General features: G+C 58.1%; 5 protein-coding genes and 1 non-coding gene across 33 annotated transcripts; 4 read left to right on the top strand and 2 right to left on the bottom strand.

The window, feature by feature from the left end:
- The first annotated feature begins 4,215 nt into the window (after nt 1-4,215).
- On the top strand, nt 4,216-16,131 carry PUS1 (pseudouridine synthase 1). 3 transcript variants are annotated; one of them, XM_070066270.1, is made up of 6 exons: nt 4,216-4,311; nt 4,597-4,828; nt 6,986-7,123; nt 8,966-9,068; nt 12,231-12,919; nt 15,860-16,131. In XM_070066270.1, exons 2-6 carry the CDS (start codon nt 4,607-4,609, stop codon nt 15,905-15,907), a joined length of 1,200 nt encoding a protein of 399 aa, XP_069922371.1. In that variant the 5' UTR covers nt 4,216-4,311; nt 4,597-4,606; the 3' UTR covers nt 15,908-16,131. The 3 variants fall into 3 exon arrangements, with proteins under 3 accessions (XP_069922371.1, XP_069922372.1, XP_069922370.1); XM_070066271.1 differs by having other exon boundaries at nt 4,277-4,307; XM_070066269.1 differs by having other exon boundaries at nt 4,290-4,508.
- Nucleotides 16,132-19,218: 3,087 nt separating this feature from the next.
- Nucleotides 19,219-139,711, top strand: EP400 (E1A binding protein p400). 23 transcript variants are annotated; one of them, XM_070066258.1, is made up of 55 exons: nt 19,219-19,357; nt 30,946-32,287; nt 33,839-33,949; nt 49,522-49,609; nt 50,866-50,973; nt 51,441-51,826; nt 55,876-56,172; nt 57,938-58,123; nt 59,863-60,003; nt 60,539-60,617; nt 63,863-63,912; nt 64,276-64,333; nt 64,926-65,015; nt 68,963-69,070; nt 69,938-70,128; nt 72,317-72,494; nt 76,837-76,973; nt 80,005-80,174; nt 80,460-80,634; nt 80,746-80,882; nt 83,430-83,616; nt 87,246-87,412; nt 89,841-90,010; nt 90,757-90,999; nt 92,401-92,661; nt 93,047-93,211; nt 94,406-94,564; nt 95,988-96,082; nt 96,526-96,770; nt 97,997-98,199; nt 98,289-98,458; nt 99,576-99,772; nt 104,401-104,512; nt 104,671-104,814; nt 109,538-109,696; nt 109,833-109,916; nt 110,256-110,390; nt 111,088-111,132; nt 111,223-111,376; nt 111,630-111,871; nt 111,994-112,167; nt 114,610-114,746; nt 114,869-114,925; nt 116,294-116,372; nt 116,487-116,744; nt 118,676-118,721; nt 118,798-118,907; nt 123,171-123,378; nt 123,460-123,647; nt 125,312-125,530; nt 126,897-127,092; nt 127,399-127,523; nt 130,333-130,479; nt 137,087-137,164; nt 137,654-139,711. In XM_070066258.1, the coding sequence occupies exons 2-55, from the start codon at nt 30,977-30,979 to the stop codon at nt 137,924-137,926; spliced, it is 9,633 nt and encodes a 3,210-aa protein (XP_069922359.1). In that variant the 5' UTR covers nt 19,219-19,357; nt 30,946-30,976; the 3' UTR covers nt 137,927-139,711. The 23 variants fall into 23 exon arrangements, with proteins under 23 accessions (XP_069922359.1, XP_069922360.1, XP_069922363.1 ...); XM_051837608.2 differs by lacking the exon at nt 19,219-19,357 and adding an exon at nt 19,949-20,086; XM_051837609.2 differs by lacking the exon at nt 19,219-19,357 and adding an exon at nt 20,263-21,416.
- Nucleotides 99,222-99,354, top strand: LOC127488409 (small nucleolar RNA SNORA49). Its single transcript, XR_007916112.1, has one exon. It is a non-coding gene; the product is annotated as a small nucleolar RNA SNORA49 (small nucleolar RNA).
- Nucleotides 137,875-146,833, bottom strand: DDX51 (DEAD-box helicase 51). Of its 2 annotated transcripts, XM_070066264.1 has the most exons (15): nt 146,484-146,833; nt 146,284-146,393; nt 145,972-146,122; nt 145,616-145,761; nt 145,455-145,526; nt 145,235-145,341; nt 144,992-145,100; nt 144,753-144,898; nt 144,410-144,602; nt 144,223-144,338; nt 144,037-144,153; nt 143,854-143,955; nt 143,687-143,750; nt 143,509-143,603; nt 137,875-143,295 (listed from the first exon to the last, which is right to left on the bottom strand). In XM_070066264.1, exons 1-15 carry the CDS (start codon nt 146,785-146,787, stop codon nt 142,770-142,772), a joined length of 2,358 nt encoding a protein of 785 aa, XP_069922365.1. In that variant the 5' UTR covers nt 146,788-146,833; the 3' UTR covers nt 137,875-142,769. The 2 variants fall into 2 exon arrangements, with proteins under 2 accessions (XP_069922365.1, XP_069922366.1); XM_070066265.1 differs by having other exon boundaries at nt 143,041-143,295; nt 143,469-143,603; nt 146,284-146,831.
- A 58-nt stretch (nt 146,834-146,891) lies between these two features.
- NOC4L (nucleolar complex associated 4 homolog) lies at nt 146,892-152,397 on the top strand. Of its 2 annotated transcripts, none has more exons than XM_070066268.1 (15): nt 146,892-147,050; nt 147,250-147,370; nt 147,755-147,861; nt 149,498-149,605; nt 149,806-149,955; nt 150,030-150,129; nt 150,258-150,292; nt 150,617-150,667; nt 150,778-150,889; nt 151,020-151,080; nt 151,203-151,313; nt 151,403-151,563; nt 151,646-151,728; nt 152,044-152,157; nt 152,235-152,397. In XM_070066268.1, exons 1-15 carry the CDS (start codon nt 146,934-146,936, stop codon nt 152,352-152,354), a joined length of 1,551 nt encoding a protein of 516 aa, XP_069922369.1. In that variant the 5' UTR covers nt 146,892-146,933; the 3' UTR covers nt 152,355-152,397. The 2 variants fall into 2 exon arrangements, with proteins under 2 accessions (XP_069922369.1, XP_069922368.1); XM_070066267.1 differs by having other exon boundaries at nt 150,255-150,292.
- A 1,096-nt stretch (nt 152,398-153,493) lies between these two features.
- GALNT9 (polypeptide N-acetylgalactosaminyltransferase 9) lies at nt 153,494-204,812 on the bottom strand. Of its 2 annotated transcripts, none has more exons than XM_070066266.1 (11): nt 204,381-204,810; nt 186,060-186,240; nt 174,683-174,849; nt 171,954-172,128; nt 170,573-170,770; nt 162,843-162,960; nt 161,287-161,472; nt 158,368-158,505; nt 157,980-158,075; nt 156,911-157,078; nt 153,494-156,192 (listed from the first exon to the last, which is right to left on the bottom strand). In XM_070066266.1, exons 1-11 carry the CDS (start codon nt 204,619-204,621, stop codon nt 156,046-156,048), a joined length of 1,815 nt encoding a protein of 604 aa, XP_069922367.1. In that variant the 5' UTR covers nt 204,622-204,810; the 3' UTR covers nt 153,494-156,045. The 2 variants fall into 2 exon arrangements, 1 of the variants encoding a protein (XP_069922367.1); XR_011385287.1 differs by having other exon boundaries at nt 156,056-156,192; nt 156,911-157,074; nt 204,381-204,812.
- Between the last annotated feature and the right edge of the window lie 51,352 nt (nt 204,813-256,164).

Below are 256,164 nucleotides of genomic sequence, written 5' to 3'. Positions count from 1 at the left end.
ACAGAGCAAGCCCTGGAAACCGCGGGGCAGCCCTGCTTCAATTTGAGGCTTTGGGGGAGGCCCCCTGTGCACACCACAGAGGGTGGTCAGCGCTGATACTTCTTAGCACCAAGGGTCTGGGCCCTTGTGTGGTTTGGACAGGTGAAGGCCACCTCGCTCGCCCCGCCTCCGGGGTGTCTGTCCCCGGATGCCGCAGGGTGGTGCTGTGCAGCGCACTGCCTATCCACGGTGGTCCCATGCCCGCTGGCTGGTAGCTCGGGTTCCCTGTGCCTTCCCGGCTGAGAGCTCAGTTCTGGTTTGTGCTGGGCGATGTTCTGTTCTCAGTGTTCATGCACTCACCTGCTGCGGGCTGGTTCAGTGCTTCCAGGTCTGGGCATGGGAAGCTGCCGAACCTCCCCCCACCGCCCGGAGGCAGGACCACATGGTGAGAGGTGGGCCTGGAGTGGGCCATGGGCTGGCCCTCCCTCGGCCAACCTCGCCAGCACAGCGCGTTGCGGGCACGTGGAGGGGCTCAGGCAGCAGGCCGGGCCCCAGAGGCCCCAGCCCCAGGCTGCACGGGCCTCAGTGTGCCTGTAGAATGGAGAAGTGCAGGAGTGGTCACACTGATGGCCTGGCCCGTCTCCGGGGAGCTGAGCTCGTTTTCCCGCTGCCTGGCCCTTATCACCTGTCGGGGCCCAGCCCAGCCCTGACAAGGCACAGGGCACACGCCCTTGTCCTCCTGGGGCTCCTCTGTTCAGGTTGGGACTGACCCCGCCTGGCCTGGTTTTCTGTCCTGGCTCCATGGAATCTGGCTCAAAGGGGTGGCTGAGGTGGACACTGCTGCCGCCCCTTCCACAGAGCCCGGGTCCCACAGTGAGTGTCCCTGCCTCCGACTGGCCAGTCTGGGTACTGCCCTTTGGGGCTCATTCATAGTGCCAGGGGTCCCTGCTCCAGAGCCACAGACAGGCAGGAAAGGGACTCCCTAGAGAGAACCTCTGTGGGGAGGGGTCCTGGGGGTTCCCACCCTACGTGCAGGGGCCTCTGAGGGGCCCTGCTGTTGCCCCCTCCCTCCTAGAACCTGGCAGAGGCCAGCTGTGCTTCCACTGTGGCCACCTGGCCCTCGTCCCACACCATCAGAGCCAAGTCTCACCCATGGCCTCGGACTCCTGACTTTTCTCCTACCACTTTCTCCCTTCAGCTGGTGTCCTGTGGTTTTCCTGCCCACTCATGGCTCACTCCCCAGATTCAAGCTCATGGGTAGCGGGGCTGGGGCTCCCTGGGGCCTGTGAATGCCCCCTGCAGGCAGAGCTGGTTAGGTCAGGGCCTCCCGTGGGGTGACCGGGACTGCCCGAGCCTTTGGAGGGAAACAGGACGACAGGCTGTCCCAGGCAGAGAGGACGTGAAAGGATGGAGGCCGAGGCTTGCATGTGTGTTCCTCTGGAGTGCGTTAGGAGCCGGGCCTGTCCACACCTTGACCCGGCTCCACAGAGGGACTTTAGGATTCCAGAAGCAGTGCTGCTGGCGGCCCCTGAGCTGTGGCCTCTACAGAATGAGGTGGACAGCCTCAGATCTCAGCTTTTCATCAGGCCTTCAGCCGGGGCCTGTGGGTCAGCAAGGCCAGGAGCTCCGCGGGCCCCGTACACCTGGCACCTGGCCTGCGTGCTGCCTCCTTGGCCTCACCCCAGTCTTGACAACAGGGTCCCCTGGGATGGGAGCCCACCTGTGTCCGTGGGGACCATGGAGTGGAGCCTGAGCGGCAAGAGTCAACTTTGGGATGGGGGCCAGGTGCCCTCTCCTGTTGCCGCCTGTGCTGGAACCCCAGGTGTCTGGGCGCGCGCACCCTCCTGCTGTGAATGCCTTCGTCAGGACAGGCAGAGGTGCATCGGCAGGACTCAGCGCTTTAACAGGAGTACGCACTGGGACACGGCTTCTCCGCTGCTCACTGCACACGAGAGGCTGCCCCCGCCCCCATCCAGAAGCTGCGGCTCCCCTAACTGCTCCCTTCTGGGAGACTGCTGACTCCACGGCTGTGTTGTGGCGCGGCAGGCAAACCCGCCATCTGCAGCACCAGCATCCATATGGGCGCCACAAGTCCCGGCCGCCCCACTTCTGATTCGGCTTCCTGCTCCTGTGCCTGGGAATTTAGCAGAGGATGGCCCAAGTGCTTGGGCCCCTGGAGCTGTGTGGAGGACTTGGGTTGGCTCCTGGCTTTGGCCTGGCTGTTGCAGCCATTTGGGGAGTGAACCAGCAGATGGGAGATCTCTCCCTCTCTCTTTCTGTAACTCTGCCTTTCAAATAAATTTAGTTAAAGTGTGAAGTTCATGATATTTAGTGTATTCACAGACATGCAGCCAGTAGTACTGGTGAGTATAAAGTATACAAAAATTTATTCATTTGAAAGGCAGAGAGAACAAGAGCATGAGATTTTCCATCCAGTAGTTCATTCCCAAATGGCCACGACAGCCAGACCTGCATCAGACTGGAGGCAGAAGGCAGGAACTCCATCCTGGTCTCAAGAAATGGGTGCAGGGGCCCACGTACCTGGGTGGCCGCCTGCTGCTTTCCCAGGTGCATTAGCAGGGAGCTGGAGCGGAAGCGGGGCAGCTGGGACTCGAACTAGCACTCTGATGTGGGAGGCAGACAACACAAGCAGTGGCTTAACCCACTGAGCCACAAAGTCAGCTCCGTAAAATACATTTTAAAGTTGTTCACTTATTTACTTGAGAGGCAGAGATACAAAGAAAAAGCTCCTATCTGCTGGCTCACTCCCTGTGTGCAAGGGCTGGTCTGGGCACCAGCTAGGAGCCTGGAACTCAGCTGGCGGCCTCCCAGGGTCTGCACTAGCAAAAAGCTGGAACTGGAAGTGGCCCTAGGACTTGAATCCAAGCACTGGGATATGGGATGTGGGCATCCCACACGGCCAAGTGACTGCCCAGTTACAGGACATTTTCATCAAGGGAAAGACCTACGACCCCGTATTTTCCACCCTCCAACCCCCACTAGCCCTCTGTGTTTCTGGATTTGCCTCTCGAGGGCTTCCCCTAAGTGGAGTCCTGTGCCACGTGGGCTTCGTGCTGGCCTCTCTCCCTGAGCACGCGTGGCAGCAGCCACTGCACACAGCGTTCGGTAGCTGACAGTGCGTTCCTCCCTTCATAGGCTTGCTGTGCCTGTCTCCCCAGCAGTGAAAATACGAGGGGACTTGGAGAAGTTCCTGGAAGACGCCCACATTTACCCCAGCAGCTAAGACACTGCCGCACGCCCTCCTGCCCGGCTCCTGACTCTGGCTCCCAGCCAATGCAGATCCTGGGAGGCCGTGGTTGGGTCCCTGTCACGCACGTGGGAGACCGGGACTGGATTTCTGGTTCCTGGCTTCAATCTGACCCAGCCTTGGCCATTACAGGCGTCTGGGGAGTCAGCAGTGAGTGGAACTCCTGTGTTCTCTCTCAAAAAAAAAAAAAAAAAAAAAAGTTTGCAGAAAGTGGAATTAAAGGGGCCGGCGTCATGGCGCAGCAGGCTACACTGCATCCCAGGAGAGCGCTGGTTCCAGCTCCCTGCCAGTGCGCCTGGGAAAGCACTGCTTGGGCCACTGCCAACCACGAGAGACAGAAATGGAGTTCCCGGACCCTGGCTTCAGCCCGCCCCAGCCCAGCCCAGCCCCAGCCCCAGGCATTATAGCCATCTGGGGAGTGAACCAGCAGATACAAGATCTTTCTCTCCCTCCTTCTGTCATTCTGCCTTTCTATATATATATATATATATATATATATATATATATATTTAAATTTCTCTCTGCCTCTGCCTGTCTGTAATTCTGTCTTTCAAATAAATAAATATTCGCATTAAATCGATAAGAAAAGATCACGGGGTGGAAAGGAAATCTGGGTGCAATCATCCAGAATCCAGTCCCCCACCTTTCCGCAAACACGGCCGGCCCGGCGTGTGCCTGTGAGCACAGGCCGGCGGCCGGGTGCGCGGCGCTCAGACGCGGGCGCAGGGTCCCGGGGACGCTCCAGCGCGGCCCTCCCGGTTCTGCAGCGGCCAGCAGACCCGCGGAGCTTTCCTGGGGCGGGGGAGTCGAGGCGGCAGTTCCAGGGCTCCCGCTGCGAGCTTCCCACCCCCCCCCACCCCCACCCCCACCCCCCCCACCCCCACCCCCACCCCTACCCCACCCCCGCCTCGGCTTCCCGGACGCGAGCGCAGCGCCAGGCCCCGCCCACGCCCCGCCCCGCCCCTCCCGCGAGGCCCCGTGTCCGCCCCCGGCCGCCGTCCGGCCCCCGCCCGCAGCGGCGCTCGACCACGTGGTGTGTGCTCGGCTCGGTCCGCGGCACGTGAGTGCGTCAAGGGGCTTCGCTGTGGGACCGGCGCGGGCCGGGGTCTCTCCAGCCGCTGGGGGAGCCGGCCAGGGGCGGGCGCCGCGGCCGGACGCGGGACCGGCTTATGGGGATGCCCGGCGCGCTGCTGCGGGCGGCCGGGGCGCTGTTGCGGGCGGCCCGGGGCCTGCAGACCCCGCGCCTCGGACGCGCGCTCTGGTAATGAGCTGCGGCCGCGACCCGCGGGGAGCCTCGTGCGGGGGCGCGCGGGGCCCGCCGCGCCAGCTCACGCCGCTCTTCTCCGCAGCTCGACCCTCATGGCCGGCAACTTGGGGGCGCCCTCGGCCGCCGGCGTCGCGCCCCGGCCGGAGGAAGGGAAGGCCCGGGCCGGCCGGCCGGGCGCGCGGCTCTGGGAGGACGCGGAGCCCCAGGCGAAGAAGCTGAGGAGCGGCGAGGACGGCGCGCCGCCCCGGAAGCTGCCCAAGAGGAAGATCGTGCTGCTGCTGGCCTATTCGGGGAAGGGCTACCATGGCATGCAGGTGGGGGGGCCTGGGGCCTGCAGGTGGGGCGCGGCCAGCTCGGGGCTTGCGGGGGGGGGGGTGGGGCTTGGGGCCTGCAGGTGGGGCGCGGCTATCCCGGGATCTGCAGGTGGGGGCCGGGCCAGCCCGGGGCCTGGAGGTGGGGCCTGGCCGGCTCGGGTTTGCAGGTGGGGGCCTGGGGCCTGCAGGTGAGGCCCGGCTATCCCAGGACCTGGAGGTGGGGCCTGGCCGGCTGTGTCTTAACCCAGTTGTCACGTAGGCAGAGGGAGAGAGCGGCCATCTGCTGATTCACTCCCAAAATGCCCACGAAGGCTGGGGCAGGGTCAGCCTGAAGCCAGGAGGCAGGGCCTCAGTGCACGTCCCCTGCAGAGGGGCAGGGACCCGAGTATCTGAGCTGTCAGTGCTGCCTCCCCAGTGTGCAGTAGCAGGAGGCTGGAGTCCAGCGTGGGACGTGGGCGTCGTTTTCGGCACGTTGTCCGTGAGCTCGTGTGCTCCTGCCCTGAACAGGAGTTGCACGCGTCTCCAAGCAGCCCGCGCCGGCTGGTGTCCAAGTCATCTGCCGCGGTGGACGTGGTTCTGGGGGAGGGTCCAGTCGCGCTCTGCCTCAGTTTCTCCGCTCAGCAGGTGTGAGGTGGACCAGCAGGGAGGTGAGGCGCTCCTGAAGGAGACAGTGTGGAATTAAAGTGGCATGTGTGCGGTCTGGAGGCAGGCACACCCTCTGAGACTGTTCTGTCCAGCCCTTTTCTGAGCGGTCGAAAGGTGTAGGGGCCCGAGACTTTCTCCGTGCCCAGTTCTGTGGCTCGGACGTGGCTTGTGAGTCTTTTTTTTTTTTTTTTTTTTTTTTTTTTTTTTTTGACAGGCAGAGTAGACAGTGAGAGAGACAGACAGAGAGAAAGGTCTTCCTTTGCCGTTGGTTCACCCTCCAATGGCCGCCGTGCTGCGGCCGGCGCACTGTGGCCGGCGCACCGCGCTGATCCGAAGGCAGGAGCCAGGTGCTTCCCCTGGTCTCCCATGGGGTGCAGGGCCCAAGCACTTGGGCCATCCTCCACTGCACTCCCTGGCCACAGCAGAGAGCTGGCCTGGAAGAGGGGCAACCAGGACAGAATCCGGCGCCCCGACCGGGACTAGAACCCGGTGTGCTGGTGCTGCAGGCGGAGGATTAGCCTAGTGAGCCGCGGCGCCGGCGGCTTGTGAGTCTTTAGAATTGTTCCAGTGTGGCCACAGGAAGAATGCCACTGCTCACTGCAGAGCCCCCAGACAGGGGAGCTGGAGGAAGCAGGCACATCTGTCCCGCACAGAGCTCTGCTTCCCGTTCCCGCTCCCTGCTGCTGTGCACCTCGGACGCAGTAGGTGACGGCTCAGGGACGTGGGTTAACTGCCACTCGTGGGAGACCCGGATGGAGCTCCTGGCTCTACCTCGGCCTGGCCCAGCCCTGGCTGTGGGGGCAGTGATGGAAGATCTGTCTGTCCATCTGTCCCTCTCTCTGCGTGTCTGATGAGACATCAGTGGCAGTGAATGGAGGTGACGAGGAGAGCAGCGCTCACCGGACCAGCGGGTAGGCTTTTCCTCCGAATGGCGTTCGTGATGCGACGCTGTGGGTTGGAAACGGATCAGCCTCGGCTTTGGTAGGAGCAGGTAAACGTGTTGTTTTATGAGAGACTTCAATCGTGTAAGGCTCTACCTCGCCAGCTCCCGCCTGCCGTTGGGAGGGAGACGGGCACAGGCAGGGCCGTCACCCCGTCAGCCCACACTCGGATCTGAGACGTGCGGAGGAGGGCATGGGCACCGTGGGGTGGACTGCGGGAGGGACTTCCTGGCCGTGCTCAGTCTCGCTGCGCTCGCAGGGTTTCTGAACTTGGACGTGGCTGTGTGCAAGCCCAGCGGGCAGTGGCAGTCAGTGGGTTCACGGGGCAGGCTGGGAGGCATCAGAGGTGGTGCCAGGTGTGCCTTCTCCCAGGAGGTGTGCCGGGCTGCTCGGAAGAGCCCAGCCCTGTGCTGGCCAGGTCGCCTGGCAGGGTCGGTGGTGCGGGGTCCCCGAGCTGCGAGAGGCGTAGTCCTGCTGCTGGGTGTGTGTGAGCTGCACGTGGTCTGCCCTGGGCGGCTCAGGCCTGGGGGCAGGAGCTGAGTGGTGACCACCTGCCTTGCTGTCTTTGCAGAGAAACGTGGGGTCCTCTCAGTTCAGGACCATCGAAGATGACCTGGTGTCCGCCCTCGTCCGCTCGGGCTGCATCCCTGAGAACCACGGTGAAGACATGAGGAAGATGTCCTTCCAGCGCTGCGCCCGCACGGACAAGGTAGGCGGCAGCCGTCCCGCCGAGCGGCTCTGTCGGCACTCGCAGCAAGAGCAGACTGGGATGTCTGCCTTGTGAGGCTGCGTCAGCCCAGGTGTGGCTGGATCCAGGGGCCCACTGCTGGCAAGACTGCGTCCTGTCTGGTCCACCTTCTCTGTCGCCTCCACCCTTCGTGGGGCCCAGTGGCCAGCACAGGCCCGCTGGGGGACATGGGGCCACGTGGCTGCAGAGGGGGCCACGCTGTGGTTCGCCAGTGGGTGAAAGTGGTCTTCGTGATCCTCTTTAATTAACCCCGTGTATGCAGGATGACATGTATTAGCCCGCGGTCAGTGTGAACATCTTTGAACGAGGGCCGCCACCTGCAGTTTCAGCATCTGCAGGAGCACTGCTTCCTGTGCCGGCTGCTCCGCCTCCCAGCCGGCTCCTGCTCACGCACGTCGGGAAGCAGTGGAAGGTGGCCCGAGGGCTGGGCCTGCACCCAGTGGGAGGCCCAGATGGAGTTCCTGGCTCCTGGCTTCAGCCTGGCCCAGCCCCGGCTGTGTGGCCATTTGGGGAGTGAACCAGTGGAGGGAAGACCTCTTTCTATCCATCTCTGTGTCTTCCAGATAAATAAAGTAAATCCTTTCAAAAAAGAAATGTATTACTGCGCCATGTGTGTGCACGTACTTGGGCCCTGGCACACGGACTCGGAGCCGTGCTGGCTGCGTGAATCACCACTGGAGTCCGTGTCGTGGTCACACGTCTGCCCTGGACCGGGCACAGCCTGCGTGGCAGTGCGTGTGCGGTGGGGTCTCCACATCGAGTGCCTGCTTCGGAGACTGAGCCACAGGACAGCAGTGGGGAGCGGCAGGTGCAGTAGCAGGGCCCGGACCTGCACTGCCTCTCAGTGTGGCTCTTCTGGTCTTTTTGTTTTTTTCAGATTTATTTATTTGCATGCAGAGTTACAGAGCAAGAAAAGGAGAAACAAAGATCTTCCATCTGCTAGTTCACTTCCCGAATGGTCACGAAGGCCAGGGCTAGGCCCGGCTAAAGCCAGGAGCCAGGAGCTGCTTCTGGGTCTCTCACGTGGATGCGGGACCCAAGGACTTGGGCCGTCTTCCGCTGCTCTCCCGGGCACGTTAGCAGGGAGTTGAATCGGAAGCGGAGCAGCCAGGACTCGAGCCGGCACCCATGTGGGATGCTGGCACTGCCAGCAGCAGCTTAAGCTGCTGCACTACAGCGTTGGCCCCTTCTGCATGTGCTGTGACTGTCTGACCGCACGTGACATTAGTGTCCAGTAAGACAGGTGGTTCTAAGTGGCCCCCGGGGCGTCGACACCTGCTCGGCGGGTGGGGCTCTGTCCGGGCCCTAAGTCGTCCAGTCGGGTCTCTTTCCTCTCCCTGTGATAGACACACTGTGAGGTGTGCCCTCCGCAGGGGCGCGCTTGATGCCCGTGTACACAGCTGTGCCCCAGCAGGTCCCTCCGCACGGGAAACCCCCGCTTTAGCTCTGGTGGGCGCCTCGTCTTGCTTTGCTCCAAGTTCCATCACGTAAGCTGCCTTCTCTCGTTGGCCCATCGTTGGCTGTCGCGTCTCTCGCAGGACGTGGCTTGCCGTCCGCACAGGAGACTGGGGTTTCCTGGCTGAGTGTTCTGCTGGGCTGCGAAGCCACTGTGTAAGGCCCGCAGGCGTGTAGAACTGGGGCTCCGTGTGCACGATTCACCCGCTCTTCCAGGAGCAGACGTGCTGTGTGCGGGGACAGGACGTCCAGCAGCCTTCTGCTTCAGGGGCCAGTGGGGGGGAGGGTCGTGATGGGGGGCAGGCCCAGTGGGATCCACCTTCCTGTCCCCACCCGCTGTCCTTACAGGGTGTGTCTGCTGCTGGCCAGGTCGTGTCACTGAAGGTGTGGCTGATTGATGACATCCTGGAGAAGATCAACAGCCACCTGCCGTCCCACATTCGGATTTTGGGTGAGTGGTGGTGTGGGTGAAACCGTGCAGACTCCATAGCCCCACCTGCTTCAGGTGTGGGGACAGCAGGCTGCTCCCTGTGAAGACCAAGTTCATGGTTGGAACAGGGGCAGTCACTCCTGTGTGTGACAGGATCAGTGGAATTTTAGGCCTTTTTATTTTATTTAAAAAAATGTTGGGGGGCCGGCGCTGTGGCATAGCAGGGTAAGCCGCCACCTGCAGTGCCGGCCACATGGGTTGAGCCGCCACATGGGCACCAGTTTGAGACCTGGCTGCTCCACTTGTGATCCAGCTCTCTGCTGTGGCCCAGGAGTGCAGTGGAGGATGGCCCAAGTGCTTGGGCCCTGCACCCACGTGGGAGACCAGGAGGAAGCTCCTGGCTTTGGATCGGCTCAGCTCTGGCCGTTGTGGCCAACTAGGGAATGAACCAGTGGGTGGAAGACCTCTCTCTCTCTCTCTCTTTCTCTCTTTCTCTCTTTCTCTCTCTCTTTCTCTTTTTCTCTAACTCTGACTTTCAAATAAATAAATCTTTAAATAAAAATTTTTTTGAGAAGCAAGATTAGAGAGAGAGGAAAAGACAGAGAGCTTCCATCCGCTGGTTTACTCCCCTACTGGCCACAAGAGCCAGGGCTGGATCAGGCCAAAGCCAGGAGCCAGAGGCATCATCTGCATCCAGCCAGGACTCAGACCGTCAGCCATGTAGGATGCTGGCATTGCAGGCAGTGGCTTAGCCTGCTGGGCCGCAGCACCGGTCCCAATATCTGAGTCTCTGCTTCTAAGCGGCGTTGTACGGGCCTCACGTTTAGCATGGTGTTGGCGTGGCTGGGTGAGTCCCACCTGCTGCTCCGTCTCGTCCGTCTGTCACTTATCCTTCCCTGCCTTCCTCTTTGGTTAGCTTGTCTAGTCGTCACCGTGGTCAGGAGCTGTAACTCACTGTTTCCTCAGTGATGGTTTGGGGTTTAAGCCTGGGGTCGGCGACCTCTGTCTGGGAGTATTTTAGGCTTTGTGGGCCCCGTGGACGGCGGTCTCTGTGAGCTGTCCATGCTTTCGACCCCTTGCTGTCTCAGCCGTGTGGTGGATGTGCACTTCCCCGCGGCCCCCGTGCTGTTGGTGTGCACCTTACCTCTGCACACACGATCAGCTCCCTGTGAGGGTTACTGCTGGTCCTTAGGCGTCTGATAGCGTTAACCTTTTTTTTTTTTTTTTTAATTTATTTGACAGAGTTATAGATAGTGAGAGAGAGAGACAGAGAGAAAGGTCTTCCTTCTGTTGGTTCACTCCCCAAATGGCCGCTATGGCCGGTGCTGCACCGATCCGAAGCCAGGAGCCAGGTGCTTCCTCCTGGTCTCCCATGCGGGTGCAGGGCCCAAGCACTTGGGCCATCCTCCACTGCACTCCCGGGCCACAGCAGAGAGCTGGACTGGAAGAGGAGCAACCAGGACTAGAACTGGTGCCCATATGGGATGCCGGTACTGCAAGTGGAGGATTAACCAAGTAGCCATGGCGTCGGCCACGTTAACACCAAGTAAACCATGCGCCGGCCACGTTAACACCGAGTGAGCCAGGCGCCGGCCGCGTGAACACCGAGTGAGCCAGGCGCCGTCCGCGTGAACACCGACTGAGCCAGATGCCGGCCACGTGAACACTGAGTGAGCCAGGTGCCAGCCACATGAACACCGAGTGAGCCAGGCGCCAGCCGCGTGAACACCGAGTGAGCCAGGCGCCGGCCACGTGAACACCGAGTGAGCCAGGTGCCAGCCACATGAACACCAAGTGAGCAAGGCGCCAGCCGCATGAACACCGAGTAAGCCAGGCGCCGGCCGCGTTAACCTTTTTTCAAACACCTTTTTTGGGGAGGAACTTGGTCCTTGCTGGGTTGCCCGGTGGGGTCTCCGCCTTTCCTAGCTGGCTTGTTCTGGTCAACAAGTGAATTTGCCAAGCATCCTTGTGGTCTCCAGTGTTCATGGAATTGCATCTTCGATGTAGAGAAACAGCAGTCACCCACGACACAGACAGGACGGTGGCGTGAGAGCAAGGACTGCTGAGCACAGGCTCCCGGGCTGGCCAGGGCTGCTGGGCAGCTCCTGAGGCCCCATCAGGCCTTGTCAACAGGAAGCCAAGGTCAGGGGCAGAGTTCCTGTGAGGTGGAACCTTCGTCACTGTGGCTGCACCTGTTCCAGGCATGGAGCAAGCTCTCGGGAGATTCACAGCAGAAGTTGTCAAATGTGGGGCTGGCATTATAGTGCAGCAGGGTAAGCCACTGCCTGCAGCATCAGCATCCGTTTGGACACCGGTTCCAATCCTGGCTGCTCCACTTCTGATTCGGCTCCCTGCTAATTTGCCTGGGAAAGCAGAGGGAGATGGCCCAAAGGGGTTGGGAGCCCTGCCAATTACGTGGGACACTCGGATGGAGTTCCTGGCTCAGCCCTGGGCGTTGTGGCCATATGGGGAGTGAACCAGCAGATGAAAGACCCTCCCTTCCTCCCTCCCTCCCTCCTTCCTCCTCCCTCCCTCCCTCCCTCCCTCCCCCCCCCCTCTCTCTCTAACTCTGCCTTCAGATAAATAAGTAAATAACTATTTTAAAAACTTAATTTAAAAAATGTATTTGAAAGGCAGAGAGACAGAATATGACAGGTCTTTGTTCCACTGGTTCACTTTCCAAATGCTTGTGGTAGTCGTACCTGGGCTGTACCTGGGCCGGGTCTAAGCTCGGGGCTGGGAACACAAGCTGGGTTTCCCATGTGGCTAGTCGGGGCCTAAATACTTTGAACTGTTGTCAGCTGCTGTCTCCCAGGAATCTGAAATTAGGAGTAGAGCTGGGCCTTGAACCTAGGCACTTGGGTAAGGGGCGTGGGCGTCTCAGCTGCTGGGGCCCACATGGCGGTCTCCGTTTCGCCTCCCAGCAGGCCCTCACTGAGTCCCTCCTAGGCACCACCACGCTCGGGGTGGGGGCGGGTTGGGCACAGCGGTGGCTGCCCTGTACGGCCTCTGTGGAGGGAGCTCTGGGGGCAGAGTCCCAGGCTCCCGTTCTGCCAGCACCGGGCCCTACCTCGCCTGTGGGTTGTGTCTTTCGGGTCTTGGGTGCACTGCCCGAGGTGCGGGGTCTGGGGGAGGGGGCGAGGCCCCTGCTATGGCGGTGTTCACGCTCCACCCCTCCCCCAGGGCTGAAGAGGGTCACGGGCGGCTTCAACTCCAAGAACAAGTGTGACGCCAGGACGTACTTCTACATGCTGCCCACCTTCGCCTTTGCCCACAAGGACCGGGACCCCCAGGACGAGACCTACCGGCTGAGCGCCGAGACCCTGCAGCGGGTGAACAGGCTGCTGGCCTGCTACCAGGGCACCCACAGCTTCCACAACTTCACCTCGCAGAAGGGCCCGCGGGAGCCCAGCGCGCGGCGCTACATCCTGCAGATGTACTGCGAGGAGCCCTTCGTGCGCGAGGGCCTGGAGTTCGCGGTGATCAGGGTGAAGGGCCAGAGCTTCATGATGCACCAGATCCGCAAGATGGTGGGCCTGGTGGTGGCCATCGTGAAGGGCTACGCCCCGGAGAGCGTGCTGGAGCGCAGCTGGGGGGACGAGAAGGTGGACGTGCCCAAGGCGCCGGGGCTGGGCCTGGTCCTGGAGCGCGTGCACTTCGAGAAGTACAACCAGCGCTTCGGCAATGACGGGCTGCACGAGCCCCTGGACTGGGCGCAGGAGGAGGCCGAGGTGGCCGCCTTCAAGGAGCAGCACATCCTGCCGACCATCGTGAGCACCGAGCGCGGGGAGCGCTCCATGGCCCAGTGGCTGAGCACGCTGCCCGCCCACGACTTCAGCGCCTCCGCCCTGGCGGCCAGCTCGGGCGCCAAGGTACGGGCTCTGAGCGGGGCGTGGGCACCTGCGTCCGGCGCTGCACGCGGCTCCCGTTCTGTGCATGAGCTGAGGCACAGGGCAGCGGGGCTGGCGCACTGGGCTGAAGCGACAGTGCCCGCGAGCTGTGCCCCTCACCCACCTGTGCCCCCTCACCCACCTGTGCCCCCTCACCCGCCTGTGCCCCCTCACCCGCTTATGCCCCCTCCCACCTGTGCCCCCTCACCCGCCTGTGCCCCCTCCTGCCTGTGCCCCCTCACCCGCCTGTGCCCCTTCACCCGCCTGTGCCCCCTCACCCGCTTATGCCCCCTCCCACCTGTGCCCCCCACCCGCCTGTGCCCCCTCACCCGCCTGTGCCCCCTCACCCGCTTATGCCCCCTCCTGCCTGTGCCCCTCACCCGCCTGTGCCCCCTCCCGCCTGTGCCCCCCACCCGCCTGTGCCCCCTCCCGCCTGTGCCCCCCACCCGCTTATGCCCCCTCCCGCCTGTGCCCCCCTCACCCGCACCCCCTCACCCGCCTGTGCCCCCTCCTGCCTGTGCCCCCTCACCCACCTGTGCCCCCTCTCGCCTGTGCCCCCTCTCGCCTGTGCCCCCTCACCCGTCTGTGCCCCCTCACTCGCCTGTGCCCCCTCCCGCCTGTGCCCCCTCACCCGCCTGTGCCCCTCACCGGCCTGTGCCCCCCACCTGCCTGTGCCCCCTCACCCGCCTGTGCCCCTCACCCGCCTGTGCCCCCCTCACCCGCCTGTGCCCCCTCCTGCCTGTGCCCCCTCACCTGTGCCCCCTCCTGCCTGTGCCCCCTCACCCGCCTGTGCCCCCTCACTCACCTGTGCCCCCTCACCCACCTGTGCCCCCTCCCGCCTGTGCCCCCTCCCGCCTGTGCCCCCTCCTGCCTGTGCCCCCTCACTCACCTGTGCCCCCTCACTCACCTGTGCCCCCTCACCCACCTGTGCCCCCTCCTGCCTGTGCCCCCTCACTCACCTGTGCCCCCTCCCGCCTGTGCCCCCTCACCCACCTGTGCCCCCTCCTGCCTGTGCCCCCTCCTGCCTGTGCCCCCTCACCCGCCTGTGCCCCCTCCTGCCTGTGCCCCCTCACCCACCTGTGCCCCCTCCTGCCTGTGCCCCCTCACCTGTGCCCCCTCACCCGCCTGTGCCCCCTCACTCGCCTGTGCCCCCTCACCCACCTGTGCCCCCTCACCCACCTGTGCCCCCTCCTGCCTGTGCCCCCTCACTCACCTGTGCCCCCTCCCGCCTGTGCCCCCTCCCGCCTGTGCCCCCTCACTCACCTGTGCCCCCTCACCCACCTGTGCCCCCTCCCGCCTGTGCCCCCTCCCGCCTGTGCCCCCTCCTGCCTGTGCCCCCTCACCTGTGCCCCCTCCTGCCTGTGCCCCCTCACCCGCCTGTGCCCCCTCACTCACCTGTGCCCCCTCACCCACCTGTGCCCCCTCCCGCCTGTGCCCCCTCCCGCCTGTGCCCCCTCCTGCCTGTGCCCCCTCACTCACCTGTGCCCCCTCCCGCCTGTGCCCCCTCACCTGTGCCCCTCCCGCCTGTGCCCCCTCACCCGCCTGTGCCCCTCCCGCCTGTGCCCCCTCACTCACCTGTGCCCCCTCCCGCCTGTGCCCCCTCACTCACCTGTGCCCCCTCCCGCCTGTGCCCCCTCACCCACCTGTGCCCCCTCCTGCCTGTGCCCCCTCACCCGCCTGTGCCCCCTCACCTGTGCCCCTCCCGCCTGTGCCCCCTCACCCGCCTGTGCCCCTCCCGCCTGTGCCCCTCACTCACCTGTGCCCCCTCCTGCCTGTGCCCCCTCACTCACCTGTGCCCCTCCCGCCTGTGCCCCTTCCTGCCTGTGCCCCTCCCACCTGTGCCCCCCACCCGCTTATGCCCCCTCCTTTCTGTGCCCCTCCTGCTCGCCCCCACACTTGGCGCTGGGTGACCCCAGGCGTGTGATGGCTCTGGCACAGCCGTTGCCTCCTGGATGTGCCGATGCCGCTGGCCAGTGCGCGAGGTGTCAGTGAGCCCGTGGCAGATGTTTGGTTGTTCCTGTGCAGGCCCTCAGCTGCTCCCCCGTCCCGGAAGGCAGCTGGGTGCAGGGCTGGCTTTTTGCACCCCAAGGGCTGCCTCCAGCTGCCAGCGGCACACACTGGCCCAGCCCTCTTGGATAGGATCTGTCTGAGAGACAGACAGTGGCGGGAAGCTAGGTGTGGGGGAGGGTGGGGCTGGGCTACAGCCAGGAGCCAGGAACCCAGTCCCTGCCTCCCACGAGGGCGTGAGGACCCAGTGACTTGCACCATCGATGTCTCCCAGGGTTTGCATTAGCAGGATCCTGGAGCCGGGCAGGGAAACAGGCGTTGGGCAGACATCCTAATAGGCCAGCACTTTTAGGAGAACATAGGTGGTTCGAGGGGCTGGCATCTCACGTTGAAATTCTACGTTAGTTCTCAGTTCTGTGCCCTGGGGTCAGGCCCCCCTCGCCCCGAGCCTGTGGTTTTCCTTGGTGCTTGGGGAGATTCTTCCCACTGTCCAGATCCGCGAGGACACCTGCTCCTGATGGTGGGCCTGGCGCGCAGACAGCGAGGCGCCAGTGGCAGGTGCACGAGGAGGTGCCTGGGGCGGTGCTGGCGGCCGGTGTGGGGCCGGGCCCATGTGGGAGTTTATGTTCCAGGGGAAACCAGCTTTCCTGTCACTTCAGAGAGAGCTGCCAGGCGTCAGGCGTGGTGACTGAGACCCCGCGCCACGCAGGCCATGCTGCACACGGGGGCTCTCCTCGGTCCCCACCAGCAGAGCCGGCACAGCCGGGTCAGGTCTGCAGGAGCCCAGCGAGAGGGACCGAGCACGTGCACGCTTCTGCCAGTGGGCCGGGCACCCACCCAGACCTGGGCTGGGGAGAAGCTGATGTGGGTGGGGGCATGCAGCTCACTCACCGCTTGTCTGCTCCCCTCCCGCAGGTCCCCAGCCCCCTGGAAGGCAGTGAGGGGGACGGAGACAGTGACTGAGGCCGCGGAGCCGCCGGCCGCACGTGTCCAGAAGCTGGGCTGCTGCGTCTCGCCGGCCGTGTGAGGGCTGCGGACACACGGGCCTGCCCCGCCATGGCCTGGCCTCTCGCCTCAGGGCCCCAGACTCATACGGGAACGCTGGCCTCGCCTCTCCTCAGCTCAGCATGTGAAGGCGCTATTTTTTTAAGGAAGTGGTTTTCTTAAATACGCGATTTGCTTACTGAGTCGTGCCTCTTCTTTGGTGGGGTGAGTGGAGCCCTGCTGTGTTAGAACAGGCCCTGCCACCCCACACACACGTTTCCGGGGGCCCTCCTGGAGGTGGAGCCCTCACCCTGACCGGCGTCTGGCGCCACCTGACCTGGGGGACTCTCTGCCCTCCTTGTCCCTGTCAAGGCCCCGTCCCCCCTCCTGAAGAGGAGCTGGCCTGGGCAGGGAGGCCACTGGGAGCCACGGTCAGGGTCTTGGTAGCCGGCCCCTTCCCCAGCTGTGCCCGACTTCAATAAAAAAGCAGTTCTCCAGGGAGCCAGGGGAGCCCGCGCCCCCTTGGCTGCCCCGCGCTCCGCCCTGTGCTGACGAGCAGACGGCCCAGCGAGGGCCAGAGCGTGCCGGCAGCACTGGGGCGAGAAGGTCGCCTGCAGGACCTGGCTGGACCGGCCTCGAGGAGTGACCCGCGGGGCCCTGCCTGCAGCTGCGGGACGGCCCAGGGAGTGGGATTTGGGTCAGGAAGCCACCACTGCGCGTGTCCCTGAGCTGCTGGCTGGCCTTGCGGGGGAGACTCGAGTTTCTCGGCCGTGGGTGCTACACACAGGAGTCCTGCTCAGGTGTGCGGCCGAAGCTTTGTGACGTCACCACATGGGGTAGATAGGCACCAAGGCAGCTCAGGGGAGGGAGAAAACCCGTTTGAAACATGGAGCTGGGATAACTGGTTACTTCCAGGTGGGTTGTAAGCCTGAGTCTGAAGGCCCAGATCATTCTGTCCAATGGAAGGGCCGGGGCCGGGGCTGGGCCAGGCTGATGGCAGGAGCCATGCGGGTGGCAGGTCCCAAGTCATTGGGCCATCGCTTGCTGCCTCCCGGGGTCTGCAGCAGCAGGAAGCTGGATCAGAAGTGGAGCCGGGACTCCCAGCCCCTGCGGTGTGGGATGCAAGGCCGAGCGGTGAGTTAACTGCACCAGGCGCCCACCCCAGCCATCGCTTCTGGGCGTCGGCAGAGCAGCACCTCAGGTGGCACAAAAAGTGCCGAAGGTAAAGGAACGAAGAAACTGCTTTTCACCAAAATTCAGCCCTCATTGAAACAGCCAGCCCGAGTCATCCAGCCAGCCAGCTCACAGTTCTGTGAATTAAGAGGATTAAGTGGGAAATAAGCAATTTTTAAGATTTATTTATTTGAAAGTCAGAGCTACACAGAGAGAAGGAGAAGCAGAGAGGTGAGAGAGGTCTTCCACCTGCTGGTTCACTCCCCAGTTGGCCGCAATGGCTGGAGCTGTGCCGTTCTGAAGCCAGGAACCTCCTCCGGGTGCAGGGGCCCAAGGAGGTGGGCTATCTTGGGATGGGCATAGCGGAGAGCTGGATCTGAAGAAGAGCAGCTTTACCTGTCACGCCGCAGCACTGGCCCCAGGAAATCTGAGGTTGGTTTTCTGCTTAAACTCCAGGGAGAGCTGATTCTTGTGTTGCCACCAGAGGGCAGCACTGTCTGTTTGTGTCCACTCACTGATGGCAGAGCCAAAGCCTCCTGTCCACCAACACTTTTTTTTTAAGATTCATTTTTTTGAAAGGCAGAGTTAGAGATAAAGGGAAGAGAGCGAGCGAGGTCTTCCATCTGCTGGCTCACTCCCCAGTTGGCTGCAATGGCTTGAGCTGGGAGATCGGGAGCCAGGAGCTGCCTCCAGGACTCCCTCGTGGCAGCAGACCCAGCGCCCACAGGCTCTGTCTGTCATGCCACAGCAGCTGTACTGCCCACCAGGGCCCCATTCGTTACTTGAAAGAGGGGGAGACACAGCAGCCAGGACTGGACAAGACGGAAGCCAGGCGCTCCATCCCAGACTCCCACGCGGTGCAGGTGCCCGAGCACTGGCCGCCATCTGCTGCTTTCCCAGGCCGGATTGGAAGTGGAGCAGCCGGGGCTGGAGCCAGCTCGCGTGGGGTGCTGCTGTGGCAGGCGGCCCTGTGGTCTAAGTGCTAGTCCCCTAAGTGGACAGCCCACCCTGGCCACCACCAGCTGATGGACATCAGAGTCTTTCCACTCTGGCTATTACGAATCATGCTTCTAAGAGCACTGCACGGTGGCTGGGCCATGCCTTAGCTATGGTCAGCTCTGGGGCTCTGGGCACACCCACCACCTGTCCAGTGTGGCTGCACCGTTTTTGAATGCCCTGCCCTTTTTTTTTTTTTTTTTTTTTTGATATTTATTTATTTGAAAGAGTTACACAGAGAAGGAGAGGCCGAGAGAGAGAGAGGTCTTCCATCCTCTGGTTCACTCCCCAGATGGCCGCAACGGCCGGAGCTGAGCTGATCATGAGCCAGGAGCTTCTTCCAGGTCTCCCACGCGGGTGCAGGGGCCCAAGCACTTGGCCCATCCTCCACTGCTTTCCTAGGCCACAGCAGAGAGCTGGACTGGAAGTGGAGCAGCCGGGACTAGAACTGGCGCCCACATGTGGTCCCCTCACTGCAGGCGGCAGCGTTACCCGCTACACCACCGCTCCGGTCCCAGGCCTGGCTCTGGTTCCAGCCATCCTCGTGGCTGCAGTGGCGTCGTCTTGAGGTTTTGGTTTGCATTTCTCTGATGTGTAACGGTGTTGAGCACTTTTTCACGTGCATACTGACCATTCGGACATGCAAACTTTTGTTTTAACATTTGTTTTGGGAGAGTTACAGACAGGTCTTCATCTGCTGGCTCCCTCCGCAGGTGGCTCCAAGCTGGCCGGAGCCAGGCTCTAGGAGCCCCCTCCGGGTCCCCACGTGGGCACAGGGCCCCCAGCACCGGCGGGGATGCGGGTCGCGGGCCGGGGGGGGTGCGTGTGCGTTACTCCCCCGCGTCCTGTGGCCGACGTCTGTTCACGGCGCCTTCCTGTCCCTCGTGTGTCCCACGTCACCCGCGCTGGCCCCGCTGCTCCGCCAGGGGAACGAGGGTGCGCGCTCGAGCGCCGGCGGCCTTCCAGCGCAAGGCCGAGGTTCCGGACCCGGCCCTCGTCCCGCCCGCGACCGAGTCGGGTCAGCGTCAGCCGCGGCCTCTGCGCGCCCCAGTCGTGGGACGAGCCTCGCCCCCTCGCTCTCTGGCGCCCTCGCGCGGCGAGGGGCGGCGCTGCGGCGCGGGCGCCGAATGTCCCTTCCGGCTCGCCGTAGCCGCGCGCCGCCGCTTCCTCCCGCCGCGGACCCGGATGCGCGAGCGGCTGCGGCGCCGCTGCGAGCCTCCCGCCCTCCCGACGCGGCCGGAGCCGAGCCCGAGTCCCAGGGTGAGTGGGGCGGCGGCGCGGGGCGGGCGGAGCGCTGCGGGCGGGCGGCCGGCGCCCACGGCCCGTTGCCCGCAGCCCCGCGCCCGCGTCCCCGGGGCGCCCGCCGGCCGGGGCGGCGCGGCGGGACCAGGCCGCGGCGTCGGCTTTGTGCGGGCGGCCGGGGCGGGGCGCGGGGTGCCGGCCGGAGCGCCGGAGCGCGGCGGCTCGTCGGGGCCGGGCGGGCGGGCGGGCCCCGGTGGGAGGCGGCGCCGCCCCCGCTCCCCTCAGGAGCCGCGTCGCCGCCGCCCGGCCTGGGTCGCGCGGCCGCCGCGGTGCGCTCGGTCCCGTTCCCGGACGCGGCGCCGAGGGCGAGCGGGGCGGCCGCCGGCCCGGACCGTTTGCCCTGCGGGGGCCCGCGGCGCGGTCGTCGCCGGAGGCGGGGGCCGCCGAGGTCTCCCCTCCGGCCCGCCCCCGTGCGCGCAGCCCCCGGGGCCGGGGCGGAGCCGGGACCCCGCGTGGGCGGCAGGGACGCGGCCGCCAGAGGCCGCCGGCTGCCTCCCGGGCGCTCGGGCAGGAGGCCGGCGCGGGCTGCGGGATGCGGGATGCCCGGGTCCTTAAGGCTGCACGGGCGCCTTGCTGAGGCGGGGCGCCAGGTGGGGAGGGTGCGGTGGGTCGGAGCCGGACGCCCCGCCGGCGAGTTGAGGCGGCTGTCCCCATGCTAGCGGGCCGTGTCCCTGGGATTGCGAGGAGGTTGGTTCTGCACTTGCGCCGTATGACGGCCGTGTCGCAGAGTTTGTGTAGTAAAGTGACTTTTGGTTTTTTTGGTGGTGGTGGGGGTGGTGTATGCCCACGTACCGTGTGGCTGGGGAAAGACGGTCTCGTAGAAACTGGGACTCTCGTGCTACGCAGGGGTGAGCACCCTGACCCGGGGCCCCGGGTCTACCAGGTCGTTAATAAGCAGATGGGACTGTAGGTCAGTGTCCGTGCTCTGGGAACGCCGTCGCTGTGTGAGGGCGCGCGGCTGCCGGCGCTGGGTCCGAGTGATGCTTCCGTGGCTTCCTTCTCCGAGTCTCCCCCGTCGGCGGGCGCGTCTGGATCCCGTGTTCCCCTCCCACTGCCCTTTTGTTCCGGAACTGGGAAGCTTGTGTCCTCCATGCCGCTGCTTCCTTTCCGCGCTTCGCCTGAGCCAGTGTCGCCTCCCCTGGCGCAGCCACACCGCCGGGTCCCCGTGGTAGCAGCCTTTGCCGCCTCCCCTGGCCCTGACACTGCTCTGTCGCTTCTGCTGCCGCAGCCGGCCTCACAGCTCCTTGTGGTTCCGCCCCGTGTGCCGGCTGCACATGCCGTGGCGCGGTGTCCCGGCTGGATCCTCCCTGCCCAGAGTGCCGCTTTTTGGGCATTTGGCCCGGCAGTTAAGTCCCTGCCTGGCACACCACACCCGTGTCGGAGTGCCTTGTTTAGTCCAGCTCCCCTCTAAATAAAGCCTTCTGGTCCGCTTTAGCACAGCGCCCCCACCTCAGCAGTTTTGTTTTTTCATTGACGTATAGTAGGGTTCACTTTGGTGTACAATTCTGGGAAGTTTGACAGCTGTTGTGATTTTCCCCACAATCAAAGGAAACGGCTCCCTCTCCCCAGGAGGTCCCCTCGTGCTGCCATTGCAGTTGAGTCCTCCCTTCGGCCCTTGGTGACCGCCGACGCCTGTCTCTGGATTCCCGTCATTTTCCAGGATGCTGTGTAAAGGAAGTCACCTGGCTCTTCGCACAGGACGCGAGTCCACCTGTTGGGTGCTGAGTGCTACCCCGTGGTGCGGGTGCGCACGCTGTGTCCCTCCTTCCATCCGGTTTGCTCTGTCTCCAGGTGTTGCTGTGTGCCTCCCCATCGTGAGATGTTCCCACTACTGCTGACCCCCTCCCAGGACCCCCACCAAGGGCAGTGTCTCTCACAAGGGGGTGAAAATGGGTTCTTTTATAGTGGTCTGTGGCCTCAGGGCGGAGGTAGAGCTTCCTGGGGTTCGTTAGGAGAAAAGCTCCGACACATGTCACTGGGGGACAGTGGAAAAAGATGGAGAAACGGCAGTAGGACGGTGAGTTGAGGACCGGCAACTTTATTACTTGCTATTTGTTGAAGCACTTCTGTTTTTCTTTCTTCTTTTCCTTTTTTAAATTTTTTATTTATTTGAAAGGTAGTATGAATGACAGAGGCATTGAAAGAGATCTTCTGTCTGTTGGTTGGAACCTGAAACTCCCACATGGGCAGCAGGGGCTCAAGCAATTGGGCCATCTTTGCTGCTTTCCTAAGTACCTTATCAGAGAGCTGTCTTGAATGTGGTGCAGCGGGTTAATGCCCTGGCCTGAAGCACTGGCATCCCATATGGGCGCCGGTTCGAGACCCGGCTGCTTCACTTCCGATCCAGCTCTCTGCTATGGCCTGGGAAAGCAGTAGAAGATGGCCCAAGTCCTTGGGCTCTGCACCCAAGTGGGAGACCCGGAAGAAGCTCCTGGCTCCTGGCTTCAGATCGGTGCAGCTGCAGCCATTGCGGCCAATTGGGGAGTGAACCATCGGATGGAAGATCTCTCTCTCTGTCTCTCTGCCTCTCCTCTCTCTGTGTAACTCTGACTTTCAAATAAATAAATAAATCTTAAAAACAAAAAAACAAAAAAACTTAAGGATTGTGAAGCAGCCAGGACTCAAACTGGTGCTCTGATATGGGCTGCTGGCCTTGCAGGTGGTGGCCTAGCCTACTGCCTCACAACATCAGCCCCACTTCCATTTTTCTTGAACTTCTCTCTCAAGCTGAAATGGATCCCACCTAGTCTAGTACAGGGTTGGCCCACAGGGTGGAAGACCTGTTCCCACCTCTGTGATTCTAAAACTCTGGGGAGATACTGGGTGCAGATTTTCCTGTTGACCTCAGCACCTGACTGTAGTTGGTGGTTCTCTTTAATAACACAGTGTGATGAACCTGGACATTTTTTTTTTTTAAAGTGTATTTATCTATTTGAGAGGCGTAGTGACAGAGAGAAGGAAGGACAGGCAGAAGTCCACCATCTGGTTGTTCACTCCTCATACGCTTGCAACAGCTAGGACTGGGCCATACTAATATTAGGATCCAGGAACTCCACATGGATCTCCCACTTGGATGGCAAGGGCCCAAGTACTTGAGTCATCACCTGCTACCTCCCAGGGCGCACATTAGCAGGAAGCTAGAACTCAAATGAGGCACTCTGATGTGAGATAGGATGCCGCATCCCGAGTGGCAGTCAGCCTGCTGCACCACGTCACCTGCCCCACAGTTTAACCCTTTTTGTGTCATTTGGAACTTACAATAGGAACCTTAATAAACTCCTGGTGAGAGAAGACTGAATGGTTCTCGTATAGATCTTTTGTTATTAGCTTTTTGATACAGGATACTTGATATTGCCATGTGTTTTTGTTTTCTTCCTTTTTTTTTTTTTTAAGGATTTATTTATTTGAAAGAGTTACACACAGAGAGAGGCAGAGAGTTAGAGAGAGGTCTTCCATCCGCTGGTTCACTCCCCAATTGGCCACAATGGCCAGAGCTGTGTGGAACTGAAGCCAGGAGCCAGGAGCTTCTTCTGGGTCTCCCACGTGGGTGCAGGGTCCTAAGGACTTGGGGCAATCTCCAACTGCTTTCCCAGGCCATAGCAGAGAGCTGGATCGAAAGTAGAGCATCTGGGTCTCGAACCAGTGCCCATATGGGATGCCAGCACTGCAGGTGGTAGATTTACCCACTATGCCACAGCGCCAGCCCCTTTATTTTCTAATAGTTTTTTTTTTTATATATATTATTTTTATTTTTTTTATTTTTTGACAGGCAGAGTGGACAGTGAGAGAGAGAGACAGAGAGAAAGGTCTTCCTTTGCCGTTGGTTCACCCTCCAATGGCCGCCGCGGTTGGCGCGCTGCGGCCGGCGCGGCGCGCTGCGGCCGGCGCACCGCGCTGATCCGATGGCAGGAGCCAGGAGCCAGGTGCTTTTCCTGGTCTCCCACGGGGTGCAGGGCCCAAGCACCTGAGCCATCCTCCACTGCACTCCCTGGCCACAGCAGAGAGCTGGCCTGGAAGAGGGGCAACCGGGACAGAATCCGGCGCCCTGACTGGGACTAGAACCTGGTGTGCCGGCGCCGCTAGGCGGAGGATTAGCCTAGTGAGCCGCGGCGCCTGCCTAGTTTTTTTTTTTTTAAGGATTTATTTATTTGGAAGGCAGAGTCACACACACACACACAGACACACAGAGCAAAGGAGCAAGCTTGTGAGTGCTTTTATCGGCTGTTTCATTTCCCAGATGGCCAAGTCTGGGCCAGGCTGATGTTGGGAACCAGGAACTCTGTCCTGGTCTCCCACATAGGTGGCAGGGTCCCATCTGCTGTTGCCTTCCCAGATGCATTGGCAGAGAGCTGGATAGGAAGTGGAGCAGCCAGGACTTGAAGTGGTGCTCAGATACAGGCTGTCCATGTTACAGTGCCTCCATGCCAGCCCTGAAGTTACCAGCTTATATAGAAAGTACTTCTTGTTGTAGCATTCTCAGGTGGACAACTTCAAAGACAGTAGCATACTGACAGTTCCACAGTGAACATTTGGACTACCCCCAGTTTCTGTTGACATTTCAGTGTGCCTGCTTTGTCACATCTCTCCATCCGTCAGTATTTTAAAAACTTCACAGTAGGGCCGGCGCCGTGGCTCACTTGGTTAATCCTCTGCCTGCGGCACCGGCATCCCATGTGGGCTCCGGTTCTAGTCCCAGTTGCTCCTCTTCCAGTCCAGCTCTCTGCTGTGGCCCGGGAAGGCAGTGGAGGATGGCCCAAGTGCTTGGGCCCCTGAACCCGCATGGGAGAAGGGAGGAAGCACATGGCTGGCTCCTGGCTTCGGATCGGCGTAGCTCCGGCCGTAGTGGCCATTTGGGGGGTGAACCAATGGAAGGAAGACCTTTCTGTCTCTCTCTTTCACTGTCTAACTCTATCTAACAAAACAAAACAAAACACTTCACAGTGAATTTCCAAGTAAGTGAAAGCAATGCTTATGATATGTTTAAACTTTTTTAAAAACTCCCTTCGGTGGGGGTAGTTCCGTTTGTATGGGTCTGTGGGTTACTGGAGGGGGGGCACAAAGATGGCCTGGAAACAGCCCCGAGTGTGTCTTGGGTGGAGAGGCGGGGTGCATTCTGTGGGGAGAGTGGTTCTGGAGCTCGGCTCTGCTCAGAAGAAGAGAGGCTGCGTGTGGGGAGTGGAGGGAGGTGAGGTCCTCGTGGTGGGGCTGCCCTGGGTGCAGATGGCATTCTGCCTCCGTAATGGCCGAGCTTCCCGAGTCGCCTTCTCAGAAAACAGTCTGGAACCTGCAGCACCGGCCTGCTGGTGGGCTCCAGACCCTCGGCGGTGTTGGGTGGCGGGAACCTGGTGTCCGCCTCCAGTTGCATGCATCTTAACCCCACACAGCCATTTATCAGCTCTGCCATTTTGCCTCCTCTGGTTTTCAGGAGTGAGTGAGAATATGAAGCAGCAACTCTGTAGAAAGATGAATTAAAATTAGAAAGATAGCCAATTTTAAAAGTTGTTTAGCCATTGGCAATAGCTTAGCTGTCCATTGGGTGTTAAATAACTTCTTTACGATTGATTGTATGTTTCTGTCAGTTGGTTATAAGCTCACTTAGGTCAGGAACCATTTCTTTAAAAAAAATTGAAGTGTAAGTTCATGCATTTCATTGTGCAGTTCTGTTAAGTTTTGCCAAACACATTCATCTTGTGTCATCTCAAATTGTTTTCTTCTTCTTCATCTTTTTTTTGTTTGTTTGACGGAGTTACACAGAGAAAGAGAGGCAGAGGCAGAGAGAGAGAGAGAGAGAGGTCTTCCATTCTCTGGTTCACTCTCCAAATGGCCGCAATGGCTAGAGCTGTGCCGATTCGAAACCAGGAGCCAGGAATTTTTTCCAAGTATTCCACGTGGGTGCAGGGGCCCAAGCAATTGGGCCATCCTCCACTGTTTTCCCAGACCACAGCAGAAAGCTGGATCAAGAGTGGAGCAGCCAGGACTCGAACTGGTACCCATATGGGATGCTGGCACTGCAGGCAGTGGCTTTACCCACTTCACCAGAGTGCCGGCTCTGCAGGCAGCAACTTAACCCATTGTGCAAGCCCCACAAAACAAGCTGTTTTATTTATTTATTTTTTAAAATTTATTTATTTGAAAGAGACAGGAGGAAGGGGGGAGAGAGGGGGAGGGAGAGAGAGAGGGAGAGGAGGATCTTCTAGTTGTTGGGGGAGAGAGAGGGATCTTCCATCCACTGGTTCACTCCTCAAATGGCTGCAATGGCTGGGGCAGGGCCAGGCTGAAGTCAGGAGCTTCTTCTGAGTCTCCCACATGGGTACAGGGGCCCAAAGACTTTGGCCATCTTCTGCTGCTTTCCCAGGTTCATTAGCAGGGCACTGGATTGGAAGTAGAGTGGCGGGGACTTGAACCTTTACCCATTTGTGGTGCCAGCACTACAGGTGGTGGCTGAACCTTCTGTGCTACAGCATTGACCCCCCAAATCATGCTTTAAAAATAGTTCCACACCCCCAGAATCCTTCCTTTCTGGTCAGCTCCTTCCATACTGTCAGGTTCTAACCTAACCTCTGTTGCTGTGGTTTTTGCCTCTTCCAGAGTAGCATGTCATGATGCACACAGCATGGAGTCTTTGGTCTGGCTTCTGTCTCTTGGCATCTTGTGTGGTGTTGGGTGTGTCAGCAGCTCCCTCAGTGGTATTGCTGAGTTGTGTGCTGTTGTGTGTGTTCCAAGTTTGTTGCTGTCCATCAGGTGAAGAAGGTCAGTATTAGTACCTTCCTATGTTTCAGTGAAGTTTTTTGTTAAGTTTTAATTTATTAGAGACAGAGACAGAAAGGAGAGAAAAAGCGCCCACCTGTTGATTTACTCCCCAAATGCTGGCAAAAGCTCGGACTGGGCCAGGCTGAAACCAGGAGCGGGAAATCACTCCAGGTCTCCCACGTGGTTAGAAGGAACCCAGTTCCTTGAGCCTTCACCATTGCCCCCCAGGAAGCTGGAGTTAGGAGCTGGAACCCTAGCTCTCTAGTGTGGGTTGTAGGCATCTTAATGGTAGGCTAGACACCAGCCCCTGGAAATATTTTTTTACTGTAGTAATGATAAGGTTGTACAATTGGTGTCCTTTTTTCACTTAATATTATGAGGGTACCTCAAAAAATTAATGAAGAAAATGGAGCTAAATGGTGGCTTTGGGGCAGGCATTTGGCATAGTGGTTAAGACCCCTGTCAAGAGGCCCACGCACTGTGTCAGGGTGCCTGAGTCTGATACCCAGCTCCATCTCCTGACTCTGGCTTCTTGAACGTGTACACCCTGGAAGCAAGCACTGGTGACTCAAGTAAGAGTCCCAGCACACATGTGGGGCCTGTGGACTGAGTTCCTGGCTCCTGTCTTTGGTCCAGCTCAGCCCAGCCCTGTGGATGTTCTGTCTGACTCTCAAAACATCACTTTGCAAAAGTAATTTGAAATCCATGCATAGTCATACATCTGAACAGTTTTTAATTTTTTTGAAAGAGAGAAAATTGTGCCATCAAATGCCAGCAGCCAGGTCTGGGCCAGCCTGAAGCCAGGAGCCAGTAATTCTATCTGGGTCTTCCATGTGGGTAGCAGGACCTGACATACTTGCTCTGTCATTTGCTGCCTTCCAGGGTGCACGTTAGTACTTTATCAGGCCTTCTGATTTTTCCAACTAGTGTGGAAAAATCACAGCACCAACGGCCACCAGTTTGAACCCTTTCCATTTTTACTATATGTTCTCCATCTAGAACTTGAACATTGAACATTTCTGGTTATTTTTGCTTTTAACATGGTATTCTGCCATGAATATATTTCATGAGCAAATATTTTTAATTGATAGGTTAATTTTCTTTCTTTCTTTCTTTCTTTCTTTCTTTCTTTCTTTCTTTCTTTCTTTCTTTCTTTTTTTTAAGATTTATTTATTTATTTGAAAGGCAGAGTTACAGAGAGGCAGAAAGAGAGAAAGAGATCTTCCGTCCACTGGTTCACTCCCCAGATGGCTGCAATGGACAGAGCTGGGCCGATCTGAAGCCAGGAGCGTCTTCCAGGTCTCCCACATGGGTGCAGGGACCCAAGGATTTGGGCCATCTTCTGCTTTCTCAGGCCATAGCAGAGAGCTGGACCAGAAGTGGAACAGCCGGGACTCAAACTGGTGCCCCCATGAGTTGCCAGCAGTGCCGGCGGAGGCTTTACCCATTATGCCACAGTGCCAGCCCCTAGGTGAATTTTCTTAGGACTTATTTCAGAGTTACTGTGTAAAAGGGTCATTGGGTCACATGGATTCCTTCCACTTGCAGCACCGTGATCTGCTTTTGCTAGGTGTGTTTCGGCTCGTGGACCACTTTGCAGTATGTGGCACCCCCTCCATGCTCTTGCCCGTTTCCCATTGGTGGTGTCTGTGAGTCCCAGTTGTCTGAGTTAATGCCTTGGCCAAGCACAGGGGAGACAATACTGATTTTCATCTGGGTAGCAGGGCTGGACTTTGCATTCTGAGCTACTTAAGTAGATGTTTTTCTCTTGTTATGAACTTTGTGTGTGTGTGTGTATTTAATTGAAAGGCACAGTTACAGGGTGTGGGGGAGGCAGAGACAGAACGATCTTCATCCACTGGTTCATTCCCCATATAGCTGCAGTGGCCCCAGGGCTGGAGCCAAGGGGCAAGGAGCTGCTTCTGGGTCTCCTATGTGGGTACAAGGGCCTAAGCACTTGAGCCATCCGCCACTGCGTTCCCAGGCACAGGGGGCTGGATAGGAAGAGGAATGGCTGGGACTTGAACTAGTGCCCATATTGGGATGCCGACATCACGGGCAGCAGCTTTACTTGCAACATCATGACGCCAGTCCCCGTGATGAGATTTTACGTTGATTTCCCCAAGGTACCAATCTGTTGGCCTCACATAATGCTTTTCATCTCCGTTATCGCCTCCCTTGTTGAGTGAGTCACTGCCCACTGCTGTTGCTTGCTGACTGCCTGTGATGTTCTGGGCAGGTGTTCTAAGGGAATAACCCTAAATGCACCCTACAGCAGTGTTTTCTGCATTTGTCCCATCTCCTTATTATTCTCCCCTCACGATACTTACTTCAAAAATCAAAACCTTGATTTGAAAATAAAAAGCAAGGTTATGTGCCCTCTGGTGGTGTGGCCCTAGTCGCTGGCTGGCTGGGGCTCTTGTTGCAGGTCCTCCCTCTGGTGTTGGCTGCAGTTTGTGCTGTCTTCTGACGGCATCTCTGCCTCCCGCACCTGCTGCTTCCTGTGTGCCAGGAATACACACTCAAAAATTCTGGAGCTGTTATTTTTAAAATATATTTAAGCTTTTATTTATTTGAAAGGCAGACAGGGCAGGGTTGGGGGAGATCTTCCATGTGCTGGTTCACTTCCCAAATGCCCACAATAGCTGGGGCTAGGCCAGGCCAAAACCAGGAATCAGGAACTCCACTTGGGTTTCCCATGTGGATGGCAGGGACCTAAGTACTTGAGCCATCTCCTGCTGCCTCCCCGGGGGCACACTAGCAGGAAGCGCCACTGGAAATGGAGGCAGGACTCCATCCCAGGCACTGTGCTGTGGAACGGGGGCAGCCTAACCCGCTGCCGTGCTCGAGCTTTGTGTTTGTTGGTTTTTGCTTTAATATCTATTTATTTATTTTGATAGTGTTAGGAGAGGGAATCTTTCATCTGCTGGCTCACTCCCTTAATAGCTGCAACGGCCAGAGCTTGGCCATATCATATTGGGTCTCCCATGTTGGTACAGGGGCCCAAGGACTTGGACCATCTTTCACTGCTTTCCCAGGTGTATTAGCAGGGAGCTGGATCCAAAGTGGAGCAGCCGGGACTTGAACCGGTGCCCATAGGGGATGCCGGCACCACAGCCTGCTGAGCTACAGTGCTGGTGCTTCTGGGGCTTCTGGCTTCCTGTCTGTATTTCATCCAAGGCCTGAGCTGGAAGAGCCTTGTAGTTGTGGTTGCTTCTTCAGATTCATGATTTCTTTCTTTTTTTCTTGTAATCTGTTTATTTTCTCATTGAGATAAGCGGTAGTTTCTCTACGATCAAAAGGGGCTCCTGCTTGTCTTCAGAGAGCAAGAAGAGGCTCTTTGATCACTGTCCAGCTAGCGTGGGTGGCAGGAACCCAGGTGATGCAGAGCTGGTTGTGCCAACTGGGGCTTGAGGGGTTCCTGTGATAGCCTTCAGCTGCAGTGGGCCCTGGTGCCAGCAGCGTTCTAAGTGTTGTGGCTTCCTATTCACTGGGTCAGTGCTGAGTTGGGCCATCAGGATTCCATTTTTCTCCCTGTACGTCTCTTTAGAACTTGGAGGGGTTTTTACTCCTTTGTCAGGTGGGTCCAAGCAGCAGCTGCTTCCTTTATATGAGACCTTGGTCTTTTTGGTCCCTACCTCTCCTCTGAGATCCAAGATCCTCTTGGATCCCTGGTGAGCGGAATGCCATCTGCTGTTGCGTTGCACTGTTGTTTCTCTTGGGAGAAACGCAGGACAGCAGGAGCCAGAGTCTGAGGGCAGCAGTGTATCTTCAGTCCTCTCCTCTCCAGTGGATGCACTGCATGTACTTGGCTGGGTCCAACTCCGTCTCACCTCAGAATTACCCTTGGTGCTCTGTCTCCTTCACCCTGTCCCTCAGCAGGTCACTTATATTCTTCCCTCAGCAGGTCACTTATATTCTCCCATCACGTGCAAAGCCAGTTCTGGGGGTTTGAGCCTGCTTGAATGTGCTTGCAGTCCCCTGTAGGGCATCCTTTAGAGAGAACATGGGGTCCCTCTGAGCTCTTCTTAGAGTCTCCATTCTTCTGTGCTCTGGTAGTGAACAGGGAGGTGTGAGACCAGCTCCTGTCCCTGCCCCAGGACTTCATTTTGTTTTTCAGCCTGGCCTGTGGGCTAGCCAGCAGCTTCCTCAGGCTGAGGGCCGTTTCCCTGCGCCTCTGCTGTTGGCAGCAGCACGAGCTGCACACATGGTCAGGCTAGTGTGTGAGCTGCGTTCACAAAGAGAGCCTTTGCCTTTGCCCTTGATGGCCAGGAAGCTGTGCAAGGGAGACAGAGGACTGCACACCTCGTCTGGCAGTGGGCACCCAGTGCCTCCGCAGCCCAGTGGCAGCTCTGTTGGAGTGGGAGCCGGGGTCAGACCCTTCCTGTTCTGGCTGCTGCTGACCTGGCCATGTACAACTCACAAACTCCTGTGACTCAAGTGGGGCAGGATTAGGACCTGTCCCAGGGTGGCTGTGAGGTGTGGGCTGGTGTGGTCCCAGTGATTGCTGTGAGCTACGGTTCCTGGTTGGGTGGCCCACCCTTTCCTGCCAGGCTCAGTCCTGGGCCCTGGGCACAGCTGAAGAGGACACAGTTCTCGTCAGTATTCAAGGGGACGGTCTCCAGTGCTGTCTGTGTGCATTGCTCGACTCAGTAAGATGCTCGCTGTGTATCGGACGCCAGTGGAAGCATGCTTTCAAAGGATCTTTTCAGAGCCGTTCAATGGTAATCATTCTGAGTGGTGATCAGCGATTCTATCTACCTTCAAGTAACGTGATCTTCATTTTGATCTTGTAGGAGAACGTTCCGCGGGATAGCAAGGGAGGTGATGATGCACCATGGCGGCGGCTCCCAGGGTGCCCAGCATCAGCCGCAGAGGCCCCGGTCCTTCCCTGGCAGCGAAGAAGAGCAGGTGGCCCACCCGAACCTGCCCCCGTCCCCCGCCGCACCCCAGTCCCCTGGGTACCAGATACAGCAGCTGATGAGTAGGAGTCCCGTGGCTGGGCAGAACGTGAACATCACCCTGCAGAACGTGGGCCCCGTCGTTGGAGGAAACCAGCAGATCACGCTGGCCCCTCTGCCGCTTCCCAGCCCCACCTCTCCAGGCTTCCAGTTTGGTACCCAGCCGAGGCGCTTTGATCACGGGTCTCCGTCGTACATTCAGGTCACTTCTCCCCTGTCCCAGCAGGTGCAGACCCAGAGCCCCACGCAGCCCAGCCCGGGGCCGGGGCCAGCCCTACAGAGTGTACGTGCGGGTGCCCCGGGGCCCGGGCTGGGCCTCTGCAGTGGCAGCCCCACGGCAGGCTTTGTGGATGCCAGTGTGCTCGTCAGGCAGATCAGCCTGAGCCCCTCCAGTGCTGGGCATTTTGTGTTTCAGGATGGCTCGGGGCTTGCCCAGATCGCCCAGGGCGCCCAGGTGCAGCTCCAGCACGCGGGGACGCCCATCGCAGTCCGGGAGAGGAGACTCTCCCAGCCTCACACTCAGTCGGGAGGCACCGTCCACCATCTGGGCCCCCAGAGCCCTGCGGCTGCAGGGGGTGCTGGCCTGCAGTCGCTGGCAAGCCCAAGCCACATGGCCACGGCGAGCCTGCCACCTCAGATCAGCAGCATCCTCCAGGGCCAGCTGATCCAGCAGCAGCAGCAGCAGGTGCTGCAGGGGCCGCCGCTGAGCAGGCCCCTGGGGTTCGAGAGGACCCCAGGAGTGCTGCTCCCCGGGGTTGGGGGGGCGCCAGCCTTTGGGATGACCTCCCCACCGCCACCCACCAGCCCTTCCAGAACCTCTGTGCCCCCGGGCCTGTCCAGTCTGCCCCTCACATCTGCGGGCAGTACAGGCATGAAGAAGGCTCCAAAGAAGTTAGAGGAGATCCCCCCAGCCTCGCAGGAGCTGGCGCAGATGCGGAAGCAGTGCCTGGACTATCACCACAAGGAGATGGAGGCTCTGAGGGAGGCCTTCAAGGAGTACTTGATCGAACTGTTCTTCTTACAACATCTGCAAGGGAACATGATGGATTTCTTAGCGTTCAAGAAGAAGCATTATGCCCCTTTACAAGCGTATCTTAGGCAAAACGATTTGGACATTGAAGAAGAGGAGGAGGAAGACGAAGAGGAGGAAGAGAAATCTGAGGTTATCAATGATGAGGTAAGGAACAGCGTTCAGTGATCTCTGGTAGGCAGATGAGAGTCCTTGCACCAACAGGTGAAACATGTTTGTGAGCCTTAGGTATTTTTAAGGTTTTGTTTTCCTAAGGACTTGATCCTGAGCAGAACTGAAGACGTCTCTGCTGTTCTCTTTCCTGGAAGCAGGAGCTGTTCCAGGCAGCAGAGTGCCAGGAGGGAGCGGAGAGCGGTGCTGTCAGTGGTGCATGTTCAGTACCCAGCTGTTTTGACTGAGAACCCAGGATTCGGCTCAGCTCAGAACACTCAGTTTTCCCCTTTTGTCTTGGCTTGTGCCACTGGCTGTCAATGACAGACAGCTGCCACAGGCCCTGCCGCAGGAGGCAGAGAAGGCTCTGCCTAGGGTGTGAACTTGCACTGCTTTGCTGGTTGTCCAGGTTTCACATTTTACTTCTCTGGGTCCATTCATAAGAGCATTGTCAACATGGTTTATAAATAAGGGATTTAAGTCACCAACTTTTTATATGGCACCAGCAATAATTACAGATCACTGGATATATTTATAGGGGATCTTCATAATTAAAAAATACAGTTACGATAAAAAACTATGTTTGAGTTTTTTTTCAATATTTAGGTATAGTCTTAGATTTGAGATCGTATTTTAAACTCACACTTTTCCAAATACCTATTAGTGATATTTAAGAGAATCACTTAGATAGTACACTTTTTGGGTGCCTAGAATGGGTGCATAATAACCCCCCTGCGATTTTCCTGCCCTGTAGTGACCCCTGGCGTTCTTCCATTTGTACTTCTGAAATGCTGGGGTGACAATGGATTGTCCTGCAGTGCCCTGTGCTCTGTGCTTTTGTGTTGTGTGGTACACTGTGTGGGTGGAGCTCATCTTGTTTGATGATGTAGCTGAAGCAGTGTGAACCTTGTCAGCTCTTTGGCAAAGACACCAGGTTTTGTTGAACAGAACCTGGTCTCTGCTCAGGCCATCCTCACTGACGTCAGGGAGGCACCTGTGTGGCTTTGCCATTTTATGTTTTCTCTAACACCCTTTCCAGGATCTACCATTTTTTGTTTTTCAACAGGTTTTTATGATTACTTTGAGGATTTCACCTCTGTTGCCACGGAGCAGTGAAATTCAGTGCTCTGTATGTGTTTGTATCCAAGTGTTGTGTGTAAACTCCACCTACTGTCTCTGCTTGTAAAGAAGAATTAGTCCCTTCCCGTGACTTCCTGCTGACAGAGAGCAGAACGCTGCCTGTGATGTCACAGGGCTTTGTTACTTGACTTGCGTCTACCATTACCATCTAAAACATTTGAAAAATAAAAAAAGTTTCAGAATCTAAGGATATTACACTGTGACTTAAAGTGGAGTTTCTGCAAGATTTGCAGTTGTCAGATTGTTATGTTGTAAATCTGTCAGTTCAGTGCCCTTTCACAGGATTTGATGCGCAAACCTTCCATTTTTAACACCACAAGCATCAGTCAGCTGTCAGTAAAATTCTAACAATTTCCAGCAGTCTTAAAAATTATGTTGCCTTTTTTTTCTCAAAATATTTCCTCTCAGGTAAAGGTTGTGACAGGAAAGGATGGGCAGACTGGTACTCCCGTTGCTATAGCAACCCAGCTTCCTCCAAATGTTTCTGCTGCTTTTTCATCCCCGCAGCACCCATTTCAGGTACTTTTCGATGGTTCTAAAACGTAGTCTCATCCCAGACTTTTCCTCCATCCAGATATTTTAACCTTCAATCGCTATTTGCTCTTAGCATTTTTTTTCCAGAGCCCATTCCTTATTTTTAAGAAGAAAGCCTTCCTGCATCTAAAATTATTAAATTAAATTGCATGAATAGATGACAACACAGGTCTGGCTGTGTTCTTTTTCCATACACCTGTAATGCAGTAGCTTTTAGCATGCATGTCTTCTGATACTTATAGTCCTCTGTGCTCAGGACTGTTGTGTGCTGTGTTTTAAATGTTGGTTCTTTCTTGTGTCTTTTATCTGTATTTTGAGAACAATATAAAGCAGAATAAGAAAAAAAGTTTGAAGCAAATGGTTGCTTGGTATTTTCCGTAGCTGAAGGAAGTCCTGAAGTGAAACGCCACTGAGGTCATCAGGAGCACAGACGTCTGATGGATGTTAAGGGAATGCAAGCTGATGGGTGGGTGTTTGGCCTGGCAGTGAATTAAGACACATGGTTAAGATGCTCAGCCTGCAGTGGAGTGCCAGGATGCAGTGCCCGGCTGTGGCTCCTGACGCCTGTGGCTTCCTGCTGGTGTGCATGCGGGAAAGCAGCAGGTGATGCTCAAGTCAGATTCGTGCCACCTACATGGGAGATCTGGATTGAGTTTCTGGCTTCTGGCTGGAGCCTGGCCCAATCCTGGCTGTTGTGGGCATTTGGGGAGTAAATCAGTGGATGGAAGTGCTCCCTCTGCTTTTCTGCCTCTTGAATTAAGGCTGGGGGCAGGGTTGGAGGTTGGTGAGGAGACAGGACCACCCCAGTGTTACACTGGCAGTGCCAGGAATGTTCAAGCACAGGTCTAACATGAGTAGTTTTGGAGTATTTGTGCTGGATTTTGAAAGTAGTTTCATTATGATGATATTTTTGATGTTAGGTGTTTTAAATTTTGATATAGTTTTAAATGAACATTAAAGTTATAATTATACAAGAAAACTCCCCCTTGTAGCCATTACTTAAATTCACTGATTGTGAATTTGTTGCCTCATTTGCATTATTTTCATCTAAACATCGTATCATAGCCCTGGACCCTTTATCCCTGAATCCTGCAGCTCATGTCAGTAAGGTGTTACCTTGCAGTGATCAAAGTCAGGACATTCTGCTGTACTGCAGTCTTATTATCCGCCCACAGTTCATTTTTCAGGTTTTGTCTTGTCCTGATGATGTCTGTTACGAAGGTTTTCCATGATTGTTCTCCCTGACTCTGGGCTGGTTGAGATTTTTGATGAGTGCGCGCCAGTTACCCTATCGAGTTTCCTTTCATGTGGGCTTGTCTCATGTTTCCTGGTGCCATACTGGGTCGTGCATGTGTGAGGGAGGACCCCGGACGTGGCACTGTGCCCGTCTCTGTGAGTCCCTTGAAGGGTGACGTCAATTTTTCAGCATGTGGTCGAGGTGGTGTCCCCTAGGCTTGTTCACTGGACTGTTACTTATTTTTCATTTTGTGAGTGATAAGTAATTTGGGAATGTTGCCTTGAGACTGTGTACATATCCTGTACCTGATTAAGATTTTGCCCACTATTGATGCATCTTGCCCGAGTTCATTGGTACGTAAAGATTTCAAAATGAATTTTCTCACGCCGCCCTTCCTTCTGTGTTAATTGGTTGCATTTACTGCAGTGATGAGCTTTCCTTTTCTTCCACTCTTATGTTTTTGTTTTAATCATTGAGTTATGCCCATCAATCCCCTGCAGATGCCCTCTGCCACCCCTTGGGAGTCAGGGCCTTGGCCTTCCTGACCTTTGCTCTCTGTGGTGGTGTTTTTTCCAGAAAGGAACATAAATGTAGTCACTGCTGCCTCTCAGCGTGTGGTCAGCAGGGTGTGTGTGGGATGTGGCCAGCAGTGTTCTCTGTGCTGAGGATGGTTTCCGTTGTGGGAAGGGACCTGGTTTCTTTATTCAGTCAACCCTGGAAGGATGTTTGGGTTGTTTTCCGGTTCTGGAATTTATGAAGAAGGCTGCAGACGTTCACATGTGATTTTTTTTTTTTTTTAATTTTTTGACAGGCAGAATGGACAGTGAGAGAGAGAGACAGAGAGAAAGGTCTTCCTTTTGCCATTGGTTCACCCTCCAATGGCCGCTGCGGCCAGCGCACCGCGCTGATCCGAAGCCAGGAGCCAGGTGCTTCTCCTGGTCTCCCATGGGGTGCAGGGCCCAAGCACTTGGGCCATCCTCCACTGTACTCCCTGGCCATAGCAGAGAGCTGGCCTGGAAGAGGGGCAACCGGGACAGAATCCGGCGCCCCGACCGGGGCTAGTCACATGTGATTTTTACGTGTGAACATTGGCGTTCGTGTCACTTGGATAAGATACTTGGGGTGGGATGGCTGGGTTGTTAGTTGTATGCTCAGCTTTGTGAGAAATGGCTACACTGGTACTTGTTATTACCAATTTTCTTGTCATTCTCATGGGTGTGTGGTAGTTGGAAACTGTCTCTCAAGACCAAAGCTGTGCTTGTGATATCTGTTGTCTTTGGTAAAGCATCTCTTCATATCTCACCTGTTGTTTATTGAGTGGTGTGTTTTATTGCATTTGAAAGTTCTTTGCATGAGGTGGGTATTAGAATTTTTTGACAGGTATTTGATTTGCAGAATTTCCCATTAGTGTATGACTTTTTTCCTTATCTTTTTTTTTTTTTTTAAGATTTATTTATTTTAATGTATTTGAAAGGTAGAGTTAGAGAGAGAGAGAGGTATCTTTCATTCACTAGTTCACTCCCCAAATGGCCACAGTGGCCAGGGCTGGGCCAAATTGAGTTTCTTCTGGATCTTCGACACAGGTTCAGGGGCCCAAGGACTGGGGCCATCTTCTGCTGCTTTCCAAGGTGTTTTAGCAGGGAGTTGGATCAGAAGTAGAGCAGCTAAATCTTGAACCGGTGCCTATGAGAGATGCTGCCATTGTAGGTGGAGGCTTAACCTGCTACGCCACAACGTTGGCCCCACTTTTCCTTCTTTAAAACCGTCTTTTACAGAACAGAAGTTTTAAATTTTGATGGAGTATCGTTTATTGATTTTTTTTTCTTTTATGTATCAGGCTTTTCTTAATCCAAGGTCACAAATATTTTCTTCTCTGTCTGCTTCCAGAAGTTTTTTAAAGTTAAATATATGATCTATTTTGAATTTAGTTTTGTATCCTATGACAGACATAGTTTTTTTTTTTTTTTTTTTTTTTTTTTTTGCTTATGAATATTTGGTTGACCCAGCCTGAGTTCTTGGAAAACACCTCCTACATCCTCGAACTGACTTGTGTCTTTCCCAGACTCAGTTGATCCTGTTTGTGTGGTTCTGGTTCTGTTTCTGCACTGTCTCCCCTGTGTCTTTCTGTCAGTGCCATGTTATCCTCGTGCTGTAGTCTTACGGAACGTCCAGAGGTGGGGAGGTGAGGTCTCCAGATTTGTTGTTCTGTTTCAGAATGGATTTGATCATTCTGGTTCCTTCCTTTTTCATATAAATTTCAGAGTCAGCTTGTTGATATCTCTGGAACATCCTGCTGGGATTTTGATTGGGATCGTGCTGACTGTTGGCCAGTTGTGGGGAAGGGACATCTTGGCAATAAAGATTTATTTATTTATTTGAACATCAGAGTTACACGGAGAGAGAGGCAGAGAGAGAGAGAGAGAGAGCGAGAGAGAGCGAGAGAGGTCTTCCATCCGATGGTTCACTCCCCAGATGGCTGCAACGGTCGGAGCTGCGCTGATCCGAAGCTGGAGCCAGGAGCCTCTTCCCAGTCTCCCACGTGGGTGCAGGGGCCCAAGGACTTGGGCCATCTTCTACTGCTTTCTCAGGCCATAGCAGAGAGCTGGATTGGAAGAGGAACAGCCAGGGCTCGATCCAGCGCCCTTTGTGATGCCGGCGCTGCAGGCCATGCTGGTGCTTCAGGCCGGGGTATTAACCTGCTGCGCCACAGCACTGGCCCCCTGTTTTGTCAGATTTATACCTTGGTGTTCTAGTTCTTTTGTGGTATTATAAACAGTATTTAAAATTTGCAGGCTTTCTAACTGTTCACTGCAAGTAAACAGAAACATTATTCTGCAACCTCCTCCTCCTTTTTAAAGACTGATTGATTTATTTGGAAGAGTTCTGTGGAGAGAGGAAGAGACAGAAGCTCTTCTACCCACTGGCTGCTCCCCATATAGTTGCAATAGCCAGGGATGGGCCAGGCCAAAGCCAGGAGCCAGAGCTTCGTTTGGGTCTCCTAGATGGGTTGCAAAAGTCCAGGTATTTGGGCTATCTTCCTCTGCTTTTCCCAGGCATTTAGTAGGGAGCTGGATTGAAAGTGGAGCAACCAAGACTTGAACCATGAACCAGTACCATTGTGGGACGTCAACGTTTCAGGCGGCAGCATTACCTGCTACGCTGCAATGGTGGTCCCCCTGTAACCTTCTGAACTCTGTTTTGTGTTTTTTGGTAGCTTTTTTTTCTTTGTACATTCCATGAGATTTTCTACATTGAGAATCATAGTTGCAAATAGAACAACATTTATTTTCTTCCTTTCCAAGCTGTATGCCTTTTATTTCTTTATTTATTTCTTCATTGTACTGGTGAGGACTTGCAGTATAGCAAGGAGCAGGAGAAGTGAGGACAGACACCGCACCTTCCTGCACTCAGGTGCCTTTAGTCTTTCACCACTAAGTAGGGTGTTGGTTGGATTTTGTGGATGTTTGTTATATTAAGGAAACTCACATTTATGCCAATATTGGTCATAAATGGATGGTGAATTTGTCAGATGCTGCTTTTGTGTCAGACTCCCAGAGTCCCCTCTGCTCCTCCCAGTCCTGCCTCGATGCTCTGGTCACCCAGTCTCTTAAAGCCCTTGCATGCTAGCCTTGGCACACTTCTGCACAGAGCATGTGTGGTTCTTTGTGTCTGTTCTGGGGTTCAGCCTTAGAGCAGTCACTTTCTGCAGTGCCTGTCTTTCTGGCACAGAGCATGTGTGTCATTGTGTGTGTTCTAGGATCCAGCGTTAGAGGCAGTCACTTCTTCAAAGAGCCTGGTTCCTTTCAGCGGGTAGTAATAATTTGATTCTGCCATATAGGCACTCTGAGTTTGATACAGTGGAAGAGAAATTGTAAGTTGGAGATCATCAGAAAATTTATTAGTGGGTTATCTTTCCTGTTAATGCTTGGAGATATATAATAATGTGTTTATAAGTCACATTGATAGATGCTTGTGGGACATTGCAACCCAAGGAATGCCTCTCAGCATAAGAAAAAAATAGTCCCCAAAGCGCAGGGACTTCTTTTTGCACTCAACGAATGTCCAGAAATCAAATTGGATGGGCTGTTGTTGTAGCTCTAAATTTTCATTCACTTTTTTTAAAAAATATTTATTTATTTGAAAGGCAAGGCTAAAGACAAAGGAAGACAAAAGGTCTTCCTTCTGCTGGTTTTTTTTTTTTTTTTTTTTTTTACAGGCAGAGTGGACAGTGAGAGAGAGACAGAGAGAAAGGTCTTCCTTTGCCGTTGGTTCACCCTCCAATGGCCGCCGCGGCCAGCGCGCTGCGGCCGGCGCACCGCGCTGATCCGATGGCAGGAGCCAGGAGCCAGGTGCTTTTCCTGGTCTCCCATGGGGTGCAGGGCCCAAGCACCTGGGCCATCCTCCACTGCACACCCTGGCCACAGCAGAGAGCTGGCCTGGAAGAGGGGCAACCGGGACAGAATCCGGCGCCCTGACCGGGACTAGAACCCGGTGTGCCGGCGCTGCAAGGCGGAGGATTAGCCTAGTGAGCCGCGGCGCCGGCCCTTCTGCTGGTTTATTCCTCAATGTCTGTAACAGCCAGGACTGGGTCAGGCCTAAGCCAGGAGGCAAGAACTCCATCTGGGTTTCCCATATGGATGCAAGGGCCCACGTTTTTGGGCCATCATCTGCTGTCTCCCAGGTGCATTAGCAGGAAGCTGAATCAAAAACAGAACAGCTGGCCCTCTGATAGGGGATGCCTGTGTTGCAAACAGCAGCTTAACCTGCTGTGCCACAATGCAGGCCCCTCCTCCACTTTTGATGGAAGTGCGGCTTGGTTAAGTCATGTGAAAGTATCTTAGCATCATCTGGAAATGGTGGGCAGTGTTCGTTGCCTGTGACCAGAGATCTCTCCAGCCTCTCGGTACTGTGTCCCCCAACTTAGGTGGAGTGATGCTCCTGGCAGCATTGTCTCCGAGCCTGAACTGGAGAGAACTGGTTGTGTCAGAGCAGTCAGTGGAAGGGGATAAGCTGAGGCCACAGCGTGTCCCTGCCGGTGAACTTGGCAGCATAATGGTGATGGGCAGAGATTACAGAAGAGCACCAGGGCAGAGCTGTTCTTGTGTGATTGTGTAATGTACTTTTCTTTTTCCTTTTCAGTTCTGTATCATGAAAAGTTTCAAACATACAGAAAAATTGTGTGAGTTGTCCAGTGAATGCGATCACACTATTTAAATGAATTTCTCTGTGCCTTTTTAAAAATTTTTATTTATTTATTTATTTATATGAAAGGCAGACTGACAGAGATACCTTCCATCTGCTGTTTGAGGCTGGGCCATGCTGATGTCAGGAGCCAGGAACTCCAGCCAGGGCTCCCACACGGGTGCAGGGGCCCAAGCACTTGGCCCTCTTCCACTGCCTTCCCAAGCCATAGCAGGGAGCTGGATCAGAAGTGGGGTAGCCGGGACTCAAACCATTGCCCATATGGGATGCTAGCGTTACAAGCAGGCCTCAAACATCTTTCTTTTTGGGGGCATAATCTCAGTATGCATTTATTATTTATAACCAGTTGTAGAATTTTTATGCTGGCTGATTTATATTGATTGTGAAACTGTAGGAGAAAAATTCAGAGTTCTCTGCTGTGCAGGGCATTTCAAGAAGTTTGTGGAAAAATAAGTTTATTTTGATGCAAAGAAATTGAAATCTATGATAGTATTTTCATAATTACATTTTTCATGTACTTTATGAAGACTCCTTTTGTAAGATAATACAGACAGATATATTTTATTTACAGGAAGAATCATCCTAAGTAGAAAATATTTTTCATACATTTTCCTGTTAGAGAAAATGAATAATTATCCCTACTGCAGCCATCTAATACAATGATGAGTTTTTTTTTAATATTTTTTTTTATTTGAGAGGTAGAGTTACAGTGACAGGGAGAGAGAGAGAGACATAGAGAAAGGTCTTCCTTCCATTGGTTCATTCCCCAAATGGCCACAACAGCCAGAGCTGCGCTGATCTGAAGCCAGGAGCTACGTGTTTCTTCCCAGTTTCCCGTGCGGGTGTAGAGGCGCAAGGACTTGGGCCATCTTCTTCTGCCTTCCCAGGCCATAGCAGAGAGCTGGATCGGAAGAGGAGCTGCTGGGACTAGAACCAGTGTCTATTATGGGATGCCGGCTCTGCAGGCCAGGGATTAACCTATGCCACGGCGCTGGCCCCGGCAATGATAGGTGTTTTTTTTTTTTTTTTTTTTTTTTTTTTTTTTTTTTTTTTTAACAGGCAGAGTGGACAGTGAGAGAGAGAGAGAGAAAGGTCTTCCTTTGCCGTTGGTTCACCCTCCAATGGCCGCCGCAGCTGGCGCACCGTGCTGATCCGATGGCAGGAGCCAGGTGCTTCTCCTGGTCTCCCATGGGGTGCAGGGCCCAAGCACCTGGGCCATCCTCCACTGCACTCCCTGGCCACAGCAGAGAGCTGGCCTGGAAGAGGGGCAACCGGGACAGAATCCGGCGCCCTGACCGGGACTAGAACCCGGTGTGCCGGCGCCGCTAGGCGGAGGATTAGCCTATTGAACCGCGGCGCCGGCCAATGATGTTTTAAATTATATGACATATATGTCAATGGAAATAATTGTGCTTGCACTTTTTAAATTTTATTTATTTTTTTTTATTTATTTTTTTTTTTGACAGGCAGAGTGGACAGTGAGAGAGAGAGACAGAGAAAGGTCTTCCTTTGCCGTTGGTTCACCCTCTAATGGCCGCCGCGGCCAGCGCGCTGCGGCCGGCACACCGCGCTGATCTGATGGCAGGAGCCAGGAGCCAGGTGCTTTTCCTGGTCTCCCATGGGGTGCAGGGCCCAAGCACCTGGGCCATCCTCCACTGCACTCCCTGGCCACAGCAGAGGGCTGGCCTGGAAGAGGGGCAACCGGGACAGAATCCAGCGCCCTGACCGGGATTAGAACCCGGTGTGCCGGCACCGCTAGGCGGAGGATTAGCCTAGTGAGCCGCGGTGCCGGCCTAAATTTTATTTAACAAATACTCTTTCTGGGGCCAGCACTGTGATGTGCTGAAGATGCACTGTGATGTGGTGAAACCGCTGCCTGCAGTGCTGCATCCCCTAAGGGCGCTGGTTCTAGTCCTGGCAGCTCCACTTCCGGTCCAGCTCTCTGCTATGGCCTGGGAAAGCAGTAGAAGATGGCCCAAGTCCTTGAGCCCCTGCACCCACGTGGGAGACCTGGAGGAAGCTCCTGGCTCCTGGCTTTAGATCAGCACAGTTCTGGCTGTTGCAGCCATCTAGGGAGTGAACCACTGGATGGGATGGAAGACCTCTCTCTCTCTCTCTCTCTCTCTCTCTCTGCCTCTGCGTAACTCAATTAAATAAGATAAATCTTTAAAAAAAAAACAAATACTCTTTATGTTCTATTTTTAATAACTCTTTGTTTAGTGGTTGCTAATAATCCATTATATTGAAAACTTAGAATTTTTTTATTAGCAATTTTTCTAATTTTAAGTTTTATATAATCTGGGAAAAATTCTTTTAGTATTAATGAATCAAGTTTGTATAAGTTTCTCTGTGGTGTTTATTTGTTTTAGCTGAAAGTGCTGCTATACATATGTAGTGGTCCTAGTTTCATTGTTATGCGTGGTCTTGCAGCTCAGTGGTACAGTCCAGAAGGAGTGTAAGACAAGATTTCAAGATGAGTTTTGTTATTTGCAACCGATTGTAGGATTTAGCAATAAAGTGATCTGTGCTAATTAAATTCCATGGTAAATCCTGCATTTTCAGTACTATGTATTTGCTAATTTGTTTCCGGGGGTTTTGAGGTGGTAGTTATGGATACAGTCACATGTAGACAAAACAACATTGGTATTACAGTTACTTGCAAGAGAAAGACAGAGACAAAGAGTTGCCATCTGCTGACTCACTCCCCAAATACCTGTGATGGCCGGAAATGTAATTCAGGTCTCCCATGAGGGTGGCGGGAACACCATTACTTGAGCCGTCACCACTGCCTACTGGAGTCTGCATTGGCACGCAACTGGAGTCAGGTGCTGGAGCTGGGAATCAAAATCAGGTAGTCTGAGTGGTATATGGGTGTCCTAACTACTGGCAAAACATTATTTAAGAGGCAGAGAGAGAGAGAGAGAGAGAGAGAGAGTGAGTTACTTCCCATCCACTAGTTTACTGCCCAGATCAGCGGTTGGTGCTGGTTTTAAAATAACTCTTTGCTTAGTAGTTGCTAATAATCCATTTTATTGAGAACTGAGAATCCTGGCCAGGCTGAAGCCAGGAGCCAGGAACTCTGTCAGGGTCTTTGATGAGTGGCAGAGACTACCTGCTGCCTCCCAGATGCACGTTAGTAGGAGCTGGAATTAGGAGCAGATCCTGGACTCAAACCCAGGCACTCTGAAGTGGGATGCAGGTTTTCCAACCAGCATTATTTATTTATTTATTTATTTATTTATTTATTTATTTTGGAAGAACAGTTAAGGACCGGCACTGTGGCACAGCGGGTTAAAGCCCTGGCCTGAAGCGCCGGCATCCCATATTGGTGCTGATTCTAGTCCTGGCTGCTCCTCTTCCAATCCAGCTCTCTGTTATGGCCTGGGAAGGCAGTAGAAGATGGCCCAACTCGTTGTGCCCTTGCACCCACATGGGAGACCCAGAAGAAGCTCTTGGCTCCTGGCTTCGGATAGGCGCAGCTCCGGCCGTTGCGGCCATCTGGGGAGTGAACCAGAGGATGGAAGACCTCTTTCTTTCTCTACCTCTCTCTGTAACTCTGTCTTTCAAATAAACAAAATAAGAAGAAACAGTTACAGAAAGAGGGAGAGATCTTCCATCTGCTGGTTTACTCCCCAAATGGCCCCAGTGGCCGGGGCTGGGCCGATCCAAAGTCAGGAGCTTCTTCTGGGTCTTCCACATGGGTGCCAGAGCCCAAGCACTTGGGCAGTCTTCCACTGCGTTCCTAGGCCATAGCAGGGAGCTACATCAGAAATGGAGCAGCCAGGACTTGAGCCAGCAGCCGTGTGGGATGCCGGCACTGCAAGCAGCAGCCTTACCTGCTACGCCGCAGCAATGGGCCCTCCAGCCAGCATCTTAATCGCGATGCCAAATGCTGGCGCCTGATTGTTTATATTTTATGAAACTGTTCTGATTGGTGAGTCTTTTTCAATGATTATTATGTTAGAGAAAATGAGTAATTTTTTATAGCTCTGTGACTCTAAACTCAGCCATTATTTTTATGTTTTGTATGTGTTCATGATTTTATGTGTGTGCTTAGAAGTTTAGAGGTATAAAGTGTATCTCAATGTGTTTACACATACGCTTTTTAAAAAGAAAGCACACGTGGTTTTATTGTTTGTGTTTTTCTCAGTTATGGCCAAGGTCAAGCATGGAGAGGCTTTTAGGAACTTGGGTAGAGAGAGACCTCAGGCTGCTCCACCTTCTCCATACACAATTGTGTGTTGAAGGGCCTGGGAAAGACCATAGTCCCTGTCTTGGGTGCCACGCTGTCTCTTGAGCGTGAGCACTCAGTTCTGTGTTGTAGTTAGTTTACTGTTTGTTTATTCATTATTTATTTCTGCACTTCGCACAGAAATCTGCTTCCTGGGAATTTCCAGCTGTGCTTGCTGATTTTAGTTTCTTCCTCTGGAATAACTTGTATCTATCTTTCTCTTTTGGGGGAAACACTGTTAAGTTGTCTTTCTATGAGCTGTGTGTGGCTGGCTCTTTCTTGTTGTAGTTTCTGGGCACCCTGTACATCGTAGTAAGTCTTCCAGGGATAAACAATGCCAGCATTGTCTCAGAATGAGCACCCAGAATTAAATTCCTGCCAGAGTACTTTCTATATGTAAGCTTTTCTTCCTTTTTAAAAGAATTCTAATAATAGTTTTTAGTTAAAGTCTGGTTTGTATTTTAAAAGCCACAGTGTCGTTACCAATAATATATTCATGAAGTTGGAGTAAATAAAAAGTAGAAGCCATTCTGATGCTCGGGGAATTCCAGTGTAGTTGTAGCTCTGTGTCCTGTGTCGGGGGGCAGTGTACAGACGGCTGGGTCCCCTGCCAGTGTGCTGGTGAGCGCAGGTCTCTGCTTTTTGACATCTACTTTGCGCATTCTTTTCACATGTATGCCTGGTCTTACAGAACCTTTTCTCATCTTTTTTTTTTTTTTTTTTTTTTTTTTTGACAGATACAGTTAGACAGTGAGAGAGAGACAGAGAGAAAGGTCTTCCTTCCATTGGTTCACTCCGCAAATGGCCACAACGGCCAGTGCTGTGCCGATCCGAAGCCAGGAGCCAGGTGCTTCCTCCCTGTCTCCCATGCAGGTGCAGGGGCCCAAGCACTTGGGCCAAACCCCACTGCCTTCCTGGGCCACAGCAGAGAGCTGGACTGGAAGAGGAGCAACCGGGACTAGAACCGGTGCCCATATGGGATGCCGGCGCTGTAGGCGGAGGATTAACCATGTGAGCCACGGTGCCAGCCCCTTTCTTATCTTTCTAAAGATTTTTTTTTTTTTTTACTTGAAAGGCAGAGTTACAGAGAGAAGGAGATACAGAGAGAGAGAGAGAGAGAGAGAGAGAGAGGTCTTCTGTCTGCTGGTTCACTCCCCAAATGGCAGCAACAGCTGGAGCTGGGCCAGTCCAAAGCCAGGAGCCTGGAGTTTCTTCTGGGGCTACCATGTGGGTGCAGGGGCCCAAGCTCTTGGCCCATCTTCCACTGCTTTCTCAGGCATATTAGCAGGGAGCTAGATGGGAAGTGGAGCAGCTAGAACTGGAACTGGTGCTCATATGGGATGGCAGTGTTGCAGGTGGCAGCTCTAACCTGTCACGCCACAACACTGTCCCCAGGACCATTTCTTAAAGAGTTTTCCTTGTTCATTGGATTGCTTTAGTCTCGGGTGTCCTTGGTGCCCTGTGGAGTCTCTCAACCCTGTGTTGGTTGGTCCTTTTCGAGCACTGCCCTGAACTCTCTGCTTGCTTCTCTCTTTCAAGAATCTTTAAGCTCACTGACTGTTGTGCACACCCACACTGCTATTAAGCTTGCCCAATACATTTGTTATTTCAGATGTTGTATGTGTCAGTTCTAGGGCCTCTATTTGACTCTTAAGTGTCTTTTTCTATCAAGATTTCTTCTCATCTTTTTTACTGTGTGGTTTTCACTGTGCCCTTGGGCATACTTATTGAAACCACTTTGACATTGCTCTCTGCTGATTCTAGGATATGGGTCCTTTTGGGCTTGTCTTCTCTCTCCTCTCTTCTCTCTTTTTTCTTTTCTCCTCTCTCCTCTCCTCTCTCTCCTCTCTCTCCTCTCTCCCCTCTCTCTCCTCTCTCTCCTCTCTCCCCTCTCTCCCCTCTCTCCCCTCTCTCCCCTCTCTCCTCTCCTCTTCTTTTCTCTTCAAGCAGAGTTACAGACAGAGAAGTCTTCCATCTTCTGATTCACTCCCAAAGTGGCCGCAACAGCCGGAGCTGAGGCAATCTGGAGCCAGGAGTTTCATCTGGGTCCCCCACGCTGGTGTAGGGGCCCAAACACCTGGACCATCTTACACTGCATTCCCAGGCCATCAGCAGAGAGGTGGATTGGAAGAGAAGCAGCCAGGACATGAACCGGTGCCTGTACGGGATGCCCTTATGGGATGCCGGCACTGCAGGCGGAGGCTTAAACTACTACACTGGCTATGATGGCCCCTCTTTTTTTTTTTCTTTTATAAAAACTTATTACTTTGAAAGGCAGAGCAAGAGAGAGAGAAATCTGCATCCAAATGGCCATAACAGTCAGGGCTGGGCCAGGCTGAAGCCAGAAACATACTCCTCTCACATGAGTGGGCAAGGGCTCAAGTACTTGCATTAGCGGGAAGCTGGATCAGAAGCAGAGTAGCCTGGACTGCAGCTGGCTCTCTGATAGGGGCTGCTGGTGTGGTAAGTGGCAGCTTCACCCGCTGTGCCTCAGCACTGGCCGCATTGCTTGTCTTGAGAGTCTGGCTCATGGGTTCCTGCCTATCTGTATGCTTCAGTTTGAGTTGGGTTTGGGACAGTCACCAATGACGTTAGGAACTTTGAATTCTGTTTGTTCTCATAAAGGGGATGATTGCTTTGCTTTCTAACACTTGGTTACCTTGATTGAATTAGAGCTCAAGCTCTTGTCTCTGAAGTCAGGCAGCACCTTGAATTACATTTGGTATTTTGGCTTTTGGGTCTGTTCATGGTTGTGCATGGTTTGGGAGTCAGTCAGAGGTGGAGACTGCAGAATGAACTGGCCGCCTCCCCCAGCTGTCACCTCCATCCTGTCACTCACGCTGAGACTGTCACCATGTTTGAGCTGTGGCATGCATGACCTGGAAGCCTTGCCAGGTTCCGTTCCCTTCTTACAAGTGTAGATTCCTTTACCATGTCATCCACCTACCTTTCCTTATTTTATTATGTTTAATCTAGAATTTATGGTTTTTTGGAATATGTTTGGTCAGATAGGAATGACTTGGCTGTTATTAGATGCAAAACCTTTATCAATTTGTTTTATCTAAAAATAACTTCCTTCTTTTCATTGTAGAACATTTGGGCAGTTTGGATGGGAGAGACACGCATGCACACACACACACACACACACACAGTATTAGCTGTAGTCCTGCTCAGAGCTCATAGTATTCATTCATTCATTCATTTTTATTTGACAGGTAGAGTTAGACAGTGAGAGAGAGAGAGAGAAAGGTCTTCCTTCTGTTGGTTCACCCCCCAAATGGTCGCTATGGCCAGCGCTGCACCGATCCAAAGCCAGGAGCCAGGTGTTTCTTCCTGGTCTCCCATGGGGTGCAGGGGCCCAAGCACTTGGGCCATCCTCCACTGCACTCCCGGGCTACAGCAGAGAGCTGGACTGGAAGAGGAGCAACTGGGACTAGAACCCGGCTCCCATATGGGATGCCAGCGCCGCAGGTGGAGGATTAACCAAGTGAGCCACAGCGTGGGCTCCACTTACAGTATTCGCTGCAGCTGTTGAGACCATGTCTGTCTGCCTCCCCTCCTGTGGGGTCAGCCCTGCATCCCTTTCCCTGAGCTCCTCAGCCTAGTTTGGTGTAAATGTGGTGCCATCCTGTGACAGTTACTCTGTTGTCGTGTCCCCTGAATGACTTTAGGGCCTTTCCCCAGCGAGCGAGCTGTCTGTAGAGGGTTCAGGGGTCATGGTGCTGGGCGATGGCCCTTTGACGGTTCAAGGCGGTTGGGTCAGACAACCCCCTTGCCCTCAGCTGAGGGTAGTCTAGGCGTCTAACGTTTGCTTCCCCAAGTAGGGCTGATACAATTGTACCCTTCAGGAAGCATTTGGCAAACCTGCATCCCTGTCCTTAGCATTTACTGTGGCTGGGGTTACAGCTAAGTCTGCTGACCCAGACCTGGCTAGTTCCTGTCTTCATGGCAGCTTTTTTTTTTTTTCTTTTTTTCTTTTTTTAACAGATTATTTTTTTAGAGCAGGATTGAGAGGAAGGGAGTTCCATGTATGTCCCTGGCCCCGCACTGTACATCTTTGTTTACTACCGACAGCGCCGTGGGAGGGCTCACGTGTTGTGCTCAGTGAGTCGCTGCTGGCAGGTCGTCACGCAGAGCCACAGTTCACACTGTGGACACGTGTGCTGTGGCCGTGATGGCACACACCGGCCGTACGTGTCGCATACAGTGATTTTCTACCCTAGCGCTCTCTCCACCCCCACCCCAATGCCTGCTAGCCACTGGTCGTTTTTGGTTTTGTTTTTTGCTCTCCCTGGAGTTGCCTTTTCCAGATGTGCTACCCTAGGACAGTAGTTGGAATCATGTGACTTGTGACCTTTCTGACTGCTGCTTTGCTTTTATTTCCACATCTTAAGTAATACACACGCATGTTTCAAATAGCTGTAGGTTGCTAACAGTAAAAATAGCACTTTGAAGATCCAAGACTGTTATTCCTGGGGTTTTAATGTCATTTCCAAGTAGGAAAGCAGTTTAACTTTTTTTTATTACTCCATTTTCTGGGTATGCATTCACTCCTGGCAGTGTGACTGGGGAGGTCACTAAGCTGTGGTCTTAACAGTGGACTTAGTTTCCCAGCCTTCTGCTCTTGCTTCTTTGCAAAGCCAGTTAGCATCCACAGGACCCTAGTGTGCATTGATTTGAAATTCCATTTAAGACATTTTCCTTACAGAGGTAAGTTAGAACTTTATCATACACAAACATCCGTTAGATGTGGATATTGGAGGATACTGGGGAGATAACATTCCTCACTAACAAGGTCAGGATTTGGGATAATTATGATGGTTTGGTTTGTGTTCATTCTTGAGGTGCCAGAGCTGACTTGGTCTTGTGTATTTGCTCCTTTTTCAGCAGCAAGCCCTCGCGGGGAGTCTGGCAGGGCCCGGCAGTGCCGCAGAGACAGACCCATTCAAGAGGCAGCAGGGGCTGCCACCCACAGGTGTGTCTCAGACACGAGTGAGTGCGTCCCCGCCAAAGAGCAGCGGTTTCTTTCTACTTTGAATGTGAATTTTCCTTTTGCTGTTTATCAGCTGGACAGAGTATTTATATGAACGTTTATGTGCACTGAAGCGAAACATTTGTCTGTTGAAGAGATACATTCCATCTTTTCCATGTGCGTTTGGAGGTTCTTTAGTCACCATGTTATGATTAAATGTAAATTCATCTTTTTGAAGTTGTCTTTTTAAACTGAAATTTTCCTTTAAGTTATAAACTTAATACATCTTAAGGTAAGATTCATACAGCTTGGAAGAGTATAAATTGACATCTGCCTCTGGTTTGATGCCTGTCAACTCTCAGACCACGAGCAGCTACCACTGTTGATGTTGTGTATTCTCACAGGTGTCCTTCTGTCATGGCACAAGTAGTGTCATGTGTGTTGTTTTGGAAGAATCCAAATGTGAAAATATATATAATGTATGTTTCTTTTAAGATGGTGACACAGGAGGCCATCTTTCCAAATCGTATAACTCATTCTTTATGATGGCTGTATAGTATTCCACCACGTGGTGGATTCATTTTTTTTATCAGTCAGATCATTATTAGTGTTCATTTGTTATTGCCTCATTTTTTTTCTACAATCAACAGAGGATTGAACATAGAGTCTCATTTATTTCTTGTTTGTCAGTACCTCTGAGGTGAGAGTGCTCCGTCAGGGTGCGTGTGCAGTCAGGAGTGGTTGATGCTCCATTGCCCTCCAAAGAAAGAGGGCCAGCCAGTTCTCACTGCCATAACAGTTTCTGGATGAGTTGGCCGTTTCATTAGTATGATCAATCTTCTAATCATGGTCGATGTTCCGTTTCAGTGTGATTTTCTTTAATTTTTAGTAAGGTTGGGCAGTGCTTTTTCCCATTTGTTCATCATTTGTGAGTCTGTTCTCTGGCCAGCCTTCCATGCTCTGCCTGTTGTCTGTCTGGTTGCTGTGCTTTTCATGGTGGTTTGTTAGGACCCTCTGACCAGCTCTGTTCTCCATGGGCTGCGTCGACCCTCAGCTGTTGCTTGTCCTTGGCCTTTTTATGATGGCTTTTCTTGCATTGGCGAATTTTTAATGAAAAAAAGTAATATTTATCCACTGTATCCTGTCATACATAGAAAGGCTTCCCTGTTCAAGATTATAAAACACGTACACTTTTTTTTTTTACTACTTTTGTGGTTTATTTTTATATCAAACTGCACCTTTTTTGAAAATTATTCTAGAGCAGTCTAAGCGACCTCGACTTGAAGTGGGTCACCAAGGGGTAGTTTTCCAGCACCCAGGGGTGAGCGCAGGAGTTCCTCTGCAGCAGTTAATGCCAACAGTCCAAGGTAAGACCTGGCCTGGCGCCAGCTCGCTCAGCTCCCAGAGAGGGAGGGCATGGCCACTGAAACCCAGGTCAACCAGGCTCCGTGGTTGAGAGCCCCAGTGTCGGAGTGGTCTCTGAGGCTGGGTTATTTCTGTGTCCCACGTAACGCCGTATGGAAAGAGCCCTGTGGACACTCTTGTCCCTCCAGTGGGAGCTCCCGTTCTCACTGTCACTGTGCCTTTCAGTGGCTTCTGTCCCTGTTTCTGCCTTGCTGCTGTTGTGGGGGTGCTCTGTGGTAGTTGACGTCTGTTTCGCTTGATGCTGATGACTGCAAAGCTCGAGCGCCTCTCTCCCTCCTGTGTGCTCGCTTGTGCCTTCGGATCTAGCACAACACTCACTGCCCATCGGAGAGTGAGACGGGTCTGTGACTTCCTGGGTGGGAGCTGCTGCGCTCTGAAACTGGTGCCCTGGGGTTTTCTTATTTTGCAGGAGGAATGCCCCCTGCCCCTCAGGCCACGCAGCTCACCGGGCAGAAGCAGAGCCAGCAGCAGTACGACCCTTCCACAGGGCCTCCTGTGCAGAACGCCGCCAGCTTGCACACTCCGCCTCCGCAGCTGCCTGCCAGGCTGCCCCCCGCCGGTGTCCCCACTGCAGCCCTCCCGTCTACACTGCAGTATCCGCAGCAGCCACAGGTGGTAGAGGCTCAGACACAGCTTCAAGTCCCGCTGAAGACTCAGCAGCCAAATGTTCCTGTCCCCGCGCCTCTCCCCAGCCAGCTCCCTCTTCCTCCTCCACAGCCCATGCAGCCGGCCCTGCACATCCCGGTGCCTGGGAAGGCCCAGATACAGGCAGCTCAGCTTCCATCCCAGCCACAGGTACACTGGGGACAGACATTGTTTGTAGCTAGAGGTGAAGAGAAGGAAACACAGTTGCAGAGCTGGCTTGCATCTGTGTGTTTGTCCAAGCACATGTTCTCATAGCAGTTTATTTGCCCAGTTCACAATCAGTTCAGTAGCTACTGTGTATTTTTATGTACTCTGTAGTAATAGTTGCCATTATTTAAATAATAGAAAAGGAATGAATGTGGTAGCTGTTAGTAGTTGGAGCCTGCCCTACTGCCCTGCCCACAATGCTGATGGTCCCACTTGATCTGCTCAGGCACTCTCGGGTAGGTGCAGAGGAACTGGCCCGAGCCCTGGCATGAAGTGACGAGCTGGGCATGAGCCATGCCTCTCAACCTTGCCAGCCCTCCCTGTGTTTGCTACAGTCCTGAGTAAGGCCCTGCTACAGGTATCTGAAGGGAGTCTCTTTGTGTTGCTATGTAAACAACAGTTGTCACTGTGCACTAACTTCACACACAGGACCTCTGTCCCCAAAGGGTTCTGTCATGAGACTTACTAGTAAAACTTGCTTTCAGGAATCACTGCCTTACAGTGTACGAGGTGGAGAACATTCTCTTGTCTCCTAAGTTACAGTTAGTCTAAGAGCTGGCAAAGATGTATCATTCTTGGGTTCTTCTTTAAAGGAAAGTTTCTAAAAGGAAAGCAGGGGGAGAGAGGAAGGAAAAAATGGAGATCACCTTCAAGATACAATGACTTTGAACAGCCCTTATCTGGACTGTTGAAGTTTGTTTTTCTTTCTTTCTTTCTTTTTCTTTCTCAGACTAAGTGTTGAACTCTTTACCTAGAATACTTAATCCTCTGTATAAAGCTAAATGAAAACAGATCTTGGTGAAGAACAGGAGAGGGAAGAGGTAGAGGGAGGGGTAGGAGAGCGTGTGGAAGGGCAGGTACAGAGGGAAGAATACTGTGTTCCTGGTGTTGCATTTATGAGATGCACGCAAATAAAATAAACACATGCAGTGAGTCTCTTCTGCACGCATGCAGTGCAGCCGTGGTTTGGGATGCAGTAGCAGGCAGTCCCAGTTCCTAAGGAGAGCTCGGACACAGCCTGCACTTGTTCCAGCAGGAGGGTGCAGGAGCAGTGTCCTTAGTTCTCAGCGACCCTGGCAGGGTCAGTGCAGCCGCTCCTCTCAGCCTCTCCTCCACTGGCACGGGAACTTACCGGGTGCGCTTAGATTCCAGGCCCCTTAGATTCCAGGCCCCTTAGATTCCAGGCCCCTTAGATTCCAGGCCCCTTTTTCCTTTTTTTTTTTTTTAATATAGTCAGTTGATCCTTTTTTTTTTTTTTTTTTTAAGATTTATTTATTTATTTATTTGAAAGAGTTACACAGAGAGAGAAAGGTCTTCCATCCGATGGTTCACTCCCCAGTTGGCCACAACAGCTAGAACTGTGCCAATCTGAAGCTGGGAGCCAGGAGCTTCTTTTGGGTCTCCCATGCGGGTGCAGGGACCCAAGGACTTGGGCCATCCTCTACTGCTTTCCCAGGCCATAGCAGAATCTAAGCTCTTTTGGATTATTTGAGATTTATAGCCAGGTCTTCAGTGTGGAATGGTAGAATAATAACAGCAATGTGTACTAGCTTCCACTTGTCACTTTGGAGGTGAGGTGTCGGGCCCTGTGATCAGTACTTTGTGAACATTATTCTGGTTTTTTGTTTGTTTGTTTGTTTTTTTATGAAGCAGAATATTTTAAAAACTGAGAGCAGAAAGGCTGAATACGTTGGCAGGACTGTGCAGTCAGCACCTAGTGGGCCTGTGATGGCCAGTGTGCAGGCTGTGTGGGTGCCGTGCCTAGGAAGGCGGCTTCCAGCAGGCAGCGAGCTCCTGCGGTCCCTCCCGCTGTAGATTTTGGTGACATGATCCCCATGGATGCTTTCTCTCATAGCTGTGGGCAGCTTTAGCAGCCTAGTGGTTTTTCATTTCTTTTAAAATAAGATTTATTTATTTAAAAGGTAGCGTTAAAGAAGGTGAGAGAGGGGAAGAGTGCTTTCAATCCACTGGTTTACTCCCAAATGGCTGCAACAGCCAGGAAATTCATCCAGGTCTGTCATGTGGGTAGAGGGGCCCAGGCACTTGGGCCATGTTCCACTGCTTTCCCAGGAGCATTAGCAGAGAGCTGGATCAAAAGTGGAGCAGCCAGGCTGGCACCGCGGCTCACTAGGCTAATCCTCCGCCTGTGGTGCTGGCACACCGGGTTCTAGTCCAGGTTGGGGCGCCAGATTCTGTCCCAGTTGTTCCTCTTCTAGTAAAGCTCTCTGCTGTGGCCCGGGAAGGCAGTGGAGGATGGCCCAAGTGCTTGGGCCCTGCACCCGCATGGGAGACCAGGAGGAAGCACCTGGCTCTTGGATTTGGATCGGTGCAGCGTGCTGGCCATAGCGGCCATTTGTGGGGTGAACCAACAGAAGGAAGACCTTTCTCTCTGTCTCTGTCTCCAACTCTGCCAGTCAAAAAAAAAAAAGGAGTAGCCAGGACTCAAACTGGTGCCCACATGGGATTCCAGCACTGCAGGTCGTGGCTTAACCCACTGCGCCACAGCACCAGCCCACAATGGTTTTTCCTAGGTCCATTTACCTGCCTGTGGCATTGAAGAATTAGCTGTGCCAAGTATCTTTAAAGAAGCCCTTTTACAGGGGCTGCTGCTGTGGCATGGCGGATAAAGCCACCACCTGCAGTACCAGCATCCCATGTGGGCACCGGTTCAAGACCTGGCTGCTCCACTTCCGATCCAGCTCTCTGCTATGGCCTGGGAAAGCAGTAGAGGATGGCCCAAGTCCTTGGGCCCCTGTACCCACGTGGGAGACCTGGAGAAGCTCCTGGCTCCTGGCTTCAGACCGGCGCAGCTCTGGCTGTTGAGGCCAACTGGGAAGTGAACCAGGGGATGGAGGATTCATATGCTCGCTCGCTCGCTGTCTCACTCTCTGCCTCTCCTTCTCTTTCTGTGTAACTTTGACTTTCAAATAAAGTAAATGAATCTTAAAAAACTCTTACAGAGTCTGTGGAAACCTCTTAATTGTAGGTCAGGCTGGGCTTGGCAGACTCCCGCTGTGAGGGGCCAGGTACTGTGACTGTGCTGGCCTTGTAGGCTGGTTAGGTTCTGAAGGGTGTGCACAGCCATCATGACCTGCAAGTGAATGGGTGTGCTGTGTCCCTGTGAACTTCATCTCCAGAAGTGTGTGGCCAGCCGTGGTCCCCTTCTGCCCCAGTGGAAGTGTGTGGCCAGCCATGAGTAGGAAAATCCCTTTAACTAGGGGAGGGGCCCATGTGTAACAGGCTGCTCACTGGGGGTGGAGAGGCCGTCTTGGTGGGGCCCATGTATAACAGGCTGCTCACTGGGGGTGGAGAGGCCGTCTTGGTGGGGCCCATGTGTAACAGGCTGCTCACTGGGGGTGGAGAGGCCGTCTTGGTGGGGCCCATGTGTAACAGGCTGCTCACTGGGGGTGGAGAGGCCGTCTTGGTGGCCTCTCTGGGCTGTACATGTGCTGTCTCTGGTGCCTGTCTGTACATAGCCCTCATTCCAGCTTCACCTTCCTTGCTAAGTTGATGCCCCCTTCTCTCCAGGATTTACGGATGAATTGGCTTTAGTCTTTAGTCAGGGGTCAGATTTTCCTTTGGTTCCGCAAGCTTGGGTCTGGATGCACAAGGGCGAGTGGAGCCTGCAGCCTGTGGGATCTGCATCCGCTCTGCACAGCAAAGATGGAAAAGGAGTATTTGGTATTTTTCAGTTAGGAAAAAGCTTACACAGTTAAGTTTTAAATTTTACAAAAATAGAGGAGAAAAGGCTGGGAAAAGTGAAAAGAACAGACCAGAGCCAGATCATACCAGTGCTAAGACAGCTGGGAAGGCAGTGGGAGGCAAGGGGCCTCGGGTTTTGTGGGCACAGTGTGCTGTGTGGTACTCCCTGTGGTCTCCTTGACCACTTTGCCCTTGTGGCACTGAGAGGCAGCTGACTGCCCTGCTGGGTGGACTGTGTGGATGTCCTGAAATGCGTCTTGACCTTGCTGTGCTTCTCCTCTGCCTGCTAGACAGTGGCATCCACACGGCCACCCATGGACTCTGCCCAGCCCTGCCAGCGGCCTCTGCCCACTTCCTCGTCTACCTCGTCCCTTGCACCTGTGAGTGGCCTAGGCTCAGGACCCCTGCCTGCGCGGTCATCACCAGTGAACAGACCTTCCTCATCAACCAACAAGGCGCTGTCTCCTGTTGCTTCCCGGTCTCCAGGGGTGGCTGTGTCAGCCGCACCCAAACCACAGAGCCCTGCTCAGAACGCTGCCTCGTCCCAAGACAGTTCTCAGGAAAAGCTCGCAGAACAAATGACACTGGTGAGTGCACTGAAGGAGAAGTGCTCAGAAGCACATTTCACTGCGATTTTTAAGGATGTGACCTGTTTTTTGAAATACAGGCAGAGGTTCAGGCTTCAAATACTTGCAATAGCGGAGACTGGGCTGGGGTGAAGCCAGGAGCCAGCAGTGCAATCCAGGTCTCCCACATGTTGTATCAGGAACCCAGTAACGTGAGCTATCACTGCTGCCCCCCAGGGTCTGCCTTGCAGAAAGCTGGAGCCAGGGGCCGGCGCCGTGGCTCACTAGGCTAATCCTCCGCCTTGCGGCGCCGGCACACTGGGTTCTAGTCCCGGTCGGGGCGCCGGATTCTGTCCCGGTTGCCCCTCTTCCAGGCCAGCTCTCTGCTGTGGCCAGGGAGTGCAGTGGAGGATGGCCCAAGTGCTTGGGCCCTGCACCCCATGGGAAACCAGGATAAGTACCTGGCTCCTGCCATCGGATCAGCGCGGTGCGCCGGCCGCAGCACGCCAGCCGCGGCGGCCATTGGAGAGTGAACCAACAGCAAAGGAAGACCTTTCTCTCTGTCTCTCTCTCTCACTGTCCACTCTGCCTGTCCAAAAAAAAAAAAAAAAAAAAAAAAAGCTGGAGCCAGGAATCAGACTCAGGCACTCCGGTGCAGAATGTGCATGTCTTGACCCTAGGCTGAGAACACCTGTCCCAAGGGTGTGATAGCTTGAAACTGCAGACTTCATAGTGTGGGCATTGAGCATGGTGTGTGATGGTAGAAAACCAAATGTTTCACCTGCTGTGGAGGAAGCAGACTCCAGTGGCGAAGGTCTTTTTCTTGTGATGATCAGCAGTGTTGGGCTACTTTCTGGGCAGCCAGGTGTGAGGGCTGGGAAGGGAGAGAGTCAGAGTGGGCTGACGGCTCTGCGTCAGGCAGAGATGAAGCCCTGGCTGTGGCCCATCGTGGAGATTGACTACCCAGCACTTAGCTCTTGGTTTTTATTGCATAACTAAGCATTTATTTTGTTCAGCTTCGTTAGGGAAGTTAAACAAATAGGGTAGGCAGATAGCCTAGCTGTTTGGACGTACACCTGCCAAGAGTGCTTCCTGCTAATGTAGAACCTGGGGTGATGGCTCAGGTGGCTGAGTCCTTGCCACCCATGTGGGAGACCTGGGGCAAGCTCCTGGCTTTGGCCTAGCCCAATTCTGACTGTTGTGCTCATTTGGGGAGTGAACCAGTGGATGGGGAAGAGTTGTTTGCACTTGGCGCTCTCTTTTTCTGTCCCCCCTTCTCCTCCCTCTCCCCTCCAGTAAATACTTTTTTTAAATAACGAAACATCAGATAGGAGGTTGTAACCCCAGTGGTCCCCCTGACCTGGCATCACAGTGGTCAGTACCTGGTGCCACACTGCAGCACTGTGCAGCGTGTGCAGTCTGCAACACAGGACAGTCTTGTTTGCTCAGTTCTTCCCCTTTCCGATGGTTTTGGAGCAGATCCCAGGTGTCATGCTGTTTCCTTTGTCAACACGTGGGGTCCTCCCTGTGTTTTAGGGAAGAATAAGACTTGTTGCCCCATCTGCTCCAAAGGCTTCCAGGGCAGTCACAGGCTCATCTGCCTGAGCTTCTGGAGCCAGCTCAATCTTTGTGTCCAAGTCTTGAAACTGTGGCTTCCTGAGGGTTTCTTCATTAGGACTGATAGAGCCGTGCACATGGCAGGGTTTCGAATGTTTGGGGTCTGAAGTAGCAGACTGTGCTAGATAATTGTATGCACTGATGTCACCTCCCTGTCCAACTCTTGCAGGAAAACCAGATCCACCAGCGGATTGCAGACCTAAGGCGAGAAGGCCTGTGGTCTCTGCGGCGGCTGCCAAAGCTGCAGGAGGCCCCCCGGCCCAGGTCCCACTGGGACTGCCTGCTGGAGGAGATGCAGTGGATGGCCACAGACTTCGCCCAGGAGAGGCGGTGGAAGGTGGCTGCTGCTAAGAAGGTAGGGCTGAACACAGGCTGCCCTTGAGCTGTGCTGCCATGGTAACTGGGCCTTGCAGACTGACTCTGAAGGCTTCTGACTACTATAATCCCTTCCAGTGGTTTGTGTGGTGACTTTGCCATGCGAGTCGTTCTGAGGAATGGTGTTAGGTTTGGTGTTAGGAGAACCAGTGTGGACCATGGAGAGCAAGTGGTCTGGAATTCGGGTGCCTTCCTGCCAGTTTCACCTACAGTGGAATCAGGGTGTCCCTAGCACCCAGGCCCAGGCTGGTGCCCAGGGCTGGTCAGGGAGCTGAGGAGGCTGAGAGCCAGGAGGGCAGTGTTGTAGGAGGGGCTGCAGACTGCGCCCCTGACCCATGCTTAACTCTACCGAGGCTTCTGGTCCAGCTTATTCTCCAGTTCTGAGTAAGAATTTATTTCATTTTTACTGTACCCAAAGCACACATACAGGAGGCACAGCTTCTAACTCCAGAAATTTGGGGATAAGCCCTTCCCCCATGTTCTATTCTCCCTGTGTCATGCACCCCCGTCTTCATGTCTAGGGCCTGTATTCATATTTCCTGTACTCTTATGGTGTAGTCAGTTATTTGTCCCTTGCCCTGTCTGCTTCTCTCCATGAATTCTCACCATCTTTCCCCATCAAGGTCAGGGAGGGAAAGGCTGAGACCACTGGGATATACAAGGTTTCAAGTCAGATTCAAGACTGTTCCTTCTGGCAGCTCATAAAGAAGCATGGTTCTGGGCATGTGGACAGCAGCTGGACAGGTCGTGGTTGGGTGGCAGGGCACGGTGGCACTGGTGAGGCTGGGCTGGCTCGTAGCACAGTGTCCTGGTGGGGCAGTTGGGTCATTTCCATTCCTAGAACGGGATGATGGTGACTGCAGGACCAGCCCCTCTGTGCTATCAGTTCTAATTCACGTCTCTGCCTTTTTAGTGTCCTGTTGGTAGATGTGTAGAGTATATAGTGCGGAAAGCAGTTTGGCAGTTTAAGGCAAAAGCCTTAAAACTGTGAGTTATTGTAGCCCAGCAGTTTCCACATGTAGGAATTAGGTAAATTTTGCTGCCATCTGTGCAGTGAAGTACTGTGTACCACATTGAAAGTCCGTGATCCCTGCTGCGTGAGCGGACAGAAGCTAACCAGGTACTCAGTGGGGAAAGGCTGGAGTGCTGTACAAGGTTCCAGTTTTGGGAAAAATAGCATGTGTTTAGTAAAAGAGTGGGTTTTTTAAGATTTATTTATTTATTTGAAAGAGTTACACAGAAAAGGAGAGGCAGAGAGAGAGAGGGAGGGAGGGAGGGAGGGGGAGAGAGAGGTCTTCCATCCGATAGTTCACTCCCCGATTGGCTGCAACAGCCAGAGCTGCGCCATTCCGAAGCCAGGATCCAGGAGCTTCTCCAGGTCTCCCACATGGGTGCAGGAACCCAGGGACTTGGGCCATCTTCTACTGTTTTCCCAGGCCATAGCAGAGAGCTGGATCAGAAGTAGAACAGCCAGGTCTTGAACCGGTGCCCATATGGGGTGCTGGCACTGCAGGTGATGGCTTTAGCTGCCACACCACAGCACCAGCCCCGTAAAAGAACGTTTTCTAGAAAAGTTCAGCCAAGTGGTGTTGGTGGTCTTTCTGTGCCACTCTCTCATGCACTCTACGAACATAGGAGGGCATATTTGACAGTCAATTTCAGGTGACTTAAGGCTGAGAAGACAGTGCAACAGAAGGCTCTTGTGTTTTCATTCACTAGCTCGTCAGAACTGTGGCACGCCACCATGAGGAGAGGCGGGTCCGCGAGGAGAGAGGCAAGAAGGAGGAGCAGAGCAGACTGAGGCGCATCGCTGCATCGACTGCCCGAGAAATAGAGTATTTTTGGTCTAACATTGAACAGGTGAATTCTGTGAGGCTGCCTGCCTCAGATACAAGGCCATGAGGCTGATTGCACAGGCACAGTTGTTAGGGTGAGCTGAGACCCAAGTCCTGAGACCCAGGTGCTGGGTTATTGGCTTGTTGAAATGCTTGGGATGAGCTGCACTGACCTCTGTGTTTGTCTTTGCACCTGGGAAGACACCTAGTACAGTCTGCAGGCATCGAGATGTCTGAGAGCCCTGGTGAGACTTTGGGAGACTCCCTGTAGTGTTAGTGGACGTCTCAGCAGCAGAGGGCTGCCCCAGTGTGCCTGGGTGCACACAGGCACTCCTCACCCAGTCTTTCTCAGATTACCTGCCTCCTGGTAGGATTTGAACTCAGTGCAGACAGAGACAGAATAAATGAAAACACCAAACTGGGAATTTCTTCTTGAAGAAATTTGAAATGAGGTTGGACAGCTGTGCATTTGAACTGCTGTATCTATGAGTTTTAAAGTTTGTGTGCTGACTTCTGTAGTTTGCAGCCTTAATGCTATTATTTATTCTCTTTGTATTTAGGTTGTCGAAATAAAACTACAAGTAGAATTAGAAGAAAAAAGGAAAAAGGCCTTAAATTTACAGAAAGTTTCCAGAAAAGGTACGATTCTTTCAGAGGAAAGCCTTAACAAGTCCCGGACTGTCGCTCCCCGTCTTCGTGGGGGAACGACACAAGACCCTGCGCTGTTCTTTCGTCTGCTCGGCCCTCCCCGGGTTTGCTGCTGGTTCTTCCCGGGTTGGCTACTATCCCTTCCACCTCCGTGGAAGGGCAGTTCCCCCTGGCCACATTCCCCACTTTCGCAGGGGAGCGGCACACCGCCGGCCGGCTCGTCTCGGGGGCTGCACAGGTGTTCCTTCAGCTAGATGTTCCCCATAGATGTTCCCGGTGCATGCCGTCTCTCTCCTCCTTTATAGTCCTCCTCCGCCAATCCTAACTCGGCTGCCCACACGCCGAGTACGCTGCTCTCCAATCAGGAGCAAGTCCTACAGTTTATTGGTTGAACTGGAGGCAGCTGTGCGGAAGCTGTTTACTTCTCTCCCAGCGCCATATTGTGGGAGAGCAGATGCATAGAATAAGTCCTAATTCCAGTAACTCAGTCCAGTCCGGATTGCTCCCCACAGATCCCCCTTTCTTTTTATTTTTTGGCGTTGATACGCGCCTGTCTTCGGTGTCCCGCGGCACACACTCTGCTCTACTTGCTAGAGTTGCCACAGGCTCTTACAAGTCCTATCAATCAGGCAAACCGAATCCGGGTCCTCTCTTCGCCATGTTGTGAGGAGGTTTTTAGGCGCTGATGCGTGCCTGTGTTCGGTGCCCCGCAGCGCATGCTCTGCTCTGCCTGCAGGGGCTTACAAGCTCTATCAGGCAAACCGAATCCAAGCCTTCTCATTGCCTTTTTGTGGGGGAGACTTATTAGTGTTGGTTTGTGCCTATCTTCGGTGACCTGCAGCTCATGCTTTGGTCGAGCTGCTTGCTGGTGCTTACCGCCTTAAATCAGGCAGACCGAATCCAAGCCTCCTAATTGTTGTATTGTGGGGAAGCCTTAATGATGTTAATTCGTGCCTGTCTTCGGTGACCTGCGGCGCATAAGCTGCTAGCCGCCCAGGTGCTCATCGCCTCACTTAATCAGGCAGACCGAATCCAAGCTTTCTCATTGCCATGTTGAGGGGAGGCCTTTCTATTTCTCTATTTCTCTATCTCTGGGCATTCCTATTTCTCCCATTTTACTTCTATCTTCCAGCATTCCTATTTCTCTCACTTTACTTCTAAACTTCTGTTTCTCTTATCCTTGCGGCTTCCCGGCGCCTCGCCCCGCGGCAGCTTCACGGCTCTGCGCGGCTTCCCGGCGCCTCGCCCCGCCGGCGCCCGCCCCGCGGCGGCTTCACGGCTCTGCGCGGCTTGGCTTCGCGCGCTCCGCGGTCTCCACGCCCTTCGCGTCTGCACCACGGCCTACGCCAGCCCCGTTCCCTATCTATTCACGCCCCGTGCTCTCTCTGCACGCGGCGGCTTCCGGGAGTAACACAGCGTAGCTTACGTGTCCGCCACTAGCATTCAATCTAAGTTCCCCGGGCTAGCCTGGCGAATTCAACCCAGCATACGTCTCCGCCCCACGGTTTGGCTTCCCGTCCTTTGCTCCCCGGGCTAATCAGACGGATCCCAACCAGGCTCACGTTTCAGCTTCTGGTTTCAACTTTTCGCCCCCTATTCCCGGGCTAACTTGAGAATCCCAAAGTGGCTTTCGTATCCGCCTCGGCCTGCCCCCCGCGGCTTCAATTTCCCTAACATTTTTCTCTACCCGGTATGTTTCCCTAAGTTTTCTTCCAACAATGTTCCTCCCTCATTTCTCCTGGCCTCTCCCCACAGTCCGCGTCCGAGTCTGTTTGTTCTAGCTTTCACTTTCACTTTCGACCTTAGAGATTTCTCCCAGCTTCCCCCCATAGTCCGTATCTGAGTCTATGCCTAGGCTTTCAATAGCTTCTTCCGGCACCCTTTTCGTCCGGCTTTTCCCTAGGCTGTTTGCTAGTCTCTCTCTCCGGTAATTTCCCATTTCTTCCCGTTTCTTCCCTCCTAAGTTTCATATCCGTCCTAAGTTTCCTATCCGAGCTAGGTTTCCTATCCGAGCTAGGTTTCCTATCCGAGTCATTTCTTCCCTCCTAAGTTTCCTATCCGTCCTAGGTTTCCTATCCGAGTCACGGCACCATTATGTCGCTCCCCGTCTTCGTGGGGGAACGACACAAGACCCTGCGCTGTTCTTTTGTCTGCTCGGCCCTCCCCGGGTTTGCTGCTGGTTCTTCCCGGGTTGGCTACTATCCCTTCCACCTCCGTGGAAGGGCAGTTCCCCCTGGCCACATTCCCCACTTCCGCAGGGGAGCGGCACACCGCCGGCCGGCTCGTCTCGGGGGCTGCACAGGTGTTCCTTCAGCTAGATGTTCCCCATAGATGTTCCCCGTGCATGCCGTCTCTCTCCTCCTTTATAGACCTCCTCCGCCAATCCTAACTCGGCTGCCCACACGCCGAGTACGCTGCTCTCCAATCAGGAGCAAGTCCTACAGTTTATTGGTTGAACTGGAGGCAGCTGTGCGGAAGCTGTTTACTTCTCTCCCAGCGCCATATTGTGGGAGAGCAGATGCATAGAATAAGTCCTAATTCCAGTAACTCAGTCCAGTCCGGATTGCTCCCCACACCGGACTGTCCTTCGTGTAGGTTACTGCTCACAGGGCCGCTTCATAGGAGCCGCTAGCCACCAGGGGACCGGCGTTTGCCGGTGGCTTGCCAGCATCTGGTCTGCTCACTGCCATGCCTCCGTGTGCCGCCACTCGAGCTTTGGTTGTGTTGCGAGGTGTCTGTGAGAGTCAGCACCCCCAGCTGGGTTACTCTGGGTGTCCTCAGCATCGAGGTTCTCAGCCTGCTCTGCAGTCAGTCCCTGGCCAGTGAGGTGTGCTCACCCAGGGGTCTGTCCCATGTGGGTCCTTCTGGGGATCTGTCCTGTGTGGTGCTGGTGCGGTGTTTGCATGGACTCCTGGAGTCCTCACTCCACAGACTCCCTACTTGCTGGACTCCTTGGTGTGTGCCCTGCACAGAGGAGGTGATGTCTGTGGTCTCCTTTGATCACAGAACACCCCTGGGAGGATGAGTGTGAGCCTTGCGTGTTCCTCGTGAGGAAGCAGCCTCAGAGGGGGCCCCTGCAGAGGGCGTAGAACTTGAAGATGGGAGAGTGGCTGCTGTGAGTTGTAGGAGGAAGAAGGCAGCAGGCCTGGGCCAGGCAGAGGTGCCCTCCTCGAGTGTGAAGAACATCTGCTCTCTGCAGCCTCGGTGAACACTAATCACGCTCTGTATTTCTTCAGGGAAGGAGTCGAGACCCAGGGGATTGGAAGTATTACCAGAACATTTCCTGGTGAGTTCAGGGTTGTGGCTGCCCTCTGGCACAACGCACATGTGGACTGGAGGGAGTGCTGCCTAGACAGATCTGTCTCTGGTGGTGGTTTCCTTTCCTTACAGAGTCAGCCCAGTGTGACAGTGAACCCATCCTCCCTGGCGTTAGTCTGCATAGGGTGTTCATTTGGCAGTTTGGCAAGATGCAGCCAGGCACAGTGACTGTAGATTTGTGTCCTTGTTCTGCTGCCTGGTGTCTTTCCCACAAGTGGAGGCTCAGTGTCCATGGGTGCCCAGGGCCTTTTGCCGTCCTTGTGGGTTATGCACCTTGGCTTCCCGTTCTGTTTTTTGAGCTTCTGTCTATTACTTTCATTCTGTGTTTCAGGATTCCAGAGTATCTGGAAGAAAGAGAAAAGCAAGCACGTCCTTGACTGATGATGAAGGTCTGTCTCCACCCCCTGGTGCTGTCTGTGCCATGTGGTTCACATGCAGTCACTCTTGGTGCTGGGGGGCGGGGGGCACTGTTGGGGGGTGTGCACCTCTGTGTCCATCCAGACGTCCCCAGTGCACAGAGTTCTTCAGGATCCCTAGCATCCTTGGCAGGTTTTTTGGAGCATCACAGAGGTAGGTGTCTTTTGTGAGTTTGGAAATGCAGCTGTATCTGGGGCTCAGAGTAGATATGTCAGATTGGGGTCATGTCCACGGTGACCCTGGATGGCTGCGTGTGGGTTCCCTACGGGGACCTCAGCAGCTACACAGAAAGGGGGACATTGCTCCGTGTGCTCTGAGATCTGTTGTGTGTTGAAAACCCAGGACTGTAATCATAGCTTGAAATGAGAGGGAAAGCACACTTTCCAGTTTCTTGCTCATTTAATAAATGATCCTTGCCGACTTTCACCTGCGAATCACAAAGCTCAGTTTTAATCTCGTCAGTAGCTGTGGAGAAACAGTTTGGAAGCCCTGTAGTGTTCAGTGAGCAACTGGAAAGCTCAGAGGGACTATCCTGCCCCCTGACTCCGATGGTGCCCATTTTAGTGGAAGATGAAGAGGAGACCATTGAAGAGGAGGAAGCACACGAAGGGGCCGTCGATCACCAGACAGAACTTTCTAATTTAGCCAAAGAAGGTAGGCCTCATGATCGTATTGAAAACTGCTTTTCTTTTAAATAGGCACAAAAAACTATGAAAAGTGTGTGTCAGGTGCCGACTGACTGCACAGGACATAGAGTGCAAGTGCCGTCACAGCTGGCAGTGCCGTAGCCTTGGTCTCGGCACCTGATGGTTCACGTGGGTCCCTCTCTGGACTCTTGTTCCCACCACCTGCTTACATCTCTGAATAACAGTGTAGCCAGGGGTGCGCGTGTGAGGACTTTGGTGAACAGGGTCAGGCTTGTTCTGCTCAGTCATCCCTCTCCCAGGGCCTCCAGACCGTAGTGTGTGAAGCCATTGCTTGCTGCTTTTGTGCCACTGAGGGACGCCAGTGTCCCGTTCCTCCCTTGCAGACAGCGCTGCTGTGAGCCTCCTTGCAGCGTGCCTGTGCATTGGCTTGGGCATAGCGCTATGGGCCGGGAGCGCATGGCACTGTCTGGGAACCATGCCGCCTTGTTTAGATTGGCCGCCCGTGCTTCACGTTCAGAGGTGCTGGGCATTGTCCACCCATCTGGTGGCTCTGTGATTGCTGATGGAGTTTCTTTCCAGCTGTGTGGCACGGTTGTGTACAGTGCCGTTCTGGAAAAGCTTGTCTTTCCTCACCAGTAAACCAAGTTCCTTATACCTGGCACTTTCCGGGGTCAGTACTGTCTGATGGCTCATTTGTACCAGTTTCTGTGTTGGTACCACAGGTTTATAATAGTTCTTGATACCTGGTTAGGCAAGTTCTTCCACGTTGCTCTTCTTTTAGGAGAATCTTGACTGTTGTTGAGATGTTTCAAGTACACATTAGAATCAGGTTGTTGGGGCTGGCGCTGTGGCAGAGCAGGTAAAGCTGCTGTCTGCAGTGCTGGCATCCCATATGGGTGCTGGTGCAGGTCCCAGCTGCTCCTCTTCTGATCCAGCTGTCTGCTATGGCCTGGGAAAGCAGCGGGAAATGACCCAAGTGCTTGGGCCCCTGCATCTGTATGGGAGACCGTGAAGAAACTCCTGGCTCCTGGCTTCAGATTGGCCCAGCTCTGGCTGTTGCGGCCATTAGGAGAGTGAAACAGCAGATGGAAGAGCTCTCTCTGCCTCTGCCTTGCTGTAACTCCACTTTTCAAATAAATAAATAAATCTTAAAAAAAAAAAAGAAATTTGGGGGGGATTATTATGGATTCTTAAAGGCCTGGCACTGAGGGAGTTTGCTCCAGAGAAAGTTTCTGTTAACTTCAATCTGTGCTCTTTTATTTATTTATTTATTTATTTTTTGGACAGGCAGAGTTAGACAGTGTGAGAAAGAGAGACAGAGAAAAAGGTCTTCCTTTCCGTTGGTTCACCCCCCAAATGGCCACTGTGGCCGCTGCGCTGCGGCTGGCATGCCGTGCCAATCCAAAGCCAGCAGCCAGGTGCTTCCTCCTGGTCTCCCACGCGGGTGCAGGGCCCAAGCACCTGGGCCATCCTCCACTGCCCTCCCAGGCCACAGCAGAGAGCTGGCCTGGAAGAGGAGCAACTGGGACAGAATCCGGCGCCCCAACCGGGACTAGAACCCGGGGTGCTGGTGCCGCAGGCAGAGGATTAGCCAAGTGAGCCACGGCGCTGGCTTATTTATTTAATTTTTTTAAAAGATTTATTTATTGGAAAGTCAGTTTACAGTAAGAGAAGGAGATTCAGAGGGAGAGATTTTCTGTCTGCTTGTTTACTCCCTAGATGTCTGCAATGGTCAGGATTGAGCCACGTGGAAGCCAGAAACCAGGAGCTTCATCTGGGTCTCCCACAAGGGTAGCAAGGTCCCAAATACTTGGGCCACTCTCTGCCATCAGCAGAGCCATCAGCAGGACTTGGATTGGAAATGGAGCAACTGAGACATGAACTAGCACCCACATGGGAAGCTTAACACACTATGCCACAATGCCAGCCCCTTACGTATTTAAAATTTTTATTTATTTTTCATTTTATTTGAAAGACAGGTAGACAGAGGTCTCCCATCTGCTGGTTCATTCCCCAGATGTGTCCCAATAGCCAAGGGCAGGGCCAGGTTGAAGCTCAGAGCTCAGAATTCAGTGCAGGTCTCCCTTGTGGATGGCAGGGGCCCAAGTATTTGAGCCATCATCTGCCGCCTCCTAGGATGGTCATTAGCAGGAAGCTGGACGAGAAACAGAGGAGCCGGGACTTAAACCATATGAGATTTGGGATGTGGGTGTTCCATGTGGCGGCTTAACCGTCGTACCAAATGCCTGTGCTCTTTTGTTTACAGTGCATCTCCTATAAAGTGATTGCTGACCGACAACTCTCTTGACATTGGAGCATTTAGTACATTTGTGTTAAATTGAAGTGCATTCTAATTGAGTTTAGATCTATTGCCATTTTTTAAAAAGATTTATTATTTGAATGTCGGAGTTAATAGAGAAGGAGGGAGAGACAGAAAGAGATCTTCCATCCATCGGTTCACTCGCAATGGCCAGTGCTGGACCAGGCCGAAGCCCAGAGCCAGGAGCTTCCAGATCGCCCATGAGGGTAGCAGGGGCCCAAGCTCTTGGGCCATCTTCCGCTGCCTTTCCTCGGTCATCAGCATGGAACTAGATGGGAAGTGGAGGAGCCAGGACACAAATAGGATGTCAGTGTTGCAGGCAGTGGTTTGACCCACTGTGCCGGCCTCAATCTATCATCATTTTAATTTGTTTTCTGGCTTCCTCATCTGTCATTTTTAAAAATTATACATATTTGGGGCCAGTGCTGTAGCGTAGTGGGTTAAGCTGCCACCTGCAGTCCCATTTGGGCACTGGTTCAAGTCCTGGCTACTCCACTTCCCATCCAGCTTTCTGCTGTGGCCTGGGAAAGCAGTAGAAGATGGCCCAAGTCCTTGGGCCTCTGCACTCGCGTAGGAGACCCAGAAGAGGCTCCTGGCTCCTGGCTTCGGATCGGCGCAGTTCCGACCACTGCGACCATTTGGGGAGTGAACCAGCGAATGAAAAACCTTTCTCTCTCTCTCTCTCTCTCTCTCTCTGCCTCTCCTTCTCTGTGTAACTCTGACTTTCAAATAAAATAAATATTTTAAAAAAGAGAGAAAAAAGGAAAAAATTTATATGTATTTTACTTAATTTGGAAGGCAGAGAGAGAAAAAGTACTTCCATCTGCTAGTTTACTCCCCAAATGCCAATAATATGGAAGACTGGGCCAGGCCAGTCAAAAACCTGGAACTCCATCGGGGTTTTTCATCTGGGATGAGATGATGCAGATATTTCATCTGTTCCCTGCTGCCTCCCAGAGTGCACATTAGCAAGAAGCTGGATCAGAAATGGAGCAGGAGGGCCGGTGTTGTGGCACAGCGGTAAAGCCACTACCTGCAGTGCCAGCATCCCTTACAGGCACCAGTTTGAGTCCTGGCTGCTCTACTTCCAATCCAGCTCCCTGCTTATGTGCATGGGAAAGCAGTAGAACATGGCCCAAGCCCTTGGGCCCCTGCACCCACATGGGACACCTAGAAGAAGCTCCTGACTCCTGGCTTCAGCCTGGCCTAGCACTGGCTGTTGGGGCCATCTGAGGAGAGAACCAGCAGGTGGAAGATCTCTGTGTGTGTGTCTCTCCCCCTCCATCCCTCCCTCCCTGTAACTGTGCCACTCAAATAAATAAAAATAAATAAAAAAAGATACAGTCTATGTCAATAATGGTTAACCATCTTCACTTTTAGGAAAAATAAATGTGCTTTAAAAAATCGAGGTTGAGCATTGCTGATCTGAAAATCCAGTGTGGATCCTGGGTAGTGTGGATTTTGGATATTTAGGTTAGAGACTCTCAGCTGGTAAAATGTGGGAAGTGGAGTCTGAACACTGTGGTCTCCAGCCCTTGGAGTGATGGTACCAGCCTGCGTGCATGTGGCTTCTAGGGCCCTGGCGTTGTAGGTGAGTGACAGTTGTAGAGGACGGCCTCTCCTTGTCCCTGCAGCGGAGCTGCCACTGACCGACTTGGTGAAGCTGTACGAGGGCGCATTTCTGCCGAGTTTCCAGTGGCCACAGCCCAGTCCTGACAGTGACGAGACGAGCGAGGACGAAGGTAGGCCTTTGGTGTTCCTGAAGAATTTAGGTCTAGAAACAGAGGCCAGTACTTACAGAGTAAGTATATAAAATTTTAAAGATCTCTTCATTTTTCTTTTACTTTTGTGAAAGAAGAAATTGGAAATATGTATATATATTTAATCTTATATTGAATAAAAATTAGATTCTGTGCTTTTTATTTATTAATTGGATCAGTTATCAAAGTATTTGATTATGTTGTGAAAAATAGGGAAATATGGTTTTATGGACTAGATTTTTATCATCTTTTTTCCAGCTGTGCTCTGTTTAATAATACAGTAGTTTTAAGTAGTTTGTTCTATTATTTACTAGGTTTTATAAACAGATGCAGACTATACTAAAAAGCCTGTCTTCCCTGTAGTTTGTAGATGCTGTGCAGGGGCCAAAGCATGTGAAGAGGGTCCTCTGGCAGCCAGGCCCTGGCCGCTTCTGGTCCCCTGCTGGCTGCAGGGTTGGCTGGGAGGGGCTGGCCATCTCCTCCTTTACCGCATCTGGGTGATGTTCCAGTTTTTCTGGTTTGGGAGGTGGTGAAAGGGAGACTGCAAAAGCTGAGACACCCTCAGCTCTACCTGTGATGCTCCTCGTCGTGCAGAGCACCTACTCTTGTCTCCACCCATGACTCTCCCCATCCCACAGAAAGCTTCCGAACACCAGGCTGTGTGCTGCCGGTTACACCCTGAGAGCTTTCCAGAAGGGCCTAAATTTGGTGACTTCAGAGAGTCCCTTCCATATATCCAGATAGTGTTGGGTTGCAGACTGACTGCTGCTGAGTGTTACGCTGGGGTTATGTGGGTTCTGTAGACTTCTGTCTTGCAGCACTCCCAGCCTGTGTGTCTCCCTGTTGCAGATGCCGAGGACTGCCCTGGTGAGGGGGAAAGTCGGAGGGACCTGGTCCTCATAGACTCACTTTTCATCATGGATCAGTTTAAAGCTGCAGAGAGAATGAATGTTGGGAAACCCAACACAAGAGACATTGCAGAAGTGACAGCTGTGGCCGAGGCTGTCCTGCCCAAGGGCAGTGCCCGGGTCTCAACTGCGGTGAGATGCTGGGCAAGGGGCAGGGTCTCAGGAGTGTGCGTGTCCCGGTCTCTGATGCTTAGCCAGTTCCTTGTTTCCACCACGGAGGATGTTAGAATAAGCAGTGCCTGCTCTGCCCTCCCTGTTTCCTGTTATTCTTGTGGTTCCCTAATATGGTTCATATGGTTCACCATACAACTCTTTTTTTTTTTTTTCTCCTAAAGATTATTTATTTGAGGAGCTAGTATTGTGGCGTGGCATGTAAAGCTGCTGCCTGCAATGTCGGCATCCCTTATGGGCACCAGTTCGTGTCTCCACTGCTCCACTCCCTATGCAACTGCCTGCTAATAGTTTGAGAAAAGCAGTGGGGTAAAGAAAAGACCCAGGTATTTTGGGCCCCTGCCACCCATATGGGAGACCTGAAAGAAATTCCTGGCTTTGGTCTGCCTCAGCCCTGGCCATTGCAGCCATCTGGAGACTGAACAGTGGAAGGAAGATCTCTGTTTCTTTTCTTTTCTTTCTTTTTTTTTTTTTTTAAATTTTATTTTAGATTTGTTTATTTATTTGAAAGGCAGAGTTACAGAGAGGCAGAGGCAGAAGCAAAGAGAGAGGTCTTCCATCTGCTAGTTCACTTGTCAAATGGCTGCAGCGGCCAGAGCTGTGCCAATCAGAAGCCAGAAGCCAGCATCTTCTTCCGGGTCTCCCACACGAGTGCAGGGGCCCAAGCACTTGGGCCATCTTCTACTACTTTCCCAGGCCATAACCGAGAGCTGAGTGGGAAGTAGAGCAGCTGGGACACAAACCGGTACCCATATGGGATGCCAGCGCAGCTTTACCTGCTGTGCCACAACACCAGCCTCTCTCTAACTCTAACTCTTAACGCTAAACTCTTAACTCTGACTTTTAAATAAATAAATACATAGGGGCCGGCACTGTGGTGCAGTGGTTAACGCCCTGGCCTGAAGCGCCAGCATCCCATATGGGCGCTGGTTCAAGCCCTGGCTGCTCCACTTCCAATCCAGCTCTCTGCTATGGCCTGGGAAAGCAGTAGAAGGTGGCCCAAGTCCTTGGGCCCCTGTACCCGCATGGGAGACCCAGAAGAAGCTCCTGGTTCCTGGCTTTGGATCAGCGCAGCTCTGGCCTTTGTGGCCAGTTGGAGAGTGAACCATTGGATGGAGGACCTCTCTCTCTCCTCTCTGTGTAACTCTTTCCAATAAATAAATAATAAAATCTTTAAAAAAATAAATCTATAAAAATACATATATAAAATCTGATTTGAAAGGCGGAGACGGATCTTCCATCCACTGGTTTACTCATGACCCTCTCTCCCTCCCCCAGTGGCTGCAGTGGCCAAGCTGAAACCAGATCTCCACTGGAGTGGCAGGGACCCAGGTTCTTGGGCTGTCTTATGCTACCTTCCCAGGAGCATCAGCAGGAAGCTGGATAGGAAATGGAAAACCTGGGACTCCAGTTGGCACTCTGATATGGGCTGCTGGTTCACAGCATTGACCTCTATCATGGGCTTTTTTTTTTTTTAAGAATTATTTATTTTGAAAGGCAGAGTTACAAAGAGGCAGGGATGGAAGAGAGAGAAAGTCTTCCGTCTTCTGGTTCACTCTCCAACTGACCACAGCAGCCGGCGGTGGGCCAATCTGAAGCCAGGGGCTTCTTCCAGATATCCGATGTGAGTATAGAGACCCAAGGACTTGGATCATTTTCTGCTGCTTTCCCAGGCCATAGCAGAGAGCTGGATTGCACGTGGAGCAGCTTGGTTTGGAACCAGCGCCCATATGGGATGCAGGCACTGCAGGTGGTGGTCTTACCCGCTATGCCATAGTGCTGCTCGCCCTACCCCTTTTTTTGAAAGGCAGAGCCAACTGAGAGAGACAGATTATTTTCCATCCACTGGGTCATTCCTCAAATGGCTACAACAGGTCTTGGCCACACCAAAGCCAGGAGTTAGGGACTTCATCTGGATCTCCCAAGTGGGTGGAAGGGACCCAAGTACTTGGGCCATCTTCCCAGGCACTTTAACAGGAAACTGAGTTGGAAGAAGAGTAGCCAGGACTCAAACCAGCACTTTAATATGGGGTGGTGTTGTCAGCTGCACCACAGTGCTGGCCTGCATGGAACTGATTTTCTTTGCGTTATGAGAAAAGGTTTGGAAGATTGTTAGAACACGTCATTCTTTGGCCTGTTGTGTCTCCAGGTGAAGTTCAGCGCCCCGGCTCTATTGTATGGGGCTCTCAGAGACTACCAGCAGATCGGCCTGGACTGGCTGGCCAAGCTCTACCGGAAGAACCTCAATGGCATATTGGCAGATGAAGCTGGGCTTGGTAAAACAGTGCAGATCATTGCTTTTTTTGCTCACCTAGCTTGCAATGAAGGTAAGAGCTTGTTGATTCTTAGGTCTTCTTAGCTTGGCAGTAGGCTGAGGTACCTGATCCTGAGGGTGAGGACGTGGTCCTGTTGTCAACATTGTGCCTGTCCTATGGCCTCAGCAGGGTGTGGCTCAGAGTATTTGCTGTGAGCAAGCAGATAGCCTGTTCCCAGTTGTTTTAGAGTCCAGTGTGGCCCGGATTCCTAGCAGGCTGTGGCTGAGCCCCAGGTGTCAGACGTTGTCTTTCTTGCTCTGAGGGCAGCAAAGCCGGCAGTTCAGCTCCCTGCTGTTGCTCGGCAGACATGAACTGTGCTGTCCCTGTGGTCCTGGCTGCCCATCTAAGCTCATCTGATTTCCTAGTGCTGTAATCTATGTCTTCTCTTGTCTCCGAATGGGTTTTGCTTCTCTGGGCAGCATTTCTGATCTGGGTGTCCTGCACGGGCTCAACTGCTCCTGCAGTCTGAGCCCTTCCAGCCATACTTGGCTCCTTACCTCTTGCCACACAACTGGCACATAGCTTGTGTAGCCCTCTGGCTTCCCATCCACTGCCTGTGTGTTGCTGGCCTTGGTTAGGTGGCTGTGTGCGGTGCCAGCCAGTTGCAGAAGAGGTTGTGCCTGAGCCTCCTGACACAGGACAGGGTCTCACATTGTTCCTGTGGCAGCAGAAGCGCTCAGGACGGACCTTAGGGGGGATTGTTTAGATACAGACCTTTTTTTTTTTTTCCCCCAATTTTTTTATTTTTTGACAGGCAGAGTAGACAGTGACAGAGACAGAGAGAAAGGTCTTCCTTTGCTGTTGGTTCACCCTCCAATGGCTGCCGCGGCCGGCGCACCGTGCTGATCCGATGGCAGGAGCCAGGTACTTATCCTGGTCTCCCATGGGGTGTAGGGCCCAAGTACTTGGGCCATCCTCCACTGCACTCCCTGGCCACAGCAGAGAGCTGGCCTGGAAGAGGGGCAACCGGGACAGAATCCGGCACCCCGACTGGGACTAGAACCCGGTGTGCTGGCGCTGCAAGGCGGAGGATTAGCCTAGTGAGCCGCGGCGCCGGCTAGACACAGACTTAAGGCAGAGGAGAGAGGACTGACACCATCCTCTTCGCAGGAAGGGTGGCCACATCTGAGTGGTGAGGTCAGCCCCACTGGTGGGTGGCATAGATGCAAGTGGTGCAGTGGACTTGGAGCACCATGCTCCAGTTGCTGCACGGTGGAAGTGGAAGTGGGGAGGTCTTCAGCTGCCGAGGCACCTGGATGTCCCTTCTGGTCACTGCTCAGGGCACCACAGCATCCTCATGAAGTGACCTGTGCCCTAGGTTCTCAGGAGCCCAGTCACCTAGCAGAGCAGCACCTGGGCTCTGTTTTTAACTCAGAGTTTCAGTATCTAATGGAATACTTGAGCTTGCTGCATAGTTACTTCAAGATGGAGCAGCCAGCTGGTCTCACTGCTTTGTCTGTTAGATAAAAAAGGTGTTGGTCTGTTCACTGTGTTTGTACTGTTGTTGCCTGCTTTGGGCTCAGGGCTGTGTGGTGCCTGACTCAGAGCCCTGTGGTTCCCGACTAAACAGCATCCAGCCCAGCCTACGCTATGCCTTTTCCCAAGCCCAAGGCCCTCATCGTCCCACTGAAGGAAGCAGTGCGTGGCTTCTCCTGGGGAAGTCTGAGTCACCAGCATCATGACTATGGCACTTTGGGGCCAGTGTCCAGTAAAGTAAGGGTTCCTTGAATACAAGCACTGGGCAGTCTGAAAACCGAGACAGCTGCCTGTGACTGACAGGCATGCATATACTGGACACAGGGATGACCACATGAGAAAGAGACAGACAGAGATATCTTCTGTCTTCTGGTTCACTTCCCAAGTGACCATAACAGTCAGGGCAGGACCAAACTGAAGCCAGGAGCCAGGAGCTTTTTCTGATCTCCTGCGTGGGTGCAGGGGCCTAAGGACTTGGGCCATCTGCTGCTGCTTTCCCAGGTGCATTAGCAGGGAGCTGGATGGGAAGTGGAGCAGCCAGGACTCCAACAGTGCCCATATGGGATGCCAGGTGGTGGCTTTACCTGCTAGGACACAATGTCAGCCCCTATTTTTTTACCCTATATTTTCAAACTGTTGACCATGGATATCTGAAAACGAGAATTATCAAATATATTTGGGTTGGAGGGATCTGACAACCACAAAAAATTGGAAGTAGTCTGAACTTCTAAATTAAATTAGGGAGTTGTTTCATTAACTGAACAAACACGTGGGTTATTATTCATTCATTCCTTGGATCCTTCTCTGGGGACCGCCGCAGCAGGCTTTGCATGCAAAGAAGTGATCAGAGGAGAGCCTGCTCCCAGGATGCCACAGGACTAAGACAACAGGCAAACCTGGTGAGGGCCCAGAAAAGGGTGAGAGTAGTGTCTGTGTGGGAGGAGGTGCCCAGCATGTGGGGAGCCCTGGAGCCCTGGGCCCTGTCTCGTGTCAGCAGCAGCACCAAAGCTGGTATGGCAGCCAGAGAGAGCAAGAGGCCTGCCGGGTGGAAGCATCAGAGTTGTGAGGTTAGAGTTGATGCAGGCCTGTATCAGAGACTGTGACTCCAGAGTGCCAGGGTCTGTGAGAGAGGTGGGGCTGGGGACAGGCTCTCAGCTGGGCTTGCATCCGCTGGTTCTCCGCAGCCTCTTGGGTTCCTCGTCCATGGTTACCCAGAAAACCACGAGAGTTTACTAAGTTTATTATTTGAGATTAGAGAATGAATGTTGAATAAGCTCACAAAAAACAAAAATTGTTCACATATCACCATTTTTTCATTGTTTACCTTTATAATTATTATTAAAGATTTACTTATTTGACAGAATTACAGAGAGAGGAGGAGAGACAGAGAGATCTTCATCCGTGATTAACTCCCCAGGTGGCCACAAGAACTAGGCTGAAGCCAGGAGCTAGGAGATTCATCTGGGTCTCCCACAGGGGTGCAGGGACCCAAGCACTTGGGCCATCTGCTGCTGCTTTTCTCTGGTCATTAAGAGGAAGTTGGACTAGAAATGGAGCAGCCAGCGCATAAACTGGCACCTGTACGGGATGTTAGCGTTGTGGGCAGTGGCTTTACATGCTACACCACAATGCCAGCCCCTTCACTTTTTTTGTTGTTGTTGTTTAAGATTTACCTATTTTAAAGAGACATGCTCTATCTGCTAGTTCACTTCTGAAATAGCTGCAATGGTTAGGGCTGGTCCAGGCCAAAGTCAATCCTGGTCTCCCATATGGGAGGTGAGGACCCAGATATTTGGGCCATCTGCTGCCTTTCCAGGTGCGTTGCCAGCATGCTGTGTTGGGAATGGCGCAGCAGAGACACTCAGCCAGTGCTCTGACACGGGATGCCAGCTTCGTAAGCCACAGCTCGACCCACTGTGTCACAACACTGGCCCCTTTTGAATTTCACAGGAAGCACGCCGTCTCCCTTGCCGCTTGTTTCCCTCCCAGGTGATTTTGCAGGACAGCCCACGTGTGTGCTGCCTAGTCCTCCCAGCCCTCGCCGACATGCCTGGACAGACAGCTCTTCCTTCCTGAGCACACCTTGTACTCTTTCTCCAATCTTGCTTTCAGTTTGTGCAGAAAGCCATCTAGCTGGGATCTGCATTTCCCTGACTTGAGGCTGTGTCTTAGACTTTATCTTCCTCTTGCTGTTTTCCTGTGAAACTTCTGTCCCTGTCCTTTGTCCATTTTCTGTCGGTGGCTCCTTCATCAGAGTCAGGCAGTACTTTGCACATTTGCAGTAGATATGTGCACTGCAGATGTTCTTTTGAAGTCTGCCATTTCTGTGTTTAACTTAGGTTTATATTTTATTTATAACTTCAGAGCTGAAGCCTGCTGGTCTGTAGTCTAATAACTTAAGAATCCTTAAGTTTCTGAAGGATGGAACAGAAACTGCCCATCTCAGGTGGTCTGGATATTGTGATGAGTGGTTGGACACGAGTGTGGATTGTGCCTTCAGGCTCATGTACCAGCTTGTGGGAGGGCGCTGCAGGCACAGAACCCTGGCCTTGGGATCTCAGGGTGGGGAGCTGTAGTCTCAGTGCTAGCTCTGTGTGCTTTCTTCAATTTCTGAGCAGGAACAGGCTCAAGGTGGGTGTTCACCCAGGACTTGAACAGATGCTGGGCTTATTCCGTGGCTGTTGATCCATCATCACTTGGGCAGCACCTGCTCAGGGTCAGGATTCCCATCTGTGGCAGCACAGATGTTGCCAGGAGGACCCTGTTCCCTCGGAGTCTGCCTCCGTTGAGTGTGGGTTATTACATGTAGAAGTGGTGCCGAGTGCCTGGTTTGGCCAATGATCTTGTTTGGGGGTTTGTGTCTTATTTTCCTTTGCAGGTAATTGGGGCCCCCATCTTGTGGTTGTGAGGAGCCATAACGTGCTTAAATGGGAACTTGAATTGAAACGCTGGTGTCCTGGGCTCAAAACCCTCTCCTGGATTGGCAGCCACAGAGAACTCAAAGCAAAGAGACAGGTATTGTTTTTTTTTAAAAAGACATATTTCGAAATGTGAAGGTGTGTTTGTTTGTTTTATTAAAAAAAATTTGGGGGTGGGCACTTGGTGGAGCGTTTATGACACTGCTTAGGAAGCCTGCGTCCCATATTGGGTTCAAGTCCTGGCTCTGCTTCTGTTGCCAACCTCATGCTAATGTGTACCCCGGGAGACAGCAATACTGGCTTACGTAGTTGGGTCCCTACCTCCCACATGGGAGACCTGGATTGAGTTCCTGGCTCCTGACTTAGGCTTGGCCCAGACCCAGCTATTGTAGGAATTTGGAGAGTGAACCAGTCCGGTAGGTATAGTGTCTTTCCTTGTCTCTGTTGATCTCTCTGCTTTTCAAATTAAATAAATAAATAAAGTTTTAAAAAAATGGCTATTCATTTACTTTTTAAAAGTTTATTTTACTTATTTGAAAGGCAGAGTTTTACAGAAAGACAGAGAAAGATTGATCTTCATCTTCTGGTTCACTCTGCAAATGGCTGCAATGGCCAGGGCTGGGCCAGGCTGAAACCAGGAGCTGGGAGCTCCCTCCTGTTCTCCATGTGGGTGGCAGGGACCCAAGCACTTGAGCCGTCTTCTGCTTTCCTAGGCACAGTAGGGAGCTGGATAGGAAGTGGAACAGCCGGGACTTGAACTGGTGCTCGTATGGGATGCTGGAGTCCTAGGTGGCAACTTAGCCCACTGTCCCACAATGCCATACCCTCTCATAAATTGAAAAAAGGAATTAAAATTAATTTGTTTGAGAGGCTTCTTCTGTCCCCTACTTCACTCTCCAAATGTCTGCAGTTGGGCTGGGTTGAAGCTGGGAGCTGGACCTTAATCCAGGTCTCCCACCTGGTGGTAGAGACTCAAGCCATTACCTCCTGCCTCTCAGGTGTGTTAGCAGGAAGCTGGGATCAGCCAGCAAACCCAGGTACTCTGATACAGGATGCAGGCAGAGTGCAGAATGCCAGCACCCAGGTCACTGGCTGGTAAAAAATCAAACCTGCAGGTTGTGGATTTTGAGCCCTTTGAAAGCGTAGATTATGGCCATCAGCCCCGTTGTCCCCTGCAAGGACAGCTGTGCATGCACATGCACACACACACGCACACACACATGCACACACACAGACCCAGCTGCATGAGGCTCCGTTTACACACACATGCACACACACAGACCCAGCTGCACGAGGTTCTGTTTACACACACATGCACACACACAGACCCAGCTGCACGAGGCTCTGTTTACACACACATGCACACATGCAGACCCAGCTGCATGAAGCACTGTTTACACACACACACATGCACACACGCAGACCCAGCTGCACGAGGCTCTGTTTACACACACATGCACACACGCAGACCCAGCTGCATGAAGCACTGTTTACACACACACACATGCACACACACAGACCCAGCTGCACGAGGCTCCGTTTACACACACACACATGCACACACGCAGACCCAGCTGCACGAGGCTCCGTTTACACACACACACATGCACACACGCAGACCCAGCTGCACGAGGCTCCGTTTACACACACACACATGCACACACGCAGACCCAGCTGCACGAGGCTCCGTTTACACACACACACACATGCACACACGCAGACCCAGCTGCACGAGGCGCTGTTTACACACACACACGTGCACACACACAGACCCAGCTGCACGAGGCGCTGTTTACACACACACGCACACATGCAGACCCAGCTGCACGAGGCTCTGTTTTCCTTCCCAGAGAGCGAGGTGTTCCCCTCAGGACAGAGGTGTCACTTGGAAATTGTAGTGTTTTTCTACCAAGGCCCCACTGATTGTCACAAGTGTAAATGAGAAGTGTAGTGCACCCTGAGTCCTGAGTCATAAATCTGTGAAATTTTTATGGAGATGTATATTAAGAAAATTTGTATCGGCCTGCGCTGCGGCTCACTAGGCTAATCCTCCACCTGCGGTGCCGGCACACTGGGTTCTAGTCCCGGTCAGGGCTCCGGATTCTGTCCTGGTTGCTCCTCTTCCAGGCCAGCTCTCTGCTGTGGCCAGGGAAGGCAGTGGAGGATGGCCCATGTACTTGGGCCCTGCACCCGCATGGGAGACCAGGAGGAAGCACCTGGCTCCTGGCTTCGGATCGGCACAGCACTGGCCGTAGCAGCCATTTGGGGAGTGAACCAATGGAAGGAAGACCTTTCTCTCTTGTCTCTCTCTCACTGTCTAACTCTGCCTGTCAGAAGAAAAAAAAAAAAAAGGGAATATTTGTATCATACAGATAAGCTTCTGGGACACATTTGGACTTATTCCTTCTGTCTGTCCAACACTGTCTAGTACAAGGTCCTGTGTTAAAGTATCTTGAGCACAATTTTTCATTGAACATAAAATTCTGGCTTGGACATTATTGTGTTTTGCAGAGTTTACTGAAAGAACGAGTACTTGCAGTGTGTTTTGTCACTTACTCGCAGTCTTCCTGGACGGATGCTTGTTGAAGCTGCCTAGAATGAGTGGTGTATTCACTGCTGCAGGCTGGGTAGTTCCAGGCCAAGGTGCCTGCGGCTCAGTGCCTAGTGAGAGCTCAGCTTGTGCTCCCAAGGTGGTGCCTCCTGCTGTGTGCCCCGTGAGGGGAGGGGCAGAGGACACATCTGACCCGCAACACCATCTCCAGCTCTTGCTCTGTTGTTGGATGTTACGGCATAGATGCGTTTGTCACCTGAATACAGCCCTGTTCTGATTTTATGCCGCGAAGCTTGTTCCCTTCAGGGCCCTGCTTGCGCTCACCGTTTTCCAAATGATGACTGTTGGTGCCTGCAGAATAACTTCTTAATTTGTCCACAGAAGTGCTTTAGCCTCCTAGAGGAAAGGATAGAAACAGAAACTCTGCCATTTTCTCTGCGGTGATAGCAAGAATTAAGTAAAGTTGTTCTAAGTGGGAATAGTGTAACTTCATGGTGAAAGTCATGCTGGTATGTTGTGATGATGATGCAAAGACACAGGCGTGAGAAGACTGTGGGGTCTCCTGTCTGTGCCGCAGGAGTGGGCCGAGCCCAACAGCTTCCACATCTGCATCACGTCCTACAAGCAGTTCTTCAGGGGCTATGCCTCCTTCTCCCGAGTGAGCTGGAAGTGCCTGGTCATCGACGAGATGCAGCGTGTGAAGGGCATGACCGAGAGGCACTGGGAGGCCGTCTTCACCCTGCAGAGGTCTGTCCCGCACTGGTGTTGTGTGCTGTTTGCACGTGGTCGCATGTTCTTTGTGGTTGACATGAGGGTGCTCCTGGGGGAAGTGAGGTTATTGCAGATAAATGCATGAGTGCCTTCCAGCTGCCAAGAATGACGCCTCGCTTTAGCAGAGTGCGCAGGGCAGAGAGACCCGGCAGCTCCCTGGGGCTGGTCCGTTTCTTCTTCCCTTTTCCCAGATATGGCCAGAGAAACGGTCTCACCAACCTTATGTGTTGTGGGTTTCGCTGTGGTCTTTGCTGTTTGCAGTCAGCAGCGACTGCTTCTGATCGATGCGCCACTGCACAACACCTTCCTGGAGCTCTGGACCATGGTGCACTTCCTCATCCCTGGCATCTCCAGGCCTTACATGAGCTTCCCTCTGAAAACGCCCAGCGACGAGAACCAGGACTACTACCACAAAGTGGTCATAAGGCTGCACAGGGTATGTATGGCTTTATGCTTTTTACTTAGTAAAATTCATGTGCCTCGTTTCCAGTGTCTTGTGGCAGCCTTTTTTGGAAAGAAAACAGTAGGTGGGTGTCTGGTTTTCCAGGTGACACAGCCGTTTATATTGAGGAGAACTAAAAGAGATGTGGAAAAGCAGCTGACAAAGAAATACGAGCATGTTTTGAAGTGCCGCCTCTCCAACCGGCAGAAGGCCTTGTACGAGGACGTCATCCTGCAGCCTGGGTAGGTAGAGACCAGTGCCTGCCTTGCTCGCCCCTCAGACCCTCTCTGCAGCCTCAGTGGAAGGTACTCCTTGCTGGGGTCCTGGGCTCTGCATCTGGCAGATGTCTCCATTCCCCTGGGCTCACTGCAGCAGCTGTGTGACTGCTGTGGATCTGTGTGTGTGGTTCTCGCAGTCATGTCTGGCTCTGCTGTAAGTCAGCGTGTTCTAGGCCTCTTGTTGGAGTTGTAGGCTATACTGTGAGTACACACGATGATCATGGGATTTCTCAGGCAGTCCTTGACAGACTGCCCTAGGAGTGCAGTGGTCACCTTAGCATTTAGTTAAAAGCAAAAGAAGTGCACAGCCAAGGGGTTATGACAGACATTGCTGGAAGTTGTGGAAACCATGTGCATGGACATAGGAGACTGCCCTGTTGCTAAGCCCTCATGCATACATCTTGATGGAGTACTGGACTCTGCCATCAGGTTGGAAACACCACTTTCACTTGAGGAGGAGCAAGTTTGAGTGGAGAGAATTGCAGTTCCTTTAGCAGTCAGGTTCAGCCCCTTGGGGAAGGAAAGGTCATGTGGGTCCCCTTGCCCACTGGGTACCTTCGTCGCCTCCCAGTGCATGCACAGACTAAGCTCAGGGTCTGGGTGTGGCTCTCCTGTGAGTGAGCCCAGGGCACACACAGATGCTCATACTTAAGTCATACCGTATGGCGCTGGGGCCTGCAGGCCAAGAGCAGATCTCATATGGCCTTAGGCTGGTTCTGTGGCATTTGCTTCCTGACCACGGCCCAGCAAGAACCTGTCTTCTCTCTGTGTGTTTTCCTCCTCCTGAACCTGCAAAGTGAAGTGTCCATGTACTCGCTCTGCACATGCTGCAGCCCCATCTGTCAGCACGTTGACTGCAGGAAGGGGTGCAGCCAGTCTCAGGTCCTGGATGGATCTCCAGTCCTGTGCGGTGACCGTGCCACACTTGCTGAACTTGGAGCCCCTGCCCGCACTCTGACAGAGAGCTCACACGGAGCTCATTTCCTCCCTCTTGAGAGCCGCAGGGTGCTGTCCTCCCTGTCTGTCAGGAGCTGACTTTCTATTATGGTCCCCACACAGGGCTCCGCATCCCCTGCCTTCTCTGGAACCTCCTTCTTTCCTGAGTCTCTAAACTGTGTCCTTTGTGCCAGCCTCACACATTCAAAGCCCTCCCCTTTGCCCCCCCCCCCCCCCCCCGCCTCTGTCTGCTCTGCAGGGCCATGCAGGTGCTGTCTCTGCTGTCACGTCCTCAGTCCCCGTTCCCTTCCTAGCCTGTGCAATGTGGCTCTGTTCTCGTGACTGCATGCTGGCTGCACTGAGGGTGACTTCCAGGTGCTGGGTTCTGAGATCCCATACTGGCTCCCTTCTGCTGGCTCTTCACAGTTGCTTCTGTACCTGCCAGGCCCCTTAAGTACCTCGATTCTGCATATCCCAACTCGGCCCATGCTGTGTCTTCCCAGCCTGGCTCTCTTCCAGGTCTCCCTGCCTTGGGCTGGTCACTGATTACATGTCCAGCCACATGTTTGGGTTGGAAACCTAGCAAGGCTCTGCCCACTCCTTCCCTTTTTCCACATCTGTTAGACCAGTCCCCTCATTCCTATCTGGGACACTAGGTGCACTGTGCTCACCCTGGTGGCCTAGTGGCTCACCCAAGTCCCCTCTATTGCCCATAGAGACCTGTCCCAGTGTGAGTAGTGGGTCTGTCCATCTGTATGCCTTTGCAGACGCTGTCCTGCAACAGGCACAGCCTGGCCTGCTAACCTGTTGCTTGGACTGTGCACTCCCCTGTGAGCACAGGCAGGAAGACTCTCCCTGGGTGCTCATTCTGCCCCTTCCTCAGCAGATTCTACCTGTCCTTCAAAGGGCAGGCATTTGACACAGAGGTGAAGTGCCGTGTGGGCACCACATCTCACAGCACAGTGCCTGGTAGGTGTGCTGGCTCTGCTTCTGTCTCCAGCTACCTGCTAACGCATGCTCCAGGAGGGAGCAGGTGGTGGCTCAAATAGTGGGGTCCTTGCCACCCATACGGGAAACTGAAATCGGATTCCTGGCTCCTGGATTCGACATCTACCCAGTCCCGGCTGTTGCAGGCACTTGGGAAATGAACCAGGGAATTCAAGCTCTGTCTTTCAAATAAACAAACAGATAATTTAAACAAAGAAGCAAACAAACAAAAAACATAAAAGTACACTAGTTGCTCCCACTTCTCCTTCAGCACACTCATCACACTTGCGCCTGAGCGCTCATCTGTGGAAGGGGACATGCGCTAGCCCCTTGTTCCCGTCCTTGCTCACGCACCGGGGCAGTGAACAAGCCGGCAGAGGTGTCGCATCATCACGTGCACGTGCCGCTGGTGGGGATGTGAGCGGGAATTCTTGAATGATCCATGTAACTAATTTTTAACCAAAGCCGAGGAGAACGGACCGCTCTGTGCTTGTGGAATCAGGCTGCAGCCCGTGAGGAGCCTGGGTGGTCGGTCGGTCTCTCTGCCTGCCACTCCGATGGAGACGCTTTGTGATCTTCCCCGTGCAGAACTCAAGAGGCCCTGAAGAGCGGGCACTTTGTCAGCGTCCTGAGCGTCCTGATGCGGCTGCAGCGCATCTGCAACCACCCGGGACTGGTGGAGCCCCGGCTGCCTCACGCCTCCTACGTGGCAGGGCCTCTGCGGTATTGCTTGGCCTCTCTGATTCTGAAGGCGCTGGACAGAGATTTTTGGAAGGTAAGTAGAGACTGCAGAAGGCTGAATCATTGCTTGAGGGCTTTTCCAGGCAGATTATAGAGAAAGCAGTTCTTGGAGGTGGTTTCCAGCCAGCTCCCGTTCTGCTTCTGGAGATCTCCTGACAGTTGGCATGTGGAGCGACATTTCAGGTACACTTGCCCCACGTGCTGGATTCAGAGGCAGCTTCTGGGCGCTGCTGAGGGTCAGAGCCACGCTGCACTGGCACAGAGGAGACACCAAACGCAAAATGAAATTATAAACTCAGCCACTTCCTGTGCAGTAATAGCAAATATTAAGAAAAATGAGTAAAATTATTATAAGTGAGAACTCTTTATCTCTGTCACTCTCCACTTGAAATAAATAAATAAGTAAACGTCTTAAAAACATTTAAAAAGTCCCACCTCCATACTTCCAGTCCAGTTTCCTACTATTGCCTGGAAGGCAGCAGGTGATGGCCTCAGTACTTGGGTCCTTGCCACCCACATGGAGACCTGCTAGAGTTCCTGGCTTTGGCCTGGCCCAGCTCCTGCTGTTGGGAGCAAACCAGTGGGTGGAAGCTCTGTCTGTCTTCCTCTCAAATAAGCTTATGGGGGGGGGGGGGGCAACCCAAATGAATGGATACAGCATGGGCTCTCCTTACAGTAGAACATCATGCAGCCTTTAAAAGGTATGAAATTGGGGCTGACATTGTGATGCAGCAGGTTAAGCCACGGCCTGCAGCGCCGGTAGCCCATATGGGCACCAGTTTGAGTTTCGGCTGCTCCACTTCTTATCTAGGCCCCTGCTAATGTGCCTGGGAAAGCAGCTGGAGATGACCCAAGTGCTTGGTCCCCAGCACTCACATGGAAGACCTGGAAGAAGCTCCTGGCTCTTGGCTTTGGCTTGGCCCAGCCCTGGCCATTGTGGTCATTTGGGGAGTGAACTAGCAGATAGAAGACCTCTCTGAGGACAGTGCTGTGGCATAGTGGGCTAAGCCTCCGCCTGCAGCACCAGCATCCCATATGGGTGCCAGTTTGTGTCCCAGCTGCTCCTTTTCCATTCCAGCTGTCTGCTGATGGCGTGGGAAAGCAGTGGAAGATGGCCCAAGCACTTGCATGTGAGACCTGGAGGGAAGCTCCTGGCTCCTGGCTTCAGATCGGCTAATCTCTGGCTGTTGCAGCCATTTGGGGAGCAAACCAGCAGATGGAAAACCTTTCTCTCTTCTCTCTCTCTCTCTTTCTGTCTGTAACTCTACCTCTCAAATAAATAAATAAACAAAAATCTTTAAAAAATGTCTTGGGGCTGATGCTGTGGCACAGAGGGCTAAATCCCTAGCCTGCAGCACTGGCATCCCCTATGGGCACTGGTTCAAATCCTGGCTGGTCTGCTTCCAATCCAGCTCCCTACTAATGTACCTGGGAAGGCAGCGAAAGATGACCCAAGTCCTTGGGCCCCCGTATCCACATGGGAGACCCTGAGGAAACTCCTGGCTCCTGACTTTGGATCAGTTGAACTCAAGCCATTGTGATCATTTGGGGAGTGAATCAGCAGATGGAAGACATTTCTCTCTTTGTCTCTACTTCTCTCTGTAGCTCTTTCAAATAAATAAAATAAATCTTTAAAAAATAGATATCTCCCTCTAACTCTGCCTAATTTTTCTTTTTTTTCTTTTTTCTTTTCTTTTTTTTTTTTTTTTTTTCTTTTTGGATTTATTTATCAGGAAGAGTTAAAAATCTTCCATCTCCTGGCTCACTCTCCAGATGGCCACAACTGCTAGGGCTGAGCCAGGCCAAAGCCAGGAGTTTCATCCAGGTCTCCCACATGGATTGCAGCAGCCCTTGTCTTTGAGCCATCTTCCACTGCTTTTCCCAGGCCATTAGCAGGGAGCTGGATTGGAAATAGAGCAGCCAGGACTCGAACCTGCACACCCATATGAGAGGCTGGCACTGCAGGTGTCAGCTTTACCTGCTGTACCACAACACTGGCCCCTCTTTTTTTTTTTTTTTTTTCTTTTCTTTCTCTCTCTCTTTCTTTCTCTCTCTCTCTCTCTCTCTCTTTCTTTTTTTCTTTCTTTCTTTCTTCCTTCCTTCCTTCCTTCCTTCCTTCCTTCCTTCCTTCCTTCCTTCCTTCCTCCCTCCCCTCCCCTCCCCTCCCCTCCCCTCCCCTGCCCTCCCCTCCCCTCCCCTCCCCTCCCCTCCCCTCCCCTTCCCTTCCCTTCCCTTCCCTTCCCTTCCCTTCCCTTCCCAAGATTGATTGATTGATTGATTGATTTGAAATAAAGAGTTACAGAGAGGCAGAGAGAGAAGTCTTCCATTTGCTGGTTCACTCCCCAGACGGCCATAGCAGCTGGAGCTGGATTGATCCTAAGCCAGGAGCTTGAAGCTTCTTCCAGGTCTCCCAGGGAGTTCGATCATCTGCTGCTTTCCCAGGCACACTAGCAGGGAGCTGGATCGGAAGACGAGCAGCCAAGACTTGAATTGGCAGCCATATGGGATGCCAGCGCTGCAGGCAGCAGATTTACCCACTATGCCACAGCGCCGGCCCCTCTTTAAAAAAAAAATTTTTTTTTTTTTTTATTTGAAAGGCAGAGTGGCAGAAAGAGAGGGAGAGACAGACACCCAAATGGCTGCAATGGTGTAAGCTGGTCCAAGCCCAAGCCAGGAGTCTGAGTCATGTCTCCCACATGGGTGGCAGGGGTCAAGTACTTGGACTATTTTTCAATAATTTTCCAGGTATATTAGGGAGCTGGATTGGAAGCAGAGCAGCAAAGTCTCAAAGTGGTGGTCTGCTACGGGATGCTGACATTGTGGGTGGCAGCTTAGCTTGATGCACTACAATGCCGGTCCTCTGGAGCTGGGACTGCATCCGGGCACTCTCCGTTGTGGGCTATAAGTATCCCAAGCAGCGGCTTAACCTTCTGCACTTCTGGATCATTGTGTTGGCTGCTGCCGTGAGCCTGCTTTGGGTGAGCTGCAGAATGGGACTGCTATACCGTAGGTCACTGTGTTTCACCCTTTGAGTGGCTGCCTGTTTCTTGTGAGCAGTTGTCTCACATCCCCGCCAGCAGCACATGAGAGTCACATACCCTCTTGTCCCCTCGCCAGCACTGGGGTTTGACTCTTGTCCTCTGAGGTTTTGCTTGCATTATTTAAAGTCCTGGAGAAACACTGGTTGGTGCCACTGAGGCCATTGTCCTTGTTCCTTGAACACAGAGGTTCCAGTTCTAGATGGGTTTGTACCACTGGACCTCACCTTGGCTGTGCCAGAGCCAGTGTGCTGCGGTCAGAGTGCTACGTGCTCAGTGCACAGATGTCTCTGCCTCTGCTTCTCGGAGAGGACCCTCGTCTCCACACTTGTCTCAGCAGAGTGTCCCTACACTCTGCTCCTCCCCTCCCCCTGCCAACAGAGCCCAGGCTTTGTGGTGCTGCCCACACATGGGAAGACCTGGTGACCACTCTCACTCCCATTCTACACTGGGAATGTAGCCATGGCTGCCCACACCCTGAGTGGGTTGAGGTCTGTGGGGAGCTCGCTCAGGGAGGGGTGCTCGGGACTGGGTTTCTGCTCTCCTATATGCTGGCCCAGTGCTTTTCCTAACTACCTCCCGAAGCAAGAGCTTTTTATTTTTTATTTTTTTTTTCCTTTCTCAGGAAATTGATCTTTCTATATTTGACCTCATTGGGTTAGAGAATAAAATCACTCGCCATGAGGCAGAATCACTGTCTAGGAAGAAGGTGACTCGGAAACTCATGGAGGAGATCTTCACCTCACCACCCCCCTCCGCACGGCCGGCATCTGTGAAGCTGAAGGCGAGCAGGTGTGTGAGGCGGGCAGGAGCAGGTGTGTGAGACGGGCAGGAGCAGGTGTGTGAGTGTGGGCAGGAGCAGGTGTGTGAGTGTGGGCAGGAGCAGGTGTGTGAGACGGGCAGGAGCAGGTGTGTGAGTGTGGGCAGGAGCAGGTGTGTGAGTGTGGGCAGGAGCAGGAGTGTGAGTGTGGGCAGGAGCAGGAGTGTGAGGCGGGCAGGAGCAGGAGTGTGAGTGTGGGCAGGAGCAGGTGTGAGTGTGGGCAGGAGCAGGAGTGTGAGTGTGGGCAGGAGCAGGTGTGTGAGTGTGGGCAGGAGCAGGTGTGTGAGTGTGGGCAGGAGTGTGAGTATGGGCAGGAGCAGGAGTGTGAGGCGGGCAGGAGTGTGAGTGTGGGCAGGAGCAGGTGTGAGTGTGGGCAGGAGCAGGAGTGTGAGTGTGGGCAGGAGCAGGTGTGTGAGTGTGGGCAGGAGCAGGTGTGTGAGACGGGCAGGAGCAGGAGTGTGAGTGTGGGCAGGAGCAGGTGTGTGAGTGTGGGCAGGAGCAGGAGTGTGTGTGTGGGCAGGAGCAGGAGTGTGAGACGGGCAGGAGCAGGAGTGTGAGTGTGGGCAGGAGCAGGTGTGTGAGGTGGGCAGGAGCAGGTGTGTGAGACGGGCAGGAGCAGGAGTGTGAGTGTGGGCAGGAGCAGGAGTGTGAGTGTGGGCAGGAGCAGGTGTGTGAGGCGGGCAGGAGCAGGAGTGTGAGGCGGGCAGGAGCAGGTGTGTGAGGCGGGCAGGAGCAGGTGTGTGAGGCGGGCAGGAGCAGGTGTGTGAGGCGGGCAGGAGCAGGAGTGTGAGTGTGGGCAGGAGCAGGAGTGTGAGTGTGGGCAGGAGCAGGTGTGTGAGTGTGGGCAGGAGCAGGTGTGTGAGACGGGCAGGAGCAGGAGTGTGAGTGTGGGCAGGAGCAGGTGTGTGAGTGTGGGCAGGAGCAGGAGTGTGTGTGTGGGCAGGAGCAGGAGTGTGAGACGGGCAGGAGCAGGAGTGTGAGGCAGGCAGGAGCAGGTGTGTGAGGCGGGCAGGAGCAGGTGTGTGAGGCGGGCAGGAGCAGGAGTGTGAGTGTGGGCAGGAGCAGGTGTGTGAGTGTGGGCAGGAGCAGGAGTGTGAGGCGGGCAGGAGCAGGTGTGAGTGTGGGCAGGAGTGTGAGTGTGGGCAAGAGCAGGAGTGTGAGACGGGCAGGAGCAGGAGTGTGAGACGGGCAGGAGCAGGAGTGAGACGGGCAGGAGCAGGTGTGTGAAGCGGGCAGGAGCTGCACGTGCAGTGTTACAGGTCCCCACCCCGGTGGCCCCGGGCTGTCAGTTAAGGAAAGACAGCTCAGTGTTCTGCCTCCTGGGAGTGTCCCGACTCACCTGTTCCAGTGAACCCATCTGGGGACAGACGCTCCCCTGGTCGTGCTCTGCAACTGCTTACCCACCCTGAGGCACAGCCCTCCTTGGCTGTCTCTGAGCTAGCTTGGGTTTCTGGGGCCTGGTGTGGGGGCAGCTGGTACGGCTAGCCAGTGTGCCGTCAGTGGGGAGGGCCAGCTGAGGGCTCGCTGCCTGACTGTGGTGAAGTTGGTGCCCTTCCATCTGCCATGATGATTTTTGTAAGTACCGTGAGGCTGGGAGTGTTAGACGTATTAGAGGATGTGCTCGGAATGGAAGGGATTCAGTGCAGGCAAAATTTGGTCATTGGAAGTATGCAAAGTCCTCAGCTGGGGTCAAAAGGAAGAGAAGGGAAACAGGTATTTTAGAGATAAAGAGCCGGTTCTACAGTTTGGTGGTGGCACGTTCTCATCACCGCTGGAGAGCCTGCCCTCACTGCGGACATGCGGTGAAGACGGCAGACCAGCCCACCCTCCCAGTCTGGCTTTACTTACAGGCTTTTGAGAACCATCCATGCCTGTTACTTTGTACAGGGGGTTTGCAAACTGCTATGACGATTTTCAGGTAAAAGACAAGGATGCCGCATCCTGATAACATCCAGGAATGGCAGCCTGGCTTGGATCTGACTTTGATTTCTTGTTGTTACCACCTTTATGATGCTGCCACGTGTAACCTCTCCTGAGCCACCATGGCATCATCCTGTTGCCACACAGTCCATGTCACTCTACTGCAAACGATGATGTCAGAGACTGTGTGTGCTGGTTGTATTTTTTTCCACACTGATGTGAACTTAAAAATTAAGATAACATTGATTCCTGTCTCACCAAGAACCAGAGGTGTGTGCTAAGTCTTGCAGCAGCTCTCCCAGGCTCCAGGTGAGCTCCTTCAGGCAGTGTTAGGAATCTCTGCCCTGCCTTCTCTGGGCTGGGAATCCTCACATCCTCCAGGGCAGGCCTGTTTCCCCTGGACTCTATCTGTGCCACCCCTGCTATCTACAGTGCAGTGACACTCTGTGTGTCTCCCCACCTGGACTGATGGTCGTCCAGGTTGTTTCAGCCCGTGCAGTACGGCCAGAAACCCGAGGGCCGCACCGTGGCATTCCCCAGCACACACCCACCCCGGACAGCAGCCAGCACCGCAGCCACTGCTGCTCCTCAGGGCCAGCTGCGAGGACGGCCACCAGTTGCCACTTTCTCTGCGAATCCGGATGTGAAAGGTATACTTGACGCGGTCATCTCTGCTTGGCACTTGTGGCCATTGTCACCATTCCCGAGTGGGGATGGGATTCATCCATGGGTTCTCTGAAGAGGTCCTGTGTAGTTGTGAATTTTAAACGTTTTTACTTCATGTGATGGATTTTCCCCCATACCAGACGCTTCACCCTGAGTCACTGTTGATCTCGTGGTGGTGATGTGTGCCTGGGTGGAGCATCTCCTTCTTCACACAGGCCAGTGTTCCCCTCCCCTGAGCATTGCTGTGGCGAAGGATGGAGTCAGGGACAGAAGATGACAAAGAGCTCCCCCTGACCCCTGGGCAGAGGGCTTCTCTGGTTCATGGCCATCACGGTTTCTGAGATGCAAAGCAATGTTCAGAACTGCCTTTTGCCAGAGTTGTTTGTAAAAATAAGAATGGAAACTGCTTTCTGTGTGTCCTGGGAAGTGGTTCCTAATCGAAGACTGATTGAGTTTGTTGGGCTCGCTCTGCTTCCCTGTTCGTCCAGAGAAATGCCCTGTGTAGCGGCTGATGAGGAGCTCCAAGCGAACACGCCGCACAACAGACGGAGAATCGCATCCTCACGCTTGTGCACTGCAATCAGCCCCTTCATTTTTTTTTAAGAGAGGGCTTCTCATTTAAAAGATAGTGTGAAATGTTTATTTTATTCTTTAAAATTCGGGTGTAAAATATTGCCTTTTATTTAAGAACCTCTAACAGCTTTGCACAAACAAACCTTATCAATTGCAGCAGCAGCAGCCCCGTTTCAGAGCTCTCAGGCCTCCTCCAGTGCTGCTCGACACCAGCCCGCCTCGACCTTCAGCACGGCCGCTAGCCCAGCCCATCCTGCGAAACTGCGGGCTCAGACCACTGCACAGGCCTCCGCCCCAGGCCCGCCCCCGCCCCAGCCCCAGGCCCCCGCGCACGCGGCCGGGCAGAGCCCGCTGCCTCAGAGGCTGGTGCTCACCTCGCAGGCCCAGGCCCGCCTGCCCAGTAAGTGGCCTTGCCTTCCCGGGTTCTGCCGTCTCTGTACCACAAAGAGGTTGCATTAAGAACACGGGGGTGTCTGAAGAGCCTTTGCTGTCCACTTCTCTCTTGTCCCAGATCCTGTGCTGCTGACCCTGAGGTCTGTACCAGGGAGGGGCCTCTTCCCAGCTCAGCACCAGGGCCTTCTCTCTGCACTTCCCTCTTCCCACTGCCAACTCTGCTTTCCTTCTGAACTCCCAGCCCGCTGTGCTGTGTGCAGCCTGCCCGTAGTGTCAGCCACCAGCGTGCTCTGGGGCACCCGTAGGAAGGTGACAGCAGGTGCTCTGGAGCGGCAGCTCCTTACCAGCAGTGTGGATTGGCTTTAGGCCTCTTAGTACTGAGTTTAAATTGGGGATTTGGAATGAGTAATGGCTCAGCTGAGACAGTTTGTAATGATTTAATGGCTAAAACATCCCAGTGTTACCTTTTTTTTTTTTTTTTTTTTTAAACATATATACAGAAGTTTTCACTGTGGCCAGTGAGGTCAACATGTTTTCAAATCTTGTGTGTTCTTTAATTTGTTCTGTGGAAATCATCCTAGCCTAAACTGTTACAGGTTGTCATTTCTCTGATGCCATCTCAAGTACTTCATTTCTTGATTGGACAAAAATTGTGTCAAGGCTTTTCAGGAAGCACAAAAATAGAGTGGTAGTGGGGTGAGGAGACACTTGAGCTCAGACCGGTTCTCCCCACGGAGTCTCTCCTGCCACTGTCAGTGAAGAGTAGCTGCCCTTGTCAGCCGCCCGAGGAGAGCACGCTTGGCTGGATGCCATCCCCGGGATGTACTGCTGTGCAGAGGAGCTGTGCTCCGGGGCCTGGGAAGCAGGCAGAGGCACTTTCTCTGCTCTCGGTCTTGAGCAAATGCGGACCGGACGGGGGCTGACGGGAGACTTCATTTCTGTGCATAAACTTCTGTCTCCTATTTCATTCCCTTCTTGTTCATGGGTCTCCTGTGGGCAGGGTATCTTCAGGTGTTTTCCAGTCTTTTACTAACTGTTCTCTTCATAGCATCACTAATAATTCTGGCATGGATTTTCTTGGGAGTAGCATTTAGACTTGAATATCAACCATTGGGTAAAAACCCTTAAACTTGTTTAGTGACAGCCTGCAGGTAGTTCTTGTTTGAGATGGGCTTGTTATGTCTGAGTTATGTTTCAAAATTTTAAGCACTTAGATTTTTCGCAGTAAATAGATCAAGTCCTATGGTCTATTCAAGTTGGTATGAAACTTTTATATCTTAAAGTTTAATTTATGTACTTAAATATATTCCTAGATTTTGTATAAGTTATAGGTGTTATTAAGTTCAGTTACTCATTCTTTCCTATATGCAGTGATGTAATCTTTTCTTGTGATTTATTTATTTGAAAGGCAGAGTTACAGAGAGGGAGAGAGAGAGATCTTCCATCTGCTGGTTCACTCTGCAAATGGCTGTAGTGGCCAGGGCTGGTCCAGGCCAAAGCCAGGAGCTTCATCCAGGTCTCCCATGTGGGTGCAGGGGCCCAAGCACTTGGGCCATCCTCTGCTTTCCCAGGCCATTAGCAGGGAGCTGGATCGGAAGTGGAGCAGCCAGGACTGGAACAGGCACTCACTTGGGATGTCGGCGTTGCAGGCGGCAGCTTGTTTACCTCTGTGAGCTAACTGCACACATACTTCTTCAAATTTTGAAAGTTTTCTGAAGTTGAGGTTGATACATGAGTTTCTGATTTTGTAAGATATATTTCTGGTGATTTTGATGTTTGCTGCTTTATTATTTGGGGAGAAAAGTAAAATACTCCTTAATAGTTTGGTAAATAATATTAACATTTGATATCTGAAATCTCTATTAGCTGTAGTTAAATTAACGATTAAAATCTGGTATTTTGATTGTTTTTCCTTTTCTATTAAAATAATTTGTTTTCTTAAAGTCATAGAAAGCCTAAGAAATGTTTGTGTGACTCCGCGTACCGTACATTAAATGTAACGGGTGCCTGTCATTAGTGATGCCCAGTTCACCTTTTCCTCTGCATTTCAACAGGTGGCGAGGTAGTAAAAATAGCACAGCTGGCGTCCATCGCGGGACCGCAGAGTCGGGTCACTCAGCCCGAGACGCCTGTGACCCTGCAGTTCCAGGGCAACAAGTTCACCTTGTCACACAGCCAGCTCCGGCAGCTCACGGCAGGCCAGCCTCTGCAGCTCCAAGGTGAGGGCGGCGGCTGAGGCTGAGGATGACAGAAGAGCCACTGCACCCAGGGGCCCGTGCCCCTGCTGGGTTCATTCACTGACTTGGGCTGGTTGTTTGGTTGCTTTGCTTTCCAGGTTCTTGATCCGTAGGTGGTGGTGCTGAGCCTCGCCACGCACAGCTTCTAGAGAACTAGGGAAGGCTTGTGAACTGAGCGCACAGAGCCGTGTTGCCTGTTTTGTAAATCAAAATAGAAGTGTTTGCCACTTGCAGTGTATGTGTGAGACAGAGTATGAGTGATACGTGTCTGAGAACTTAGTTTCTTTTGCATATAGACTTTCAAATGTTAACTTCCAGATGAAAACACGCCACACCTCTGGACAAGAGCAGTGTTTACCTAATAATTAATTGCCTTTAAAAAAAAAAACGAGGGTCTGAGCCTTGAAATTTAAATTACTCTGTAATGACTGCATGGCAGTGATTTAGTCATTTCAGTTCCTCGCATAATTTAGGTTAGGGTTCAGAGGTAGCGTCCACAGCAGCCTTGCACCGCCCTTCCCGGCAGTTTCCCCGCGAGGTGCCGCACGGTGCATGTGGGGCGCAGCTGGGTGGAGAGGCCCAGAGAGCCCCGCGGCAAAGAAGACTTTCACTGTGGTTGGATTCCATAGTTGTCATTTTTTGGACCAGTGAGGGGAGGCCACCCATGAATGTCTGTGATGGTCCCAGTGATCTCTAGAACATCCCTGCACGGGGAAGGCGGCCAGAGATCAGTCACACAGAAAAGTTGAAGTGGCAGTAAAGGCACAGGCATCTGGGCTGAAACAGTCTTTTTGGTATTTCTTTGTCCCGTTTGACAGCAGTCAGAGGTGCCTGCCGTGGCCTGGGAATTGGCTGTCTACTGGGCAGGGCACGGGCCTAGGACCACCCCTAGTGGATGTGTGTGGCAGTGCCTTGCCTGGACACTGCCAGCACGGATGATCTCTTCTTGACGTAAAGTAAAGCAGACTTCACTCCTTAGATGTTTCATTCATCGTAGGTGAAATATCTTCATTTTTCTCACATAACTGAACTTTGCATTGATTTGTTTGTGTACGTTTGATTTTGGGTTTTCAGCATATCAACTTGTTTATTTCTGTGCCACTTGGGTTGATAGTAGTGTGTGGCTTGAAGGCACAGGCTTGTGACTGATGTGGCCTGGTGCACATGTGATTTCAGGCAGCGTTCTCCAGATCGTGTCAGCCCCCGGGCAGCCCTACCTGCGAGCCCCTGGCCCTGTGGTGATGCAGACCGTGTCTCAGGCGGGTGCTGTGCATGGCACCCTGGGAAGCAAGCCCCCGGCCGGCGGCCCCAACCCTGCGCCCTTGACCCCACAAGGTAGGGCACGTTGAGCAGAAGGAAGCAGCTTCTTCCTGACTGTGTTTTCCTTCTCAGGCAACTGGAAGGGGTGTGTGTGTGTGTGTCTTTAGCCGTGATGCCTGAGCACATCCAGCCCAGGGCGTGCCCATCTCTGGTCTCCACAAGGTGGATGTGTCAACTTGATTTATTCTCTTTCTCTTTTGCTTTCAAAGGCACTGGTTGAATATAAACAGCCTCCACTGTTAGAGTTTGCTTGGGTTCGTCCTGACGAGACTTTTGGGTCATGAGAAACCTTGTTGTACCTTAGGGGTGACTGTCTTGAAGGTTAGTGGGTGGTGAGCACCCACACCTGCAGGCCATGCTGCTTCACACCTGGTCCATGCCCCACAGCCGCCAGCCTCCAGGCCTGGCCCGGTCCCATCACCTTCTTCACCCTGAATGTCTCCGTCTCCTGCCTGGGTTCTAGCTCTGCTTGGACGTGAAAGCAGCAAAGGGGCCCAGGGCCGAGGTGTACTTGTCCTTGGCACCTAAAACCCTGTCCCCTGTGCTGATTGCTCCACATTTCCTCGGCCCTAGGCCCAGCTTCATGTCACCTGCCACGGTGCCAGGGTGGGGCTGCTGCACAGCATGCAAGACTGTGCCAGCAGAGGCTTCCGGGCTGGAGTGGGGAAGGGCGTGGTTGGTTTCCCATTCCTGTCCGTATCAGCTACAACAGCCTAGTTGTGGAGATCCGTTCCACCTGCCAGGTTTTCCCAACACTTACAGGCAGCCTCCCATACCTATCCTCACCAGCTTGGCAGTTGGAGAGCTGCACCCTAACCTTCAGGATTGGCAAGTCCCAGCTCTGTGGAGCCCTCTTCCTCTGAGGCACCAGAGCCAGTGTGAGGTCCAAGCCCTGACCCTGTTTCCTGCTCCCCAGCCACCAGGTTCTGTAACCTCATTCCCTGCTCACTCTTTCCCCTAAGGCGACTGTCTTATCCCAGCGTCCCTGCTTGGTCCTCAGATACCTCTGATCACTGCCACGCTGGCTCTGGCTGGTGGTGAGTGCAGTGTTGGCAGCAGTTCTGGGACACAGAGCCCTAGATGAGTCCTGGGTGGTTCTGTCTTGAGGACTGTGGACTTCTTGCCTGGGGGTGGGGGCAGGGGCAACACCATCATCAACTTGAGTTGATGGTGGAAGTGGGGTTTCCAGGGCTGTGTGACTACCACATGCACCTTGGTGGCAGTGAAGTGAGCACAGGTTTGGGTGCACGGAGCCGATGCCTCCAGTGCTGCTCACAGGATGGCTGGAGTCCTTTCTTTGCTGGGAGTTTGGAGTGCTTATCAGAGTCAGACGTGTTCCAGGACTGCACCTGGAGGCTGAGGCCCCAAGAGCAGGTACCCAGCAGATTGCATCCTGTGGCTTCGAGTCCACTGCAGTGCCCTCCATTTGCATTTGCAGCTGGTGTTCCCAGTCGAGTGGCTGTTAATGCCTTGGCCGTGGGAGAACCTGGGATGGCCTCCAAGCCAGCCTCCCCCGGTGGAGGGCCTACCCAGGTAAGGTGCCGGGTGGCGTGCCTGCCCCTACCCAGGTAAGGTGCCAGGTGGCGTGCCTGCCCCACCGACGTCCTTTTGCTCAGACACCCATTGTTCAGAACCCTCTGCTGTGGGTGGGGATCCTTCTCAAGTTAGGCGACTTCAGGAACATCTCTCTGGGTGTGGGATTTTGATTTTAAAACATGCTTCCTAAATGAAAGAAGTGAGTCTTGGCTTTGAGACCGCAGAAGCCTTCTTTGTCTCTCCTGCACGCCTGCAAGCATTCCCAGGTGCTGGAAGTGCTCGCTTTGTCCTGAGCCTTGCTCCTGCTGCTAGCAGGGGAAGGGCCCTGCTTTCCACCGGCTCCCACCTGTTTCCTGTAGACCGTGGAGTGGGGCTGCCGAGGGCGTCTGTGCGGGTCTGCTGGAGGTGGTGACCTGCGGGTGTCCGTGATTTTTGCACAGGAGGAAAAGGCCAGGCTTCTGAGGGAGCGGCTGGACCAGATCCATCTTGCCAACGAGCGGCGCTGTTGCCAGGCCCCGGTGTATGGCCGGGACTTGCTGAGGATTTGTTCCCTGCCAGGAAGAATATACATGCCTGGGAAGGTGGCTGGGCCGGCCAGCTGTCACCTGTCACCCTCAGAAAGTAAGGGCGACTTGATTCTGACCCTGAGTCAGTGCCAGGAGTCTCTGCAGGACGTGCTGGGCAGGTGAGTGGCCTGCCTGTTGTCCAGGCTGCAGTCTTCCTCGTGGCCGTCTCTGTCCTGCTCCCCAGCAGTTCTCATCCTCTGGTGTTCATCTCATTCCCACAAGCCTTTCCACAAGACCCACCTTGGAAGTCTCTGGAAATCACTGCTGGGGCCTGCAGCCCTGGTGTCCGGGTCCCTGTGTGCTTGAGGCAGCCCAGGTCCTGCGTGCAGACCACGGCACCTGAGCTGCTGGTACTGCTGCTGTTTTCCATCCTGTTCTTTGAAGAACCATCTTACTGGAACAAACCACATGTCCAATTGCATGTTCCTTGGTGAGAAGTATGTGCAAGGTTAGAACGACAACTTGAGAGGATAAATGCAATGGGTGCTTCCGACGCTTAGTCCTTGCTGCTCCTCTTCTGAGAGTGCTGGCCCTCCTTGTGGTTCTGTGACCACAGGGACCTGGTGTCCAGGTGTGGCTTCAGCTCCTGTTTTTTCCTTTTCTGGATAACTAGGTTTCTCCAAGTTGTTCCCAGTTTACAAGAGAGCCCTGCTGCTCCCTGTGCCGTGACTCCGTGTTGAGGTCTTCCTGTCTCAATCTTTCAGATCAGGAACAAATGGGCACAGAAAGAGAAGGGAGAATCACCTCTGAGGCTGAGCTGTCCCGCTGCTTCTCCGGTCCACTGTGGCCGGACAGAACCTCTGGCCTCCTGTCCTTGTCCTCCTTCGAAATGTTAACACGTGCTGGCTAACACGTGTCTCCTCCTCCCTTGAGCCTGACAGATGACGTGTTGGGTTTGGATGCAGCTGTGAGCCAGTCAAAGTAAACCCAGTTTTGGCTGATAGCCATGGGAAGGGCCTTCTTGGGGCAGTGGCCTCTGTAGGCTGGGCCAGGGGTGCTTTGCCGTTATGTCCTTCTGTTGGCAGGGCCCTCGGGGGAGGCAGCAGCTGTAGCACTTCACACTCAAGAGACGATGCCTCTGTCCCAGAAGTCCCAGCTGAAGCTACAAGCGTCAGACGGTGTAGGCCATGTCTGAACCAGTTCTATGGTTTGGGGAATGCCTGCACGGTCTGTTTAGGCCTAGGCTGGCTGTCATTGGCTCCCTGCCCCTCACGATGAGATGCCATCCATGGGGACTGAGTCTCAGCTCTGCTGTTTCTTTCACCACTCAGGCAGAGTGCCTTGGAGCCTTGCCAGCTGTGGGCTCTGGGCTGCATGGTGACCAAGCCCGCTTTCTACCCCTCAGGGTGGCCTGTGTTATCCCTCCTGTGGTGGCCGCACCCCCGGCCCTGTGCGTGGCAAGGCCTCCCTCCCTGTACAGCCACAGGCTGCGGGTCCTGAAGCAGCGCCTGGAGGAGCACGCGGCCCCCTTCCTCCAGCAGCTGCGGCGCTGGACGGCCCTGCGCTCGCTGCAGTTTCCTGAGCTGAGGCTGGTGCAGTTCGACTCAGGTACGAGGGCCCTGTTGGCAGCTGGTCACCTGGGCCTCGGCGCTGCTGCAGCCCTCTCCTGACACTCCCCATGCTCCTCCGTTCCCTAGGGAAGTTAGAAGCCTTGGCTCCCTTGCTGCAGAAGTTGAGATCTGAGGGGCGCCGGGTGCTGATTCTGTCACAGATGATTCTGATGCTGGATATCTTAGAGATGTTCTTGAACTTCCATCACCTCACCTACATCCGCATTGATGAGAACGCCAGCAGTGAGCAGCGGCAGGTGAGGCAGACACCGCTTACTTTGACCTTGTGCCTCAGTGGCTTCAGCTTGGCTCACCAGGTCGAGACTAGGGTCTGAGTGCTGTTCATGTCCTGTGATCCTGAGCCCCTCCACTGTGTTCCTCACCCTGTCACAGGCGGTTGGGTGTCTCAGGACAAAAGCTGGGGACCTACAGTGCTCAGCAGGCCTCGTTGGTGCACCCAGAAAACTGCTTAGACCACCTCATAATTAGAGGGCTTGTCAGGGTGCAGGGAGACAGGCCACCAGGTTTACTGCTGGTGGGAGCACAGGGAAGAACGATTTTCCAGGAAGAACAGAAGGCCTGAGGTGAACCTTAGCAAATTGAAGGTTGACTTAGTAATTCTAAACCTGCAACAGTGCACAGCGCACCATGGAACTGCCTACACTGGTTCATTGCACAAGTGTTGAAGATGACCCTGTCAGAGACAAAGCAGAAACGAGTAAGTAAGGAATTGTCTGTGGCAGCATCATAAAGAAAACTGCTCCTGGCACTGCCCGTGTGGCTGGACAGCTTTGTCAGTAGCATTTCCAGTTTCCCTGTGTGCTTGTGCAGGCCCTGGGAGAGCCTGGAGAGACATGTGCCAGAGCGTCTCCAGCTGACAGTGCAGCAGACGGCTTGAGTGTCAGAGTTCTGGTCCTGTCTTAGCAGGGGCGGCTGCAGAGAGCTGGCCAAGAGTCCTGGTCACTGGTCCACGGCCTGAGCAAGGCCAGAACATGCGTCGTGGTGGTTCTGTTTCTCCTGCTTCCTCAGCCTTACTCCAGGGTGGTTTTGCCTGTAAAGTGCCCTGGCATTGCCTGAGGATAGATGAGAAAGCACAGATCCCTCCCCAGGAAGATTTGAACTTCTTTTGGGGCCTACAGTTTGAGCTGACAGTAAATTTGAGAGAGACCACTGTGTTTCCTCCATGCTCACTATTGTGTTCCTCAAACAATGCAGGGATGTTTGTGACCGTGGGAAGAGCCAGGAAAAATGCTTCATCTTTGGTGTAACTTGAACACTGGCCCTGTGCCACGTGGTTCACAGTCAGCTGGTTAGGGAATGGTCTCTGGGTGACCATTTAGAGGTGTTAAAGGTGGCATGTCGTGTTCACCTCAGGAGCTGATGCGGAGTTTCAACAGGGACAGGCGGATCTTCTGCGCCCTTCTCTCCACTCACAGCCGCGCCACAGGGGTCAGCCTCGTGGAGGCAGACACTGTCGTGTTCTACGACAATGACCTGAACCCTGTGATGGATGCCAAGGCCCAGGAGTGGTGTGATCGGATTGGGAGATGCAAGGACATTCACATCTACAGGTGAGGCCCCCAGGAGGCAGGACAGCAAGGAAGGAGTGTGTGCTGCCTGTGGATTTTGGGGTTCCCTGCTGCTTCATTTCTTTTTCCTTGAGATGCATATTCCTGCGGTTTAACTGCTCCTTATTTGTACTTAACATTGGCTTGAAATTATTGAGTGCAGATGTTGCTTCTCTGTACCTACCTGCTCTCATCAGCATTAGGGGAAGGGACCTACTCTGGCGACCCAAGCCTTGGCAAGGGTGGTTTATGTTTTGGGTTGTTTCAACTGTTTTTTGTTTTGTTTTGTTTTTAAATAAAGATTTATAGGGCCAGTGCTGTGGCATAGCAGGTAAAGCTACTCCCTGCAGTGCTGGCCTCCCACATGGGTGCCGGTTCAAGTCCTGGGTGCTCTACTTCCCATCCAGCTCTCTGCTATAGCCTGGGAAAGCAGTGGAAGATGGCCCAAGTCCTTGGACCCCTGTACCCACATGGGAGACCTGGGAGAAGCTCCTGGCTTCGGATCGGTGCAGCTTCAGCCATTGCAGCCATTTGGGGAGTTAGAGTGGTTGGAAGATTTTCTCTCTTTCTCTCTCTTTCTCTCTGTGGCTCTGCCTTTCAAATAAATAAGATTTATTTATTTTATTTTGAAAGGGTTATAGAGAGGGAAAGACAGAAAGATCTTCCATCCACTGGTTGATTCCTCAAGTGGCAGCAACAGCCAGTGCTGGGCCAGGCTGAAGCCAGGAGCCAGGAGCTTCATCCAGGTCTCTCATGTGGATTCACGGGCCCGAACACATGGGTCCTCAAAAAGTGGAAAAGCTGCTGCTTTCCCAGGCCATTAGAAACGAGCTGGATCAGAAGTGGAGCAGCCAGGACACAAACTGGCACCCGTATGGCGTCGCAGGTGGCAGCATGACTTGCTATGCCTCAGTATTGGTCCTACAACTTTATTTTTTCAAAAGATCTATTTATATGTATTTATTTGAAAGTCAGAGTTAGAGCGAGATACAGTGGAACAGAGAGAGATCTTCCATCTGCTGGATCAGTCCCCAGATGACCACAGTGTCCAGGGCTGTGCCAGGTTAAAACCAGGAGCTTCATCCAGGTCTCCCACGTGGGTAGCAGGGGCCCAAACACTTGGGCCATCTTCCTGCTTTTCCCAGGCTGTCATGTTAGCAGGGAGCTGGATTGGAGGTGGAACAACTGGGACACAAACATTTTCAATGAGAGGGTGGTTTGTGTGATAAATAGGGATGCATGCCTTGCTGCCCACCAATGAGAAGGTGGGTTGGAGCATGGCTTCCTTGTGAGTGTCATACAGTTCAGTTGGATGGAGGGCAGCCTTCAATGTAAGATACAGGGCAGGTGTTCAGCCTTTGTGGTTAAGATGTCCACCTCCCCTGTTGAAGTACCTGGGTTCAGCTCCAACTCCTGGTCCTGACTCCAGCACTCCAGCTTTCTGCCACCTGCTAATGCACACCTGGGAGGCAGCAGGTGATGGCTCAGTAGTTGATTTCCTGCTACTCACATGGGAGACCTGGATTGAATTCTCAGCTCTTGGCTTCAGCTTAGCCCAGCCTCAGCTGTTGCAGGCAGTTGGGAAGTGAACCAGTGGATGGGGGCTCTCTTTGTCCTTCTTTCTCTGTTTCTCTGCCTCTCAATATTTTTAAAAATATAAGGAGGGATGGAGGCTGGCACTGTGGCATAGAGGGTGAAGCTGCCACCTGCAGCACCAGCATCCTATATGAGCGAAATAAATCTTAAAAAAAAAAAAAGAGGGAAAATGGGAATATGAATAGTGAATTCCAAGTGGCAAACAAGCATGAAGAACTACTTCAACTCACTGTGGTCTTGAGAAAGAGGTGCCCATTCAATGTGTGACAGAACACTTCAGCAGACAGCACGATAGCGAGGGGAGCTTCACCTGCCCACCAGCCCTGGGCAAGGCCCGCAGGGATTGGTTCAGACTCTTTGTAAGCATTTGGCACCTTCTGGAAGTTAAAATGACACCTGCCTGTTGTCCTCAGTACATCCATAGCCAGAGACTAGTGTGTGTGGGCAGTTTTGTGCGCGTGGTTCAAAGCAGGAACTGGGGTTACCTGCCGTGGGAAGTAGCAGCACTGTTGGTGTATAGCAGCCAGGAGGGAATGACTGCCTTTGGAGGGATTTCTGTGATGCACTGCGAGAGTGCAGGTCAGCACACAGGGAGACACACCACAGGCTTCTAACATGGACGTGGTGTCTCCACAGTGAAAATCCTTGTATGCCAGAAAAGCCTGCCCACTTAGACGTGAGGCATCAAACGGGATGTGGCATCTTTCAGATGTTTGTGAACTAAAACAGGTGGGCGGTATCGTCACAACATTTCAGTGGTTATCTGAGTGATCATCCTGGCAGCACTTCTGTTTTCTTCCTTGCACTCTTGTGTGATCCGATTGTTTATGAGTGCATGCTCAGAGAGAGTTGTGTGTGGTGAGCCTGTGCAGAGTTGTGTGGTGAGTGTGTGCAGGGAGTTGTGTGAGAGCAGTGCCTGTGCAGAGTTGTGTGGTGAGTGTGTGCAGGGATGTGTGTGGCGAGCGTGTGCAGGGAGTTGTGTGAGAGGAGTGCCTGTGCAGAGTTGTGTGGTGAGTGTGTGCAGGGATGTGTGTGGCGAGCGTGTGCAGGGAGTTGTGTGAGAGGAGTGCCTGTGCAGAGTTGTGTGGTGAGTGTGTGCAGGGATGTGTGTGGCGAGCGTGTGCAGGGAGTTGTGTGAGAGCAGTGCCTGTGCAGAGTTGTGTGGTGAGTGTGTGCAGGGATGTGTGTGGCGAGCGTGTGCAGGGAGTTGTGTGAGAGGAGTGCCTGTGCAGAGTTGTGTGGTGAGTGTGTGCAGGGATGTGTGTGGCGAGCGTGTGCAGGGAGTTGTGTGAGAGCAGTGCCTGTGCAGAGTTGTGTGGTGAGTGTGTGCAGGGATGTGTGTGGCGAGCGTGTGCAGGGAGTTGTGTGAGAGGAGTGCCTGTGCAGAGAGGGAGCAGGCAGGTTGCATTACATGATCCATGGAATTCCTCCCAGATGCAGGGACTGTGCTCATGAAGCTATTCCTCCCTTCTGTTGGATGGCTGTTTCCTCTTTATTAGGATTTAGTTCTTTTCTACACTTCTGGGTTCTTACTTCTGGTCTTTTTGTCTATTTTTATTTAAGTTCTCCTCCCCCCCTTTTTTTTTTTAAAAAAGATTTATTTATCTATTTGAAAGGCAGAGTTATAAAGAGGCAAAGAGAGAGAGGTCTTCCATCTGCTGGGTTCACTCCCCAAATGGCCACAACAGCGGCACTGGGCCAATCCAAAGCCAGGAGGCTGGAGCTTCCTTCAGGTCCCGCATATGAGTGCAAGGGCCCCAGGACTTGGGCCATCCTTTGCTGCTTTCTCAGGCCATACCAGAGAGCTGGATTGGAATTGGAGCAGCCAGGACTTGAACCGGTGTTCATATGGGATGCCAGTGTCGCAGACAGTGGTTTTAGCCACTGTGTCACAGCACTGGCCTCCCTACCCCCTGCCCCCTCCTCTTTAAAAGGATTTATTTGAAATGAAAGTTGCATAGTGAGAGGGGGAGAGAGAGCTCTGTTTGCTGCTTCACACTCCAGATGGCTGCAATGATCTGAACTCCATCCAGGTCTCCTACGTGGTGGCAGGGGCCCAAGCACTTCGGCCATCTTTGCTGTTTTCCCAGGCCATTGGCAAGGAGCTGGATTTGAAGTGGAGCATCTGGGACTTGAACTTGTGCTCATATGCTTTGCAGGTGTCACAGATAGTGGCTTAATCCATTATGCCACAACACTGACCCCTAGGTTCCTTTGATTTGAAATTTTCTGGAAAAATTCCATTTGTTCTTCTCTGTGAAGACCATAGTGTTGGAATTGTTGATGCTTCCTTGATTTGCACATTAGCATTTTATGAGCAAGCAGGCCCTGGGCAAGTCCTGGCATGTGGGTGAGTGTGCACGTGTTAGGCCCTTCCTCATTGCAGCCTTGTGCCTGAGCTCCACTTCTGTCCAGTGGAGGCAGCATCTGCAGCTCAGAGTCGTCACTGAGCACCTGCAGGACGCGGAGACACAGAGATGAAAATGCCAGTAGTAACGAGGAGGAGACATCTGACAGTGCTGGACACAGACAGCCAGGGAAGTGGCTACTCTGCCCGTGTGGTCAGAGACAAAGATGTGTGAGATGAGTCTGGAAGGACCGAGGGGTAGCACTTCCAGACTGGGTGGCAAGAAGAGGGTGGTGTGAGACAGCACTCGGGCCATGTCCTGCTTTCCCAGGTGCATTAGCAGGGAGCTCAGTTGGAAGTGGAGCAGCCGGGACTCGATCTGGTGCTCACGTGGGATGCTGGTGCTGCAGGCAGTGGCTTAACTTGCTGCACCACAGCGCGTGAATGCTTACCTTACTGAGTCTGTTAATCCCCTAAGATTTTGGATAATTTTGGATAGCCACTGGGGCTTCTAGGGGAAAGATGGCCACAGACACATCAACCAGAATCCCTCCAGGGGTCAGGGCATACTGAGGCACAGCAGTGGGTATTGGTTCCCCAGCCACTCTGTGCACCTGATCCCTGGTCGTCCTTCGTGTTTCCAGGTGGCTAAACTGTCACTCTGTGTGTGTCTGTGTTTCATTCACAGGCTTGTGAGTGGAAATTCCATTGAAGAGAAATTGTTGAAAAACGGAACTAAAGATTTGATCCGAGAGGTAGCCGCTCAGGGGAACGACTACTCCATGGCATTCCTCACACAGGTACTCTCCGTTTGTGGACAGCCTGTGTGGTGACACGGGAAGCCGTGGTTTGGATGCCTGGTGATGAGGACGCTTAGCTGACAGGGTCCCAATCCCATGGTTCTCAGGAATAAAATTGTGTCTTTGCTATGAAAAATAATGCACATTTCTGTGTGCAGCGCACCATCCAGGAGCTGTTTGAGGTCTACTCCCCCATGGATGATGCCGGCTTCCCTGTGAAAGCTGAGGAGTTTGTCGTGCTCTCTCAGGAACCTTCCGTAACAGACAACATTGCTCCCAAGATCGCAAGACCTTTCATAGAGGTGAGAGTACGCTGGCCTTCCCCAAGGAATTGACTGCACTGGGAGCTGTCATCCTGCTTGCCCAACCCGCGCTCCGACCCCAGATGATGCTCACGGTGGGCTGGGGCATTCAGTGCCCATGTCTGCCTTGTTCCTCCTCAGCTGCCAGCCCCCTTCCCTCTGCCCTTTCTGTCACGAGGCTTCTCGAAAACACACGAGGAGAGCGCATGACCCAGGCTCAGGGTTGGCAGAGCTTTCTGAGCCATACTGCATTTCCCTGCCAGCCTGCACTGCCCCCCACCCTATACCTCTGTCCGTGTCCCACCCTCCCCTGCATGGCTGCCTGGCCCCACAGTAGTCAGCTGTCTTAGCTTTACTTGCTCAGAAGAGTTCAGATACTGGGCCAGCGCTGCGGCTCACTAGGCTAATCCTCCGCCTTGCGGCACCGGCACACCGGGTTCTAGTCCCGGTCGGGGCACCGGATTCTGTCCCGGTTGCCCCTCTTCCAGGCCAGCTCTCTGCTGTGGCCCGGGATTGCAGTGGAGGATGGCCCAAGTGCTTGGGCCCTGCACCCCATGGGAGACCAGGAGAAGTACCTGGCTCCTGGCTTCGGATCAGCGCGGTGTGCCGGCCGCAGTGGCCATTGGAGGGTGAACCAATGGCAAAAGGAAAACCTTTCTCTCTCTCTCTCTCTCTCTCTCTGTCTCTGTCTCTGTCTAGCTCTGCCTATTAAAAAAAAAAAAAAAAAGTACAGATACTGAGCTCTCTGAATATGGCTGGCTTGTGTCAGGTATATCGGAACCATGGTGGGGACTTGGTATGGAAATAGCAGTTGATTATCTCATGAGCACTGGTTCCACTGGATACCTGCAGTTTTGGCTTTCAGGAAATACTTGACTGTGCTAACTTGGCCACTAGGAGATTTCACACCGTCACGTGATGACCTCTGTGACAGTGTTGGTGCGTGCACACAGTGTAGTCTGGGCCACTTCTCTCATTTCACTCCTGCTCCCTGTGGCCCCAGCCTTGGGTTCCCAGGTCCTCTGGGAGGCCTCACCGCGTCCCCCAAGGGGCTGCCCTGTCCATGAGATGGGCACTCAGCTGCAGGGCTGGTTTCCTTCACTCTGGTTACGTCCTCCTGTGGCTCAGGGTCTCACAGACCCTACCTTGTGTTGGCGGTGTGGGCTGACACTGGTATGCTGTTGCTTGGCTGTGCTGTGGAAGCCTCAGTGCCAGACTATGCAGCCCTCCCACACTGTCCCCTCACCTTCCTGGCGCTGCCTCCTCGCTCTCCACAGCGTATTGTCACCTCCTCCTCCACTTCTAAGCCCTGACTGTTGAGCAGGGGGGAAGCCGTAACACACACGGCACAGTGTTTGGGAGCTCACAGTGAAGAAGCCTTGCCGGACCTGGCCTCCTGCTCACATGACAGCCACAGGGCTTTATCTCACATGCTTCTTCCAGAGATTTGTGTAATTTACACAAAGACTTCCTGTACCCGTTCTATACTAGGAGCTATAGATTACCTCATGGTGTTTATAAAATAGGTCATAGAGAGCACACATTTGTCATGGTGGTTAGGACACTGGAATGCCCACGTTCCATAGAGGAGTGCCTGGTTTTAATCCCTTCTCTGCCTCCAGTTCTAGTTTCCTGCTGATGTGTACCCAGAGAGGCAGCAAGTGATGGCTCAACTACTTAGGTCCCTTCCATGCACATGGGAGACGTGAATCCAGTTCTTGGCTTCTGGTTTTGGCCTGGTCCAGCCCCAGCTGTGATGGGCATACAGGGAGTGAATCTGCAGATAGGAGTGCTCTCTACTTTCAAAGAAGTAAACATTTTAAAAATACGTAAGGTGGGGCCAGCGCTGTGGTGCAGCAGGTTAAGGCCCTAGCCTGAAGCGCCAGCATCCCATATGGGTGCTGGATCTAGCCCTGGCTGCTCTACTTCCAGTCCAGCTCTCTGCTATGGCCTGGGATAGTAGTGGAGAATGGCCCAAGTCCTTGGGCCCCTGCACCCACGTGGGAGACCCAGAAGAAGCTCCTGGCTCCTGGCTTCACATCGGCCATCTGGGGAGTGAACCAGTGGATGAAAGACCTCTCTCTCTGTCTGTACCTCTCTGTAACTCTTTCAAATAAATAAAATAAATCTTTAAAAAAAATTAGGTAAGGTAAGCATGAGGTTTAGAAAGATTCAGTAATGCATTAGGTTCTTTTCTAAGAGTAGCCTTTTAATTACTGTTAAAGATTTCACAGGTAACCTGGAAGAGCAGTGTAGGGCCTAAGATTGTGTGTGTATGTGTGACATGTCTGTGAAGGTATGTGTGTGAGGAGTGACATGTCATGACGTGAGAATGTGTGATATGTGAGTGTGTGTGTGGTCCTTAACAGTCCTGCAGGTGCTCCCACGCTGGCTGTGTTGTGGGCAGCAGCTGGGTCAGCCGCAGGATCCTCTGGAGCCGAGTGCTTCGCTTGTGCCAGGCTCTTCCTTGGCAGTTGGAGCACAGTGTTGAGAAGATGAAAACTCCACTTTCCACGCAGCTTATACTCTTGTGTAGAGAGAAACAGAACTGAGTGAGTGAGTAAAATAATTTATTCATGTAAAAAGATGGAAAGGCTAGGCTGTGAATGGGAGCAGGGTGCGTCCTAGAGTGTCGCGTTGTGGGTACAGAGCCAGCAGAGCCGGGGCACCACTGCAGCTGTGTGGGAGTGAAATGGGGAGCCATGCAGGGTTTGAGTTGGCTGTGGTATGCTCTGGCGTTCCTTAAACAGTGTCCCCTGGCTCCTGACTTTGGACTGGATTATAGTGGGCAGCCTGGGGATGGGTTAAGAGGCCAAAAGTAGACATGCAAGTGAGTATGGTGTGTGGGACAGGTGGGCAATGGTGGAGTCTCTAAAGGTGCAGTTGCTGGAGCTGATGGATGTGATGGGAGAAGGGGCTGCTTTCACCGGCACGATCCCCCCACGAGAGTTACAGGCTGCTCTTCGGCAAGCTCGCTTGTGCTCTGTGCGTGTGCTCTGCCTGCCTGCCTGCCTGCCTGGTGGGTTTCTGCAAGCCTGGCTGTGCGTGCCCCTGGGTTGTACCTGGGAGTGGTTTGAAGAAAAGTTTCTGTCGAAGTGTGAACATGCAGAGAAAGGAAGACATGTCACAAAAATTAAGCCAGGTGCATTTTCTTTCTCCTTCCCCTCCCCTCCCCTCCCCTCCCCTCCCCTCCCCTCTCCTCCCCTCTGCTCCCCTTCATTTTCTTCTAGATATTTCTTTTTCTTTTTTTTAATTTTTTTATTTTTATTTTTTGACAGGCAGAGTGGATAGTGAGAGAGAGAGACAGGGAGAAAGGTCTTCCTTTGCCGTTGGTTCACCCTCCAATGGCCGCCGTGGCTAGTGCGCTGCGGCCGGCGCACCGCGCTGATCCGATGGCAGGAGCCAGGTGCTTCCTCCTGGTCTCCCATGGGGTGCAGGGCCCAAGCACTTGGGCCATCCTCCACTGCACTCCCTGGCCACAGCAGAGAGCTGGCCTGGAAGGGGGGCAACCGGGACAGAATCCGGCGCCCCGACCGGGACTAGAACCCAGTGTGCCAGTGCCGCAAGGCGGAGGATTAGCCTAGTGAGCCGCAGCGCCGGCTCTTTTTCTTTTTTAATACTTAGATGCATAATCTCTCTGGAAATAGTTTCTGTTATGTGTGAGATAGGTTTGCCAGATTGTCTTAGGAACAGGTTGTATATTTTCAATTTATGTCTTTTAACTAAAAGCCGCACGCCCACCTCAGATATGAGTGTCTGTGTGCATCCAGGAGCAGCAGCCAGGCGTGTGCTGCTACAGGTTCTGACAGGTGACAGTGCTCCCTCCTCACTGGAGTCTGCAGGGCTCAAACTGGAATGAAGCCATCCGTGTTTGTTCCTTTGTGGACTTGCTTTTGCTGCCCTGTTGTGCTGTTCCTTTCCTGGTTGTGCTGTGGGCAGTAGCCTCCACTTGCCGTCGTTGGTCAGAGCTGTTGCTAGGGATGGGCGTCAGGTGTGAGATGAAACCAAGTAGCCCTTCTTTGTTCATGGAGTCTGGGAGCTCCACCAGCCCTTTTTGTCCCACCGTGCATGTTGGTGAGTTGGCCTGCTTTGCCTTCCTTGGGGCCTGCCTATCCAATGTGATAGTTGGTTTGGGAAGGCCTGGAAGGTTTATGTTTGTTTATTTTTCCTTATTTGAGAAGCAGCGCTATCTGTATATCTGCATCTGTAGGTATATCCCTTTATCTATCTATAAATGGGGGTGGGAATTGCACAGAGATTGATCATCCATCTGCTGCTTCACTCCCCAAATCCATGTAGCAGCCAGGTATGGACCAGGCCTGCACCAAGAGCCTAGAACGCCCCATCCAGATCTCCCATGTGGCTATCAGGGACCCCGGTGCTTGACTCCTCACCCGCTGCCTTCCTGTTAGTGGATGCTTAAATAGACGCAAAGTAACTGGGGCTTGAACCAGGCACTCCGATGTGGGATGCAGGTGTTCCAAACTGTGCCTAACTGCTGCACCGCAGTACTCGCCCTTGGAAGGCTTCTTGCACTCACTTCCTCTAGGCCCAAGTACCTCTCTGTCCTGGATGCATAGACCTCAGAAGTGAGGCACTTGCCCAGCGGATGTGGTGACCATGGTGTAGGCATTTGCTCTAGCTATTTGAAGAATGGCTCTGTTTCAGAATGCCTCAATTTAAAACATATATCCCAGTTTCTAAATCCAGAGGCTTTTTTTAGGCCCTCAAGAGCATCGAGTGTTTGGAGGAAGATGCACAGAAAGCCGGCGAGGCTGTGGTGCCTGGGTTGGATGCTGACGCCCTGTTGTCAGACTCAGGCGACCTGCTGGTTGAGGACGGGCCATCACAGCTGGAGGAGCTGGCTGACTTTATGGAGCAGGTATGGGGGTTTCTCCTTTTTAAGTAAACTTGACCTTTTTATAAGAACAATCACTTTTTAAATTCAAGTTGTAAGGAACTTAATTGACCTTTATTAATGTGCTACTAACCCAATTTAAAACACTTTTCTGGAGCAGCTTACACCTATTGAAAAATACGCCTTGAATTACCTGGAATTTTTCCATACTTCCTTTGAGCAAGAAAAACAGAGAAGTAGTGGGGTAAGTGGGTCTACTTTGGGTCAGTTTAACATGAAGAATCTCAAATTTTCAGTATTGAATTTAGTTTGAAGTACATGTGACTTCACTGAAGTAGCAGAAGCCCAGCCTCGGGCAAGACGGAAACAACTCTGGGCAGCTGTGAAGCTTACGTTTACATTGGTTCTCTGTGTTTGAGTCAAAGCAGCCTAGTAAGAGGGTATTCTGTTTGGGCTGACAGGAGAGGGGCCAGTGTCCAGCACTGAGCCAGGAGACTGCCACTGCGTTTCAGGGTCGGTGCCTGGGGGTGGGCACTGCCTCTTCTGCTTCCGAACGTGCTGCTTCTGCTGCTCTGCCTGCCAGGATGCAGTCATGGCGTCGGTGAGGGAGTGGGAGTCCCGGAACATGAAGGCGCAGCAGGACAGAGAGGCCCAGCTGCAGCTGGAGCAGGAGGAGGCCGAGCTCCTCACCTACACCCGAGAGGACGCCTACAGCATGGTACGGAGCGGGCCTGCACCCCTGCCTCGGGCACAGTTGTTCAGCTGGGGGCGGCTTTTGCAAACCTCCATGCATCTCCTCGAGAAAATGCCCAGGAATTTTTATTCTGTCAAAACAACCAAATTCATGTGTGTTTGTTGTTGTTTTTAAGATTTACTTATTGACTTGAAAGGCAGTTGGGGAGAGAGCATGTAAGCAGGCGCTCCTCCATCTGCAGGTTCCCTCTCCAGATGGCTGCAGTGGCTAAGGCTGGGTTAAGCTGAAGCCAGGAGCCAGGAACTCTATCCAGTAACTCCTATGTGGGTGCAGGGGTCCAAGCACTTGGGCCATCTTCCACTGCTTTCCCTGGCGCATTAGCAGGGAGCTGGATCAGAAGTGGAGCAGCCGGGACCCAAAACTGGTGCCCACATGGGACACTGGCATTGCAGGGGACGGCTTAACCCTCTGTGTGCCACATTGCTGGCCCCCATAATTTATGTTCTGAAGCAGGTATTTCTTGGTGGCTGTCACTTTGTTAGGGATTTGCATACTTGGTGGCTTCTAAATTGCTTTGCAGCTCTAAAAAGCATGTTTATGAGTTTTTCAGTACTTATGTTGGCCAGACTTACTTGGAAGACCCACGTATGAAAATAATTTGAAGCTTACAGCATGAAGCTAAGACTTTGTCCCATTTAAAGCACACCTGTGTTTCCTGCAGGAATATGTCTACGAGGATGCTGACGGGCAGACAGAGGTGATGCCGGTAAGCAGCCCTCCTACTGTGTCTGAGTGAGCAGCTCCCTGCCTGCTCCCTGTCTGCTCCCTGTCTCACTGAACTGTCCTCTCCATACAGCTCTGGACCCCACCCACTCCCCCTCAGGATGACAATGACATCTACATTGACTCGGTTATGTGTCTCATGTATGAAACCACCCCCATCCCAGAAGCCAAGCTACCCCCGGTGTATGTGAGGAAGGAACGCAAGCGGCACAAGACGGACCCCTCAGGTGGGCATTATGGCGTCGGGGGGCCCAGAGCATTGCCTTCCTCCTATAGAGCCCTCAAGTGTTGTCACTTGGCTGCCCTGCTGTGGCCAAGCGGCCATCTGCCGTCTGTCTGCGTGCCCTCTGTTGTCCCAGTGAGGAAACAGAAAAGTTGGTTTTGTCTCTAATGGATGCTTTCCAAGCCCACTTATCCACATGCTCCTTGTGCCCTCCTTGCTCCCTTTTTACTCCCTTTGTTCTGTGTCTCACTGTTCAGCTGCAGGCAGGAAGAAGAAGCAGCGGCACGGAGAAGCAGTTGTCCCGCCCAGGTCGCTGTTCGACCGAGCCGCACCGGGCATGCTCAAGATTCGGCGAGAAGGCAAGGAGCAGAAGAAGAACTTGCTGCTGAAACAGCAGGCTCAGTTTGCCAAGCCCCTGCCCACTTTTGCCAAGCCCACAGCTGAGTCTGGGCAGGACAGTCCCGAGTGGCTCATCGGCGAGGACTGGGCCCTGCTGCAGGTGTGCGGTGTGGCCCTTGGTGTGTCGAGCTGTGGGATCGCCCTGTAGACAGCCTTTGGCTGAGGGAAGGCCTCTCGCTCCCAGTGCACTGACCTCTTTTTTTCTGAAACCCGGTGCCCTAGGCCGTAAAGCAGTTGCTGGAGCTGCCTCTGAACCTCACAGTTGTGTCGCCGGCCCACACCCCAAACTGGGATCTTGTCAGCGATGTCGTCAACTCCTGCAGCCGGATCTACCGCTCTTCCAAACAGTGCCGGAATCGCTACGAGAACGTCATCATCCCAAGAGAAGAGGGGAAGGTGAGCCCAGCCTCATTGTTCTGAGAGGGGGTCCAGGTGCGCTGACCTCAACCTGCAGTGCTGGCCAGGGCCAGCTCGTGTTCGCCACGTCGGTGGTAAAACTGGCCTCAGGGCTCTGAGGATTCATGAGGCTGAGGGTCTACAGGTCTGCACGGGGCCTGGTCCGTAACACAAACAGTGATAGAGCTCGACCCTGAACTTGAAAGTTAGGGTCATATTTGATGCTGACAGCTGACCTGACTCCTGATGTTTTATCTGAACCAGCCTCCGTGTTGCAACTGTTATTTGGAAAACTCTCCTCTGAGTACTGGGTCACATCTTGGCTTTTTTCCTTTTTTAAAGAAAGTGTTTGTTGAGTGAGTAAAAGGAACTCTTCCTTTGTCATAGTCGTTAACTCAGTTACAGGAAGGTTTGTCACTGTTTCCTGTGCTGTTGTGGTGTGGAATGCTGGCACACTGCAGTCATTCGGCACTACAGATGCTGTTTCTGGATTAACTGTACACTGAAAGGCTAACTACCTGGGCTAAATTGAGTCCCAGCACCACTCCTTAAAGAGGCTGGCTGGCTGTGGTTTACAGCCCGGCTTAGATGAGCAGCACTGCTGGTCTGGGCTGCATGCTGCCACCACCACACCTGCCTTGCCTCACCTTTTCTCCACCTGGCAGTCTTCTCCTAGCCCCTGCTCCTTGCCTGCAGCTCTGGCCTCTCCCCAGGGCTCTGCTGTGCCAGTGTGTCCGCCTCTCCAGTGCCCTCTGTGGTGACGGGTGCTGCAGCTGGTGTGCGGGGGCAGCTGCCCTGCTGAGCACCTCAGGGCCCTGTCGCAGCAGGAGCTGTGGTCCCGTCTTCCAGCTGTGACAGGGTAGGACAGGTGCAGGAAAGAAGGGCAACTAGTAGTTTTTATTGAGTTTGCTATGATGCCTTCTGTGTCCAAGCCAGATCTGTCGTGGTAAGAACACCACACTAAGTTCATTTCTGAAATCACTCTGAGTCATCCTGGTTCTTATCTAAAAAATTCTTGTGCCTAAACAGAAACTGTTTCTTAGCTTTTTTGTTTAAAGTAAAAAGGCAAGCCCTCCTCAAAATACCATTCTGGCCAGTGCCGCGGCTCACTAGGCTAATCCTCCACCTGCGGTGCCGGCACCCCAGGTTCTAGTCCTGGTCGGGGCGCCGGATTCTGTCCTAGATGCTCCTCTTCCAGTCCAGCTCTCTGCTGTGGCCCGGGAAGGCAGTGGAGGATAGCTCAGGTCCTTGGGCCCTGCACCCGCATGGGAGGCCAGGAGAAGCACCTGGCTCCTGGCTTTGGATCAGCGCAGTGCGCCAGCCACAGTGGCCATTGCGGGGTGAACCAACGGGAAAGGAAGACCTTTCTCTCTGTCTTTCTCACTGTCCACTTTGCCTGTCAAAAAAAGAAAAAGAAAAAATACCATTCTGTGGTACCTTCACCAATACAGTGACCTGCCTGAAATCTTGTGTTAAGTCATTTATGTTGCAGAAGCATTTATATTAATGGTCATTGCCTTCTATGGAAGCAAGTCAGACTAAGCTTTGTTCTTCTCTCATAGCTGAACAGGGCAGAATGCACTCGTAGTTATGAAGGTGGAACACAGAATAAATTGGAAAACTGACAGCTGGTGCTGCGGAGTTCGTAGGCAGCCCCTAGTCAACCTGCAGTTAGTGGCCAGCACTTCTGGAGCCTCTTCCTCCTTTGTAGAGTTTTCTGTGAGTCAGGAAACACGCAGAGACGTGCTGACCTCCCCGGGAACTCCCTGACCCTTTTCACACCCAGTCATCTCTGCCGGTGAAATGTGCATAGCTGAGGCACCCATACCCGTTGCACCATGCAGGGCTCCAGTGTGTGCCTGTGGCGTAAGCAGGTTCCTTCACTGAACACACAGTCGTTCCTGCCCTGGCCGTGGCTTGGGCCTGGATCGCTGTCTGTAGACTGCCATGGTCTCGTCCTGACTCGCCCTTTCTCCCCACCTCCTTTCCTGAGTTTTATTTGCATGTGAGAATGCACCCATGTCTGCCACAGAACCGCCTGGTTCAGCACACAGACCAGTGTAACCTTGCACTTTGGCTTTCTTGTCCTGATGTTCCTTGGTATTACCTTGGAACTCAAGGCATTTGGTAGTAGCCACATGTGTGCACATATATGTGTACATGCGTAGATGGGTGGGTGGTCACGCCTGCACCCAATGCTGCTGTGTTGGTGCAAGGCTTCATGGGAATAATCAGAAATGCCAAGGGGAGGGACCCTAGAGAGGGAGGAGGAACTCTGAGCTCTGGGACCCTGTGTAGGGGTCCCTTGTCTGGGCTTCTGTCCACAGGAGGAGGAGCTGCCTAACATTCTGTGGGCTGCTGGGGTATCTCGGGAGTGAGTAGATCAGTGGCCTCTTGTTAAGCTGCAGGATTTGTGAAGAGAAGACGTCCATTTTGTTTCAGAGCAAAAACAACCGCCCCGTGCGCACGAGCCAGCTCTATGCGCAGGATGAGAACGCCGCCCACACCCAGCTGTACACAAACCACTTTGAGTTAATGAAGACCACTGCTGGCAAGAGAAGCCCTCCCATCAAGCCCCTGTGAGGCCCCACCTGGTCTTTTATGTGGGTGGTGACTGAGGGAAAAGTGTTTCGGGGTCTGATAATCTGTGCACCAAGGTCTTCTGGGTGGAGTAACCACTGTCTCCTTTCCTGTGCCGCAGGCTCGGCATGAACCCCTTCCAGAAAAACCCCAAGCATGCCTCTGTGCTGTCGGAAAGGTATGTCTGTGTCAGGGCTCACTAAGTGTAACGAGCCATGCAAAGAGCGCGTTCCGGACTCTGGCATTCAGCAAGGAGAAGGGTTGATAGATGGGCAGAGAAATGGGAGACGCGCAGTTCCGGTGGAATCTGAGTGCTGAGGCTTGTGGTGTTTGCTGTGTTTCTATAATGCTGGAAAAAGGAGTTCCTGAGGTGAAGTGGTCACCCCTGCCAGGCGCCATCACTGCCCAGGGTCAGTCTGGAGTCCCTCTTGCCGGTTCCTGCTTCCTTCCCGGGCTCCACGGAGCCACTAAGCATCCTTGTCAGAGCGAGCCAGCTCCTGATGCATCTGCTGACAGCCCCTGACACGGCTCCCTTCAGCCATCCTGCCTGAGCCTGAGACAGGCCCGGGTTCTGCCCTGCCCTGCTGCCTGAGTGTCCCAGCCACTGTGCCTCCTGAGGCCGGGCCACCTGTTGAAAGCCACATGCCTGCACTGCTGTTTTTCTCTGTAGCATGAAGCATCTTTGGCTGAGCTGTGTCTGTTCCTTGTTGTCTCTGAGCCTGCAAGCGTGGAGTAGGCGTTCATCATGCGACTCGTGCAGCTCGTGGTTGCCGACGGGCCTCAGGCCGCCCAGTGCTGGGCTGTGTGCTCAGTACGACAGTCACAGCCCTGTCTTCAGCCAGCATGAGGAAGTCCTCGGGCGATCACGGCAGTAGTTTTCTGTGGTGTGTGGGGAGAGGCTTGCACGGGCGAGCAGAGAGCCTCTCTGCGATGTGAGTGCGGCCTGACATTGCAGGCACCAAACCTCTGCGTGGCCGCGCCTGGTGTTGAGGTGCCCCCCCACCCTGTAGGAAAGTGGAGGTGGCGCAGCTGAGCGAGGTGAAGCATAGCACCCAGGGGTTGGGGGGGACATGGCTGTGGGGCTACTGGGGGTTCTATGTGGACAGTGTGTTGAGCTCATGGGGGCGGGCAGTGTCCCCCAGCCAGAGTCTGATGACAGTACCAAGCCCTGCATATACCACACTTTCTCCTCTTCGTGGAAAGGAAGCACTTCACCACGCCTGTGCTTTGGCCGTTGCTGTTAAGTGGAGCGTAGCTGCTTGGACACAGGCACTGCCGCACCAGGCGGTTGATCTGAGCGCTGACCGAGGGGCAGCGTCGTGTGCAGTGCTGACTCACGTCCCAGGGGCAGGACGAGGCAGCGTGAAGTCTCCTCATACCACTCAGGACTGCGCGTGATTGACATTTTAGGAGCTGCTCATTTCTGGAGTTTCCCATTTGATGTTTGTGGTCACTGTCAACTGTGGGTCACTAAAACTGCAGGGCGGGAGGTTGTGGGGAAGGGCGGATGAACACCATGTCTTTAATTTTTGCTTCTGTCTCTCAGTGGGATCAACTACGACAAGCCACTGCCTCCCATTCAGGTTGCGTCTCTCCGTGCAGAGCGGATTGCCAAAGAGAAAAAGGTGTGCACTCTGGACCCTCAGACTCACACGGGACGCTGCCTGATCGCCTCTGTGCCCGGTTGGCCTGGCGTGGCTGGGTCCCTCTTCAGTGGCTTCTCTGTTCTGATCCTTTAGGCCCTGGCTGACCAGCAGAAGGCGCAGCAGCCAGCCGTGGCTCAGCCACCTCCCCAGCAGCAGCAGCAGCCCCCACCACCACCTCAGCAGCCACCACCACCACTGCCACAGCCACAGGCCACAGGCAGCCAGGCACCAGCAGGACCGCCAGCGGTGCAGCCTCAGGCCCAGGCCCAGGCCCCAGCACAGCCACAGCCTGTGCAGGCTCCACCAAAGGGGCAGCCTGCCATCACCACCGTGGGCAGCGCTGCAGTGCTGGTGAGGAAAGGCCACTGGCCCTGTGTGCCGGGCTGCCCCTCCCACCCCAGCATTTGGCATGAGTGCTTCCTGTAGGGCTGAGCACATGGTACCAGTTCCGACCGCTGCCAGCCAGCAAACCTTCCTCTCTGGGGAAACAGGACAAAAGACTTGGTCTTTCTCTAGCATATGCGGGGAACCTTTTTTTCTGACAAGGGCCATTTGGATATTTATAGCATTATTTGCAAGCCACACAAAATTATCAGCTAAAAAATTAGCCTGCTGCAGATGATTGAATTCCATGTCCTGCCTGTGGTTGCCTTGGCAGGGCCAGACCAGGTGATTTGGTAGGCCCTGAACAACCAATGGACTGGATGTTGCCCAGGCCTGCCCTAGGGGAAGTGTGTGTCTCCCCCACCAACTCTGCTTTTGGGGGCTTGGTGATTTTCCTGGATTTAGAAGCTGGAGCAGCTGTTGTTAGTGGAGGCGATGAGGAAGTTTGGAATTGTCCGAATCCCCTAAAATACAACTAGGACTAATTCTTGTCACTCCCCCAGATGTACAGATAGACATGTGCCCACGTGTCTAAGCTAGCCGCCGCCTTCTTCTTTTTTTTTTTTTTTAAAGATTTATTTGAAAGTCAGAATTACGCAGAGAGAGGAGAGGCAGAGAGAGAGAGAGAGGTCTTCCACCCGGTGGTTCACTCCCCAGATGGCCGCAACAGCCGGAGCTGTGCCGATCCTGTCTCCCACGTGGGTGCGGGGGCCCAAGGACTTGGGCCATCTTCTGCTGCTTTCCCAGGCCATAGCAGAGAGCTGGATAGGAAGTGGAGCAGCCGGGTCTCGGACCAGCGCCCATTTGGGATGCCGGCGCTTCAGGTCAGGGCGTTAACCCACTACACCACAGCACTGGCCCCTAAGCTAGCCTTCTGAGAACATACGTACATGGATGTGCTCATCCACATGCATGGATCTTAAGTGCCCTTTGTGAAATAAAGCTGTAAAATGCACAAGAAGGTGGCAGGTGATGTGGCGCAGTGGGCTAAGCTGCCACGTGGAACACCTGGATCCCATATCGGTGCTGGTTAGAGTCCCAACTCCTGTGCTTCCAATCCAGCTTCCTGCTAATGGGCCTGGGAAGGCAGTAGATGAATGATGGCTCAAGTACCTGGGTTCCTGCCACTCATGTAGGATGGGTTCCTGGCTCCCGGCTTCAGCTGGCCCAGATCTGACTGGTATGGGTATTTGAAGAGTGAACCAGTGGAAACATGAGCCTTCTTGTGTGTGCATACTCTCTCTCTCTCCCTTATTCTGTCTTTCAAATAAATAAATATCTAGAAAAGAAAACTGCCAAAAAGCACAGGAAGGAAAGGCAGAGTTACAGTCCGGCAAGCTGCAGTGTCGCACCCCTTTGCTGCTGTGTGTCTCGTAGCTAAGCATGTGTGTTGCAGATGTTGGGATAGCAGGTGCAGTCACAACACCGTCAGCCAGGCAGGAAAGTCTCTTCTGTGTGGAACTGTTTTTTCCTCCATCTATTTATTTCTTTTAAAAAATTATATTTACTGTAGTGGGAATTTTATGTACACTCAAGAAATTTTGTTTTTCATTCATCCAAAAGACATACAAGTCTCTGTTTAACATTTGCTTGGTAGGAGGCCTGCCCCAGTGAGCAGCAGCACAGGCATGGTGCCAGCTCACTGGAGTGTGCATCCTGGCAAGGAGGTGGCCATTCAGACAGAGTAAGGTCATTTTAATGCTATCAGGAAGGGGTCAGGTGCAGGTGGCTGGTGGTGTGAGCCAGGGGCCAGCGCTGGGGTCGGCTATGCAGTGTGTGGCTGTGTGTGCACATGGGCGTGAGCTTAGATTTGGTTCTGAATGAAATGGGAGTCCTGGGAAAACTCAGGCAGGGGAGAACTTGGTGTGAAATTCAAATGAGCTTTCTTTGTTAAACAGGCAGGAACCATTAAGACGTCAGTGACAGGAACAAGCATGCCAACTGGTAAGAGACGCAGCTGTGTGCTGAGGAGGGAGACTGGTATGTTCATATGCTAACCCCATGCGTGACTCTGCTACAGGCACCGTGAGTGGAAATGTGATAGTGAATACCATTGCGGGTGTCCCTGCAGCCACCTTCCAGTCCATCAACAAGCGCCTTGCCTCGCCTGTGGCTCCTGCTGCCTTGCCTGTGAGTTGTCCCTGCACCTGGGGAGCACATGTGGCTTGAAGTCTGGGGAAATTAACTGCCTTTCAGAATATTCCATTGGTGAAGAAAGTATTGATGTGGTTTAAATTTCACAAAATAACCTGATGAGCATGGCAATTTCAGAAACACTCAGATGTGTAGGAATGGTTTCTGTTTGGTAATTTGAGGGAATGAAAACAAGAGTTTGATGTTTATATGTTGAAAATTTCCCCCCACCATATGATTTTCAGAGAGGAGCTGGGAGCAAGGGGATGCATTGCTGATTGTGGTGGCACAGGTGCCCCCAACTGCACCTGGCAGTGCCTGTGTGGGGAAGCAGAGGAGCCGCGGTTCTCTTGGAGGTTGCGGGAGGGGACGCATGTCCTGCTGGGACAGACTTTGCCTCACACGTGCTGCCGCAGTGAGGAGCACAGGTGCAGGATCAGGGATACACCCCGCCTGGGTGAAGGTACAGGCCTGGGAGAGTCAGAAACACAGCCCAGCGTCCAGCCCCTGATTTTCTCTGAAGGTTCACCTTCTGAACAGAACAAAATGGAGCTCAGGGACTGTTAAGGTATGAACTCTGATTGCTCACTTAATCACAGAATGAGGAGAACCTGACACGTCAGGCTTAGGTGACTTTGGCTGTAGAATGCCGTCCATCTTGGGTTGTGTTAGAATTTTTATTTTCCTTTTATTTAAAAGATACAGAGACAGAGATGTGGATCTTCACTCTGCTGATTCACCTCCCAAATGCCTGTGACAACCAGAGCTGGACTAGGCTGAAGCCAGGAGCTAGGAACTCCATCTGGGTCTCCCACATGCGTGGCTGGGACCCAAGTACTTGAGCTGTCTTCCTGCTTTCTGGGGTGTGCGTTAGGAAGCTAGATCAGAAACAGAGCTGGACCTCAAACCCAGGGACTCACAGGAAGGCTGTGGGCATCCCAAGAGAGTCTGCCTGAGGATGGTGTTGGCCAAAGCATGGACCCACAGATGAGTGGAACTGCATAGGGTGTAAAAGAGCCTCGTCCTTCTGTGTGGGCAGTTCATCCTGGTGATAGTGCCAAGGAAGTTCAGTGGAGAAGGATGGTCTTTCCAATAAAGGGTGTTAGCTGGGTAGCCATACACAGCCCGTAACTTACACCGTGCGTAAAAGTCGCTCCGGAGTGGTGTTCAGCTTAGCAGAGCTTCTCCCAAGAAATCAGGGTGCCATTGTATGTACAGAATGGAGTAGAGCAGAAAACTCATTCTGTAACCCGGAAAAGGTCTTTTGTCTTGGTGATGAGTTGAGAGTGGTCATTTTTACACCTCTCTCTCAGTGAGTGAAAGGAATGAAAATTACTGAATAAAACATTTTTTAAATTTTAAGTTTCGAGGGACTGGTACAAGAACAAATTGTTATCAGACCCAAATGTCAGGGAAAGAAGCAGCCCCAAGAAATAAACAGGATGTACTGAGGCTGTGTGTGCCGTGAGCGTCAGTTCCAGCATGTGGTATGAGGGGAGTAAAGGTCAAGCCTAAAGCTTGCCCCACATGGACTCTGAAAGGACGCTGTGGACATATGAGCTGGGCCCAAGGTCCAACGTGAACTCCACCACGGGGCGAGAGTACACCGGAGGTGAGACCCACCACCTGCCACTCCTGGTGCTGACCGAGTGCAGAGGGTGGCCCTTAGTTCGCAGTGGTGGTGCTGGGCGGCACGTCCTGTCCAGGAGACTGTGCTTCACCTTTGATGTCTTAGAGCTCCACAGATAGTTATTTTTGGAAGATTGATTTATTTGAAAGGCAGAGTGAGGGAGAGACAGAGCAAGAGACAGGGGAGATATCTTCTGTCTGCTTGTTCACTTCCCAGATGGCTATAACAGCCAAGTGTGGGTCAGGCTGAAGCCAGGAGCCCGGAACTCCATCTGGGTCTCCCACATGGGGGCCAGGTACCCATGTACTTGAACCATCAATGTTGCCTTCCCAGGCACATTAGCAGAGAGCAGGATTGGAAACAGAGCAGCCGGGATGGGACAGCACTCCAAATGGGATGCTGGAGTTGCAGGCAGTGGCTTAACCCACTGTGTCACAACACTGACCCCAGTTTTCAGGTACAGTGAGTAGCAGACAATGAACAAAGTAGGCACCAGGAGTGGAAACTAGCAGAAACAAGCATGAGACATTGAGATTACCAGGTTTAGTTTAGAAACCAATTAACTAGGGGCCGGTGCTGTGGCGCAGCGGGTTAACGCCCTGGCCTGAAGCATCGGCATCCCATATGGGCGCCGGTTTGAGACCTGGCTGCTCCACTTCCGATCCAACTCTGCTATGGCCTTAGAAAGCAGTGGGAGACCTGGAAGAAGCTCCTGGCTCCTGGCTTTGGATTGGCACAGCTCTGGCTGTTGCGGCCAATTGGGGAGTGGACCATCGGATGGAAGACCCGTCTCTCTCTCTCTGCCTCTCCTCTCTCTGTGTATCTCTGACTTTCAAATAAATAAATAAATCTTTTTTTTTTTTTTTAATAAACCAATTAACTATGGCAAGCATGGTGTAGCAAGTTAAGCTGCTGCTTAGAAAGCCGGCATCCCATATCAGGGTACCATTTTTAGTTCCGATTGCTCTGTTTCCAATCCAGCTTCCTGCTTATGTGCCTGGGAGGTGGAAGTGGAAGATGGCCCAATTACCCAGGCCCTTGCTACACACATAGGAGGCCAGGATGGAGTTCCTGGCTCCGGGCTTCAGCCTGGCACAGATCTAGCTGTTGGGGTCATTTGAGGAGTGAACCAGTAAATCAAAGATTTCTCTTTCTCTTTCAAATAAACAAATCTTTTTAAAAATTAGACTGTATTTAAAGAAATAAAAGGCCGGCGCCGCGGCTCACTAGGCTAATCCTCCGCCTTGCAGCGCCAGCACACCGGGTTCTAGTCCCGGTTGGGGCGCCGGATTCTGTCCCGGTTGCCCCTCTTCCAGGCCAGCTCTCTGCTGTGGCCCGGGAGTGCAGTGGAGGATGGCCCAGGTGCTTGGGCCCTGCACCCCATGGGAGACCAGGAAAAGCACCTGGCTCCTGGCTCCTGCCATCGGATCAGCGCGGTGCGCCGGCCGCGGCGGCCATTGGAGGGTGAACCAACGGCAAAAGGAAGACCTTTCTCTCTGTCTCTCTCTCTCACTGTCCACTCTGCCTGTCAAAAAAAAATAAATAAATAAATAAAAAAGAAATAAAAGAAGTTGGAGAACATGTTTTTTAACCGGAAACTATATTTAAAAAGAGAACTTTTAGAGATTAAATCTATAAGTACCAAAATTGGAAGAAGAGAATAACCCTTACAGATGGATTTAATGACAGAGCTGGAGAGAATTAGTAAACTGGGAGAGAAGGCAGAAGAATTGCCCAAGTTCAGCAAGGAGAGAAGATGGTCGTGCTGCTAAGCTCCTGGGAGCCATGACCCTGCTGTGGGGGTCCCGGGCTAGACGGAGAGCAAACCCAGCAGAAGCTGTGCTTCAGCAGCTTGGTTTCCCAGAGCTGATGTGTGCACGCACAAGCCCAGCTGGTCTCCAGGCAGCGACACGGAGGGGAACTCACGGAGACCCAGGCAGGGGAGGAAGGCGTAGCAGTTACCGTTTAGGGCAGCGATTATGCCAGGAGCCTGCAGGGCTTGGTCACGGTCGAGAGTTTAAGTCCTGCCTTTGACTTTTAGATGAGCCACCAAATGAGTGAGAATGGAGTCTGCAGCTGCCAGGCTTTGGGAAGGCAGGTCCTGGAGGAGGACATCTGGTGACGCGAGGGAGCAAGCAGCCTGCCAGCTTTCAGTCTGAGCACGAGAGACGTGCAGGGGTCCAGGACAGGCGGGGCCAGCCTCTGAACCAGGGGAGCCTAAGGGACTTCAAGGTGGAACTGCTAGGGTTGGTGCAGCACTTCGGGAGAGGCCTTGAGCAGGGTCGCAGCTGCTTCTGCCCTGGCCTGAGGTTGGAGCTCCGAGGCAGTGAGTGGGCAAGGCCCAGGCTGTGCCTGCAGATTTGGGAGTGAGGGGGAGAGTCAGGACCCTGGAGGACAGTTAGGAATTCGAGATACTCCCTGGGCCAGACAGCCTCTTCATCTGGAAGCGTCGCTCCTCTGTGGGCAACCTGACCTGCTGCAGGAAGACATGGCTGAGTGCCCCAGGTACACTCTTGGCACTCACGCACCCTGACCAGAGACTGATGCAGGATGTGCGTCTGGCACACTTTGTTTCCTGTCACGTCGGAGGAGCAGGGACTTTGATACATTTATATGTTTGCTTTTCGTAGGCAACTGGAGGTTCTGCTCCTGCCCAGGTGGTTCACACCCAGCCACGAGCAGTTGGCTCCCCAGCCACAGCCACCACCGACCTGGTATCCATGACAACAACTCAGGGTGTTCGAGCTGTCACTTCAGTGACAGCCTCAGCTGTGGTCACCACCAACCTGACCCCGGTGCAGACCCCAGCACGGTCTCTGGTGACGCAGGTGTCCCAAGGTATAAGCATGCCTGGCGTTGGCCTCTGTCTCTGCCCACTGTGAGAGCCTGAGTGGACACCTGACGCAAATCCCTTCACAGCCACAGGGGTTCAGCTTCCAGGAAAGACCATCACACCGGCACATTTCCAGCTCCTGAGGCAGCAGCAGCAGCAACAGCAGCAGCAGCAGCAGCAGCAGCAGCAGCAGGCCTCCCAGGTGCAGGTTCCGCAGATGCAGGGCCAGACCCAGTCCCCTGCACAGATCAAAGCCGTGGGCAAATTGGCACCGGTGAGCATTTCCCAGAAAGTCGAAAGCAGACCCACCTGCACAGGAGCTGTGCAGTGCTGGGTAGTGCACGTCGAGGGGTATTGTGAACAAGCTTTGTCTTCAGTTAGGAGGTGATGTGTTATGTTTCCGTGGGACTCTATGCAGGGGCCCTCTGGTTAGCTTTCTTGAGTATTGTACACAGCAGGTCATTCACCAGAGAGGACCAGGGGGTCCCCTTGGTCCATTCCTGACCAGAGAATGCTGGTGAGAAAGTTGCCCACGGTGTCAGGAGGCCAAGTAGCAGAAACGATTTTGTTTAAGGGATATTGCACTTGCAGCACTGTTTGAAAGCTGGTCATGTGAGTGGCCATCCTGATTTGACCCGTTGGACACCTCTCCTGCTGTCACTCACTGAAGCATATTTGTTTAAAAAGGACAGGTTGTATCATATCACTGTTGTAAATGGAAAGTTATCAGTAGGAAGTAACCAGAACAGCACACACAGTGAAAAAACAAGGTGCTTTTCTGAATTCCCAGCTAGCAGCTGGGCCTGAGCCTGTTCTTTCTCAGACAGAGAGGGCCGGAGGGGTCCTTCCAGAGCTGGGCCATGTCCCATGTCCCCTCTGAGGCCTGTCTTCTTTTTCTTCAGAATGGTTGGTGCCTTCTCAGTGGTCTTGTAGCCACCGCTGGGCCTGCCTCGTTCCTTTGGAGAAACGGTTACAGTTGTGTGCCCTGGTGTAGTGGCCACTAGCCAGCTGCGTGTAGTTATTGAGAGAAACTTGCAGCAGAGAAACCATGAGGATCCCCCTGTGTCCCTGCATCTGTTTTAGGGCCCACTGACCACTGTGGTTGCTGCATGGGACTGCCCAGGGCTAACCTGTTCCCGGGCTCAGTAAAGGTGGGCTGACGGATGCACAGAGCTGGGCCTGAACTCCTTTTCCAATTGGGTGTGTTTCCTACTCTCGGGGTGGGCAGCAGCCCAGACCTTGACCTATCCACCCCTACACGTTCCTGTACTCCTCATCGACCCCTCTGAGCCAGTGTCAGTGTTGTTTTCAAGAGGCATTGGGAGTCATGAGCAGTTTAGTGTGAGTTCTCTGGACCGTTTATTTCTTAAAACACTTCCTGAACTTAGTATCCTGGTGTCTCCATATTTTTACTTCTTTTAACGATGTAATGCATAAACTGTTTATTATTAAGTTATTAATACATTTAATGGTGTTATAGATTTATTTTTTAGGAATTTTTTAAGTTATTTGAATGATGGCAGGAGGGAGAGAGATCCTCCATCTGCTGGCTCACTCCCCAGATGGTCACAATAACCAGGGCTGGGCTAGGCCGAACCTGGGAACCTGGAACTCCATTCAGATCTCCCATGTGGTTGCAGGCGCGCAGGCACTCGGGCCATCTTCCGCTGCTCTCCCAGGCACTGCAGGAGGCGGCTTCACCTGCTGTCCCGCAGTGCTAGCCGTGGTGCTGTCGATGGAGAGTGCCATGAGCGATGGGACCTTAGCAGTTCTGCCCGTACTAACCTGTCACTAGCACTGATGAGACGCTGGGAGGGCTTAGGGGTGGTTTGCTGTCTGCACTGGAGCAGGTCTGAGTGCCTCACAGAAAGGAAGACATTCAGTGTAAAGGGTGAGGGCTGGGTAATGTGCAGACAGTGTTTTTTCTTTGGGTTTTAGGAACACATCATCAAAATGCAGAAGCAGAAGCTGCAGCTGCCCCCGCAGCCCCCACCGCCACAGGCCCAGCCAGGACCCCCGCAGCCCACAGCCCAGGTGCAAGTGCAGCCGCCACAGCCCCCACAGCAGCAGAGCCCGCAGCTCACCACAGTCACGGCTCCACGGCCCGGAGCGCTGCTCACAGGCACCACGGTGGCCAACCTCCAGGTGGCCCGGCTTGTAAGTTGTAGTTTATGGGTTTATTTTCCAAAAGCAATGTCTTTTCCCGTCTTGGCTGAGCTCTGTCTGTGGGCTTCAGCTGTCATGGACCTACAAGTGAAGCGCGAGACCCGAACTCTGACCCAGCAATACCTCCCAGAAACGATTGCCCCCGGGTTTCTTAGCTGCAACAGTGTAGACGAGGGAGCGTGTGACAGGCGGGTCAGACACTGTGTGTGGGTGAGGGGTAGGTGGGACTGAAGCCAGTGCCGTCAGCTGCTGGAGCCTCTTGGGAGGCAGGGAGAGCATTTGGGGACTTTGGGAGCTGGAACAAGGACAAGAAGCAAAGGAAAACAATTTTTGGGGTGGGTATCAGGCAGTGACAGCCTCCATCCTGGAGACTCGCCTGAGCTGTGCACTGCCCCAGGGCCCTGTGTCTGTCAACTGGCCCAGTGCTGGCGATCACTTCACAGCAGGGAGAACAGGCGAAGAAACTGACAGGCAAGCTGAGTGGGGGCCCAGATCCTGCTCTGGTCCACTGCAGCTCACTGGGTGTCAGGGCTGTTTCTCAGTCCTTCCCTGGAGATCTCTGGCAAGGGCCTCAGGGCTGTGTTCACAGGAAATGAGCGTTCGGAGGGAAGGGAGCCCGGCCCTGGCCAGGATCTGGGCACTGGCCGTGAGGACTGTGAAGGTGCGCACACCTCGGCCCTGCCCTGGAGAGGCAGCAACGCTGCTCCCGCAGCAAATGCACAGGTTCTGGGGACGGTGTGGGGCTCAGTGCCTGTTGCCCAGAGCCTCGCTGAGCACCCAGAGCGTCCATGCAGTGGGCGTGAGACAGCTCTGGAAGGTGGTCACTGTGCAGGCACCCATGATCCGCCACGTTTTACGTGCTGCCACCATGGCCACATGGATGGGAGCAGGGCCTCCGGGCTAAGAGCCGTTGTGACGTTTGTGCGTGGGTGATCTTCCCCCTTTCCTTTCCACAAGTAACCTGTGCACATAAAAATAGGCTCCTTTCCATTTTCCATTTTGGAAGTGTAGTGTGATGGGGAGGTAGGAGGCAGCGTCCTGCAATGGAGGTTTGGGTGGGAGTGGGCAGCAGGCTGCTCCTGGAGAGGCCTGGAGGCTGAGTGTCACACATGAGCGCAACTCCCCAACCCGTTAGCTTGAGGTGGTGCAGCAGCACCCCGGGTGTGGTGAGAGGCCTGAGACACTGGGTCTCCCTGCAGCGCATGAGCTGCCGAGTTTTCCTGTAGCCCCATTGCCAGCATCTCGGGTTTGTCAGTGTTTGTGAACTGTCTCGTGACTTGACCTCTTGTGGAGAAATGTTTGCAGACACACCGTGTCCTGAATGTCTCTGGACTCTCCTGTTATTTTCACTGTTTAGACCCGGGTTCCCACTTCTCAGCTGCAGGCGCAAGGGCAGATGCAGACCCAGACGCCCCAGCCGGCCCAGGTGGCCTTGGCGAAGCCGCCGGTGGTGTCCGTCCCAGCGGCCGTGGTCTCCTCGCCGGGAGTCACCACCCTGCCCATGAACGTGGCGGGCATCAGCGTGGCCATCGGGCAGCCGCAGAAAGCAGCAGGTGCCGCGTCCCAGCCCCCGCTGCTCCTTCCTGGGCTGCTCCCGCTTTATGAGTCCTGCTGGGTACAAGTGCCACCACCTTTGCTGTGTCCTCTCCCTGACCCCTGTCTCATGCTGTGGGCTTCTGCTTTAGAAGCAGTGCCTCTCCGAGGTTTCCAGTGACAGAGTCTGTCCCTCAGTTTAATCCTTAACGTTCCAAACCTTGCACATCTTCACTTACTTGTCAGTGTGCTTGGGGGGTGGCTTCCTCACTGGCAGCTCTTGGAGCAGAGCTGGCGTGGGGCTGACTGGCCCCTCGCTGCTGCAGGGCAGACCGTCGTGGCGCAGCCTGTGCACGTGCAGCAGCTGCTGAAGCTCAAGCAGCAGGCCGTCCAGCAGCAGAAGGCCCTCCAGCCCCAGGTTGCCCAGGGCCCAGCCGCCGTCCAGCAGAAGGTAGGTGTGGGTCCCACTGAGGGTCCCGTCTCCATGTGGCTGTCGCTGAGGTGAGAGTTGGCTGCCAGAGGGAGGTCCTGAGTAGATGGGGAAGAAGGCTTCTGGGTGGCTGCTGGTGTGGTCAGTGCTGTCCTGCTTTCTCCTCTCTTCCTGTGATGTGACAGTGGTCTGGGGATGAGGCTCTGGGGGCATCTGTAATGGCTGGGCATGAGACGGAATACAGGATGTGGGACTGCACGAGGGGCTCTGGGAAGCAGAGGCGGCTTACAGTGTGTGGCCCCCTGGAGTCCTGGTCCAGGCCAGGGCACTGCCTGGTTGGCATCCAAGCAAGAAGCACACGTAGGTGTGCGGGGAAGCATGAGGGAGTGGGGGAGGCCTCGGCGGAAGCCTCTGCTGAGCAAGGCCCGTGCCGTGCACACAGAGTTGGCATGAAGCTGGCCCTGCGCTCGTAGCTGGCCTTGAGTTGGCACCTGCAGCGCAGCACACAGTCTGAAGTAGGAGTGGCAGGCACGGGGTCCCAGCTGCTCGTGCTGCTCTCTGATCGCTCAGCACTCACGGGGAGCTCCACAGGACTCCAGTGCTTGTCCTCAGGTTGGAGCGGATGAGTTTGAGGAGACTGAGGCACAGAGGAAGAAGACAGGATGAGGGGCTGAGGGGCTGGCGCCACTGCGACCCTGGAGTCCGGGGCCCAGCACCATGCTGGGTGGCTGCCACCTCGTGCAGGGTCTACAGTGTCCGGCCGGTGCATGCCTCGTGCGCACAGCGTGGCAGAAAGCTGGAAGCAGAGCTGTTGTGGGAAACGTCGGGGGAGGGAAGAGCGTGAGCCGTGAGTGCTCAGAGACCCCAGTGCCAAGGGGGGGTGATTGGCAGGAGGGGATCAGCATTGCAAGGACATGGGGGCTCCATTGCATCACAGGTGCCCTTCAGACACACCTGACTTCCTCACACAGTGCCACAGTGTCCCAGGGAAGTGTGGGTGGAGAATGGTCATGTGTGACCAGGAGGTGGGCAGGTGGAACAAGGAGAACACTGGTGCTCAGAACCGCCTCCCAGCCCTTCCCACAGTGCCTGGCTTGGCACCTCCGGGGCAGGGCGGCCAGCACAGGGCCCCTGTGGGTGCTAGAGGCTCCTAGGAAGGAAGGCCTGGCAGGTGCGTGTTCAGCCTCTTGTCTGGTCCACAGACCCTCAGGGCACCAGCACTAACACAGTGTGCTCTGGGAAACCTGAGGCGGGGCCACACCGCAGGAGTGGTGGGCAGGCCTCAGCTGAAGTGCTGACCTACCTTTTCACATTGTGGAAAACCTGCAGCAGCCACAGGGTGCAAGCAGCCAAGCTGCCACCTGGGACGTCAGTGTCCCACATTGGAGTGCCTGGGGTGAGTCCCTGGCTCCTGGCTTCAGCCTGGCCTAGCTGCATCTGTTGTGGGCATTTGGGGTTGAACCGCTGGATGGGAGATGTCTGTCTGTATCTTACTCTTGTTGCCTTTCTTTTAAAGATTTATTTATTTATTTGAAAGGCAGAGTTACAGAGAGGCAGCAGCAGAAGATAGAGAAAGATTTCCATCAGCTGGTTTATTCCCTAAATGGCCACAGTGGCTGGAACTGGGCCGCATCGAAGCCAGGAGCTTCGTCCAGTTCTCCCATGTGGTGCAGGGCGCAAGGACTGCGCCATCTTCACCTGCTCTCCCAGGCGCATCAGCAGGGAGCGAGATCAGAAATGGAGCAGCCAGGACGTAGTGGATGCCGGTGTTGCAGGTGGCGACTCTACTCACTGTGCCACCGGCCGGCCCCTTTGTCTTTCAAATAAAATGGAAATAACTAAATAAAAACGGAAGTAACTTTAAAAAAAACTTTTAAAAAGAAAACTTAGACATTAACAAGTGTCATTGACGAGTGCTCACAGCTTGCGGAGCAGACGGAGGAGCCACATGTGTGTAGCCTTTTCAGCGGTATTTGGATTTTCCTGCAAAGAAAACTCAAAGTTAGATTCAGTGTGCAAAAGTGAAACACTTGGGCCTGCATGGTGGTGCAGTGAGTTAAACTGGTGCTGTAATGCCCAGCATCCCACATCAGAGCCGTGGTTCCCAGTGCCCGCAGCCCTGCTTCGAGCCAGCTCCGTGCTAATGTGCCTGGGGAAGCCGCAGGCGACGACCCAAGTGCTTGGGCCACTCCACCCACGTGGGAGACCCTGCTGGAGTTCCCGGCTCCTGGCTTCAGCCAGGCCCAGCCCCAGCCATTGCAGCCATCTGAGGAGTGAACCAGCCAGTGGAGATCTCTTTCTGTCTCTTTCCCCTGCCCCTTCACTCTACCTGTCAAATAAATAAATATATTATTAAAATGTTTATAATTATGCATCCAAGTCTATTATCCCTTGCACTGAGTATTTCTGGGTGTCTACCAAAGTTTTAGACCAGATTTGAGAAGGTAGGATCGCACAGTCACTTAAGCAATGGAAGATTTCACCAGGAGCCATGGAGGGTGTCAGGCTGCTACACAGGCTGGCCGTCCTGGGCCTGTGACTAAGCAGGAAGCCCCTGCTGCCGTCTGCGACACTCCTTGTGTGAGGTGGGCTGGAGGAGCCGGCCAGGGCCGCCCAGGAGAGGGGCTGGCAAGCTGCGCCAAGCAGACTGAAGTTCGGTGCCTGAGCAGAATGGAACAGAGGGACCAGGCAGGGCCACGAGCCGGAGTTGTACAGAGCACGTTACTTTGGTGCTGGGGTCCTGGGGTGAAGGCCAGGTGGTGGTCACAGAGGGGTCTGAGCCAGGGCATAATCATTATCCAGCTCTGACCTGCAGCCCCTCTCTCTCCAGATAACAGCACAGCAGATTGCTGCCCAGGGCCCACAGCAGAAGGTCACCTACGCCACCCAGCCAGCCCTGAAAACCCAGTTTCTCACCACACCCATCTCTCAGGCACAGAAACTGGCCGGGACTCAGCAGGTGCAGACCCAGATCCAGGTGAGCACAGCACCGCTCCTGCATGAAATGCGCGTGAGTACAGGTGGGGATGTCCTTGAAAGAGCGAGGCACAGTGCAGGTACCCTGTGGGCACGGTGTCACCACGCCACATGTGCCTATCGGGCTGTGTGAATGAATCCCTGGTGTCCGCACGCGTGTGCAGTGGAATCGCGAGAGTGTGGGTCCAGGCTTTCCTCAGGAGCGCGGGGCACGTCCTCGCCTGCAGCGCCGACGTTCCGAGCTCCGTCTGGACCAGGGAGGGAGCCGGAGCCTCCCCTCGGTGGGAGTTGAGTCTGACTTCCACCCGCTGCAGACCTCTTGGCTCTGCTCCTTTGGCCCTCAGTCTGGAGTTCCGCTCCCACTGGGACTGTGGTCTCATGTCCTTTGTGGTCTTGCAGTCTGTTGTGTTGGGTGTCTTGTGTCTCACCACGCTGCCTTCTGAATCTTGAAGGTTCTGCGTGTGACACTGAAGTCCGAGTAGGGTAAAGTGTCCATGTCACACCCCATTACTGGTCACACCATATGTGAGAAGGTCCGTTCTCCTCCACGATCCACGTTGCCACCTCCAGCCACTCCGGTGCAGTGTTTGTGGCTAGGCTGTGCCACACGTTGGCACCCAGTGTGTGTGAGGCCAGTTCTTCAGGAGTGTCTAGGCTGTCCCTGGCTCCTTGCACTTCCGTGTTAATGTGAGAGTCTGAACAGCAGAAATAATGCTGCTGGAGCTTTTAGGAGCATGCACAGATCCCGGAGGTCAAAGCTGAGCTCTTACCCATGGCTCAGATTCTCCAGCATAATCTCTCTCTCCAGTTACTGCAGTCTCCTTGAGGCCTTTGAGCTAATGGTTAGACTTGCTCTTAGCACTCAGGGTCTCCAGATGCGAACAGGCTGACCTCTCAGCTGGCGGCTGTCTCACTGCTCCCCTAGGCTTTCCCGGCTGCCTTTGTATGTAGTTGTGGCTCCGTGGGTGATGACTGCTTCCTCTGCTTTCCTCCTGTCGCCACCTCACAGTGCAACCCAGCACACAACCATGAGTGCAGCGCACAGTGAGGAAGTTCCAGACCGTCCTACTTTGCTGCAAATCTTTGTTCCTTTTTGGCTGTGATGGTGGTTTTTGTTGCCTTTAAAAGCTGTCTGGGGCCAGCACTGAGGCACAGAGGGTTAAAGCCCTGACCTGCAGTGCCAGCTCCCGTATGGGCGCTGGTTAAGTCCCAGCTGCTCCGCTTCCGATCTGCCTCCCTGCTGATGCACCAGGGAAAGCAGCTAAGGATTGGGCCCCTGCACCCACATGGGAGACACGGGGAAAGGGAGCCTCCTGTCTCCTGGCTTCGGATCAGCTCAGCTCCAACCATTGCAGCTGTTTGGGGAGTTAACCAGTGGATGGAAGACCTCTCTCTCTCTCTGTGTCTACTTCTCTGTAACTCTGCCTTTAAAATAAATAAAAATAAATATTAAAAAAAAAAAAAGCTGTCTATGGGGCCGGCATTGCGGTGCAGCAGGTTAAGCTGCAGCCTACAACACCAGCATCCCATATGGGCACCAGTTCAAGTAAGTCCTGGGTCCACTTCCATTTCAGCTCCCTGCTAGTGGCCTGGGAAAGCAGTGAAAGATGGTGCAAGTGCGTGGGCCCCTGCTCCCATGTGGGAGACCCAGAAGAAGCTCCTGGCTTCTGGTTTGAACCTGGCCTACCCCCAGCTGTTGCAGCCATTCGAGGAGTGGGGTAGTGGATGCACGATGTCTCTCTCTGTCGGTCTCTCCTCTCTATAACTCTGCCTTTCAAATAAACCTTTAAAAACAATCAAAAGCCATCTGTACACCCTTCACTGGTGTCTCCTCAGTCCCAGGCCCTACGCGCTGTCTGGTCGCCACATCCAGATGCCTTCAGACTGCTCCGTGGGAGTCTCTGACCTGGCTGAGCCTGCGCTCGCGTCTGCTTCTCCATCTCCCACCCGTCCCTGTCTGCCTGCACTGTTGCTCTGCTTCCAGGGGAGACTCAGAGAGGCTTCGGGGCCCCGTGGCCGACACCGTGCGGCATCCTTGCCTCTGGCCCAGTATAGCCGGTGATGCTGGGCTGGCGGGAGCAGGTCCTAGCCCCTCCTTTCTCCTCTGCTTCCTGTCTCACTGCCTTTGCACTTGCTTCCCCTGTCTGCCACGTCAAAGTGTTTTGAATTTCAGAAGTGTTCCTCAGTTTCCAGTTGAGGTTTTTGGTTATCTTTTACTATTGACTTTTTTTAAAAAAAAGATTTATTTATTTATCTGAAAGTCCAAGTTACTCAGAGAGAGAATGAGAGGCAGAGAGCGAGCGAGCAAGGTCTTCCATCTATTGGTTCATTCCCCAATTGGCCACAACAGCTGGAGCTGCGCCAGTCCGAAGCCAGGAGCCAGGAGTATCTTCCAGGTTTCCTGTGCAGGTGCAGGGGCCCAAGGACTTGGGTCATCTTCCCCAGGCCATCGCAGAGAGCTGTATGGGAAGTGGAGCAGCTGGGACTTGAACCAGCATCCATATGGGATGCCAGCACTGCAGACAGCAGCTTTACCTGCTATGCCACAGTGCCGGCCCCCAACTTTTTTTTTTTTTTTTTTTTTTAAGATTTTTTAAATTTATTTATTTGAAAGTTAGAAATACAGAGAGAAGGAGAGGCAGATCTTCCATCACTGGTTCACTTCCCAGATGTGCACAACAGAAGGGCCTGGGCCAGGCTGAAGCCAGGAGCTTCGTCCGGGTCTCCTCTGTGGGTGCAGGGGCCCAAGCACTTGGACCATCCTCCACTGCTTTCCCAGGCACATTAGCAGGGAGCTGGGTCAGAAGTAGAGCAGCCGGGACTCGAATTAATGCCCATGTGGGATGCCAGTGCTGCCAGAGTCAGCTCACCTTGCTGCGCCACAGCACCAGCCTCTACTGGTGACTTTTTTTTTTTTAAAGATTGATTTATTTATTTGAAAGGCAGTTACACAGAGAGGAGAGGCAGAGAGAGAGAGAGAGAGAGAGGTTTTCCATCTGCTGGTTCACTCCCCAATTGGCCGAAACGGCCGGAGCTGTGCCGATCCGAAGCCAGGAGCCAAGAGTTTCTTCCGGGTCTCCCATGCGGGTGCAGGGACTCAAGGGCTGCTTTCCCAGGCCACAACAGAGAGCTGGATTGGAAGTGGAGCAGCCGGGTCTTGAACTGGTGCCCATGTGGGATGCCGGCGCTTCAGGCCAGGGCGTTACCTGCTGTGCCACAGTCCCGGCCCCTACTGTTGACATTTTAAAATGCCTTCTTTGGGGCCTTCATTGTACTGTTGCCACAGGAGGCCCAAACAGTTCAGTCTTTTTTTTTTTTTTTTTTTTTTTTTTTTTGACAGGCAGAGTGGAGTGGATAGTGAGAGAGAGAGACAGAGAGAAAGGTCTTCCTTTGCCGTTGGGTCACCCTCCAATGGCCGCCACAGCTGGTGCGCTGTGGCCAGCGCACCGCGCTTATCTGAAGCCAGGAGCCAGGTGCTTCTCCTGGTCTCCCATGGGGTGCAGGGCCCAAGCACCTTGGGCCATCCTCCACTGCCTTCCCGGGCCACAGCAGAGAGCTGGCCTGGAAGAGGGGCGACCGGGACTAGAACCCGGTGTGCCAGCGCCGCTAGGTGGAGGATTAGCCTATTGAGCCGCGGCATCGGCCAACAGTTCAGTCTTTGAACTGTGTTGAAACCTGTGTCCTCCAGGGCCGTGTGCAGTGCAGGGACACGGTTCCCTCCTTCTGTCACCATGGCCAAGTTTCTGTGTGTGCTGTGTCAGGTCCCTGCTCCCACAGATTGGTCACCTTGTGGAGTTAGCAGCTGAGAGGCCCATTTAAATCTCCCATGTTGATTCCGACTAAAGCATCAAAAGGCTTGGTATTGGCTGCAGGTAACCTGAGTTTACAGTTTTGCTGTTTGGAAGTGATCCAGGAGTTGGTCTAAGCCGTGTCTCTCCTCCTGTCAGGGAAGCCCCTCCCAACCCTGGGTGGAACTTCCTGGGTGTTTTTTCCTCCTCTGACTTGGCAGCCATCCCGGTCTCTGCAGGTGCTGCTGCCACCCAGTCCCTCCGCTGATCTTTGCCTGAGCGTCTGCTCACTTTGTCTAGGTCTCACGGGGTGCAGTTTTCCTCCCGCTTCGTGTGGGCCTGCTCTGCTCCTCCTGTCTCCCTTCCTGGCTGACGTTCTGCTTTCTTTCACTCAAGGATGCTGTGGCCTCTGCTGCCATGCACACACGCACGCACCTGCCTCACCAGACCCTAGAGCTCGTGTCCGCTGCCCTTAGCGGTGCTGCTCTGCCCCAGCTGTGTCTGGCTGTTAGCATGCGAGGTCGTCCTCTTTGGAGCACCCCACGTCGGGCAGGGGCTGCCTCAGCCTGCTCCTGAAGCATGGCTCTGCCCAGCCCGTGAGAGCTCCTGCCGCCGGTGAGCAGCAGGGGCCGGGCCGCTCCACATGCCTGCGTTCAGTGTTCTGCAGCGTCACGACAGCACTTTAGCTTGGGATTTGGGGCTGGCATCTCCGTGGCTGACAGAATGACCAGACGTCCCCTCTTTTCCTCCAGTCTCAGCATCTGCTCCGTGGCGGCCCCAGAAGTGCCCTCTGCGCTCTCTCCAGCTTGCTCGCAAGGCTTTGTCCAGTCTGTGGGTCCCACTGACCACCGTGCTTTCTCACTTCCAGACATTCTCAGATCTGCTTGGCCTTTGTTGGCAGGGTCTTGCCAGGCCTCACAGCGTGGCTGTGCGTGGCTGTCTCCGCTGTTTTCTTTAGGTTACTTTTCTTCCTGGGAGCCACTTTTCTTTGCAGTCTGTCTGGGAAATTCTTGGTGGCCTGGGGTCAAGGTGGACGCTTTAGGCTGTGACTTGACGCGTTCATACCTGTGAGGTACTTTGGGTTTGGTCTCTACCCCTGCACCTGCTTCTCCCCTGCCCTGGCCCTGAGGTTAAAGGCAGCAAATGCCTTGTGGTGGACGGCTGTCCTGTCCGCAGCCCGTGTGCGCCTGTGCGGCCATGCCCTTGGGCACCAGAGCACCTCTGCTGCTGCTGCCTTTGCTTCAGTTTGCAACTGGCAGTTTTCACCTTTCCCGCGTTTGCTGTTGTGTTCAGAGGTCTTCTTAGCCTTGTGTTTAAGATGTTCTCATATTCTCGGTCGTCCAGTATGAACCTGAATCAGACCCTGAGCTGAGCAGCCCTTGGTTTTTTTCCTGTCCACTCTTTTTTTTTTTTTTTTTTTAAGATTTTATTTTATTTATTTGAAAAAGAGTTACAGAGAGAGGTAGAAAGAGAGAGGTCTTCCAACCATTGGCTGCAACGCCCAGAGATGAGCTGATCCGAAGCCAGGTGCTTCCTCCAGGTCTCCCACGTGGGTGCAGGGGCCCGAGCACTTGGGTCATTCTCCTCTGCTTTCCCAGGCCACAGCAGAGAGCTGGATCGGAAGAGGGGCAGCCAGGACTAGAACCGGCGCCCATGTGGGATGCCAGCGCTTCAGGCCAGGGTGTTAACCCGCTGCGCCACAGCACCGGCCCCCTGTCTACTCTTCACACACAAGATCAGGGCACTTATCTTGCTGAACCCTGTTCACAATGTTTTATGTTACACTAAACTAGAAAATGCCTTGTGATTAATTTAAATTTTAATAACAAGAACTGCCATTTATTTAGAGTTCTATAATTTACAAATGCATCTTTCCCTCGGGATTATCTTGGACAAGACCTATTTTTGTCCCTGCTGTACAACTGAGAGCCAAGAGAGCTGCGGGGCTGTGTGAGGGCTGCACGGGGCCCTTGACAAGCCCGTGCAGATCTGCTGCTTTTCCCTGGAGCCTGGCAGTCCTCGTGGCACACACGTGAGCCACACCCTTGCGTGACACAGGACAGCAAGAGGAAGAAATGTTTGCAGAAAACTAATACGAAGTGGAAAAGCTTTTTTAAAATTTCTTTTATTTGATAGGCAGAATTACAAAGAGACAGGAAGAACCGGAAAGAGACATGTATTTCATCTGCTGCTCCACTCCCCACATGGCCACCACAGGCAGGACTGGGCTGATCTGAAGCCAGGAGACTGGAACTCCATCCGGGTCTCTCACATGGGTGCAGGAGCCCAAGCACTTGGGCCATCTCCCACTGCTTTCCCAGGTGCATTAGCAGGGAGCTGGATCGGAGTGGAGCAGCCGGGACTTGAACCAGCCCCCATGTGGGATCCCAGCATCGCAGTCAGGGGCTGAGCTTGCACCACGGCGCCAGCTTCCTCAAATAAATCTTAACCAGAAATAAAAATAGTCTTGAGCTGCGGCTCACCAGCCCAGGTGGGCAGTGGTCAGCTCAACAGCCCAGGCGGGCAGTGGTCAGCTCACTGCGGCCCAGGCGGGCAGTGGCCAGCTCACCGCGGCCCAGGCGGGCAGTGGTCAGCTCACCAGCCCAGGCAGGCAGTGGTCAGCTCACTGCGGCCCAGGCGGGCAGTGTTACTTCCCACCAAGGTGAGCGCTTACCCTCATGCTGGCGGGCACTCACCTTACAGCTGTTCCTGCATCTCGTGGTCGTTTCTCTTTTGTCAAGAACTGAGAAGGAAAAAGGAAATTCTCTTTGTGAACAGTCTTTGAATCTGCATTTGTTTCTTGGGTTTGTTTTGTCCAAGGTTGCAAAGCTTCCTCAAGTTGTGCAGCAGCAGAGCCCTGTGGCCGGCATCCAGCAGGTGGCCTCTGCCTCCCAGCAGGTAGGACGCGGGCACGCATGGCGGCGGGCGGGCGGGCGCCTGTGTCTCTGGGAGAGCTGAGGAGTCCCTGCTGACTTCACAAGACAGACAGCGTTAGCTTTGGGGGAAACAGGGCTGCTTCCCCCGTGGGAAAAGTCTGACCCCGCGTGCCCCCCATGGGGTGGACGGTGCCGGCAGGGCTCTGCTTTGTGCTCCCGCCCCCAGGCTGTGGGGCGCAGAAGTGATGAGCTTGAGGCAGGGCGGCGGCCCCACTCCCAGCATGCAGCCCCGCTGTTGCTGCGGTGTGGCTGGGTGCTGTGGTACAGTGTCACCCTGGCTCCCAGAGTTGAACGAAACACACGTGAAAGACAGTCCCTAACCTGAGTCCCACTCCGCAGTATCTAACTGCGCTGTGTGCAGAGGTCCTAGCGTGTCCGGCCCAGCCTTGGTGCTGTGCTGTCCTGGGCCAGGTTCTGGTTGACTCAAGTGCTCTCTGCTGTCTTGGCTCAGGCTTCTCCACAGACAGTGACGCTGACACAGGCGACGGCGGCAGGGCAGCAGGTGCAGATGATCCCTGCGGTGACGGCGACGGCCCAGGTGGTCCAGCAGAAGCTCATCCAGCAGCAGGTGGTGACCCCAGCGTCAGCCCCGCTTCAGACACCTGGTGGCCCGAGCCCCGCGCAGGTTCCGGCGGGCTCCGACAGCCCGAGTCAGCAACCCAAGCTGCACATGCGGGTCCCCGCGGTCAGGCTGAAGACGCCCACCAAGCCGCCGTGCCAGTAGTTGGAGGAGCGGGCGCTCGCGTCTGTGGGAGACGCTGCTGCGTGAGATGCGTGCGCCCCGGGAGCTGTCCCTGAGGCAGCGGCGGGGTCGCCCCTGGGAATTTGGCCCTACCTGGCCCGCCAGCCCGCCCGCCGGTCTCCCTGTTCACTTTCTCCTCCAGAGCAGCAGGCTGGGCTTTGAGAGCCACGAAGAGTCCCTGGCGGTGCCTGCCACGTCCGTCTGTGTCCGCCTCAGGGGCAGGCGTCTGCAGGCAGCCCTGCGGTCGCTCCCTGTCCCGAGGGAGAGCAGCCATGGCTTGCTCTGCTTTGACGCACACGCTGAGTCTGTGCACACGTGACACGCCCCAGCTTGCGTCCGAGGGAGATGCCCAGTGGGGCCTCCCCAGCCCCACAGCCAGTGTGATTTGTTTTCGTTTAAAGGAAACTCGGCGCGTTCATGACGGGCCCTGGCTTTGGATAAAGCTCTGGGTCCTGGGTGTGCCCAGCGTCCCCCAGCACACGGGCAGCCTCGTGCTCCTGTCCCAGTCGCACGCTGTGAGGTGCAGAGTGAGCCTCACAGGCTCCCCTGCTCCTCACTGGGACGAGGCCTGATGTGGGGCCTCGAGCTCCTCTGTGGGTAGCGTCCTGGGTGGAGCCACAGCGCAGCCCTTCCAGGCGTGCGGCGTCCTCGGTGGTGGCATCAGGCATTTGCCGCGGTGTCTCAGGCGTGGCTCTGCCAGCACAAGTGGAGAAGCGCCTGGGCTGGTGTGAAAGGGGTGCAGCGAGGGCGAGACAGGAGCACCTGCCTCTGTCTGGCGGACGTGGCGGCCTCCCTTCCTGGGCTCTCCCCAGGCGGACAGGGCCGCGTCCAGCTGAGCTTGTGCTGAGCCGTTCCCATTGGCGGTCCAGGAAGGTAGGTTCTGCTCAGCTTGTGGAGACCAAGTGTCAGGCCACACACACTTCAAGGTTCCCGACGTTCATCGCCTGGGCTCTGTCCTGACGTGCCCCTTGAGTGGCATTGAGGAGGCGCTGTCCTCTGGGGTCCCCTCACCCTGCGGCCTGTGTGCCACTCCCTGCGAGCTGGCTTTTGAGCCCTTGATGAGAAATTTGGACAGACGTGAAGATCAAATGCTGGAAGGAAGGGACTTAACGTTTCAGTGCGTGCAGCTTAGCACGGAACACCAGGACCCGCTCCCGTGGCCGGCCCTGCCCGTGCTGGTTTGGTCAGCACCGCCTGCACCGAGATGCCCGGCCAGCGTCCCCTGCTAAGTGCACTGGGGTCACTCCACGCAGCCAGTCCAGCGGCGGTCGTGTTGTCACCTCTAAACGCCTGGGTGTGTGGTTCCCGCCGCTCGCTGCAGGGCACTCCTCGTAGTCCAGTGTACTGTTTCTTGGCCTGTTGTAAAGGTTAACCTGCCCAGTTATTTAAGAAGTAAGTATGTGTTTGGGAAGTTGTCGTCCAGCCCTCCTCCCTGCAAGCCCACACCATCTGTGAATCGGAGGTTTTCAGAACGTGACACAAGGCGGCGGCCAGAGCACCGTCCAGATCTGGGTGGGCTCCGTGGGCAGCAGAGGCTTGGAGCCCTGGTGGAGGTCTGGGGCCTGAGGCAGGGGTTTGCCCTTGTGTGTTGTTGTTGTTTTTGTTAATTATTGTAACTAGATAGCTGTTGTGTTTTAATCTCTAAAGGAACAGGACTGAAACTGTAAATACTTTGTAAACATAAGAGTTTGTACTTGAATGGTAGGATTTTAAAAGGGCCCTGATATCTGCCAAACAAAAGGCATAATAAAATGACCTTTTTGTAGACTTTCTCATCTTGTCTTTTATAGAAAACTATTACTTAAGATGCCAGTTATGCTTTCATTTCGGGGCGGGGTGGACAGAGCAAGCAGTGTTGGAGTCACTTGCCCCGTGGTGTAGCGGGACCTGGGAGGAGCGGAGCACGGCAGGGGTTTGACCTCCGCAGCGAGCCCGCTCAGAGCTGCTCCCAGGCGAGGATGGTGCTCCCTGCCCCCCACTGCCCACTCCAGGGCCTGCTGGCCCCAGAGGGCTTCGTGCTGCCATCTCAGGGGAGCTGCAGGACTGTCTGCTGAAAACCTCTCACCAGGTGCCTGGGAGCCATTTTCTTCTCTTTGGCTTTTGGACTTCCTTGTGTTAAAAATCAAGTCTCTAATTATAAGGGAAACACATCTTTTATTTTATTTTTGACAGGCAGAGTGGACAGTGAGACAGAAAGGTCTTCCTTTACCGTTGGTTCACCCTCCAATGGCCGCTGTGACCGGCCCACCGCGCTGATCTGAAGCCAGGAGCCAGGTGCTTCTCCTGGTCTCCCATGGGGTGCAGGGCCCAAGCACTTGGGCCATCCTCCACTGCACTCCCAGGCCACAGCAGAGAGCTGGACTGGAAGAGGAGCAACCGGGACAGAATCCGGCACCCCGACCGGGACTAGAACCCGGGGTGCCGGTGCTGCAGGTGGAGGATTAGCCTAGTGAGCCGTGGCGCTGGCCGGGGGACACATTTTGATAGAAACATCTGGAGTCAGGAAGCAGCTGCAGCCCGTGGTTCACTTTGGTGTCTTCACTACAGAGGTGAGGTGAGGTGTGCAGGGGGCCGTGTGCTCCCCGGTGTGGAAGACGGGTAAGCAGCAGATACCACACCAGGCACTTTGCCAGGGCCTGCTCTTGGGAGCACAGGCTGTTCCCTGGCCCCCAGGGTGGGGGTGGGGGCTGGGACCTTGGATTCCCCTCCTAGGTGACATCTGTACAGCATTCAGCACATGGCCCCTGCACCTCATTGTTTCTCCCAAGGTCACACTGTGACCCCCACCGCAGAGCCACTGCTGCTGTCCCTGACGCTCATGTGCCCCAAAGCTGGCCGTGTGCACTCCAGGGGACCGGTGGGCTCATCCCAGTGGAGTCTGAGAAGCAGGTGTCTCCCAGCCTCTGACGTGGGGCAGCTGAGGACACAGCCCGTGGCGTGTCAGAGGCCAGGCTGAGCCCCAGGCTTCTCAGCCACCCGCATGCAGCTGAGGACAAGGAGAGAAGCGTCGACATTTCGCTCTAGTGCCTGCACTGTCTCTGATGGTCTGACCAGACGTCTGTTCTATGGAGACGCTGAAGAGCAGTGGACTAAGAAACCTGAACACGTGGCAGATGTCCTCTGAGGCCATCGGAAAGCCTCATCGGGCGAAGCTGTCCCACAGCAGCACGGTGAGGCTCAGCCAGAGACCCCGTTCCCAGGAGTGCGCCGGGGCAGCCCTCTGGGCGCTCAGCCCTTACGGCCCACGTATGCAGGGGGGTTTTCAGGTCTTGTCGATGTGACTACCACTTGGTGAGTCAACTGTTTCAGAAGGAAAAGGCATGGAATAGAGCAGGACTAGCTAGAAACAGCAGGGTTAGCACTCAGTGCACGTACGTCATCCAGTCAGTGTTTGTGATTCGAGGTCATCAGAAGCTAACGATGCTGTGTTTTTCCTTTACCCAATACATCAATATCCTCCAGTGAGACAATGATAAAACCAACCAGCTGTGCCTGGCAGGAGGCACAGCATCAGTCCTAGGACCTGCAGGAGCCCTTCTGGGAGTCGGGGACGTCCCTGGACGGCTGGGCTGTCTGATGGCCCCGACCAGGGAACAGGCTGCTCGGCCTGTGGCTCCCCTCCATCCCTCAGCTCAGAGCCTTTTGGGGAGGAGCAAGCGCTGACAGCAGGACCTCCCGTGGCCACGAGCCACGTCCTGTGTGCCCCCAGCCTAGCTGTCACGGAAGCAGCTGGCCCTAAGATCACCGTGGACTGGGCCCCGCCCCGATGTGGAGAGCTCAGGTCTGGCACTGCTACCAGCCCTGGCTCGCTGGGTTGCTCTCCTCCGTTGGACCTTGCTTCTGAGGCCCTGTCTCCTCCTCTGTTGTTGCTTTTTCAGCAAACAAGGCCTTTTTTTTTTTTTTTTTAAAGAAATTTTGAAAGGCAGTGAGAGTGGCTGAAACCCCTAGATTCACTCCCCAAATGACCTACAGCCAGGGCGAGGCTAGGCCCAAGCCAGGAGCCCGGATCTCCATCCTGCTCCCCACGAGCTTGGGCCTTCCACTGCCTTCCCAGGGAGCTGGGTGAGCAGCAGAGCAGCCAGGGTGTAAACTGGCACTCGCAATACGGGATGTTGGTGTCCCTGGCACCACAGCCCCAGGGCCCAGCCTTACAGTGTGCACAGGTGAAGGGCATCGGGAGCCGGGAACTTAAACTGCAGCCCCCCAGCCCTGGCAGGAAGGAACGCAGCCCCTTGCTGGGACCCGCCACACCAGGCCTCAGCAGTTCCCACCAGCACGAGCCCCAGGCGTCGAGGGAAGACACCATGAATCTTGGAGGCAGGAGACCGAGTACACAACACACAGTGCAGTCGCCGTGTCTGGACAAGCGGGAGACGAGTGAAAAGGCACAGAGCAGCCAGAGCGGCTCAGACACAAGCAAACGAAATGAGGCAAACAGAGCTCCTGAGACAGAAAATGCAGCAATTCAGGTTCAAAATGTAACTCAAGGAAGCCCAGGCCCTACTCGAACTGCACACAAAAAATGCACGTAGAGTGGGTCAGAGATCCCAATTAAAACCCCAAATTTAAAAACAGATCTTTGTGCCATCAAAAGTACAGTCCCTAAGAGAAGCTGGCAGGCTGTACTCTGACATTTGCAGGGGCCAGTGCCATCTCATGGCGGGTACAGCTGCCACCTGTGACACCGGCATCCCATATGGGCGCCGGTTCAAGTCCCGACTGCTGCACTTCCCATCCAGCTCCCTGCTGATGGCCTGAGTGCTTGGGCCACGGCACCCACGTGGGGGACCCAGAAGAAGCTCCTGGCTCCTGGCTTTGGCCTGGTCTAGCCCTCAACCATTGTGGCCTTTTGGGGAGTGGACCAGAAGATGGGAAATGTCTTTCCCTCTTTCAAATAAATGAATTCTTTAAAAAAAATTTTTAAGCGCAGCCAAAATGGTCCCTTTTCAGTGCTCTGCACACGAGCCGTGTCTGGCCTAGATTCCTCACCCTCAAGTGGAGGACTCCTCGGTAAACAGCCACGTGAGTGAACGTGCTGGCAGCCAGAGGCCACCCCAGGCCACCCCCACGACCAGCCAAGAACGTGACAAGCTCCGTGCCCCTGTCCTGGGGGACTCTTCCATTTCCCTTTATTTCTGGGAGGACCAATCTGACCCAGGGGACTGGGGCTGCAGGCTGGCACCCAAGCCCAGGCCCGAGCTGCTGCTTCACAGAGGAGACGGTGTGCAGGGGGGGTGGGGCCTTCCACCCGGCACATGTCCACGGAGATGAAGACGCTGACCCGTGCCAGCAGGAGGCTCCCTCCACACCTCGGAGGCCCTGGCCTAGGTGGCCTTCTGCTTTTGCTCTTCCTATGGAAGGAGAAGAGGGTGTGGCACCGTGCCGCCCACCGCCGCCCCACTCCCAGGGCCGCTAACCCAGGGCCGTGAGGCCCCATCATCCCGCAGGCACAGGCTCGGAGCTGAATGTATCCACACCCTTGCCTCCCCGTCCTCGACAGAGACCACCAGGGCCTCAGCCTCACCCTGACGGTCTTCTCCAGCTGGGACAAGGCTGCCTCGTACCGAGGGACCAGCGGCTGCAGGAGCTCGCTGGGGGTCTCATGCCGCTGCAGCCTGGGGGCGCCAGCTTCCTCCAACATCTGGAGGAACCGCCTCTCCTGCAGAGCAGCCCAGTGTGAGTGGGAGGGGCCGCAGGAGCAGCGCGCCCCCTCCACGCCTCACGAGGGCCACACGGCATCACCTGCACTTTGAGGAGCAACGTGAAGGCCTGTCCAGTTCTCCCGGCCCGAGCTGTTCTCCCGACACTGAAGGCAAACAGCGCGTCAGCAGTGCCCTCCCACCCTGGGGTCCCACAGCCGGGGCTCCTCACCCCTCCCCACCCACAACAAGGGTCCCACCAGCCCTCACCGGTGCACGTAGGTCCTCAGGTACTGGGGCGCGTCGTAGTTGACCACCAGCTCCACGCCCTGCACGTCAATGCCTCGGGCAGCAGCGTCCGTGCTCACCAGGCTGCGGAACAGGGGTGCTCCCTGAAGCCCCCCGCGGGCCCACTTCCAGCAGAGGTTGGCGCCCCGCCCCGCCCCGACTCACAGCTGGATCTTCCCCTGCTGGAACCGCTTCAGGATGCCCCTCCGCTGGCCAGGCCCGCAGCGGGAGGAAAACTCGGCCACGCTCACACCGCCGAAAGCTTGCACCAGCAGGAAGAGCCTGGGCGGAGAAGACGCGGTAGGCGGTGCCGGCGCGAGCCCGCCCGCCGGCCCTCCGGGCTGGCCTCACCTGTGGGAGTTCTCTCTCGAGTTGGTGAAGCAGAGGACCCTGGAGAACTTCAGCTCCAGGATCAGGTGCAGCACAACCAGCGGCTTAGACCGGAGGCGGCAGGGCACGTAGTGGTGCTGCGGGCACAACAGGGTTGGCGAGCGCCCCGGGCCTGGGTGCCCGGCCCCCTGCGCCCGCGCCCACTCACCGTGAGCCCTGCGGGGAAGTCATACTTCCCTGCCAAGCCCCCACGCTCCTCCCCGTCTCGCGAGCCCCCGTGCGCCTGTCCTGACGAGAAGAGCCGGGGCTGGTGGAGGCCGAGCCGCTGCAGCCTCTCAGGGTCCTGGGTCAGGGTGGCGGAGAAGAGCAGCTTCTGCAGAGGCACCTGGGGGCGGCAGGTGCTGGGGGGGGAGGGGAGGGGAGCGCTGGAGCCCTGCCCAGGACGGGCTCCCCCGGCCGCACCGCACACACACTGCGTCCCAGGTCTGGGCGTGGGCGCTGAGCACTGGGCGGGAGCCACGGCGCGCCCGCTCCGCAGCACGGCTCAGTACCTGGCAGCCGTCACAGCCGGGGGCTGGCTCCTCTGCAGCACAGAACAGAGGTCCCCGGGGCCCTCCCTCTGGAAGGCCGCCGCGACCACCCGCGGCAGCCAGGACTGGTGCATGCTGTCCACCATGCGGTCAGCCTCGTCGATGACCTGCAGGGGACAGGAAGCCCTGGCTGGGTGAGGCGAGGCTCCCTGCTGAGGCCAGCCCTCGGCCCGGGCACAGGCCCCAGCGCGGGGACGCACCAGGAAGCGGAGCTGCTGGAGGTGGAATCCCGGCGTCTGGTCGATGTGGTCCACCAGGCGGCCAGGGGTGGCCACCACGATGTCCGCAAGGCAGCGGTAGCCATCCGCCCTACAACGCAGGCCGCGGCTCAGCAGGAGGCGCCACCTCGCTCCCACAGCGCCAACCCTCCCTCGGCAGGGAAACTGGCAGCCGCAGCGACCTGCTCCCCGCGGGCCAGGCGGCGGGAACACAGCAGCACCTACGTCCTCTGCACGAGGCCCTCCTGCTCCTTGGCCAGTGACCTCTGTCCCGTGACGAGAGCGACCCGCAGGGGCGTGGCGTCCGTGTAGATGTTGAACACTTTGCTCACCTGGGGAGCAGCCCGCGGTTAGCCGGGAAGCGGCTCTGACCTCGGCCAAGGACCGCCGGAGCCGCCTCAGCCGGCCAGGGCCCAGCCGACCTCTGGGCACGGGGCCCACGCACCTGCTGGGCCAGTTCCTTGGTGGGCAGCACAACCAGGGCGCGGATCTGACAGACTACTCGATGCAACAGGGCCTGCGCGCCAGAGAGCAAGGACAGCCCACGTCAGCCGAGAACTCCCGCCCCACCCAGCTCCAGCCGCAGGGAGGGGCCCTGACACGCACCTGCACCACAGGGATGACGAAGGCCAGGGTCTTCCCACTGCCCGTGGGGGCGGAGACACAGAGGTCACGCGGCTGGTAGCCACCTCTGCCCACCAGGAAGCCACTGGCGGCGCTCTCCAGGACCACAGGGATCACGGCCGCCTGGACTGCACAGGGAGGGAGGCGTGCCAGGCGCGTTCCCGCCGCGAGCAGCGCCTCCCCCTGCACCCAACGGGCTCGCGGGGGCCGGAGGGGCCGCCTGGACTGCACGGGGAGGGAGGGGTGCCAGGCGCGTTCCAGGCGCGTTCCAGGCGCGTTCCAGGCGCGTTCCCGCCGCGAGCAGCGCCTCCCCCCACCGCGCCCGCTGGGCCCCGCACCTGGGAAGTAGGCGGAGATGCCCTGCGCCCGCAGCTGCCTCTGCAGGTCGGGGTGCACCTCGGGGACGTCCTCCAGGGGGGTGAGATTCCCGGAGACGTCTTTCCTGACGCAGCTGGGCTCAGCCAACCAGCCCGGCAGGAACGGCTGCACCTGCGGCGGCGGAGGGACGACCGGATGGCCCCGGAGCAAGCAGCCGCCACGGGCTCCCGCCCCGTGGGCTCTTACCACGCAGCCCTGGGCGCGACGAGAGGCGGCACGTCTGCGGCTGCCACGGGTGGAGGCGCCGTCGCCCCTGCCCCGCCGCGGCTCACCTTGGGCGCCTTCCTCCGACCGAAGGCCCCCAGCACCGCGGCGGGGACCCGGCACGCTCCGTCCGGGGCCGCCTCGGCCTCCTGCTCCGCTGGCGCCTGCTCGCCGGGCCCTGCGAGGCAAACGACGCCGGGACCCGCGTCAGCCGCGACGCCGCCTCCAAGCAGCCTCGCCGGCCCCGCGCCCCCAGCCCTCGGCCCACCTGCGTCCGCGGCGGCGTCGCCGCCGGTCTTCCGCCGCTTCCCCGGCCGAGCGTCCGGGCTCCCCGCCGCCGCCTCACCCACTCGCCGCCGCCGCCGGGGCCGCCGCCGGCGTCGCCCTGCCGCCGCCTCCTCCACCTGAGGCGGCGCGGGTTCTCGCCGCTGCCGCTGCCGCTCGAGCGCCCGGCTCTGCAGCCGCTGGAGCAGCGCACGAGCCCTCTCGCCCGCCCCGGCCTCGGCCTCCGCCTCCTCCTCGGGCCCGGCCGCCCCAGGGCCGGGATACCGCGCGACGTGGAAAAGCGCCATGGCCCAGCGCTCACGCGGCTCCCGCCCGGCGCGCAGCAGTGACGTCCTCGGCGCGGGCACGCCGTCCCCCGGCGCGCGGGTGGTGACGTCACCCGGCGCGCGGGCGGTGACGTCACACACGCGCCGCTCTCCCCGGAGCCGGAGGCATGGAGCGGGGTCCCGGGCCGGCGGGCGCGCGGCGGGCGCTCGGCCGCCTGGTGGAGGCTGTGCTGGCGAGCCGCGGCGAGGCCAACGGCGTGTTCGACATCCTGGCGGTGTTGCAGGTGAGCGGGCCCGGGCGAGGCAGCGCTAGGAGAGGGGCGACGGCCGCCGCGCGGAGCCCGGGGCTCGGAGGTGGCGGTAGGGGGGGGGTCCCCGCAGAGGCTCAGACGCCGCCGAGACGTGTGGGGTCACGGGTGGATGCGCCCGGGCTGGGGTCCCCGCGGGGAGGGGAGCTGGCGCGCCACACGGCCTCTCGCGCAGGCCCAGGACAGCGAGGAGGTACAGGAAGCAGTCCGCGCGTGCAGCCGCCTGTTCGGGGCCTTGCTGGAGCGGGGAGAGCTGTTCGTGGGCCAGCTGCCCCCGGAGGAGGTGGTCCTGGCAGGTGAGCGCCTTCCAGGCGGGCTGGAGGGAGATGGGCGCCCTCGAATCCTGAGCCAGCCGCCGCGGCCGGTGGGAGGGACTCCTCTGCAGCCGGCTTTACACACGCGCTCAGCGGGGTTCGGACTGCGGGCCGGTGCCGGTGCCGGAGTCAGAGCTGTGCGTTTCCGTGCAGGGCGGGCCCAGGGCTTGGCTCGCCTGGCTGGTTTTGGGCAGAGCTGCCTCGCTGTTTGCACACCCCCGGGAGTGACAGTCCCAGGCCAGGTCTGGGGGCCATGGCGGCCTCTTTCCAGGAGGCTGGGGGGGGGGGGGGGCAGGCGTGGGAGGGAGAGGTGGGCTCAAGACCTAGTGTGTGCCACAGCCCTCCGAACCTCCCGCACCCACGCAGGGTCCCAGGGAGCCACTCGCAAGTACAAGGTGTGGATGAGGCACCGCTACCACAGCTGCTGCAACCGCCTGGCGGAGCTCCTGGCTCACCCTTCCTTTCAGGTCAAGGTGAGGCTTGGCAAAGCGGGCCCTGCTTCGGCTGCGTCCACCCCCTGCGCCCCGGAAGCGGAGGCCCAGGGCTGTGGAGGTGGACGCTGTGTAGGCACCAGCGCTTCCCTCCTCCGGCTGCTTTCCTGGTGCGTGGCCTCCGTCTGTCCTGTGGGCCTTCAGGCCTCGTGGGGAAATGCGATCATCATCCCGTCTGCAGTGGGTGCAGAGAGGCAGAGCGCTGGTCTCTCGGGGCGTCAGGGACCCGTGCACTGAGCCTGTGCCTGCAGATGCGTGGGTCTCAGTCCACATGGTGGCCTGCAGCCATGGGCGTGGCTCACCAACTTCTTTTTATGATTTATTTATTTGAAAGAGTTACACAGAGAGAGAAGGAGAAGCAGAGAGAGAGAGAGGTCTTCCATCCACTGGTTCACTCCCCAGATGGCCACAATGGCCAGAGCTGCGCTGATCTGAAGCCAGGAGCCAGGAGCTTCCTCTGGGTCTCCCACGTGGGTGCAGGGGTCCAAGGACTTGGGCCATCTTCCACTGCTTTCCCAGGACGCAGCAGAGAGCTGGATCGGAACCATGCGGGATGCCAGCACTGCAGGCAGCGGCTTTATCTGCTGCGCCACAGCGCCGGCCCCGAGTCACCAACTTCTAACAGCATTGAAGTGATGTAATTCCTGTGACTTATAATTTGTTTTTTTTAAATATTTTTTTGTTGTTTTAAATCAATCGTCTGAAAGATAGAGGAAGAGGGAGAGAGAGTGCAGGTGTGCGCAGGGGCCTTCCATCTGCTAGTCCACTCCCGACGCCCACAGTGGCTTCCGCTGGGGCCGGACCCAGAGCCAGCTCAGTCCAGGTCTCCCAGGTGGTGTCAGGAGCCTGCTGGGAGCTGAACCCGACGCTTCCGCGTGAGGCTCGGCTGCCGTCGCTCCAGCCTGGAAGCGCAGCTGGGTGGGTGTGGGGTGCTCGGGATACCACGTCCCACGTCCCAGCTCCCTGCTCGTGTGCAGCCTGGACAGCAGCAGTGGCCGCTCAGCTGCCGCCCTCGGGAGACCCAGACGGGGTTCGAGGCTCCTGGCCCAACCCTGGTTGTCACAGGCATTTGCGGAGTGAGCCAGCAGGTGGGGCATCCACTCTGTCTCTGTTTCTCCTCCAGACAGGTAAAGGCTTCAGGAGTGAAACATACAGCGTGGCCGGTTTTTTTATTTGTTTCCTGTATCAGCAGAACCACGTAGCCATCACCACTCTTAAGGGCGGTGCCATCATGCACTTAGAAACTTTGTGCCCACCAGTAGTCAGCTCCCACGCACTCTGCTCGGGTCTGGGTTCGCTTGCTCTGGACGTGGCCTGTGAGTGGGACTGCTGTGAGCCACGCTGGCTCGTCGCACTGGCAGTGGCACTGGCTCCATCCATAGAGATGACGCAAGAGCATTCTAGGGGCCCCCGGTGCAGGAGGCCAGACCCCGGCCGCGCTCCAGTGCCGCCGAGTCCCTGCATTGCTGCGTGACCATCAGGCTGGGGCATGGAGCAAGAGAAGGCGGGCCACTCTTCTCTCCGTGCCCACTGGGGCCGGTCGTGAGGGCCCTGTGGCTGGGGCGAGCCCCAGGCCGCCTGCAGAGAGTGCCACCGTCGCTCTGTCCCTGTTCCCCAGGAGCTGGCCCTCGAGACGCTCATGAAGTTTGTGCAGCTGGAAGGAACGCACCCCCTGGAGAAGCCCAAGTGGGAGGACAACTACCTGTTCCCCCGGGAGCTCTTCAAGGTGAGGGACCGGCTGCGGGAGCAGGGGGCCTGCTCGCCCAGCAGGTCGGCGTTCACGGGAGGCTGCCTCTGTTCTTCCGTGTGCAGGGGGCGATGGCCACGTGGGCGTCACCTTGGCTGTCCACTAGCTGGGGGAGAGGGCTGTGGGGGGCTGCTGGGCTCTGCCCACAGGAGAGACGCTGACCCCTGCCCCGCCCCCAGTCGGTGGTGAGAGGCCTGCTTTCGCCCGAGGACGACGGCAGCCTGCTGCTCTCCCGCTTCCGAGAGTATCTGGAGCACGACGACATCCGGTACCACGCGATGCAGGCCGCCACCGACACGGTGGCCCGCGTGACCGACCAGCACCTGGAGGTGAGCGATGTCCGCGCGTGGTGACCCGGGAGGCGGGTGGGCCACAGCACGGTGCTCAAGCTGGGCTCCGGCAGGTGTCCCCCACGTTCTGGAACAATGCCTTCTCGCTGCTGGCGGCTGTGAGCCTGCCCCCTCGGGAGCCTGACGTGTGCAGCTTCTATGTGAAGCGCGCGGGTGAGCATCCTGGGAAGGCCCGGGGGGGGGGGGTGTGCTGCAGAACAGGGCCTGGCCTGGCCTGGCCAGCCAGCGAGCCACTGCCTCCGTGCTGTGCTGGGGTGACCGCTCTCCTGCCTTCCTAGCAGAGCCGTCAGACAAGTGGAAAGTGGTTCATCTGAAGGTGAGTGTCCCCGGGACACCCCTCCCCCACCCCCAGCTCCCAGCACAGAGGTGTCACCGTGTGCGTCCACCAGGGCCACGACGAGTAGGCGTGAGGAGGCAGGCCCCTAGTTAGGCCGGCTCCGTGGGCCTCGGGGACGGAGGCAGATGCCGCATCGTGCAGTGCGCAGGGGGGTTCCACGTGGTGGCTTCAAGAGCTGGAGCTCCTAGACCCGGTCTGGGGTTCCTGTGGCCGGCAGAGGGCAGGACAGGGTGGGCGCCAGGGAGCCGCCAGCGCTGGGTCTCCTTTGGCGGACCAGCATGTGTAGCCCCGCCCCCATTGCAGGAGCACAGGAAGGCGTTCCAGGCCATGTGGCTCGGCTTCCTCAAGCACAAGGTGGGGACTCCGGGGGCCCAGGTTCTGGTGAGGGTGGCGGCGGGTGCCCTGGGTCCTGGCAGGGGCGGGGCACGGCTGGGCAGCACCCTGACCTGCCTGCGGCCGCCCAGCTGCCCCTCGGCCTGTACAAGAAGGTGCTGGTGATCTTGCACGACTCCATCCTGCCCCACCTGGCCCAGCCCACCCTCATGATCGACTTCCTCACCAGCGCCTACGATGTCGGTGAGCCGGGCTTCCGGCTGGGCTGGCGGGTGGGCGCGGTGCAGGGCGGGAAGCTGGGAGGCCTGGGCGTTGCAGGGGCCGGGGTGCAGGTCCGTCCGGGCTCCACGTCTGTGTCTGTGTGTGTCTGCAGGGGGTGCCGTCAGCCTCTTGGCCTTGAACGGGCTTTTCATCCTGATTCACGAGCACAACCTGTGAGTGTCGGTGCCTCAGCCCCCCTCCCGGCTCCCGCCAGGCCTGCGGGGGGGGGGGGGGGGGGGGAGGGGCCAGAGCTGGGCCAAGCTGGACACACGTCCCGTGTGTGTGCCGTCCCCAGGGAATACCCCGACTTCTACCGGAAGCTCTATGGCCTCCTGGAGCCCTCCATCTTCCACGTCAAGTACCGGGCTCGTTTCTTCCACCTGGTCGACCTCTTCCTGTCCTCCTCGTGAGTGTGAGGCTGCGGTCTTGGGCCAGCAAGGGGCGGCGGGGCTGACTTCTGGGGCCTGGGCTCTCACACCCCCCTGCCCTGTCCAGCCACCTTCCCGCCTACCTGGTGGCTGCCTTCGCCAAGCGCCTGTCCCACCTGGCCCTGACCGCACCCCCCGAGGCCTTGCTCATGGTGCTGCCCTTCATCTGCAACCTGCTGCGCCGACACCCGGCCTGCCGCGTCCTCGTGCACCGCCCCAACGGCCCTGGTGAGCACGCTGCCGGCACGGGGCCTGGCGGGGGCCGCCTGGCCGTTCTGAGTGCTGAGGCCAGCGGTCGTCTTGTTCCTAGAGCTGGACGCCGACCCCTACGACCCCACCGAGGAGGACCCAGCCAAGAGCCGAGCCCTGGAGAGCTCTCTGTGGGAGCTGCAGGTGGGGTGCCCTCCGCGGCCCCCGCGTGGCCCTAGCCCCCAGCCCTGGCTTCCCGGGAGCCCCGCTCGCCTGCCCCTGCCACGTTCCTGCCACGCTCCTGCCACGTCCCTGCCACGTCCCTGCCAGGCTGCTCCGTCACAGCCCAGCGTCGGCGTGTGCTTGGGCCCGCACCCGCGCCCTGCCCCGCACTGGCCTGTGGCTGGGCACACAGCGGTACTGGCGGCGGCAGGCTGCTGACCCTGTGGCTGGGCACACGCTGGCACTGGCGGCGGCAGGCTGCTGACCTGGTGCCGGCCCCTGTGTGTGTGCCCCCAGACCCTGCAGCAGCACTACCACCCTGAGGTGTCCAAAGCCGCCAGCGCCATCAACCAGGCACTGTCTGTCCCCGAGGTCAGCATCGCGCCGCTCCTGGAGCTCACTGCATATGAGGTGAGGCCGGGGTGCGGGGGCTCTGGGCACGGGACCGGGAGCGCAGCTGCCGCAGCTGCCGCCGTCGTCCCCTGCAGATCTTCGAGCGGGACCTGAAGAAGAAGAGGCCTGAGCCGGTGCCGCTGGAGTTCCTCCCGCCTCAGGGCCTGCTGGGCCGGCACGACAGCCTCTGCTCACAGCTCTTCACGCTCAGCTGACCCCCTTGCCCCTGCCACCCCCAGTAAACGCTTCTGTAGGCAAGTGCAGCTGCTTCCTGGGCGCACATCTGGGCAGGCGGGCGGGGGTCCTGTGCGCTCTGCAGCATGGGGGTCTTGGGTGCCCCGAATGCTGCCACTGGCTCGTGCAAGAGGAGTTGCTAGAGCAGCTCTGGGCAGGTGGTGTCACCGGCACGTGGGGCAGGAGCCCTCCCCAGACACTTGTCGTCTACTGTGGCTGGACCTGGTGTGACCTGGTGTGGTGGGAGACCCGCTTTCTGCCCCCTCAGATGTCGGGGAGGAACCGAGAATGGGGAAAGAGGGGATGGAGGGGTAGGGTTGCCTGTACTGCAGACCAAGGACCGAGCCCTGCAGGGGGCACTTGTCCCAGGAACCCCCTGAGGTCCCTGCACAGCAGCAGAGTCCCAGGGGGAGTCCCAGCCTCGGGGCAGCTGGGAGGAAGCTCACAGCCTTGCTGGGCCAGGTGCTCAGCCAGGCCCCAACCCTGTCCCTGCTGCTCACTCGCTGTTGTGGGCGGGACCATGGCCCCCGGAAGATGGAGTGCTGGCCCCTGGGTCCTTGGAACGTGACGTCATTGAGCAGAGGCATCACAGGCGTGGTGGAGATGAAGTGAGTCATCGGGGTGGGCTCTGACCCAGCACCGCCCACGTGGCTTTACGAGGGAGGGTGGACACGGGCCAGAGCAGGACGGTGGCCTCCAGCACCAGGGCAGGAAGTGGCCGCTGCTGAAGCCATGGGTGTGCGTGGCTGTGGGACAGCAGCTCTGGCTGGCTGGACTGCTCCAGTGAGGATAAAACCCCACCCAACCCCGGAGCAAACCTTGACTGTGCCGGGCAGGTGTGTTTGGTGGACATGACAAAGTCCAAGAGGGAAGGGACGGCAGTGGTGGGGGTGACAGCGTTGGGGTCAGCTGGATCTGGGCACCAGAGTCGTGCACGCTGGGGCTGTCCCTCAGCTGTTTGCTGGTGTGGTGTCCCTGGGCCTGCTCTCTGGGAGGGAAGGCTCTGCTGGACCCCCACTGGCGGTACAGAGCCCCAGGGTGGGGAAAAGCAGGGACCCCAGCCCAGCCCTCTGACACAAATGAGGACACCTGACTCACTCCGGGTACTCAAGGGAGCAGTGGGGCTGCAGCCAGCAAGCTCTGCCAAGCAGGGCGGTGGCTGCTGGAGGCAGCAGCCAGGTGGGAGGGCTGAGGCACACAGCCCTGGGCTGCCTCCATGTCCTTGGCCTGCTGTCCCTGACCTCCGGGGGCCCCTGCTAAGCTGGGGACGAGCCAGGGTGGGGCAGGTGTCCTAGGCAGGATCGGGTGGTGGGTTTCCTGCCTGGGTATGGGAGTCTTAGGCTTTTCCTGGATCAGACTAGTCTGCCAACGGCTGGATCCCAGCCCTCTCCATCCACCCTCGCCCTCGGGAGCCTGTCAGAGCCGTCTGTGGTCAGGCTGGACTGAGGCGAGGTGCAGGAGGCAGTGAGCTCTGGTGCCCACTCGCTCACTGCGTGGCTCTGAGCCTCCACCCCTCTAGTGAGGGCCGAAGGGGCCCCGGCCCCCAGGGTGTTTGCAGACTGGGCTCCGCACTGCCGGGGAGTCTCGGGGGAGCCAGCTGCTAACAGGCAGTCAGGGACACGGGACAGGCAGGGGTCCCTGGGGCTGTGATCCAGACCCCACTGATGGAGCCCAAGCCCTCTGGTGGCCTGGTGAGGCCCCTGGCCCCAAAGGTACCAAGGCTGGGCCTCTATCTCAGCCGCCTTTGGAGTGTTCCAAAGAAACTGCCCAGTGAGTTCACAGTGAAGTCGGAGACGGTGCTGACCGCTCTTGGGCTTTGTTCCGTTCTGTTTGCTTGTATCCTTGGTGTTTAAAAACATCGTGTTTAGGGGGCCAGTGCTGTGGTGTAGTGGGTTAGGCCGTGGTCTGCAGGGCCAGCATCCCATATGGGCGCTGGATGGACTGCCGGCTGCTCCACTTCCCATCCCGGGAAAGCAGCAGAGAGCCCCTGCACCCTCGTGGGAGACGCCGAGGACGCTCCTGGCTCCTGTTTCCGCCTGGCTGTTGCAGTCATCTGGGGAGGGAACCAGCGGATGGAAGACCTTGCTCTGTGTCTTTACCTCTCTAACTCTGCCTTTCAGATAAATAAATGTTTTTAAAAAAATGAAACTGGGCAGTCAGGCAGAGTGGAAGGCACAAGGAGGGCTGGCTCGTGTCTTTTGAGGCAGGCTTCTCTCCTGTTTCTGGGTCAAATGGGGGCAGCACTCGCAGTGCTAAGAGCGCTAGGGACTGATGGGGTGGAAGTTTCCCCTTGTTATAAACGCCTCCCCTGCCCCCTCACTTCTGGGCCCAGAGTTTGTGGCTGGGGTCCCCAGGAGTGCCAGTCACCAAGAGCCTGGAGTTCAGGTCGGGGGTCCCCAGCGTGGGGCATCCCTGTGGTGCGGGTGGGGATCTGGCCCAGTGTGAACCACACCCGTGTGGCCAGCGCTGGGCCACGTGTCAGCTCTGGCCAGCTGCACTCTTCCTGTCCTGGGACCATCCCCCCGGATCCTGCGGTGGGGCCACCTGTGAGGTGCCTGGGCAGTTGGCTGGTCGTGGGGGCGCTGGTGTGGGTGCAGCAGGCCCCGAGGCTGACGTTCCAGGTGTTGGTGTCCGGGGACGCTGCGTGTGCTCTGTCCCTGCCGAGCCCATCAGGTGGCCACAGGGCAGGCCCAGGGCCGTGAGCTGTGACGGCTTTCATTCCGGCCTGCACGCCGCGGTGCCATTTGCTGTAACACACGCGAGCTTCCGTTTCCCGTGGGCACTCAGGACCGGCCCGCGGTCAGGGAGGAGTCTCGCCCACTGCCCGCGTTTTGCCTCCGTGGTCATCCTGAAAGGGGCAGCTTTGCCTGGTGAGAGTTGGGCTGAGGATAGAGAAGCCTGCGGCAGAGAGGCTGTGACCTGTGCCTGCCACACGCCTGTCCTGGGACGTGGAGACCCTGGGTGCCAGGCAGACATGGGGCCACCACGGAGAACACGTTTGCCACCTCCTGTGCAGCCAAGTGTGGCCCTGCTTCTGGCCCCTGGGCCCCTCCCCGCCCGCCCTGTGTCCTGGCACAGGTGGCGGCAGAGAGCACGGTGCTCTGCTTTCACAGCCATGCAGCCCACAGACGGTGGGCTGGCTATGAGCCAATAAAACTTTATTTATAAAAAACAGGCCAGGGGCCAGGTCATGTTTGCTGACCCCTGCCACAGAGACCGCGGAGAGCAAGAACCCGGGCCGTGGGCAGATGGCAGGGCGGTGGCCTCCAGCCCAGGCCCAGCTCTGCCTCTGTGCTGCCCGCTCCGGGTCTGGCCCCTGCCGTGGCAGCTGCACAAGAGCTCCTCCCGTTTCCGCCCCTGGCTTCACCTTGGATTTTGGTGCTGAGAAAGGCCGAGCTGGGCAGGGCAGGCGGCCTGCACAGACCCCCTGGGCCCACCGGCCTCGGCCAGGGTGGGTTTGCCTCCGCAGGTGGGGGGAGTCCAGGGTTTTGCGCATGCAGGAGAGGGGCAGCCTTTGGGGTCACCGCGGAAAAGGCACGTGGTTGGGAGCGGCACCCCCAGGCCTCAGAGGCGCCCTCTCCCGGGGCTGCGGTGGATTCAAGGGGAGGGAGCGACCCCCGTCCTGGCTCCAGCCCAGGGGGCGCACCTGATGGCTCCCGAGGCCCGCGAGGGTCAGTGCCGCCTGTGCCTGACCCAGTTTCGGATCACCCACTTCTGCCCTGAGCACCTCTGCACCACCAGCCGCAGCCCGAAGTTGGCTTCTTTGGACATTTCCACCTCCAGGCACCGGCCGGTGTCTCGGCTCACGATGGGGCTGCTCTGTGGGTGGGGGAGGCGGAGTCAGCCAGGGAGCCCCGGGTCCCTGCCTGCATTGCCTGGTTCACCAGCTGCCCTGCTCTCTGCCTCTGGGGTCCAAGAGGCAGCAGGAACACGGGGCCCAGGGGTCCCCAGGACCAGCCTTTCCCCAGGGTGCCCCAGCTTCCTGGGTCCCCCAAATCTCCATGGCCAAGGCCAGGTCCGACAGGTCCAGGAGCAGAGCGACAGCCCCCACTGGCCCTTACACCCAGCCAAACCTGGCCAGACCCCACCCCCGCATTGTGACCCTTGTTTGCCCGGTGCCTCCTGTGGCCTCAACTTAGCCAGGGACCCCAGAGGCCACTGCCCAGGCAAGACAGCCACAGCGACCCTCATCGGGTCTGCACACAGCAGGCGTGATGATGGAGGGGCGTGGAAGAGACGAGTCGGGGGTCAGGAGAGGGCTCCCAGGGACTCTGAGGAGCAAGGGTCAGAGGTGCCCCTGGCCTGTCAGTGCCAGACATGGCGGGGTCAAACTGTGTGTCCCCAACACGCCCACGTCCTCGCCCAGCCCCAGTCACGTGGTCAGTGTGGATGGCGATGGGTGGCAGGGAGGGCGGGGCTGGAGACTCCCAGGCCCTCTCACTGTGTGACCCTGGGCAGTGCCTCGGCTCAAGTGGGAACAGATCCAAGCCCTGGCCTCAGACCCCCTCCCGCAGCAGGCACAGCCCCCGCCCCTCACCTGGGTGAAGTCCCACAGCCGCTGGGTGGGCCGGGCCACATCCTCGCACTTCCTCAGGGCAGGGCTCCGGCCCCCGCCGTCGTCCACCAGACACTTGGAGTCGGGCAGGAAGGCGGTGGAGCCCAGGGGTCCGAGCTGCAGGAGGCCGTCTGTGCTGTACCGCACTAGCTGGGAGGGACCAGCAGGCGCCGTGAGCCGGATGAGGCCCTGCAGGGGCCACGCCCACCCCTGCCCGGCAGGCTCTGGACCTGGTGTGAGGGGCAGCGGGGGTCCCCTAAAGCATCTGTCCACTTGGGGCCGCCCAGTGGGTGGCCTGGAGTCTCCTACCCTCGCTGGGCGTGAGCTGGCCACTGGGCAGGGCTGAATCCAGTGGCCAAGCTGAGGTTCTGCAGGGGCCGGGTGGGCTCTGCTGCCAGTTTCTGGAGGACAGAGTGGTCAGGAATTTGGCAAGGCCCTGCGTGGCCTGGGCTGAGCCCTGCCTGAGCCAGACTGGAGGCCTGGGATGCGTCCAGAGCTCCAGGGCCCAAGCAACAGTCAAGGAGCTGGAGCAGCAGCAGAGCCCCGCCCCGGCCTCAGAAAATTCCAGAACAGGAAGGAGATGGCCCTGTGGCCGAGGGGGCACTCCATGACCTCAAGGCTGAGGCGCCACCCGTGCTTGGTGGCTCGGCGGCCACAGGATTTCGCCCCAGGGGAGCTGTCAGCCAGCCCGTGCACCATTCTGGGAAAGTGGGAGTCAGGGTGAATTTGATTGACACCAATACCCGGCAGAAACACTCTTCAGCGGCAGCACCTGCGGTTTGGCCGGGCTCTGCAGGGGCCCCACGGGAGCCGGGTGTTGGTAGACGTGATGGCTGACGTCCTGATATGCCCACACCGTGCCAGGTGCCCAGCACGCCCTCCAGCAGCCCTGAGAGGCGCCCCGCTCAGCACCCGACTGACTTCAGGGGCCTCATTCCCCTACTGGCCTGCGTTGGCGGGGCAGGAGCCCCGCGGCTCCTGAGCACCCCCACCATGGCTGGGGTCAGGGACCAGTGCCCTGCAGCAGTGTGTGGTCGGCCGCCGGTCCTACCTGGGAGGACATCCCGTGGCAGGGGTACAGGATGGCCTGGTCGTCGTCCTCTGAGCCCTGGTCCAGGCAGTAGCCGCTGGCTTTGCTGTTTCGCACCTGCAAGGAAGCCCCTGGTCACAGAGGGGTCCCAGGGCCAGGGGCTGCAGGGGTGAAAGGGTGGACCAGGAGCTCCAGGGACAGATGGGTCAGTGGGGACTTCCCCCAGGCCCCTCCTACACTTACGTGACTGCCTATGCACACGTGGGAACGCATGGGTGTGAACTGATGGGTTCGCCCACACCCAGACATACTCGTGCGGGTGTCTGCGTGCACGTGTGGGTACTTTGGGCCGGAGGACCTGTGTGTGCAGGTGGGGGAGCGCTTGGCCGGAAGCCCGGGGGGCCGGTACCTCTCCGTAGGCCAGCGTGTCGCTGTAGACCCTCATCTCGGGGTACACGTTCTCCAGGTACCACTGGAAGCTGCGGCACTTCAGCCTGCGGCGCAGGGCCAGCCTCTCGGACACGTCCCCGAAGTCCACCCCTGGGTTCTGCAGGGCAGAAGCAGGCGGAGGGCAGGTGAGGGTCTCGGTCCCCAGGAGGCAGGTCTGCCCTCGCCAGAGCAGCCCTCTAGGGCCCCGCTGCCCCCGTTCACTGTTGTGAACCTGGACCCTGGCCACAAACCCCTGCTGTGGTATCGGGGGTCAGCCAGGGACAGGCAGCTCCTGCGGCTGACTCAGGCGGGCTCAGCTGTGGCCTTGGGGCCCCTTCACCTCTCCATGCCTCAGTTTTCCCATCTGCAAAGTTGGGTGACTATAGCAGAAACACACTGCCACCCTGTGAGTCACAGAACACACACGGCCCTGGCCGGCCTCCCTGGCTGGCCCAAGCTGCGGCCCTGAGTCCAAGAACCAAGCACTCAGCGGCCGGACAGGGCACCTTCTGATCTGCCCAGTTCATGGAGGGCTGGCACGGGGCTGATTCATCTCTAACACACCAGTGCAGGCCTCCTGGCCTGTGTGGCCAGTGATCCAGGGCAGGGCGTGAGGCTGGGGTCGCCCTCACGGGGTCAGGTGAGCAGATGGCCTGGGTCCTCCAGGCAACGTCACCAAACGCCACAGCACCAGCCGGGGAGGTTGCAGGGAGAGCGTGAGGACGCCAGGGCACAGCGCTGGCCCTGTAGCTGCTCCTGGCACACACGGCCCGGGGGCTGCTTGGGTGAGATCGTGCACAGAGCACGTGTGTCCCTGACGGCGACACGCTAGTCCTCAGTGGGCACATGGAGTCGGGGTGAGGCGGCTCCAGGGCTGGGGAACCCAAATGCCTCCTGTGGCCAGGGCTCAGTGGGAGTCTGGGCACAGTGGACTGCGTCCTCCTGGGACAGCCTCGTTCCTACCTGCCCAGTTGTGGCCATGCAAAAGGGGGCCAGAACCCAGCTCCTTACAGGAAGTCCAAGGCCAGCTGCAACCCTGGACTGGCCAGGTCCACACCAGAGGGCCGACACTGGTGTACCACCTGCAACCCCGGCATCCCACATGGGTGCAGGTTCAAGTCCCGGCTGTTCCACTTCTAATCCAGCTCCCTAATGGCCTGGGAAAGCAGCAGAGGATGGCCCAAGTGCTTGATACCCTGCCACCCACATAGAAGACCTAGACCAAGCTTCTGGCTCCCGGCTTCAGCCTAGCCCAGCCCTGGCCAGTGTAGCCATCTGGGGGGTGAACCAGTGAATGGATGGAAGTGTTTTCTTTCTCTCTCTGTACCTCTGCCTTCCAAGATAAATAAATCTCTCTTTTTAAAATATCTATTTATTCATTTGATGGCCGGCGCCGCGGCTCAATAGGCTAATCCTCCGCCTAGCGGCGCCGGCACACCGGGTTCTAGTCCCGGTCGGGGCGCCGGATTCTGTCCCGGTTGCCCCTCTTCCAGGCCAGCCCTCTGCTGTGGCCAGGGAGTGCAGTGGAGGAGGGCCCAGGTGCTTGGGCCCTGCACCCCATGGGAGACCAGGAAAAGCACCTGGCTCCTGGCTCCTGCCATCGGATCAGCGCGGTGCACCGGCCGCAGCGCGCCGGCCACGGCGGCCATTGGAGGGTGAACCAACGGCAAAGGAAGACCTTTCTCTCTGTCTCTCTCTCTCACTGTCCACTCTGCCTGTCAAAAAAAAAATATATATCTATTTATTCATTTGAAAGTCAGAATTATAGAGAGGCTGAAACAGAGAGAGAGAAAGGTCTTCCACTGCTGATTCACTCCCCAAATGGCCCCACAGCCAGAGCTGGGCCAGGCTGAAGCCAGGAGCTTCTTCCAGGTCTCCCATGAAGGTGCAGGGGCCCAAGGACTTGGGCCATCTTCTACTGCTTTCCCAGGCCATTAACAGAGAGCCAGATCAGAAGTAGAGCAGCCTGGACTTGAACCTGCACCCATGTGGGATGCCAGCATCACAGGTAGTAGCTTTACCTGCTGTGACACAGAGCCGACCCCAATAGATAAATCCTTAAAAAAAAAATCCAGTGGGAACACACGGCAGCTGAGGGACAGCGTGGGCGTCTGTGGCCTCGGCCCCGCAGGGCCCTAGTCATGCCACTTGCTGTGTGTCCTGGGCCAGCGCATTGGCCCCTCTGTGCCTCAGTTTCCCTATCTGTGGGCGCAGAAACAACAGCATTGTTAGACGAGATCTGGAAGCTGCTGTGCCATGATAGAACTCCCCAGAAAACACTGCAGCTGAGGGTGGGGTCTGCGGTCATCGGGGACATCCTGGTACTACAGTGTCTGCATCCCCAGCAGGTCCCCCTGGCGGAGGTGTGGCCCAGTGAGCTCCGGGTGGTGGCTATGGCAATGTCCCAGGAACAACGTCCCAGGAACCTAACCCCACATGCCTCTGGGTGACCCTGAGGCTGGGTCACTGTGGGTCCTGGGTGGGGCCGGCTGCAGAGGGTGGTGGGACACATGGAACGAGGCTCTGATGCTCCTGGCCAAGGCCCTCCCAGGGTCTGCGCCCTTACCAGCACCCTGGGGTCTGCACGTGGAGAACCTGCACCCTTGGCTGTGACGCCGCCTGGGGACTCCAGGAGGTCAGGCCAGCGGGCAGGGCAGAGCAGCCACAGGACCCACGCTTCCACTGGCCGGGGTGGCCGCCCTCCTTCCCACCTGTGAAGAGTGATCCACCCAGGGTGAGGCAGGGCCGCTGAGGCTGGGCCACAACCACGAGGCCTTGCCCACGCAGCCTCAGCACCAGCCGGCCTCATGCTGCCTGGCCCCGGCCCCAGATCTCGGTGGCTGCAGCTGCCACACCTCCCTGGGCGCCCACCTCCCGGCCCCGCTGGCGCCTGGCTCACCGTCATGGGGATGTTCCAGGCCATATACACGTGCGACTTGAAGTCGTCCATCCACACCTCAGCTGCCCGCAAGGCGTTGCGCTTGGCATAGTAGTCAATGTCATTGTTGTAGGGCTTCCTGCTGCGCTCGATGTGGGCCACGCGGGAGCAGGGCAGCACCTCCATGCTGCCGCCGCACTGCCACACCTGCAGAGGCACAGGTGCGAGGCTGGGAAAGAGACCCACCCTCTACACAGCACTGCCACACCTGCAGGGGCACAGGTCGGAGGCTGGGAAAGAGACCCACCCTCTACACAGCACTGCCACACCTGTGGAGGCACAGGTGAGAGGCTGTGACCCACCCTCTACACAGCACTGCCACACCTGCGGAGGCACAGGTCAGAGGCTGGGAAAGAGACCCACCCTCTACAAGCACTGCCACACCTGCGGAGGCACAGGTGAGAGGCTGTGACCCACCCTCTACACAGCACTGCCACACCTGCAGGGGCACAGGTCGGAGGCTGTGACCCACCCTCTACACAGCACTGCCACACCTGCAGGGGCACAGGTCGGAGGCTGGGAAAGAGACCCACCCTCTACACAGCACTGCCACACCTGCGGAGGCACAGGTCAGAGGCTGTGACCCACCCTCTGCACAGCACTGCCACACCTGCAGGGGCACAGGTCAGAGGCTGTGACCCACCCTCTACACAGCACTGCCACACCTGCAGGGGCACAGGTCGGAGGCTGGGAAAGAGACCCACCCTCTACACAGCACTGCCACACCTGCGGAGGCACAGGTCAGAGGCTGTGACCCACCCTCTACACAGCACTGCCACACCTGCGGAGGCACAGGTCAGAGGCTGTGACCCACCCTCTGCACAGCACTGCCACACCTGCAGGGGCACAGGTCAGAGGCTGTGACCCACCCTCTACACAGCACTGCCACACCTGCAGGGGCACAGGTGAGAGGCTGTGACCCACCCTCTACACAGCACTGCCACACCTGCAGAGGCACAGGTGAGAGGCTGTGACCCACCCTCTACACAGCACTGCCACACCTGCAGGGGCACAGGTCGGAGGCTGGGAAAGAGACCCACCCTCTACACAGCACTGCCACACCTGCGGAGGCACAGGTCAGAGGCTGTGACCCACCCTCTGCACAGCACTGCCACACCTGCAGGGGCACAGGTGAGAGGCTGTGACCCACCCTCTGCACAGCACTGCCACACCTGCAGGGGCACAGGTCGGAGGCTGGGAAAGAGACCCACCCTCTACACAGCACTGCCACACCTGCGGAGGCACAGGTCAGAGGCTGTGACCCACCCTCTGCACAGCACTGCCACACCTGCGGAGGCACAGGTGAGAGGCTGTGACCCACCCTCCCCCCAGCACTGCCACACCTGGGGGAAGCCGTGCCGCCTATTTACCACTTTCCTCCGTCACACACAGCGCTTCTCAGGCGCAAGGCTCCAGAAGCTTCCAGCGCGGATGCTCAGCTGTGTGAATGGCTGACTGACAGCTCCGGAGCGCACCTGCTCTCCGGCCCCTGTGAGCGCCCCCGCAGCCCCACTTACCCGCATACCCAACTCAATGTTCTCCCCGCCGTACACTTCCATGCCGGGGTCCAGCAGGCCGATGTCCCCGAAGTACTCCCGGTCCACCACGAAGGAGCAGCCGATCATGGCGGGGGTCCTGAGGGCAGCAGACAGTGCCCTGTGGCCACGGTGCCTGCCCAGGCCCTCGGACCTCACCCCGTGCCTCCCATCCCCACCGGGCTCTGCGGTCTGGGCATGGGGCTGTCGCTTCTGGAGCTGTTGGGCACAGGTCTCTACTGCCCTTGGAGCCTGGTGAAGCCCTCAGCACGGACCAGAGTCCCAGTGCTTTGGAGAACATCAGCAGATGTCAAACGAGCAGCCTAGCACAGGGCATCGAGGGGACAACCGGGTGACTTGGGAACCTAAGGTGGCCCTGAACGTCGGTTCCCAGGGCACGGTCACTGCCACCCCCTTCGTCATCTCGTCTGTGGAAGAGCACTCGGCATTGCAACGGGCAGGCCTGCTCGCCTCTGTGGGCTTCCCTGGCTCCGAGGGGGAACCCCAGAGCTGCCAGTGCAGAACCTGGGCAGCTGCACGCGCCTGCCGCGGCTGAGCCTCTATTTCTGTAATAATTTTATTTGCAGCTACTTAGTTTTAGTCAGTATTTTCAGCCTTGCCAGTGTCTGAAATCACAAGCCGACACGCTGGCTGTGTTCTTCCTACTATGCGTTAAAATCTAGAGTTGTGGGGAGCGGTGACCCGGAGCAATGACCACAAGAGCAGGAGACCGAGGGGTGAACGGGCAGTCGGCACACAGGACACAGTCGGTGTCTACCGGGGCGCGGGTGAGAACGAGACGCGGAGGCAGGCAGTCCCGTGCAGTAAGAACAGGCCTGGTGTGCCTCTGAGGGGGACCTTCCTGTAGAACACTCGCTCCCCCGGGCGGCGAGAGTGGTTCCTCCCACGCCGCGGCAGCCCTGCGAGGCCCGGCAGGCCGCCGGCTGAGGCTGCCCCCACCTGCACCACCGCCTCCACTAAATGTCCCTTCAATAAAGACAACGGCAAAAACCGGGCTCAGTCCTCCCACAAGAAAAGCAGCTCTGCCCCCAGTGTCTGAGAAGTCAGAAACCAATGCCCATCGACGTCCACAAACAACAGAGGCGGCAGACAGCCATCATCGCGGGGCCGGCGCTGTGCTTAGCGGGTGAGGCCGCCGCCTGCCGTGCCGCGGTCCCATATGGGCGCCAGTTCAAGTCTCGGCTGCTTCTCTTCTGATCACGCTCTCTGCTGTGGCCTGGGAAAGCAGTGGAAGATGGTCCAGGTCCTTGGGCCCCCGCACCCACGTGGGAGACCCGGAAGAGACTCCTGACTCCCAGCTTCCGATCAGCCTGGCCCTTGCTGTTGCAGCCATTTGGGGAGTGAACCAGCAGATGGAAGACCTCTCTCTCTCTCCCTTTCTGTCTGTAACTCTGCCTCTCAAATAAATAAATCTTAAAAAAAAAAAAAAAAGAATTGAATTGACATACTGGAGGCGGGGAGCAACTTCCTTTTATTTGTGCAAAGATCCAATTGTTCTGTCATTAGGTTTTGGCCACAAACTTAACTGGCAGCAAAAGTTTAATGCTGCCTTTGACTTTTTAGAGCAAGCTTTTGCTTGGTTCAGCATCGCCACTGTCTTAACCACAGCCGTGCTCTCAGGGTGCCCTGTGACGGATGAAGCGCCAAGCTCCCCGCCAGGTTTGTCGTGACTGTAAGGATTCTTTTATTCCTGTTTGGGATTCAACAAGAAACAAACTCGCAAGGTGCTGGCAGTGGCAGAATGCATCACGTGAGGTCACAGACAGCAGCACAGGCCCAGGGTGTGCCCTGGTCTCTGCAGGACAGTCCTCCCTGCTGGGGACAGTGGCAGCCTCTGGAGCTGGCCCTGCGTGCCCCAGCAACGGGCTTCCTGTCCCAGGCCTCGCACTCTGGAGCCCTGAAGTCCAGCCAGACTCCTCTGTGGTTGTTTCAGCACTGGGAGGGGAGAGGCCTGCGCTGCGGCGCAGCAGGTGGAGCTGCGGCCTGCAACACTGGCAGCCCACGCTGGCGCCGGAGCGTTCCCAGCTGCTCCACTTCAACACAGCTCCCTGCCAGTACGCCTGGGAAAGCAGAGGGAGAGGCCTACGTGCTGGGCCCCTGCACCGTGCAGGGGAGTGACCTGGATGAAGATCCAGGCTCCTAGGCCTGGTAAGGGCCATCTGGGGAGTGGACCAGCAGACGGAAGACCTCTCTCTCTCTCTCTTTTTCTCTAACTCTTTCAATAAATAAATCGGTCTTGGGGCTGGAGCTGTGGCGTAGTGGGTAAAGCCGCCGCCTGCAGTGCCGGCATCCAATATGGGCGCCGGTTCAAGTCCCGGCTGCTCCACTTCTGATCCAGCTCTCTGCTGTGGCCTGGGAAAGCAGAAGATGGCCCGACTAACCCTCCACCTAGCAGTGCCGGCACACCGGGTTCTAGTCCCGGTCAGGGCGCCAGATTCTGTCCCGGTTGCCCCTCTTCCAGGCCAGCTCTCTGCTGTGGCCCAGGAGTGCAGTGGAGGATGGCCCAGGTGCTTGGGCCCTGCACCCCATGGGAGACCAGGAGAAGCACCTGGATCCTGGCTTCGGATCAGCGTGGTGTGCTGGCCGCAGCGCAGTGGCCATTGGAGGGTGAACCAACGGCAAAGGAAGACCTTTTTCTCTGTCTCTGTCTCTCTCTCTCTCTCACTATCCACTCTGCCTGTAGAAGAAGAAGAAGAAGAAGAAGAAGAGGAAGAGGAAGAGGAAGAAGGAAGAAGGAAGAAGAAGAAGGCCCGAGTGCTTGGGTCCCTGCACCTGTGAGGGAGACCCGGAAGAAGCTCCTGGCTTCGTATCAGTGCAGCTCCGGCCATTGTAGCCATCCAGGGAAGGAACCAGTGGATGGAAGGGCCCCCTCTCTCTCTGCCTCTCCTTCTCTCTCTGTGTAACTCTGACTTTCAAATAAATAAATAAATCTTTAAAATAAATAAATAAATCTTTTTTAAAATTGTAAGTGGAATCAGCTGCCCCTCACACAGTCCGTGGTCCACCCGTGCGATGGACGTGATTCAGCCGTGGCGTGAGCCCCGGAACTGAACACTGCGGACCAAAGGCCACGGGGCGCGCTTCCCTGTGACGTGCATCCCGAAGGGAAGTCCACAGAGAGGACACGGGAGGCAGTGGCGGGTGCGGCTGTGGGCCCTGCTTGGGAGAGCGAATGTTGTGGCTGGAGATGGGCGTGAGGTTGGCAGCACTGTGAATGCCCCAGAGCTGCTGGGCTCCGCGCGCCAGCCTGGCTCTGCGGATCTCCGCCGGGGTCCAGCAGCTGCTTCACACGCCGAGCACCGTGGTCATGTGACAGCACCGTGACGGCCGCTGTGACAGCAGTCGTGGCCGCCGTGGAGGGAGGCCCGGAACTATGCTGGGAACCCCCAACAGGCCCTGAACGGCCACTGTGCCCCCTCAGAGGCCACGGCATCACGCGCTCAGCTGCACCGTGGTACAGCAGGAGGCTCCCAAGGCCCCTGTGTCGATGTGAGCCACGGATTTCCATGTTTCACGTGGTCTGGTGGGAGTCTGCCGACCTCGGAGCCGGGGCTGCAGGCGTCCCACACACTGCCCCAACCCTGCGGCTGTGTGAGTGCCAGACAGTGCCGTGAGAACCAGCACAGGTCAGGGAATGGACCGGGAAAGAGAGAGGCTCCGGGCAAACCAGGAGTTGCAGGTCAACCCAAGGCTGAAAGTCAACTGCTAATACATTGCTGATGTCTGCCGGGAGTCTCCCATCCTCCACGTGAGGGGAGGGATGTGGAGGGAGTCTCCCGGCACCCCCGCCCCCATAAACCCCATCCTCCACGTGAGGGGAGGGATGTAGAGGGAGACTCCCGGCTACTCCTAGTGCTCCAGGAAGCGCCGTCCGTCCGTAGGCCCCGCTCTTGCTCCCGTCTGCAGTGTGACTTGGAATCGTCTGTCAGGCAGGGGACATCCTGGAGTCTTCCCTTTTTCCTGGCTTCTTGGTCCTTTTGTGTCTCTCACTTTACCTCTCAGGGACAGAAATCCCCTGGGGCACGGACTCACACCTGGAGGCTTCCCGCCCCTGGCCCGGGACGTGCTGGCTCCTCCCCCTGAGCCCACCACATCTGATTTCCAGGTGGGTTACAAGCACCACATCGACCAGTTCTGCCACAGAAACCCACAGGGCCCTGCCATGGCCCCACGCATGGTGAGGACGGATGCCGACCACTGGCCCTAGCCCCAGGTCTGTGTTGACCAAGGGCTCTTTGCGGCGGCCACATGTAGCACCCACCTTCCAAGTGTCCCCCAGCTTCCCACACGGCCTCAGCAGCTGCCCTTGGCTCCCCGCCCCGCGGAGGGCTGCCCAGCCCGTGCCCTGGCACCTGCCAAGCACACCTGGCACCTCCTCACCTTGTCCAGGCTCCGCCAAGGGCCAGTACTGGGTGCCTGTCATTTGGGTTACCTCGTGCCTCTGTGTCCTGGGGCTGCCAGAACGAGGGACCCTCAGCTGGGTGGTTTGAGACCAAAATTTCCTCTCTCCGTCTTAGGAGCCTGCAAGTCTGAGGTCAGAAGTGACAGGGCCACATGCCCCCTGCAAGCTCCGGGGGAGACCTGGCCACCCGGGGTCCCTCTGTCCTCAGCCGCCCTCACCCCGTGTGTGTCACTGCTAGGGACCTGCAAGGGCCCCGGGAGAGCATCCAGGGCCCACCCACGATCCAGCACCACCTCCCTGCCTATCTCCACCCGTTGGAAAAGACCTTTCCCAGTGTGGTTGGGGCCCTGGGTTCCGAGGGGACAGGAACACAGCTTTTGGGCGCATGTGGTCTGCCACACCTGAGCGTCTCTGTCCTCCGAGGAGGCCCTTGGATAACTGGGATTCCTCCTGGGACCGCCTCTCACCCTGTCCTGTGCTCTGTGGGATGGTGAGGCCCTGTGAGAAGTCACCAGGCCCGTGGGTAACTCCCTCCCCCCACTTCCTCCAGAGCGAGGTGGGGGTGGTGACGAGAGTCAGCCCTGGGGACTGATCAGGCGATGGGGCAGGCGCGATGCCTTCACCCACAGGCGGGGCCAGGGGCCTCCTGCATGTCTGCCCCGAGCCCTCTCTCTTCTGCTGCTGCAGCCAATGCCGTTCCTCGCGCCGGGCCCTTCCTAGAGATGCGAGAGTGACCGGCTCGGCACACACCTGGGCAGTGGAATTGTTAACTTTGTTAGTATTTCATGTAGTTCTTTAAAAATCAACTTCTGGGCCGGCACCGCAGCTCACTAGGCTAATCCTCCACCTGCGGTGCCGGCACACCAGGTTCTAGTCCCGGTCGCTCCTCTTCCAGTCCAGCTCTCTGCTGTGGCCCAGGAGGGCAGTGGAGGATGGCCCAAGTGCTTGGGCCCTGCACCCCATGGGAGACCAGGAGAGGCACCTGGCTCCTGGCTTCGGATCAGTGCAGTGCGCTGGCTGTAGCGGCCATTTGGGGAGTGAACCAACGGGAAAGGAAGACCTTTCTCTCTGTCTCTCTCTCTCTCTCACTATCTAACTCTGCCTGCTTAAAAAAAAAAAATCAACTTCTGGGGCTGGCACTGTGACGCAGTGGGTAAAGCCGCGGCCTGCAGTGTCGGCATCCCTTAGGGATGCCAGTTTGAATCCCAGCTGCTCCCCTTCCAATCCAGCTCTCCGCTTAGGCGCCTGGGAAAGCAGCAGATGGCTCAAGTCCTTGGGCCCCTGCACCCATGTGGGAGCCCCAGAAGAAGCTCCTGGCTCCTGGCTTCAGTCTGGCCTAGCCCTGGCCATTGTGGCCATTTGAGGAGTGACCAGCGGATGGAAGCTAGCGCTCTCTCTCTCTCTCTCTCTCTCTCTCTCTCTGTAACTCTGCCTTTCAAATAAATAAATAAATAAATAAATAAATCTTTTCTAAAAATCCTTCCTGGGGATAAAGTGTGCATCGTTGGATGTGCGTGTTGATGCTTCTGCATCTGCACAGCCCTCTCTCGGTCCAGCGGCCAGCATCCCTCCCCAGGGACTTGCCCTGGCCCTCCTGGCCGGCCTCTCCCCACCGGGGGTCTTACATGGACGTGCTCGGGGCGCCCGGCTCCTGGACGGGGCTCCCTCCTCCTCACCACAGAGAAGCCTCCTTCTCCACTCACCGACTCAGGAATAGCCGCTTCCGACCGCGGCCATGGTGAGCAGTGCCGCTGTGGACACGCGTGTGGCGCCTCCGTTTCCATGTATGGCGGAACACACGGAGGAGCGGGGTGGCGGGGCCAGACGGGAAGCATTTTGTGCCTTTATGAGAACGCCAGCTTCCCGCAGCGAAGCCCCGTTTGTGCTCACGCTGGCCGCCTCTGTGAGTCGGTCTGTCCTGTCCCCACACACTTGCAGAGCCGAGCACACGCAGGAGGCTCTCTGGGGCTCCCCTTTGCGCTCCTGGCGCCTGAGGGCGGGGTGGGCGTCGTCTGCGTGGAGTCCGTCAGGTCGCTCTCCCGGTTGCACGGGGTTTTGGCGTTGGGGTGGCTCTCCAGGTCATGCTGTGAGGAGCCGGGGAACTGCTGACCACACGGCACAGTCAGGCCCTGCTCCTGCTGTAGGTCAGGGTGTCCAGAGCCTGCCAAACACTGGGAGAGGCCAGGAGGCCCCTGAACTTCACTGTTCTTAAGTGTCAAACCCAGGCGTTTGTTCTGCTACCGACCGGGGACCCAGTGTGTTCCCAACAAGGACACGGCCTTGAAGTCCGTTCCTGCTGAACTCAGCCCAGGGACCACCTGCGCCCTGCGCCACGAAGGCTCCAGGCCCCCACACCTGTCCTGCTGCTTGCCTCGCAGGTCACCTGGGCCCTGTCCCACGGTCACCAGCGTCCTTGGCTCAGAGGCAGTGGCCACAGGGTGGGACCCAGGGCGGTGCCTGTTCCGGCTCTGACGGCCGCCATGGTCTCTGTCTGAGCACCTTCCTCTGTGATGGGAACGCGTTTCCTTCCCTGAGATCTGTGAAGTGTGGGTTGAGGCCGGGCTGTGCCATCGCTGAGTGCCCCCAGATCTCTCCCCGGACCACCCAGCTGCCCGAGCCCTTGCTGCTCATGGCTCTTTGCTAGCCGAGGGTGGAACACACCAGTCCTAAGCTGGTACAGGCCCCCCTGAGAGCTGTGCCCACCACCCAAGGGCAGTGCTGCCTGCCTGGGTGCCCCCAGGACTCCGCTGGGGAAGAGGGCGTGGTTCCAGCCGTGTGCGGGCACCGCTGCCGGCGTTGGGCCCTTTCAGCATGAGAAGGCTTGCTGGGGTCCCGGGCAGAGCCCGGGCAGAGGCCGGCAGGCCTGAGCCAGCAGGGCCTTCCACTCCCTGGATCCCAGGGCAGAGGAGAGGGCAGGGTCGTCAGGATGGGGATGGGGAGAAGCAGGTGAGCCGGGCCGGGCAGTGGCACGCGGTGGCAGGGAGCTGTGTGGCTGCAGCCTCGCTCCCCGGCCACCCCAAGACCACGGCCAAGGGCTGCCGGACTGCCTTGTTTCTCAAAAGTGCTGGAATTGTGTTTTTAAATGTTGTGTTCTCTTCTTCTTTATGTTTGAGGAATCAACTCCAAATACAAAGCCGCACTTGGCTGCGGTCAGCAGGGGCCACTGTCCCCAGGACACCCCGCCGTGGGCCACGGCCGCCTCCGCTCTCCCCTCTGCTCCAGGCTGTGCCCTGTCTATGCTGTCTCCGCCTCTCTGTCCCAGGCACGGGGCTGCACCTGATGAGCTCACCTGATGGGCGCTGCCTCGTCGCCACGGTCCAGCCAGTCCTGGGGCGGGATGATGTACATGCACCAGAGGCCCCAGTTGTAGCCGTGGGCCGCGTTGGCGTACTGCTGCACCTCGAACGTGTTGAACTTGATGTTGTCGATGGCGGGCAGGACCACGCGACGCCGGTCTTCCCGGATCCGCGAGAGGGCAGGCTCAGCCCTGGGGGAGGCAGAGCTGTGAGGAAGGGTGGGGGTCTGGGGACCCTCACCCCATTCCCAGAGGGCAGGGGGCAGGGCCCAGCCAGCTACAAGTCCAGCACGTGATGGCCAGCTTGACTGCCCACCTGCTGAGACCCACAGCTTCAGCCCCGGAGCCCCGGGGTCCACCATCTCAGTTGCCACCTGCCCTGGCCAGGGCTTCCCACGTGGGAGCAGTGACAGCTGACGACTGGCCCTGGGCACACCAGTGCCTGGCTGTCGGCCCCATCGGTGACATCCCTGAAGGGCCATCTGGCTCCAGAGATCCCGTGGGGTCAGCCCAGCCCGGCTGGCTTTCCCCGTTTCCTGCACCTGTGGAAGGTGCGTCTGTTCTCAAGGACTAACAGAGGGCCTGCTGCGTGCCTGTTCACAGCCGTGGGTGGCATCGGCAGGTTCCAGCGCTGGGACTGCCTCTCCCTTCCCCAGCACCAGAGAGGGGTGCAAGCTCTGGGCAGCAGGCGCCAGCACCCGCGCGTGGTCCCTGTGGCTGTGGATCATTTGCTGGGCCGGCGATGCGATGTCTGAGCAATGCAGCGTCCCCGGTGTCCAGGGCTCCACCCTGAGCAGCCTCGAGAAAACTCAGCCCCTGGGCCCTGCTGCCAGGTGGCCCAGGACCAGAGCCCCCACCTTCCCAGTGGGTGGGGTGGGCTCTCCTCCAAGCCCCGCCATGCTTCTGGGGTAGCCGCAGGATCCCTGCCACCTCCCATGGAACTCACTTCCCCGCGCTGTAGGGGAGTACGAGGGAAGATGGACTCTGCCATCTAGAAGTTTCCGTTCCTGTCCCATGGCTTAGGCTTCACGGCACTCAGAGCCCCCATCTCGTAAGGGACCGGGATCCTACAGACCACAGGCAGCCTCACCCAGATCTGTGCGCTGGCCCCGCTCTGGGCCCCACCACGTGGCTGGGACAAGTGGGGAGCATGCCCAGTCCACGTCCACGGGGGCCTCCCCACGGTGCCCTCAGGGCCCACCCTGCCGCCTGTCCGTGCTCAGGAGCTGGACACGCAGAAGCCACCCGCCAGGCTCTCAGCCCTGCAGCAAAGCGGCATCTAGGGGAGCCCCAGCCCAGGGCTGACCCCGGCCAGGCTGCACAGCTCAGAGAAGCACCGTGGCCCACACCGCCATCAGACTGCCCCGGCTCTCACCAGCCCGTGTTGAACTCGACGTGGGCGTCGAAGAAGCCGACAACGGGGGCCGTGGCCACCTTCCAGCCCTGCAGCCGCGCCCGAATCAGGCCTTCCCGCCGGCTGTTGCGGACGATCTTCACCAGGCCTGGGTACCTCCTGTGGACGTACTGGTCCAGGTTGAACTTGAGCTCCGCTGGGGAGAGACACACCACATTGTATCACTCCAGGGCAGGGTCTGAGGCCCCAAAACCCACGGCTGGGACGCCGCGGGCCCTGGCTGCAAGGCCAGCTCTGAGGAGACCCCAGAGACACCCCAGCCCATGAGGCTGGCATGGGTGGGAGACAGCAGACGGGAAAGCAGGCGACACCAGCCCAGTCGGAGCCAGGACACGGCTGAGCCGCCCAGGCGAGGAGAGACACAGTCCGCGGTGGATGGCCGGGGAGGCACACGTGGCCCTTCCACGTGCCAGAATGCTGTTCAGCCTGAAGAAGGGAGGGACAACGCACGTGGACCTGGAGGACACCGTCCAGTGAGAAGGCCCAGACATGGAAGCACAGACCCTGTGGGTCCCTCTCACCCCAGGTCCCCGTCAAACCCGCAGAGTGGAGTGGAGGTGGCTGGGGCTGTCAGGGGGAGGGCGGGGAGCGGTGCTGGATGAGGACAGGGTTTCAGAGTGCGAGACGGAGGCTCTGGACGCGGCTGGCCAGCGGTCAGGTCACACAGCAAGGGCAGCAGCACCACACGCTGGCTAGTGGGCAGCATTGGCGGTATTTGCCGCCACTTCTGAGGACAGCAACGAAGCGGTGACGAACCTCGAGCTCCACACCGGGGCCAGACACAGGCCGCTGCCCGAACGACACAGGCCACTGCCCGAACGACACAGGCCGCTGCCCGAACGACACAGGCCGCTGCCTGAGATGGACGCCGACCGCTGCCTGAGATGGACACTGGCCACTGCCCAAACGACACAGGCCACTGCCCGAACGACACAGGCCACTGCCCGAACCGGACACTGGCCACTGCCCGAACCAGACACTGGCCACTGCCTGAGATGGACACTGGCCACTGCCTGAGATGGATGCTGGTCACTGCCTGAGATGGACACTGACCACTGCCTGAGATGGATGCTGGTCACTGCCTGAGATGGACACTGACCACTGCCTGAGGCGGACGCTGGCCACTGCCTGAGGCGGACGCTGGCCACTGCCTGAGATGGACACTGGCCACTGCCTGAGATGGACGCTGGCCGCTGCCTGAGATGGATGCTGGTCACTGCCTGAGATGGACGCTGACCACTGCCTGAGATGGACGCTGGTCACTGCCTGAGGTGGACACTGGTCACTGCCTGAGGTGGACACTGATCACTGCCTGAGATGGACACTGGTCACTGCCTGAGGCGGACACTGGTCACTGCCTGAGATGGACGTTGACTGCTGCCTGAGATGGACACTGGTCACTGCCTGAGGTGGACACTGGTCACTGCCTGAGATGGACGTTGACTGCTGCCTGAGATGGACACTGGTCACTGCCTGAGATGGACACTGGTCACTGGCTGAGGTGGACACTGGCCACTGGCTGTGTGGTCCCCCACTCACAAGAAAAACCCGAAACAGGAAATTCACAGACAGGCAGAACCGTGGTTGCCAGGGGCAGGGGCAGGGACGTGGCTTCCTTTTGGTGACACACCATCTGGGACAAGACAGCAACGGAGGCTGCCCCACTGTGAGCGTACGAAAACCGCCACCTTGTGCCCTTTAACATTGATTTTATGTTACGAGAATGTCAGTTCAATAATGGCTAAACCACTGACAGAGCCACCCGCCAAGGACTGGGGGCACTGAGGGGCTCCCCAGGGACAAGCGGTGACACGGCTGAGGGCAGCCCTGGCCGAGGGTGTGGTCAAGCCAGGGCAGCCCAGGATTCCTGGAGATGGCCCCTCTGCACTGGGGCCCTCTGTTCTAGGGGAGGGGTGAGCCCCGAAGGCGGAGCCAGCGCCCAGTCCCGGCTCCTCGGCCACCCAGGGCTGCGCACGATGCAGTCGGCCGGCGAGCCGCGGGGTTCCCTGCTACAGGGACAGCTGTGCCCTCTCCCCCCGTCCTGCCCAGCCCCAGGCTGCTGAGGACCAGAGCACCGCCCCCTCCTCAGGGGGCTGTGGGCGTCTCCCCGTGTCCCTCGGCTGGGGGAGGCTGGCGTGAGAGACCCCAGGCGCTCAGCCCCACAGGCTCCCCAGTGCTGGAGCCACCCTGGGCTCCTCCTGCTCTGCTTAAGACGGGTACTGGACAGGCCCAGACACCACCCATGCGTGTGTGGGCCTTGAGCCCTCCGGACCCCACGGCTGACATGGGGGCAGGGCCCGGGAACCCACGGGGCCCTGGGCTCCATGAGCTCCGGCCAGGCACGCCCCCACAGAGCTCCTGGGAGGGCCCCGGGCCTGGCTGCCTTTCTGGGCACAGGGCCTTGTGTGGCAGGGACCGGCTGTGGACCCTGGATGTGGAGAGGGCCCCAGCGAAGTGGACGTTCCTTGTTAGAAGAGAGATGCAGACCGAGATGGCGGGCTGGGGGGTGGGGGCGCAGCCCCAGCAGAGCGGGCAGCACGGCCCTGCCGCCCCTGGACCCTGGCCTCGACCTCTGGGCAGGCAGAGCGAAGTTCCGCGACTTCACCCCCCGCTGCCACCCTCCCACAGCAGCCCCGGGACACTGCACCTGCCCAGAGCCCGTCCAGGCCACAGAGCCGGCGTCCGCTCACCATTGTCACTGTTGTCGTCCACCAGGATGACCTCCTTCAGGAGCTGGGAGGGCGTGTGGTTGACCACGCTGTGGACGGAGCGCAGGATGACCGAGAGGGCCTCATTGACAAATATGAAGACCACGGAGACCTGGGGCAGCTCTTCGGAGTAGGTCATCTGCCTGCACCTGCGGAGGCGGCGCAGTCAGGGGGCGGGGACGGGCCCGCCCCCAGGCAAAGGGGCAGCACAGGGGCTGCTGGGGTCTGACTGGGGGGCCGCGGCCAGGGGCAGAGGCACTTGGGTCCGGATGGCGGCTGGAGGAGGCGCGTCTGCTTGTGCGTGTGAGCAGGACGAAGGCTGCGAATGGAACGAAATAAAATCTCCAGGGAGCAGGGGCGCACAGCAACCAAGGGAGGAGGTCAAAAACAGAGAAATGGGCACAAGAGGAAGCAACATGCTGGAGACGACCGCGTCAAGTGAGGTGGACGTGGCCCTGTGGCCCAGCAGCAGGGCGCCGGCTGGAGTCCCGGCCGCTCCACTTCCCATCAAGATCCCTGCCAATGCACCTGGGGAAGCAGCGGAGTGTGGTCCAAGTCCTTGGGCCCCTGCACCCACGTGGGAGACCTGGAGGAAGCTCCTGGCTCCTGGCTTCAGATGGGCTGAGCCCGGGTCACTGGGGCCATTTGAGGAGTGAACCAGAGGATGGAAAACCTTTCTCCCTGTGGCCGGTGCTGTGGCGTAGCAGGTAAAGCTGCTGCCTTCAGTGCCAGCATCCCATATGTGCGTCGGTTCTGGTCCCAGCTGCTCCCCTTCTATTTATTTGTTTGTTTGTTTATAAGTCAGAGTTACACACAGAGAGAAGGAGAGGCAGAGAGAGAGAGAGAGAGGTCTCCCATCTGCTGGTTCACTCCCTAGTTGGCTGAAACAGCCTGAGCTGCACCGATCCAAAGCCAGGAGCCAGGAGCTGTTTCTGGGTCTCCCATGCGGGTGCAGGGGCCCAAGGACTTGGGCCATCTTCTGCTGCTTTCCCAGGCCATCGCACAGAGCTGGATGGGAAGTGGAGCAGCCGGGACTTGAACCGGCGCCCATATGGGATGCCAGTACTGCAGGCGGCGGTTTTATTCTTTACACCACAGTGCTGGCCCCTCAGCTGCTCCACTTCCCATCCAGCTCTCTCCTATGGCCTGGGAAAGCAGTAGAAAATGGCCCAAGTCCTTGGGCCCCTGCACCTGCATAGGAGACCCAGAAGAAGCTCCTAGCTTTGGATAGGCTCAACTCTGGCCATTGCAACCATCTAGGAAGTGAACCAGCGGATGAAAATCTCTCTTTCTCTCTGTCTCTGCCTCTTTGTAACTCTGCCTTTCAAATGAATAAATCAATCTAAAAAGCAAACAAAGAACACTTTCTCCCTGTCTCTTCTCCACTCTGTTACTCTGCCTCTCGAATAAACACATAACACATCTTTACAAAAAATAGGACGGAAGTGCAGTAAATAACCAGGTAATGCAAGACAGAAGGAACCAGCTCAGGCGCGGCGTCAGCGCCGTGTGCAGCCCGGGAGCCCTGAGCGCCTCTGCAAGCTGGGGCAGAGGGCGCCAGGTCTGACCCTGGGGTGGCTGTCAGAGGCGCAGCTGCCGTCTCATCACTCAGAAGAGCCCTCACTCTGTTTCTCTGTAGCAGAAAGAAGCCGGAATACACAGTTGTCACGAACCTTCAAGACGGAAAACAGTCCCAAGGAAGGAAATGCCACAGGCAAGCAGCGCTGGAGGCCGGGCAGGCCAAGGTCAAGGTGCTGGGCTCTGATGAGCGACTTCCTGCCACGTCCTCCCGTGGACAGAGCCCACTCCCCTGAGTCCTGTGCAGTGGATAAGGGACTTCCTGCCACGTCCTCCCGTGGACCTCCCATGGACAGAGCCCTCTCCCCTGAGTCTTGTGCAGTGGGTGAGTGACTTCCTGCTGCGTCCTCCCGTGGACAGAGCCCTCTGCTGTGAGTCTTGTGCAGTGGATGAGGGACTTCCTGCTGCGTCCTCCCGTGGACCTCCCGTGGACAGAGCCCACTCCCCTGAGTCTTGTGCAGTGGCAGAGCACTCAATACCTCACTAAAGCCCCCCCAACACTGTTGCACTGGGGGTTGGGTTTTCAACATGCAGATTTTGGGGACACACTCAGGCCACAGAAGGTTCCGACACCCCCGGCTCCCCTGATTCTCAGGCCTTCAGAACTGAGTGACACAAGCAGCTTGCCTGGTCTCCAGCTTCAGAGAGCTGATGGTGGTGCCTGCCAGTCTCCATGATACATCTCCTGCTAGCTCCCTCACCCCTCCACCCGTCCATCATCTATATATCACCCATCCATCCATCCATCCACCATATCCATCTATCCACCATCCATCCATATCCATCCATCCATCCATCCATCCACCGTCCATCCATCCACCATCCATCCATCCATCCATCCATTCACCGTCCATCCATCCATCCACCATCCATCCATCCACAGTCCATCCATCCATCCATCCATCCATCCATTCACGCATCTCTATTATCTATCCATCTGTCCATCCGCCCACCTACTCCTCATCTCTCCATACCTATCATCCATCCATCCTTCCATCCATCCGTCCATCCGTCCATCTGTCTATCCGTCCATCCGTCCATCCACCCATCCACCTACCCGCCCACCTATCTGCCCGTCTGTCACTGTCCTTTCAGCTCCACTCCTCTGCAGAGCCCTCACTAACGCACTGCCCGGGGGACCTGCCCTTCGCGGAAGCTGATGCGCTCCCAGCTCTGTCTCATAAGTTCCCAGCTGCTGAGGTCCTGGGGGAAAAACCAGCGACACGAGTGACACTTACGGGCACAAGCACCCCTTGTGATCTCAGAAGTCTCTCCAGAGCTGTGGCATCTCGGTCCATCAGGAGACACCAAGCCCATTTCCCTGGCCCCAGGGAACACCATGCTCCCTTCCAGGGCACCTGCAAGGGCAGTCCTCACGCTTGGGCCGGCCTCAGGTGCTGGCTGGGCCAAGAGAATGCATCAGATAGAGGCCTTGCCAGGCCCCGCCAGGACCCCAGGACCCCAGCTCTGGGGGAAGCCAGCTCACAGGAGGAGTCTGACTGTGAGGAGGACACAGGAGATGGAACCTGGCCAGCCCAGCGTCCAGCCATCCCCACCTGGGCGCTGTGCACCTGAGCAAGACACCTGGGCTGTCTCAGGGTCTCCAGCCTCAGACACAATGGGGCAAAGTGCCCAGGAGCCCAGGCAGCAGCCTGATGGAGGCCCGTGGCCTGGGCCTGGCCCAGCCAGCCCTGTGGCCCTGTCGTTGTAGGGCAGCGGCTGGCCTCCCCGCAGGCCCACCCACGTTCTCAGCCTGCAAAGCCAGGGACATCACAGATGGCGCTGCTGGGAGCCGCCTTCCGAGGCCTGGAGCTCCCCCTCCCCCTCCCCCTCCCACAGCCGACGCAGGCTGCACAGCTCAGGAAGGCCCACACAGGGGACACATCTGTCCTCAGACCTGCCGGAGGGGGTGACTTATGATGCTTTACTTTTGGCCCTGGGTGTGACCCTGCCCCAGGACAGTTCCACACTGCTCTCTCAGACTCAGGCTCAGATACCCAGCAGGGTTGGCTGAACCCGAGTCCTGCATCCTCCAGTGTTGTACGGCCTCCTACAGGCGGCTCCCGGTGGGGGACCGAGGCCCCACACGGCAGTGCAAGGACAGTCCCGACAGGCAGGCGGCCACTCCGCCCGGCAAGGCGCGCTTTGCTCAGCGAAGGCTGGGGTGCATTGGAAATATTCCTGCCATTTTCGTAAACGCAAATTCTCCCTTTTGAGAGCCGCTTCTGTGATCTCTTGAGGACCGTTTCTCCAAGGACAACTGTGGTCGGAGGATGTTACAGCCTGAGAAGTTCCCGCGCCGAGCATCCTGCGTGCAGATGCCTCTGGTCTCACTGAGTCACATTCTACTGTCGTTGCAGACACACACGAACACACACACATGCACACACACGCATGCGCAGGCACACACGGCTCAGAAATTTAGCAGCACAGCACTCGGGCTTTCCCACACTGCACCGCCTGGGGCGGCTCCCCTGGTGCTCAGACAGGGCAGGCGTTCTCTGTCTCCTGTGCAAGACACAAAGGAGGATGGAGGGAGGAGGGAGAGAGAGAGAGAGAGAGAGGCAGACAGACAGACGCAGAGAGACAGATGGACACAGAGTGCAGAGAGAGAGAGACGCAGAGACAAAGAGAGACAGAGAGACACAGACACAGAGAGACAGAGAGACACAGACACAGAGAGAGACAGAGACAGACACAGAGACAGAGACAGAGACCGAACAGATGGCAACGAGGGACAGCATGGGGCTAGCATGCTCGCTGCCTTGGTTTCTCAAGTGATGATATAAAAATCCATGGGAAAGCACACCACGGAGCACCATGCCTGGATTTTAAAAGCTTCTGCACCCAAATAAACTTGCATTTTGCTTCCTGTCCTGAGACCTCGTGGTGCTCACGCCCCTCCCTGGTCGAAGGACTGTGTCCTGCTCTGGTTCTCCCGGGCCTTTTATCCCATTCTTGAATTAATTTATTTACACAATAAGATCAGCGACTTTCCTCTTGAGAGAAAATGCAGACTTGAGAGCCAGAACTAGTGCCCTGGGGGCGCCCCTGCCTCCTCTGTCTCCAGTGCCGTGGGCTGGGACGATGAGACCCCCTGAATCTCACTGTGGCCCAGGACGGCTTCGGGGTTCGGGGGGAGAAGCCCCTGTGAGAGGCTCCACAAAGGCTGCCTGGCCTTGACCGGGAGCGGAGGAGAGGCAGCGGCAGCCTACAGGGGCCATACGCACAGAACGGAACGATGGGGCTCAGGGTAGGGCAGGGCCCTCCCCGTATGCCCACTTTAATTGTGCGTCTGTGCCACCCCAACAGCACCCACAGGGCTCCCCCTTGTCCCTAGAGCCGCAGTTTCAGCCTCTGGGGACGCAGTGCAGCTGACAAGAGCCCGGTCAGGTAAAGGCCCTGGGGCAGAGGGGCGCCGTGCTGTGCTGCGCCTCCTGGGACAGCGTCCAGGGCCTTGTGTGCTTTGTTCCAACCCTGCAGGAACTCCTGGAGGGTCTGTGCCGGGGCAGAGCCCTCAGCTAGATGGCCACGGCGACGCCAGCCCTCCCACGGGCAGGCCCCGGGCTTGCTCTACAGGGCGCATGTCCTCAGCTCATCAGGCAGCCACTGGCCAAGGCAGGCCCCGCTCAGGAGCCCTGAGGCCCTGGCCCACCGCCGGCCAGCGCTGAATGACGGGGCCAGCTCAGTGGTTTGCGGGGCCTCCGCTGCCCTCAGCCCCAGGAGCTCCTGCTGGGCTCAGCGGGCACCGAGGGTGGTTGCAGGGCAGGCTGACCAGGCCTGTGGAGGCCGCAGCACTTCCCTCTGGAGTCTGCGTCCAGCCCTGCCTGCCAAGGGAAGCCAGCGCCAGCCCCGAGCCGAGCGGACTCTGCCCGACAAATGCCAGCAAGTCCACCTGGGAGGCAGGGCCGTGCGGCAGGCCGCCCCGGGAGCCCTCATTAACGCCAGCTTCCACAGCAGACAGCAGCCCGGCTCGGAGACTCTCGCCCGGAGGTGCCCCGGAGCCCCAGAGCCGCGCCCCGTCCTGCGCCCCTCCCCGAGCGGGGGTCACACTCGGGGTCCCCTCCCCACGGAGACCTTTCCTTCCCGAGGCAAGGCCACGGCTCCCAGGCTCCGGGTGCCTGGGCAGAGCCAGGGCTGAGAGGGAGAGGCGTCTGCGCGTGGCTTTCCCCGCAGAACAGCCGCACAGCGCAAGGCAGGTGTTCAGGGCCACACCTGGTCTTCCTGTCCTCATTGTCTCAGACACCTGCTCCGTGGCGCAGGCCTGACGGGAGACGTTGGGGGGCCTCCTCGGATCCCCGTCCACTAAATCTGCCTTGCTCAGCGATGACAGCCTCGCTGCTGGCAGCTGAAACCACGAACACGCGTGAAGAGTCCACAGCGCGTGACGGGGACGTCACTGCACGGAAGGCGGGGCGGCCTCTGGAGGCGGTGGTTCCTGATCCTGTTCAATTTGCATTTCAGACTTCCTGTCATCATCCCACGGGCAGTCTTGAGAGTCAAGAGCCACGTGTGCGCTTCGAGGCATAACTCGTGGGCCAGGCTTGGTCATCAAGGCTGTGCCGTGTGCTCTGTGGTGTAACTACGGCCGCGGTTTAACTAGAAAAGCTACAGTGGGGAATCGATGAAGAATCTGATAAGAAAAAGGAGTAAGAAGTTCTGTCTGAGAGTGGATGGAACTGCCTGTGGGTGCTGGAACACACACACACATGTAACACAACACCTGCACAATGCAACGGAAACACGCGCATACACACAGTGCAACACAAATAGGCACATACAGTGCGACATGCAGACACACCCATGCACAACTCAACACATGCACACGCAGCACACCCATGCACGACTCAACACATACACACGCAGCACACACATGCACGACTCAACACATACACAACGCAGCACACACATGCACAACTCAGCACATGCACACGCAGCACACCCATGCACGGCTCAACACATACACAACGCAGCACACACATGCACATGCACCACACACATGCACACACACCACACACATGCACAACTCAGCACATACACACGCAGCACACCCATGCACGACTCAACACATACACACGCAGCACACCCATGCACAACTCAACACATACACACGCAGCACACCCATGCACGACTCAACACATACACACGCAGCACACCCATGCACAACTCAACACATGCACACGCAGCACACCCATGCACGACTCAACACATACACAACGCAGCACACACATGCACACGCACCACACACATGCACACACACCACACACATGCACAACTCAGCACATACACATGCAGCACACCCATGCACAACTCAACACATACACACGCACCACACATGTGTCTCTGGTGAGCACACTGTCGGGTCCACCCACAAGGCGGTTTCTGACTGGTGTCTGTGTTCAGCTGTGCCTCATTTACATATCCAGTCGTGGAATCATCGCACGTTTGCTGAGGGACTGCTGAGCCCCGGTGGACAGCAGGAGCCGCTGCTGCATTTGCAGAGCGAGAGCCAGCCTTCGCGGCACACACACGTCCAGCGTTCACTCGCTGGCTGTCCCAGCCATCGGCACGGCAGAGCCACAGGCAGCGTTCATGCATCAGCCACTTCCCTTTGCATCCTGGTTCCCTGAGCCAGGAATTCGGCAAGGCCTCAGCCGGTGGCCCTGGGTGGGGGCTGCCATGTGGGTGCAGTTGGATGGGGTCCAGAACGGAGCTACAGGGCTTGTCCACGTGGACTCTGAGAACCTGCTGGGCTTCCTCACAGCACAGCCGCTTCAAGACAGAGGCTGCTCCCCGGGGCTCGGGCACCAGGGCCAATGTCAGCTGAGTGGGGGGAAGGCCGGCCACCTCGCGTGATGGGGCCTTAGGGCCGCACAGGCCCTTTCTGCTGTTGGAGGACCAGCCACAGAGGCCACCACCTCCTGACGTGGGAGGACAGGACCCTGGAAGAGAGCTCCTCATGTCCTTGGGAGAAGTGAAGTCGGACAAAAACTCCTGCTCCGGAGAGGCCCAGGTCAGCTCCAGCTCCCACTCCCCGTGCCCTGAGCATGGCTGTGTCCAGCGGAGGCCTGACATGCCTGGAGGACGGCCTCGAGGACATCTGCGGAGCAGCCTCAGTCCCCATCTTTGGCAGCAAAGAATGAGCTCTGCCACTGAGCTGGGTCTGGCCACATGGGGCAGCCCCCCAAGACTGCTGTGGGAGCCCCCTGCCCCTCTGCCCCTCGCACTGTCGTGCGTTCTGTTGTTGGGTTCCCGTATTGTTGGTTCCTGGGTTGTTGGTTCCTGAGTTGTTGGTTCCCATATTGTTGGTTCCTGAGTTGTTGGTTCCTGGGTTGTTGGTTCTTGAGTTGTTGGCTCCTGAGTTGTTGGTTCCTGGGTTGTTGGTTCTTGAGTTGTTGGTTCCTGGGTTGTTGGTTCCTGGGTTGTTTTTCCTGAGTTGTTGGTTCCTGGGTTGTTTTTCCTGAGTTGTTGTTTCTCCTGAGTTGTTGGTTCCTGAGTTGTTGGTTCCTGGGTTGTTTTTCCTGGGTTGTTGGTTCCTGGGTTGTTTTTCCTGAGTTGTTGGTTCCTGAGTTGTTGGTTCCTGGGTTGTTTTTCCTGAGTTGCCAGTTTCTGAGTGTGTTGGTTCCTGAGTTGCTGGGTTCTAGTGGTGTTGTGTCCCCCACCAGCAGGCTCCTGTTCTGTGCGTTTCCACACTCGCAGTGTTCTGGTGTTGCTGGCTCTCATGCCGTCTAGTTCTCATGTTGCTGAGTTGGTTCTCCGAGGTCTCATGGAGGGAGGGAAAACGCTGCTGCAGGTTCCAGTGTTCAGGTGAGGCAGGGCGGAGTCATCAATGCCAGGTGTGTGGTGTCCGCTGTGCCTGGCCACGTGTGCCCAGGACTGGGAGCAGAAGGGAAGGCGTGGGAAGAGCAGGCATTTCATAGCCCACGCCACACAGCACCAGCCAGGTGCAAACGCAGCCAGGAGGCAGCGGCGGTGATGAGTTCACCCCAGGGCGTGGCCGGAGGCCGGGCTCCTGACCCCAGAGGCCTCCAAGAGAATCAGAGCCGTCAGCAGGGTGTTTTTTTTAAGTTTTTAATTATTAATTGAGAGGTAGAGTTACAGAGAGGCAGAGAGAGAGAGACAGAGAGACAGAGAGAGAGGTCTTCCATCCGCTGGTTCACTCCCAGATGGCCTCAACGGCCGGAGCTGCGCCAATCCAAACTCAGGAACCAGGAGCTTCTTCCAGGTCTCCCATGCGGGTGCAGGGACCCCAATACTTGGGCCATCTTCCACTGCTTTCCCAGGCCACAGCAGAGAGCTGGATCAGAAAAGGAGCAGCTGGGACATGAACCGGTGCCCATATGGGATTCCAGCACCACTAGCAGAGGCTTAGCCCACTACACCACAGTGCCAGCCCCATCAGCAGGGTTTTCACCAGGGGAAGCACTCGGCTAAGATAGTGCTAACCCTTTGTTCTATCCAAAATATGAGGGCGATACCCAATTTTCTCCATATGTCTCAAGCAAATAATTGGGAATTTAAAGAAAGGTTTAAAAAAAAAAAAAGGGCCTGGCACTGTGGCACAGCGGGTTAATGCCCTGACCTGCAGCACTGGCATCTCATATGGGCGCGGGGTTCTAGTCATGGCTGCTCCTCTTCCGATCCAGCTCTCTGCTGTGGCCTGGGAAAGCAGTAGGAGATGGCCCAAGTGCTTGGGCTCCTGCACCCGTGTGGGAGACCCAGAGGAAGCTCCTGGCTCCTGGCTTCAGATCAGCACAGCTCCAGCCGTAGCGGCCATCTGGGGAGTGAACCAGTGGAAGGAAGACCTCTCTGTCTCTCCCTCTCACTGTCTGTAACTCTACCTCTCAAATAAATAAATCTTTAAAAGAATAAAGAAAGAATTGGGCACAGAAGACACAAGCTGTTTGGGGATCTAAAGCCAGCACACGGGGCAGGGTTTGGCGGTGTGGTCGAGGGCATCTCGGGGCGCCTGCGCCCCACAGCACGCCTGCATTTTGTTCCAAGCCCAGCTCCCTGCTAAGGCACACCCTGGGAGGCAGCGGGCGGTGGCTCCCAGGTTGGGTCCCCGCCACTCACACAGGACATCTGGACTCGGTTCCCAGCTACCGGCTGCAGCCTGGCCCAGCTGTTGCAGGCATTTGAGAAGAGAACCAGTGGGCAGGAGCTCTGTCTGTCTCTTCCTTTCAACTATATCAAATAAATACAATTTACAACAAAACGGCACCATTTACGTGCTATTAGGAGCCCAAACCTGCTTGTGCAATCTCTGTGCTCCAAGGTCCCTGCTTGGGCAGCTGCCCCCGGCCTTGACCCGGCCCTCGAGAGATGCCTCCAGCCAGAGGACGCGCTGTCCCCAGGAACCGCAGGTGAGCATCACGCGACTGTGTGCGCCCAGGGGCACTGCGTCTCAGCACCCTCCAGGGGTGCGGCACCGCGGCCCTGCACTCCCCGACCCCACAGAGCCGGCAATCGCTCTGCACTCACATTTCTGTCCTGCTCCCACTCACATTCCCGCCCCCATGTGTTCTCACACACTTACGTAGTACACTTGTCCTCACCCACACCCACACCCACACACTCATCACTCACACCCCGCAGTCACATGCACAGGCCCAGCTGCGAGGACACACAGTCTCCCAGCCCAAGTCCTCCCCGCCCTGGGCGCCACGCCTGTGGCCATCAGCAGCGTCCTGGAGGGCCTGGTTCTTGTGGACCCAGCACACGTCTCTACACTGCCTACGTTAAACATGAACACATTCCTTAGTCAACCAGGAATCCTCACTTTGTCCTGCGAACAGAGCCAGCGTTACTGCGCGCCATCACCCTGGAAGTGAGCACCCTGGAAACGAAACGGCGCCATCTACAGGGACTTGGGGAGAATTTCTCTAGGCCAGAGCAGCAGGGGACAGCAGGGGTGGCCTCTCACGGCAGCCACGCATTTGACAGGAGCGTCCTTGTACCTGGGTCAGTTCCCAGGGCGCACGTAGGCCACGGCATCCGGAGCCTCCAGAGCCAGGGCTGCCCCCACCGCCCTGAGACTCGGGCTGGCTGGCGGCCAGCAGCCCCGGCCAGCCTGAAGACGGTGCTCAGGCCGGGGCTCTGAGGGGCAGCGTGGGTGTCCCCCTCCAGGCCCAGGCCCCGGGGCAGCCAGACTGCAGAAAGGAATGGCGTCTGCGAAGCAGACGTTTGCTTGAGGCTCCCCCGTGAGCTTGTGGAGCAGACGTGGTGACCGAGACGAGGGCTCGGGCTTCGGTGACCACAGGCAGGGCCACGGCTTCTCCGGTTTCCCACTGCTCTGGCTGAGCACTGGGACAAGAGGCCTCCAGGCCCCTGAGGGGATGGGCACCTGCCTCTGAGACTTGGCCACACTCGTTCTAAACAAACTCCACACCCACTGTGCAGCAAACGACGCTCGGTGTGGCCTGAGCCTTGGGCGCGTGTTGGTGGGGGCGGCCGCAGCCCAAGCACACAGGACTCAGCCCAGCCTCCCCGGACCCTCAGACGGCTGCGTTTAAAGAAAGGGCTCCGGCCCTCAGCTGAGGGTCAAGAGGCCCGCGGGGACAGCAGAGACCAGAGTCAGAGACAGAGAGACATGGGCAGGAAGACCGAGACAGTCAGAGACGGAGACAGACAGGGCCCGAGGCAGGCAGAGACTCAGGCACTCGACACAGGGCGAGCCCCAGGCAGCGCGCGGCTCCCCAGGGCGGTTTTGGGGCCTTTCTCTTCTTCAGGAGCCTGCGGTTTGCTGGGGGCCTGGGGGGGGGCGCCAGGGCACACTCACTTTTTGGGCCTGTAGTCGGGGATGGTCCTGTCCAGGGAGATGCGGTCGCTGAGCTGGGCATTGTACCCGTACTCCTCGTACTTGACGTCTGTCTCCTGGCTGTCCGTGCGGAGCGTGGCGGCCACGCCCCCCTGGCCCAGGCCGCCTGGCCCCTCCACCAGACCGATGGGTTTGGCAAGGCCTGGAGGGGAGATAGGAAAACAGAGAGCTCAGGCAGACCGCAGGCCCCACCCCTGAGTTATCCCCTGGGACGGCCTCGCTCCCTAGCAAACCTTTCTCTCGGCAGCAAACTCCCAACAGGTCCGTGCGGGATGGGACATTCTGCAAAAGGCAAAATGATGGAGCCAGCCGAAGGTCAGGGGTTGCCGGGGACTTGCAGGGCAGTGGGCTGTCCCCATGGGACGAGCAACGCAAGAGGACCCCGGTGCCAGTTTTGACCACCAAGAGTCACAGAGTGTTGATGCTGGGTCACCCTGTAGCAGGTGCGTCACAAAGAGTGAGAGGCTGGGGGACGCCACTGGGGACAGTGCCATGGGCCCTGCCTCTAAGTCTGAGACTGCCCAAACGTAGACTCTGTCGATGCCACAAGACACTGGCTCAAAAACTGGAATGAGGGGCCAGCGCTGTGGCACAGTGGGTTAAAGCTGCAGCCTGCAGTGCCGGCATCCCACATGGGCACCGGTTCAAGTCCCAGCTGCACCACTTCCAATCCAGCTCTCTGCTATGGCCTGGGAAAGCAGCAGAAGGTGGCCAAGTGCCTGGGCCTCTGCATTCATGTGAGAGACCCAGAAGAAGCTCTTGGGGTCCTGGGTCCAGATCAGCTCAGCTCCAACCATTGAGGCCATTTAGTGAGTGAACCAGCAGATCGAAGACCTCTCTCTGTGTGTCTCTGCCTCTTTCTGTAACTCAAATTCAAAAAAAAAATGCAGATTCTTAACAAAAATTGCAAAGGAGTTTTTGAAAATTCACCTTTTAAAAATCCCAGCCCTTGGCCCTGTCAGTCACCACCAGTTGAACCAATCGCACACCGACGAGGTGCTGGCGAGGCAGGACCAGGGGCACAGTGAGTGCCTCCGAGGGCTCAGCCAGGATTAGTTGGGCAGAAGGGGCCCCACACGGGGCATCGTGTGACAAGGAGGCGAGGATGGACCCCAGGGCAGGAGCTGCTGACCAGGAAGGAGCCATGGGACCCAGGTGACCCGGGCTCAGGGCCCCACGCAGGGCGGTGGTGTGGGCGCCTGGGTGGGCCAGGTCAGGCAGTTCTTGGAGGTCAGTGGTGCCAGGAGAACAGAGGAGACTCGGATGGAACCGGGACCAGCGCGGGGTCGGGGCAGGGGCTGGAGCGAGAAGAAGGCGGGACGGACACACGTCCCTGAGTTTCCCCAGAGCAGGCTACCCCACACCTGCCCACCCCACCAGGGACCCAGGCAGGAGGTCTGTGCAGGAGGTGCTGCCCCAGGGGACCCTGCCCGTGGAGCCGCATCACCAGGGCCCAGGACGTCCATGTTTCCCACAGTACCACCTGTAGGTGACTGATGCATTGTTGGTATTTGTGGAGGACTGACAGGCACAGCCCTGGACGGTGTAGCAAGCCTCCTCCACTTCCAGTTTGTATTTCAATACTGCAATGGCACGCACAGTCGTGCACACACGTGCCACGGTCGGGTGTCTGTGTGCACGTGCGCACCTCGCCAGGCGGTATCTACAGAGAGAAGGCTCCCAGAGGCCAACACCGACAGCTCCCAGGCTGCAGGCAGGAGCTGCCTCCCAGACGCTGCCCGGGCAGTGGGGGCTGTGCCCTGTAGTGTGGCTGCCCCACATCCGCTGCCTGACCTGTCCACTCGCACAGGTAACACGTTGCCAGCCGCCCAGAAACCCGAGCAGTGAGGGTTAACAGCCTTGTGCTCTCCTCCAGGGAGATGTGTCCGGCTCCAGTTCCCGTGGCCGCCCTCTGGCCATGTCCGGGCTCCTGGATCCAGGTCTTGTCTGATGGGTGTGGCACAGCTCCTGGGACTTCCTGGTGGGTGGCACGTGCAGCGTCCATCTTCCCGGCTGCCCTTGAACTTCCTGGCTGTGTTGCCAGTTTTAGGTATCCTCGGGGTTACCTCTGTGACTTTAGCACACACGCCGAAAGCTGTTTCTGCATGTCCCCCCCCCCCCGTGCCTCCCCACCACGGCACAGGGCAGACCTGCCCCTCCCCCGGCCTCTCTGGCCTTGCTGAGCCCTCGCCTGGACACCTTCCACGGGTGTCTGCAACAGCTGCGCGGAGGCCTTCCACCGGGCTGTCCACAAGCCGGTTCTAAGGCGAGAGGCATCGACAGCTGCCATGTGCGACCCCACAAACACCAATCGCGGTGGAGCTGGGCGCCCGGCGGGCCGAGGACCAGGACACGTTCTACCGCTAATGAAACTCGTGCCGCTGACGGAGAATCCTCCCTGTCGCTGCTCCTGGTGCGCCAGTCAGTTCAGACTACGCGGCTTTGGGCTTCGGTTCTGCAGCTTTCTGCAAGGCTCACAGCGCTGTTCCCGGAGCCTGAGCTCGGCGCCCACCCCCACAGCACCCGGCGGGCACAGCCACACGGCTCACGTTGGCAGGGAAGGAAATGCAGGCACAGAGAGGCCAGGCAACCTGCTCAGGCCACACAGCTGCTGGCTCCAGAGCCAGGCTGTGCCCAGGCAACCAGGACGCTCCTAACAGCCGGGCCCTGCAGCCGCCACCCCCAAGGGGTCCTCAGGACATGGACAGCCCCTCCCTCCTTTCCGGGACTCTCCTCGCTGCTGGGTGGGGGCTCGAGTCCAGTGCGTGAGGGGCCGGCCCTGCCCTCCCCGTCGGAGGTGTTGCTTCCTTGCTGGTGTCCACCCTTGGTGCACTGTGCACCCTCGGAGGGCTCTCCAGGGCCGTGTGCACAGCGAGCTCTCTGTGCCCTACGACGCAGGTCCTCCCAAGCCACATGTGGAGTCTGTGCAGCACCAGGCAGTGTGATCCCAGCCCCACGGCCTCCCCAGGGGCTGCAAGTGGCAGGAAGGAGCCTGCGGTGAGCGCAGCCCTGGCCTCACTTGGGTTCTGGACTCCGGGCTCCAGAGCTGGAGAGGATCCACTCCAGGTGCTAAGAATATTCCAGAAGGGCTGTGTGGCGCGTAAACCTCCTGGGCCGCTGAATGTCAGAAAACTCCTCCCATTTCTCCTCACTTTGGTGGGCGGCGCCGTGGTCTGTCCCAGCGTCCGTGACCATTCTGCACGCAGCAGGGCCCCTCGCGGGAAAGAGAAGGGGGCACCATGCTGGCCCGGAGGCCCGGCCTCCTCAGAGCTGCTGCCCCCGCTCGGGGGACGCGGAAGTTTGTATGCATGAGCTCAGCCTTGGAGCATCGCCGTGCAGGAACCCAACAGAGCCAGCGCCCGGGGTCCCTGACTTCAGGCCGGCTCCACGCTGCCTGCGCCTCCCCTGTCCCCACAGCCACCGTCTGGCCAGGAGCTCTGCCAGCCCATGGAACAGACGCGATGACGGAGGCTGAGGGGCCGGCCGACTTCAGGACGTCTCGGAGCAGGCTTGGAGGGGCCACTGACACTTCAGTGACCCCAAAGGCGCTCGCCGCAGGCAGGGAAGCAGGGCTGGCAGGATGGGGACAGTGCTCCCACGGAGCCCCTGGCTTCAGGAGCAGGGGTTCACCCAGGAGCAGGAGGCGAGGGTCCGGCCCCATCTCTGCAACGCTGTGGGCCCAGCAGTGGGTTTGGGCGTGGCTTTGCCCACGTGCTGCACAACAGGTGCATGAACTCCCATGCCCTGACATCACTCTGTCATGGCACACGTCACTTCCATGTGTCCCAGGAACACAGCCCCCGGGGTCAAAGGCACAGACGGTTCTGGGGGACGAGGTGGGGAGGTCCCTCAGGGACACTCGGGGCCCGGCAGGGAAGCTGGCCCTGCCCTGAAGGAACCTCCCAGCAGGTGCAGGTTTCCTGGAGCCCACCTCCGACCTCTCCCCTTGATGGGGACACAGCGCAGGACCCTGGGACCGCTGCCCCTCGAGGCTGAGCTCCAGCTCCACAGCCTGGCGGCCCCTCTTGCTCCCCTCTGGCTCCCGCATCCCAGGGAGCAGAAGCTCTGCTCCCGCAGCCTGACTCCCTGCCCAGCCCTCTGCCTCAGACAGTTCAGCGTTCGGCTCCCAGCCTGGAGAGGGGTCCAGGCGTGAGGAGGTCCCTGCTGTTCCCCTTCAAGCCACGAGGGGGCGCAGTGCTAATTCATTTTGATTTTACTTTTCCAGTAATCAACTACAAGAGTTCTCTCCACAAACAGACCCAACCGGACTCCCAATTTACGTGTCCTGCTTTCATTGTCAGTCTGGTCCAAGTACTTTCCCAGGTCCAACTTCACATCTCTTCAGTCCATGAAGAGATTCAGAGACACGACTGTTTCTGTAAATACATAAACACTGTCCTTCTGCTTTGATTTCCACGTCACTGTTCCGTGGCGAGAGGACACAGTCTCCTACGAGCTCTCTCTCTGGTGTTTGTGGGGACGCGCTGTGTCTCAGTGCACAGCCATGTCTGCATGTCCCAGAGAGTGCAGGGTCTCCCCATGAGTGACAGCCGTGTCTGCATGTCCCAGAGCGTGGGGTCTCCCCGTGAGTGACAGCCATGTCTACACGTCCCAGAGCGTGGCGTCTCCCCGTGAGTGACAGCCATGTCTGTACGTCCCAGAGCGTGGGGTCTCCCCGTGACAGTCGTGTCTACACGTCCCTTAGAGTGGGGTCTCCCCGTGAGTGACAGCCGTGTCTGCATGTCCCAGAGAGCACGGGGTCTCCCTGTGAGTGACAGCCGTGTCTACACGTCCCTTAGAATGGGGTCTCCCTGTGAGTGACAGCCGTGTCTACACGTCCCAGAGAGCGCGGGGTCTCCCTGTGAATGACAGCCGTGTCCCAGAGAGCGTGGGGTCTCCCCGTGAGTGACAGCCGTGTCTACACGTCCCTTAGAATGGGGTCTCCCCGTGAGTGACAGCCGTGTCTACACGTCCCTTAGAATGGGGTCTCCCTGTGAGTGACAGCCATGTCTACACGTCCCAGAGAGCATGGGGTCTCTCTGTGAGTGACAGCCGTGTCTACACATCCCAGAGTGCGCGGGGTCTCACTGTGAGTGACAGCCATGTCTACACATCCCAGAGAGCGCGGGGTCTCCCCGTGAGTGACAGCCGTGTCTACACGTCCCAGAGAGCACGGGGTCTCCCTGTGAATGACAGCCGTGTCCCAGAGTGCGCGGGGTCTCCCTGTGAGTGACAGCCATGTCTACACATCCCAGAGAGCATGGGGTCTCCCCGTGAGTGACAGCTGTGTCTACAAGTCCCAGAGAGCGCGGGGTTTCCCCGTGAGTAACAGCGTGTCTACACCTTGTCTCCCCCCCAGCGTGGGTCTCTCCTGTGGGTGTTCTTCCCAACCCTGCTCCCCACCTGGCCCTGTCCGTGGAGCCCTGGGTGCACCCGGACTGTCCTGAGAAGACCACAGGAGACGGGGTCCTCACTTGCACGTAACAAGATGGCGTTGTTAGCGACTGCAGGACGGGCTGTGGCTGTTGGTTGGTGTTGGGGTCGGGTCTGGAGCCAGAGGTCGGGAGGCTCCCATCCCGGCCCCCGCGGCCGAGGGGCTGGAAGATGAGAGCTGAAAGAAGCTCCCAGGTCCTGCCGTGGCAGTGCAGGGGGTTTGACGCCGAGATGAGCGACACGGCCACAAGACACGGCCACAAGCCAGACCCCTGGAGCCCCCAGGAGCAGAGAGCACAAGGTGGGGCCCTCCCCCGGAGCACCCCAGGGGAGCAGCTGAGCTCAGACTCCGTCTCCAGACTGGGAGAGAACGGATTCTGCTGTTGGAAGCCCCCGGTCTGCGGTGACCACAGCCACCTTGCACACCAGGACAGGAGGGAGGGGACAGGGCAGCTGCTCTTCTGCTCCACCTCTGAGCGCTAACCAGCTCAGACACTAGGCTCCCAGGGCTGACACTGTTGCGAGATGCAGCCCCCGACCGAGGTCTGGACAGGAAGACCTAGGGGGTCTGCTGCAGGGCAAAGGCACAGACGCCCCTGGGACGTGTGGGTTTGTGTCCCATCCACAGTCCCTTTGCCTGCCTGGAACTAGGACTTGATACATGGAGCTGGAGCAGCCATCCTGTGACCATGACACTGAAGTCCACATGGTAGGACAGGAGGAGCAACTCAAAGGGGGCTGGGTTCTTTTTTTTTTTTTAGTAAAATTTTACTTATTTCTATGTATTTGAAAGGCAGACAGAGCTCTCACCTGCTGGCCCCCAAATGCCTGTCATGGCCAGGGCTGGGCCAGGCCAAAGCCAGGAGCCAGGAGCTCCAACTGGGTCTCCCATGTGGGTTGCAGGGGCCCAAGGACTTGAGCCATTACCTGCTGTCTCCCAGGTTGCCCTGGGAGCAAAGCCCGGATTCAAAGCCAGGTGCTCTGATATGGGATGTGGGTGTCCCCAGTGGGTCCCGACCACCGACTCCAACACCTGCCCTGGGGCTGGGCTGCGGGACGTGTGCCACCGTGGCATCTCGTGCCCGCCCCAGCTGGCATCTGCAACACAGGAGCACAGGGGACGCGGACATCGCGGAGGAGAGGCCAGGCCGCCAGCCCTGGGTCAGCCCCACCCGAGGGGGGCTCGGCTGGCCGTGCCCAGGGCGTCGCTGCCGCTCTGAGAGCCCCACCTCCCACTTGGCCGACCCTCGGCTCCCAGCACGCAGCACAGGACGCGTGGGCAGCTGTGGCTTCTCCACTCGGAGGAAGTGCATTTCTGAGTCACCGACTTCCATCTGTCACAGCAGCTGAAGCCAATATTGTGAGAGAGGAAGCAGCCCAAATGGAAGGCACCCTGGGAGGCCACCACACAGCCCAGCCACGCCTGGCGCTTCAGGACGGCCCCAGGGGACACGCTGCCCGAGACGGGGACGTGGCACCAGGTGTGGCCTGGGACAGTCAGACCTGTCCACATGCCCCAGAGGCTGCTGGGAGGTCAGACAGCCGTGCCAGCGTGTGAGAAGCGGCAGAGCCGGCGAGGCGGTGAGAGGCGACTCAGCTGGGAGGAACCAGGGGCCCGGCCCCGCCAGGAGCAGGTGGGGAGTGAAGCCGCAAGGGCCCAGGGCGAGCAGGTGTGGCTCCAGCCTGAGTCCCTCCCCGCCCGGCCTTGGCCTCGGAGCGGCTGCACACGCAGGCCCCAGGGGAGAAGCAGAGGCAGCCCCCTCCCGAGCACGCGACCCCAGACCCCACCTGCCCGCCCAGTGATGCCTGCAGTTACAGGGCCAGTGCACAGAGCTGGGCGTGACCTGGTGCACGAGGAAACGGGACACGGGGAACGGGAGCCAAGAGACCACAGAACGCTGACGCAGCAGCGACCCCGATGCTTGGACGGTGGGTCCTCCCCCGTGCCAGCCCCCGCCCTGACCCCTGCCGCTGTCCCCAAGGGCAGGGTCAGGTCCCGTCTGGCCAGTGTGACGCACCTGGCCTGAGCTTGGGTGAGAACAAAGTGGACATCGAAAGGAGAGGCACTAGCCTTTGCGATGGTGTCCACTTCACCCACGCTCTCCACACTCAGAGGCTAAGTCCGTCACAGGCAGGTCCCCGAGGACCCCCTGGGGCCTGACTACAACGCTGTCAACACAGAGAAGACGGACAGCGAGGGCCAAACTGAGAATCACAGATACCCTAGGGACGGCATCCTGTCACGTGTGCCGGGTACCCTAGGGACGGCATCCTGTCACGTGTGCCAGGATACCCTAGGGACGGCATCCTGTCACGTGTGCCCAGATACCATAGGGACAGCATCCTGTCACGTGTGCCCAGATACCATAGGGACAGCATCCTGTCACGTGTGGTGGGTACCCTAGGGACAGCATCCTGTCCCATGTACCAGGATACCCTAGGGACGGCATCCTGTCATGTGGGCTGGGTACCCTAGGGACGGCATCCTGTCACGTGTGCCGGGTACCCTAGGGATGGGCATCCTGTCACGTGTGGTGGGTACCCTAGGGACGGCATCCTGTCACGTGTGCCGGGTACCCTAGGGACGGCATCCTGTCACGTGTGCCGGGTACCCTAGGGACGGCATCCTGTCACGTGTGCTGGGTACCCTAGGGACAGCATCAAGTCACGTGTGCTGGGTACCCTAGGGACGGCATCCTGTCACGTGTGCCGGGTACCCTAGGGACGGCATCCTGTCACGTGTGCTGGGTACCCTAGGGACGGCATCCTGTCACGTGTGCCGGGGTACCCTAGGGACGGCATCCTGTCACGTGTGCCGGGTACCCTAGGGACGGCATCCTGTCACGTGTACCGGATACCCTAGGGACGGCATCCTGTCACGTGTGCCGGGTACCCTAGGGACGGCATCCTGTCACGTGTGCCGGGTACCCTAGGGACGGCATCCTGTCACGTGTGCTCTTTCTCCCTCTCAGGCCAGCGCAGCACTCGGTAAGCCGCCCTCCACAGCACTGCATCCAGCAAACGCAAGGACCTGTGGGGCCTTGGCCAGGCTTGTAAGCTTGGCTGGACACACCCGGAAACTGTCCCGCCCCTTTCACTCTGCAGGGCCCGGCGGCCATGGCCTGCTGCACACAGCAGTGAGCACAGGAGGGCTCGGAGCCATCAGGCCCTGTCCTTCCCACAGCCGCCCAGGCTCTTTCCTCGCGGCTCAGTTCTTGCTCATCCCGGCCCCGACTGCCCCAGAAACGCCTGCCTCGGGGCCCCGCCCAGCTGCGGGGGCCACAGACGGGGGAACTCAGGAACCACTCCAGGCCCAGGAGTGGGGCAAGGCCCCGCCCTCAGGAGTCCTCCTGGTCAGCTACAGAGGGTCCCCAGGAGGGACGACAGAGGCACAGCTTCTGTTTTGCTTTCAGATTCATTTATTTAGGGGCCAGCGCTAGGGAGCAATGGGTTAAGCCGTGGCCGGCAGCACCAGCATCCCATGTGGGTGCCAGTTTGAGTATCGGCTGCTCCACTTCCTGTCCAGCTTCCTGCGAGTGCACCTGGGAAAGCAGCAGAAGATGGCCCAAGCATGTGGGTCCCTGCACCCATGTGTGAGACCCGGAGGGAACTCCTGGCTCCTGGCCGGCGCCTGGCCCAGCCTTGGCCATTGCAGCCTTTTGGGGAGTGAACCAGTGGATAGAAGAACTCTCTCTGCCTATGGCTCTCCCTCTCTCTTTGTAACCGTGCTTTTCAAATAAATAAAATAAGCTTTAAAATGATTTATTTATTTAAAAGGCAGTTAGAGGGGCCGGCACTGTGGCACAATGGGTTAACGCCCTGGCCTGAAGTGCCGGCATCCCTCATGGCGCCAGTTCGAGACCTGGCTGCTCCACTTCCTGTCCAGCTCTCTGCTGTGGCCTGGGAAAGCAGTAGAAGATGGCCCAAGTCCTTGGGTCCCTGCACCCATGTGGGAGACCAGGAAGAAGCTCCTGGCTCCTGGCTCCTGGCTTCAGGTCGGCACAGCTCTGGCCGTTGCGCCATCTTCTGGGGAGTGAACCATCAGATGGAAGACCTCTCTCTCTCTCTCTCTCTCTGGCTCTCTTCTCTCTGTGTAACTCTGACTTTCAAATAAATAAATAAATCTTTAAAAAAAATAAAAGGCAGTTAGAGAGAGACAGAGACAGAGACAGGAGAGAGAATTTCCACCCACTGGTTCACTCCCCAGATGTCCACAACAGTCAGGGCTGAGCCAGGCTGAAGCCAGGAGCCAGGAGCCAGGAGCTTCATCTGGGTCTCCCATGTGGGTGCGGGGGCCCCAGCACTTGGGCCATCTTCTGGCAGTGAAGCAGCCGGCAACTTAACCATCCACTACGCCACAATGCCGGCCCCGTTTCCCCGGTCCAGCTCCTGTCCCCCACTCCCCTGCCCATCCCAGACAAAGTGTGACAGCACTGACCCAGCCAACCGAGCGGCCGTGCTTGGACGCTGCAGCCACACCCAGATCCATGTCCCACCTTCACCTGCCCTGCCCTCAGAGAAACACAGCATGTCACGTGCCTCAGTTTCCCCACTGTGTGCCTGAGGGTGGCAGCACCTCCCTTGTGGCCGTGGCGGTCACTGAGAGGCCACACGCCATGTCCATGCAAGAACGATCCGTTCCCACCACTCAGCTGGGTCCAGGCTGCACTCCCTAGATGAGGGTCAGAGCCGGTGACCCTCTGGCCTGCCTTCCCCAGCTAACGGCCCTGAGGACACGCCTTCCTGTGAGCTCCCGGGGGAGAAGAGCAGGAGCAGGGTGCGGGCCCCCGAGGCGTGTGGGCACCTGGCTGTCCGCATGGCTGCGCTAGGCCAGCAGTGGGGCTGATCTGTGCGCCCACGTGGCTGGGCTGCGGTGTGCCCAGGGCACTGGGACCGTGGTTCCTGGGTGTGTCTGGGCTGCCTGTGGTGAGATCAGTGTCTGGATCCGTGGGCCCCTCCGTGGTGGGCAGGTGCCCTTCGTGCAGGGCAGGAGCCGAGGGCATTTCCCAACCTCTCCTGCCCTCAGGCCGGGCGTCCGGGTCCTCGGGGCCGCTGCCCGGGCTGCGAGTCACCCCCGGCTCTCCTGGCTCCCCAGCTTGCAGCCAGCGGGCCCCGGGACGGTGCGGCCAGCACAGCAGTGGGGGCCAAGCCCACCGCCGGCCTCACACCCTAGGGATCTGTGCCTCTGGGGGACCCTGGCGCGCATTCCAGTTTGTCACTTGCTTTCCAGGGGACACGGGAGGCACCTGTGCCGGCACCATGTGCCGGCCATCAGTCACCTCAGGAGGAACCAGGGTTGCCACCAACGCCCACGGGCGTCCAAACACGCGCTGTCCTGATTCCCTCCTGTGGGGCCCTGAGACTGCTTGGACGCACGGGACCTGATGGTTCCTCCAGACTGACTCCTCTTGTGAGCTAAATGAATTCGTTTCTTAAGTAAGCCATGTATCGCTATGAAAATGGAAACCTGAATCGTTTGTCCAGAAGTCAGTAAACAGAGGATGAAAACAACATGTAGCCACTAAAGCCAACCCCTGGCGTGGGGAGGGGCCCCTTCCCCTCAAAGGGAGGCAGTGGCCGGGGGAGGGGCCGGAGCCCAGAGGCTGAGTGTGGGCCGGCCGTGCCGCTGGAGAGGAGGGAAGGGTGAGGCACCCAGGCGGTGACGTGGCTCCAGCACTGTGGGGGCTCCCTGGACGCCCCCTCAGCCCAAGCTGGGGGCAGACCAAGAGGAGGAGTCAGGCTTCTCCCATGCTAACTCCTGGGACCCACGAGACTCCTCGGGTCAGTGCCCCCTCCGCCCGCAGGTCCGGGACGCCCGGGACCGCCCACTGGGACGGCTCCCAGGCAGGGGACACAGAGCTTGACGATAGCGGGGTCTCACCCCCGCCACCTTTCTGGTGTCAGAACCACGAGGAGGGCACTGCTGGCACCTGGCAGGTGCTGGAGGCTGGAGCCTGCCCAGTGCCCTCCTCACCACAGGGCCTGCCCAGCACCCAGAGTGGGCACTGCCCGGTTCTCAGGCTGCCTGGAGTCTTGGTTTTCCCTTGTGCCAATCACAGCACCGCCCTCTGCCACAAGCTCATCCGGGTCCCGGCAGATGCAAGTGAGACCTTGGATGTGGCTTTAAAACCAACCATCACCGCCGTCACCAACCACCATCACTGCCTTCACCAACCACCATCACTGCTGTCACCAACCAACTAAACCATCACTGCTGCCATCACCGACCAGCTAAACCAACCACCATCGCCGCCATCACCAACCACCATCACCACCATCACTGACCACCATCACCGCCGTTACCAACCACCATCACCGCTGTCACCAACCAGCATCACTGCCTTCACCAAACACCATCACTGCTGTCACCAACCAACTAAACCAACCACCATCGCCGCTGTCACCAACCAGCTAAACCAACCACCATCACTGCCGTCACCAACCACCATTACCGCCATCACCAAACACCATCACTGCTGCCATCACCAACCAGCTAAACCAACCACCATCACCATCGTCATCAACCAGCTAAACCAACCACCATCACTGCCGTCACCAACCACCATTACCGCCATCACCAAACACCATCACTGCTGCCATCACCAACCAGCTAAACCAACCATCGCTGCTGTCCCCGACAAGATGCAGCGTCCCAGGACACAGAACCCCGTGTGCCGCCTCCTTCCACAGGGCCTCCTGGGGCGGGCGCAGGGCCCGGCGGGTGAGCCGCTCACCAGGACGCCACTGGCCGCACCGGAGCCCAGGCACACCTCTGGCTCCCGGCTCCTCTCCTGAATACAGGCCCTGAAGGCAGGGGCAACGGCGCAGGTCACTGGGTCCCTGCCTGCCACCCACATGGGGGACACAAACGGGGTTCTTGGCTCCCCGCTTCAGGCTGCAGGGCACTTGAGGAGTGTGTAAACTCTGTCTGCCTGGCTCTGTCTCCCCAGTAGTAACTGTTTTTTTAATTGTTTGTTTTAATTTCCTAGCAACTAACCCTGAGCACTGTCAGGCCCTGCCCCCCTACCAGTTGCCTGCCCCGCCCTCCTCACACCCTGCGGCTCTGGGTGCTCTGTGCACCTGCTGGCCCCGCCCCCGTGCCCCCCCTTGTCTCCACTGGTGCCTCAGGTCAGACCTTGGCAGAGCAGCTCCCGCGGTTTCATCAGAGTCCCCAGGAATGCTCCCAGGAGGGCTAACCACACCCCCTGGACTCCCGGATGTGGGGCAGCAAGGACTAGACTCGGATCTGCTGGCCTGCAAGGACTGAAGTGGGAGAGCAGTCCTGGACTGCTTCCTGGAGGAGGAGGCAAGCGAGGGCTGGGGAATGCCTCCGGGTGCCTGCCTGCCTTGTGCACTCCAGTCGGCCGTGGGGTCTGCAGCTCTTACGTGGCTTCGAGCCCACCTAGGAAGTCCCTCCTGCCAGCGACACAGCAGGGTGTTCAGACCCGTGTGGACAGCAGGCGGTGGCCAGGTGAGCACCGGGGTGACCACTCACTGCCCCTCCCACGGAGCCCCCGGCGTCCCCTCCCACATCCCCCCACAAAGGCACCTGCGCCTCCGCACCAGCACCAGAGGCCCAGCAAGCCCGCCTGAGCCTCGGAGGCCCTGCGCGGCGTCCCTGGGGGACCCAGAATCGAGGGGCCGTGTTCTGTCGTTTCCGGGGGGAAACTCCTTCCAGGGACAGACAGCCCGCGGTTCTGACAGGAGCTCCCCCTAACCGCACTCCACCTAGGGCTTGGGGCTGCGGATTCGCAGACACACTGAAGCCCCTCTGAGGACCGGGGTCCTGCGCACCCTCCTCAGAGCCCCCCTCCTCACGCCCCTCCTGAGGGCCCCTCCAACCTCACACCCCCTCCTCAGAGCCCCCCAACCTCACACCCCCTCCACAGAGCCCCCCCAACCTCACGCCCCTCCTCAGAGCCCCCCTTCTCACCCCCCTCCTCAGAGCCCCCCCAACCTCACACCCCCTCCTCAGAGCCCCCCTCCTCACCCCCCTCCTCAGGGCCCCCCAACCTCACACCCCCCTCCCCAGGGCCCCTCCAACCTCACACCCCCCTCCCCAGGGCCCCCTCCTCACGCCCCTCCCCAGGGCCCCCTCCTCACGCCCCTCCTCAGAGCCCCCCTCCTCACGCCCCTCCCCAGGGCCCCCCTCCTCACACCCCCTCCTCAGGGCCCCCCTCCTCACCCCCCTCCCCAGGGCCCCCCTCCTCACACCCCCTCCTCAGGGCCCCCCAACCTCACACCCCCCTCCCCAGGGCCCCCTCCTCACGCCCCTCCCCAGGGCCCCCTCCTCACGCCCCTCCTCAGAGCCCCCCTCCTCACGCCCCTCCCCAGGGCCCCCCTCCTCACACCCCCTCCACAGAGCCCCCCTCCTCACCCCCCTCCCCAGGGCCCCCCTCCTCACACCCCCTCCTCAGGGCCCCCCAACCTCACACCCCCTCCACAGAGCCCCCCCAACCTCACGCCCCTCCTCAGAGCCCCCCTCCTCACCCCCCTCCTCAGAGCCCCCCTCCTCACCGCCCCCCTCCTCACACCCCCTCCTCAGAGCCCCCCTCCTCACCGCCCCCCTCCTCACACCCCCTCCTCAGAGCCCCCCTCCTCACACCCCCTCCTCAGAGCCCCCCTCCTCACGCCCCTCCTCAGAGCCCCCCAACCTCACACCCCCTCCTCAGAGCCCCCCCAACCTCACACCCCCTCCTCAGAGCCCCCCTCCTCACCCCCCTCCTCAGAGCCCCCCAACCTCACACCCCCCTCCTCAGAGCCCCCCTCCTCACACCCCCTCCTCAGAGCCCCCCAACCTCACACCCCCTCCTCAGAGCCCCCCTCCTCACACCCCCTCCTCAGAGCCCCCCTCCTCATGCCCCTCCTCAGAGCCCCCCAACCTCACACCCCCCTCCTCAGAGCCCCCCAACCTCACACCCCCTCCTCAGAGCCCCCCTCCTCATGCCCCTCCCCAGGGCCCCTCCAACCTCACGCCCCCTCCTCAGGGCCCCTCCAACCTCACACCCCCTCCTCAGGGCCCCCCTCCTCACCCCCCTCCCCAGGGCCCCCCTCCTCACGCCCCTCCCCAGGGCCCCCCTCCTCACGCCCCTCCTCAGGGCCCCCATCCTCGTGCCCTCCCCCACTCATCCCCGCAGCACTGATGGACGCCCACCCTGTGCCAGGTGGACACGACGCGCTCACACTGTGCACCCTGACAAGTGGATGTTAGCAGAGGGAAGGGCTTGGGCCGCCAGCCTCCCCTCCTGGCCAGTGGGGCAGCTGGCGGCTCCCCCAGGTCAGCCTCGCTGAAGGTAGCATCTTACCTAGATCGGTGCCCTGGCGCCTCCCTCCCCTCCCAGAGCTGGCTGGGATCCCGGCGGGTCCAGCTGGCCAGAGAACCTGCTGCCGGCCCTGCTCCCCGGACGCCTTCTGTGTTGTGTCCGCACCCCCGCCGCGCTCCCTTTCAGCAGAGAAAGCAGAGGTCTGGGGGCCGTGACTCTGCTCCCCATCCCTTGTTTTCCCACATTCTGTCCATGGTCTGTCTCTCTCTCTCTCTCTCTCTCTCTCTCAACAGGCAGAGTCAGTAAGAGAGAGAGAGAGAGAGGGAAAGGTCTTCCTTCCATTGGTTCACCTCCCAAATGGCTGCTACAACAGGCGCTGCGCCGATCCGAAGCCAGGAGCCAGGTGCTTCTCCTGGTCTCCCATGCGGGTGCAGGGCCCAAGTACTTGGGCCAAACCTCACTGCCCTTCCGGGCCATAGCAGAGAGCTGGACTGGAAGAGGAGCAACCGGGACAGAACCGGCGCCCCAAGCGGGACTAGAACCCGGTGTGCCGGCGCCACAGGCGGAGGATTAGCCTAGTGAGCCGCAGCGCCAGCCAGCAGTGGTCTCTTAAAATACATTCATTTAAGAAAAAACGAGAAGTTGGCACATGTAGGGCAGGGCCTGTGCACACGGCATGCCACGGGCCTTGGGCGCCATCAGCATGGACAAAAGCTGCCCTCGGGGTCACAGGGCAGGGGTCGCACAGACAGGAGAGCCAGGGTAAGGGGGGTGGATTTCTGACCCCAAGGGTGCTGAGTCAGCTCCACAGAGGTGGGCATGGGGCCGGCACACCCCCAGCCCCATCTCTGGTCGGCACCTGTGTCCACCACAGGACCTTCTGCTGTTTTAACTGACGCTTTGAACCAAGGCAGAAACGCAGCCACCTGACGCAGTGCCCTTCCTGGGCCGCCCCCAACTTCCTGACGCCCTGGGCCCGTCGTCACCGCTTGTTCCGGCTTCTCCCTGCACGCCACCAGCCTGCGCCTTTGGCTGTGTGGACATGGCCTGGAGTGGGCCCACTGCAGAGAATGGCCACACTGCACTCTGGACTTGCAAACCACAGCCCAGGGACGGGCTCCAGAGCTCCACCCCCAGCACAGCCTCCTGCCTGTCCCGGGCACACAGCAACCACCAGGGGCTCACAGGGCTGGGCTCCGTGCGGGGCGGCTGCCAGGGGCGTGCCTCTGCCTTCTGGCTTCCCTGAGCGTGGAGGTTCTCAGCCCAGAGCGCAGACTTCCTGCACCAGCTGCAAGCACAAGCCCAGAGCCGTGTTTTGCGTGCGACCTGAGATGTTCCGGAGATGCTGTCTGAACATTTCCTTCTGGCCTTGAGCGCCGCATCCAGAAGCAGACTCCCACGTCCCTGTAAGAGGTGGCTGCGCCGCGTTTCCTTAGGGAACGCTCTCAGCCGGGTTCTCTGGATCCGACTCTGCATGGCCCACTTTGCCAAGGTCAACAAGATGTCCCCAGTGAATAAAGGTGGGGGGGGGGACAAAAGAGGGCACAGCCTCTCTGCCCCCAGGACCCTCCTTCCTGCCTGCCAGCCTCTTCCAAGCCAGGGGAGACCCCCAGGAAGCAGTCAGGGCAGGAAGTGCGGGCCATAAACCAGGGCTGTCGGTCAGTTAGCTCTGGGTAGAAACCTGCAGGAATCTCTCTCACAATTCTGGGCCTAAAATGGAAAAAGCCATGACAAAAAGAGCAGGCTTCCTCCCCCAGGAAGCTCTCTCGGATTTCCTCACACCTTTAACACGGAGAATGGACTCCAAACTGGGAGAGTCTAGGACTGTTTCCAAAGGGCCTCAAGCCCCTGCCATGCTGCCCCCTCTACAGGGACCCCCTGGGATGGGCGTCAGATGTTGGCGACTCCTGTCAGTTCCTGGAACACGTGGTGAATGATTGTTGGGTTCAGACCTTGCACCAGGCTCATGGCCCTCAGAGAAAAAGTAACACAGCCTCATCCAAAGAGGGCGAGAGAGAGAGAGGGAGGGAGAAAGAGAGAGGGCAAGAGAGAGAGAGGAAGAGAGAGAGAGAGAGGGGGAGAGAGAGGAAGAGAGAGAGAGAGGGAGAGAGAGAGAGAGACAAAGAACGACAGAGTCAAGAACAGAGACAGAGGGACACGGAGAGACAGACAGGAAGGAGAGGTGGGGCAGGGAGGGAAACGGGAGGAGGAAAAGGAAGGGATTTGGGGAGGAGACAAGGAAGGCAAGGAGGAGGCAGGGAGAGAAGGCGGCGGCTGGGGGAGGGACCACGCCCCCACTCCAGGGTCCCCGTGAGGGTCGGCAAGGTTGGTAGATGCCCCTGGCTTCTTCAGCCTCCCAGACTGCCGGCTGCTTCTCACCTTGGGGGCCGAGGAGGGGGTGGCGCGGCCCGAGCTGGCCGGCTTGGCGTTACACAACCCAGCGCTGCCCGTGTTTTACGTAACCCTCCGGCTCTCCCCAGAAAACAGACCACAGCACCCGCAAGTGCACTTCCAGGAGCTGTGCTGCTGGCCGGCACCGCCCAGGCTGAGACGGACCACGCACGTGAACAGAACTTCTCTCCCAGCCTAGGCTGGGTGGGAAAGCTCAGAGCGCGGGGGCGGCTCCGGGAGCCCCTGGGCTCTGCAGCCAGGAGAAGCTGCTGGGGTGCAGAGGACATGATGTCCGCTCCCTGCGGGGGAGGCAGGCCGCGTTCAGACAGAGGCTCAGGGGATCCCTCACCTGCGCCTCCGGTCCCGGCCAGGAAGCCAGGCGCACCGCAGGCCGGGCCGGGCAGCAGACAGAGCACCCCCCCCCCCCCCGACACCTCCTCCTCGAGCCTGTTTCCGACTCTTGCTGGAGCAGGCTCGCTGAGCTGCCGGCACAGCAGCAGAGCCACGAGCCGACCGATCGTGCAGGCGCACGACTTCTCCCTCCCCGCCTCCACACTGAGCAGCCCAGCTGGAAAAGTGCCGCTCTCACCAGCTGCCCATGGGCTCCGGCCTGCGGGACCAAGGCTGCCCTGCCGAGACCCCCAGGGGGCAGGCTCGGGGTCTGCAGGGCTCCAGCAGGTGACTCCCAGGACCTGCGTCCACGCGGGCGCCCACTTCCTGCCAAGCCCTGCTGGAACCTGGAGCCCCCCACCCACGCATCCTCCACGCATCTCCCCAACAGAACCTCCCAGCACCAGAGCCCTGCGCACCCTGGGAGGCTGTGTAGGCCAGGGGTCAGGGGTCACAGCACCCGTGAAACGCAACAACAGTAGCTCAGCATTGGGCCCAACTAAGCACCCCCACCCCCCCCCCCGGCTCCCAGTGCACCTTGGCCCCCTTCCAAGCAGACCCTGGGGACCTCCTCAGAAGTTCTCCCAAGTTCTCCCGGGATTAAGTTGGAGTCTCTGTGGTCTGGGGAGGGGCCAGCGGCCCCTCTCCAGTGTACCTGGGGTGAGCAAAAGGAGGGAGCGGCCATCGGGTCCGCAAAAGGCCCAGTTCCCTTCCAACGCCCATTCCAGTTTCCCCAAGGGGTGCGGAGGCAGCCTCCGGCCCTGCACCTCTCGGCCCGCCCGCCCCGACGCACCACGGCCCTCACCGTTGAGCTGGTTGTAGACCACCTCCTCCAGGTGTCCCAGGCGCCGCAGGATGGCCTCGCGGTCAGTGCCCGCGCCCGCCCCAGCGATCCGGCTGCGCGCCCTGCGGTCGGTGCCGCGCACGAGCTGCGCCCGCCGCCCGCCACGGTCTTGCAGCCGGCAGTAGGCAGAGAAGAGCACGATGCCCACGAAGACCAGGATGTTCACGGCCAGCAAAGTTTGGATCCGCCTGGCCACCGCCATGGGCGCGAGGCATCCCCGGCGGCCCGGCCCGCCGCCTGGGGACCGCGCGCCGCCCGCGCGCGCAGGGCGCTGTCCCTTCAGCACCGCCGCGCGCGCCCCGCGTCCCCGTGCGCAGGGACTGCCCGGGGCTGCGGGTGCGGGGGCCGGCGGGCATCGCCGGCGGAGGGCGCGGCCGGGAGCGGGGAGCGGGGCGCCGCGGCTGCGCCCGCTCCTGCCCGCCCCGCGACCGCCGCGCCGGTGCGCAGTGACGCGGCCTCCATCCGGCCGCGCGCAGTCCCCGCGCCCGGTCCGCCCCGCCCCCGCCCGGCGCGCCCCGCCCGCCCGGTGCTTCCCGCCCCCGCCCTTCTCACGGCAGGCGCCGCGCCGGGTCCTCCCGCCGGCCCCCGCCTGGTCCGCCCCGTCCCCGCCCACCCACCGCCAGGACGCCCAGGTTCCCGGGGGGCGTGGTCGCCCAGGCCAAGGACATCGGCATACCGGGAGGCGGGCACATCTCCCCACGTAACACCCGGGCTCCCGAGGCCCCTGCTGTGCTAGGAACCCCAAACTCCGCCCAGGGGGCGCCGGGGCCTCCGGGGAACCCCAGGTCAGAGCTGGGGTCGGCATGTGTAGGGCGGAGCTTCCTGGGACTAAGGGGCGCGCACAGGCAGGGGAGGAGCTACCTGCAGCCTAGAGTCCTCCCCTCGGCGTACAGGGGTGAGGCTGGAGTGGAAACCACCCCCTCACCCCTGTTCCCCGAACCCCGCTGAACGAGCCGCTGGCTCTCCAAGTGCAGCAGCGGAGGAGGGCAGCCTGCAACTTCAGAGGCACTGTCCCCTGGAATCTGGGGAGAGGGGCTTCGCTAACGTGGGGTGGCCGGGGCAGCCTTGACCCTCAGAGCAGGGCCTCTGTCGGCGGGGGCAGCCTTGACCGCAGAGCAGGGGCCTCTGTCGGCGGGGGCAGCCTTGACCCGCAGAGCAGGGGCCTCTGTGGGGTGGCCGGGGCAGCCTTGACCCGCAGAGCAGGGCCTCTGTCGGCGGGGACAGCCTTGACCCGCAGAGCAGGGGCCTCTGTGGGGTGGCCGGGGGCAGCCTTGACCGCAGAGCAGGGGCCTCTGTCGGCGGGGGCAGCCTTGACCCGCAGAGCAGGGGCCTCTGTGGGGTGGCCGGGGCAGCCTTGACCCGCAGAGCAGGGCCTCTGTCGGCGGGGACAGCCTTGACCCGCAGAGCAGGGGCCTCTGTGGGGTGGCCGGGGGCAGCCTTGACCCCAGAGCAGGGGCCTCTGTCGGCGCGGGCAGCCTTGACCGCAGAGCAGGGGCCTCTGTGGGGTGGCCGGGGCAGCCTTGACCCGCAGAGCAGGGGCCTCTGTGGGGTGGCCGGGGGCAGCCTTGACCCCAGAGCAGGGGCCTCTGTGGGGTGGCCGGGGGCAGCCTTGACCCGCAGAGCAGGGGCCTCTGTCAGCGGGGGCAGCCTTGACCCGCAGAGCAGGGGCCTCTGTCGGCGGGGGCAGCCTTGACCCTCAGAGCAGGGGCCTCTGTCGGCGGGGACAGCCTTGACCCGCAGAGCAGGGGCCTCTGTCGGCGGGGGCAGCCTTGACCCTCAGAGCAGGGGCCTCTGTCGGCGGAGACAGCCTTGACCCGCAGAGCAGGGGCCTCTGTCGGCGGGGACAGCCTTGACCCGCAGAGCAGGGGCCTCTGTGGGGTGGCCGGGGGCAGCCTTGACCCCAGAGCAGGGGCCTCTGACGGCGCGGGCAGCCTTGACCCGCAGAGCAGGGGCCTCTGACGGCGCGGGCAGCCTTGACCCGCAGAGCAGGGCCTCTGACGGCCGGGGCCTCTGTGCTCCCAGTGCCAGGAGCAGCGTCTGAGACAGCAGCACCCAGCAAACACTGCAGCAGCCAGTGGTGGACGTGACTGGGCCCCCTTGGTGCAGAGGTGAGTGAGACGGGCCCTGGGACATCGAAGCTCTTGGCTCTGCACGTGTGTGTACCTGTGTGTGCATGTATGTGCATACGTCTTGTCATGGTGTGGGCACACTATGTGCATGTGGTCTTATGTGTGTGTGCTCATGTCTGTGTATGTATCTGTGTGTGCATGTGTGTGTATCCCTAGGTGTGTGTGCCCGTATGTCCATGTGCCTGAATGTTGTGTATGCTTATGTTGTTGGGTGCCTGTTGGGGTGTGTGTGAATATGAATGAGTGTGTGTGTATTACAACATGTGTATGCAAATCTGTGTGGATGAGGCTGTGCATGTGTGTGAACGTGTGTGTAAGCATGTGTCAGAATGTGTGTACCAGATCATGTGTGCGGGAACACATGTGAGGGCATGCATGTGTGTGAAAGAATGTATATTGTGAGAATATGTGTGTATGAGAACATGTGTATGAACACATGTGAGGATGTGTTGGGTACATGTGCATACGAGAAACACATGAGGCCACGTATGCATTTGAATGCGTGTGAGAACACACATGTGAGTGTGCATGGACACATGTGAGAGAACACATGTGTGAGAGCACACTGTGAGAGAATTGTATCGTGAGAACACGTGCACATGAGAACACGTGTGTGAGAGCGCATGTGTGCTGTGAGAGCGTGTGTGTCGACGCGGGACTCTGGACCCGTGCCCTCTTCTCCGGACGTGTGCCAGGCCGTGCAGAGGTTCCCTGCCTCTCGGGGGACACTGGAGGGAGCTGGGAGCCACCCTCCGTGTGTGGGGGCGCCCTATTTTCTCTCTCCCAGGACATTTGTCTCAAGAAGTTCAGGGGAGCCCGTCTGCGAGGCCCGTGGCCAGGCTGCTGCGGGCGCCGCCCGTGTCGGTTGTTGTCGAAGTGCAGGCTGGGAGCCTGTTTTGCCCCCCCCCCCCCAGGAGTCTCGTGCAGCAAGTTGCAGGCACGCCAGGCTGTTCTGGGTGAACTGCGTGTGCAGTCACACGCCGAGGGCACCGCAGGCTCCGTGTGGGATCCAGCAGCACCCGTGGCGGCGAGGGGGCAGACGGGCTCACCTGGCTGTCTGTGTGAGGAAACTGAGACAGTGAGAGTGAGCACAGACCACGAGGTGCTGCACGTGTGTGTACCTGTGTGTGCACGTATGTGCCCAGACAGCACCGTCGCTCGGAGACACATCCAGCACTTTTACTGTTTATTGACAGCGATTGTGCAGGGGCTTCGCCCACCTCGGTGCCTCATGCAGCAGTCCGAGGCCAGGTGGGAGTGTGTCTGGCCGCCTTTCAGTGGACCTGGGGCCTGGGACGGCGCAGGGCACCCCGCAGGAAGGCAAACACACCTGGGCATCCGGCGTTGCATTTTCAGGGTGTGCTGCATGCTGGCCAGGGAGCAGGGCGCTGCGCCAGGTGGCGAGGCCAGCCCTGCTCGGGGTCCCAGTGTCTGAGATGTGCAGGTTCCCACAGCACAGCACCCGCAGCCCCTCCACGGGGGCTGGCTCCAGCCTTCCCATCCCACAGCCAACCCCGCCAGAACCGGGAGCAGGCCTGTGGCCAGCGTGCCGACTGCCAGCCTCGGGACTCCACCTGGGGAGCGAGGTCCACTCCCCAGAGCCCTGCAGGGATGCAGCCCCCGGCACAGGCTCCCCTTGCTCCCCGGCCGGGTGCGGGTGTCCTGCCTCCCTCTCTGGGGTGTCTCGGGTTGGCCTGCGGCCCCGCCCAGGGCAGCGTCCTGAGCTCGCTCAGCCTCGGGCCCCTGCTGTGCAGTCCACTGAGTGAGGCCGGCCTCTCCAGCTTACGGTGGTGTCCTCTGGGTCCGTGTGAAACCCAGTGTGTCCCCAGCTGCTGGGCGAGGCTGTGCCAGTGCATCCGGCCTGGTCAATGGCACTGTCCTTCCACATCTCACACCCCTAGTGTCCACTCTGCTCATGGGCCCACCCCCACCCCTCCATGTGGCTGGACTCCGCCCTGTATGCACTGCAGGGCAGAGGAGGTAGGAGGCAAATAGATGGAGGACCCACGTGTTCGGGCAAAGGGCTCAGAACCAAACAAAGCGGACGAAAGACCGGGTGGGTGGGGGGCATCCCTGGCAGAGGGGCAGCAGGTGCCAAGGCTCTGAGGAAGGAGCTGCCTGGAGGGAGGGGCTCGGGGTGGAGGGTCTGTCGGCTGCTGGGCTCAGAGTGCCAGAGGCTGCTGAGGGTCTGGGGCCGAGGCTGACTTGCTGAAGGCTGTGTTGGGTCCAGGGAGGGGCGGGTGACGGGCAGGGGCCGCAGCTACTGTCTTCAGGGGACCACCATGCCTGTGGGCTGTAAGCCAGGGGTCAGCTTGCACACATGAGTGGACTGGAAGCCAGGGGCCAGCTTGCACACACAAGTGGGCTGGAAGCCAGGGGTCAGCTTGGTCTCTGAGCACAGGAGGCCAGCGTGGCCACGCCCTGGCCCAGGCACAGGGTGAGGCAGGTAGGGGCAGACCAAGATCGGAGCACTGGAAGAAAGAGCCTCTGCCTCCCACCTGGAGGGTGAAGATGGACCCCCCCCTTCCCTCCCACATGCAGGCACACACACACACGCACACACGCACATGTATGCATGCACACCTCCACACACACGCTTGCACACACTCATACACACACATGCACAGCTTCATTCCCCGACCCCGGTGCCGACAGCGGCCCACTCAGGCCCCTCTCGGAGTCACGAGCATTGTGCCTGGTGCCTCGGAGCCGTGGGGATGGGCGTGGGCTGCAGGCTGCTGAGATGGGCACTTTTCCCTGGGAACAGGCGGGGACGAGAGAGGAGGAGCTGCAGGCGGCACTGAGGAAGCCCGGGGAAGCAGGAGCCCGGTGCCCACCACCCTGGACTCTGCATCCGCCTGCCGCGAGCGTCTCTGATCCCATGTCAGCCCCGAGTTCCCTCCCGGACGCGCACCACGCTGCAAACGCGGGCTCCCAGCCGAGCTGGGACAGGGCCATGCTCGCCGTCCTGCTTCTACGGTGCAGGGCGCCGTGCAGGCAGCCCCCAGCGAGCACAGGATGCGAGGAGCCACACGCGAGCAGGAGCCCCTGCCAACCAACCGACACCACACATCTAGGAAGGCGAGTTAACACAGAAAGCAGCTTGGGCACTGGCCAGCGTGTGACCACGCAACGTGACGGCGTCGAGGCACTGGGTCCACTGTGCCTGAGGGCCGCCTCTCAGCACACACCCCTGCGGACACGCCTCACTGTAGTTTCCACCTGGTCTGAGCTGGCACAATCTGCCCAGTGACACAGAGCACCAGGCATGACTCCCCTGTCCTAGGAAGTGGCCTCCACGGGGACCCTGCCCCCACTCCCAAGGGCGGTCTCAAGGCCACTGGACAGGAGCGGCTGGGCTCCCTGCTGTTGAAGCCGTTGGGCACTGAGCACAGAGCGGGGAGCGAGGACGTAGGCCACCGCCCTCCCTGCCTGCCGGGACACTCACCACACTGTCCCCGCCCCCTAACATGCCACAAAGCAAAGCCTCACTGGGGAGATTTATGGCGGTCGTTTGTATGCGTAAGGCCGGCAGATGCTGCCTGCCGCCACCACCTTTCCGTTTTATTTAGTGCGAGGGAGGGAGCCGTTCCCTGGTTCCCTCCGCCTGCCTCACGCGCTGTAAATCAGCCGTCGGGGACACCTGGGGACGCCGGCTCCCGCAGCACCGCAGCACCGGCTGCTTCCTTCTCTCCCTCTGGGCCTCGCCGGGAAGGGTCCAGAGGATCTGGAAGGACTTCCTCCTCTCAAGGGTCCCTCCGCTGCCCCCACCCCAGAGACCCCTCGACCTGAGCCCGGCCCTTGCTCTCGCTGGCCACGCTCCAGCTCAGCCCTGTCCCTGGGGCAGGGACCTTCCCCAACAGCCACCTGGGTGGCCGCTGCCCATACTGTCCCGCGCCGCCCTGTCCTTGAGATGCTGGTGGCTTCCCGTTTCCCATCAGCCTGCTGAGGTCAGCGTTTGCATCGCCAGGGCCAGCGGCGGAGGCCCACGTGCCTGGCCTGTGTGGCAGAGACCACCCCAGGAGCCAGCTCGGGACTGGGTGATTCCACAGATGTCCAGTGAGGGCTCAGGGGTCCTCTTCAGAGGGAACGACGCCCAGCGGGAGCCAGTCCCGGGTCAGAGCCTGGCACAGCCTAGGGGAAAGGCCACTCGTGCGAGGTGGGGGGCTCTTGGCCTTGGTCGCAGCCCCACTGCCCACGCTGGCTGGAGCCCTGCACTGGTGCCTCTGCTCCGTGGATCAGTTTCTGGGGGCAATGCCCTGCTCTTCCTGCCAGCAAGAGATTTTTTGTGTTTCTTCCCCTCCTCCACCCAATAGGCAGGAGACTGACGAACCTGAGACCCCCCCACTCACCTACTCTTGGCCTACACACAGGGTACAGCTGCACTGCACACCCTGATACACGTGTAATGCTCACATACATGACCTACACGCATGATGCTCACACACGTGTTGCCCACATGAGAGCCATCAGAGCACCCCTGCCCCGGCTCTGGGGCGGGGACATGGGGGTGAGGGTGCACATCTGCCAACAGAAAGGAGGGACTACGGCCCCCCAGTGCATGTCCCTCTGCAGCACTCTGGGTTTCCTTGTTGTTTTAAGACTTATTTATTCATGAGGCAGAGTGATAGAGAGAAGGGGGGAGGGAGAGAGAGAGCGAGGTCTTCCATCTGCTGGTTCACTCTCCAAATGGCCGCAATGGCAGGGGTTGGTCTAGGCCAAAGCCAGGAGCTCAAATCTGTCCAAATCTCCCAGGTGGGTGGCAGGGGCCCAAGCACTTGTGAAATCGGACAAGACCCCCTAAATTTTACACCGAAATGTGGCCCCTTAAAGTTCCCTAGAAATGCTATCCAGGCGCCACGTGTACTACCGGGATTTGGGGTGTCATACGATTCCACCACGGGCTTATTACTAAATCCCTAATATTAATAAGCCCAAGAGGGTTCTTGCCTAATATTTAGAGAAAAATTCTAAATACCGGCACAGATAAACGAGGCAGCATGGCACTTTTTAAGCTTTTATTTAGTAAGAAAGATGCATAAGAGAGTGAGAGCTTTATTTAGGAGAGAGAGGTGAACAGGGGTTCACACCGAGCACCAGGAACCAGGCACGTGGAAGAGCATCTAGGCCAGGAGCCCGAAGGCCATGCGCCCTGGAGGCGTGGGGCTACTGCAAGCCCCCTTCCTAGCAACAGGCCAGGGAAAAAGAGCAGGCCGGGCCACACCGTGGCCCGGCTTTTAACCCACTTCCAAAGGGGAGTGGTTAATTAACCTGATTGGCTGGTGGGCACCCAGGTGTGGCCAGGTAGGGGAATGAGGCCACACAGGGGTGTGGTGAAAGCGTGGTCTTCCAGTTCACAAATCTGATCCATTTTAACATGTATGCCTGCCTACTGCACTTGGACCATCCTCCTCCACTGCCTTCCCAGGGCATTGGCAGGGAGCTGGGTGGGAAGTGGGGCAGCCAGGACTCGAACCGGGTCTCCAGCATGGTTTGCTGACTCAGCAGACAGCGGCTTAGTTCACTGCGCCCAGTGCTCAGCTTCCAGGTGCACAGACCAAGTGGAAAAAAAGAGGCCAGACGTGGGTGGGATCCCGGGACCACCCCGCGAGCGTGGTCTCCCACGTGCAGCTGCCTCCGCTGTGAGGGACCGAGGCGCACCTGCCCAGGGCTCCGGGAGGCCACCAGTCACGGACACCATGCCTGTGACCCCGTGGAGTCCCGGAAGGGCTGTGGCTTCTCCATCCGGCTGGCTCCACTCTGGGCCCTCGCCAGCCCTTGCTGCTGTACGATTTAATCTAATTGTTGCATTAAACCCCAGTAATTCCTACACGGGCTGTAATAACAGTCACAGAATTTCAGAACCACGTGCAATTTCCTGAACAACTCCGGCAGGGACGTGCCGTCTGCAGTTTGGAGACCTCAGGGCTCTGGGGCCCAGGAAGCGCCATCAGAGCGGCCGACAGCCAAGGCCAGAACCCCACGCAGGGGGAGGCAGCTCCCGAGTTCTGGGCCCTTCTGTCTGGCCCCCCAGCGCCCCCGCCCATTGTGGAGCTCCCGAGTTCATTCTTCCGCTTACAGAAATGGGAAGTGGCCACTGACGGTCACTGCACGCACCAGCTGTCGCCAGCAGCCACGCAGAACCTGAGGCGAGCAGCACACTCGTCCTGCCCAGGAGTCTGCCCAGGAGGTGCCTACTTAGCCATCCTGCCTGGCGCTTGCCGCCTCAGATGACCCCTTCAGGCTGGCCTGGGCTTGTTGCCATGGTGACCCTGCTGGAGTGGGAGGGTCTGCGGTGCCCAGGGGGGCTGCAGGGCAGGGGCCACTCACCAGTCACACAGAGGCCAGCAGGGACCGACCCCAGGAACGGGAGATGGATGGGGCTGGTTGAGGGGATGCAGCACAGAGCGGGGAACCAAGAAGGGAGGCAGCAGCCTCTGTGGGGGCTGAGGTCCACGCCTCCCTGGGGTGGGGGATGGTGCCCCCAGCCTACCCCAGCGCCTCTTCTCCCGCAGAACCACCCCTCTGGAGCACAGAGTGGGTCCTGCACCCCACGCTCTGGGACATCCCCGAGTCAGGCGGACCCTAATCCAGAGCAGCCGGTGGCCCAGTAAGATGAGAACCTCACTTCGGAGACGGGGTCGCGAGGACACCCGGGGGACACAGCGGCCTCCAAGTCAGGGATGGGTGCCTGGGTCTGAGACAGAGCAGTCCAGACAACAGAGTCCAGCGCAGGCAGAGACTCAGGTCCCCGCACTCCACCCCCTCTGCCGCTGCTGCCACTCAAGGACAGGCGGGGGCGGGGGTGGGGCGAGGCATCCCCTTAAGCTTCGTCCACGACACTGCTGCAGGGCTGTGAGCAGGGGGCAGAGGCGCTGGGTGGGGGTGGTGAGGCAACCCAGGGAGCCCAGGAAACAGCGCAGAGCAGGTACCCACCCGAGAGACACGGGGCACACCTGGGGGAGGCTGGAGGCCGGGCCTCGCACCTGGCTCTGTGTCGTGCATGTCCACGTGCACATGTGGGACTGCACTGTGCGTGTGTGTAGTGTGTGGGTCTAGGTGTGTTTTCCCAGGCAGTGTGTGCATGTGTGTATCCTGCATGTGTGTGCACGTGCCGTGTGCTTACATGCGTCACAGGCAGGCGTATGGATACAGGCGTGTCGCATGCCCATGTGTATGCTGTGTTTGTGTGTGTGCGCATGTGCGCTGCATGTTTGTCTTGCACACATGAGCACTGTGTGTTGCGTGCTTGTACATGCGTGTGTGTGTCATGGGACTGAACCCTTTGCAGCGGCTGCATGGCAGAAACGTGTCAGCTTCCACGGGAGCAGCGCACGGTGCCAGCCTCGCCATCTGGTGCGCTCCCGGCCGGTCTGTGGTGACGACTTCCTGGGACTTCTCATTCCCAGGTCTGAGCGTGGGGGCCGCTGTGCGTGGGAACTGACGCTTCCTCTCAAATGTTCCCGTGATGCGAACAGCTTGCTTTTGGTACATTGGAAAACCCAAATGGGAAAAAAACTTTGCCAAGCCCTCTCCCCGTGAAGGCGGGAGCCGAGAGGTCTGGAGAACGGGAAGTGCTCTGGGAGGCAGACACCTGGTGCCAGCTGTGGTCCTGAGGATGGCAGGTGCCAGGTGCGGGGCCGCGTGCAGGCCTTCTGTGCAGCACAAACAGGGCCAGGAACCCACAGAACACCCGACCCGGAGCCACGACACCTGGGACGCCCCTGGTGAGCTGCAGGGGGAGCGCAGGGCCAGGTCCCCCTACTGCAGCTGGTGAGGCCCTGGGGGAGGGACGAGGGCTGGGAGGGCATCTCCCAGGCAGCCCCTCTGCTGCAGAGAGTCCTCGGGCTGCAGCCGGCAGGGGTGGAAGCCCTCTCACTCTTGGGAAATGGGGATGGAAGCTGGGAGCTTGAACCCTGCCACGTCTTTTCCCGGCTTCTCTCTCCCGCTGTAAACTCCTCTCCCTGGTTTCCTCCACGCCACGTCGCTGCATCGTGGGTGCAAGAAGCCCCAGACCCCTCTCTCCATCCAGGGGGCATGAGAGTCGTCCTCCAGCTTCTCCTCCCCTGGGCTCACAAACACTGACGCGGCCCTGGGCTGGGCTGCCCAGGACAAAGAGGGAGGCGAGGCCATATGACCACTCCCAGTCAATCAGAGTAGCCATGCCCAGCCAATCACATGTGAGTGTGTGGCCATGGCTGGCCAATCGGATGTGAGGGTATGACCAGGCCCAGTCAATCAGATGCAAGGGTATGAACAGACATGGCCAATCAAACGTGAGGAGGGGCATGACTGTCTGGGCAGACCCCTCTCTCTGGCTGGAGCCACCTGGCGTGGAGCTGTGCAGGCAGGTGCAGGGGAGGACACCTGGGACGGGCGCCCCGCAGCCCACAGCTGCTGTGGCCCATGCAGAGACCCAGGGACGGGGCTGGTGGTCAGGCTGTGGCAAGTCCCTCAGAGCAGCAACAGCGAGGGAGAGGAAGCGGGGCTGGGGGGACAAGCCCTGGCCTCGGGGACCTCGGACACGTCCCCGGCTGGCCCGGAAGTGCCCACCTTCACGGAAGGATGCTTCAGGCAGGACGTCCCTCGGGTGCTTTCCGTTCTCTGAGCTCCTGTTACCCAGGCGTTGATGAAGCTGGGGTTCAGGGCTGGGATGCGGTGGCCTTAGTGAATCCCGTCGGGCTCACGAGCCTGAGGGCCCCAGCGCCCCGACTCCTGGCCACTCTGCTTGTGGGAGGCACAAGGGACAAAGAGAATGTGAAAAAGCCCCCGGCAGCTTCCCAGGGCTCCATCTTCCCGGGCAGGCATGAGCCACCAGACCCAGGGCGCCTCTGCCCAGCCGGATGCACAGGGCCTGGACCCGCCCCACTGCGTCCAAGGATGGGGAAGGAGAAGACTCAAGAGACAGAGACGCGAGGCAGAGGCTCCTCCCAGCTGGTCCCAGAGCGGTGGCAGGAGCCCTTCTGTCCCCAGACCTGGAAACAGCCACGCCTGCCTTCATCCGCCCCACGCCTGCCCCCATGCGTGCTGCGCACACCCACCCTTGCACCCTCAGGACCCAGTGCCCCTTCCACTGGGACAGCTCTGAACCTTCTGTGGGGCAGTGGCCCCCAATCTCTGGCTGAGGCTGACCCTGTTATCTGGGCCCAGTGTTGGACAATGACCTTGTCCTTGCCAGTCCACTCCGTGGCCATGGGCAGAGAACTCCCCCCTGGGCCTTGGCTGCTTGACCACAGGCCCTCTGCGAGTCCGACTGAGCTAACAATCCCGAGATCCCTGGGACCTAGGGCCGGGGCGGGGGAGGGGCGGGAGCTCTGACACCGGAGATACCAGGAAAGGCGGCAGGAAGAGGCGGACACAGGGTGGACACACCCACCCCCAGCGGGGAGCCCCTGGAGGCAGCAGCCTGTGACCCCAGGACTGGGAGGAAGCAGGTCCCTGTCCCTGCCGGTCCCCCGGTTGGTGACACTGCTCTTGTTCTACCGCAGCCCCAGAGACGCTCTCGGAGGCCCCAGCGGGAGGAAGGGGAAGCAGGGCCCGGTGCCCAGGGGGAGTGGGGGCAGCGGGCGCAGTGAGAGCCCCTCCGGCCCTCGCCTGTGTGAAGCCACAGCTGCTCCCGCGAGGCCGTGTGTGGGCAGATGCCAGCGCACAGCCATGAGTGGCTCCGGGTCCGACCTCCAGGACAGCAGGGGGTCCCAGCGCACATGCTCCCAGGCACCCCCCACACCCGCCGCCAGGCCTGGGCAGGAGCTGGCGCAAGAGGGGCCAGCTGAGCCGTCGTGAGTCCCAGCTGCTGGCCTAGAGATGGACTGTGCATTGCTGTTCAAAGACAGTCAGCATCCCAGGCGGCGGCTCTGTCCGGGGGCGGAGATTCGATTACTTTTTTATCACCAAATCCAGTCCCTTCTCTCGCCTGATCCTTGTCACAGGGAATCTCGTTGGATCTTAATAACTGCAGCTCCTCCTCACAGCTCAGGTACAAGCGACCGTGTCTGGGGCTCAGGGTGGCACAGGGGTGGGCAGGGAGGCTGAGGGCGCGGGGTCGGAGCAGCCAGGGAGCCGCAGCAGGCCTGGCCCCACCAGCCCCACTGGGCTCAACTGCCGGCCATTGCGCACTCTGCACACACCCCTGCTGGTCCCTGTCCAGGCAGCCATCGCCCTCTGCCAGGACGGCCCCACCCTGGGCTCCCGTCCCCCCGCAGGGGCTCGGTCTCTGCCGGGGGTCTCCGAGCTCTGTGGCTGAGCCCGTCCTCACAGAGACCCCTCCCCACTCCTGGACTTCATTTCTCAGCAGCATGGGAGGGGCCCCTGCTGAGGGGGCGGGAAGTGGGGGGCAGGGAGGGTTTTGAACAGGGAAGGCGTCGCTAGGATTGGCCCCGGGGGCAGTGAGCAGGGGCCGGGCTGAGAAGCAGGGGGAGCCCGTGGCAGCCCCGTGTTGGGGGCAGATGTGGTCTGCACCCCGTGTCCCCCATCTTGGAATGAGGAAACTGAGGCACAGGAAGAGGCACAGGGAAGGAGAAGCCTAGGATCAGAGCTGAGACGGCTCAGGGGCCAGAAAGTTGAGAGAGACAAAAACAGAGACACGGAGAGACAGAGACATGGAGAGACAGGGAGACAGAAGTGTGGAGACCGAGAGACAGGGAGACACAGTCAGAGACACGGACAGACACGGAGACACAGAGACAGAGACAGAGACAGACAGAGTAGCTCACCAGGTGGCCTCAACACCAGGAACGGCTTCCTGTGCCCTCCGGCTGCTCTCGGTCTCCCTGGGCCCACTAGCTGCCCCTCTCACCCCTGCCCCGCCAGGCCGTGAATCCCCGTGGGAGGAAGCACAGCTCTCTCTGATCCCCACGTGGGGTGGGGTCCTGGCCACAGAGCGCGGCTGCCCCCTTGTGGGCACATCTAGCCCTGAGAGCTGGAGCCCAGGGATGGTGCCCGCTGCTCACGGGGCGCCCTCCTGTACTCCCCCTCCACTGAGACAAGGGCCTTGTCACCAGTGCCGGCTCAGAGGTCACCAGGGCCTCTGCCTGCCCACAGCTCTGCCCTTGCTTGGCCTGGAGGTCACGGGCAGCCTGGCCAGTGCTTCCTGTGCTGCCCTTGGCGGGGGAGGCTGATGGGCCCAGGGATCACCTGGTCGAGGGTTTGGGGTGGACACAGATATGACACCCACCCCTTCATGGTTGGGGGAACACCTGGTGCTGTGACTTGTGCCCAGGAAGCCACCGTGGTCCACTGTCCTTTGGGTGCAGAAGTGAGTTGGGGCATCTCGTCCACGCTGGCCAGGGTGTGCCTGCGACCCTCCAGCCCGGCAGGATGGGTCTCTTGTTCCTGCTTCTGGCCTCAGGCAGGTGACACGAAGACAGAGGAGGCAGAGTTGAGGGGGTGACCAGGCCTGAAGCCCAGGTGTGCTCGGGTGGCCACCCTGTCCTCAGCAGGGCCTGGATGCAGGCTACTTGCAGGGCTGGGCCAGCGCCCATGGGCAGATTATATATATATGTACAATCAACAGGTGAGCTCCCTGCACCTGAGTTACGCACTCAGTAAAGACGTGGCCCAGCTCGGCCGCCCAGCTGCTCCCACGGTGGGTGCGTGGCTTGCTAAGCACCTGGCTTCCTCTGCACCTTCCGTCCAAATACGCCTGAACTCTTGTCCCTGACCAGGGCCTGGGATGGGGCAGCAGGCCCTCCCGGGAAGCACCGGTTCTCAGGGACGGGTCCTCACGTGATGTTTAGCGCAGGCCTGGATCCCCTGCTAGGACCCCAAGATTAAAGAAAGTTCCCACCTGCACTGGGAGAGCCCCAGCAGCCTCCAGGAAAGCGGCAGGGCCTGACGGGTCCACGGGCAGGGCCCTGAGGGACAGGCCTGTCCCGGCCACTCAGCTTGTCCACAGCACTGCCAAGCTCCCGGCTGCCTCAGCACATGTGTGCCCCCGTCACGTGCCCGGGCCGCCCCTTGGCCTGTCCGTCTGATGTCCCCTGACTGTCCACCTGTCTCGGCGCACTGGAGCTTCCTGAGACAGGAAGCGTCCCCAGCCACAGCGCCAGGTGCCGATGGCCCCGGCAGACGCAGTCACCACGCGGCACATCCTGTGTGTGCTCGCGGACGTGGGCCTGGGGCTGCAGCTGGCAGTGGAGGGGAGGGGAGCTGCAGAGGTCTCCTCCCCGCCCTACCCCACCACCTGAGCAGCCACAGCCACACTTCACAGGCTCCAACTCTCCTAGATTCTTCGGCAGCCTGGACGGCAGAGCCCCAGCAGGAAATGAGTGCAGGTCTGGGGACAGGGACCCCTCTCTCAGCTGCCTGTGCCCTCTGGGGACAGGGACCCCTCTCTCAGCTGCCTGTGCCCTCTGGGGACAGGGACCCCTCTCTCAGCTGCCTGTGCCCTCTGTGTCAGGGACTCCTCTCTCAGCTGCCTGTGTCCTCTGGCCTGGGAGTCGCAGGTCTGGTGGAGAATGCCCCGGTGCTCAGAGCAGTGGCCGCCAGAGGGCAGTGTGGCAACACCCAGCCAGCGCCTCTGCACTGCCCCTGAGCTCCTGGGCAGAGGGCCAAGTGCTGGGAGGCACCAGCCGACCTCCCACAGGGACCTCAGGCATGGGGCTGGGGGCAGACCCAGGCGCACCCGGCCCCCACCTGCCCACACTTGCCAGCCTCCTCCGTGACTTGCGTAAGTGACCTAACCCCTGGGCACTCCTCCGATGTCCGTGTCTGTGAAGCAGGGGTACAACGCCTCCCTGGCAGAGTTGCCATGGGAATGAAATGACAGGCCCAAAGCCAGGCAGGTTGTGAAGCCCCCACCCCCCGCAACTGTGGTCTCACCCCGCCCCCAGCTACAGTTTACCCACCACCACAGTGCTGCCCACCAGTACCTGGGGCAGACCAACCTGAGGCCATGGGAGCCAGTTCTGGGCGTGCTGAGAGGGGGCTGCGAGCCCAGGCCTCTGGGAGGGGAAACCCGGTGGTGGCATCAGGGACGGGCAGGCTCTGGAGCAGGGCGGGGGCACCAGCCCAGGAAGGAGGAGCCGGGGGCTCCCACACAGCCTCAACATCTTTCCAAGAGAAGCCAGGGTGTGGATTTAGGGGTGAACACCCCAGGGTTTGGGCTGAAGCCAGGAGCCAGGAGCTTCTTCCGGGTCTCCCACACAGGTGCAGGGGCCCAAGGACTCGGGCCATCTGCTGCTGCTTCTAAAGGGTAATACAGCCCCCACGATGTTACCCGGCCCCCATTTCCTCCCGTTTTGTTGAGACCCTCGGTGCAGGAACCTGGCAGAGCAGATCAGAGGAAAGTTCCCAGGGGCTCCTCAAAGCCCCCTACTCCCTGCTTCCCGCCAGCTGCGAGCCCCTACCTCCCACCGGCCACGGAGCCCCTCTTGAGCCAGGTGAGAGCCCAGCCCTGCGCACGCCCTCCTGCCGCCTCCCAAAGAACAGACTGCTGCCCCTCTTGGCTTCAGTGAGGCAGCCCGTCTCTGCCTCTTTCTGTCTCCCTTCGTTCTAAGGGAACAAAAGGCCAGAACCCAGAGCTATTCCAAACCTAACAGCTTTGCCAGGCACACTAGCAGGGAGCTGGACTGGAAGTGGAGCAGCCGGGACTTGAACTGGTGTCCATACTGGGTGCCAGCACTGCACACAGGGGCTTTATCTGCTGTGCCAGAGCTCCAGCCCCAACACCCCATTTTTAGAGATGTGTGCTGGCCACACAGGACATCCTTGTGTCCAGAGTCAAGCACTGTCCCTACTGGGAACAAGCAACCAGTCCTGGGGGAGGTACCGCCTGCCAGACCCTGGACAGGACAGCGTGTGCCTGAGGCCCTCACGTCTCCCACAGGCCGGGTGCACAGTGGGTGCACAGTAGGTGCTCTGCAGGTGCAGTCAACTGTGTGAGGGCGTGGCTCTGCACGTGTCTGTGGTCCGGGGTGCCCTGTGTCAGAAATGGCCCGGGCGGAACCTGCAGTCCCATGGTCCCCCCCGGGCTCTGCCACACCTGCGCACCCTCCCCGCAAAGACGCACCCCCCTCCCGTGAGACTGGGCAGGCCGGTGTCCTGTGCCTGGACAGGGAGGTCCCACGACAGGCAGCACCACCGCTGGCCCAGGAGGGCTGCTGGCCCCCGCCCAGGCTGCTGATTCAGGATAAAACCTGCTGCTGCTGAAATTTTAGTTTCTTTTTTTTAAAGACTTGCTTCATTTGTCCCGATTATTTAATGCACAATGATGCAAGTGTGACCCCCAAAGTGTGAGAAGTTACAGCTCAACTGCAGCTGAGGGGAGAGGGCAGGAGCAGGGCCCTGGGGACTTGGCAGCCTCCTCCCTGGGGCCAGGGCCAGGGCAGGACAGGAGGGGCACAGCCCAGGGGAGCCTCAGGCCAGGGGAGGGGCAGGGACCTCCCCTGGCCTAGTCATAGGGGGCGGGGCCAGGAGAGCAAGTTTCCGGGGTGGGGCAGGGAAGGAGCAGCCTGCAGCACAGGGATCCAGAGAAGCTGGCAGGGCTCACGGGGCGGGGCGGGGGCACCCAGGGGACTTCCAGGGCAGCCCGGCCCGGGGGAGGGGGCCCAGCCAGGGACCACAGATTCCTCAGGGCCGCCCTTTGTGCCGACTCAGTGGGAGAACCTACTGAGCCTCTCCAAGGCTCCCACCACACAGAGATCCCGTCCCAGCTCTGGGGAGGCCCATGGGGTACCACAGGGGGTCCAGCCCCGGCTCTGGAGGGGGTAACGGGGGATCTAGGCCCAGCTCTCAGAGGGTGGGGACCACGGGGTTCAAGCAAGCACATAACCACACAAAAGGCCCATGGGAAGTCCTATTAGGAGAAAACAGCTTTGGTCACAGTCGGCTTATCTTTCTTTTTTCTTTTTTTTTTTTTTTTTTTTTTTTTTTTTTGACAGGCAGAGTGGACAGTGAGAGAGAGAGAGAGACAGAGAGAAAGGTCTTCCTTTGCCGTTGGTTCACCCTCCAATGGCCTCCACGGCCGGCACGCTGCAACCAGCGCACCGCACTGGTCCAAAGGCAGGAGTCAGGTGCTTCTCCTGGTCTCCCATGGGGTGCAGGGCCCAAGCACTTGGGCCGTCCTCCACTGCACTCCCTGGCCACAGCAGAGAGCTGGACTGGAAGAGGGGCAACCGGGACAGAATCCGGTGCCCCGACCAGGACTAGAACCCGGTGTGCCGGCGCCGCAAGGTGGAGGATTAGCCTGTTGAGCCGCGGCGCCAGCCAGCTTATCTTTCAACACTGTTCTCCCTGCCTTGCTGGGGGCAGCTTGGAGTCCCCTGGGCCCAGAGAGGGCCTCACCTCAGGGCCCGTTCCTCTGGCCAGGGTGGGGCCTGAGCCCAGTGCCTGGTGTCCTCGAGGGGCCAGCACCTGGGGCCCAGGGGCTTAGAGGGGCAGGGAGGGCCTCCCCAACCCGCCCACACTTGACCTCCGACCCCTGACCTCCAGAGCTGGAGAGAGTGAGTTTGTGCTGTGTCACACAGTACATGGCCCAAGGGCATGGTTTCTTGAGAACTTTGCCACCCTGGATTCTGAGGGGAGGCACCCTCAGTGTCTCAGTGACAGTAAAATAAAATCCCTCCAATTCTGGAAGCCAGTCCACCAGGGTGGAGACAGGGCCGCTCTCCAGAGGGGTCTCCCTAGGGTGCGCACCGGCGCTGGCGCTGCTCCTGGGAGGGGCTCAGCATCTGCTCTTCCCAGAACCACAGCTCAGAGCCGCCCACCAGAGACACCGCCCTGGGCCCAGCCCTCCTCCCCCAGCACAGGTGTGGGTGGGAGTGGCCCACTGGGACTAGGGGACCCTGCCCCACAGGGGGCTCCCTGACAGAGGCCTCTGCACCACGCTGTCATCCATGGTGAGAGGCCAGCACAGGGACCTGCCTTAGCCCAGACCCCCGCCAGCACCCCACCCCCACCCCTGCCCCCACCCCTGCGTCCACCGTGCCCCATCGCTGTTTCCTCACCAGCACGGCTGGGAGGGGTAGCCTCTCAGAGCACCTAATTCCTTCCTGTCCCCCCAGCTCCACCGCATCCTGGGGACATGCTCACCCCACAGGGCCTCCTGACTTGTTCTCCCCGGGGTGTGACACACAGGTGGGCTGTGCCTGGCCAGGTGGCTTCCCTGAGAGCCCAGCCCCAGGTGCATCCACAGTGAGGAGGCAAGAGGGGAAGGCCAGCCCCACGCCTGGGCTTGGCCAGCCCCCAGCCGCTCCTGGGCTGGGAGCAGAGGCCAAGCAGGCCCTTCCCTGGAGTGGGAGCCACAAGGCCTGCAGGGCTCCAGGGACAGCAGGCAGAAAAGTAAAGCAGAAAAGGAGGAGGGGACAGGGCCCGTGACCCCCCCCCCCCCGGCTGTCTTCCCGCTCCCCGGACCGTCAGAGAAACCCCAGCCCCGGCTGGGGCTCAGGCAGCTGGAACCGTTCCGGATAGCAGCCTCCCCCTGGGGTAACTGGACAGTTATTGCTATCGATGGCAGTGATTTGCCTTGGGCTGGAGCCTCGGCTTGGGGTGGGGGGAACCCGTGGGCCCTGCACGGCCGCTCCCTGGCTGCTCTCCTAGTAGGCGGCCGCTGGGCCAAGGACGCCCCAGAGGCAGAACAGACCATGAGGCTGAGAGAGTGGGAACCGTGGAAAGGCAGGGAGGACCAAGGGGCCCCGCCCACAGCCCCGGGAAACTGCCTGAGATAGAGAGACAAAGAACACCATTGAGTTGGGCTGTGGCGTCAAGGCCAGGCAGGACACTGGAGGCCAGAGCTGCCGTGACCAGTCTCAGGACCAGTGGACACACGCTCCTCCAGGCCTCGAGACAGGACGTGCTGTCTGTCCTCTGACCAAGGACAGCCACCTGGGAGGCTCAGCACAGCGGAAACGCTTTCCTTAAAGGACCCCGTACAATGTCCTCTGGGTTCGATCGCGCCCCCCCCCCCCAGCGTCCCCTCTGCTCTTCCCAATAAAACTCTTTTGCTTCACTCCTCAGTTTGTCCATCTGCCTCACACTTCCTGGGAGAAGAGCAGGTCCCCGGGGTGCCTGTCGGCTGTGATGCCCTGAGGGCTGGGCGTGTGGGGGCCGGCCAGGTGATGGGGGCAACTCCATCAGACACCCTTCCAGGTCAACAGCCAGGTTCCCTGAAGGTTGGCAGGAGCCCAGCCCCCTCCCTCTGGAGGCTCGACCCCCTGGGCAGAGCTCCCAGGGCAGGGCTGCTGGGCAGGAGCCCCCTACGCCTTGGGGTCTGGGCTGCAGCCTCAGGGTCCCGGGGACATCTGTGGGGCGGGGGCAGGCGGGCCTTGCTCGCCCACTCTGCCCACAGGAGAGCCATGTCAGGGGTTGCTGGACAGTGCCCCCTTCGTGTCCAGTTCCCACAAGTGCCCAGTGCCCCTCGCTCTAGGGGAAGTGGGACCCCCCGCATCCCCAGGCGCCTCTGGCTCACTTCGCCTTCTGTGAACGGTCTGTTCACTAACCCTTCTTTTTATCAGAGAAGCAGGGAGATAGCGAGAGGGACAGAGCGAGATCTCCATCCGCTGGTTCACTCCCTCAGTGTCTGCAAAGGCTCTGGGCCAGGCCATCCAGGTCCCTCGTGTGGGTACAGGGGCCACAGCTGCTGTCTGGGAAGACGCATTAGCAGGCATGGATGGGAAGCACGGAGCAGCCAGGACCGAGAGCGGCACAGGATGTGGGCCCAGGCAGCAGCTTCCCCGTGTGTTAACACTTCATGTGACTCCTGTATCCCACTGGCACCTGGAGGGTAGGGGCAGAAACCAAGCGGGGTCCCCACTGCTGAACACCCAGGAGCTGGGAGCCAGAGGCCCTCAGGCGACCCCCTTCCCCAAAACCAGACACCACCACTGCCCCCCACGCTGACACTGCACCCTCCCGCCGGCACCGACAGCAGCCGAGCCCCCCATGGAGGAGGCCAGTGCCCCCTCCCCTGGGCTCCTGCGGTGGTGGCAGTGAGGCAGGTGCATTGTCAGGGCCAGGGGCAACTCAGTCCAAGGCCTTGCGCAGAACTGAACGCTGGGTCTCTTGCCCAGAGCATGTGGCTGGAGCCGCTCCAGGGGCACAGTGCGGAGCTCCTCCCAGCCCCCTCCTGCCTGCCCTCCTGGGGGTCACCTGCCCCTGGCACGCTCAGCAGGCAGGAACGCTCCTGTCGGCGGGGACCACGTGCCTTTCCCCCCGGGTGATGGCCGCTTCTCTGGGTGCCTCCCTCATGGCCTGTGCTTTGCCACTCATCCCCGGAGGGAACCTCGAGCCGCCTAGCAGAGCTCTGGGCAGCCCCCAATGCTTGGAGCCTAGGGGGGCACTGTGGCATGCTGGGCAGCAGTGGAGACCACACACAGCAAACCCGAGACCAGGAGGCCATCTGTCACTCCCCACCCCTCCAGGAGCGGGCGGCACCCACGCAGAGCCCTGGGGAGCCGCAGGGTCACTCAGGATGCAGGGGTGAACGGGGGGCAGGAGCCTCTCTGGGCTCCCACAGGGAAGGGTGAGGGGCAGGGAGCAGCTGGGGGGCGCTGGTCCCATCACTGCCGGGTGCTCTGGGGTTTCCCCAGGACACGGGCAGGAGGACCTGGGGGAGCAAAGGCCACAGAGCTGGAGACAGGGGCTGAGTGAGGCCAGAGGGCTGGGGACAGGGGTCTGATGAAGGCTACAGGGCCTGGGGCACACCCACGGCCCCACTGGACTTGCCTCAGGAAACACAAACTAAGGGAAAATAATTAAAATGTCAAGGCAGTGAGCAGAGCGTTAAACGCCAAGCCTGAGCCCCTTCCAGGGGGCCAGGGGCTGCGGTGTCCCACGGAGCAGAAACAGGAAGCAAGGTTGCGAGGCAGGAGAGGAGTGGGGGCGGCAGGAAGCAGCTGCCAGGGCGGCTGGGAGTCAGTGAGGAGGGCTGTGCGGGGGCTGGCGTGGGGCAGCCCCAGGGGACCCTGGAACAGGATGTCAGACTAGAGGCTGCAGAGTGGCTGGCTCCCAGCAAAGCACAGGGACAGGCCAGACCTGCCCAGGAGGCACAGCCGCTGCCAGCCCCGGAACTGGACCGGAGCCACAGCATAGGGGTGAGGGGGCAACGGGGCAGTGGGCACCGCAGGCTGCGGCCAGGGGCAAAGCAGGCATGGGCAAGACCACCTCTGCAGCCGCCGAAATGGCAAGTGGAGCTGAAGGCGAAGGAACAGCATGGGGGGAGGGGAGAGCACCCAGGAACTGGCCAGTGACCCCGTGGGAGTGGGGTCCCCACTGGCCAGTGACCCCGTGAGAGTGGGCCCCCACTGGCCAGTGACCCCGTGAGAGTGGGCCCCCACTGGCCAGTGACCCCGTGAGAGTGGGGCCCCCACTGGTCAGTGACCCCGTGAGAGTGGGCCCCCACTGGCTAGTGACCCCGTGGGAGTGGGCCCGAGGCCCCTGTCATGGGGACGCTTCCAGCAGCTGTTAGGAGAGGAGGGAAGGGGGAAGGAAAGATGGACACAAAGTCTTTGCTCCACCTCCACAGGGGGTGGGCTGCACTGTCCCGTCTTGGAGACAGGCTGGCCAGCACGCAGCAGAGGTGATGGCCGGGACCCCCAGGGAGGTCCCACTGACACCCAGGTGGTCCTGCATGCGAGTTGCCCCCTCCAAGGCCTCTCTACCCAGGAGCAGCCCCGGACGGGCAGCACCACTGCCCACCTGAGCTGCCCACTGACAACACCCGTGGGTGCCATCTGGAAGCAAACAATGACCAGCTAATCCCTACCTGATGTCCTGACCCATTGAATGGGGCTGGCCTTGTGCATGGCAGGTAAGGCCACCACAGCCGGTGATGCCAGTGTCCCCTGCCAGTTCGAGGCCTATCTAGTCCTCTTCTCGTCCAGCTCTCTGCTAGCACTCCTGGAAAAGCAGCAGAGGGTGGCCCAGGTGCTTGGACCCCTGCACCAGACAGCCAAGTGCACTGGAGGTCAGGCACTGCTGCTGACCACTGGCGAGAACAGGGGGGTCTGCCCAGCAGCAGGCTGCTCCTTCCCGAATCCCCCAAAGCGGGGGGTCTCGGGAGTTAGGGAAGGAGGGGTGTGCCGTTGGATTAGACTGGGGGACACCACTCCAGGCAATGAGAGGGAGCCTGAGGTTTTTGTGTGTCTTGTGACTAAAGGGCATCAGGGCTCGTGATGTCTCCAGGTCCAGGCGAGGAGGCTGGAATGTGGGGGAGGGAGGGAGGGAAGACAAAGGAAAGCCGTTTCACCACCAGCAAAACCACAATCAACACCGCCTCCCCCATCCACACCGCCATCATTGCCAACACCACCACCAGCCCCCAGATGAGTGCCATCAACCCCCAGTCACCATCACAATCACCACCCTCACCATTATCACCACCACCATCACCATCACTATCATCATCATCACCATCACCATCCTCACCATCACCATCCTCACCACCATCACCATCACCATCACCATCACCATCCTCATCACCATCACTATCACCATCCTCACCATCCTCACCATCACCATCCTCACCATCATCATCATCATCATCCTCACCACCATCACATCACATCATCACCATCCTCACCATCATCACATCATCACCATCCTCACCATCACCATCATCACCGCCATCACCATCACTATCATCATTATCACCATCACCATCCTCACCATCACCATCATCATCACCATCACTATCACCATCCTCACCATCATTATCATCATCACCATCACCATCACCATCCTCATCACCATCACATCACCATCCTCACCATCACCATCCTCACCATCACCATCATCACCACCATCACCATCACTATCACCATCACTATCCTCATCACCATCCTCACCATCACATCACGTCACCATCACATCACCATCCTCATCACCATCCTCATCACCATCCTCACCATCACCATCCTCACCATCCTCACCATCACCATCCTTACCATCCTCACCACCATCACCATCCTCACCATCACCATCCTCACCATCACCATCATCATCATCACCACCATCACCATCCTCACCATCACCATCATCACTCATCACCATCACCATCACTATCCTCATCACCATCTCACCATCACATCACATCACCATCACATCACCATCCTCAACATCACCATCCTCACCATCACCATCACATCACCATCCTCACCATCACCATCCTCACATCACATCATCACCATCACCATCACTATCATCATCACTATCACCATCATCACCATCCTCACCATCACCATCCTCATCACCATCCTCATCACCATCACATCACCATCCTCAACATCACCATCCTCACCATCACCATCACATCACCATCCTCACCATCACCATCCTCACCATCCTCACCATCACTATCATCACCACCATCACCATCAGCACCATCAGTCACAGCGACAGCCCCGGCATCACACGCCACCATCACTCTCAATCACCCTCCTGCCACTCCCCTCTGCTCATTCTCTGCCCCACTGCATGTCAAGGGCCTGGCACACGTCGGGGGAGGCCGGGACACGGGGTAGAAAAGCGAGTGGACTCTGCCCTTTGCTTTGTTCTCGACTCCAGCTGCACTCGCTGGGAGCGTAAGAAAGTCAATACCAGTGACAGCAGCCAGGGTCGACTGTCCCAGGTGTTGCACAAGTGCAACCCACGGACCTGGTGAGTCCTCTGTGGCCAGATCATCAAGTCACCGTGGACCCAGAAACTGTTCTGAGTGACTCTGCCTCCCCCGGCCTCACCGGGGTCTTGTCCTCCACATCCGCCCCCTCCCCCTCCCCCAGGTCTCTGCTCTTCGCTGAGCACCCGCGGCGCAGCCTTTGGCAAGCACTGGCTTCATCTGAAGGCCACTCGGCCTCAGCGACCCTCTGTGTTTCATCCTTGGTCATACAGCTTAGAGAGCTCCAAAGTTCCCGCCTGCTTCCTCCAGTCCTCTTTAGCAAGAGAACTCTTATTCTGGGTCCATAAGTGAGTTCTCTCCTTTATGGAATACTTCTTTATTTAAGAGGTAGAGCGACAGACAGGAAGATGGGCCAAGTAGGTATCTTCCAGCCACTGGTTCATTCCCTAAATGCCCACAATGGCCAGGGCCAGGAGCCAGGGGTCAGTCCCAGTCTCCCATGCTGATCCCAGGGTCTGCATTAGCAGGAAGCTAGAATCAGAGCTGGGAGTTGAACTCAGGCATTCGGAAGTGGGCCACACGCATCCTCACTGGCACCTGAACCACTAGACCAACCACCTTCCCCAGCTGTCCTTTCTTGAGCTAGCAAATCACTCCAAATATCCGCTGACTTTCTCCGCTCCCCGCACTGCGGAGAGTGGGCCAGTGCAGGGCGGCACTCTGGGCCGTGGCCACGCCCCTCTTGGGGTGAGGGGATTCCTCAGACCCACACCAGGATTTCAGGGGAGGGAGCAGTCCCTGGCACCAGGTCAGCGGGGTCCCACACGTGGGCACTCCTCTCTCTGGCGCCTACTGAGCAAGATCCAGGGACCCAGTACAGCAGGTCACGCACCCCACTGCCTCCACCGACCCGAGTCCCGCCCACAGTGCGATCGTCGGCTGAATGTCAGTTACACCTGAGGTCCACTTCCACGAGGGACCTCAGCAAGCTGCGGCAGGGGGAGCCCAGGAAGGGCCCAGGAGTCCAGGGAGGCAGGTCTGAGGCAGAGGAGGGCTGCGCCCCGGGCAGGTGTGCATGCCACTCGCCCGGGAGGCCTGTCCAGCCCCTCGCTTGTCTCCCAGCAGCAGAAGCCCAGCTGTGTCCATGGTGACAGCCCAGCTGTGTCCATAGTGACAGCCCAGCCGTCTCCATGGTGACAGCTCAGATGCTGCTGCCCAGCTTGGCTGCTCACTGCCCCGGCCAACCTTGCAGCAGGGGCTGCCCCGGGCCGGCCCAGTGACTATGGAGCCCCTCCCTCCTGGTCCTGCAGCCCCTCCCTCCTGGTCCTGCAGCCCCTCCCACCTGCTCCAGCAGCCCCTCCCTCCTGGTCCTGCAGCCCCTCCCACCTGGTCCTGCAGCCCCTCCCACCTGCTCCAGCAGCCCCTCCCACCTGCTCTGGCAGCCCCTTCCTCCTGGTCCTGCAGCCCCACCCACCTGGTCCTGCAGCCCCTCCCTCCTGGTCCTGCAGCCCCTCCCACCTGGTCCTGCAGCCCCTCCCACCTGGTCCTGCAGCCCCTCCCACCTGCTCCGGCAGCCCCTTCCTCCTGGTCCTGCAGCCCCTCCCACCTGCTCCAGCAGCCCCTCCCACCTGGTCCTGCAGCCCCTCCCACCTGGTCCTGCAGCCCCTCCCACCTGCTCCGGCAGCCCCTCCCTCCTGGTCCTGCAGCTCTACACAAGCAGCTCCAGATGCTCACTTCACCCTCTGTTATCGTGTCCGGCCAGGCAGAGGCCTGGGGTGCCGCGCGGGGTTTGCTGGATTCTGGGCTCTCTGGCTGTCTCCAGTGTGGGGTGCCGCGCGGGGTTTGCTGGATTCTGGGCTCTCTGGCTGTCTCCAGTGTTGGGGTGCCGCGCGGGGTTTGCTGGATTCTGGGCTCTCTGGCTGTCTCCAGTGTTGGGGTGCCGCGCGGGGTTTGCTGGATTCTGGGCTCTCTGGCTGTCTCCAGTGTGGGGGTGCCACGTGTGGTTTGCTGGATTCTGGGCTCTCTGGCTGTCTCCAGTGTGGGGGTGCCGCGCGGGGTTTGCTGGATTCTGGGCTCTCTGGCTGTCTCCAGTGTGGGGGTGCCGCGCGGGGTTTGCTGGATTCTGGGCTCTCTGGCTGTCTCCAGTGTGGGGGTGCCGCGCGGGGTTTGCTGGATTCTGGGCTCTCTGGCTGTCTCCAGTGTGGGGTGCCGCGCGGGGTTTGCTGGATTCTGGGCTCTCTGGCTGTCTCCAGTGTGGGGTGCCGCGCGGGGTTTGCTGGATTCTGGGCGCTCTGGCTGTCTCCAGTGTGGGGGTGCCACGTGTGGTTTGCTGGATTCTGGGCTCTCTGGCTGTCTCCAGTGTTGGGGTGCCGCGCGGGGTTTGCTGGATTCTGGGCGCTCTGGCTGTCTCCAGTGTTGGGGTGCCGCGCGGGGTTTGCTGGATTCTGGGCTCTCTGGCTGTCTCCAGTGTGGGGGTGCCGCGCGGGGTTTGCTGGATTCTGGGCTCTCTGGCTGTCTCCAGTGTTGGGGTGCCGCGCGGGGTTTGCTGGATTCTGGGCTCTCTGGCTGTCTCCAGTGTGGGGGTGCCACGCGTGGTTTGCTGGATTCTGGGCTCTCTGGCTGTCTCCAGTGTGGGGGTGCCACGTGGGGTTTGCTGGATTCTGGGCTCTCTGGCTGTCTCCAGTGTTGGGGTGCCGCGCGGGGTTTGCTGGATTCTGGGCTCTCTGGCTGTCTCCAGTGTGGGGGTGCCGCGCGGGGTTTGCTGGATTCTGGGCTCTCTGGCTGTCTCCAGTGTGGGGGTGCCGCGCGGGGTTTGCTGGATTCTGGGCTCTCTGGCTGTCTCCAGTGTTGGGGTGCCGCGCGGGGTTTGCTGGATTCTGGGCTCTCTGGCTGTCTCCAGTGTGGGGGTGCCACGCGTGGTTTGCTGGATTCTGGGCTCTCTGGCTGTCTCCAGTGTGGGGGTGCCACGTGGGGTTTGCTGGATTCTGGGCTCTCTGGCTGTCTCCAGTGTTGGGGTGCCGCGCGGGGTTTGCTGGATTCTGGGCTCTCTGGCTGTCTCCAGTGTGGGGGTGCCACGCGTGGTTTGCTGGATTCTGGGCTCTCTGGCTGTCTCCAGTGTGGGGGTGCCACGTGGGGTTTGCTGGATTCTGGGCTCTCTGGCTGTCTCCAGTGTTGGGGTGCCGCGCGGGGTTTGCTGGATTCTGGGCTCTCTGGCTGTCTCCAGTGTGGGGGTGCCACGTGTGGTTTGCTGGATTCTGGGCTCTCTGGCTGTCTCCAGTGTGGGGGTGCCACGTGGGGTTTGCTGGATTCTGGGCTCTCTGGCTGTCTCCAGTGTTGGGGTGCCGCGCGGGGTTTGCTGGATTCTGGGCTCTCTGGCTGTCTCCAGTGTGGGGGTGCCGCGCGGGGTTTGCTGGATTCTGGGCTCTCTGGCTGTCTCCAGTGTGGGGGTGCCGCGCGGGGTTTGCTGGATTCTGGGCTCTCTGGCTGTCTCCAGTGTTGGGGTGCCGCGCGGGGTTTGCTGGATTCTGGGCTCTCTGGCTGTCTCCAGTGTGGGGGTGCCACGCGTGGTTTGCTGGATTCTGGGCTCTCTGGCTGTCTCCAGTGTGGGGGTGCCACGTGGGGTTTGCTGGATTCTGGGCTCTCTGGCTGTCTCCAGTGTTGGGGTGCCGCGCGGGGTTTGCTGGATTCTGGGCTCTCTGGCTGTCTCCAGTGTGGGGGTGCCACGTGTGGTTTGCTGGATTCTGGGCTCTCTGGCTGTCTCCAGTGTGGGGGTGCCACGTGGGGTTTGCTGGATTCTGGGCTCTCTGGCTGTCTCCAGTGTTGGGGTGCCGCGCGGGGTTTGCTGGATTCTGGGCTCTCTGGCTGTCTCCAGTGTGGGGGTGCCACGTGGGGTTTGCTGGATTCTGGGCTCTCTGGCTGTCTCCAGTGTGGGGGTGCCACGTGGGGTTTGCTGGATTCTGGGCTCTCTGGCTGTCTCCAGTGTTGGGGTGCCGCGCGGGGTTTGCTGGATTCTGGGCTCTCTGGCTGTCTCCAGTGTGGGGGTGCCACGTGGGGTTTGCTGGATTCTGGGCTCTCTGGCTGTCTCCAGTGTGGGGGTGCCACGTGGGGTTTGCTGGATTCTGGGCTCTCTGGCTGTCTCCAGTGTTGGGGTGCCGCGCGGGGTTTGCTGGATTCTGGGCTCTCTGGCTGTCTCCAGTGTGGGGGTGCCACGTGGGGTTTGCTGGATTCTGGGCTCTCTGGCTGTCTCCAGTGTGGGGGTGCCGCGCGGGGTTTGCTGGATTCTGGGCTCTCTGGCTGTCTCCAGTGTTGGGGTGCCGCGCGGGGTTTGCTGGATTCTGGGCTCTCTGGCTGTCTCCAGTGTGGGGGTGCCACGTGGGGTTTGCTGGATTCTGGGCTCTCTGGCTGTCTCCAGTGTGGGGTGCCGCGCGGGGTTTGCTGGATTCTGGGCTCTCTGGCTGTCTCCAGTGTTGGGGTGACAGGGGCCTGTCTAGGAGTAGGAGAGTGGCAGTACCACCTGGGTACCTCATCGTGGGGCCTGCAGCCCACAGAGCAAGGCTGTTGGGCAGGGCCCTGGGGGAGGAGGTGGGCAGTGCCCTGGGTTTTGGACTCGGAGAGGCGGAAAGATGACCACGGGAATGGGGTGCTCTGGGCATGGCCATGAGCCTCTCGAGGTAGGGACAGCTTGGAAGTGGGGCCTGGAATGCCCCCCCAGAGCCATCTGCCTCCTTTTCTCTGAAGAGGGCCCACCTGCTGATCCACCTAATTACCTGCTACCATGGCAACCCAGCACGCTTCATCCCAGTCATCACTGCAGCCGACGTGAGTGTGCTTGTGTGTGTGCGCACACGTACGTGTGTGAGCGTGCGCATCATGTGTGTGTGACAGAGTGCATGTGTGTTATTCACATGTGTGCATGTGTGTGCCTATGCATGCGTGTGTATGTGTGTGCTGTACATATCTGCATGTGTGTGAGCATGTGTGTGCGTGTGTGTGACTGAGTATTGTGTGTATACGTCTGCCTGTGTGTGCACATGTATCTTTATGTGAGCATGAGTGTGCATGTATGTCTGCCTGTGTACATGCATGTCTCTCTGTGTGCATTGTGTGTATCTGCATGTGTGTGAGTGTGTGTGCATGTGTTGTGAAAGTACATGTGTGTGCATGTGTACATCTGTGCGTGCACGTGTCTGTGTGAGGATGTGTGTGCATGTATGCCTGCCAATGCACATGTGTGTCCATGTGTGTGAGCATGTTCACTCTATGTATCTGCACTGTCTGAGCATGTGTGTGCCTTGTGTGAGCATGTGCATTGTGTGTGTGAGCATGTCCACATCCATGTCTGTGTGTGCACACGTGTGCATGTTCGTGTGCGTGCACTGCATGTCTCTGCATATGTGCGAGTGTGTGCATGTTCATGTGTGTGCACTGCATGTCTCTGCATGTGTGCACACATGTGCATGTTCGTGTGCGTGCATTGCATGTCTCTGCATGTGTGCGAGTGTGTGCATGTCCGTGTGTGTGCACTGCATGTCTCTGCATGTGTGCGAGTGTGTGCATGTTTGTGTGTGTGCACTGCATGTCTCTGCATGTGTGTGAGTGTGTGCATGTTCGTGTGTGTGCACTGCATGTCTCTGCATGTATGCGAGTGTGTGCATGTTCGTGTGTGTGTGCATTGCATGTCTCTGCATGTATGTGAGTGTGTGCATGTTCGTGTGTGTGGCATTGCATGTCTCTGCATGTGTGTGAGTGTGTGCATGTCCGTGTGCGTGCACTGCATGTCTCTGCATGTGTGCGAGTGTGTCCGCGTCCGTGTGTCTGTGTGACAGTGCGCTCGGTCAGGGCCGGGACTGAGCCCACACAGCTTGTTTCTAGGTGAGCCGAGTTCTCTCGTCTACCCACATTTCTCTCTTTATCGCTTGTTGCTCCTTGGATGTCGCTCACATGGGCCGGCTGGCAGCCCGTGTCCACAGCGGGGCCTGGACGGGCCCGAGGCCATGCACGTGGGGCCCTCAAGTGCCTTCGTGCAGACTCCTTCATCGGTCTCGCTCGTTTTCCCGGGCGCAGACCCACGAGGGAGGAGGCTGGGCCCTGCCTCACCACGGGGAAGGCGCCGGGCCACCCCGCACGGCACGGGCAGCGGCCCGCAGTGGGCTCTTCCTCTGGAGTCCAGGCTGGCAGCAGAGTCCATCAGAAGCCGCGGCCATGCGGAGCCTCCCGCCGCTGGAGGCCGAGTGCCCGCCCCCTCGGGCTTCCCAGCTTCTCCACTGGGAACCCTCGGCAGGTCCCTGACCCGGGGGACCCCTCCCCCCAGGCTTTCCCAGAAGCCCGCGCCCCACTGCCCCTGAGTTCTAGCTGGGAGAAAACGGAGACTGAGAGTGTGTGTCCTGGAGAGAAGCCATCTGTCCACAAACGGAGCCCTCACCGCGCTGCCCGACAGAGACGCACCACGCCACGCCATCACGCCTGTGACCGGGACCTGCTTCCCGGGGAGGGAGACCCCAGGGCTGAGCGGAGGCAGGAAACCCAGGACCGCAGCGGGCCCCCTCCAGCACTGCCCCTCCCCCGCAGCTGCCTCGACCGCGCAGCCTCTGCCGGTGCAGCTGACCTGGCTCCCCCGGGTACACACAGGCCCAGGGTGAGGGGTCAGCAGCCTCACCTCCTCCTGCCACCCGGCTGGCCTGAAGTGCCCACACCCCCCCAGGCCCCTAGTCCTGGCTCCTCCCAAGAGGACCCTGCCTGCCCCCCACATCCTCACGGCTGCAAGGCTGCCAACTCGGGAGGGAGCACTCTCTGAGTCAAGTCCGTAGAGCAGGCCCTGTGAAGCAGGCACGGTGCCTGACGGACGAGCAGAGGCTGAGAGAGCAGGCGCCCAGGGCACCACCCCACCCCCAACCCCGCTCTAGTCCCCCGGGGAGAGGAAGGAGGCTGGGCCGTCCAGACCCCGCAGCCTCCCTAGATGCCCTGCTTGGACCCCTCAGCACCTGCGCTCGCAGCCGTCCTTCCCCACAGTGGACACCCCAAGAAGCCAGGACAGGAGCCGCAAGGCTGTCCGAGGTCACAGTGTGCCCTGCCCACCACACGGGCCGCTGGCCACACAAGACCCACACGCAGAGGACGTGAGGGGCAGTGCACAGACGCAGGGTCCTGATGATGGACAGCTCAGGACGTGGGAGAAGGGAAAGGGGCGTGTGTCGCTCCCCGTCTTCGTGGGGGAACAACACAAGACCCTGCGCTGTTCTTTCGTCTGCTCGGCCCTCCCCGGGTTTGCTGCTGGTTCTTCCCGGGTTGGCTACTATCCCTTCCACCTCCGTGGAAGGGCAGTTCCCCCTGGCCGCATTCCCCACTTCCGCAGGGGAGCGGCACACCGCCGGCCGGCTCTTCTCGGGGGCTGCACGGGTTCCCTTAGATGTTCCCCATAGATGTTCCTGGTGCATGCCGTCTCTCTCCTCCTTTATAGTCCTCCTCCGCCAATCCCAACTCGGCTGCCCACACGCCGAGTACGCTGCTCTCCTCCAATCAGGAGCAAGTCCTACAGTTTATTAGTTGAACTGGAGGCAGCTGTGCGGAAGCTGTTTACTTCTCTCCCAGCGCCATATTGTGGGAGAGCAGATGCATAGAATAAGTCCTAATTCGAGTAACTTAGTCTAGTCCGGATTGCTCCCCACAGCGTGGGGGGCGGTACAGGCAGAGCTGCGGCAGCCGGCCGACGGGCACCACCACGGCCTGGAAGTGCGGGCTGCTCCTCCCCCGCAGAAGCTGCGGCTGAGCTGGGCCGTTGGGGGAATGGAGGATCTGCACTCCCCGATGCGTGAAACCCTGCAGCCTGGGAAGGCACCTGACTCTGGCTGCCGCAGCCCGCAGGGAAGTCCCAGCTCTGGAGCCACAGCAGAGGGGCCCACGGCTGCCCTGGGCCCAGACGCACACCCAGGCTTCCTGCCTGGCGGCACGGGCACCCCCACCCCTGTCACGCGTGTGGGAAGGCGGCCAGCACAGCCGAGGAAACATGGCAACGCCAGCCAGGCTCCGTACAGCAAACAGGAAACCCCAGGTCCAGCTGCAGCCAGTGGGGCCCACAGGCCCCAAACCCCAGACCCCTCTGTGGCCCGGCTGCTCTGGGAAACTCTTCTCTGTCCCGCCCGTCGCCGCGTGGGGACCCCGAGGAGCCTGTACATGTCCATCTGGGCTCAGGCAACACGCGAGGGGCAGGCGGTGTCCAGACGCCCTCTGTGTCCCGGAGGAGCTGGTTCATCAAGTGTGCCCTCTGGGCGGGTGCTGTGGCAGGCCATTTGACCAGTGCCCTCGAAGCTGGGCCCCCAGGGTGGCAGTGTGGCAGCAGGGGGTCCCTGTGGGATGTCACTGGGCCATGGGGGTGCCACCCCGGAAGGGACTGACTCCCCCAGAGCCAGCTGTCATAAACACAGGGGCCTGGCGGCAGCCCCTAACATCCTCCAGGCTGTGGCTCTCCCCGGCACGTGCCACCACCCCTCCTTCTGTGTGGCCAGGCAGAGGCTCCGTAAGAACCCCGTCGGCCGTCTGCCTCCCGGGTCTCCGCCGCCTGGTCTCCGTTTGCTCTCCCACCTTCTCCAGGCTCCAGGCCCTCAGGGCGGCTTCACTTCCAGGCTCTGCTGCATGCTGTTCTCAGGAGGCTGTGCTGTGAGTGCAGAGGGAGCAGGAGCCCTGCCAGCCGCAGGCCTGCTGCCCGGTGTCACCCCGTACCCCCACCGGGTCTCTGCTGAGGCTCCGTTCCAAAGAGGCCTCCCTGCGAGGAAGAGGCCTGAGTCCCCACGGCGGCCCTGGGCCTGCGTCCCTTTGGCCCTCACCACGGCCCCATGCTCCACCCTCCTCGGAGCCACCTAGGGGCTGCTCCCTCAGCTGCGAGGTCCAGCATCACCACCTGCCGGCACTGACCGCGGGGGACACACCCGGGCTGCCGGAGCTGACCAGAGTCCCCTTGCTGGCTGTGCTGTCTGGGAGATGGCCAGGGGTCTGCTGTTCCCGGGGTACCCCATGTGGGCATGGCTGGTCCTCAAGTGTGCAGACTGGTTGAGTCCAGTGGGTGGCAGGGATGGTGCAGCCTCTATGAGCCCAGGCACAGGTCCCCCAAGGTCTGCCCAGTGGCCCCCATGCAGGCCCACTAGCGGGCTTCCAGTGAATTGGTCCAGCTGAATTCCAGATCCCAGGGAAATTCACACCTGCACAGCGAGGGGCTATGCGGACCGGCAGACACCTCTGGGGCTGAGGAGCCCCAGGCGCAGCCCCAGACTGCTATGCTTGGCACTCGGCTCCAGACTCGGCAGCTGTGGGAGCACCAGGCAGCGAGGGGGGCCTGCCTCAGCCCCTCCACCCCAGCCTGCAGGCAGCTGTCTCCAGTGTTCTGTGGCCAGGACCTGGGCCCGCCCCCGAGCAGTACAGCTTCTGCTGGGGTAATGGGTTAAGGAGACATCTGACCCGCTAGTTAATCATTGCACATACATCCAAGGGACTGGATGCTTGCCAGTGGGCAGAGCAGAGCAGATCCGGGTACAGGTGTCAGAGCCCTGGTGGCGCACGTGTAGCTGGGGGCCAGCTGCACCCCAGCTCCTCTTGTGGGGATTGCTCTGACTCCTGGGTTCTGAGATTCAGCTGCTAGCCACCCCCAGCTCCTGCTCACCCCCACAGCAGGGGGCACAGCCTGTGCCCAGGCCCTGAGAGACTGGGCTGGAGGGCTGAGGCACTGAAGTGATACCAAGGGGCTGAGTGGCCAGAGCCCAGTGTGACGGGGCCTTCGGGACAGAAGGGACAGAGGGGCAGAGGGCAGGGCTTCTGAGGCCATTTTTTTTAAAAAAGATGTATTTATTTGTTTGAAATTCAGAGTTACACAGAGAGAGGAGAGGCAGAGAGTTATACAGAGAGAGAAAGAAAGAAGTCTTCCATCCGATGGTTCACTCCCCAACTGGCTGCAACGGCCGGAGCTGCATCGAACCAAAGCCAGGAGCTTCCTCCAGGGCTCCCACCCAGGTGCAGGGGCCCAAGGACTTGGGCCATCTTCTGCTGCTTCCCCAGGCCATAGCAGAGAACTGGATCGGAAGTGGAGCAGCCGGGTCTTGAACCAGCGCCCATATGGGATGCCGGCACTTCAGGCCAGGGTGTTAACCCACTGTGCCACAACACTGGCCCCTTCTGAGGCCATTTAATAAGGACATTGGCTTTTATTCTGTGGGAAATTCCAAAACAGGGTGACAAGGGTCCCCAGAGGTGATTGGCTCCCTTCGGTCTCTGCTCCCCCTGTAGCTGGACAAGCCCCTCCCTCTCTGGGGCAGCTCAGGCTGAAGCTGGGCTCCAGGAGAAGTGAGGAAGAAGCACTTCTCTCTGGGCCTGAGACCAGAGGCGGCTCTGAGCGGCCGGCTTACAGGGGGCAGCCGGGGGGGCGCTGAGGACAACCTAGAGCACCCCCTCCCCCGAATCTCCCCATCTGGACATCCAGGGCAGAGACGGCTCCCCTGAGCTGTGGGAGCCACGGAGCCCCCAGTCCTGTGACCCGAGACGCAGGCAGTCCTGGGGGACTTGCTCTGTGTGAGAGCAGAGGCCAGTGGTGGGCATCAGGGGACTGGGCAGGACCGCTGGGCAGGGCCCGCAGTAGAGGCCACGGGGCAGGCAGATCTGGAGCCCTGGCTAATTTCCAAGGTGCAGGGACTGGTCAGAGAATGAGGAGGGGTGCCTGGTGACATGGTTCCCCCTTCCCTGCAACAGGGCCAGAGCCTTGGACGTTCCTGGTAGGATGGACAGGGTCACCAGGAACAGCTAGGGGCTTCCCCCTCACTCATGGGGTGCCAGCAGCGAGAAGCAGGGGTCTGAGGGCTGTTTAGGGACACCCGAGCCTTAGAAGCAGCCTCTGAGTGGTTGTCTCAGGTCACCTGTTCACGTGCAGTGGCCCAGAACAAGCTACTCTTGGACTAGGCATGGGCCCAACACCAGCACCCCTCGGCCAGCCCAGGACAACCCCGCCCCACCAGATGGGCACCTGGGCACAGAGGCCCTCCTTTAGAACCGTCTGGATCCATCCAGTTTCAAACACTAGGAGAGTGAGAGAGCGCCTCACTGGAGAGAGGCTTCCTGCAGGCCAGAGCACCATGGCCAGAGCACCATGGCCAGAGCTGTTGCCATTCAAGCCAGCATAAATGGAACCAAGCACCCGCTCGAGGGATGGCTTCCTCTCCTGGCAGCACAGCTTGGGAAGAGGGAGCCAAAGCTCTGTCTGACTCTCAGCAATGAGGATGGTGTCGACGACAAGGATGGTGGTGGTGGTGGTGGTGGTGACGGTGATGGTGCTGACGATGATGGTGGTGGTGCTGCTGATGGTGGTAGTGACAGTGATGGTTATGGTGGTGGTGGTGCTGCTGATGGTGGTGATGACAGTGATGGCGATGGTGGTGGTGGTGACGGTGGTGGTGCTGACGATGAGGATGGTGATGGTGGTGGTGATGGTGATGGTGGTGGTGGTGATTATAGTGATGGTGATGGTGGTGGTGATGGTCCTGCTGATGGTGGTGACAGTGATGGTGATGGTGGTGGTGGTGACAGTGATGGTGCTGACAGCAATGGTGGTGATGGTGGTGGCGATGATGGTGGTGGTGACAGTGATGGTGATGATGGTGATGGTGGTGTTATGGTGATGGTGGTGGCGACAGTGATGGTGGTGATGATGGTGGTGGTGGTGGTGGTAGTGGTGACGGTGATGGTGCTGACGATAATGATGATGGTGGTGGTGATGGTGATGATGATGGTGCTGATGGTGGTGGTGGTGGTGGTGGTGATGGTGCTGCTGCTTATGGTAGTGACAGCGATGGTTATGGTGGTGGTGGTGATGGTGGTGGTGGTTATGGTGATGGTGACAGTGATGATACTGATGATGATGGTGGTGGTGATGGTGCTGCTGATGGTGGTGGTGATGGTGGTGGTGGTGACAGTGATGGTGCTGACAGCAATGGTGGTGATGGTGGTGGCGATGATGGTGGTGGTGACAGTTATGGTGGTAATGGTGGTGATGATGGTGATGGTGGTGGTGACAGTGATGGTGGTGGCGACAGTGATGGTGGTAATGGTGGTGATGATGGTGATGGTGGTGTTATGGTGATGGTGGTGGCGACAGTGATGGTGGTGATGATGGTGGTGGTGATGGTGGTAGTGGTGACGGTGATGGTGCTGATGATAATGATGATGGTGGTAGTGATGGTGGTGATGATGGTGCTGATGGTGGTGGTGGTGGTAGTGGTGATGGTGCTGCTGCTTATGGTAGTGACAGTGATGGTTATGGTGGTGGTGGTGATGGTGGTGGTGGTGGTGATGGTGGTGGTGATGGTGATGGTGGTGATGGTGGTGGTGGTGGTGATGGTGGAGGTGACAGTGATGATAGTGGAGGTGACGATGGTGGTGGTGATGGTGATGGTGGTGGTGATGGTGGTGACAGTGATGATACTGACAATGATGATGATGATGGTAGTGGTGACGGTGATGGTGGTGCTTATGATAGTGATGATGGTGGAGGTGACAGTGATGGTGGTTGTGATGGTGATGGTGATGGTGGTGGTGGTGGTGGTGATGGTGGTGGTGGTGATGGTGGTGACAGTGATGATACTGACAATGGTGGTGGTGGTGGTGGTGGTGGTGGTTATGGTGGTGGTGGTGATGGTGACAGTGATGGTGCTGATGATAGTGACGATGGTGGAGGTGACAGTGATGGTGGTGGTGGTGACAGTGATGGTGGTGGTGGTGATGGTGATGGTGGTGGTGGTGATGGTGATGTTGGTGGTGGTGATGGTGGTGACAGTGATGATACTGACAATGATGATGATGATGGTAGTGGTGATGGTGGTGGTGGTGATGGTGATGATGGTGACTTCAAGTCACAGTACACCCCTTGAGGCCCATGCAGCGCCTTACCACAAATGCTCCTTCTCCCCCTCTGCCTGCCAACACAGCTGCTACGCCCCTGAAGCATCCACGAGCTGTGACCACCGGGGCCCCATGGCTGCCATCAGTGATTTGTCAGATAGAGAAAGGATGAAAAGAGGAAGACTGTTTTGCTCTCACGCACCCTCTCTGCCGCCTTCATTCCAGGGTGCTGACGGGATGCCTCTCCCTCTGTGGGAGGACCCACGCGCACTTTCCTGCAGGCAGACCAGCCACCGCTGCCCTTCTTATGCCTCCCCGAAGTCCCCAGCTGATTCCATTTCACTTACGCCTCCCAGCAACCCTACAACTGGGCATGCATTCGCCTGTAAGCGAGGAAGCTGAGGCCCGGACTGTGGGTGCGCAGGATTGAGCCTGCACTTCTGTGAAATGTCCATCCTGATTTCAAAGCCAGACTGTGACCGCTGCACCTCCCCCCGAGGGGCTGGAGGATGGGCCTGAGCATGGACGCTCCCTTGGCACTGAGATATGAGCCTAGGCCTGTATCAGCCCTGCCTGGCCCTCCCAGCGTGCCCTCCAGACCCCTGGGCACCTGCCCCAGCCTGGCTCCCTCTCATCAGGATGCAGGGCCAGCCTCACTGTGTGCTGAGAGGCTGCCTCTGTGGCTGTCAAGTGGCTGGAGCTGGTCCAACGGTTGGCGTGGAAAAGAGAGGGTGTGAGCCTGCCCAGAGTCCTGACCACTGCTCCCGGTCTCCCCAGCTGAGCTGCTGGCCCAGCAGAGCACACGCTGGGCACAGCTCCTGCCGCAGAAGCCCTGGGAGGGCGTGGGGGGTGGCGTCTCCCCTCCCTTGTGCCTTTCCATTGTCTTCTCTACCTGTAGCACCGCAGCTGCTCGGAGGAGCCCCCACCCCGTGCTTGCCCCCACTGAGACACACCCTCGGATTGGCCCTTTCCCTCTTCCCGCCATGATAAGGGTTGAGCCAGTGACCTCAGCCAAACCGGCAGCTTCTGATCCAGCAGCTCGTGTCCTGCTCGCTGACCAGCCTGTGCGGCTGAGCGTTGGCCTCCTCGTGTGTCCTGTGAGGTCCAGTGCCCAGGGGGCTTTTCTCCCCATCCACACCTGTGCTGTCCACGCCCTAGGACTCTCCCCGTCTCCAGGCGAAAGCCAGGTCCTGCTGCTGGGGAGCTGTGGTCTGCGCACTCAGCCAGGCCAGGAGGTCAGTCCTTCCCTGGGCCCACCTGCAGCAAGGTCCTGCCCCTCACTCTCAGGGCAGTGGAGTGGCAGCCTCTCCAGAGCCAGAGGCAGGACCAGTCGTCTCTCTCCAGCCCCCGAGCTTCTCTCTCTCTCTCTCTCTCTCTCTCTCTCTCTCTCTCTCCCTTTTTAAGATTAATTTATTTATTTGAAAATCAGAGTTACACAGAGAGAGGAGCGGCAGAGACAGAGACAGAAAGAGAGGTCTTCCATCCACTGGTTCACTCCCCTATGGGCTGCAGCGGCTGGAGCTGTGCTGATCCAAAACCAGGAGCCAGGAACTTCCTCCAGGTCTCCCACGTGTGAGCAGGGGCCCAAGGACTTGGGCCATCTTCCACTGTTTTCCCAGGCCACAGCAGAGAGCTGGATGGGAAGTAGAGCTGCCAGGACTTGATCCAGAGCCCATATGGGATGCTGGCACTGCAGGCAGTGGCTTTATCCGCTATGCCATAGCTCCTGCCCCCAAGTCCTCTCCTCTCAACCCAGACTCCTGGGCATGTGCAGCTGCCTGTGCAGCCTGTGGGGGGCTGTGTGCTCTGAGAAGGCTGCCAATTTGCATGGTGGCGGCCCGGCCAGCTGCACACACTCACCCGTGGCTACATAGTGTGTGCATGTTTGTGCATAAGTTGGGGGGGTGTGCACATCCTTATTTATGTGTGTATTCTCACGTGTGCGTCCTGTATGTCTCCACGTGGGGGTAAGCATGCCCCATGTGTGCAGGCATACCCTTGTTCCACGTGACAGTATGTGTGTCCTGGGTACACGTGCACTGGGTGTGCAGAGCCCAGGCCAGCCAGGGGCGTCTCAGAGGACTGCTGGTTTGGGCGCAGTGGGTGTGGTGCTGCGGTTGGGAGCAGAGCGTGACTCCACAGGCCCCGGCCTCCAGAGCCTCCACCCTGAGGCCAGCCGAGCGTGGCGGCTCCTCCCTCACCGGGCTCGTCTTGCCTGCTAGTGCTGGTGCTGCCCATCAGGCCCTGGAAACAGCTGCGGGTCCCGACTGCGTGTGTCGGCTCAGCCAGCTCCCAGCAAGCCGCCCCTGATGGGGAGGTCTGCAAGCACCCGCCAGTACCCCAGGGCGTGTCGGCCCTGGGGACAGAGCAGCGAAGACTTGGGCTTCCGCAGGGCTTGTTCTCTGGGGAAGGGGACAGTGAACAGGAACACTTGGCGGGGGGGAGGCATGAGCAGCCGATGGAGACTCAAAGGGGAGCCAGGGACGGAGACTCAAAGGGGAGCCAGGGACAGGGCCCACGGGGCGTCTGCAGCCCCCTCCAGTTCCTCTCTCCTTGCCCAGCTGTTCCTGCAGCCCTGCTTCCCCCGCGCTGGGGTCGTTGGCTTCCCCGCCCCGCTCCCCTGCACAAACAGGCCCTGGCCAGCCTCACTCGATGACCCCACCCTGAGACGGCCATCGGCCTCCTGCCAAGCCCTGGCTGACACAGGAGCAGCTGGGAGAAGATGGCCCAGGCAGGGGAGCAGCAGCCGCGCCACGAGGACACGCAGGCTGCCCTGTGGAGAGCCACGTGGGCAGGGACCCAGGCTCCTGGCAGTGTGAAGTCGCGCCACGTGGGGCTGCACCGTGCTCCAAGTGCATTCCACAGCCCTTGCTGGGCTTCACAGGGCGCAACCCTGGCCAACACAGTGACCCAGCCTCTGAGACCCAACCCAGAGCACCCAGACCAGTGTTCCAGGGCCTTGGGCCCCAGGAACAAGCTGAACAGTGTGTCTGAATCTCATCTAAACCTGGGCAGCACTGGGGCGCTGTGTCTCTCAGTCCCACTCACAGGAATCGGCCGTGCCTGGCAGGAAGGGAAGGCAGGGCCCGGGGAGCAGACACCCTGCCCTGCCCCACCCTCTGACTTCTGACCTCAGACCCTGCCTGCAGGACAGCGCAGGCTCCCATCTGTCACTCTGGCCACCCTGACCTCAGACCCTTCCTGCCGGAGAGTAAGGGAGCCTTCTGGCATTTGTCACTGTGCATGCCCCAGGCTTGGTCGCAGCAGCCACAGGAGATGCACACAGCTCCTCCCTCACCTGGGCTCAGCCGGCAGGGCAGAGGGCGGCCCTGGCTGTGTCTTGTCTGAATCCCCCAGGGGTGGCTGGGCAGGGACTGGCTCCAGCACTCAGAGAGCAGGAGGAGGGGGGATGGACATTAGGGGAGGGCAGACACCGCCATTCTGTAACTCCTGGGACCGGCAGGAGGGTCTCATGTTCCAGGACGAGCGGGTTCAGGTGCCGGAGCTCTGACGCCCCGTCCCTCTTTCGCTGCAGTTTTGTCAAAAATCCAGTTTGCCCAGCACTGCTCCTAGGAGGGCGCATCCGTGAAAGATGAAAATCCTTCCCCGGGGAACCAGCGTTCAGGAGGGAGTGGCAGAGAACATGCAAAATAGCAGGTGCACCTGTGGGGGGGTGCAGGCAGGGGGAGGAGTTGCGGCATCAGGAGGTGAGGAGGTGATGATGGGATCTGGTGGGGTCCTGGTGGGGACCACGGTGAGGTATCAGTGATGGTGATGCACCTGGTGGGGTCCTGGTGAGGACCACGGTGAGGTAACAGTGATGGTGATGTAATAGTGATGGTGATGCACCTGGTGGGGTCCTGGTGGAGTCCTGGTGAGGTGACAGTGATGGTGATGTACCTGGTGGGGTCCTGGTGAGGTGACAGTGATGGTGATGTACCTGGTGGGGTCCTGGTGAGGTGACAGTGATGGTGATGCACCTGGTGGGGGTCCTGGTGAGGTGACAGTGATGGTGATGCACCTGGTGGGGTCCTGGTGAGGTGACAGTGATGGTGATGTACCTGGTGGGGTCCTGGTGAGGTGACAGTGATGGTGATGTACCTGGTGGGGTCCTGGTGAGGTGACAGTGATGGTGATGTACCTGGTGGGGTCCTGGTGAGGTAACAGTGATGGTGATGTACCTGGTGGGGTCCTGGTGAGGTGACAGTGATGGTGATGTACCTGGTGGGGTCCTGGTGAGGTGACAGTGATGGTGATGTACCTGGTGGGGTCCTGGTGAGGTAACAGTGATGGTGATGTACCTGGTGGGGTCCTGGTGAGGTGACAGTGATGGTGATGCACCTGGTGGGGTCCTGGTGAGGTAACAGTGATGGTGATGTACCTGGTGGGGTCCTGGTGAGGTGACAGTGATGGTGATGTACCTGGTGGGGTCCTGGTGAGGTGACAGTGATGGTGATGTACCTGGTGGGGTCCTGGTGAGGTGACAGTGATGGTGATGCACCTGGTGGGGTCCTGGTGAGGTAACAGTGATGGTGATGCACCTGGTGGGGTCCTGGTGAGGTGACAGTGATGGTGATGCACCTGGTGGGGACCACAGTGAGGTGACAGTGATGGTGATGTACCGGGTGGGGTCCTGGTGAGGTGACAGTGATGGTGATGTACCTGGTGGAGTCCTGGTGAGGTAACAGTGATGGTGATGCACCTGGTGGGGGTCCTGGTGAGGTGACAGTGATGGTGATGTACCTGGTGGGGTCCTGGTGAGGTGACAGTGATGGTGATGTACCTGGTGGGGTCCTGGTGAGGTGACAGTGATGGTGATGCACCTGGGGGGTCCTGGTGAGGTGACAGTGATGGTGATGTACCTGGTGGGGTCCTGGTGAGGTGACAGTGATGGTGATGTACATGGTGGAGTCCTGGTGAGGTAACAGTGATGGTGATGTACCTGGTGGGGGTCCTGGTGAGGTGACAGTGATGGTGATGTACCTGGTGGGGTCCTGGTGAGGTGACAGTGATGGTGATGTACCTGGTGGGGTCCTGGTGAGGTGACAGTGATGGTGATGCACCTGGTGGGGTCCTGGTGAGGTGACAGTGATGGTGATGTACCTGGTGGGGGTCCTGGTGAGGTGACAGTGATGGTGATGTACCTGGTGGGGTCCTGGTGAGGTGACAGTGATGGTGATGTACCTGGTGGGGTCCTGGTGAGGTGACAGTGATGGTGATGTACCTGGTGGGGTCCTGGTGAGGTGACAGTGATGGTGATGCACCTGGTGGGGGTCCTGGTGAGGTGACAGTGATGGTGATGTACCTGGTGGGGTCCTGGTGAGGTGACAGTGATGGTGATGTACCTGGTGGGGTCCTGGTGAGGTGACAGTGATGGTGATGTACCTGGTGGGGTCCTGGTGAGGTAACAGTGATGGTGATGCACCTGGTGGGGTCCTGGTGAGGTGACAGTGATGGTGATGTACCTGGTGGGGGTCCTGGTGAGGTGACAGTGATGGTGATGCACCTGGTGGGGGTCCTGGTGAGGTGACAGTGATGGTGATGTACCTGGTGGGGTCCTGGTGAGGTGACAGTGATGGTGATGTACCTGGTGGGGTCCTGGTGAGGTGACAGTGATGGTGATGCACCTGGTGGGGTCCTGGTGAGGTGACAGTGATGGTGATGTACCTGGTGGGGGTCCTGGTGAGGTGACAGTGATGGTGATGTACCTGGTGGGGGTCCTGGTGAGGTGACAGTGATGGTGATGTACCTGGTGGGGTCCTGGTGAGGTGACAGTGATGGTGATGCACCTGGTGGGGGTCCTGGTGAGGTGACAGTGATGGTGATGTACCTGGTGGGGTCCTGGTGAGGTGACAGTGATGGTGATGTACCTGGTGGGGTCCTGGTGAGGTGACAGTGATGGTGATGTACCTGGTGGGGTCCTGGTGAGGTGACAGTGATGGTGATGTACCTGGTGGGGTCCTGGTGAGGTGACAGTGATGGTGATGTACCTGGTGGGGACCACAGTGAGGTGACAGTGATGGTGATGCACCTGGTGGGGTCCTGGTGAGGTGACAGTGATGGTGATGTACCTGGTGGGGTCCTGGTGAGGTGACAGTGATGGTGATGTACCTGGTGGGAGTCCTGGTGAGGTGACAGTGATGGTGATGCACCTGGTGGGGTCCTGGTGAGGTGACAGTGATGGTGATGCACCTGGTGGGGTCCTGGTGAGGTGACAGTGATGGTGATGCACCTGGTGGGGTCCTGGTGAGGTGACAGTGATGGTGATGTACCGGGTGGGCTTAGCTGAGGGCTGAGTGCAGTCTGTGTTCAGACTGGGGCTTATAAAGGAGAGGGGTCCGGCTCTCCCCTCTGGCTCTCCTGCCCCTCTTCCTCCTCCAGGACAAAGGGTCGGCTGAGTGTGAATCAGGTGAACCTCCCGAGGATTCACTGTCAGTGCTGTCAGACAGGGAGCCCACCGGGTGCCTGCTGTGGAGGAAGGATGTGCAGGGTTACCGCTCAGCGTTATCAGGCCGGATGACCTACTTGGCGCTGAGCAGAGAGGATTCTCCCGGAGACCTGTGGGAGGGGCGGGGCTGAGCCCACCTGTAAAACTGGGGTCTGGGCAGGGCTTTGTGTTATAAACCCTGGGCTGCTTCCAAGGTGGGCTCCTGCAGATGCTGTGTCTTCCTCAGGCCCCTCTCGCACACAGGCTGCTTCCCAGCTCCCTACCTAACCGGTAATGGTGGTGGTGAGGATTTAGGCGCCACACTGCCTGGGTTCACGTTCCTGCTCACTGAAAGCCATGTGATCTTGGTCAAGTTTTTCCATCTAGGAGCCTCCAGTTCCTCATTTATGAAACGGAGATAAAGAAGACTGGCCTCCCTGGACTGTCCAACCACCAGATGTCCCCAGGGAAAGCTGGAGCTCTGGTGGTTGGTAAGCATGGACTGACCCACTGGCTGGGACCCTCAGCCTCAGGGCCAGGGCCAGCACAGGGGACAGGAGGGCTGAGGGAGGAGATGGAGTCCTGGCGGCCCGACCCAAAGCCTGCTCCGTTAATGAGCCAATTAAGTCTTTGCTTTCACCCAAGCCAGTGTGCGCTGGATTTTGCTCCTCCCCAGGGAAACAGCCCTGGCTCCTGCGCTCTCCTGAGCCCGAGGCCAGGTGATCCCGGTGATTTTGAAGAATGAGGCATGCGAAGCATGAACAGCAAGACAGAGAGACGAGGAGGAGGGGGCAGGGGAGGGAGCCTCGGGCAGTGGCCTGAGGCTGGAACAGCGGCCACCAGGCCCCGAAGCTGACGGAGCCGACGGAGCTGACGGAGCTGACGGAGCTGACGGAGCTGACGGAGCCGACGGAGCTGACCCACCTCCTGCCCTCCTCCAGAGCAGGCGGAGCACTGCTCAGCTCCCGGAGGCGCCACGCCCTCGACCCGTAAGCCTCCCAGCCCGTGTGTAGAGAGAGAACTTGGAGCCGGGGTCTCCGGTCAGGCGCGGTCATTGTCTAGAAACATCTGAGATGGCTGATATGTTACCCCAGAGCAGGCTGATAAAGACATCAAGTGCCACGGGGTGTGGGGGTCTCTGGGAGGGGTCAGGGACAGGCACAGGGGTGTGGGGGGCTCTGGGAGGGGTCAGGGACAGGCACAGGGTGTTGGGGGGCCAGGAGGGGGTCAGGGACAGGCACAGGGTGGGGGGGCCGGGAGGGGGTCAGGGACAGCCACAGGGTGGGGGGGCCGGGAGGGGGTCAGGGACAGCCACAGGGTGGGGGGGCCGGGAGGGGGTCAGGGACAGGCACAGGGTGGGGGGGCCGGGAGGGGGTCAGGGACAGGCACAGGGTGGGGGGGCCGGGAGGGGGTCAGGGACAGCCACAGGGTGGGGGGGCCGGGAGGGGGTCAGGGACAGCCACAGGGTGGGGGGGCCGGGAGGGGGTCAGGGACAGCCACAGGGTGGGGGGGCCGGGAGGGGGTCAGGGACAGGCACAGGGTGGGGGGGCCGGGAGGGGGTCAGGGACAGGCACAGGGTGGGGGGGCCAGGAGGGGGTCAGGGACAGGCACAGGGTGGGGGGGCCAGGAGGGGGTCAGGGGCAGGCACAGGGTGTTGGGAGGCCAGGGAGGGAGTCAGGGACAGGCACAGGGTGGGGGGGCCGGGGGGGTCAGGGACAGGCACAGGTGGGGGGGCCAGGAGGGGGTCAGGGACAGGCACGGGGTGGGGGGGCCAGGAGGGGGTCAGGGACAGGCACGGGGTGGGGGGCCAGGGGGGGTCAGGGACAGCCACAGGGGTGGGGGGCCAGGAGGGGTCAGGGACAGGCACAGGTGGGGGGGGCCGGGAGGGGGTCAGGGACAGGCACAGGGTGGGGGGCCGGGAGGGGGTCAGGGACAGGCACGGGGTGTTGGGGGGCCCGGGAGGGGGTCAGGGACAGGCACAGGTGGGGGGGGCCGGGAGGGGGTCAGGGACAGGCACAGGTGGGGGGGCCGGGAGGGGGTCAGGGACAGGCACGGGGTGGGGGGCCAGGGGGGGTCAGGGACAGCCACAGGGGTGGGGGGGCCGGGAGGGGGTCAGGGACAGGCACAGGTGGGGGGGCCAGGAGGGGGTCAGGGACAGGCACAGGGGTGGGGGGGCCGGGAGGGGGTCAGGGACAGGCACAGGGGTGGGGGGGCCGGGAGGGGGTCAGGGACAGGCACACCCAGCCTGGCGGCAGTCCAAGGCGGAGTCTGCCGCGGAGCTGCCAGCAGCAGGGCAGGCCCACAGGGGCCTGACACACGCTGGCCTGCTGGCCTGTGTGCTCCACAGCTGTGTGCGCTGAGCCCCGCCCACGTGCCGGGTCCTGCTCCTCTGGGGGGGGGGACTGCACCTGCTGGAAAGGTCACAGCTGCCTCCTTCCCAGCCCCCCGTGTGTGCGGGTCAGGGCGGGGGGGATGGCTGTTCTGCCTGGAGTCACCTCACGGCAGGTCCCTCTGTCTGCCGTTCCAGGCGAGTCTCCTGGGGCGCGGACCCCCGGCCAGCCGTGGGGACATGAGGGGCCCTCCCTGTGGGAGCCGCGTACCCCCGCCTGCCACACCCGCTGCACAAGCAGCTCGCGCGTCTTAACTCGGTTTGTCTTCACAACAGCCCTGGACGGTAAGCCCATGGCTGCCCCTATTTCAAGTAGTGAAACAGGCCCGGGGGCAGCCCAGCCCACACAGCAACGCAGGATCAGACAGACGAGGAAGTGCACTCCAGGCCCCGCATGCTTGTGCACCTGTCACTGAGGTGCGTGGAGCCCACCTGGCGTCGGCGTAGAACCTGACAGCTTTGGCAAACACACACTTCTGTGCATTGTTTGTGGTTGGCTTGTACCCCCACCCACGACTGGGCAAACCCCGTCACCACCGTCTAGAATGTCATGGAAATGGAGCCGCACAGAGGGTGAGAGGCGGGATGGTCCCCCCGGCACGAGGACTGAGTGCCCACTGGCCGTGGGCAGGGAGCCTGTGCCCTCGCTGCCAGGCCCCGCCACAGGGTACAGCGGGCCCACACCGGCTGCCTGCGGCCCGATGGACACTTGTTCCCACATCTCAGTCGCTGGGACTAAAACTGCTGCAAACGCTCAGTCTGTGCCTCCTCACTCTCGAGGGCGTGCACAGGCACGAGGCTGCTGCGTCTGTAGGTCAGCGCCTGTCTCCCGTTCAGAGAATGGCAACGGTCACCAAGGTGGTCCTCCTGCCACGACACACGAGCCTCCAGCCGCCCACATCATTGCCAGCGCGAGGTGTGGGCATCAATTCCCACTGTAGTCCTTCTGAAGGGGCGTGGAGGCTCTGAGGGGGTGTGGAGACCCTGGGGGGTGTGGAGGATCTGAGAGGGTGTGGAGACTCTGAGGGGTGTGGAGACTCTGAAGGTGTGGAGACTGAGGGGTGTGGAGACTCTGAGGGTGTGGAGACTCAGGGGGTGTGGAGGATCTGAGGGGATGTGGAGACTCTGAGGGGTGTGGAGACTCTGAAGGTGTGGAGACTGAGGGGTGTGGAGACTCTGAGGGTGTGGAGACTCAGGGGGTGTGGAGGATCTGAGGGGATGTGGAGACTCTGAGGGGTGTGGAGACTCTGAAGGTGTGGAGGCTGAGGAGGTGTGGAGACTCTAAGGGGGTGTGGAGACTCTGAGGGGGTGTGGAGACTCTGGGGGGTGTGGAGACTCTAGGGGGTGTGCAGGATCTGAGGGGATGTGGAGACTCTGGGGGGTGTGGAGACTCTGAGGGGTGTGGAGGCTGAGGAGGTGTGGAGACTCTGAGGGGTTGTGTGGAGACTCTGAGGGGGTGTGGAGACTCTGAGGGGGTGTGGAGACTCTGGGGGTGTGGACGATCTGAGGGGATGGGGAGACTCTGAGGGGTGTGGAGACTCTGAAGGTGTGGAGACTCTGGGGGGTGTGGAGACTCTGAGGGTGTGGAGACTGTGGGGGGTGTGGAGACTCTGAGAGGTGTGGAGGACCTGAGGGGGTGTGGAGACTCTGAAGGGATGTGGAGACTTTGAGGGTGTGGAGACTCTGAAGGGGTGTGGACACTCTGGGGGTGTGGGGACTCTAAGTGTGATGTGGAGGATCTGAGGGGGTGTGGATGATCTGAGGGGGTGTGGAGACTCTGGGGGCTGTGGAGACTCTGAGGGTTCTGTGGAGACTCTGAGGAAGTGTGGAGACTCTGGGGGGTGTGGGGACTCTGAGGGTGGTGTGGAAGATCTGAAGGAGTGTGGAGACTCTGAGGGGTATGGACACTCTGAGGGTTGTGGAGACACTGAGAGGTGTGGAGGATCTGATGGAGTGTGGAGACTGGGGCTGTGGAGATTCTGGGGGACTGTGGAGGCTCTGACAATGTGGAGACTCTGGGGGGTGTGGAGACTGGGGGGTGTGGAGGATCTGAGGGGTGTGGAGCCTCTGGGGGGTGTGGAGACTGGGGGGTGTGGAGGATCTGAGGGGGTGTGGAGGATCTGAGGGGTGTGGAGACTCTGGGGGGTGTGGAGACTCTGGGGGGTGTGGAGGCTCTGAGGGTGTGGAGACACTGGGGGGTGTGGAGACTCTGAGGGTGTGGAGACTCTGGGGGGTGTGGAGACTCTGGGGCTGTGGAGACACAGACCTTGCACTTTTACCAGGGCCTCTGCTGGGCTCTGTGGCTCCTGGGACAGTTGAGGGGGGCAGCAGGGCCAGAGCATGTGGAGGCCACGGCCAGGTCCGAGGCTGTGAGGGTCTGCCCAGCCCCCAGCAGGGGCAGCTGAGGCGGGCGACCCTTGACCGTCCAGGACTGGCACGCGCTGGACTTCTCCCTGCCTGTCTGCCTCTACCTCCACGCCACCCTGTCATAAGCACCCAGTGGTGTGGGACCGGGGCCTACCCGAGTGACCGGCTCTCCACTGGATTCTGCAGACACTCTCTCCAGATAAGATCGTCGGCACCACAGGGAAGAGGACTTCTCCCCACAAGGGGCCTCGGCCCGCTTCCCTCCCCGGAGTCCTACCCAGAGGCCTCCCTCTTACAAGGAAGCACCAGGTCCCTGGACTTGGGGCCGCACAAGTCATCGCAAGACCCTTAACTTAACGCGCCTGCGGAGACCATCTCCCCAGCACGGTCCCACTCACAGGCGCTATGGTCAGGGTGTGGGTGCGGCCCACCACGGTTCCCTCTCTCCCCATGTTTCCATTCTCCCTCCTCCTCCGCTTCTTTCTCCCTCTCCCTCCCCCCCTCCTCCTCCCCTTCTTCTCCCGGCCCCTCCCTCCCTCCCTCTCCCCCACTCTCATAGCCATGACTGTCCCCAGGATATGGGGGAATTACTACAGGCCCTGGGGTTGTTGGGCCCTGGACAGGCCCCTGGCTGCCCTGCTCTCTGGATGCGCCTGAGGCTGTGGACAGGAGCCTGCCGGGGCAGGAGCCTCCCCTGGGACCCAGCAGCTGGGGGAAGGTGTGTGCTGGAGACGTGTCCCAAGAATCCTTTCCAGGCAAGGAGGCCATCCTGCTGGTGCCACCTCCAACCCAGCACCCGGTGCTCAGCTGCACCCTGGGTGCCTGGCCAGGTGTGAACAGGGAGCAGCTAGCAGCTTGAGGACCTTCTTGCAGGCATTTGGGGAGTGAGCCAGCACACGGGAGCTGTCTTTCTCTCCCTCTATCTTTCAAGTAAAATGAAAATAAATAAATAAATTTTAAATAAGAAATAAAAGGATGAGCAGCTCAGTTGAACATGGGCAGAGGTCCGAGGCACTTCTCGGAAGAGCCTGCACCTGCAGGTCGGGCCAGCACCCTTCACACAGCCACGGAGTGGCAATGACCCAAGGCCACCAGCTGAGGACTCGTTTGAAGGCAAGGAGTCAGTTCCAACAGCTGCTCCAACAGGGCAGCCCAGTCAGAGGCCACACGTCCACGGGGTGGATGGGCTGGGTGGTAGGACAATGGGGAGTGGCCGCCGGGGGGTCCCGCAATGGGTCTGAGGCTTCTTTGGGGGGATGATGAACTGATCTAAAATTAGATTGTGGTGATGGCTTCTCACCGTGTAAATATACTGAAATCATTGAACTGTACTCTTTGCACACACATTATGGAATGTAAATTACGTCTCCATGGGGCTGTTAGAAAGAAAGCATCAGTCATGGGTTACTCAGCCCAGAGCCCGGCGAGATGGAGGCCGCACCTACCTCGTCCCACGCACTCCCGCGTTTGCGCACACACCTTGAGGAAAGGCAGTGAGGGGGATTGTTCAACCATAAGGGAGGAAGCCCTGCTCCCAGCAGAGAGCAGAGTGGAGGCGGGATGTGAGTCAAGGGCAGAAGTAGAGGTGCAGGAGGAGTAAACTCTGCGGAGGGTGCAACAGTTGTCAACAATGTATCGTTATCAGACTTGCTGAGACCTCAAACGCTGGCTGTGTGAGATGGTGGGTTTGCTATAAGCTGGACTGTGGTCAGTATTGCACAACGCGGACCTGCGTTCCAACGCAACATTGTGCATCTAAAATCAAAGACTGTATCTCAGTGAAGCTGAAGGAAGTCTGGGAAGGGGGCAGATGTGGATGATCTTGAGAGCAGACCACAGATTAACGCTCCCCGCCCACCACCCCCGGGGAGGGGGCAGTGCAAAAGCCCGGAACCAGGAGCAAGATGAGGACTGTGGAGGAGAGGGTGCGTTGGGGGATGGCCTGGAGGCCTCACTAAGCCTTCCCTGTGAGACAGATTCCACAGAGATGAGGGACAGGGTGGGAGTGGGGCAGGGGTCATCAGACACTGTGACGTGGGGGCTGGGGGAGGCTCAGGTGTGGACCTCCGGCAGTGAACCAGAGAACAAAGGCCGAAGTGCATTCCCAGGGACACGGCTGGGTGTGGCTCTCGGGGAGCAAGGCCAGGAAGAGTGGTGTGCCTTCACCCCCACGCAGCCACACAGGGAGAGGCTGCCCTGATCCTGGGCAGCAGGGACTCGCAGGGGGCCCTCACCCAAGTCCATGCCACTGGGCACCCTGCAGGCTGTCCACTGCTGAGGGGGTAAAGGGGCAGGAAATGCAGCCTTGCTCCCCGGAAACCTTTTCCTGGCCGCTTTCCAAGTTTGCACGAAGGCACTGTACCGGCTATGGGTCCACTGCTGGGCGCCTGTAGGGAGCCTGTGGCGAGTGCAGACTGCTGTTCCAGGGTGGGAACCTGGCCCCAGCATCTGGCCATCATCTCTCAGGCATGAGGCCTGTCCTCCGTGGCTTGGCAAGGCCTCTGTCCACTTAATCTTCATTCCTGAAACAGAGTGGACCGGTTCCCCTCCCCACCCACACTGGGGCCTGTCCACTGTCCTAGGGAAGTGACAACTTGGTGGGCTGCTCATGGGTCTGGACCTTTCAGGGGACAGTGCTCGGCCACAGCTACTGCCCCCGGCCAGGGCTACCTTCCCCAGGCAGGGAGGCAGGTGTGGAACAGTGTCCTGCGCCCAAGTGTGGGTTAAGCAATGTGGAGGGACCTTAGAAACAGCAAGGGGTGGGCGACATCCCAGTGAGACACACTTGCCTGCGTCTCCCACAGCCCACAGGTGACCAACGGGGCTGCCCACTAAACCCATGACACGTGCACCTCTGGGACAAGGGTGGGCTCAGATGGGAGATAGGAGCCAGAAAGGACCTCAGGAGGCAGCGTGGGAAGGCTAACGCAGGGCTCCCAGAGCAGGTGCCCACAGCACCCCTCAAGACTCGCCAAGCACGGTGAGCCCTAGAGTGTGCCCCGCATGGAGACCTCGCAGGGGTGATCAATCAGGACAAGGCCACGCTGGAGCACAGTGGCTCGGGTCCTCCTGAGACTCAGACTGCAAGAAGCCATGCCAGACGCAGGCAGACGGGCCCATGGGGGCACTGGCCCAGGAGAGCTCTGGGGAGCTGGGAGAGGCAGGGAAGATCCTCCTCCAGTCCTCCACAGGGATCTGGTGCTGCCCACACCTTGGTCTCAGACTTCTACCTCCCAGAATTGAGAGTGAATATCTGTGGCTGAAGCTGCCCTGTCTGGAGCCCGGCACATCCAGTTAGGGCAGGAGGCCTGAGTGACAGGCACTGTGCCAGGAAGGAGCAGAGCCCTCCAGGGCCTCCTCAAGTCCAGGAAACGCCACGTCCCCCCTCAGTGCCTGCCAGAGGGTTCCTGCTTCCTCAGGGTGCACCCACCAAGGTCAGGAAGTGCCCCCAACTCCATCCTCAACTCTAGCTTCCCCTGCCTGAGGGCATAATTTAGGCGCGTCTGGAAGCTACACAGGCCTAGGCAGAGACTCTTTTTTTTTTTTTTTTTTTCATTTGAAAGACAAAGTGACAGAGAACAGAAATCTCTTCCATCCATTGGTTCACTCCCCAAACAGCCACAACAACTGGGACTGGGCCAGGCTGAAGACAGGAGCCAGTAGCTTCTTCTGGGTCTCCCAAGGCTTGGGCCATCCTCTGCTGCTTTCCCAGGTGCATTAGCAGGGAGCTGGATCAGAAGTGGGGCAGTCGGGACTCAAACTGGTGCCCATATGGCGTGCCGGCGCTGCAGGCCAGGGCTTTAACCCACTGCGCCACAGTGAGGGCCCCGCGTATTTTTAAACAAAGTTGTATAAGAGGGGATGAGGTGGGAATCTAGCCTCATGGCTCAGATTATCTGGGTTCAAGTCCAGTTCCACCTCTGACTCCAGCTCCCTGCTAATGCCCTCTGGGAGGTAGCAGAGCATGGCTCAAGCACCTGGGTCCCTGCCACCCACGTGGGAGAAGGGGGGGC

Source organism: Oryctolagus cuniculus, chromosome 21, assembly GCF_964237555.1.
Source record: "Oryctolagus cuniculus chromosome 21, mOryCun1.1, whole genome shotgun sequence".
NCBI classification, from domain to species: domain Eukaryota; kingdom Metazoa; phylum Chordata; class Mammalia; order Lagomorpha; family Leporidae; genus Oryctolagus; species Oryctolagus cuniculus.
This window is presented reverse-complemented; position numbering and strand designations above follow the sequence as displayed.

Excerpts from the sequence above, each read along its gene's own strand:
- PUS1 (XM_070066269.1), top strand. The coding sequence starts at position 4,417 with ATGGGGATGCCCGGCGCGCTGCTGCGGGCGGCCGGGGCGCTGTTGCGG. Across the intron at positions 4,509-4,596 it reads CGCCTCGGACGCGCGCTCTG|CTCGACCCTCATGGCCGGCA; the intron begins GTAATGAGCTGC and ends TCTTCTCCGCAG. Across the intron at positions 4,829-6,985 it reads AGGGCTACCATGGCATGCAG|AGAAACGTGGGGTCCTCTCA; the intron begins GTGGGGGGGCCT and ends CTGTCTTTGCAG.
- DDX51 (XM_070066264.1), bottom strand. The coding sequence starts at position 146,787 with ATGGCGCTTTTCCACGTCGCGCGGTATCCCGGCCCTGGGGCGGCCGGG. Across the intron at positions 145,342-145,454 it reads CCAAGGAACTGGCCCAGCAG|GTGAGCAAAGTGTTCAACAT; the intron begins GTGCGTGGGCCC and ends GCTGCTCCCCAG. Across the intron at positions 143,604-143,686 it reads CGTTGCTCCTCAAAGTGCAG|GAGAGGCGGTTCCTCCAGAT; the intron begins GTGATGCCGTGT and ends GCTGCTCTGCAG.
- NOC4L (XM_070066267.1), top strand. The coding sequence starts at position 146,934 with ATGGAGCGGGGTCCCGGGCCGGCGGGCGCGCGGCGGGCGCTCGGCCGC. Across the intron at positions 149,606-149,805 it reads TCCCCCGGGAGCTCTTCAAG|TCGGTGGTGAGAGGCCTGCT; the intron begins GTGAGGGACCGG and ends CCCCGCCCCCAG. Across the intron at positions 152,158-152,234 it reads TGGAGCTCACTGCATATGAG|ATCTTCGAGCGGGACCTGAA; the intron begins GTGAGGCCGGGG and ends CGTCCCCTGCAG.
- GALNT9 (XM_070066266.1), bottom strand. The coding sequence starts at position 204,621 with ATGGCGGTGGCCAGGCGGATCCAAACTTTGCTGGCCGTGAACATCCTG. Across the intron at positions 186,241-204,380 it reads GGTCTACAACCAGCTCAACG|GCCTTGCCAAACCCATCGGT; the intron begins GTGAGGGCCGTG and ends TCTCCCCTCCAG. Across the intron at positions 158,506-161,286 it reads CCTGGAACATCCCCATGACG|AACCCAGGGGTGGACTTCGG; the intron begins GTGAGCCAGGCG and ends TCTGCCCTGCAG.
- EP400 (XM_051837608.2), top strand. The coding sequence starts at position 20,052 with ATGCTAGCGGGCCGTGTCCCTGGGATTGCGAGGAG. Across the intron at positions 80,175-80,459 it reads GCCGTCTTCACCCTGCAGAG|TCAGCAGCGACTGCTTCTGA; the intron begins GTCTGTCCCGCA and ends TGCTGTTTGCAG. Across the intron at positions 104,815-109,537 it reads TCGCAAGACCTTTCATAGAG|GCCCTCAAGAGCATCGAGTG; the intron begins GTGAGAGTACGC and ends GGCTTTTTTTAG.